At 43.1% G+C, this 288,358-nt stretch overlaps 3 protein-coding genes, 1 long non-coding RNA gene and 1 other non-coding gene across 11 annotated transcripts; 1 reads left to right on the forward strand and 4 right to left on the reverse strand.

The window, feature by feature from the left end:
• Nucleotides 1-74,435: 74,435 nt before the first annotated feature.
• IDS (iduronate 2-sulfatase) lies at nucleotides 74,436-133,131 on the reverse strand. 7 transcript variants are annotated; one of them, XM_070502828.1, is made up of 10 exons: nucleotides 132,977-133,131; nucleotides 130,662-130,746; nucleotides 99,148-99,284; nucleotides 98,284-98,461; nucleotides 95,400-95,488; nucleotides 92,690-92,890; nucleotides 90,965-91,135; nucleotides 85,089-85,215; nucleotides 82,880-82,993; nucleotides 74,436-79,326 (listed from the first exon to the last, which is right to left on the reverse strand). In XM_070502828.1, the coding sequence occupies exons 1-10, from the start codon at nucleotides 133,049-133,051 to the stop codon at nucleotides 78,842-78,844; spliced, it is 1,662 nt and encodes a 553-aa protein (XP_070358929.1). In that variant the 5' UTR covers nucleotides 133,052-133,131; the 3' UTR covers nucleotides 74,436-78,841. The 7 variants fall into 7 exon arrangements, with proteins under 7 accessions (XP_070358929.1, XP_070358928.1, XP_070358934.1 ...); XM_070502827.1 differs by having other exon boundaries at nucleotides 82,820-82,993; XM_070502833.1 differs by lacking the exon at nucleotides 82,880-82,993.
• A 7,018-nt stretch (nucleotides 133,132-140,149) lies between these two features.
• LOC123282625 (heat shock transcription factor, X-linked member 3-like) lies at nucleotides 140,150-140,653 on the reverse strand. Its single transcript, XM_070502836.1, has one exon. The coding sequence runs from the start codon at nucleotides 140,651-140,653 to the stop codon at nucleotides 140,150-140,152; it is 504 nt and encodes a 167-aa protein (XP_070358937.1).
• Nucleotides 140,654-153,954: 13,301 nt separating this feature from the next.
• LOC123282404 (melanoma-associated antigen 8-like) lies at nucleotides 153,955-169,992 on the reverse strand. Its single transcript, XM_070502835.1, has one exon. It carries the CDS (start codon nucleotides 156,163-156,165, stop codon nucleotides 155,134-155,136), a length of 1,032 nt encoding a protein of 343 aa, XP_070358936.1. The 5' UTR covers nucleotides 156,166-169,992; the 3' UTR covers nucleotides 153,955-155,133.
• Nucleotides 169,993-197,273: 27,281 nt separating this feature from the next.
• LOC139042810 (small nucleolar RNA SNORA1) lies at nucleotides 197,274-197,412 on the reverse strand. Its single transcript, XR_011499961.1, has one exon. It is a non-coding gene; the product is annotated as a small nucleolar RNA SNORA1 (small nucleolar RNA).
• Nucleotides 197,413-213,674: 16,262 nt separating this feature from the next.
• Nucleotides 213,675-224,153, forward strand: LOC139042754 (uncharacterized). The gene is made up of 3 exons (XR_011499870.1): nucleotides 213,675-213,815; nucleotides 215,176-215,272; nucleotides 224,002-224,153. It is a non-coding gene; the product is annotated as an uncharacterized lncRNA (long non-coding RNA).
• Nucleotides 224,154-288,358: the final 64,205 nt, after the last annotated feature.

The following is a 288,358-nucleotide window of genomic DNA, read 5'->3' on the forward strand; positions in this document are numbered from 1 at the left end:
TCATTCGCCAAAAGCCAGGATGGCCAAGAAAGGAGCATGATTCTCCCAAACTTCCTAGGATATAACAGAGAGAAGAAGATAATAGGGAAGGAATCACATCCAAATCCCCACATTTATGGCCATTCAAGGTTCCTCTCACCTCCTTCCAGCAGATCTCTTACCTTTGCTTTATGTCAATCCAGGCCTAAGAGTGAAGTCCCAAGTAATCTCTCCTTTGAGCTGCAAAGCAAGCACCTAGATAGCCTACTCCTTTCATCCACAAGCTGCTAAGATGGCCTCAGACAAGAGACCAGAGGAATTATGGAGTTTTATATCATAAAGATCTTGGCCCAACACTAAATTCCACTGAGACACTACACATCTTGCCACCAAGGCTCATTTGTACAAGTGTTCAAGTCAATGAATAATCAGGCAATTGCTGTAAGTGTGTCTTGCTTAAATGGGCACTGAAGAAAAGTCAAATCAACAAAACAAGTACATTGGTGGTAGCATCAGGTCAAGTGAGTGTTCAGCTTCACAAGCGTATCCCCCATAACCTTCAAAGTTTACTTAGTAGTGTATGTATAGGTGAGGACCAAACCCTTCTTGAAAAACCCTGCCCCTAATTCCTAGAGGTCACCCTTCCAAACTGGAAGTTGACAATAGGCCCACATCATTACTTTGTGGGTCTCTTTTCTTTAGAAAAAGAAATACATCTAATAACTTTCCAAATGTTTCAGAGACATATGGACGATGAAGTTCTCTCCTTTCTTGCCCCGCCATCATGCAAGGAGCAAACCAGAAGGTAAGGCCCCCAGCAGAGGCAAGCATGAAAGGCTTTCAGCAGACTCTGATAATTAAGGGTGTTCCATTTCCTCTCAACAATGTTGTTGTGGCATCTTTAAAGGAGGAATTCTCCAACCTGCCTGAATCTTCTTAGCTCCACAAAGTCTCTGAGCTGACAACTAATAATTAATTAACAATGAACAGTGTCTTGCTGCCCATCACAGTGACTGGCACCCTCATCTCTGAAAAGAATAAGATGTGCTAATGTGGCAGGCTTCATAATCCCCACAGCTTTCAGCTCAGTGCCTGATGTGACAGGGAAGATCCCCTCTCAAGACAACTCAGCAAGTGGCGGGTAGGGAGGACAAGCGACAGCTTTCTGGAGCCAGGCCACAGAAGCCACCTGCCATTGGGGCAGAAGCTCATGGTCCAGAAGCTCACAAGCAGCTCCTTTCATTTGGTGATTCAATTGTCTTCCTCCACAATGCTCCTCTCAGTAACTCAGCTCAATTCTGCCCAAGTTTACCAAGCATTTTCCATGTGCAAGACCCTGCGGGCTCTGGAGATTAATAGACCAGATGCCTCAAAGGGGCTTGGCCACTAAGCTGGGCTGTGGTCAGTGAGAGCACAGAAAGATAGTCTTGTTGACTGTCACCAAGCTATACAGCCCTAGCCCTGGCAGGGTCCATTCCTATTCTCTCCTTTTAAGACATTACTCCCCTCGTTTGAAGATCTATGGACTTAAATACACACACACATATGGGTAAACCCTCCAGGTGACTGATACCAAGAACCACATACCTGCCTGGCATGGAAACCGGATTTTTCAGGATGGGAGGATGAGGAGCTTAGGACATTTGCTCGAGTCACTTGGGGGAATCTGTCTAACCATGGCTATAGCACAATCACGGGTAGCAGCAGAGTTAAGACATAAAAGGCAGCTGCCTGATGCCAAGGGTCCTGTGTTCTAGCCTAGTCCTGCCATGGACTTGCTGTGTGACCTTAAGCAAGTCCCCTCCTCTCTTTGGGGAAACTGAGGTGCCAGCTGCCAAGAGAGACAATTAGGCTGGAGGATGTTTGTTCCTCACTGCTTTCCCAGCCCCCAGAACAAGACCTGGCCATGTATAAGATGGCTAGAAATGTTTATTATCTCAATGATATGCTATGGATCCTTCCACTACTGACATTCCAGAACTCTGTGGAACCATCCCCCTTGGTACTGTGAATCTGCCTTCGCAACTAGGCCATCTAATGACAGAACCTTCACTTAAATGGAGATCTTTTTTTAAAATCAGGTGACAACAGTTTGAGTTTCTCTTTTACTTTTTAAATCATTCTACAGCTCACAGTTTCTTCCACCAGTCACCCAGGGGACAGAAACTCGCACCAGTCATGTTCCCTTCACTGGCGGTACATGCCACTGTACCTGGAAACTGTTGAGGTCTGTAAATATAAGGAAAACATTAAAGATGAAAACCTGGGTCCCCTAATCCCCAGCCCAGACAACACATCACACAGCCTCGCAGCCAATTCACACAACAAAAAGAAGGGAGTAGACAGAAGAATATTAACACTGTCAATCTAAAAATGCAGATTTAAAATTAGTAAAGGGAAAAATATGTCAATCATGACTCAGGTGACATCACCGATTGCTTTGCACATTCACTCTTTATTTTTTCTTTTTATGGTGAGGAAGATTGGCCCTGGGCTAACATCTGTTGCCAACCTTCCTCTTTTTTGCTTGAGGAAGATGGTCACTGAGCTAACATCTGTGCCAATCTTCCTCTATTTTGCATGTGGGACACCGCCACAGCATGGCTTGATGAGCAGTGTATAGATCTTCGCCCAGGACCTTAACCTGTGAACCTTGGGCTGCCAAAGCAGAGCATGTAAACTTAACCACTAATACACCAGGCTGGCCCCATGCACATTCACTTCTCTACCAACCAACCAACCATTTGAATTTGTTCATATCCAAAATATCCACTGACAAAAATCAATGCTAAGAACATCTGGATCAAATGAACCAAACAAACAGAAAAACCCCACAGAGGGAGAGCGTGAAAGGAGAAATTTAAATCACAGATTAAATGTGTAGTTACTACAAGTACCTTCACCTATTACAGAGAATTCTGGACTTATTGGAAAGTGTGGCCAAAAAAAGTAAAAAAGAACATACTAAAATCTGCAGTGGAGGGAGAACACAGCGAGGGCAGTTGACATGAGATTAAAGCAATTCTTGAGGCTCCTTTCACCTCTGTTCTCAACAATATAACTGGAGGTTGGAATAAACCAGCAAGAGAGAAACACAACACTCACATGGGAGCCTCCTGCCATGTCATAGTCCTGCTAGGAGTGGACTTGATATGCCTGAGGATGCTGAGTGAGGCAAGACCAAGGCAGGCAAGAGGCTAGACATGATCCTGGGGACTTGGGAGGTGGGCGGGGGCAGTCAGGAAGGGAGCAATTCTGTGCACTACACGGGCCTCCAAAGTCCAACCACTGGGACGAAATAGTGAGAAGGAAAGGAGCGTGCACTTGAAGCCCATCCACTCATCCTCCTCACTAGTCAGAACATGAGAGGGCCCCACGAGGGAAATATGACACTGACCCCAAGCGCTGGTACTCCAAAGGCTCCAGAAACCATCTGCCTACCTCCCAGCTGCACACTTAGACATTTCTTATATTAGGTGTAGCACAAACATCTAGAATGGAATCAAGCTTGGGAGGCTCGGTCTCAGCTCCACCATGGACCCTGTGTGCCATTTCTTGGGCAAATCCGGCTCCTTTCTGGCTTCAGTGCCTCTAACGAGAGGGTACAGCAGGTGATCTCATTGGGACCATCCAGACTGGTCATGATATGGCTAAAACAACCTCAGGGGCTGTGGGAACACATGGAAAGCCCCCCTATCCTTGCCTGAACCAGGTGAAATTGGGGATGCGTTCTCCAAGCAGAGGGCCCAGCGAGTATTCAACACAGTTGCCCTGCAATTGCAGTGGGCATGACCAGAAGCTTCTAAATCCAGACCTGGCCTTAGAGATACTCAATTAGCCCCTTAGCAAAGTGCTCATTATCCAAGTGACCCAAAGACACTCTCTGCCTCCCCTGACACTAATGTCCTGGCTGATGCAGGCCCACTCTGTCATCCCACAGACAGCCTGTCAGCATCTCATAATTAGGAAAAAGCTGTTTCTGCCATCATCAAGAAGATCCATTTCACAGAGACAACTTCTGCATGTGAGACAGTATTTCAAACAGAAAGATTTCAAATACCAAATCCTGCACTCCAGCAAGTCACGTCTTGACAGCTTGGTCCTAGACAACTCAATATCCTTAAACTTGCCTTCCTTTTGCTGCAGACAAGAAATTGACCTTCTTTTTCTAGGACCAGGACCATTCAAACCTTTAAAGTAACTCTTGTCAGTCTAGCTGAAAAAAGCATTTTGCAAGAGGAAAAAATCTTAACTGAGATGACACAAGGATGTTACTTCCTAGACATGAAGAGTCCTCTTAACTAATATATATGTACACACACACATACACATATATATGTTCTGACATTGAAAAATTTTAAAATAAACTACAAAATTTATAAATAGGATTATTGCATGGTGGAGTTTCTGAATCACTATTTAATAAGAAATGAATAAGGAAGGCAAATATTTAATCAAAGTAAACGTGGTCACTCAAATCGTGACAAGTCACACACCTGCTCATTCAGGATTTGCAGCAAATGAGAAACCATCGTGATCTACAAAGTGAGTGTTAAAAGCTCTGAAATGGGTATTGGGTGTTTAAACAGGAATCATCAAAAGAACCAAAGAAACTGCCCACCTGACTTTCATTTTCACTCTGTAAATCATCGCACAGATGAAGGAGTGAGGGCTTTCTGCCGCTAATCAAAGGAAACCTTCTTTTCCAGTGAGGTCTAGAGTCACGTTATTTAATCTGCCAAATCTAAATGATGACACATCTTAACCTAAGCTCTCGACTTTTCAGATACTAACTGGAGAAGGGAGGTAGAGGCACAGCAAAGGGAACAATATTTTTTTCTGTCTGAATATGCAAAACCATAGTGTTCTTTGTCACTGAACTCTGTCCTTACAAGAATCATGTGTGAAGAAGTAATCGCTTCCTCCTGCAAGGACTTGAAAGCAAACAATTGAAGTGCTTCCTTTGTCTCCCTTCCTTGTCTGTGCTCACTATAAACAATGAGGCTTATGGCCTGTAGGCCAAAGCAAACGGAATGGAGGACACTTTGGTGGGAAAAGATGAAGGAGGTTTCCTTTGGTGTTCCCATTTCAATGACAAGCTCATTAGAATTTCTATTATATGAGAAATAAATGCTCATTGAGAAAATTTGGAAAATACAGAGAAGTGTAAAAAGACAACTGAGTTTCCATCCCCAAATGACCAACTTTAACACTGGTATATTTCCTTCTGCCTTTCTGGTTATACACAAGTGCTGATTGTTTTACATGGCTATAATCGAATCCTATCTACAATTTCACATCCTGCTTTTCTCACGTACAATTATAAGCTTCCTTACATGTTACAACCATCGTTTTGAGAAGCACAAGAAGTGGATGTGATAGAGACAAAAAATGCACCACAGGTGGTTAAAAGCCTCGGCTTTGGGATCAGATGGAGCTGGGTTCTACTACTTACCGACTTTGTGGTCTTGCACAAGTGATTTAACCTCTGCGCTTCAGTCTCCTTCTCTATAAACTAGGGATGACAATAGCACAGTACCCAGCACCACGGTTCTTTTGAGGCTTAGCGAGATAATGCCATAAAGCACCTTAGCATCGTGTCAATGGTAACTCCTTATTACATGTTAGCCGATATTATTATTACTGCCATTTTTTGATCACCCAATCTTTTATAGTTAGCCATTAGATAGCTTCCAAATTTCCCATTTGGATAACTCTGAAATGTGCACATAGTTTGAATTCTTTATCTTAGAATATATTTTCCAAAAGTGAAATTCTTGCATTCTGTGGTTGTTAATATGTATCACCAAATTTGTTGGCCAGATGACTTTTGCTCGATCGTTAATCAGTGTGGAGATATTATCAAGGGCTGCAGAACAGGGTTAGACTGAGGGAGCCTAGAAGTCCTTAAAGGTCTTAGAGCTAGGAGGGCTCTTGAGGAGCACCAAGTGCAATCTTGTTCAGGTTTTAACGAGAGATCGCTGCTCATATTGATAACCTTGGCCTCATTTGAGCTGGGACCTCATAGACCACAGGGCAAAGTGTATATGAAGCAGCATGTAGTGAGGGACTGCTGAAAGCCCACATCATCCATGCCCACACACCACTGAGCATTCAACCTTGAGTCCTGTGCCATGGACTCTAGCTTCTACCTGAAAGTCAAGGGTATGTCTTCACACCCCCTTGGCATATCTCTCTCCAGCATTTCATTCCCAGAACTCATCACAGTTTGTAATCATGTCTTTGTTCACTTGTTTTGTCCCCAACTAGGCTGTCCACTCCATGAGCGGTGAGACTGTGTCTCAGCCTTGCATAGTTATATCCTGAGTTCCCCACTAGTAAAGGGCCTGACACAGAGTAGGCACTCCTGCTCCTCACTGCCTCTTTGATCCTCAGGGCCCTCTTGGCCACACTGGCAGCTGACCCCTGAGGACACAGGAACAAAGGAGCACAGAATCTCTGCCTTTAAGGAGTATCCATGACTGTCTCTCTGCACAGCCATCTCAGCAAGAACAGGGAAGTCTTTATACAGGAGTAACATCCTATAATGCTGGAGAGGCAGCCAGGAGCTGGAGCTTACCAATGGACATCCATCTGTAAGAAAGGTCATTCTACCACCCCCAACATGCACAATCATACTTGGCACCTGTGTGGACCTTTTCTACTTTATGGAGCCCTCAAAAACATGTTCCTCAGGATGCCCTTACAACCTCCCATAAGCCAAGAGCTGCAGGGGCTAGTGCAGCAGAGCAAGAGTAAAAGAAAGATGAGGCAGAACAAAGGGCAAGCGTCTCAATTCTGGGCTCCAGTCCCAGTTGTATCCCTTATGATATAGGGCAGGTCACCTTGTCCCTGAGCTTCAGTTTTCTCCTGAATAGTATTAGATAGTTGACCCTTCCCAGCCTTTTTGGAGACTTCACTGATCATGTGCATGAAAGGTAAGAGTGCAACAGGGAGGCCAAGGGGTTACTATGGCAAGCTGGGGCCTTGGGCCTCTTCAAATAGCCCCCAGATTGAACTTTCTCCTGAATGTGCACCCAACAGCCCTAAGAAGAAGCTACTTGTTTTCTTCAAGGCAAGTTTTCTAATCAAATAGGCAGTACCTCCACACTAACCAAAAGAGATCTTTAACCGTTGAACGCAAAAGCTCAGACAAACCACAAACACACTATTCACGCTGTCAGTCCTACAGAGGAAGTTGTGGTCCTGTCAGTTTCCCTTGCCACATACAGCTGCAACGCTGGCTTACATTACTAATCACATGCAGTATGTGTGTCTCGGGTTATAACAGATGGTGTTTGCAATGCACGCAAAAGCTTCAGATAACCAAATGGTGCAGCCATGGAGATTTTCCAAAGAGAAGACAAAAAAGATAACAAAAAAATACTCTCACCAGCGAAAATGTGAAGAGTGTTTATATTACTTCCTACTGTGGTAAAATAGAGAACATCCAATTCCTGCAATAGCTCCACTGACTGGGAGAAGCCAGCCAAGCGTGAAGGGCTAATGCCACTGGAAGGTTCTGCCTGAGGGACACGCTCTCATCCTTTCTAGAGGAGCTGTTACTTAAAAGAGCTTAAAGTACAGAATCTAGGCCTCCTCATCCTGACTCTCACACTTAGAGGCAAGAAGCAAGTGCCTACTCATATTTTCATCAGTTCCTCAAGACCCACCTGCCCCTACTTATTCCTACCTGCTCCTGCTCTAATCTCCTTCTGACTCTTGCCTGTCTCTGGACCTTCAAACTGGGGCTTGGATTTTGTCTCTGGCTCTCTGTAAAGAACTTAGACTTGCCTCCCCAGCCTGACCCACACCTTTGGCTCCACTTACTCCAGCCCCAATCCCAGCAATCTCATCCTAGTCATGGCCCAGCCAATCCAAGCCACAGCTAAACCACCTCTAAAGAGAAGGACATTCAGACAGAGGCAAAACCAAGACCAAAATCTAGGTCTCCTGACTCTAAGACCAATGAACTTTCCACTACATCATACTTCCTACTCCCTGACCCTGAAGTGTTGTTATTTCCACCTTCCATAGCAGCCAGTAAGTCTAGTCTCTGTCCTTCAACATATGAAGACAGTTTTGATATCTTCCAACCAACCCTACCTGAGCCTTCTCTCCTCTACATGAATCATCCCCAGCTTCTTCAAACTGACCTCATAATTCGTAGTTTCCAGATCTTCAGGTGGCTCATAAACTCAATCACTGTCCTCTTATGAGGGAAAATAGAGAATATTTTCGATCCAAAGTGTCTATTTAGACAGTATGCTTTATCAATGCAGCACTGATCATTGTCACATTTTCATCAGCTGCATGTCACATTATACCAAGTTGTGGTCAACTAAAACCCCAAGATCGTGTTCCAAATCAGAATCTTTCCTTAGGGATGTTCAAATACCAACAAGAAAATAAAGATGCTTTCTCTTTCCTCTGGGTCTCCAAGCTGGGATTTTGTAAATCCAGGGATGCCAGAAGCCATGTTCTACACCAGGTGAATAAAGCTTATCTGCAAAAGGAGAGTTTGAAACCAGTAAGAAACGAGCAGATGTGAGTGTGTGTGGGGGGCGGGGTGAGGGAGAGAGAGATTGAGAGAGAGAGGGAGCACACTAGTCCACACTAGCATGTGGGCACACATTCACTGGTGTGATGAAGTCCTCGATTTCAATCCTTGAAGACTCCTGAGATGCCTTGGTTCCTGAAGCTCTTTCACTGGTTCTGGGAGTTGCCTCAGTATCCCACCAATAAATTATCTTGCATGCTTAAGCTAGGAAAGAAGATTTCTGTCACTTACAACCAAAAGAAACTTGACTCCAAGTTTCCTGAGATCTTCAAATGGCAGGTTTATTCTCTTCCTTCACATCACTGATTTATAGCCAATGTGGAGCCTCTCTTTGCTAAATGAGATGAAAGTCCAGGTATCCAGACAGTAGGAGGGGTAGAGAGAAGAGGAAGTGTGGTCATGTTAGAGACCAAGTCTCCTGCTTACCACTTTGCTGAGCACCAGCCCAAGCCTTCTCTGGGCTCCTCTAAAGATCCCTCCCATCCCATGAAGCTCAGATGAGAGTGTACAGTAATCTACTAATGTGCTGCTTCCAAAGATCTCCACTCCAGAAGGAAAGCTCTGGAGAAGATGGTTTCCTATGGTGAAAAAGAAGTGCTCGCGAAAATTATGGGTCTGTGTCACAGTCTCAATTTGTCCTGCTCCCAGGCCCTGCATAATGCCAGACCACCCATTGAAAGTGTGAAATAGAACACCATCTGTGTTCTGCCAGAGAGAATCTAAGAAACCTTGAGCTGGAGATGGCACAAACTGATTGTGCCAAAAGTGATTGGCAGAAAGATAATCAAATTGAATTTCCCAAGTGCCTTGAGGTCTTCCTCTTTTAAAGTGCTCTGTACACACATGATAAAGGGATTTGACTGAAAGACCAGCAGCTAACAAGTCACACAAGAACAACTTCCAAGCCAGCTGTTTGCTAAGATGGGCAGCTTTGTCCAGGAAGATGGTCAATGTGATGTTGAGTAGACAGCAATGTTCCCGGACTAACTGTCCCCAATGTGGCTAAAATGCAATCCAGCAAGTTCCATTACAATTAGTACTTAGAGGAACTATGGCTGGCTTATAGCCTTGCAGTTGCAAACTCAGAAGGGATTAGTACTCCTACTAATACAGTAGTGCTGGAGTGAGCTTTGCTCAATTACATAGTTGGCTTCAAGCCTTCTAGTCAAGCATCTCTCACAAATTCATCTACCAGGAAATCGTGTTTTTCCTCCTACACTAGGCCTAGAAAACCACCAAAGAAATCATTTATTTGCTCACTGAGTTTGCACTTTCTTGCTTTATTTCAGGAAATGATGATGTTTCTGGAAGCACAAAAGGATGAGGTACAGGAACATAATGTCACCCATTTAAGCCAGGGAAGCACAGTTCTTACATATTTATAAATCCTTTCTGCACACTAACTGACTACTAATCTTTTGGAGAAAATGCTAGCAGCCCAGATGGCAATAATCTGAAGGATGAGGAGCTAGTAAAGGGCTTCAGATTGAGCTGAATAATAATAATGAAGAGGGACTTCCAGGCTTGCTGGTGTACACACCCAGGTGGAAAGAAAGAGCCAATTTTTTTAGATTCGTAGCAACTACTTTCCCATTAAGGAGCCTTTCATGAAGCAGTCTGCTCATGTAATTACAGATCATCTTAGAGCCTGTACTTGGCCCTTTGGAGCTATTTAAGAGAGTACAGAAAATAAATGGGTAGTATTTATTAAATTAACATTGATCTAGGAATGAAGCACTTCATGACTCCTTAAGGAATGGTGTCATAAAAAAAAGTATGAGGCAGTCACCAGAAGACCCGGGACTTTGGCAAGTGTTCTAAGAACTGTTCTTCATATCATTTGTGCTGACCATCAAAGCTACTTGAAGGACGGACTTCTTCAAGTCTTGACACTGCTTCAGCCAATAAGCTGGAGGAATAGATTCACCCTGAGGTCTTCTGATGCTAAATTTTGTGTGGCCTACTACACAACCAAAATACGAGTCATGGATCTCTGCTCTCAAGACAAGATAACGACTACTCTTAATAAATGTGCAATCACCCTAGAGACACACAGCAGCCAGCTACATGAAAAAGTAGGTCAGGAGACTGTGAGTCCTTGTCAAATAAGTAACACAGATAAAATAAGCATCTGGCTACCTTTTTCCAGGACATCAAATACCCTACTGGATATCCCCACAAACCCAAGTGTTCCAGAAATGCCGGTGTTTCAGCAAGTTGAGTCTTTAATCACAGCAATACCAATTTCAACAACTCACAGAGATCATATCTCAGATCATGTGCCCTTGGTCCTCCACTGATATTGACTACATAGTGCTCTGGATTTGAGAGAGACAATCCTATAGGTTGGTGTTTCAGCTGGAGGTCTTTGATTGTAAATGACTGAAAATGATTCTGGGTAACAAGCAAAAAGGAGAACGTGTTGGAAGGTTATAGGGAAGCTCGTAAGATCATAAGAAAACTAAAGAGCTAGGCTTGGGAGAGCCAGGAACCAGGGAGCTCCTGAGGGTCTGGAACAACTCAGCAACTTTACTCAAGCATATACCACCACTGGAATTCATTCACTCATCCAATACATATTTATAAGTATCTACCATGTGCCAGGCACAGTTTTACATGCTAGGGATGTAGCAGTAAACAAAATAGACAACAACCCCATTCTCACGGGATTTTCATTCCAGTAGCGGGGTGATAGATAATAACAATAATAATGATCACAAAGGTGGTGGTAATAGTTCCAATTTTTTTTTTAAAGATTTTATTATTTCCTTTTTCTCCCCAAAGCCCCCCGGTACATAGTTGTATATTCTTCGTTGTGGGTTCTTCTAGTTGTGGCATGTGGGACGCTGCCTCAGCGTGGTCTGATGAGCAGTGCCATGTCCGCGCCCAGGATTCGAACCAACGAAACACTGGGCTGCCTGCAGCAGAGCGTGCGAACTTAACCACTCGGCCACGGGGCCAGCCCCAATAGTTCCAATTTTTAAGCATCTACTCTGTGACTAGCACTGTGCTAAGTGTTTTACATATTCATATACTTATTCAACAAATATTTATTGAGCCCTAGTATGCCAGGAACTGTCCTAAGTACTAGAAATAGAGCCATGAACAAAACAATAAGAATCCCCACCCTCATGCAGCTGACATGAGAGTGAAATGAATGAATCCAAAATCCCCTAAAATCAAAGTCCTAGAAAACATCATACAATTGGCCATCCTTAGGTCGTGTATATGTCCCCAGGTTTACCAGGGCAGTGAGAGGGAGGAGGGCAGGCATCCAGATTTACTGTCCAACCAAGAGTGAACACAGTGGGAGAAGAGTCCCTAAAAAGGGAACTGTGAGGAAAGGAAATGGATACTACATAGCAAAAAAAAAAAAAAAAAAAAAAAATCAATTCCATGTATAAGGCATGGAGCAACAGAGACAGCTTCACCTGGGCATTATTGATGTTTTAGGATTCTTAATAAAAATATACCAGAAACTAGATTGTACATAAACAGAAAATAAAATGATGTTTCAGACTACTTGAGCTTGAATCTGTCCCCATGATTTACAAGGTTAGCTGTAGGATCTTGGGCAAATTACCTAAGCTCCTATGCCTCACTGTCCTCTTCTGTGAAATGGGAGATGTTATTAATATCTCCCAGAAGTGATGTCATGAGGAGTAAATGAGTTAAAATTTGCAAAGTGCTTAGAACAGTGCCTGAAATACAGTAAGTGCTCTGTTAAGAAAATAAAATAGAAGGATACTTAATTGATGGAATGACATCCATAATATATTATGTGAAAAAATAGGTTGCACAATAGGTGCCCAGCACAATCCCAATTTTTATTTTAAAAAAGCAACAGGTATAATAGAAGGATGTATAATGTAAGAAATATGTATATCAAATGGTTTGCAATATTTATTTCTAGCTGGGAGTGGGAGCTACGGATAATTTCTATTTTTTCCTTTTCTGTATTTTCTAAATTTCGAGTGCAAATATTTATTACTATTGTAATTTTTAAGTTATTATAAAAACATCTATATTCAAACACATACAAACATCTAAGTATCAGTAAAAGGGATGTATTGGCAGATGGGGAAGTGACCAATTGCAAACATGTTTAAACTGCTTAACAATTGAAAAGAGAAAAAAGTCAGAGTAAAATTCCTGGGTCTAAAATATTATAATCAAGATCCTATACTGATTACTGAGAGTCTAGTGTTATGTTAGAAGAGAAGCAATCAACAAGAAGACCACCCCTGAGTACTGGGTCTCCACAATCCCTGGAGCTACTCAAGATTCTCCTGCCTAACGGGACAAAGCCCCAAATTCTTTAAAGACAGAGTTCCTGGCAACCTGTAAGACAATGCCGAGTGGTTCAAAACACGCATAATTAGAGTCACAGAAACGGAAGGGAGGAAAAAGATACGTATGTGTGAATATACATAAGAATTACAACAAACTTCTCTTCAGAAGCTACGCAAGCCAAAAAACAATGGAATAACAACCTTACGTGCTGAAGAAACTGTCTACCTAGAATTTTATACCCACAGAAAAGATGTTTCCAAAATAAAAGCAAAATAAAGAATTTTCCAGACAAACAAAATCTGACATTATTCATTGCCATCAGATCTGCACTACAAGAAATGTTAAAGGAATTTCATCAAGCAAGTGGAAAATGACACCAGATGAAAAGTGGATCTATACACAGAAATAAAGAGAATTGGAAAGGTTAAATATGTGGGTGAACATTTACACAATTTCTTCACATTCTTTTTAATTTCTTTAACAGTTAAGTGACTGTTTAAAGCAACAATAATAACTAGACATTGTGGTGTTAATAACATATTTAGAAGGAAAATCTATAAAAATGATACCACGAAGGATAGGAAGGAAAATGGAACAATATTGTTGTAATGTTCTTACAGTTTATCGAGGGACATAATACCATTTGAAGGTAGAGAAGATAAAAATGCATATTGCAAATCCTAGGGCAACTACTAGAAAGATAAAGAGGTAGAGCTAATAAGCCAAGAGAGGAGATTAAATGGAACGCTAACAAAATAGTCAAATAATACCAAAAAAGTCATAAAAGGAAGAAAAAAATGAACAAAGAACATAAGGGGAAAACAGAAAACAAATAACACTATGTTAGATTTAAATCCAAACAAATTGATAATTATGTTAAATGCAAATGGTGAAAACATTTTCAATTATTATCAGACATTATCACACTGCAAGAATAATTAAATGCTGTATATAAGAAATCCACTTTGAATATGAAGACACAAATAGGTTAAAAGTAGAAGGATGGAAAAATATGTACCATACAAGCACTAATCATAAGAAAGTTGATTAGCTGTTTTAACATCAGAGAAGACTTCAAAACAAGGAATATTACCCAGGCTAGTGAGGGACATTTACATTTTATAATTATAAAGGGGTCAATTCATCAAAAAGACACAATAATTCTAAGTATGTATGAAATCAATAACAGATCTTCAAAATACGTGACACAACAACTGACAGAAACAAAATGAAAAATAGGCAAATCCTCAAATACATTGAGAAACTTAAATATTCTGCCTTCAGTAATTGATACAAGTATACCAAAAAAATCAGTAAGCATATAGAAGAACGGAACAACACTATTAACCAATTGTATCGAAATGACGTTTTATAAAGTGTTCCATCTATTAACAGCACAACGCACATTCTTTCCAGGTTCACATTGTACATTTCACCAAGATATATCACATGTTTGGCCATAAAACATGTCTCAATATATTTAAAATAACTGAAATTATTCAGAGACCTTTTTATAGCCACAGTGGAATTGAAATAGAAATAAATAACAAGAATATCCAGAAAAGCCCCAAATATTGGGAAGTTAAAAAAAAACCTAGATATTACTTTTACTTCCTGTCAAGATGAAGTATCATGGAAAGTATTTACCCTCCCACTTGAAACAACTAAATAAACTAGACAAAATATGCAAACCATGTCACTCAAGATATTGGACATCAGGCAATGAGTAAGAGTTATCCCTGAAATATGGAAAACAAATGAGGTGAGCCCTAACACTACCCAAGATTACTACCTATAGGAAGTTTCCAGGGTACAGCACAGGGAGCATAAACCTAGGCAGTTGCCAAGAACTAAGTGCACAGAGGTGGGAATCTAAGGCAATGAAGGTGACTACAGTTCATATGAAAGAGTACCAGAGAGGAGAGAGCCACAAAGAGAGAGAGAAGTCCAGAGATCTTCAGAGGTCTCCCTCAAATATTCAAGAAAGTACTGATGAGTGCATGCAAGTGAGGAAAATACCCAAGACCAGGGAAATAACCAGCAAAATGGATTATATAGAACTATGCCTAGAGATCACACACAGTCAGGAATAGTCTTTGTTGTTCATAGTCAGTGTTGGAAATATCATAATTCAGGGAGCATTGGCTAGAGCTGTGGTTCCCAATGGAAGGCAATTTTGTCACCAAGGGAACAATTGGCAATATTTGGAGAGATTTTTGGTTGTCACAGCTGTGGGCATGTTACTGGTATCTAGCATGTAAAGGTCAGGGATACTGTTAAACATCCTGCAACACACAGGACAGCCCCCCACCACAAAGAGTTATTCGCCCCAAAATGTCAATAGAACTGAGGTTTAGAAATCATAGGTTAAAGTAATAAAAAGGATCTCGCCTCAGTAGTAGTGAAAAATTAACCCTAGAATAAACCCTGTTCTTGTCCCAACTAATGAAATGTTTGGTCATGCAAGACCTGACAGAATGAAACTATTTCCAAATAACTACATCCCAGAACAAAGCTCATGAATATCTATCAGAATGTAAAAATATTCCATATCTAATAATGTAAAACTGACAATGTCTGACATCCAATTAAAAAAATTACCAGACAGGCAAAGAAGAAGAAAAATTCAACCCATAATAAGGAGAAAAATCTATTGAAATTGATTAAAAATTTGAAATTGAAATTAAATTTCATATAAATGAAATAGATGGTGAAATTAACAGAAAAGACATTAAAACAATTGTTATAATTGTATTCCATATGTTCAAAAAACTAGAGGAAAGATTGAACATGTTAAGTACAGAAATGGAACACGTGAAATGATCCAAATCAATTTCTAGACATGAAAAGTAAAATGTCTGAGATGAAAAATATACTTAATAGGATTAATGACAGATTCTATACTGTAAATGAAAAGATTATGAAGACATAGCAATACATATGATCTAAAATGAAACAGTGAAAACAAACTATAAAAATAAACAGAGCATTAGTGAGATGTGGCTCAACTTCAAGCAACAAATATATATACAATTGAAGTTCCCAAAAGACAGAGGAGAGGAGAAGTCCAAAAAATATTTGAAGAAATAATGGCCAAAATTTTTCAAAAGTTGACGACAACTGTAAACTAGCAGATCCAAGAAGCTCAACAAACCCAAGCACAAGAAACATGAAGAAAGCTATACTAAGGTATATCATAATCAAATTGCTTGAAACCAGTGATAAAAAGAAAATCTTATAAGTAGCCAGAGGACAAAAGAATGATACACTATGTTTAGAGGAACAAAGATGAAGATAAAAGAAGACTTCCCATTGGAAATTACACTATATTATTCCATTCATATGAAAGTCCAGAATAGGGATCCATAGAGACAGAAAGTATATTAGTGTTTTCCTTGGGCTGGGGGGAGGATGAGGACAGGGTGTAGGGGAGTGACAGCTAAAAGACACAGGGTTTCTTCTTCAGGTGATGAAAATAATCTAAAATTGACTATGAAAATGGTTGCACATATCGCTGAATATATTAAAACCATTGAACTGTACACTTTAAATGGGTGAATTGTATGGTATATCAATCGTATCTCTTTAAAGCTGTTAAAAAAGATAATGGACCATTTTAAAGACAAAAACAACAGCAATGTACTGAGGGATTTATAATATATGTAGAAGTAAAATGTATGAAAATGACAGCACAAAGGTCAGGAGGGGAGAAATTGAAGTATACTGTTGTATGGTTCTCATAATTTATGTGAAGCAGTATGTCACTTGAACATAGATTGTGACAAGTAAAAGATGTATATTATAAACTTTATAGGAACCATTAAATAGTAAAACTAAGAGTTATAGCCAATAAATCAACAAAGGAGATAAAATCAAGTCATAAAAAACACTCAGTTAATCCAAAAGATGACAGAAAAAGAGAAACAAAGAACAGATGAGACAAATAGAAAACAAAAGGCAAGATGATACATTTAAATCCAATCGCATCAATAATTAGATTACATGTAAAAGTCTAAACACCACACCAAAAAAGGCAGAGATAATCAGATTGGATAAAAAAGTAAAACCTAACTATATGCCGCCTACATGAAAGCCAGTTTAAATATAAAGATACAAATAGGCTAAAAAAATAAAAGGATGGAAAATGATACTCTATGCTGACACTAGTCCAAAGAAATCTGGAAGGCCAATTTATATTAGACAAAGTAAATTTCAGAAGAGAGAATATTACTAGAGGTAAAGAAGATCACTTTATAATGCTAAAGATGTCAATTTATCAGTAGAACATAACAATCTAAACATTTATGAATTTAAGAACTGAGCTTCTAAATATATGAAGCAAAAACTAAAAGAATTTAAAAATTAACTAGAAAACTCCACCATTACAATTGGCAATTACAATACTCCTTTCCCAATAACTGCTAGAAAGAATAGACGTAAAATCAGCAATGCTATAGAAGACCTAGAAAACAAAATTAGTCCACTGGATCTAATTGGCATACAGAGCTGAACACATATTTTTCAAAGGTACATGTAACATTTACCAAGATAACCCATATTCTGGGCCTTAACACAAATCACATTAAACTGAAAAAGATTCAAGTTATATAACGTATGTTCACTGACGACTATGGAATTAAAGTAGAAATCAATAACAGTAAGATATCTGAAAAATCCCCAAATATTCGTAAACCAAATAAAATACATCTAAATAACTTATGAGACAAAAAGAAAATCAAAATGGAAATTGAAAAATATGTTAAACTAAATGAAAATGAAAACACAGCATATCAAAATTTATCAGATGTAGCTAAAGTGGTACTTAGAAAAAATTTATAGTATTGTACATCTCTATTAGAAAAGAAGAAAGGTCTCAGGTCGATGACCTCAGCTTGTACACTAAGGAACTAGGGAAAAAAAGCAAATGAAACCCAAACGAAGCATAAGAATGAAAATAATAAATACTAGAGCAAAATCATTGAAATAGAAAACAAAAACAACAGAGAAAATCAATGAAATCAAAATCTGGTACATTGGGCCAATCAACAAAATTGATAAATATCTAGCCATGCTGATCAGAGAAAAAAGAGAAAAGACTCAAATTATCGATATCAGGAATGAGAGAGGTGACATCACTAGAGATTCTGCAAATGTTAAAAGAACAATAAGAGGATATTATGGTTCAGCATATGAAAATCAGTCAATGTAATATACCACATTAACAGAATAAAGAAAAAATGCATAATCACCTGAATTGATACAGAAAAAGCATTTGACAAAATTTAACACCCTTTCATGATAAAAACACTTGATAAACTAGGAATAGAAGGAATCTACTTCAATATAATAAAGGTCATATGTGAAAATCTCATGAAAGCTTTTCCTTTAAGATTAGGAGCAAGACAAGGATGCCCACTCCAGTCACTTCTATTCAACATAGTATTGAAAGTCTTAGTCAGAAAATTAGGCAATAAGAAGAAATAAAAGCCATCCAAATTGGAAAGGAAGAAGTAAAATTATCTCTTTTCACAGACAACATTATCTTCTTTGTAGAAAAACTTAAAGATTTCACAGAAAAAATCTGTTAGCACTAATAAGCGAATTCAACAAAGTTGCAGGATACAAAATAACATGTGAATATCAGTGTGTTTCTATACACTTACAATGAATAATCTGAAAAGGAAATTAAGAAAATAATGCAATTTGCAATAGTATCAAAAAGAATAAAATAGGAATAAACTTATCCAATGAGGCAAAAAACTTGTACAATGAAAACTACAAAATATCACTAAAAGAAATTAAAGAAGAAACCAATAAATTAAAACACGTCATGGACTTGAAGATTAATATTGTTAAGATGTCAATACTACTTAAAGTGATATACAGATTCAATGCAATCCCTATCAAAATCTCAATGATTTTTGTTGCAGAAATAGAAAAATCCATCCTAAAATATATATGTAATATCAAGGGACTCTGAATAGAAAAACAGTCTTGAGAAAGAACAAAGTTGGATGTCTCATATTTCCTGATTTCAAAATTTACTACAAAGCTACATTAATCAAAACAGTGTGGTACTGGTATAAAGATAGACCTATAGACCAATGGAATAGAATACAGAGTCCAGAAACAAAGCCTCATCTACATAGTCAAATGATTTTCAGCAAGGATGCTAATATCATTCAATGGGAAAATGACAATCTCTTCAACAAATGGTGTTGGGAAAGTAGATGTTCACATATAAATGAGTGAAGTTGGACCATTACCTTAAACCATATACCAAAATTAACTCAAAATGGATCAAAGAGTTAAACATAAGAGCTAAAAACTCTTAGATGTAAACATAAGGGAAAAGCTTTGTGACATTGGATTTGGCAAGAATTTCTAGGATATGACACCAAAAGCAAGGCAAGAAAAGAAAAAATAGACAAATTGGACAGCATCAAAATTTAAAACTTTTGTGCATCAAAGGATATTATCAACAGAGTGAAAATGCAACCCATGGAATGGGAGAATATATTTTCAAACCATATACCTGATAAGTGCTTAATATCCAGTATGTATAGAGAATCCCTACAACTCAAAAACAAAAAATATGATTTAAAAATAGGCAAAGGGCTTAAATCAACATTTCTCCAAAGAAGATCTACAAATGACCAATAAGCACATGAAAAAAATGCTCAACATCACTAATCAATTGGGAAATGTAAATCAAATCCACAATGAGATATCACTTCACACCTATCAGAAAGGGTATAAAAAAAACCCAGAAAATAAGTGTTGGCCAGGATATGGAGAAAGTGGAACCTTTATGCTTTGTTGCTTTGAATGTAAAATTGTGAAATGGTGTGGAAAACGGCATGGGGGTTCCTCAAAAAATTAAAAATAGAATTACTATATGATCCAGTTCTCCTAATTCTGGATATAAACCCAAAGAACTGAAAGCAGTAACTCAAACAGATATTTGTACACCTATGCTAATAGCATCATTATTCTCATTAGCCAAAAGTTGTAACCAATCCAAGTGTTCATTGCCAGGTGAATGGATAAATGAAAAGTGGTGCATACATACAACGCAACATTATTCAGCCTTATCAAGCAAGGAAATTCTGATACATGGTACAATGTGGATGAGCTTTGAAGACATTATGTTAAGTGAAATAAGCCAGTCACAGAAGGACAAATACTGTATGATTTGACTTATATGAGTTACCTAGAATAGTGAAATTCATTGAGACAGAAAGTAAATGGTGGTTTCCAGGGGCTGGGGGATGGGAGAAGGGAAATTGTTAATGGGTACAGAGTTTCAGTTGTGCAAGACGGGAAGAGTTCTGGGGATGGATTGTGGTGATGGTCATACAACAGTGTGAATGCACATAATGCCACTGAACTAGACAATTATAAATGGTTAAAATGATAAATGTTATACGTATTTTACCTCAATTAAAAAATGAAATGATGATATTATGAAAAAATTTATGCCGATAAGTATGACAACTTTGGAGGAAATAGACAAATTTCTTGAAAGGCACAGACTACCAAGGCTCATTCAAGAAGAAATATGTAACCTGAAAAGTGCTGAACATATTAAAGAAATCGAATACTTGTTTAAAAACCTCCCACAAAGAAAACCCCAGGCCCAGATAGCTTCAGGAACGGGCCCTGGTAGTCTAGTGGTTAAGCTTTGGCGCTGTCACCACTGTGCTTTCATTTCCTGGTCAGGGAACCACACCACCTACCTGTCAGTTGTCATAGTGCAGTGGCTGTGTGTTGCTGTGGTGCTGAAAGGCATGCCACTGATATTTCAAATACCTCTGCGGAGCTTCCAGACTAAGACAAATTAAGAAGAAGGACCTGGCCACCCACTTCTGAAAAAATTGGCCATGAAAACCCTGTGACTAGCAGTGGAGCATTGTCTGATATAGCCCCAGAAGGGAACAGGATGACACCAAAAGAACAGGCAGGGTTCCACTCTGCTGTACACGAGGTTTCTAGGAGTCAGATCGACTTGAAGGCACTAACAACTACAAAAATAGCTTCAGAGATGAACTTTAGTTTTCCTGAACATAGCTGTAAAAACTCTAAGAAAATGTTATCAAGACCAAATGGAGTCTATCCCAGGAATGCAAAATAGATTTAACATTTGAAAAATAAATTAATGTAATTTGCCATTTTAACAGAGTAAAGAAGAAAAACCATCTGACCATCTCAATAGAAGGAGAAAAAGCCCTTAAAAAAATCTAATATCCATTCATTATTAAAACTGTCAACAAACTAGGAGTCAAAGGGAAATTCCTCAACCTAATGGAGCACATGCTTTAGAAAAAATGAAAATTAACATTATACCTAATAGTGAAAGACTGACTGCTTTCCCCTAAGAGCAGAAACAAGAAAGGATGTCTACTTCCACCACTTTTATTCAACATTGTACTAGAGATCCTAGCTATTGCAATAGGTAGTAAAAAAATAAAAAAAAAGAAGGAAAAAAAAGAGAGAAACTAAAATTCCTTTCCCCCACAAACAACATGATCATGTACATAGAATATCCTAAGAAACCTACAAAATGTCTACTAGAACTAGTAAGTGATTTTAGCAAGGTCAAAAGATACGAGGTTAATATGTAACAATCAAATGTATTGTAAATACTAGTAGCAAACAATTGGAAATTGATATTTAAAAAACAATACAATTCAGGATAGGATTTTAAAAACCAGGAAATATGAGGGATAGATTTAATCAAATAAGTATGCCAAAAACCTCAAAATATTGCTGGGAGAAATTAAAGACATAAATTAAAATATGTTATGTTCATGGGAGGAAGACTCAATATTGTTAACATGTTAGGCCTCCCAAAATTGATCATTAGATTCAACCTAATCACAATCAAACCCTAACAGGATTTTTTTTTATAGTAATTGGCATGCCAACTCTAAAGTTACATACAAATGAAAAGACTTAGAATATCCAAAGGAATCTTTTAAAGTAAAAAGTTTAGAGGACTTACAATACTTAATTTCAAAGTTTACTACAATGCCACAGTAAGCAAGACAATGTGGTATTGGCATAAGTATACATATATAGGTAAATGGAAGAGAATAGTGAGTCCAGAAATAGATGCACATATACATGTCCAATAGATTTTCAATAAGTGTCAAGGTAACTCAATAGGAAAAGAATAGTCTTTCAACAAATAGTGCTGGAACAACTGGGTATTCATATGGAAAAAAGTAAACCTCAACCCTTACTGCCGGGGTCCAGCCCCAGCAGAGTCCAGGGTCTCCCGAAGGGATGGACGGAGTCTGCGAGAGAGAGACGCAGTGAGACAAGGAGTGAGGTTTCCAAGTCTGATTTATTCAAAGCATTCAAGCACTTATATAGGGTCCAGGTCACACGTTTATGATTTCATGGAATTATCTCAGTACATAATTTTGGCAAACAAAATGGGTACATAAGCATATCTTGTTACAATATTAGCACAGTATGTCTGTGAGAAGCAAGCAACCTTTGTTAATTATAGACATTGACCTTTTCTATATGTCTACTAGGTGTCTAGATGTTTAAGACTGATTACAAAATGGGTGTAACGTCAAGATTTAGTTCCTCATGGGTCGAATGGCCCTAAGCCTCTATCTTTTATTCCTGTAATAATGAAAGCTGAAGTATTGCAAAGTGCAAGGGGACCAAATACACACAGGCCCTCAGCTCCGTCTGATCGAAAGCCACACAGGCACAGTGCTTAGGGTTTCTCTTTTACCATGAACTATTTTATAAGGTTCCCAATCCTCATCATAATCCCAATTCCTCTGTGTCAATATATTATGATATTTCTTTGCAACTTTGTCAGGATCATGAGTTGCCTTAGGAAGGGGTAGTTTTTGCATGCCTCTGCTTCTGGGTGGGTGCCACCATTTACCTCCTGTCCTAACAGGCCTAGGATAATATCTACCTCCTAGAAGGACCTGAGGAGGGAATATTCTCTTTTGAGACTGATTATTAGAAGGCTTCCTCCTTGAGGGCTGTCCAAATTCCCTTACCGCCTTTCCAGGAGGGGGTCAGAACGTTTTTTCCCTTCAGGCTGTTGTTCCCCTGAACCCTGCCTAGAAGGCCAGGTTACATCAGCTTTTTTTCCCCTGCTTGGAGAGATTTTACCCAAGATATCCCCATGTACAGAAAAGAACAGCAAGAGCAACATTGCTAAGATTAGTAACATGAGTAGGATCAGGAGCAGCCGACCGCCATCTTCTGAGGGTCCGCCGTGCGTTCCCTCATCTCTCTCCCGGACCGTTGCCCTTGGGTAGAGGCTTAGCAGACTGGTGGGCGGCTCCTGGCACCTTACCTCACACCATACACAAAAATTAGCTCAAGAAAGGATTGAATACAGGGGATTTTTTACAGCAGTGAAACTATAATGGTGGGTACATGATGCTATTCATTTTCAAAACCCACAAAACTTCATGGTACAAAGAGTGCACCTTAAAATATGCAAATTTTAAAGAGCATTTTTGAGGTTAAGGGATCTCAGGATGAAATGCAGAATGCGAAAAAAAGGAATCTAACTATATCATGAATGTACGAAATAACCTTAATGAAAGGGGTTGGGCAAAAAGTTGCTGACCTAAGCAACTTTGGAAATGGAGTCTATAAGACTAAAGACAGAATGAACTGTATATAAGCACTGCACTCTAGTTGATATATTTGTTTCCCATAAAGGAGTGGGTTAGCAATTCTGATACCACTGTACGTGTATATTGGAATTGAACGATCAAGTAAGTGGATGGCATATGGTGAGAGCCAGTTTTCTCACTATCAGAGTGGGAAGTACAGATAAGCAAGGGGAGAAGACTAGAATGATTCATGTCGTGATGGAGAGTTAGATACATCAGTATGAACTCATGTTCAGTTTAATATATATACAGATGGTTGAATATAGAAATATTTACACATATGTGCGTGTGTATATACTCAGGTTAGTATATGCACATATATTTCTTTGTTCTGTCAGCTGAGGACCTAGAAGCAAGGACACCCCAATAGCAATGAGCACACAGTGCTCAGACCTTGGTCTCTAATACTATTCTCCAGTAAAAGCAACCAAAGCTCCTTCGAGAAACGGCTGATTCTAGGAATGGGTCAGGATATATAGAGGATGATCCTGGACTATCTTGTAGGATCTTGTAAGGAAGTGCCCAAAAACAACAACTCCTATATTGACAGTGTTATGTCACAGGGATACACGCATCAACTGAAAGAGCTCCTAACAGCCAGAGGTGGAACGATTTGAGCAACAAAATAAATAACTTATTGAATTTATAACCTGAAGTATAAAATAAACGGACATGAGTGCATATTGTATAATCAAATGGTTGAATAAATAAATAAATGGGAGAAAAGAAACAAATCTCCCACATAGAAGAATTCCAAACAATTTATGTAGACATTCCCCTCTCAAGGAAGTGGAGTGTAACTCCCCACTACTTAAATGTGGGCTGGGCATAGTGACTTCCTTCCAAAGAGTAAAGAAAGGAAAGGGAAGAAATAGAGTAGCTTTATGATAGACAAACCTAATAAACATTTTTCCAACCAGGCCGACATCAAGAGTGACGAGTCATATTGCTAGCAGTTACCTACCCTTGATATAATATGATGAGAAGCAGGGCCAGCCCTGTGGCTGAGTGGCTAAGTTCATGCACTCTGCTTCAGAAGCTCAGAGTTTCACGGGGCCAGATCCTGAGTGGGGACCTGGCACTGCTCATCAAGCCATGCTGAGGCAGCGTACCACATGGCACAACCAGAGGGACATACAACTAGAATATACAACTACGTACTGGGGGGCTTTGGAGAGGAGAAGAAGAAAACAAGATTGGCAACAGACTTTAGCTCAGGTGCCAATCTTTAAAAATATATATATATGATGAGAAGGGGTTTACCTTTGTGGTTTTCCTCCTCAAACCCATAAACTCAGTCCTTTCATGAGAAAAACATCAGACAAATCACAATTGAAGGTCATTCTACAAAATACCTGACCCGTACTCTTCAAAACTGTCAAGATCATCAAGAACAAGGAAAGTCTGAGAACCTCACCCTCCAAAGGAGTCTCAGGAGACACGACAACTAAATGTAATGTGGTATCTCTACTGGATGGGATCCTGGAACAGAAAAAGGACATTAAGTAAACCTAAAGAACTCTGACTGAAGTACGGACCTTAGCAATAATAATCTATCAATACTGGTTTATTAATTGTGACAAATGTACCATACTAATGTAAGATGTTACTAATATGGGAAACTGAGTATGGGATATATGGCAACTCTGTAGTTTCTTTGCAATTTTTCTGTAAAACTGAAATTATTCCAAAGTAAAGTTTATTTTTTTAAAAAATCCTCATGCCTGATCCCACTCCCTAGAGATTCTGATTTAATTGGTCAGCTCTGTGGCCTGAGCATTGGGAGTTTTAAAAGCTCTCCAGGTGAGTCTAAGGTGAAGCCAGGTTTAAAAACTATAGGATGAGAGCCGGAGGCTGAGGACCCAGTCTGGGCAAGTGCCAGGGGCTTTGTGCATATCAAAGGTGGCATTAGCCCATATGTAATTTCATAAAATCATATCTCTTCAACAGATGATGTTTCCCTGCTTGTAGGATAAACAGGTGGGACCAGACGAAATATCTTTTTGTATTATCCTAGATTAGACAGCACTGTTCAAAAGAGCTTTCTGTGACGATGAAAATATTCTGTATCTATACTGTCCTCTATGGTAGCCACTAGCTACGTGTGGCTATTGAGCACTTGAAATGTGGCTAGTACGACTGAAGAAGTGAAATTTAATTCAATTAATTCAAGTTTAAATAGCAACGTGTGACTAGTGTCTACTGTATTGAACAGCATTGCTCTATAAAAACACTATCAAGTTCCTAAGAAAATATTTCTTTATGTTCTTTTTTGGATTTGGACTGATTTTTCTCTCTCCTGTTTTTTCTTCCTACAAGTTGGAGTCTCCTGTTTGCTAGGAGCATCTTTACTTTCAAATAGTGGTACAAGTGCTACCGCACCCGCCCACATTGGCAACAGAAGGGCTTGGCAGCCTCCCTGGGCCTCGACCACCTGCATTGCCTGCTGCTGGCTGCAGGGCGTGGCCATTGTGCCCTTGGAGGAGAGCATTTCTTCCAAGCCCGGACCCCCCTTTCTGGAGTATTTTGGTTCCTTCCAAGTCTAATTTTTCAACTGCTCTCTCTGGAGTGAATTCCAAACTCCTAAAGAAGAAAGGAAAACAGGGTCTCCTGGCGGAGAGCTGCAGATGTTCTGCTATTTGTCTCCGTTTAAAAAATAGCTTCTCCCCAACCCTCTACCACATCCACGAATTTCTACTATACTGCACAGCTAATGACTACATTAAGCATTTGGAAGGTCTGCATTATTGTATTGCTGATAGCTCGGTGGCAGAAGACAATTATACTATAGATTGCTTAGGCTGTCTGGGTGATGGGAAGAAATAAACATTCTGGAGGGGCAATATAGATCGAGCTTTATCACATACAACTCCTCTGACTGCCAGCTCCATATCCTGCATACTGATAGCACAAACCAAAGGCAAGGTTTTAGAAATACTGCTGCCATGCTGGGGCCGTACACCTTGTCGCTTACACATTATGGTGGAAGTTCAGCTGTCTTTGCTTTTTAATAGGTGTAGAGTTTGTGTGGTTTCAGTGATGCAAAGAGGTGGGAAGAGGATGGATTTTTTTTTTAAATAATAGGTTCAGCAGTCAGAGGCTGTCCCAAGCTTATTTCACAGATCAGGAAGAAATCTAGGTTATCATGAGCAATCAGCAGAGGACAAAAAATTGAGATTAGCATTTGAATTAGAGATTCTAAATTGTGGACTGCTTCACAGCAAGGCCTCTGCTCCCCAATTTTGCCACATCCCCAGGACTTAGTTCATGGCCTATGGTTTCAGGATTTGTGGGTTTTTTGACAGCTTCATTGAGCTATAATTTAAATACTATAAAATCATCCATTTCAAATGCACAATTCAACGATTTATAGTATATTTATATTTGTGCAACCATTGCCACTCTCCAGTTTTAGAACATTTCTTCCACCACAAAGAGATCTCTCGCGCCCATTCAGTTACTACCTGTTATCCCCAAACCTTCCCCCAAACTTGAGCAACCACTAATCTACTTTCTGTCGCTATGGATTTGCCTGTTCTGGATATTTCATACAAATGGAATCATGTAATATATAGTATTTTGGGTCTGGCTTCTTTCACTTAGTGTAATGTTTTTAAGGTTCATCCAGGTCGTAGCATGTATCGGTACTTCATTCCTTTTTATGGGGGAATAATATCCAATTGTATGGCTACAGCACATTTTGTTTATCCATTCATCAGTTGATGAACATTTAGGTTGTTTCCACTTTTTGTTTATTATGAATAATGCTGCTGTGAATGTTCGTGTACAGGTTTTTGTTTGGACAAATACTTTCAGTTCTTTTGGTGACATACTCGGGATTGGACTTGCTGGGTCAGATGGTAACTCTATGTTTAACTTTTTGAGGAACTGCCAAATTCTTTTTCAAAGTGGCTATACCACTTTACATTCTCTCCAGCAATGTATGGAAGTTCTGATTTCTCCAAATTCTCACCAGCATGTTATTTCCCATGTTTTAAAATTATAGCCATTCTAGTGGGTGTGAAGTGGTATATCGTTACGTTTTTTTTTTTAAAGATTGGCACTTGAGCTAACAACTGTTGCCAATCTTCTTTTTTTTTTTCTGCTTTTTCTCCCCAAATCCCCCCAGTACATCGTTGCATATTTTAGTTGTGGATCCTTCTAGTTGCGGCATGTGAGACACCGCCTGAACATGGCCTGATGAGCGGTGCCATTGCCACGCGCAGGATCCAAACCGGCAAAACCCTGCGCTGCCGAAGCGGAGTGTGCGAACTTAACCACTTGGCCATGGGGCCGACCCCCCCATTATGTTTTGATTTACATTTCCCTAATGACTAATGATGTTGAGTACCTTTTTAAGTACTTACTTGTCATTCATAAATGTTCCGTGTTGAAATTTTTTTTAAAGATTTTATTTTTTCCTTTTTCTCCCCAAAGCCCCCCAGTACATAGTTGTATATTCTTCCTTGTGGGTCCTTCTATTTGTGGCATGTGGGACGCTGCCTCAGCGTGGCTTGATGAGCAGTGCCATGTCCTCGCCCAGGATTCGAACCAGCAAAACACTGGGCCGCCTGCAGTGGAGCATGCGAACTTAACCACTCGGCCACGGGGCCAGCCCCCCGGTATTGAAATTTTTAATTGAATCAATTGAGTTGTTTTATTATTAAATTGTAAGAGTTCTATTTATATTCTGGGTACAAAGTCCTTCTCAGACATAATATTTGCAAATATTGTCTAGTTTTCCTTTCATTACTCACAATTCTCTAGTTATATTTTCACTTTCTTATAATGTTTTTTGAAGAGCATAAGTTTTTAATTTTGAGAAAGTCCAATTTATAATTATTTCTTTTATTGATTGTGCTTTTTTTTCATGAGGGAGATTGTCTCTGAGCTAACACCTGTGCCAATCTTCCTCTATTTTGTATGTGGGATGCTGCCACAGCGTGGCTTGATGAGCCGTGTGTAGGTCCATGCCCGGGATCTGAACCCACAAACCCTGGGCTGCTGAAGCAGAGCTTTTAAACTTAACCACTACACCACCAGGCTGGCCCCTGATTGAACTTTTTTAAAAAAAATCATATCTAAGCAATCTTTGCCCAATCCAAGTTCAGAGAGATTGTCTCTTATGTATTCTTCTAAAAGCTTTACATCTAACAAACTGTCCTATCCTTCTACCTCAACAAATACACCTTCATAACAACCTGGAAGGCCAGGTTCAAATGTAAAATTCTTGGACTTAAATTTCTACACCTAAATGTAGTGACATGGAGAATACCAGCCCCCAGCAACTGACCTGCCACCCATCCCCCTTTTCTTCTCACTCTGGGCTCACCACTCATTGTGAGGGGCCTCACACATGCTTGTGTGGACTTACTAGCCCGTGCTTCTAAGTTTCACCCCCACTCCCCTCAAATAGATGTTCCCAGGCATATAGGTGCCCACACCAACTGCATGTGTGTCCTCAGAAAGACCAGGAGAGGAGCTTGTGAAGGCTCTGGAAATGGGCATGTGGCCATTTAGAAAGGGAATTGCAGCTTCCCAGGTATCTACTGTGTAGTCTAGAAGGGGGCCAGGGCTCTGAGCGGGCACATCTCCTTGATTCCACTGTCTCCTGCTCAAAGCAAGGCCCTCTACAGTGCAGGGACCAGAGCAGGGCTCTACTTGAATGGGTCTAAGTGTGGTAGTAAGCCTGCCAAATCCTTAGGGGAAATAGGAGAGAACTAGTGGCCAGTGGTCCTACGGACTTGCCTACAGGAGGCCTTGCTCCTCCATGGGGTCCTATCCACCCCTGAAAATGGAAATGAGCAGCTGGGGCAGCTTGTGCCTACAGGATGACCAAATGAATCCATTTCCACCAATGCAAAGGGGGTAAGCAGCCTCAGGGAATGACTCAGTCTTGGGTCTTGCAAACCTGGGCTACTATTTGCCTCCACTTTCCTGTCTTTTCTTCCACAATCAGATTTCAACCTGCATTCCAACAATCTCATCCATAGACCTATGGTTTAACAGGGCTGTCTATGGGTCTCCAAGGCCCTGTGGCTGGGACAGTGGGAAACCTATTCTGGGGTAAAGACTTCCTGGCTCCAGGCTCTCCTCACTGGTTCCATCCAAAGGCAATGCCCCTTTATTTTATAACTGGAAGTTTGCACCTTTTGACCCCCTTCGCCCATTTCAAAAGGTACAAAGTTCTCGTTATAAAATAAATGTCATGAGTTATAATAAACAGCACGATGACTATAGTTAATAATACTATATTGCATATTTGAAAGTTGCTGAGAGAGTAAATATTGAAAGTCCTCATCACAAGAAAAAAAAGAAAGTTTTGTAGCTATTTATGGTGACAGATGGTAACTAGATTTGTGGTGATCATTTTGCAGTGTATACAAATATCGAATCATCATGTTATACATCTGAAACTAATGTGATGTTATATGTCAACTATACCTCAATAAAAATGTTTCCAGACATTGCCAAATGTCCCCCAGAGGACAATATTGGCCCTGGTTAAAAACCACTATACTAAATGGAATAATACACAGCCTTGACAAGGATGGATTTACAAATTATGTGTAATAAAAATGCGTATGTAACATAAAAAGGCAGAATATATACTCACAACAAGGCCACAATTATATAATAAAACAGAGTGTGGATAAAAGTTGTGAATGTAGTAAAACAATGAATTAGACAAACAAACAAAGGCAATGCCCCCTTTAAATGGTTGGTGAACACCAAGACGGCTGCTTACTAGCTGTTCCCCTAGTTGTGTGGATGGCCTGAAGTCCCTCCCAGAATAGAAAGCCCCAGCACATTCCCGCCTGCACGATGAGCTGCCTGGTTGTGCGGAGCCAGCAACTCTGTTTATTCATGCATGAACAAGCCGCTGATAGGGAGGTAGTGCAATGCAGGTAGACATTCAGCTCCGGACTGCCCGTGAGTGAGTGTGCTTCTATGTTGCAATTCCCTTGCTGCAGATGGGACATATGATACTCATTCACTCAGCACCAAGGGCTGGCCCAGGACTCAGGACCAACTCAGCAGCAGCAATCTGTCATCTGTCACACACCTTCTTGTGTTGCCTTTCTCAACTTGGCTGGAGCCTCTGAGCCATGCCCAAGTAACCACTTCAAAGATTGCCAGAGACACTAGAGCTCTGCTGTGGTTGAAGCTTACAGGAGACAGATGCCTTCAAGAAAGGGATGGCAAGCAAGTTTGGGGGTCATGCTGACACCTGGCAGCACAGTATAGACTGGCACAAACTGGAAAGATTTTGAAGAGGGAGAGGAATTGGAGTTGACCCATGCACAGTGATGTGGACAGATGCTCTCAGGCACAAAGAAATATATAGCTGCCAGGGCCTCAACTATCTCCTTATTAATACATGTTTATTACAGAGACAGAGGGAGAGGATTGAGCCTGAGAAGGTGAATCTGAAGAGAGAGGGAGTGTGTTGGACCACAGCATCCCAGAGAATGGCTGCCTAGGTCCCACTCACAGCACAGATTTCTATTCTTTACGGATTCCTGGGAGTTCTAGTACTATTACCCTGTAGAATGATTATGATCAAGCTCCAAACTGCTTATTTTTTTTCTCTTCAGGGTTCTGTTCACTGCTCATCTTCCTTTGCATTGCTCTGTGTCAAAAGATGTGATAGTGTACAGTGTGGAAAGGTCATTTCAGTAAATTTTGGGTTTTGAAATTACTTATTCATTTAACAAACGCTTCCTGAGGTTCTACTATGTGCTAAGCCCTATGCTGGATTTTGGGACGATCATGATGAATGGAACAAACACGGTCCTTGATCTCATGGGATTTACATTCTATGAGGGGAGAAGGGTATATAGAAGTAAACTAAGCATCATAGAAATGTCATCAAATAATGATAATGACTGTGAAGACAAAGCAGCAGAATGACAAGCAACTGGAGTGAGGGTGGGGAAAGAAAGCATCTCTCAAGAGAGAACTTTAGAGCTGGGAATTGAATGATGAGAAGGAGGAAGCCATGCAAAAACCTGGAGAAACAGCATTCCAGGCAGAGGGAACAGCTGGTGAAAAAGTCATGGGGCAGGAATGAGCTTAGGTTGTCTAAGGAGCAGCAAGGAGAAGGAGGAGAGGAAGGAGAAAAAGAAAGAGTAGTAGAAGACGAAATTGGTGAGGCAGGTGGAAAGGGGTCACCTAGGGCCTGGTAATCCATGGTAATATGTTAGGATTCTATTGCAGGTAAAATTATAATTAACGGGAGGGGTTTACGCACCCATCCCTCCATCTTTCGGTAACGGCACCTCAACTGCCTTGTTGGAAACGTCTTCTTTCCGCATTGGAAACAGTCCAGTGGGACTGTCAGTCTAGATGCGCCAGACCCTTGGCACAACACCCAAGCTGAATCAATAGGGTGCACACTCACTGGAGAGTTTTTCCTGTTGATTTTATAATAGCTTTATTGAGATATAATTTACAGACCATACAATTCACCCATTTAAAGTGGAAAATTCAGTGGTTTTTAGTGTATTCATATCTGGGCAACCATCACACCAGTTAATTTTATAACCTTTTCATCACCTCAAAAAAACTCCGTACTCTAGCTATCAACCCTCTACCCTCTTCTGCCCCCCACGCACTCCAGTTCTAAGCAACCACTAATCTACTTTCCACCTCTGAGTCTTCCCTTTTCTGGACATTTAATATGAGTGGAATCATATAATATGTGGTCTTTTATGCCTGGCTTCTTTCACTCATCAAAATATTTTCAAGTGTCATCCATGTTGTAGCGTGTATGAGTACATTATTCCTTTTAATGACCGAATAATATTTTATTGTATGTATATACCACATTTTGTTTACCTGTTCTTCAACTGGTGGACATTTATGTTGTTTCCACTTCTTGACTATTATGACTAATGCTGCTATGAACACCTGTGTACAAGTCTTTGTGTGGCCGTAAGTTTTCCATTCTTTTTGGTAGATACCTAGGATTGGATTTGCTGGGTCATATAGCCACTCTATGTGTAACATTTTGAGGACCTGCCAAAGTGGTTTTCACAGTGGCTGAATCAATTTACATTCCAAAGTGCAATGCATGAGCATTCCAATTTCTCTATATTCTCATCGACACTTGTTATTTTCCACTTTTTAAAAATTGTAGCCATCCTAGTAGGTGTCTAATTGTGCCTAGAAGTTTCTAGCAGTGGTACCTAACTGTGGTTTTGATTTTCATTTACCTGATGCTTAATGATATTGAGCATCTCTTCATGAGTTCACTGTCTTTTTTATATCTTTTTGGGGAAATGTCTATCCAAACACTTTGCCCAATTTTTAATTGACTTATTTGTCTTTGTTGTTGAGTTGAAAGAGCTCTTTATATATTCTGGACACCAAATCCTTATGAGATGTATGATTTGCAAATATTTTCTCCAAAGATTTTAATGATGATGCACCAAAGGTTTTAATCATGATGAAGTCTAATTTATCTATTTTTTCTTTGGTTGCTTGTATTTTTTGTGTCATATATAAGAAACCATCGCGTAGTCCAAGGTCATGAAGATTTACACCTATGTATTCTTCTAAGAGTTATATAGTTTTAGCTCTTATATTTAGGTCTTTGATCTGTTTTGAGTTATTTTTTTGTATATAGTGTGGGGGAGGGGTCAAAATTCCTTCTTTACATGTGGATATCCAATTGTCCCAGCATCATTCATTGAAAAAACTAATCAATTTACCATAGACATATGAGTTTATTTCTAGCCTCTCAATTCTATTGCATTGATTTATACATCTGTCTTTATGCCAGTACCACACTGTCTTGATTACTGTGGCTTTGTCTGAAAATCAGGACATGCGTGTCCTCCAACTTTGTTCTTCTCTTTCACAATTGTTTAAATTATTCTTGATCCCTTGCTTTTTATATGAATTGTAGGATCAACTTATCCATTTCTGGACATATCTTTTTCCATTCTTTTACTTTCAACTAATTAATATCTTTCAATCTACAGTGTGTCTCTTGTAGACAGCTTATAGTTGGAGAATATGTTTTTAACCAATTCTGCCAATCTCTGTCTTTGAATTACAGTAATATGTTTACATTTAATATAATTACTGATAAGGTAGGATTTACGTCTGTCATTTTGCTATTTGTTTTCTATATGTCTTATGTATTTTTGTTCCTCAATTCCTCCATTACTGCCTTGTTTTGTGTTAAACCTATTTTTTATAGTGTACAGTTTTTATTCACTGTAATTTCTTTTATTCTATATTTTTTAGTTATCTCCTTAGTGATTGCCCTGGGCATTACTATTAACATGTTAATCTATAAATGTCTAGTTCAGATTAATACCAACTTAATTTCAATTGTGTATCATCACAAGTTACATTTTTATATATTTTGTGCCCCTCAACATGAATTTATAATGATCACATTATGTAGTTGTCTTTTAAATCATATAGAATATAAGTGGAGTTACAAACAAAATTACATTTATACTGTTTTTTATATTTACCTATGTAGTTACCTTTACCAGTGTTCTTTATTTCTTCATGTGGAGCCAAGTTACAAGTCAGTTTCCTTTCATTTCAGCCTGAAGGACTGCCTTTATTATTTCTTGTAGGGAAGGTTTAGCTTGTGATGAATCCCCTCAGTTTTTGTTTATCTGGGAATGTGTTAATTTCTCCTTCATTTTCGAGTATTTTTTTCTAAATTCTTGGTTGACAGTAGTTTTTTTTTTTCCTTTTGGTACTTTGAAAATGACACCTCACTGCTTTCTGGCCTTCATGGGTTCTAATAAGAAATCAGCTGATCTTATTGAGGATCCCTTGTAAGTGAACAGTCACTTGTCTCCTGCTCCTTTCAAGATTCTCTCTTCATCTTTGTCTTTGAATAATTTTCTTATGTTGTGTCTAGATATAGATCTCCTTGAGTCTATCACTCTGGTAGCTCATTGACCTCCTTGGGTGTGCAGATTAATGGTTTTCATCAAATTAGGGAAATTTTCAGCCATTATTTCTTCAAATATTATATCTACCCCTTTCTCTATCTCCTCTCCTTCTGGAACTCCCATTATGCATATATTGGTACACTTGATGTTGTCAGTGAAGATCTGTTCATTTATCTTCATTATTTTTTCTTTCTGTCCCTCAGGCTGGATAATCTCAATTGAACTATTTTCAAGTTATCTGATTCTTTCTTCTGCCTACTCATATCTGCTGTTTAGCCCCTCTTGTGAATTTTTCATTTCAATTATTGTACTTTTCAGCTCCAGAATTTCTATTTGGTTCCTTTGTATAATTTTGATCTCTTTATTGATATTCTCTACTTGATGTGATACTGTTCTCATACTTCCCTTTAGTGATTTAGACATGATTTCCCTGAGTTCTTTGAACATATTTAAAATAGCTAAAGTCTTTGTCCAATAAGTCCAATTTCTGGGCTTCTTCAGAGACTGTTTCAATTGACTGCTTTTATGCCTGTGTATGGGTCATACTTTCTTGTTTCTTTTATGTCACATAGTGTCTTTGTTGAAAAATAGTTAGTTCAAATAATATAATGTGGTAAGTCTGGAAATCAGATTATCCTCACTTTCTTGGGTTTTTTTTTTTTTGTTATTGTTCTTGTTGCTTATTGTAATTGTCATTGTTTCCTTGTTTAGTGACTTTTCTGAGCTGATTTCATAAAGTCTGTATTCTTTGTTGTGTGTAGCCAATAAAGTCTCTCTTCTTTTAGCTTAATGGTCAGCTAATCACTGGACAGAGATTTCCTTAACCATGGTAGGACAGTGCTCCAGCCCAAATTTTCTTAGCAAAAAAGTGGCCTAATTTGCATTGGGTTTGTGATATCCAGACACCATTATTTTAGACCTTGGGAGTGCTATCAAAAACTTTTATTAGGATTAATTTTGGGTTCTTCTGAGGGCATTTAGTTGCTTCCTGCATAGTGTAGGGGAAAGCAACCACCACTGTGAAGTAGGTGGTCTGGAGGTTGTTTCTTTGTCCACCTTTTATTAGGAGGTGACCCTGTCAACCAACAAACATCACACCTTTTCCCATTCAGGTTCTGGCAATCTAAACATTGATGTCATCACACACACACACACACACACACAGAAACATCAACCCGTTTTTTCTCCTTGCCCATGGGTTAAAATGTTAAGAATGGAAATTTGTATTCAGTGCTCAGTGTTCACTCAGTCTTTATCCCCAGTGATGTCTGGATAACTGTAGACCTGTCACTGTGGCCCCAAACTCTCAAGAACCTCACCTTCTCCCTTCTTACATATCTGTCTCTTCCCTTCCTTCCCTTTTTCTCCCTGATCAGAGAATTTGCACACACACACATTCACACACATCTCCTGGAATAAGGGGATTTTCAAAACTTCAATTTTATTTGAATTACCACCATCTCTGTTCCATGATGGTATTGTATCATGCAGGAGTGTCATTTTGTAGCATCTCTTGGGCCTGGCCTCAGTGCTTTTGGCTTAGGCTATTATTCACTCTGTGTTAACAGTTGAAACTTCTTGGCCTTTCTTACTATCTTCACCTTTCTTGAAATTGTTGTAATAGTAGAAGAGGATTTTTTTCTTGAACTCCCATGAAGCAGTCTTTTTATACCCCTCTGTATCTTTTTCACCTGGAAGGGCAACAGGGTGATCTCAGAAGGGCACTGGATTGGAAGAAGAAGATAGCGACTGAATGGGAAAGAGGGTTTCACGAGAAGGGGCACAGGCTAATGAGGGGTTTTATGCCAGGTGAGGAAAGGGTAGGAGTCTTCTGGGAGGGGGAATCAATGGGAAAGAAGAGAAGGAGCTTGACTGAGATGGTCTCAACTTGCCACCACCTCTGGAACTGGGCTGACAGAGGTTCTTCTTCTTCTTCCCTTTTGTGCTTGGAGGTGGTTGTTCCATAACTGTGCTAGGTTCCTCTGGTTTCCTAGTAACTTTACCCATGTTGAAACTTCACAGTGGTCTTCTCCAGATCTCCTAACCACCCTATAAAATAGCCCTTGCCAGGACAATGAGGAGCCATACCCTTCAGCTTTGTTTGTTCAACTAGGCACTTCCCCCAGCCAGTAGGGGATGGGGGAGTGTCTTAGATATCACAGAGCACTAGCCCTGGCTCCTCAATGGGGGTGGGGATGCGGGGGAAACCAAGATGCTCTGCTTGGAGAGAGTGGGCGTTTCCTCAACATCCCCCTAAAGAGCTTCCCCAAACTGACCTGCCATCCCTTCTCATCATCTGCACACATGGCAGGAAGAGGGTGTTTCCTCCAAGCCCTTCCCTATAGCCACTCCCATTCTTTGTTTCACTCTGTTTTCTCCCATCCTTCACCATTACCTAGTATTTTGGATGTCTTACCCAAAATCTTTCCAAGATAATGTGACTATCTTTATGCTTCTATGGAGATGTGAATCATCCCAATTCCCTTAAACAATTTTCTCTTAAGCACCTTGAAGACCATTCACTTCCTGGCTACTACCAGGAAACTTACCCATTCCGTCCCCTCTTTCCAGTGTCTATGTAGATTTCCTCAGTTTTCTATTCTCCAGTCTTCAATCACTGCCTTTATCGGTAATAAAAACAGTGTGGTATTACTATAAGGACAGACATATAGATCAATGGAATAGAGCTGACAGTCCAGAAATAAACTCATACCTATAGACAATGGATTTTTGAGAACAGTGCCAAGAGCATTCAATGGGAAAGAATAGTTATTTCAACAATTGGTGTTGTAACAACAGAACATCCACACACAAAGGAGTGAATTTGGACCCCTACTTCACACTATATGCTTAAATCAAATCAAAACAGATCATAGACTTAAACATAAGAGCTAAAACTATAAAACTCTTAGAAGAAAACATAAGCAAAAATCTTCACGACCCTTGATTAGGCAATGGTTTCTTAGGTATGACACCAAAGGTACAAGGAACAGAAGAAAAATTTGAACAAATTGACATCAAAATTGAAACCTTGTGACTCAATAGACCCCATCAAGAAAGTGAACAGACAGAAGCAAATGCACAGAATGGGAGAAAAATTTTGCACATCATATATGTGTAAAGGAAATTTATTTAGAATACATGAAGAACACTTTGAACTCAATAATAAAGATAACCCAATTTAAAAGTGGGCAAAAGACTTGAAAGACACTTCTTCAAAGAAAATATACAAATGGTCAATAAGTACATAAAAATATATTCACTATCATTAGCCATCAGGGAAACGCAAATCAAAACCAAAATGAGATATCATTTCATACCCACTAGGGGAGCAATAATTAAAAAGTCAAATAATAACATGTATTAGCGAGGTTGTGAAAAAATTGGAACCCTCATCCTCTGCTTGTGGGAGTGTAAAATGGTGTAGCAGTTTGAAAAACAGTCTGGAAGTTCCCCAAAAAGCTAAACATCAAGTTACCATATGATGCTGGAATTCCACTCAAGAGAAATAAAAATTACATCCATGCAAAAATTGGTATATGAATGCTCATAGCAGCATTATTTGTAATAGCCAAAAGGTGGAAACAACTCAAATGTTCATTAACTGATAAACAGATAGATAATTTGTGGTATATCCATACAATGGAATATTATTTTCCCATAAAATAAATGAAATTCTAATACATGCTACAACATGCATGAACCTTGAAAACATTATGCTAAGTGAAATAAGCCTCAGAAATCAGCTGTCCGTTTTCTTATCTGTAAAATGAGGTTAATAATTGTACTTACCTTATATGGTGATAGTAAGGATTAAATTAAATAAATGGTGATTTTCAACCACGAAAATATGAAGACCCCAAGAATATATCTGTGGATTCCTGATAATATGTCCTGTGGTGTTAGGTTTGAAAAACACTACCATTTCCATTCACCACAATTGCCAATACCAGTGCTAAATCAGACACGGAAGCCATGTATCACAGTTCGCTTATACATGGTCCCCAAGATCATCCAGAATATACTTATTCATCACAATCTAAACAGAATATTGTATACTTATAGAGAACTCACTGACCCTAACCCTCTTGAGAATATATCTACTACAACTGTAACTCTCATACGCTGCTGGAGGGAACGTAAAGTGTTACAACTACTTTGGCCAACTGGTTGGAAGTCACTATACCAACAGTGGAATGTTATTCAACTTAAAAAGGAAGGACATTCTTATGTATGTATGTATGCATGCATTTATTTTATTGAGGTCACATTGGTTTATAACATTATATAAATTTCAGATATACATCATTATATTTCAACTTCCGTATAAACTGCATCATGTTCACCACCAAAAGTCTAGTCTCCATCTGTTACCGTAGAAATGTGCCCTTTCACTCATTTTGCCCTCCCCCTACTCCCTTCCCTTCTGGTAACCAGCAATCTGTTCCCTGTATCTATGTGTGAGTTTGTTTATCTTCCACACATGAGCAAAGTCATATGATAATTGTCTTTTCTTTGTCTGACTTATTTTGCTTAGCATAGTACCCTCAAGTTCCATCCATGTTGTTGCAAATGGCAAGATTTCATCTTTTTTATGGCTGAGTAGTATTCCATGTTATGGCTGGGTAGTATTCCATTCCACATCTTCCTTATCCATTTGTCTGTTGATGGGCACTTAGATTGTTTCCAAGTCTTGGTTCTTGTGAATAAATGCTGCAATGAACATAGAGTTGCATTTATCTTTTCGAATTAGTGTTTTCATGTTCTTTGGATAAATACCCAGAAGTGGAATAGCTGGAGCATATGGTAGTTCTATGTTTAATTTTTTTGAGGAATCTCAAAGAGAGGAAATTCTGACACATACTACAACATAGATAAATCTTGAGGACATTATGCTAAGAGAAATAAGCCAGTCACAAAAAGACAAACACTGTATGATTCCACTTAAATGAGGTACTTAGAGTAGTCAAAATTATAGAGACAGAAAGCAGAATGGCGGTTTCCAGGGAATGTTGGGAGGGGGAAATGGGGAGTTGCTGTTCAAAAAGTATAGAGTTTCAATTTTGCAAGATGAAAAAATTCTAGAGATGTGTTACACAACAATATGATATTGTTAACACCACTGAACCATATACTTAAAAATGGTTAGGATGGTAAATTTTATGTTATGTGTTTTTTAACCACAATTTAAAAAATAAAATAAAGCAGTGACAACATTTTCTAAAAAGAAAGAAAAGAAAAGGAGTGTTTACTGTTGGGCCACAAGCAGCCAGAAGAGCTGGCACCTGGGAAACCATGTGGTAGTAACACAGCTGTCAAGCCCACCTCCTCTCTTTGCCCTGGCATCAGAGTCTAGCTTCTCACCTAAAGTCAAACACAGTGATCCTCCACCTTGCTTGCATTTGGAGTAACTTAAGGAGATTTAAAAATTTCTGATGTCTGAGTCCCATCCCTAGAGATTCTGACTGACTTTGTCTGGAGTATGGCCTGGTAATTCAAAAGACAAAAGCAAAAACAAGTGATTCTAAACTACAGCCAAGCTGGAGGAGCACTGATCTAGAGAGATTCAGAGTGGGCATGCAGGTCTCCTTTGGGACATTTGATGGTTTCCAGGCCTGGTGCACCTTAAGGGGCTGAAATAAAGTAGCTGGAGAGGCTGGAGAGGAGACAAAATCAGCTTAGCTTGGTCATGATTGGAGTGGTTGGGGGGCGTCAAGGGTAACTTTCAGGTTCCTGGCTTGAACAACAGGCAAGATGGGAGTGTGATTCCGTCAGGTGGGGAAGACTGGAGAGAGGACCAGTATTTGCAGGGCAAGATCACAGGTTCAGTTTAGGAGACTTGTGGAGCTTGGGCCTACTAAATGCCCATGCAGAGAAGGTGAACAGGGAATTGGATATGTAGTCAGGAGCTTGCGGAGAGGTCCACGGCAGAGGTAAATTTGTATGTCATTGAAAGGGGTAGAGGTTGATGAAATCCCCTGGGGAGAAAGTGTAGCGTAAGAAAAGAGAGCTCAGAACCAGGATTTCGAGTATTCCAATACAGGCTTGGGAAACTGAAAAAGGAAGTGATTTTTAAAATGGTAAAAATTGGGGCCAGACCCTTGGCCTAGCGGTTAAGTCTGTGCCCTCCGCTGCAGCGCCCCAGGGTTACACCGGTTTGGATCCTGGGTGCGGACATGGCACTGCTCGTCACGCCATGCTGAGGCGGCGTCCCACATGACACAACTAGAAAGATGTGCAACTAAGATATACAACTATGTATCGGGGGGATTTGGGGAGATAAAGCAGAAAAAAAAAAAGATTGGTAACAGTTGTTAGCTCAGGTGCCGATCTTAAAAATAAAAGGTAAAAATAATAGCTAATATTTATTAGAAATTAATTTGTACTGAGCACTGTTCTCCAAATCCTGTTCTAAGGGCTTCATCCTTAATCCTCACAACAACTTTATGAATTAGGTCATTGTAATAAAGCATGTAATTGCATTTTGATTTTTGACCACTGAGAGCTTTCGAGTCCCATCCCTCCTCTTTTCCCTTATGCCCCATATCTGAGCAAGTTAGGTGCTCTGCCCCTTGGCACCAGTGGGAATTTCAAACCATGAAAGGCCCAGTCCCCACACACAAATTCTCACCCCAGCTCCACTCCTCACCACAATGAAAACCCCAAAGCCAGGGCTGGCCGCATGGCCGAGGGGTTAAAGTACTGCATGCTCTGCCTTGGCGGTCCAGGTTTGTGGGCCTGGATCCCAGGTGTGGATCTACTCACGAGCCATGCTGTGGAGGCATCCCACACACAAAATAGAAGAGGATTGGCACAGATGTTACCCCAAGGCTAATCCTCCTCAAGCAAAAAATAAAGAGGAACATTGGCCACAGATGTTAGCTCAGGGCAAATCTTCCTCACCAAAAATAGAAAAAGAAACAAAAACCCAAAGCCATCCACCACCACCTCACTGCTGTTTCACCCTAAACTGAACCTCAGCCTCAGCCCTTCTCCTTGGGGAATCCTTGTGCTATTTACTACGTGAGTAACCAACTGTGGCTGTTGTAATAAACTACCACAAATTTGTGGTGTAAAACAACAGAAACTTATTTTCTCACAGTTCTGGAGTCTGAAATCAGTTTCACCTGTCTGAAACCAAGGTGTCAGCAGGGCTGGGATTCCTTGGAAGGCTCCAGGGGAGAATCTGTTCTTAGCCTCTTTCAGCCTCTGGTGGCTGCTGGCATTCCTTGGTTTGTGGTCACATCACTTCAGTCCTCAAAACCAGCATCTTCAAATCTCTCTCCACTCCATCTTCATATTGCTTTCACTTCTGTGTGTGTGTCACCCTTGTCTCTCTTTTATAAGGATACATGTGACTGCATTTAGGGTCCACCCAGATAAACCAGGATAACGTCCTCATCTCAAGATCCTTAACTTAATCACATCTGTGAAGATTCTTCCTTCAAATGAAGTAACATTTATAGGCTCCAGGGATTAAGGCCTGATGTCTCAAAGAGCCATTTTTCGGCCATCGCACCCATTGGTGCCTATGCGTCATTTGTCCTAACATCCAAAAACTCTTGTATGGGGCAAGATTGCCCAGTATCCAGCAGGGAACGTGAGGCACCTAAATAAAACCTTAATATTATTCCCAGTTCTCAGATGATGGGGCTGAGGGAACACTAGAGTTTGGGACAGTAGGGGCAGAAGTGTTTGGTTGTGTTTTCTTTCAATGGGACCTCTTCCTCATTACCTGAAAAATCTCTTTGGCTCTTAACAGCAAACAGGGAAAAGTGAAAAGGCCATCTGCAGTTCAATGAGCTGGCCTGGAAGTGGTGGAGGAAAAGGAAAAAAATGTTGAGACCAGAAGGAACACACCCATTCCTAAGTCTAGAGTGAACTGATTATACTGCCGAGCAGAGCAAATACCTGAAGGCATGCCGGGAGCCAGCGAGTGGCTCCAAAGCTGTAATGGATTTGCAGCTCTGTTCTATGGAATTAAAGCTCCAGTTGTTATGCATCCTCCTACTTTTAGTAAGCAGCACATCTGCAATTTACATCAGTAGTTCCTTTGACAGTAGTTACTCTGATGCACTCTTTTTCATAAGTATCAGGCTTACTTTGACATTTTGTTCTTCACAATTCTTTATCAGTTCCTCCTACCATTTCCCATGGCAGTTTATCCAGTATATGACTGGTTGCATCCTTCAACATTCCTCAGTGAGGTTGGATTCAGTTCAGTTTCCCTACAGAATTGAGAAGATCTTGGTTCAAGTCCCGATTCTGCCACTAACTTGCTGGGTGACCTGGAGCAAATCCCTTCTCCTATCTCAGTTTCAGATTTTGCATCTGAAGAACACGGGGGGTGTCTGGGCCTGTTCAAAAGCACACAATTCCCTACGGTGGCTGGAGCACGCTGGGCCATCCCTGGAGAGAAAGGATCTGAAAGGAAACTCAAACCACAGCACCACAGAGCCACATAGGAGGCTACTGCCTTTGTGACATCTCAAGTTGGCCCTGAATTTTACTATGTGGCCTTAGGCAGAGAAAGGCAACCTTGCTTCTTTGGGATCGCTGTAACAGATTTCATTCTTGGCAATTACTGTAGGTGGGAATGAGAACATTCTCTCATGATGAACAAAAGCATTTGTGTCTTTTACAAGCAGTGGAAAATGGCCTAGATGGACACACCAACTACCCTGATGGAAGAATTTGGAATGTCTAATTTGAAAAACAGGCACATGGCAAGACAGTGAAGGCCTCTGCCTCCTTTCTTCTCCATCTCTTTTCCTCTCCCCTGCTTGCTCCACTGTGCCCAATTTAAACAGCCTTTTCTCTGGAAACTTCAAAACTTTACCATAATAATTTTTATTGCTTTTAAGCAAGTATCAAATTAATTAGCAAAACAGTGCCACCTAATATCCAGCTTAACGTGGTCCTGGGGTAGACAGCCTTTAAAATGTCTGTATTTTTGAGAAATCTCCATACTGTTTTCCATTGTGGCTTCACTCCTTTGCATTCCCACCAGCAGTGGATGAGGGTTCCCTTTTCTGCACATCCTACCATTGTGATCTCAATAAAAGTTTTTATAAGTCTTTTTATTCTGTACTGGCTGACCTGTCTCCCTTAGTATAGGGCAGGGGGGAAAGCGTGGGCTGTGAGTCTGATAAAAGTCAGGCTAGAATCCCAGCTCTATTATTTCCTAACTATGTCACCTTGGACATATTGTTAACCTTTCTGGACCTCCATTTCCTCATCTTTAAAATCAGTCTCATAATAGTTATTCACTATGGTAAGTGGTTTACGTGGATTATATCACTTAATCCTCGTCGTAGCTCCTGAGGTTGGTGTCACCTGCTTTTATTGTAAGGATTAAGTGAGACAACTCAGGTAAGCAACCAGTACATAGTAGGGTGCCGAAGAAAATGGTGGCCAGTTATGACTGTGTGCTCAGCTTTGTGCTAGCTACTGTGGAGGAAATCAAGAAGTATTTATTCATCAAACATAAACTGAGCACCTACCATGTGTTTATTTAAAAAGTGGAGGGGGAATGTTCAACGAAAGTACGTGACTCAGTTTCTTAATCTGGACTGGTTCTCTTCTGTTTGGAAGGGTTTGGATAAGGCTGGATTAAAGATCCCTCCCAGCCAGATGAGCCTCCGGGAGTCATAAGTTCTCTCATATATTTCCTTGTTCAGAGCTCAAGGCTACAAACCGGGACGTAATCCTCTCAGGGGGTAAAGAAAGCATCACCGGCATTGCTGATGGGGCTGGATAGAAGCCAAATCAGTGGCAGAAAAATGTGGGGACATTCCAGTGGTTTCTGCAAGAGAAGGCAGGGGCTTGCACCCCCTTTCTGCAAACCCTTCACAAAACTGCTTTCCCCCAGGTTGGCTTGGGTCTGCTGGCTGTCCTCCCCACTTCCCCGTCTGTCACACATGCTCCTTGCAGAGCTTGCCAAACCCCTGCTCTTTGATCTTCCTGGCCTTCTTCAGGTTACTCCCTAGGTCTAGCAGAAGACTTATTTGCCCACTGAAACTTAACTCATCTTACAAACTCAGGCGGCCCCTCTGGATACAGTATCAGGACTGAAAGTTGAGGCCAACTTTTTATGGCATATGGTGAAAATAGCAGCTCTTTAAATATGATGAGAGCTGATCAGTGTAGTTTAATCCCTATTAAATCCATCACATATGTATGGTTAATTTTCAAAATAAAAATAAGGGTGATATTTATATAGTATGCATAAACCAATTATGAAAATAAATCAATTAATAAAAAGTTAGCACCATACAACAGATGTCAGCTTATTGCCATATGCCAATATTTCTAGCCTTATCTATCTATATCATTCACATACCCTGCTGCATACATTAACATATAAACACTTTTGAGTTATATAATTACATGTGATTTATAGATTTATATATGAGAAAACACAATTAACCAAGAGAAAAACTACAAAAATTGTAGAGGCACTAAATAGCCTAAATAATAAAGGAATGCCAGACTAAAATATGGTACCAATACGCATCAGTAATTTAAAGTGAAAAATGCAGCGTATAAGACCTCACACTCAGGTTTTAGGTTACCATGACTAAAAGAAAACTCTGGTTCCAAATTTTTAAAAAACTAAAAAATGTATTGTCTACTTAATTTTACTGAGCCACTGTAGTGAGTTGAAGAATGTCCCTTCAGAATTCGTGTCCACCTGGGACCTCAGACCATGATCTTATTTGGAAATAGTCTTGGCACTTGTAATTAGTTAAGGATCTCAAGATGAAATAATTCTGGATTTAGAGTGAGTCCTAAATTCAATGATTGGTGTCCTTATAAGAAGAGGAGAGAATACAGAGAGACATACAAGGGAAAATCCATGTGAAGATGGAGGCAGAGATTGGAGTGAGGCATCTACAAGTCAAGAAATGGCCAGGGAGGGGCCGGCCCTGTGGCCGAGTGGTTAAGTTCGCATGCTCCGCTGCAGGCGGCCCAGTTTGAATCCTGGGCACGGACATGGCACTGCTCATCAAACCACGCTGAGGCGGCGTCCCACATGCCACAACTAGAAGGACCCCAAACGAAGAATATACAACTATGTACTTGGGGGCTTTGGGGAGAAAAAGGAAACAAAAAGATCTTTAAACCAAAAAAAATAAATAAATAAACGGCCAAGGATTGGTGATAACCTCTGGAAACCAGGAGAGCGGCATGGAACAGATTCTCCCTCAGAGCCTCCAAAAGGAACCAAACCTGCCTACTCCTTTACTTTGGACTTCTGGCCTCCTAAACTGTGAGAAAATAAATTTCTGTCATTTTTAGCCACTCAGTTTATGACAATTTGCTACAGCAACCACAGGAAACTAATACAGTCACTTAACTTTGATATCAAAACCTGACAAAGCACCAAAAATAACAACTGAAAACCAATCTAATTTGTGAATATAGAAGCATAAATTCTAAATAAAATATTAGCAATGCAACTCCTGAAGAATAATAATTATTAAAAGACTAGTTCACCATGACAAGGTAGGTTTTACTTTAGGCGGCACAGATAGGTGTTTGATTATTAGAAAATCTGTGAATAGTGTTCATCTTATCAGTATCAAAGCTGTCTAATAGTCTTGAAAGGTGTCAGGACGGCATTTGTTAAAATCTACATGAGTTCCTAATAACTATTCTTAATAAAGTGTGATTATAGAGACATTTCCTCAGCAGGATATACAATATGCATCTGAATGTGTATATGTGTGTGTGTGTATATATACTCATACACTTCCTAGCTCTATCACTGAGAGGACCTAGAAGCAATCACCCCAGCAGCAATGAGCACATCTAATGGCCAGGTGTGGATTTCTAAATACTATTCTCCTTGGAGAAATGGACAAGGGCAGGAAATGTACAAGATGTGCCTGGAGCAGCTTGTAGTACCAGAAAGTAGGAAATGCTCAAAGAATAAAAGAATAGAGACATGCCAAAGGGATTCAGGAGCCGACTTTAAAGAGCTCGAAATGGCTAAAGTTGGAACAATGTGAGCAACACAATAAAAGTAATATTGGATTATAACCCAAAGTATAAAATAAATATACGTGAGTCCACACTGATATATATTCATGATTGAATAAATAAAAAAGAGAGAAAGGAAAGCTCTTCCAATTCATAAATAGGGAAAGAATGATGGACGTAGATAATCACCAGTTGGCAAATACCCCAGTAGTAACTATTTCAATAAAAATCATCAGTAGATGCTAAATTTAGTGGAAAAGGTATGAGGAGAAACACGGTATTTATATAGACTCAAAATACCTTACCACAAGGTATTTATAATTACTCAGGGAAAAATAGTAACTTTACAGTGAAGAAACCTGGGAAACAGTGATCAAAGTTATCATCATTATTGGGACATAACTTCATGCACCTCCTAATATGATGCCCTAAGAAGGGCACAGCATCACCTCTGTGGTATTTTCGCCAAAAATGCAAAATCTAAATTTAATCAAGGAGACCTCAGACAAACTCAAATTGAACGACATTCTATAAAATAAGTGGCCAGTTTGCTTCAAAATTTTCAGAATCAGTAAAAGTAAAGACTAAGGAAATCTCCCAGATCATAGAAGATGAAGGAAACATGACAACTACATCCCATGTGTGGTCCTGGATTGGATTCTGGACCCAAAAAAAGATATTAGTGGAACAACTGATAAAATCTGTGTAGGGCCAGAGATTGGTTAATAGTATTGCATCAATGTTAATTTTCTGGTTTTGATACTCACACTATGATTATGTAAGATGTTGACATTTGAGGAAGCCGGATGAAGGGTATACGAGAATTCTTTGTACTATGTTGCAAACCTTTGTAAACCTGAAATTATTTCAAAATCAAAAGTTAAATAAACTTAAAGAAACAAAAAATGTATCTTAAAAAATTAGTGTGTCTCATACAGTGGAATTTTAGGCAAATGTTAAACTCAGTTTCTTAAAGTAATAGGGTGCCAATTAAATGGAAATACATATGCAAATTTTATGTTCTGTATGATCCCAAGTTTGTATAATAATTCATAGATAAATGCATAGCAAAGCAAGAAAAATAAAGGTAATATTGGGAAGCAGAAGACAAAATTATCATATTCACAGGTGTTGTCACACTCTCTACTTCTACTTAGGAATGCAAGAGACTCAACTACAAGAACCACTAAGAGAATTCAGTTAGGTGATCACAAAATAAATGTACATGATTGATAGTATTCTGTATGCCAGCAATAACAATTAGAAAACACAATTTCAAAAGAAAATCCCATTCACAAACAAAACCTATCAAGTACTAAGAATAAATTCCCACTTTAGTAAGAGGGATTTGAAATCCAAGCTAGTAAGGAGTTTGGACTCAGCTGGTAGAATTGGTTAAATATGGGAAAAAATAAAGTGAATCAGTATCTTGCACTCTGTGCCACTGAAGAGGAACAAAATTTGCCGCTCCAAAATATGTCTCTTTGGCATAAGGATTATTTTGAGCTGGCTATTTTGAGAAATTGCAGACACAGGAGAAGCTCTGTAAACACAGTAGAAGTTACCCTTTTGCAAGGGACATTTACATTAGAAAGGGGCCCTGTGACAGGAAAAGAGCTGTTAGCAGAGATCACATTTTCAGTTGAGAGATTTAGCTGCATCCCAGGGCCAACTGTTTACCAACATTTCCTCCTCTTACCTTCTCAATTGCCTTCCCTGCTCCCTTTGAAGTCTCAGGCCCCTATCCCTTTCCTTAGCTCAGGATGGTATATAAACCTCAGTAGTCTGACCACCTTTTGAGTGTCATATCTTTGTGGTGCTCCCATATGTGCATAAGCACATAAATAAAATTAGGGTTTTTTTCTCCTATTAATCTGTCTTTTATTACAGGGGAACTCAGCCAAGAACCTAGAAGGGTAGAGGGAAAATTATTTTTCCTTACATACACCATTATAAATACCTCATGAATTAAATAGTTAAATGTGAAATGTTCAACAATTGGGGAAAATAAGCTAGAATTCATAAAAATGACTATTTAATCTCAGGGGAAAGAGTAATTCTTTAAGCATAAGTAGGTAGAAGCTATAAAGGAAAAGACTGCTAGTTTTGATGACATAAAAGTTCTAAATTTATTTACTTCAACAAGACCATAAATAAGAATAAAAGAGAAATGACAAATTTGGGGAAAAATATATATGTGCAGACAAGAGTCAAGAACCTTAATATGTAAAGAGCTCTTACAAATAAGCAGGAAAAAAGACCCTAACAGAAAAAAAAATTGGCAAGAGACATGGACAGGGTAGTAACAAAATAAAAACTACAAAAGGCAAAAGAAAGAGAGGAAGAGAGTGGGGAGATTGGAGGGAAGGAAAAAAGAAAAAGAATGTATGACTTTATTAGTAAACAAAGAAATGCAAATAAAACAGTATTTTCATCTATAAAATTGGCACAAAGTAAAAAGAATGATAATACATGAGGTTGGTGAACATGCAGAGATAAAGACACTCCCATAAGTTATTGCGCATGATGGCATAAATTAGCGCAAGTTTTCTGAAATGCAATTTGGCAATACAACAAGAGTCTTAAAGAAATTCATTCACTTTGATCCAGAACTTCCAATTATCCCAAGGATATATCAGAACTGTTCCCAAGAAAGCACGCATAATACACAGCAGTACTTATAGGAGCAAAATATTGAAAACAGTATAAATGGGCAACACTAAGGAAATGGTTAAATAAATCCTGGTCTATTTATCTATATGATAAAACACCATGCATCCATCAAAACTTATCAGTCAAAAATTTCAGAATTATAAGAAGAATACTTATGAAATACAATATATTATTAAGTAAAATACAGTATAGGGTAAAATAATAAAAATGCTATAAAATAGTAGTAAAGTATAATCTCAAATTATACATATAAAATATATAAATACCTCCATCATTTGGCTTACTTCAAATGTGACAAGAAAGCCTATTTGAATATATTGCAAACCCGCTAAAAACAAAAAATTGTAAAATATAATTGAAACAGAAATACTATAATATTTTAATAAAATAAAATTCAATTATATGATTTTAAATCATATATATGCATATATATATAATTCACTTATTCAATAAATATTTATCAGGCACCAATTATAGGACAAGCACTCTAGTAGGCTCTGGGGATACAATCATGAACAAGAACATAAACCTGTCTTCATGGCATTTACACTCTGGTGCAGCAGATGTATTCAACATATAAATACACAAATAAATATATAACTATAGATTTCAGTAAGTACCTTGAAGGACTATTACAGGTGCTACTACAGCACATAAAGGGGGACTGATTTGTTAGGATGGTGAGTGTGGTGTGCAGAGTATATCAAAAGAACTAAAATTTAGGAGCCAGCCCCAAGACATAGTGGTTAAGTTCAGCGCACTCCACTTCAGTGGCCCAGTTTTGCAGGTTCAGATTCCAGGTGTGGACCTACAACATTCATCAGCCATGCTGTGGCGGTGACCCATATATAAAGTAGAGGAAGATTGGCACAGATGTTAGCTCAGGGTGAATCTTCCTCAGCAAAAAAATAATTAAAATTTCTTTTCCAATATGTAAACGCAAAAAAGCAATTATTATTTTAATAGGATCATTAGTAGTTGTTAGTGATTTTTCCTTGTTATCACTTCTACTATATTTTCCTAAATTTCAGCAATAAATAGGTGTTACTTTTATAATCAAAAAAGAATAAAATACTTAGGAATACACTTTACAAGGAGATGAAAGATTTGTTTACTGAAAACTATAAAACACTGATGACGGAAATTAAAGCAGACACAAATGGAAAGATATCCCATGTTCATGGATTAGAAGAATTAATATTGTTAAAACAGCCATACTACCCAAAGCAATCTACAGATTCAAAGTAATCCCTATCAAAGTCCCAATGGCATTTTTTACAGAAATAGAAAAAACAATCCTAAAATTTATATAGAACCACAAAAGACTCCATACAGCCAAAAGAATGTTGAGCAAGAAGAACAAAGCTGGAGTCATCACACTTCCTGATTTCATAATATATTACAAGCTATAGTAATCAAAACAGTATGATACTGGAATAAAAACAGACATATAAACCAATAGAACAGAATAGAGAGCCCAGAAATAAACCTATGCAAATGCCGTCAACTGATCTTCCACAGGGAGCCAAGAATACACAGTGGGGAAAAAACAGTATCTTCAATGAATGGTGTTAGGAAAACTGGATATCTACATGCAAAAGAATGAAACTGAACCCTTGTACCATACACAGAAGTAAACTCAAAAAGGATTAAAGATTTAAACATAAGACCTGAAACTATAAAACTCCTAGAAGACAACCTAGAGAAAGAGCTTCTTGACATTGGTCTTGGCAGTCATTTCTTGAATAATACACCAAAAGCACAGGCAACAAAAGCAAAACATCAACAAATGGGACTACATCAAACTGAAAAGCTTCTGCACAGCAAAGGAAACAATCAATAAAATGAAAAGACAACCTAGGGAATGGGAGAAAATAGTTGCAAACCATATATCTGATGAAGCGTTAATATCCAAAATATGTAAGGAACTCTTAAAACTATTGCAAAAAAAAAAACCCAAATAATTCGATTAAAAACTGGGCAAAAAATTTAAATAGACATTTCTCCAAAGAAGACATACAAATGGCCAACAGGTACATGAAAAGGTGTTCAACATCACTAATCATCAGAGAAATGCAAATCACAATGACAATAAGATATCACCTCACATCTGTTAGAATGGATATTATCAAAAAGACAAGAGATAAGTGTTGGTGAGGATGTGGAGAAAAGGAAACCCTTGTGTACTGTTGGTGGGAATGTAAGTTGGTGCAGCCACTATGGAAAATAGCGTGGAGGTTTCTCAATAAATTAAATAGAACTACCACATGATGCAGCTATCCTACTGTGTATGGTATATACAAAGGAATTGAAATCAGGATCTCAAAGAGATATCTGCACTCCCATGTTCACTGCAGCATTATTCACAATAGCCGAGACATGGAAGCAACACAAGTGCCCATCGATTGATGAATGGATAAAGAAGATGTGGTTGTCTAAGTCAGTTTGCGATACTATGACAAAACATAGACTGGGTGGCTTAAACAACAAACATTTATTTCTCACAGTTCCAGAGGCTGGAAGTCAGAGAGCAAGGTTCCAATGTGGTTGAATTATGGTGAGGGCCCTCTTCCAGATTGCAGACAGTCAACTTCTTATATCCTCACATAGCAGAAAGAGAGCAAGAGAGCTCTCTAGGGTCCCTTTTCTAAGGGCACTAATCCCACTCATGAGGGCTCTACCCTCATGACTTGATTATCTCCCAAAGGGCCCACCTCCTAATACCATCCCTCTGGGGGTTAGGACTTCAACATATAAGTTTGGGGGGACACAGATATTCAATTCATAACAGTGATGTATACATACAATGGAATATCATTCAGCCTTAAAAGGAAGAAAACCCTGCCATTTGCAACAACATGGATGAACCTGGAGGATATTATGCCATGTGAAACAAGCCAGGCACAGAAAGAGGAACACTACGTGATGACACTTATAATGAGGAATCTGAAATAGTCAAAGTCATAGAAGCAGTGGGTAGAATGGTGGTTGCTAGGGACTGGGGCGAGGAGGAAATGGGGAGGTATTAGTCAAAGAGCACAAAGTTTCAGTCATACAACACGAATAAGTCCTGGAGTTCTACTGCCCAGCATAGTGCCTATAGCTAACAATACTGTACTGTATAATTAAAAATTTGCTAAGAGGGTAGATCTTATGTTAAGTATTTTAATCATAAAAAATAATAATAAATAAAGAGGGTGTTAGAAAACTTTTGAAGGTAATGAATATTTTTGTGGCATTGATTGTGGTGATGGTTTCATGGATGTTAACTTGTCTCCAAATTCATCAGGATGTTTACATTATATAGATACAGCTTTTATATGTCAATCAGATATTCAGTTCATATATTCATATATTCAGTTCATATATTCATATATTCAGTTCATACATTCATATAATCCGACCTTGATAAAGTGGATTTTTAAAAAAGAAATAAACAGTAATACAAAAGAAAAACATAACAATAATAAAATAAAATAGATATTTTAAATATCACTGCTTAGTTTGCTAATCCTCCAAAAATCATACTGTCTAACAAGGGGAAGCTGACTTGTCTAAAAAGTGTCCCTGTGTATGCCTCACCCCTGTGGCCTGATGAACACAAAGGGAAACCTAAGCAATAGCCTTGTCCAAGCGACTCTTTAAGTCGCCTTTTAAACTTTGTCATGACATAAATATCTCCATCATTGGCTTATCCCAAGTATAAAAAGAAAGTCAACTTTGAATATACTGGGAATCTACTAAGAGCAAAAATTTTAAAACACAGTTGAAATTGAAATATTGTGATATTAAAAAAGAAAATTCAATTGTATGATTTGAAATCATCTTTGGAGTAAACTCCAATTGGATGAAAAATATACTGGGGACATTTGTATATATATAGGAGTATCCTCCGACGTTTATAGAATGCACTTTCAAGAGAGAAATCTGATAGACAGTGGATAGAAAAATAGGCCAATTCAGACAACATGTGATCCCTAAAGCACAATTAATGACATCAGAACAACACCAAAAAACCACAATGGAAATACCTTGTAGCCCAGTCAATGTAAAGGCATGTTTTAAGATCATTTATTATAATATCAAATTGAGAAACGCTCAGTGAACAAAGGGCCAGAAATCAAGAGGCTTTCAATCAACTGTTGAAAGTTGCTTCAGTGGTTCCAAAGAGAGTTAGTTCTAAATATTCAGGTTCTCCTCCTTCTGGGCAACACGTGGTAGAATCGAAATTCCTCAACACGTTTGGAGAATTTAACTTGTATCTTCCCATTTGGGTTGACCAAGCCCTTGCTTTAGCCAATGAAATGTGCAAGGAAGTAGGGAGGGGTCAGTGCCATTGTGTTCACAGAAGCTTGTGTAAGGATAGAGGCTCTAGGTGTGTGAGCGGTCATAATGAGCAGAGTTCCTGTTAGCTGTCGGGCATGTAACATGAGCAATAAATATGTTTTTCTGCTAAGCCACTGAGATTTGGGGGTTATTTGTAACTTTATCAAAACCTAACCCATGCTGACCCATACAGTTATTAATCCAAATCATGAGCTGACCTGGATCAAATGTATTTAAACCTTTATTATCAGTAATAGAAAGTTAGTTGCTGGTATCCAGCTGGTGACAAAAAGGACACTGTTCTAACTTTCACAAGACAGTGAGAAAGAATAGTTCATAATTAATAGCACAATCTTTGGAGATCTGAAAAAAAATAGAAAAGAAAAGAAAACTGTGTTCAAGTCTTGGCTACTACTAGCTCTGTGCCATGGGCCAGTCATTAACCTCTCTGAGCACCAATTCTTTTTCATCTGTAAATAGCATAGTAACAGCAACTATATCTCAGGGTCATTGTAAGGAGAAAATAAGACAATGGATATAAAGCACTCGGCACAGTGGGCAGAAGATGGTGAGTGTTCAGTAAATGACTATCAACATCATCAACATTATTTTTACTTCTCAGTGTGTATTTACAATCTTCCCTTTGAAATACCATAAAACCAATAACATGTTAACCTTATGGCTCCCCACATATCGAAGATAAGCATTTTTTGCATGCAAAATACCATATTTATTGATTACTCTGTCTCTCTTCAATGGAAGAAAGTACTGTTGGTAGAAATAAAATATCAGCTTCAACTGTACATATATCCAAGATCTTGTAAGTCATTACAATGTGTTTTTGAGAGTTGCCACTTCACTGCTCTATAAAAAGCTTCCTGGAAAAAGTATTAACAGATGGCCTCTTACTCTCTGAGACTGTTAGTAGCACACCAGATGGCAACCCAAATGAGAAGATTCGACTTAAATTCTCCAAACTGAGGGAAATGTGACACTGGCTTTTTAATAGGTGTGCAGCATTAGAGGTAGCAAAGAAATGATCAGTTAAGATAAAAACTCATTTCTCTCCTTATTTCAATGTGGAATACAGTCTTCATTGTCTCACCAGCTTGCCAGATAGTTCATATAAAACGCTGGAAATGCTTTGCCCAACACAAACAGAAATTTTATTTGAAATGACTGACAGATTTATGAGGTGTAAGGCTAGTCTAAAGAATGAAAATACAAGGCAGTGCCCCAGGGACAAGTGCTCTGTGCCACGGACACTCCTTTCTCTCCAGGACCAGTCATTAGTTTGCAACAGTTTGCTCTTATTGTTAGAAATATTAGACCTCAGCTCAACTGTCAAACTTTTGACAGGGAGGTAATAACTGTTCTGAGATACTTATCATCTTTCCAGATGTCCGACTCACCTATTGGTGAATAAAGGCCTGGGCTGGAGATTCCCTTCCCAGGCATCACTACTATACAAAATTCTCCCAGGTGCCTTTGCATTCCAAAACTACCCTGCCCCATTAGGGTTCAGAAAAGCCAACAGAGTCTTCATATCAGCTTAGGAAGGTGTCATTCTACCATCTTAGGTTACGTGAGTCAGTGAGGATGTTTTTGGATATCACAGAATCCCCGAATATCAATGTCTCAAGAGGCCGTGGACCCCCTCCAAGTTGGCACTCAACTATTCCATTCTGTAGGCCACTGTGGATCTTCAAATATGGAAGCCAATGGGACATATCATACAGATGGATTTTTGGCAAAGTGGAAAAATATGGTCTACAGCATGAACACACAACATTAACATATGCATATATTCTCTCTGAATCAGTCATTTGGGGGAAATGGTGAATCACAGCCTTCCGGACTACACGAGGAGAGCCTAATAGGGGATTAAACCTGGGAATTTTTCAGCCTTGATCACTGCTGTCCTCTCCCGTCTCAAGTGCAGCTCTAGTGCAGGGCTGGGGTAGAAACAAAGGAAACATGACTACCACAAACCACATCAGATTTCCAGGAGCTCCTTCCAGTTTCCTTGTGAACTCCTAGGACAACTAGACGCAGCGAAAACCAGGAACTAGATCCATGCCCTGCTCTCATGGACCCTCCATACCTGTGGGCTATAAGCTAAGACTGTGGGCCCCTCTAACTGGAGGAGACAGACACGGCTCCAGGGCTCCAGGGAACAGATACTGTCTAAAGAAAGAATGTGTCAATCTAGGGGACTGCCCAGCATGAGAAACCAAGTTCAGAGAAGTACAAGTTGTTAAGTATATCCAGCACTATCTAAGGGAGAAAAAATCCTGGATCTGGGGTCACTAAGGAGAGGATCTTTGCTGTGGGACAGGGACAGATCACTGAGCTAGTACTGGAGTAAAAAAGCCCACCCCCAGGCCACCCACCTCTCCAAGCAATGTGTGGCTGAATGATTTTTCTTCCAAGCTCTCTGGATACTGAGTAGACACAAAGTCATTCTGGCTACTGAAAAGAGGGAAACTCTGCTATAAATTCTTTGACTTTTTGCTTTATACATCACTGTCTGGTACTTCAGTTACCATGAGTCTATCCTGACTTCTGGCACCCTGACACAGTTCAAGACTGAGAACCAGACTGCAGGACTGGGGTTCTTAGCCCAGGGGCCAGAGTCTTTTGGATAGGTCTCTAGGAGCTCAATGAACTCCACGAAATTAGATGTATAAGTGTGCGTATATGTGCATATGAGCATGTGGGGGTGTGAAGTAAACCAGAGGCTCTTTCAGATTCCCAAAGTGGCCCATGATTAAAAAAAGGTTAAAAACCACTTTTCTAGCTTCCTGGTTGGTGAATACCTGGACGTGCTGGGAGGGTGGCATGCCCGGAGACAGCATGGAGGTGCGACCCCTCCCCACAATACCTTGACCCATGCATTTTTTCCACTTGGCTGTTCCTGGGTTGTATTCTTTAAAATAAACCAGTAATACTAAGTTTTTAAAAAACCACTTCTCTGGAATGTGGTGACCCAACCGAGAAGCTGCTCTTGAGAAACCCTGCCCGCCACTAACCACCACTCCTAGATGGCACCTAGGTACCTAGATGGCATCACTGCATCTCCCTAAATTGCAGCAATGCAATGCCTAAACTATACCAGGCATGACCATTTCTAAGATTGCAAAATATTGCCAGAAACGATTTTACCACTTCTCTCAGTTATAATGCAAAAAGACAGCTGTCCTCAAAGTAAAATAATTCTTCTATTATTTGCTACCAATTCCTCACCCCACAGATAAGCTTGTCTTTTCTGTACTGCTAAGTCTTAGTATAATTGACTCATCTTCCAAGAATTAGAAGAGAGCTGTGGTGGAAGGCTAGTTTTTATCAATTCAAAAATGTCTGGATTTTCTTTACCATGTGATGAATTAGGGCTCAAAAAGAGGTTACATTAATCTCATAATAATTAAATGAAAACATGATTGCCGATTACCAGCAGAGGACAATGTATGAACTTGCAAACTACGCAGATGTCCTCTCACACAAAGAAAGCATTTATATAAAGTCAAATATACTGATAATAACATCACATATTTATCATGGTGGTGGATGCAGGCAAAATCCCACAGAGAAAGCCTTCCTCTCAGCTTCAGCATTGGCTGCCATCCAAAATTCACAGACTATAAACAATGAAAACCTTTCCACGAAGAAAGTTAGGAGTGAAACTCACTTGGGGTCCCCAACTTTCTGAGGAAGTGCTCAAGCCATAAGTCAGAGTAACATTTTCATCAGCCCAAGGTGGCAGGTAGGATAAATGACCTGGCCATGAATGCACACGTTGAGAGGGAACTGTGAGAGGGGCCCTCAGGAAATACCTGTGGAATGCTGACTCCCATCTCAGCGGGCCTGGGCTGGAGAGGAAGGCCCCATTGAAGGTGTTACACCACAGTGGGAAGCTGAGCTCCTCCGCGCCTGTCTCGCTCCAGTGAAACACAACGGCTTCATTGTTGACTTTCTGTTAAAACAAGTTTCTGGTTTTACTAGCAGCCTAATTCGGGGAACGTGCTGGCTGAGCTTTTATGTTACATGAAGCTAAGAAGGTTGAAGATGGCCCTAAGTCGTGTTGTAGGCGCTAACGACTAATGATGACCCAGTCCAGGAGATTACAATTTTCTCTGTGATTACTGCTGCTCCAGGTGAGCAGATGTTCACATATTTTACACTATATTTTCCTGAGGTGTTGACGTTTTCCAGCTTTTGAAGATGTAAATTTGTGATGTGTGAAATGAAAAGTACAGTACGAGTTCCTTTGAAAACCTAAAAGAAAAAAGCCATTTAAAAAAATTCTTCCCTTTTGAAATTTTTAGGTGGGTTGATTCCACCTAAGGCTGGTTGTTACAAAACCTCATTACTAAGACTTAATTTCTAAAGATCAAAGTTTCAGGGCATTGAGAGAAGAGGGGAGAAAGTGGTGCTGGAGGAAAGACGGGCTGATCAGAACTCTCAGCAGCTGGGCCATTTGGCATCTAGACCCCAAAGAAGGAGTCCGTTATTGCTGGGAGGCCCAGACAACGGTCTCAAATCCACGAGGAGCTTGTGGGAATGAACGCTCCTTATTCTTTTTTTAAACAGTGAAATATTTGCAGGCTGCTCTTGGAATAAAGAAGGGGAAGAGGTCGTCTCCTCCTGCCCAGTGAATCACAGTTACGCCCTGCACAAGTGCCTTCTCAGGGCCCTGGTGGAAAGCCAGAGGTGATGATGGACAGCTAGGATTCTCAGAATACTTGCAACCATAGAATTAGGGTTTGAAGAAGACTCTACCACATAGATTCCCCCACAACAAAAATATCACAGGGAAATTTAATGGGCACTTTTAGATCCTTAATTAGAGCTTTTCTTTGGGCAGTGACGGGTAGAGAAGAGGGAAACCATGTGGAGCTGCAGATGCTGGCTGCTGGGCTAGACTCCTTCCCACACACCAACCTCCCAGTGCCTCCATCAGAGTTACAAATGACTACATGTTCTGGAGCAATCACTGAAACCACAGGTAATAAATACACACGCAAACACCAAAGGACTACTGAATATGTAAAGTGTCTGGCACAGCATAGAGGGGTCAACACATGGTAGATATTGTTATTTATCACATAGCTGTTTGAAACAGTGATCTAGTTATACCACTGGACTAAGTTTCCCTTGCTGTACAGAGCGCAGTTCCTGAAAGACAGCATCAGCGTAGTCACTGTTCAGTGAATGTTTTTCAATGGATGGATGAATAAAAGAAAGAATGAAGGAAGGAATAAGAGGAAAAGCACTACAGAGGCATTGCATGAAAAAAAGAACTTTCTCTCATCTTCCACCTCAAATCAATACTGCTGATTTTACCTCCTAACATCTTTAAAGCAGTTCTTCGACTTCTATCACCACTGCCACCACCCTGTCATCAACTCTAGCCTGACCTCTTCAAAACTCTCCTAACTGGTCTCTCTTCCACCTACCTCAACTCCCCTTCCAATTATGCTCCATTCCGCAGTCAAAGGGGTCTATTTAAAATTCATATCTGATCATCATGTCACCCTCCTCCTTAAAACATCTCAATGGATCCCTTGCACTTGGGATAGAGACCAAACTCCTTGGCATGGTGTGGCAGATTAAAGGTGTGTGCTGGATCTGAGATTTGTGCTGGTAGGAAAGTAGAAGACCAGCACGGTCACAGTCACGGGACTCTTAAGAGCAGGCCACAAGAGAGGCTAATTCAACCTCCAATTAACGATACCCATTCCAGGGGAAGGCAGCCCAGGCAGCCCAGGCAGCAGCTGCTGAAGAGAGCCCCACGGTACCCAGACATCGAGGACACCTATGGCTGAGACTGAGCACAGCAAGAAACTAGAGAGAATAAACTTTGGACTTGAATTCCTTTGGAGTTAAGTATCCTAAGCTTTGGACTTCACTTATAAGAAGAGATCTCAGTGTTTGACCTTAACTTCTTTGAACCTTAACTTATAAAAATAAGAGGATTTAGTTGATTTTTGTGTTTGTTTTCCAACATTTTAATGTTATCTGCAATGGTAATCTAATGTAGCATCTGATGTTCTAATCGGAACCAAATTTTCAAAGATGGATACATATATCTTTGTGCAACTCATCTTATTTTTCCCATCTTTGCTTCCATTTTCATAATAAAAGGAGGATAATTTTTTTTCAATTTAAAAAGGAACAGTTTTCCCTAGGAAATCTTTTTATTTATTTATTTATTTTTCCAACTTTTCTCTTGTGGTAAAATACACATAACATCAAACTTACTGTCTTAACCGTCTTTAAGTGGACAGTTCAGTGGCATTGAGTGCATTGACAGTGCTGTGCAGCCATCACCACCATCCATCTCCAGAACTCTTTTCATCCTGCAAGACTGAGATTCTGTCCCCATTAAGCAATAACTCCCCATGACGCCCTCCCCTCAGCCCCCGGAAAACACCATTCTACTTTCTTCTTATTTAAAATCTCTTTTCCCGGACACCCTAGCCTCTGATAACCACTATTCTACTCTCTGTTACTATGAATTCAGCTTTTTTGTTAAATTCCACATATAAGCAAGATCATGCAATATTTGTGTTTCTGTGTTTGGCTTATTTAACTTAGCATATGTCCTACAGTTTCATCCATGATGTAGCAAAGTGCAGGATTTCCTTCCTTTTTAAGGCCGCATAATATTGCACTGTATACATATACCACATCTTCGTTATCCATTCACCCACTGACAGACACTTAGGTTGTTTCCATGTCTTGGCTGTTGTGAATATGCTGCAGTGAACATGGGGTACAGATCTATCTGTGAGATCCTGATTCCACTTCCTTCAGATATACACCCAGAAGTGGAAGTGCTGGTTCATATGGCAGTTCTTTTTTAATTTCTTGAGGAGCCTCCACACTGTTTTCCATAGTGGCTGCACCAGTTTACACTCCTACCAATGTTGCACAGGCATTCCCTTTTCTCTACATCCTCGCCAACACTTGTCATTTTTTGACTTCTTGATAATAGCCATTCTAACAAGTGTGAGGTGATATCTCACTGTGGTTTTGCATTTCCCTGACAATTAGTGATGGTGAGCACCTTTTCATGTACCTGTTGGCCATTTGTATGTCTTCTTTGGAGAAATGTCTATTTAAGCCCTTTGCTCATTTTTAATTAGGATATGTGTTTCTTCGCTATGGAGTTGTGTGAGTTGTTTATATATTTTAGACATTAACCCCTTATCAGACATATAACTATGTCACTTTTGGTGGAAGCATGAAGAGCCAGTGCACAATGCTTGATGCTCCTTGCCTCCACCACGGTGGCTGTGAAAGCAAACGTTGACGAGGGAGCCTCTGCCAGCCTGCACTCCAGAGTGACTGTGAGGAGCACAGCCTCCCGCTGATCTGCACTGGAGAAGTCACGTGAATGAGAAATTGAACTTTTTTGTGTTACACCACTAAGATGTGTGGGGTTGTTTCTCATCACAGCATAACCCAGCCCACACTGACTGATACAGACTCTCTTTGATGAGAGAGTTCTCCAAGGAAAATAGTAGTGTAAACATAATTTCAGAGGTTAGACAATCTACTTAAGGGAGTAATTTTCCTCAAGTACTTTAAGAGCACTTGTTTACTAATCAACAATTGCCATGTTGATAAGAAGTCATTGTTGTCTCTTCATTAAAGTAGGTCCCCAAAGATACTTTCTGATCTTGGTTTGAGTCAATGTATGAATTCATTTTACAGCATTCATCAATTTGTAATGGATTTCAAGAAAGATTTTCTGCTATAGCCCCCTAATTTTTTTGGTCAAACATTTATTGAGTACCTACTATGTTTCAGGTACTCTGCTAGGTGTTGGGGCATAAAAAGTAAAAAAGAAAGATACGGTTCCTTCCTGCAGCGAGCTGGGAGGTGTTCTGGAGGAAAAGAACAGGGTGCTTTGAGAGTGTAGAACGTGGGACCTGCCCTAGCCAGAGGGGACAGAGAAGGCCTCCTGGAAAATACGACACTCTCTCTGAGACCAGAAAGATAGTAGGAATTAGCCTGGCATCTTTCAGTACAATCTTGATTAAACGCAATACTCAAGAAATAAGGTATTTTGGTTAATTAAAAGCTCTAGCTTTTTTTTCTCCTTTTTCTCCCAAAATCCCCCTTGGTACACAGTTGTATATCCTAGTTGCAGGTCCTTCTAGTTGTGGCATGTGGGACGCCGCCTCAACGTGGCCTGATGAGTGGTGCCATGTCCACGCCCAGGATCCAAACGGGCGAAACCCTGGGCTGCCGCAGCAGAGTGTGCAAACTTAACCACTCGGCCACGGGGCCGGCCCCAAAAGCTCCAGCTTTTTAACTAAATAATTATATCCCATTTATAAAGACTAAAAGTCCAATACTTTCATATCTATTTTCTCATTTTACTGTTGCAGACTATCAATGAGGAAGATTGAGAATGTATTAGTCTCTCTGGTTTTGTAGATGTTTTCAGCATCCTGCCCACGTCCCTTAGCCCTTACCATTTCCATGCACACTGGCCCAGCTTCCAACTGCCAGTACCTGAGTCTCTTTTGCCTGAGCACTGAGACACCATTAGTGTCTGCTCCACCTTCCCACATGGCAGCCCTGAAGGATGAGGAATTAGCCCCTACGCTGGCTCTGAACCAATGACTGATGGGAGTTAGTGTATGAATGACGCAGCTCCTTCAGCCCTTGGGTGGGACAACTCAGAAGCATGTGTTCTACTTTGGTAGCTAGTGATCTCCAGAAGAATTAAGCTCTCATTGTCTACAGTGGTAAGTGACTTGATAACACAGCCTTTATTGGCGGCTTTCCTTCCCTGTATCATTTCTTCAGTCCTCTACAGGCATTTCCTGAGGTCACCCCTATGATGTTTAATTTTATGTGTCAACTTGCCTAGGCCATGGTGCTCAATTGTTTGGTCAAACACCAGTCCACATGTTCTATGAAAGTACTTTTTAGATGTGATTAACATTTAAATCAGTAACTTTGAGTAAAGCAGCTTACCCTCCATGTGGGAGTGGGCCTCATCCAATCAGTTGAGGGTAGGCTTCATCTAATCAGCTGAAGGCCTTAAGAGAAAAAGACTGAGGTCTCCCAAAGAGAAAGGAATTCTGCTCCAGATGGCCTTCAGACCTGAGCTGCAACATCAACTTTTCCCTGGGTCTCCGGCCTGCTGGCCTGCCCTGCAGATTTCAGACTTACCGGCTTCCAATTCCTTAAAACAAATCACAAATCTCTCTCTCTATCTACACAAATATACACATACAAATATATACATCTACACATAGATGCATATATACAAATATATAGACAAACAGATACATATAGACATATGTAAATCTGTGTGTGTGTATATATACACTTGTATGTATAGATTTGGATAGATAGAGCTCAACGACTTGCTGCAGTCACAGACTACTGTGATGTAGGGCTCTGACTAGAAGCGCTATCCTCCCTGGCCCTGTTCCCACCTATGAAGGTTTAGCAAACCCTCACCTAGCACTCCCCTTCCTGTGTCCATGGCAGACATGGTGAGTGGCTCTTCCTCTGGGCCAGGGCGCATCCTCAGAAACTTTCTCAAGGTGCGCTCTCAGCAGCCTTTTGCAGTCAACAGGGCCTAGCATGCAAGAGACCTGTTTGCGGTTCCCGTTCTGGACTGTATCCAGAGCCTTTCTGAAATGCATCACCATGCTTTCTGACTTTGGTAGCAGCTGGCAGCGTCTAACTAGTTTTCCCCGCTCTGGCGCTTCACCAGCTCATCGAAGCTGAAGTCACTTGTGCCTTCCAGCCCCACCCCACCCAGCCCGCTCCCACCACACACTGACATGCTGGTTCAAACTGACTCCATTTCCTGACGGAGGCTGCAGAGATCACTCCTGCCTCCTAAATACCCGCGCCCAAGGGACTGGAGCTGGAAAGGAGGTGTCACGCCCAGAGCCCAGGTCTGATGGCCCATCCACAGCTGAGTCTAGCACGAGCCTGGCCAAGAGTAGGTGGTACTCTGTGTTGCTGGACTGAGAAAAGGAACACATGAGGGTATGAACACCTCCAGACCCAGAAAGTTATTTCAAAGTCTCTCATTCCAGTGGCCTTTAAGGGAACCGGTTAAGAAAAGAACAAAAAAGAGTCTCGAAGCTGGTCCTGTTATTCTCAAGTCCCCACACATGAACTTTGAGCTCATTCAAATAGTTGCAAAATGCTTACAGAGGCTGCAACTTCTCTTGTTACAGAATCTAAGGCCATCGATTTGGGAAAGTGGATTTGCAAGATAAACTCGGCAGAGACTGCAGACTGGAGCAGGTTAATAGCAGCAAAAGGAGCTGGTGCCGGGACCCATGGCCCAGCCGGGAATCTGCCAGCCAGCTCCTTAGACAACGTGTGGACACTGAGCTGGGCAGCTCCTGGAAGACGGAGCCCTGGACAAGGTCCGCTTTCAGCCAGGGGAAGAGCTGTCCCCTGCCCCGGCCTGGCTGCAGGTGTGCCACATACCCCACTGCAGCACAGCCAGAGCAAAGGACGGACGAGAAGGAAGGGGCTCTGGGCTGCAGGTGGAGTGGGAAACCGTGACAGAGACAGCGAAGCCTTCCACAGAGGAAATGCTTTAGCAAACGAGGACTGGCCTCTGCGCCCTCACCCCACCTTTGACCCACCGTCCTCTCTGAAGAGCCATACGGGCCAGCTGGGGAAGCGAGCCTGCTGGGAACTAGCAAATCCGAGGCTCCCGACTCCCACTGGGAAAACAGTCAAGCTTTTCTGCTATGTGAGTACATAGTTTGCCAAGGTCACTTTGGTGAGGCCATGAATCGTGAACCAAAAGCCATTTGGACCATAGATGAGGAGACCAGGGTCCTGGTGTCAGCATCACTGCTGATCGCCAAGTTGGCACACCTAAGGTCAAGGGCTGTCCAAATGCAGGGCTATATTGCAGTAGCATAACCACTCTGATGCTTTGGGTTGGACAGTCTGTACCGTTCACATGGTTCAATAAAATCCTAAAAACAACTCCATGAGATGGGCAGGAGAGATCATTCCCTTTTACACATGAGGAGACCGATTAAGGCTCAGAGAGGTTAATGTGCTTACCTAAGGCCACACAGCTAGTCAGGGGTGGAGTCGGAATTCAAATTCCAAAATCAGGGCCCTTGCTCACCTGCCATGGTTTCTCTTACAAGCTCTCAGTGATCAAAAAATGATACAACAAATATTTTTAGAGCATGTGTGAGGCCCTGTTCTGAGTGCTGGGAGCTGAGGAGGCAATGCAAATAAGACACCATGAGGTCCCTGTTCTCCAGATATGATATTCTAGTGGGGGAAATGTACAATGACCCATTAACAAAAACATAACTCAAGTTGAGAAAATGGTGGGTGCTATGAAGAAAGTGAAGCCAAGTCATATGAGAGAGATGTGGCAGATCTAAAGACAGTGGGTAGGAAAGTGCGGGCAATGAGGCAGAGGGCATTTCCTATGGCCCCGGGCCTTTGGAGGAAATCACGCTCCCCCAGGCTGTGCACATGTGGGTGCCAGGGCAGGGCCAGCTGTCCAGATCACAGTCTGACCTCTGAAGGTGATGACCCACAGGGTCACCCCATGTCCCTGCCCCTTCCACCAGAAGGCCTCCCCCAGGCCTGGTCCCCCCACCCTGGAAGTGGCCTTCAAGCTACAGGCTGGCCAGTTCCATGCCAGTCAGGGACCCCACCAGCCCAAGGAAGTCAGGAAATGTGTGTGTGTGAGTTTGGTTTGAGGTTAAACTCATTCAAGTCTATTTTATAAAAAAAGAAGGAAAATAAATCCATGAGATTTATATTGCCACTCACAATGAACACAGCAGAACTCTAGAGTATGACAGCTGGGAAGGATACCCCCTGGATGGGGAGACCCAGGCCCAGGAAGGAGTTTGTTCCAGGTCACCCCAGGTCACTCTCAGTACTGGGAGGGCGGAGATGGGAACACACTCCCTAACCTCCAGGTGCTCACAGCCTAGGCAAACAATCAAGAAATGTTCCAAATAATTGCCACAGACCTTGATACTCGCAAAGTAATAATTCCATTCACCAGCTGCTTTTTTCAGAAGTGTCCCCTAAGCAGAGACCCGCTTCCCTCTTAAATGTTCCTACCCAGCAGTAGTGGGCCGGGACGTGCAGAAGAATCACTTTCAACAAGGTCCCACTTTCGCCCTGACCTCATGGAGTTTGGAAAAAGAAGAGAAGGCACACTTAGGGAGCAGATGCCAGATGTTCCTGGGCAAGATATGTTCTCAGCACCAGCTCCCTGAGGGCGCCCAACCCCCCAGGGGAGGAACTCTGCATCTCCCTGTTCTCCCCAGCAAAGAGGCCCAGAGAGTGGAAGTGGCTTGTACAAGGTCATCCATCTCTCACGTGGCAGAATGGGATCAACCCAGGCCCGTGGGCTCTTCCAGATCCTCCCAGGATTTCTCCTGGGCCACTTGAAGGTCCAAGTAGACCCAAAAGAGTGGACCAGAGATTGGGGTTCATCAGGAAATCTGGTTTATTCACTAAGGCAGAAAATAGAAATTCTGGGGCTGCATGCTCCCCACTGAGTCCTGGAGACTTCTGGCCAGATAGAAGAGCCTTGTGAAGAGTCAGAGAAGGTGAACATTAATGTGTTGGGACCTCAAGAACTTCAGGAGCCCCATGTCCCAAATGGCTGGGGTGCCACCTATAATACAATCCAAATGCTCCTTTGCTGGCTTCTCCTCCTTCTCTGGCTGCCCAGAGTTAAATCTGCTACTGTCCCTACCTGAAGCTCCAGGCCAGCTGAGGGGCATAGGGTGACCACACCAAAGGCAGGGCCTGTATCAGTGTGGCTATGTGCACAGGGCTGCCCAAAGCCAGGACACCATGACCACTGGTTGAAGTCAGTGGAGCTGAGCTCTGCTGTTCAGTGGGGCTTGGAATAAAGACTCCCGAAGCTGGGTGCCTGTGTAGGTGTTAGGGCCAGGGCAGTAACAGAAAAGAGCAAAGCAAAACATTACATCCAGTTGCTGCTTCTAAGCGAGCAAATCCCTTCCTCTGAGACCTCTAACCACTAGGCAGGTCTAAGAGCCTATTTGCCGCCCGTCTGAACATGTGGCACTTATTAGTGCCCACCTTGGATGAGAACTCTTTGTGCCTGCCTTCAGCCCTCACCACCCCAGTCTCCGCGGTCCCTCAGGGTAGCTCGTGGCTACTCCACCCGAGTTGCCCTTCCTGGGGATGGTGGCCAGAGTTTGCAAATCAAAATCCAGGATGCCCAGTTAAATTGGAATTTCCGATTAATTAACAACGATTCATTATTTAGTTAAGTATGACCCATGCGATATTTGGGATCCACTTACAGTAAGCAATTATTCATTGTTTATCTGAAATCCATATTTAACTGGGCGTCCTGGATTTTATCAGGCAGCCCACTTGGTGGCTGGCACCTGCCGCCAATACTGGTTGATGGAGACAACAGTACAATATCCTGTTTTGCAAAAGTATTTGGGGACAAATACTACAGACTGCAGTCGCGATATTTCTTCCTCTTGTGTCATTTTTGGAGGACGTTTTCACCATACATAAAGCCTGCGTCTCGTGGGATGCAAATGAGACCGAGTCCCAGAGGGGGTAAAATGAGTTAGAAACCAGTCAGAAAACAACCCCAGGGGATCCGAGACCCGCACTTCATCTGCCGAGTCTTTTATTCTCGTTAATTCATAACAGTGTCTTTAAAATCCTGGACCAGAATTCGAGAACAGTCGGTGTGTGAGTGTGACAGTCATTACTCCTAGGAGACAGCCCCTCCACCAGCTGGGCACTCTCCGCGCGTTCTTGGTGCCACAGCGACCTCCCGTGGTGGCCCAAGGAACCGCACGCCGTCTCCACCACCGGGCTGGAGCCGGGCCGGAGGCTGCGGAAGGCGCGGCGCCCCTCGGCTGCCCAGGGGCCTGCGCGGTGCGGAAGGCTCGCAGCCGAAAGACAGGAAACCGAGCGCGCCACGTGGAAACAAAACGCTTCCCTGTTGCTGTGAAGTTCCGACCAGACCCGGGTTATATTTTAACTTGCATGCCAATGAGTAATATATCTGCTGACCCAGTTTTACAGATGTTCTCTTCAAAACGGACTCGGCTTTGTGAATATTTTTCTTTATTAAGCTTCAGTGATGGAAACGTCAAAAAAAAAAAAAAACTTCAAGTAGAATGAGAGACAGTTGGGCTCAGAATTGATTCTTATTCTACCAGTTGGTTATGCTGAAATAGATAGTGGGGGGATGTGGGAAAGGTAAAACCGTGGAATTAGGAGCCCCACCCCCACCATTGCCTCTTACCTCCAGCCTAGCAACAGTCTCGCTTCATTTCCGAGAAAGGGCGGCACCACCGATCCATTATTGAAAACACACGACTCCCATAAGCTTGTTCATTTTCATGTATGTAGCTCGGGGCAAGAGGGTCTCTGCCACGGCTTCCCTTTGATTTGAAAGCAATACAAAGAATAAAGGGAAATGAAAAATATGGCCAGAGAGAGGCCAGTGCTTGATCCTTAACACACACGCGCACCCCTGCGCGCGCATACGCACACACACACACACACACACACACACACACACACACACACGTGCGCCTTCCATTTACTACAAAGGCAATTTTCCAAACGGATGGTCACCAGCTTTTCTCCTTCACAAGCTGATTTTCTGGCAGTTCCACAGCTTCGCGCATCGATTCTGCTGAAATCTACCTCCTGGGTGGGGAGACCGAAGAAGAGGGTTGTCCAGGCCTTGGCCTTTGCAGCGGGGCCACAGAGAATGGACTCGGAGGTGGCCATAGAATAGACTTGCTGGGCTTGAGTCTGAGGCCTGCTTCACTTGGCTAGCTGCGAACCCTTGGCCAAGTGGCTTCCTTCCTCTGGGCTCCAGCACCCCTGATGGAGTAAGGGGCTGCATAGGCTCCTCCCAACTCTGAGTCCCTGATTCTAGCTACGGCCTTTGGTCTTCCTCAAACTCTTTTAAAAATTCTTTTCGTTCATTCATTTAGCAAACATGTAAGTGCCTAACATGTGCCAGGCAGTCCGGTTAGAGGCTTAGCATAGAGAAATGAAGAAGGAATGCCCCCTTCCTAGAACTAGGTTATTGCCAAGTGACGGAAGTACTAGAGAGGTGTGAATCTGGGTGCTGGGTGCCCTGCTGATGAGAGTGTAAATTTGTGCAACTTCTTTGGAGGCCAGTTTTGCACCAGCTGCCAGATCGTCAAATGTATACACTACATTACTTCGGAGCCCTAGTTGCTTGACTGAGTCTAGTTAACTCAAGCAGAAAAGTTTTGGGGGTTTATTTTTTAAGGCTATTAAGCAACTCACAGAGTCCCAGGGAAGGCTATAGTCTCAGACCCAGCTAGGGACGTAGGTGACCGGGCTGCTGCCATGACCACAGTCAAAATCACATCACAAAAACACTCTGGCAATGACACTGCTGTTGCCACTGCTAGACACTGGTGGCCACTGCTGGCCCACTGACTGCAGAGCCTGCGTGCTGTGCCATGCCACCACCGCATCCTACTGCAAAGATGGAGTCACCACGGTTCCTGCTTTACAAACTCTGGGAGGAGGGATTTGCTCTGCTGGGTCAAGGTCACTAGCCACAAGGGAGCCACAGGGAAAGTGAGCATCCAGGATTTTGTGCCTCTATAGAGGCAAGTGAGCTCTGCCTCCCACCCAAAATAATAGCATGGGGAGTTTCCCCAGCAGAGGAATCCGTTTACAGAGCTGGTGTTTAGAATCATGACAAACGGCCTCTATGTGTGGTTTTGACGCGGAAATTCCATTTCTACAATTTAACATTAACATTAATACTTATACAACTCATTCATTCCACAAACATTTGTTGTGGGTGTTATCACATGCTAAGCACTGGGAGACAATGGTGCAAAAATAGACACCGTGTGTCCCCATGGAGCCTACCGGGGAGACAGATTCAAATGAAGTAATTAGAGAAACGAGTATGGAAGTACAACTGAGCTGATGGCTGAAAAGTGGTATGGATATGATGCAACCTGACCTAGTCAAAGGCCTCAAGTAAGGAGGCCCTTGGGAAGAGAGGGTGAAGCTGGCCCTGAAGATGGAGTAGGAGTCAGGACAAGGAGTGGCAGGTCGGTAGGGTCCAAACCATGAAAGATGTACACAAAGGCCAGGTTCAAGTATTTTCTGCTTGTCCTCATTTCAGTGAGAAGCTCTTGAAATATTTGAGGGTCAGGGAAATGCAAACAATGACATGATCAGACTTGCATTTTGCAAACATCGTCTTCAGAGCTGTGTGAACTGGACTGTAGTGCAGCAGGAGTGGGAGGCCGCTTAGGAAGTGGTTGCGTGTCCAAACGACAGGAGATGGCGGCATGGAATGGTAGAAGTGGAGAAAGAGACCTAGATGGGTTCAACATATATGGAAAGAGGAAAACTCCAACTGGCCTGGTGGTGGATGTCATGGAGTTGCAGGGCTCCCCAGGCCCGGTGGCCAGCAGAGTTGTGAAGGTCAAGACTGGGAAAAGCAGCAGTCTAGGTGTTAACCTTTGTAGAAATAGTCACGTTTACTAGCTGTCACGGGAGAGGAAGGAAACTCCGAGGTTTCTGGTTCCAGATTCACATGGAAATGCTTCAGGTTTGCATGTCATAGAAAGTTGGAGTTGGGGAAGGCCTTAGAAATCATGCAGCAGGAAAAGCAGGTTGTAAAATAGGATGTTGAAAAGTAGATAGGATGTAGAATAGGGTCCAATTCTTTGATATAGGAAGGGCTACACCAAGTTAACAATGGTGTTATTGTCTTTGCTTTTGTATATTTTTCTAATTTTTCTGTGATTAATATGTAAATACTTGCACAATGAGGGAGGAATCCAATATTATTTTTTAAAAGAAATTACCTAGTATAGATAACTCCTCTTCTATGAGAGAGGAAACTGAGACAGGAGAATCTCTCTGGACAGGAAGAAAGGGGAAATCCAATCAACTATTACAGAAACTTTTTTCATTGTTTTAAAATCTTCATCTTTATTTGAAAGCTCCTTGCCATCTTTAAGGGTTTTGTTCAAGGCTATATGCATAGGGCCACCCACCTTATGCAATCAGCATGCTATTTTAATAATTGAGTGTGTATTGTCCAAATCATGACAGTCTCAGAGACAGAAGGGGTTTTAGTAGTTAGTCCTGCTCTGCAAATGATTGCCTGTGTCAGGGTTTCTCGACCTCGGCAATACTGCCATTAGTGCCAAATGGTTTTTGTTGTGCAGGCTGTCCTGTGCATGCTTCCTATCACCCCTGACCTCTCCCCACTCAATGCCAGTAGCACTCCCCCTCAGTTGTGACTCCAGACATTGCCAAATGTCCCCTGAGGGCAGAATCACCCTCATAGAGAACCAGCAGCCTAGGTGTTGCTTACATACGTCAGGTGACAGAGCGTTCATCACACCTAGGAGCAGGCTCTTCCCAGCATGAGCTGCTGTTAGAAAGTTCACCCTTCCACTGAGCAGCCACCTGTCTCCCTCCAGCTTCCAGTGCCGGTTCTTCCCTTGGGGCCATTAGAGAGCATGTCCAATTTCTCTTGCCTATGATGGTTCTGCCGAGATTTCAAGATAGCGCCATGCTCTACCCCCCACCTCCCCCACCTGCTCCCAAGTCTTTTCTCTCCCAAGTTGAACATTCTTTCTTCAACTGTTCCTCACAGGACATGTCGGGTCTTCTGTTTGTCCACATTTCCATGACAGCTCCAGGTCCCCAGCTAAACACAATTCTCCAGGTGCCGGCTGACCATGGAGCATAGGCGGAGCAGTGGGCCACATTCTTCCTCCTGGATACCCACTTACGTAGCCCGATATCCCTTTCACTTCCTGGCAGCTACATGACACTAAGTCCCATACTGAGCTGTTAGCCAAAACGTTGAAAGTCTGCATGTGTGACAATGCTCCCTTGGGTAACCCCTCCCTAGCAACTTGGTTCTGGGGCCCACCTATTAGGCCTACATTTATCTTTCTCAAACTTCACCAGTTCATAAGAAATAGATAACTGTGCCTGCCTCTGAGGACAGTGGGGTGGCTGGGGACAGGATGGAAGAGAAGAGGACTTCATTGTATACATGTTTGTGCCTTTTAAACTTTGTACTGTGTGAACATATTACCTAGTCACAATAAACAGGCCTGCAAATAAATACACTGGCCATACTTCACCTGCTTAGAGTCACCCAATCCTTCCAGCCTGTCCTGATCCACTTGAAAATTTATGATGTCTTCCAGTGTCCTCACTTTCATCCCAAATATGAGAAGCATGCTTTCCAAATCTTCCCTCAAAGCCATCCACAAGGAAAGATGGAGAAAGACAAGCCAAGGCTTGTCAAGGCATTTTTACATCAAGGTTCTAAGTGGGGACTCTTCCAGTTGGGACCCCAGGAACCCACCCATTTCCTTCAAGAATTGTGCCAAGTCAGCCCTCCTTTAAGTGGTTGCTTTGCATATCTGGTTTCCCTAAACAGAGGCCACCCTGATTGGTCACCCCACTTCCTCCTTCTTTCTGGGACGTCCCTACCTTCAGGGCAAACTGAGAGAACTGTCACTGCCCAGGATGGCGTTTCTACACTCAAGTGCCACTCACTCTACCACCACCAATTCAGCTCCTTCACAAAATCCACCCCACATGGCCCTGTGCTCCCACCAGGGGACACAGGTTGAGTCCTGTAAGGGGGCAAACCTGTACTGCAGTACGGAGATCTGTTAAATGGCTTCATTTATTTTCAGGCAGCATCAAGCAGTCCTGAAACAGCAGCAAGAATTGCACACACATTGATAATGGCAAATTTAATATGATTTATTCATACAATAACTCATGCTGCACTTAACACAAATACAAGAGTACCTTTTTCAATAGTGTGGAAGAGGTGAATTCATACAACCTGTTAAGTAAATAATGTGTTTTGAATATAAATCACCTGCAAAAGGTTCTTTCCAAAACACACCCCAAACAATGATAAATTAGGGCAAGGGTTTTGTAAATGTCAGCCTGGTCCTGCTCCAAACCATCTTACCCACATAAGTCACAGTCCTTGAATTTTACAGACAGGAAAAAGCAAAAGCGGTTAACTCCTGCCCTTTGCTCCTCTCTTTGTCCACTTCCTAACTCTTGCTGTCTATCAGGTGCCGAAAACACTAGACCCTGAGCCTTTGTTCCCTACTGGCAGTGGGGCTCTGCTCCTCCTGCCTGAGGTGTGTCACATCACCCGGTACGGACACCTGCAGGTGATCTCCCAGATACCTCATCCAGAGCCAACCTAGGCCACGTTTGTTTTCTCTAGCCTGGACTCACCCCAATCAGAGGCCCAAGACCATTGTCCAGAATCTAGAGTCAAACAAGGGCATCCTTTGGTGACTAGCACCATTGGCTGCCAGCAATCTTGGGTGGGACCCAGAATAATGGTCAGGAAACTCTGATCCCCACCACATCATACTGCCTGTATTTCAGCTGACACTAGAGAGGAAAGCGTTATCTACCCCACCAGATGGGAAATGGACAGGGACACCAGCAGAAGCTTCAGTAGCATGTGAAAGGCAAGTCCCGAGAGCAGTGAGGACTCTTATCCATCATGGCAACACTACACGTGATCTGAGGGCACTGACTAGTGACGGCCCTCTCAGCTTCAAGTTCTCATGTGCAGAAGAGAGAGACTGCCTGTGAGAGCCAAGGGGACAGCAAGCACATTGGGGCGGGAGGGGAGTAGGCTGACAGCAGTCTCAACCACAATGGGCGATACCTAAGGCCAAAAGAGACAATGGGCAGAGGCCAAAGGGGGCAGCTGGGCTCTAGTTCAACACTGGGTCCCAGGCCAGAATTCAAGAGATTCCTCAGAGAAGCTAAAACCTGCAGGCCAGACTTGGGCAAGGAAAAGGGGATGAGCCCCATTTGGGAATTTATACCGAAAGCCCCTCACACAGTGAGGTATGACAGCTGGAAACCTTGCAGGCATCGGTGAGGTTGGCCTGAGACGGAGAAGAGCCAGCCCCCTGCCATCATTCAGAGAAATCTTGCTTTCTGCAGCCAAGATAAGGCTCCTCCAGAGTCACCTTGCTCGTCTCTCAGCACACACTCCAACATTTTTAAGTGATTAAAGATGAATGTAGGCTGGGTATATATCCAAAAGAATTAAAAGCAGAGACTCAAACAGATATTTGCACACTCATGTTCACAGCAGCATTATTTGTAATAGCCAAAAGGTAGAAACAACTCATGTCCATCAAGGACGAATGGATAAATGAAATGTGGTCCATCCATACTATGGAATATTATTCAGCCTTAAAAAGGAAGGAAATTCTGACACGGGCTACAACATGGATGAACCTTGAGGATATTATTCTAAATGAAAGCAGCCAGACACAAAAGGACAAATACTGTACAATTCCACTTATATGAGGTCCCTAGAGTAATGAAACTCCTAGGTACAGAAAGTTGAATGGTGACTACCAGGGGCTAGGAGGGAGCGGAAGGATAGGGAGTTGTTGTTTCACGGGGACAGAGTTTCAGTTTTGCAAGAAGAAAAGAGTTCTGTGGATGGATGGAGGTGATGTAATGTGAATGTATTTAATGCCACATAACTGCATACTTAATAATGGTTAAAACAGTAAATTTTGTTATGTGTATTTTACCACAATTTTAAAAAATGCATTCTAAAATTTGAGAATTTCAGTAAAAAAAAGATTAATGTAGGAAAGGTGGTACAGTCATTACAAAGGTCACCAAGAACTGTCAATGACATGAAAAACGACGCTAACATTATTTTAGATCAAAAAGAGCAGGACACGGGACTCTATGTGGTAGACTTTAGCTTTGTAAAGATAAAAATGTCCATATCTGCGCACATGCATGTGGGAAGGAAAAAGAGAGGAAATGTGCAAATGTCAACAGTGGCTATATTCTGGAGGGTAGGCTTCTTTTCACCCGCACCATTTTCCAAATTTTACACAATGAACATATATTTCTCTGTTAATGGGGTGGAAAGACAGGGTAGATTATGTATAAAACCAAACCACAAAAAACCAAAGGAAAATGCATATTTATTCAATCTCCAGATTGGGAGGGGTCTCCATGTTTAACAGGAAAAAAAATCACAAAGGAAAAGAGCGATTTGTTTGATTACTTAAAAAAGTGAAACCCATAACCAAAATGTGAAGGCAAATTCACACAACTGGAAATACAAATGCCCAGCAATCATACAGAAAGAACAACGATCAAAGTCACTAACAAGCAAAGAATTTGACGCTAAAACAGGATACCACTTTCATCTATTATCACGGGGGTTGGGGTTTTTCGTTTTGTTTGGTTCTACGGTTTTTATTATTTGTGTCCTTGTTTGCTTTATTTTTAGTTTTACTATCCTAAGGTAGTAGGAGAGTCGTGAGAAGAGGAAAATGGAGATGCTTTTGACAATCTGGCACTGAGAGACTATCCTAAGTGGGTAATGTGAAACACATAAGAACATTTTATTCACAAGGTTATTCATCACAGGATTATTTGTAATACCAAAAATCTGGAAATAAACCAAATTTCCAATAATTGAGATAAGGTTAAGTAAATTATGATAAAACTACACAATAAAATATATTACCACCAATATAAACTATCTTTGCAAAAATTTGTAATAACCACATGTTACACTTAGTGAAAAAATGAGAATATAAAATTGCACGATAAAGCACATAGCATGGTCACAATGTGAGAACTTCATACTCCCCAAAAGACAAGATATTAAGTGACTTAGGGTAAAATCCTGATGCATTTTCTTACTTTTTATTACATGTGTTTTCCAACCTTTCTATAATTAACACATTAATTTCACAATCAGAAAAAATACCTCTTTTCAGTAAGGTCACCACAAGAGTCTTTAGCGAGGTTCATTTCATCCCGTGGTACAAGCTAGAGAGTCACAAACCCCAGCCTCTTGGAACTGGGGGCATGGGAGTGGGGTGTGAAGAATGGTCACGAATGGATGGTGAAGGGAGGAGGGAAGAACCTAGGGGTGGGCAGGGAGGTAGGGATTGGCAAGGGAGAGTCAGGGACCAGTACGTAAACTGGTCAGCCGAGGAAAGGGGCTTCGTGGAGTCAGGGAAGACTCTGACTGCTCAGCGGAGGTCTGTGTAGACCCAGAAGTAGGCACTAACGGTGTTCTCAAAGGGCAGGTTCAAAGAGGGATTTCAGGAAGACACATGGATTCTTTAGGGGCAAGGGAGGAAAGAGGAGGGAGAGGTCAACTACTTGGGAAGGAGGTGTGAAGGGCTGGGCTGATGGTGATGAGAGTGGAGAGGAAGAGGCCGGTTGCCAGGGTGAACTCCTTACACTACACTTAAACCAAACACACTTCAGTCACCTCCAGACAATTCCTTGCAGGCAAACACGGGGTAGCGGATCAACCCACAGGAGGACCTTGCCAACAGCCAGGTGGATCCAGCTCAAATTCAGAGTTAATCTAGGGCTCCTCCATTCAATCAACTTTCTGCCATGATGGAAAGGTTCTAGATCTGTGCTGTCCAATGCGGTAGCCGCTAACCACATGTGGCTATCAAGCACTTGAAATATGGCAAGCGCAACTGAGATTCTGCTTCTGAAATGTTTGTTTCATTTTAATTAACTTAAATTTAAAGTCACATGTGCCTAGTGGCTACTGGGCAGCGCACACCTGGGGCAGTGGTTCTCAAAGTGCTCCCTTTGGAGGAGCAGTGTGATTTTTAAGAAATGCAAATTCTCAGGCCCCACCCCAGATGCACTGAATCAGAACCTCTGCAGGCAGGGCCCAGCACACTGGGTTTTAACAAGCCTTTCAGGTGGTTCTGGTGCACCCTCATGTTTATGAGCCGCTGAATTAGGGCCAATCAAAATTTCTGGGATCACTAGTTCTGGTTTCAACTAAACTGTATAAAAGAACCCCTGCTCAAATGCAGTGGGGATTTCTACAAATAAAGTGACTGGAGAAGCATTAATAAAACATGTGCAGCTCAGAGGGATTGGAGAAAAGGTATATGAAGCAACAAAAATGTGGTTTCTCTAAGCCAAGTCAAAATAAGGAATGTGGCAAGCTGTGATATCCGAAAACCAGAAAGAGGCTGCTCACCCCACTGTGTGGTGGAGACGTGCAAAAAGAAATAAAAAGTGGCTCTCAATTGAGTTCAGTGTCAAAAGCACAGAAAGCAACCATAACCCATAAGAAGACCATGCCACTGTACACGCAATGCAGAATTCACTTGTAAAGGAGAGATTCTTAAAGGGAGGCCAAGGAAAACTAAACCCTAAGGAGAGCTGAAGCACTGGGGCTATGCCCTCACGTAGAAAAGATGAGACAGAAGCACTTCCAGTGGAGACAGACTGACATGCAAAAGCGCCCCAGGTAGACCCAGAACCGGAGGTGGCTTCGGCCCCACAGGTGAATTACTGCCAAAATGGCAGCTGCACATCCGATGAGCGTGTCGCCATGCATAGCCCCTGCAACAAATGCAGGGGCACTGCATCCACCTTCAAGGACACTGAATCCACATCAGTGATGCTGCAGCCACCTCCAGGTACACTGCAGGGGCGCTGCATCCACTGCAGGGGCACTTCACTATCCTGGCACAGTTCAGCTTACGACTTCAGCAAGAGCAGAATGTGGAGATTTTGGATACTAAAATTATGCTTCAAGAAATAAAGCGAGAAAAAATGATGAGGTGTACATATTGTGGCCAACCAGGGACAACAAATGGATGTGAAATAAAAGCCTGTGTTAAAACTCGCAGCTGTGGGGTAGGAGATAATGCTAAATCCACTGACAATACGTCATGAGGAATTGAGACAGGATTGTAAAATTCTTAGTAGAAGTGTGGAGAGCGATGAAGAAGGAGAAAGAAAAGGATGAGGGAAACTTTCCAAAAGCTGAGGATTCCAGAAAAGAGACGAGCTTCAGGATCGGAGAGATGAATGGGGCACTTCAGTCCTCAAGTAGAAATTGTCGCTGCCAGAACACTAAGTCACTTAATTGCTTAGGTCATTGTGTTACCATATATAACTCTACTATAGGCTAGTTAGTAAAAAAAAAAAAATCAGTATTTGAAATTTTACTGGTTTGAAGTAACCTTTTAATATTTTAACATAATATCTTGCCTTTTTGGTTACAATATGTTGCAGTAACAACCTAATTTGCTGTATTTTGTTTCACATTTACCTTTAAACACTGAAGCCGCACTTGTAAAGAAAGAATTACTAAAAGTTATTCACTTTGATAAAGGACTACATCAGACGTTTATTTAGAAAGTGCCTGACTCTTCTGATGACTACTGATAATAGATTGGCTTCAACATGTTGTAAATATGAGTTGTGAATATTCCATCTTTTTAAAAATGACATAGGCTAAGCTTACTACTATCACCCGCCTTTCTGGTTACTTTTATATTTAGGAAACACAGAACTACATTCTGGGGGATTTGAAATTACCTAATATTATGCTAATAAAAAGTGTTCACAACTCTCAAAATAATTTATAATTTAATAAATTAATGTCATCTTTAATCAGCAATTAAGAGTATTTCCTGCCTCCGGGATAAACGGGTGTTTGCAACCAACCATCCCTAAAGAGGTAGAAACACTAATACGGTTCTGAGGGACTCAGTTCATGGGTACAGTTAGGCCTTTAAATGTTTTCCATTATGAGTAACAGTGCCTTTTAAGAGATGGCCTTTGGGTTCAAGGGTCAAATTATTTGCTCACAAATTATTACTTGCGCCCAAAAGTCTCTGAAAATTTTTAACTGAACTTCCCATACATCTCATGCCTCTAGTTTACTGAGCATTATTTATTATTTGATGTAGAAATTCCACATTAATCACTTCATGTATATTTTATCTTTGGATTTGAAAATTTGCGATCTTAGAAAAATTGAAGATAGACTTTAAGGCCTTGGCATCTAACATTATTAACTTTAAAAAGAAACCTGGATTAGATGTTGACATAATATTTTGAACATATTGGGCTAAATAAGATATATTATTAAATTATAAACAAAAGAGCCAGGAACTTAGTGTTGAACCGAATTTGATACATGGTTGCTTTTTGAAATGCACTAAATTTCACTAAGTATTTCTTGAGTATAGTGTTAGGTTCAGTTATGACAATTTTAGTTTGCTAACTTGGTACTTATTCATTCAATGACTTATTCACTCTACGGCTGTTAAACGAAAAAAAAAATGGAAAGAAAGGTTCAGCCTAGCCCCAGTCCAATCACCAACTAGAAAGCAATAAAGATGAAATCAGAAGGTTTGGCCATTACATATTCTCAGGCCAAATTGCTGATACATGTTTTGATTGCCTACCCCTCAGGTTACCTCCAATATTATGAGTAATTACAAAATAACTAGCTCTAACTCCTTCTCTCACCAGCTGGAAGGGAATGCATCATATACGCCCTCTGTGGTTGGCAAAACTCAAGGCATCAATGAAAGGGGAAGGTCTCCACCTTGGGTGTCATTATACATGTTGTGATCCTGCAAAGGGTCCGAATCTACAAGATACAGTTCCCCTGCATGGACGTCAGAAAAGTTAGCCAGAAATTCATCGGGATTGAAGCTAACCCACACAGTATACCTATAGTCTATTGTGCGTATGGAATAGCCCATGACCTTTATATCTTTCAAACTCGGCTTGTCAGAATTCCACTGAGGGGAGTCTGCAGGCCGGGGGTACTGGCTATAGGCAATCAACTCACGGGGATTAGCATGAAAGTATGGGTCCTCTTCCGAGTCATGGGTCCCCTTTCCGAATCGAAAATACTTCAGAAGGTTTTGGCCTTCTCGGCACAGCTCAACGTGAAATGAAGGACTAGGGCAGCGAGGTGGAACGTGCAGTCCCGCAAGTCCTGCAAGCGTGGGGAAGAGAGAGAGAAGCTCCACGAGGTCCAAGGCTTGCCGGCCTGAAGGAGGAAGCAACCCGGCAGAATGGGTTACATTACGAAGATGGCTGCAGCCAGGCAGGATGAATAAAGGGGCCCAGGTGGGCTCCATGCATTGTCTTCTTTTCTTTTACAACATTTATGTTTTAGCACAATAATTTTAGGAACGACACTAACTCAGTACCTCACCCAATAGCAGGATGCAAAATGAAGATGCCCTCGGCCTCTTGGAACTTTTAAAACCTATCTGAATTTTGGAACCACCAGTGTCTAACTGATTCAGGCAAGGATCATCAATGGAGACCCAAACCACTGGGTAAAAGTCTGTTGAGGAACAGTATATTCTGAGTCTCATGGTATCACCCTGCAGATTACTCCTTTCTGGACGTCTGCATTTGATCCATCTCCTTTTTTATTGTGGTAAAATACAAACGACATCAAATTTCCCGTCCTAAGCACTTTTGAGCATACAGTTCAGGGGCATTACGTACACTGTGTACAACCACCACCACTATCCATCTCCAGAAATCTTTTCATCTTGCACAATTGAAACTCTGATCCCATTAACCAACAACTCCCCATTTCCTCCTTCTTCCAGCCCCTGGCACCCACCATTCTACTTTCTGTCTCTATGAATTTGACTACTCCAAGGACCTCATACAAGTGGAATCACACAGTATTTGTTCTTTTGTGACTGGCTTTTTTCACTTAGCACAATGTCTTCAAGGTTCATCCATGTTGTAGCATGTGCCAGAATTTCCTTCCTTTTTAAGGCTGAATAATATTTATTGTATGTCTCTACCACATTTTGCTTATCCATTCTTCTGTCAATGGACACTTCCACCTTTTGGCTATTGTGAATAACGCTATGAACATTCATCTACAAGTTTTTGTTTGAATACTTGTTTTTAATTCTGTGGGATATATACCTAGGAGTGGAATTGCTGAGTCACACGGTAATCCTATGGTGAACTTTTGGAGGAACCACCAAACCGGTTTCCACAGTGGCTGCACCATTTTACATTCCCACCAGCAATGTCTGACGGTTCCAATTTCTCCATACCCTCACCAGCACTGTTGTTTTCTGTTGGATAATAGCCATCCTAATGAGTATGAAATTATATCTCATTGTGGTTGATCCCTCTTTAAAGTCTAAATCTTGCACATATATTGATTCCTATTAAAATTTATCTTGGCTTTGGACCATTGTTCTGGCCTTTCTGGATCTTTAAGAGTTTGCTTTATACTGCCCAATTTTATTTCCTATACATTTGATTTATAAGTAAGAGAAAAGAAGATACCTTTTTGTAAAGGTGATACCTTCTTTACAAAGGCAGGCCTGGATGACATGACCACCTTAACCAGGTGACCAAACTTGGCATCAGTAATAATGGCACAGGCCACCATGAAGTGCCCCCAGTGTGATACAATGGGAGTATACAACCTCACATGTTGTGTATGTGTCAAAAATGTTTACCCTTGGGGCTGGCCTGGTAGTGTAGTAGTTAAGTTGGCATGCTCTGCTTCGGCAGCTTGGGGTTCATGGGGTCAGATCCTGGTGCTGACCTATACACACTCATCAAGCTATGCTGTGGTGGCATCCCACATACAGAATGGAGGAAGATGGGCATGGATGTTAGCACGGGGCAAATCTTCCTCACCGAAAAGAAAAGGTTCACCCTGAATCTAGTCATGAAGAAGCAATCAGACAAATCCCGACTGTGGGCTGTTGCACAAGACAGCTGGCTTGGATGCTTGTAAAAAGATGAGGTCAGGGACATGAGAGGGGACCAGATCATGTGAGGCCTTGTCGGCCACTGTAAGGACTTTTGCTCAGAGTGAGACAGGAGCATAGGAGGCTCGAGAGCAGGGTTGTGACATGACCTGACTCAGGTTTTAACAGGATCGGTTTAGCTACTGTGCTAAAAAACTGTAGGGGATCAAGGGCACAAGCAAGGAGATCTAGCAAGCTCTGGCAGTAATCCAGCAAGAGATGGCAGCAGTGGTTGGTGGTGGGCAGAGAGGTGGTGAGAAGTAGTATGGACAGATTCTGAATAGAGAGTGACAGACCTGCTGACAGAGTGCATATCACATATGGAGTACGAGAGAAAGACAGGGGCCGAGATGACTCCACAATTTTTTGGCCTGAGCGACTATTGTTATTTCCTGAGAAGGGGAAGAGTGTCAAAGGAAAAGCTTAAGATGAAAGGTCAGAAGTTCAGTGTTGGGCATGTTAGACTGGCCAAGTGGGACAGGCTGCTGGAAATCCAAGTCCAAAGTTCAAGGAAGAGATACAGGCTACAGAAAAACTTTGGAACTAAACTGGATGACAGTGCAGACACATAAATTTATAACTTGCTGAACACCCCCTAACAAAAGATTTAAAAAAAGATTCTCAACCTGTCAGAAAATTTCTCCAAGTAAACAAAGGGCTATAATCACGCCTTGAAACGTTTAACCTTTTTATCAATGACGTGAAGGAAGAGCATGCAACATGCAAAAATTAAATGTGAAGAAAATAAAATTGGGTAGTGTAAAGCAAACTTGGAAAGATCCAGAAAGGCCTGAATGATGGTCCAAAATCAAGAAAAATTTAAACAGGAATCAATAAAAAGTGCAAGATTTAGATGTTAAAGATGGATTAAATGCAGAAGCCCAGAAAGGGGACAATGTGCGTTAGCAGAATTCATAGTTAACAAGCACTCCCAAAAGAGCAAACATCACCTGAAGGACTTGACTCGTCTCTGCACCGAGCAGATCCAGCCAGGAAACAACTCACAAAGAACCCACAAAGGTTGCCCTATGTGGCAGAGAGGGGTGATTTTCCCCAAGGGACATTTCTGGCAGTACTTTCTCAAACTGGAGCGCTTTGGAAGACAGACAGCAGGATAACCAGGGGTCTCATACGACCTTGAGAGGGACAGCTAGAGGACTGCAGAGCTCAGCTTAGTGAAGACAAGCTTCGTGGTGGTGTTTTCAAAGCTTGGCAGGACTGGCAGGTGGAAGTCAAAGTTAACTCGCCCTTGACTGTTGGGGAGGGCAGAAGCAGAACCACCTGGTAGATTTTACAGACCTAGTGCTTCACTAGATTGATGAGCTGCCAAAATGGCAAATGTCTCCCTCACAAAGGGCTGAGTCCTTGCCAGGATGTGCAGGTAGTGGAGTTCTGCTCATCTGTAGCGGGGGCAGGCCCCTAGCATCCGCTTCCTCTGAGCTCCAGAGCACAGTGTTGTCATCTCTACGATAGCCCTCCCCATCCTGGGGATGCCACCTGCTTCTCTGTCCCTCTTGCCCTTCTAAGGCTCCTCATGGACAGGGGCCATACTTGTTGGCTCTGGCCCTGCCACTCCTCCCTGACCCAGAGCATGGGAGATGCTCAGGAAACATGAGCAGGAATGCCCACCCCGGGCAGGAGGGTGGGCTAGGTAAACCCCCGGCTATGATTCGATAAGGTGGTTTATATAAACTAAAGGGGCTATTACTGTCAAGCAATAACACTTCGGCATATGTATACCTGGCTCCATGACTTCCGAGAGGGGATCAAAAGGGTCAATGTAAGAGAAAAGCTTCTCGCCTGCATCTGGAAACGGAGCCGTTCTGCCCGGGACATAGAACATCAGGGGCACGCGGGTAGTGACATCAAAATTGCTGTATTTGGCCCATTCTCCATGTTCACCTAGGGCCCACCCTGGTTCATGAAAAGCACAGAATGGCAGAAAATGAATAATTACATTGCAGCTTGTTCATTTTAGACACCACTTCCTGTTGTAAAAATCAGAGGAAGCAAAAACTCATCATCTAGAAGAAAGAAATTCCTCTAGAATCACCACAGAAAGGATGACTTCACCTGAACATTGCTTTATTTGAAGTTAGACATTTGTCTTGAATGAGGAAACCTTAAAAGCAAAAGAATATTAAATTCCCAATGTAACATATATTCTTTTAGCAAGCAACTAGCAACATGCACCAGTGTCCCCCACACAGACCTGTCTCCCCTGCTAAGACAGGCTCATTCTTGACTGGGAGGGGGCCCCAACAGCCATACTGTCACCATTGCCCTGTCCTGTGCCTGCTTATCTCTTGACTCAAGTCTCACAGCTCAAGTTTTCGCTTTTGGATGTGTGCCACCAGGATGTCTCATCCAATTTGTAAGACGTACTAGAGACTAAAAGAACATAACTTTGATTCCAGATCCTTCATCTTGATTAAAAATAACCCTTACCCTTGACTTAAAATATCTCTTGCAAAAGATAGCTTGAATACTCCAAGTTGGAAATTTCCAATCTTTGTAAGTTTGAGCACTCTTTTTGATATAAAAAACATAAAAGACAGAGATTGTACACTGAGTATTTCGTGTTACAAAATAACCAAAGCCACCAAAAGCTTCCATGTATGGACTGGAGAAGGCTCTGGAGTTTGGCTGTAGGAAGTCCTGGGAGGGCCCTTTGAGAAGGGCCATTTCTAACCATCTGCGGCTGCCTCAGAGCAAAGAGAGCTCCTGAGGGGGCCTTGTCTTCACGGGGCACAGTGGACTGTGTTAGCACTGGAAGAGGAAACTAGGCACAGAAGAGGAGTCGGAAGCAGATGGCAGGTCACTGGGGAAACAGTGAAAAATTATGACACCTCCATATAAAATGGGCCTTTACAAAGCGTAAAGTAGGCCTGTGAGAAATGACACGAAGAATTGTCTATGACGTTGCTAAGTGGGAAAAACAAACCAGGGAACAAAATAGCACAATCAATCCTACCTGTGCCATGACTCTCTATTACACACGTACACACACATGACATGCAGCCACCTGGATGTGCATAGCCAAGGTTGGCAGAGGGCCCCTGACTGTCAGCATCTGTTAGCTCTGGGCAGGTGGGATAAAAGGGCTGAGTGCTCTGGCCCTACGGGATATAGTCAGTATACCTTCTTCTTTTTACATTGAGTGCATGTTATGATCTAATATCGCCCCATTTCATATTTGATGATATTAAAGAATTGTTTCCTATTTCTACATATGATAATGGTAGTATGGTTATACCTCAAAAGAGCCAATTTTTTTAGAGATACTGTTTAGAAAACTGAGCAACCTGAAATTTAATTCAAAACAATTCAGGGTTGGGGAAGTGGGTGGGGATGAGCCGAACAAGTGCCATGAGTCGATAACTGGGGAACAGTGAGATGGAGACTGGGGGAAGGTTGTTGTTTGTCCTCTACTCTTTGGCATGTTTAAAATTCTACAAATTAAAAAGAATTTTTTTTAAGAAAAGATGTCCCCACTTTTGGAAAAAGTAGAAAACTGCCTTAGAGGAGACAAAGAGCTGCAAACCCCAGGATCTTGGCAGAGAGGACAGCAGGACGAGTGATGGAGGGAAAGCCAGGTCTGACAGCCTTGCTGGGTACTGTCAGGATTGTTCTGGATCCACCTAAAGCAAACTAAAAGTCCTCCAATGCTTTATGTTAGAAATAGGGGTTAAAAGGGCTCCCCACACCAAAGGAGGGCTCCTGCTGAGTTCACCAAGAAATAAAAAAGGTTGCTACAAGGTCCCCTACCCACCCACCTCTACCACGTGAGCATCCAAGATGCTTCCTTGACCCAAAGAGGTCCTGCCTCCATGGAGAGAGGTCCCAGGACTAACAGGTGGTCATAAAAGTACCCTAAGACCCCAGACTTGGGGTACCACTGATTCCCAAAAGAGAACACACCTATGTTTAAAGGCAATCTAGAAAAGCACATTTCACAGAAAAGTTCAGATACTTTGAGTAACTCACCAGGACATTTCAAAATGCTTACCATGATCTGAGGTAAATGCAATGATGGTGCTGTTGGCCAGCTGAAGATCATCCAAAGCACTCAAAAGGCGGCCAACCTGTGTATCCAAATACGAAACAGAGGCAAAGTAGCTCTGTCGGATTTTCCGCTGCAAATTTTAACAAAATAAGTAAGGAGAGTGACTATGATTTAAAGTACTGCGGCATACACAGACACAGTGTTCGTCTGAACATCCCTCCCAAGCCCCCCGTCCACTGAGGCTCTTGATGATTTTCTCAGCCAAAACACCACACTCGTTTCCCTACCATCTGCCTGCCCTTGCCCATAAAGTCACAGCGAAATCTGCAGGTCAAAAAGGAAGATTCTTTTCTAAGCAAATCAGCTTTCACTTCAGGGCACAGATCACAGTGGATGGATGTGCTGCTTATTATTCCTTTCTGTCTCCTTCACACATTCTTACTGGTCCCAGGAGTTGACCATGTATATAGAAAGTGATCTCTCACTCCCTCCAAACCCTGCTGAGGATCACATCAAAGATACCACACAGCTGTCTTCATTTCCTGGGGCTGTTGTAACAATGTATGATAAACTGGGGGGCTTAAAACACCAGAAATGTATCATCTCCCAGCTCTGGAGGCCAGGAGTCTGAAATCTAGGTGTCGGCAGGGCCAGGCTCTCTCTGAAGGCTCTAGGGGAGGCTCTTGCCTCTCCCTAGCTTCTGGTGGTGGCTGCAATCCTTGGCGTCCCTTGGCTTGCAGTTCTCCACTCTCTGCCTCCGTCTTCACCTAGAGTTCTTCCTGTGTCTCTGTTGTCTTCTCATAAGGACACCTGGCATATTGGATTAGGGAACACCCTACTCCAGGACCACTTCACCTTAACAGTTACATCTGCGATGACCCTATTTCCCAATAAGGTCACATTCTGAGGTAGTGGGGGTCAGGCCTTCAATGTATCTTTCTGAGGGACACAATTCAACCCATAGCAACGGCCGTGGGTGGGCCTTTCCTCTGACCACTGTCTAACTCACCAGAAGACAGCAACTGCTTATCCTCACAAACTGTGGCTGTCACATGAGGCTCATTTCTAACAAACTCCCAGCAGGCAGGAGAAGAGCAATGGAGGGACCAGAGAGCAGCGCACCCTCCATGGTCCCTAAACACCAGAGGGACTTCAGGAGCAGCCAGGCTAAGCACTGAGTAAAAGAGCCACGGCCCCTTCTGAGCTGACTCTCTCCCAGCCTTGTTCACAAATATTAAAGAAAAGATGACTCAATCCTCCACCCCACCAAGGGCGAGAAGCAAGGGAGCTGCTGACCCATCAGACCAGCCCCAGCTTCCACTGTGGGCCCAGCCGGTCTTATCAGCTAGACCCACTGGCTTCTTTTTGTCACTGCCAGGGTGAGGACAGTCATGAGATTCAACCGCTCTCCCCTTGTGGTGAAGACAACAAATATCCATCTAACCTTCTAGAAGGATTATGCCAAACCTGGCCTATTTCTACTTTCTGGTAGATAAGGTCTTCTCATTTGGGGAAGTTTGGCCCTCCTGGGGACAAACACACCTGTCAGGATGGCTGTGTCCTATCCATGGGTACACCCTCATTCCTATGCTGGCCCCTGGAAATAGGGCAAGAGGTAGACGTGGTCGTCACCCTCAATGAGCCATCCGTCCAGTGAGGACATGGGCATGGTGACAAGAAAAGGCATGTGTTATTGGTGGAGCCCAGGGACAACACCAGAGAATGAGCCCTGAAGTCGGCCTGGGGAAATCAGGAAAGGGTTCACAGAGGAGTCAGCATTTGAAAAGAGTGCTGGCAGTCAGAAAAGTGGGGGTAGGATGCACTAGGCAGGGGCTGCAGTGCGTGGAACGGTGTGGAGTCACCACAGAGCAGGACATGCGTGGAGTCAGTGAGCTGGCCGGTGTGGCTGGAGAATCAAATGGGAGGGTCAGGGGTGGGAGAGGACTCTGAAAAGGCAGGTCAGGGCCAGATGATACAGACCTGCTGGGTCCATCCAAGGAGTGGATGTCCGGGGCTGGAGGCCAAGGGAGGCCCCGAGGTTATTCAAGGCCAGGAGTCAATGCAACCTGGGCTGCAGGTGAGTAAGAGTCTTTCGGCAACCACCCAGAGCAGATTCCAGGGGCTTGAGACAAACTGGCACTAGATCAGCGCTGGGCACAGGGCATGTAGGAGGTGCTCAACAGACACTTGTTGAAAGGACAAATCAAACCCAGACCCACTGCAGTGGTCTGGAAAGATGCACCGAAGGAGCAAGGGGCCAGCACGGATTCGAGAGGAATTAGGGAGATCGAGCTGGAGTCAGGGGAGGAGAGGGAATAGGTGGGGGAAGGAGATGAGGACTCCAAGGGTGACTCTAGGTTTCTCGTTCAGCTGACGGCACAATTCAATGGCATGGGGGGCACAAAAGGAGGAGGAGGGAGGAGAAAAGGAACAAGAGTGGCGGAATGGCCCAGGGGGGCCTACAGAGCTGAGGTCTCCATGGGCAGTGACCAGGAAATGGCTCTTGCAACCCAGCAGACAGACATGTCTGAAAATCAGGAGCAAGGCAGGGGCTGGAGGGGTAGTTCTGGGAGTCATCTGCGGGCAGGGTTCAGATGAACCTGGCTGGAGAGATGGGGCAGAAAGGATACAGTGGGGGCGCTGGGGCTGACCCTGGGGAGTAGCACTCCTAGGTGGCAGACACAGAAAGAGGGGCCTGCCATGGGGACTAGAGTGGAGCAGGAGGGCTGGCAAGGAAGCCCAGGAGGTAGACGTTTCCAGAAGGGGTGGCACTGCTTAACAGTGAGAAAGCAGCAGGGACTCAGGGAAGGGCAGGAGCCACAAGGAGGGATTTTATTGGCCAACAAGGTCAGTGCTGCCCTAGGTGAGAGAGCTCTTAGTGGGTCGCGAAGGCAGAAGGCCACGCAGAGTGGATGAAGAACAAATGGACAGCGAGGCAATGGACACAGCCAGAACAGACCATGTTTCACTCATTCTCTCTTGAAGGGTAGATGAGGGAGCGGGAAGGGATGAGAAACAGGCAGGGGCAAGGGAGGCGGTACTTCTGAAGATAGGATGGCCATGAGCAGATGTAAAGGCTGGAGGGAAGTCAGTGGGAAGAGAGGAAGGCTTTGCTCACAAAGATGGGAAGGAGGGGTAACAAGGTTGGTGAGGGGGTTAAGTCCCTGCTGTTCTTCTTCTGAGACTAAGGAGAAGGCTGCGAGCCCAGCACACGTGTACATACAATTTTGGCTACTGATAAGGGAGATTATTAACAGTGCCCGTTTACCAAGTACCTGCTGGGTGCCATTCAATCCTTTGAATCTTCATTTAAGGTGAGTGTTACCATTCCTATCTTACATGGGAGGACTCTGAGACTCAGACAGGTTGACTGACTTGCCTAGAGACACATAGCTGGCGAGGGGCACAGCCAGGATCTGTACCCACATACATTCTGTGCATTCTCCTCCCTCAGGCTGTCCACCAGCCTCCATTTTTGAAACAGGAAATGTGGTCATCCACTGAGAGACGGGTCAGAGGGGCATAAGGGGCTGGAGGAGAGTGGTGAGGGTAAGAGGGAGCTGAGCAGAGAGCTCCCAGCGTGTCTGGAGGCTGGGCAGGTAAGTGCTTCTCCACCTCCTGGCTGCGTGGCTTCCCTCCAGCCCACCTCAGGACTCGGGCTTGAGAGCAGAGCAGGTGGCTGGACTGTCCGTGATCAAGGTATTGCAGGTGGGGCAAGGATAAATGCCCAATTGTGCCGAGGGGCTGGTGAGGGCAGTAAGTGACCTGCCCCGGGGCCTTAGCTATTCTGGGGAGGAGCAAAGCCCAGAGGGGACCTAGACATGGAGGGAGAGTAGGAATCCACACCCTGGTGATCCCAGGAGGAGAGTGGGGAAGGAAGGCATAGAGTAAGGAAGCTGTAAGAAGAGACTGTGGTTGGGGTGGTGGCCGAGGAGGAGTCGGCCTGGGAGGTGACAAACTCCCAAGTGTGCCCCCTGAGGTAGCTGGCTCACAGGGAGCTGAGTTAGAGGGCTACGGGCTGAAGAAGGCACAGAAATGAGAAGCTCAAGAGTAGAGTGAGATGGGGCTTGGGCATGGACACCCAAAGCTGCAAGAGGATGGTGAGCAGGGCCCAAGTTCAAGGGGAATGTGGCGCAGGGACCAGCACACGAGCACACCAGCAGGTCCTATGGGTCATGCTGTCAACTCTGTGTATCCAACTGGGCAGCTACACCACCAATGGATGGGGGTGTGAGGAGGGAACAAGAGAATGTGAAGGAGCCCTCACCATGCAGCTGACACTGCCCTAGGTGCTTTCACACGTTCGCTGTAGTCCCCACTGAAAACCTCCGAAGTGGGTGTCATGACAGAAAACCTTTCTCCGCCTTGTTTCCATTTTACAGATAAGGAAACTGAGGCTCAGAGAAGTAAAATGACTTGACAGAGGTCGTGCAGCTGGTATGGGGTAGAACAGGAATTTGAACCCAGACTATTTAGAACCAACAAAACAAACCATAGAGCTTTGGCATTACATGTCTCTGGGGGTGAATCCTGGCTCCCTCTGGCACTAACTGCGTGATGTGGGGCGGGTCACCATACCTCTCTGCCTTTAGTTTCCTCACCTCAACAACAGAGAGAGCAGGGACCTCACTAGGCTTCCATGGGGACCAAAGGAGATGGCACACATACAATGCTGAGCACCCTTCCTGACACACAGTCCACTTCAAAGGGTTATTTTAAGTGACTGTCACTAAAAAGATGTCCAGGTGCAGCCTTGCAGCTGCGACTCAAGCAACCTTGCTCTCAGAACCCCCACAACAGGAAATTAGGAACAGAACCAACTGATGAATCCACTGCCTTCCAAACACTCATCACTGCCACCTGAAACTCAGGAATCAAAGAGATGTGAGGGATGCACATCCCCCACCACCCAGGCTCCTGCTGTCCAAACTCAGGGGCCAAAGAGGTTTGGACAGCAAGAGATACCTATATATTTTGTTTTGTTTTGAACTATCCCCTCTAGCAGAGGTTCTCAAGCTTCCATGTGCATCAGAATCACCAGCTCTGTTCTGTGGAGATGCAGCTTCCCGAGCCCCACCGCCGGCTTCCAGTTCCCTAAGTCAGTTCCTTCTTGGTGGTTCTGACGCAAGTGGTCCAGGAAGCACACTTTAAAAACACTGCCCTCTCCTTCCACTATAGACTGCCTGATGGAGTACTCACATGGTAACAGAAAGACAGGGCTACGTGTGGAACATTCAGGAAAGAACACTGGTCAGTATGTCTTCTGTACTCCAGGGAGAGGGTGGCTGATGAGTCAGTATGAGGATTCTAATTCCGTGACTGTTCCACCCCCCACATCATGGCAAAGGGACACCAGACATCGCAGCTGGATGGCACTAGCCATGTTGGTGCCCCAGCTCCCTCTGCGCCAAGGCCCTGGTCACCAAGCCACCCCCGGAGAGTGATGGGTGCCCATGCAGGCTTTCCCACAGAAGGGACCTGCAAGTACCAGCAAACCGAGCATTCTGAGCTACATGGGAGTTGCCCACCCTCCTGTAACTGATGAACTGTCACGTGGATTAAACAGCATCCCCCACGAGTTAGTGATGGTCACCTAGCCCTCTTCCCCACCTCCATGCCCACATCCAACGAGTCACCCAATGTCCAAACGCCCCCTTCTTTGGAAGTAGAGACACTCATCAGGAGATTCTTTATCCACCCAGCACTGCCCATGTCCTAAATTCCTCCAGACCACCCCCAATCCCAGCACTTCACAAGACAGACACAGAGAAGGTTCTTAGTGAGACATCATTGATGGAGTACTGTCTACTGAGATAAGTGGTGCCACCAATGATATCATGCCATGAGCGCCTAATACTTCCCCAATATATCCTTGGTACCTGGAAGTCCACAGGAATTGGGCCATAGGGCATGCTGAGGTTTAAGGCTTGGACATCCTCCCGCTGCCTGATGTCCATCCAGGGGTTGTAGGCCACAGGAGGGAGGCCAGCAGGGACCTGGGGATCAGGAGCCAGGGTGATGTTCTCCAAGGGATACAACTTCTGAAATTCCTTGGGGAAAGAGCAGACAAAGGCACCATGCTATCACTCTTTGGGCAAAAGCACAAGGCTGGGATTCTATCTGTACTTACACTGCCTTCTCTCTAAGTCTGTGATGCATTTGTTTGCTCACAAACACTCCCTAAGTCAGGCTTTAGGTCACTCTCACAAGATGCCACTGGTAAAGAAATCATGGAAATTCTGTTTCCGACAACCCAGACATGACGGTTATCTTCCCTCATACAAATCAACACCCTCCCGTTCTGGTCTCCACCTTCTCTCCAACAAGTAAAGGTGTGGTATGACCTGAGAGAATTACCCTCAGGTCTGGTAATTCACTGGGAGAGTTCACAGGACTCACCACACAGTCATACTCATGGCTCTGAGTGATGACAGTGAAAGGATAGCACACTCAGTTGGCAAAGGGAAAAGGCGCATGGGGTGAAGTCTGGGGGAAACCAGCACAAGCTTCCAGAGTCCTCTCCCAGTGAAATCACACAGGATATATTTAATTCCCCCAGCAACGAGCTGTGTGGCATGTGTGAAATGCTGCCACCAGGGAAGTTTGTTAAAGCCTCAGAAACCCAGGGTCTTTACTGGGGCCAGTCACCTAGGCACCCACTGCCTGCACATAACAAAATTCCAGACTCCAAGCCTGAAAGCAGGGTTTTGCATAGACAGTTTAGGCAGAATGAGCCACTCTTATCAGTTCTGGGAATGGTGGGAAAACTGCCGAGATCCAGGTTCCCAGAGGCCAGCCAAGGGCCAATCCTGTAAGCAGGCATTGTCTAAAGATCGCAGTCAGGCCTGCTAGGTGAACTCTTTTCTGCACAAGAGGCAGGAGAAGTGAGTCTCATTCCATCAAGGGGGCTGACAGCTCCTGCTAGGAAGGCAAGATCCCCTGGGTCAATCAAAGCAAGACAATTGCAGCATCAAAGAACATGCCTTCTGGTCTCTACTCTCATCACAAGTGAGGGGCATTCTTTGTGAAGTCAAAAGGATGGGATGCTCAGGCCTGGGGAAAACAAGATACGGAAAACTCAAAAAGATTTTTCAAAAAGAGACTACATGTTCTAAATGATATACGTGTAAGCACAGGATTCAAGGCTCCAATGAGCAACGAAGTGCCCTGTGTCTAAGGGGTCTGACCTGACAAGCTCCGAGGAAAAGGCAGTTGTTGACAAGGGCTTCACCTTCCCTGGAATTGTGTCCTAAGGGCCATCCCTTATTGCAGGCTTTGGTGGCCAGCCCTGCCTCACTTCTCTATGATGATCTCATCATCCAATCCACCATTTGCTCACTGAGTTCAAGGAAAGGAAATAAAACACTCCAGTGGAAGAAGTGGGAAGCCAAGTGTTTCCAACAAGATTCTTACATGTCCTAAGCTTACTTCCTAGCTTTGATCTCTAAATCCCATCGTCACACTACTGAGTACTCTAGTACCATCAGGCACCCCTCGTGACCAGGGATAGCAGGATGTGGCCAACTTCACTATACATATCCCTCCTTTAACAAAAGACACAACTGTCACGGCTGTGTTGGATTAGCCCTCAGCTAGCTCTTCACCTTGGGATATCTGAAGGGGATGTGCGGTTTATGATACCCAACAGCCAGGAAGAAAGGACTGGTAGATGTTTTCATCTTTTCCAACAAGCGTATGGCTTCCTCAGTGCTCTGTTTGTCAGGCAAGGTGCCCTCAGGCACATCTGCCACATCCACGGGGCAAAGCAGGTTGGCATGGAGTTCTCCGTCTGGCCCCCTACATGTCTTTCAAAACAAAACATATAAAGTCAGCTTTTTAAATGCAAGAAATAGAAGTCGTGAAGTTTACACACTCAATGGATTTAACATTCGCATCACCAGCTCATTAAGTATTAGTCATTCAGGTTGGACGAGCACACAGGAAGCAGAACTAAAACAAAGAAGCATTTCTTCTTTTCCAGGCCCGGGCCAGAAATCCACCAGCACTTAGATTCTTGCTGTTAATCCTCTGTCTCCAGGTCATAACTAATTAAAGGAAACCCAAGTAAACAAACGATCAAAAAAACTCTGTCTCTAACTCAACAATAAAAAAATAAATAAGCCAGAAAGAAGCCAATTGAAAAATGGGCAAAGGACTTGAATAGATATTTCTCCAGAGAAGAGATACAAATGGCCAATAAGCACATGTAAAGATGCTTAACATCATTAGTCACCAAGGAAACGCAAATCAAAACCACAATGAGATACCACTTCACACTCACTAGGACGGCTATAATTTAAATAAATGGAAAATAACAAGTGCTGACGGGGACGTGGAGAAACTGGAATCCTCATACAACGCTGGTTGGAATATAAAATGGTGAAGTTGCCTTGGAAAACACCCTGGCAGTTCCACAAACAGTTAAACATAGAGCTATTATAGGATCCAGCAATTCCACTCTCAGGTATACACCAACAAAAATAAAAACCTAACTCTGAACAAACACTTGACCTAGCAATTATACTCAAGAGAAGAGAAAACTTAAGTCCACACAAAAACTTGTACACAGATGTTTATAGCAGGGTTTTTTATGGTAGCCAAAAAGTGGAAACAATCCAAACAGCCATCAACTGGATAAATAAATTATGTCATGCCGATACAGTGGAATACTGTTTGGCTATAAAAAAGAATGAAGTTGTGATCCATGCTACAACATGGATGAACCTCAAAAACATTATGCTAAGTGAAAGAAGCCAGACACAAAAGGTCACATATTGTATGACTCCATTTATAAAAAATGTCCAGAACAGGCAAATCCATAAAGACAGAAAGTAGATCAGTTGTTGCCACAGACTAGGGGCTGAGAAGAAACGGGGAGTGAATGGTAATGGGTGCAAGGTTACTTTCTAAGGTAATGAAAAGAGTCTTAAATTGATTTTGGTAATGGTTGTACAACTGTGTGAATATACTAAAAATCATTGAATTGTACATTTTAAAAAGGTGATTTTCATGGTATGTGAATTATAGCTCAATTAAACATTTTTTTTTTAACCAAAGATAAAATGTGTCTTCAATTTCAAAGACTGACTAAGGTTTGTACGACAGGGTCCCAGTCAACTAGATAAGGTGAAAGTCCATGGAAATTTCCAGATCCATGCACAGAATGGAAGCTACTGCTTCATTACCCAAAGTGGCCATGTTGGCACAAGGCCAAAATTAGTTTTGACTATGATTTCTACCTCACAAAGACCCAGGGGCAGCAGCAACTGCTCCTCCATCTCAAAGAGGAGCGTCCTTTCACAGGCATGCCTTGTCCACCCTGCCCTTGGGCAGGCCAGCCCTGCACCTGCCTCACAGCACCTCCTAACCCTCTACGTTCAAACGATCTGCAGCATTCATGGGGGACTAGGCATGGTCAGACCCACGGCTTTGAGAATGAATGTGGGGGATGGGAACGGGGCCTGGCATTTGTAAGTAAGGCCACTAATAAGTAGCAAGAAGGCTTCAGGGAACAAAGAGATTGAGATGGGCTCTTCCAATCTCATTCTGCTCCTACTCAAGCCACAAGCCAAAGGTCAAAGCCCTCAACTTTCACCGTATTCTGAAATGGGAAGTTGCTGAGAATTTAGAATACGCCTTTCCACCCCACCAACCCCCCAAATCCGCACTCTTCTCCACATGATACTTCTAAAAACCTCCGAGAAGCATGTCATTTCTCAGTTCTCCTGCTGGTTTCCTGAATTTCTTAAAAATGGATCTTAGTTTCATTTATACATTGGGGGTTCCTCCAGACCAAAATTAAATTTTTTTTGTAGATTCTTTATTTTTCCATAATGCTCTAAAATTTTAAAGCCCCTATCAAAGGTCTCAGCACCTAAACAGACTCATTCGGCCTGAGACTGACAGACAAACAGACAGACAGATAGGTGGTATGCCTTTCTCTCAATCTGGGCCGAGGCTCCTAGAGCACAGGTCTCTCTTCTCTTTCATGACCAGCATCTCCTATAACCCTTGGCACAGAGCCTAATCAGAATGAGCACCAAGGAGCCATTAAATGAGTCCTACAGATTAGAACATAAGGTTCTAGAACAAGGCATACCCACTGGCTTCTAAAACGCAGCCACCTCTTCCTGTGGACGTAATGCTAATGATCCCAACACTAGTCTCTCCCAAGTCATGATCTCAAACACAACCCGCTTACCTCACTGTGTAACCAGCTTAAAAGAACATGCAGTACACCCAATAGTTAACCAAATTTGCTAGACCAGGAAAAAGCAGTTCCTCTTCAGAACAGTACCCCTTTCACATCCTTACCTTGGTGTTTTCATACTTTTCAGAGGAGGGATGATAAGGTGGAATAGACCAGCTATATGGAGAATCGTCACTATGATTTGAAGATATTCCTTGAAGTGCAAAAAAACGAAAGTTGTTAAATAAAACATGAAGGGTCCTTCACTGCTCTCTCCACCCAAAATCCAACCTTTGTAAGCAGTTGGGGAAGTATCACCTCCCCTCTTTGGGACTCAGTTTCTTCATCTATAAAATCCAGAGCTTAGACCAGATGATGAGAAGTCCCCAATAAAGCAACTCTCTAGGTGTCTATTTGAGTACTGAGCATCTGATCTCCTGGTCCCTAACGCCCTGGCAACTCACGCGAGGCTCTGAGGAAGAATCACCAAAGGGTGAGATCAGTCAGCCTGTTCCAGCAATGCAGCCCAGCAGAGCCCTTGCTGGAGCCTCTCAGCAGCCCTACACAGGAGGCAGCAGAGGCATCAGCCCCACCATGGGCCGGGTGGGGAAGGTGAGGCTCCGAGAAGGTCAGTGCCTTGCCTGATGCCAACCAGGCATTAGATAAGTGAGCCAGGACTCAAACCCACACCTTAGGACTCCAAGTTCAGTGCTCACTCATGAAGCAGAAACCCACCCCTAAGGTCAGTAGTTCACAGTCGGTTTGGGAAGACAAAACAACACGTGAAACCAAGGAAGGACTGCCAGCTGTCTAGAGAGTAGAAGAGGTGCTGTGTAAGTAGGGGAGCCCCCAGGCACAGAGGTGATATGGGTCCAGTGAGGGCTGGCAGCAAGCACTTCTAGTAGTCAGCGAAGCCTGCAAGGCCTCTGAAGGAAGTGCCGCCTATGGGGATTGGCCAGGTAAGGCAGAGAGGGTAGTGCAGGCAGAACCATGGGAGAAAGAGCATCACCAGCGCAGCAACACATTAAGGCTCCAACGGGAAACACCAGATGAGGCAGGATTGGAGGCAAAGGGGCAGTGGGTGGAGGGCTTATCACACAGCAAGCACTGTGGGAAGAGCAGAGGAAGCCAAGAGACCTGGGTTCAAATCCTGGTGCTGCCCCTTAGTACCCAAGCAAACTTGGGCGAGCTACTTGACCTGCGTGAGCCTCAATGTCCTCCTCAGGAAATGATGATGACGAGAAAAACCCACCATGCTTGCTGTTGAGGAGAGGATTAAAGGAGCGGCCAGCACAGTAACTGGCACTCAGTGGTGGCTGCTGTCACCTCGAACAGGTCCTTCCCTGACAGAACAAGGTCTTGAGAACAAAACTCAGTTGAAAAATGTGTTTCCACAAGGACTGCACACGAAGCTTTTGTTCTCTGGCTAAGGCACGGCACGCAGAGCCTGATCCCACAATCTAATTATCAGGAGAAAGGAGGCCACGCAACACCACTCAGGCCTTGTTTGGCCTCCATTTCTGAAGCACTATCTCCCCTCTGCTGTATTTCCTCCTCTCCACAAAATCGTCTCTGCCCTCCCTCCAGCTGTATTCAGACAAGGGGTGTCATGATGAGTCCCAACTGCAGAAAGTTCTACTGATGGTGGGCTTTCGGCTGCACAACATGATTCTTGACAGATTCAGCTTCACAACTTGGCCCAACTTAGCCCAGCCGAACGTTACCCTCAAGCTGGACTGGCCAGCTGGGTTCCAAAAGAAGGCTGCTGAGCCCGCTGGTGTAACCAGCGAGCAAAGGGAAAGCTAGTGAAAACACTCACGTCACGTTGTAGCCCCTAATGAGAAGCATTACTGGCCGGGCAGGCGGACAGAGCTTGGGTTTCAACACACTTTCACGCGCCCGAACTACATGGATTGGGGCGCTCCACTGGGAGGTCATCAAGGCAGCTACAACTCTAGCTTCCCAGAGAAGGAATCTGAGGCTCAAAGAGGATGACTGATTTGCCCAAGGTCAACTTCACAGCTAAGAAGGGGCAGAGCTGGGACTGGAACCCAGGTCGTGAATTCCTGGTGTCATCATCCATCAGCAATTCACCCTGCCTCCAGAGATGTTCATCCTGATGGCACGCGTGACAGCAAAGACCTAAAAACAGCTTAGACTAAAGTAAGGTACATCTGGATGTTAGACTACTGTGCAGTCATTAAAACTGACTTTGCATGAAGAGTAACTACATGGGAAAATGTTTATGTTTCAAACATTCACAATATAAAATTGTATATACAGGAAAATCTCAAATCAGAAAATAATATGCCCAGAACAAGGAAACATCAAAATACAGCTCTCCTCAGCATGCTGCAATTGTAAGTAATTTATATTCTTTAGTTTATATTTTCCTTTTTCCCAACTTTTTATCAAAAAAGCATTACTTCAATAAGTAAAAAAGTTTTAAAGTTTGTCTGTGCTTCAGCATTCTCATTTTGGCATTAAAGAGAGCCAATTTATCAGGCAGTGTTCAAAGTTAGGTCTGGCGGCCCCTGGGAGCCTATAGGCCCTGGGTATCAGCTTACTCTCCTCTTTCTGACCTAATTTACAGATGGTGGGCAGCAGCCCCAGCCAAGTCATAGCCTCTTCTGGGCAAGTCGGCATAGCTGCCCTGGTCTTGCTATACTGACAGGGACCCTGGGGTACAGAGGGTCAGGTGCAGAGCTGGACTCACACTCAACCCTGCCACCTCCCAAGCCAGTGCCCTTCCTTCCACCTGAGGCATCATAGGGACTAAAGAGCACCATGACTAGTTTCTGAAAGCAAGAAAAAGTCCTGCTACCCTTTATCACTCTTGGTGAGAACATGAAGCCAAGTTGAGAATATTTTGTATAAAGTCAGCAGTGACAAACGAGGTGTCCACCAGCCCGAAAAGGCCTTTGCAAAGACAGCCCCAACCCCAGGAGGGGATCCCTGTACTTGGGCACAAAACAAGAGATGATCCAGACGTTGGACAGCAAGCAGTACCAGGGTGAAAGACTTTTCCCACCGACATGGTCACGTAGCCATTCTCCTTGAAGTACTGGGGGATGGTGGAGAAGTTTCCAGCATGCACCCTCCAGTAGGAGTTGAAGTCATACAGGCGGGTGGTGTCTGGTCTCCTCCCGGTGAGGAAGGACACCCGGCTCGGGGCGCACACTGCTTGCTGTTAGGGAGCAGAAGCAGAGGAAAACATCCTCAGAGGAAAACAGAGTCTGTGAGCTAAAAGGTAACCAGGCAACCTCCCGAGTCCCCGGCAAACAGCTTGGCAGCTGAGTCATGCAGATCTCAAAGCCAACCAGTGGGATTTGGGCCTCACCCAGATGCCAGAAATAATCCTTCCCAGAGAGAGAGAGGGCAGGACTCAGCCCCTCAAACCAGCAGATGATTGTGTCCTTCTATGTGATGGTGTCTCAGACGTGCACAGAGCAGGCAAGGGTCTTCGGGGCAGCCCCATGCGGGGGCTCAGGGAGGAGTGCTGCCATGGCAAACTGGCAGGCTGGCACCTGCCCAAGGTCAGTCAGCAGATCTGAGGATGGCATTCTGCAGCACCCCTTCCTCCTCAGCACCAGGCAATCCCCTCTTTGGGGAAGAAAGCTGGGCAGGACCGTCCCGAGCATGTTAGAGCCAGGGCATATCCTCCACCCAAGGGCATATCCTCCACCAAGCTTGAAGGGACAAGCTTCCTTGCCAGTGGACGCCTGGGTCTTCTCAAACGCCATTTTCCAGACTATGTCTCCCTCCAATAAAGAGATGTCTGGCATAATCAGTGCCATCTAACAATAGCTGAAGGGATCCCCCAACCCTCAGTGCACAAAGCACACATCCACACCTAGGGGTCCCCAGACATACCTGAGCAAAGGCATTCTGGAAGAGGAGGCTGTGGGATGCCAGTTGGTCGATGTTTGGGGACCTGATGAGCTGGTCCCCATAACAGCCCAGGGAGGGACGCAGGTCATCCACGATGATCAGAAGGACATTCAGAGGATCTGGACGGGGGAAGGGGCTTCAGTGAGATCACCTGCACTGACACTGAACCCCTACTCATGGTAGGTGGTAGGGTACTGAGAGGCCCAAGGCTGGCCCCTGCACCTTGACAGCCCAGCCAGCCAAGCAAGGGAGAGGGTGACCAGGGCTGGGGCTCAGGGAGGGTGGGAGTGGGAGTACAGAGGAAGCCCCAGTCCTGGGTGGCAGGGTTAGGCTTTGGCCATGGCCAAAGCCTGGATGAGGGAGAGAGAGAGAGTGAAGGAGGGAAGGAAGGATAGAGGAAAGGAATGAAGAATTTAGGGATGGGGGGAAGGCTGGACAGAGGGAAGAAATGATGGCGGGTCGGAGGGAAGGAAAGGAGTGAAGAATGGAGGCAGGGAAGAGTGGATGGGAGAAGGAACAGTATCAGAGAAGGAGCAAGGCAGTTAAGGATGGATGTAGGCAGAGAAGGAGGGAGGGAGTCCTGCAATCTGGGCGAGGGCGAGGGAGGAACCTGTGGCCGACTCGCCTGGCGCCGCAGACTCGAGGGAGCTGCAGACGGAACCCAAGACCAGAGCAAGCCATAGCAGGCCCCGGCAGGGCGGCAGCATTTCGGCACCGGTGCAGCCGTTCTGGGGCGACGGCGACACGGTGCGGCGGGAGGGCAGGGCTGAGCCGCCGCCGCCGCCGCCGCCACCGCGAGCCCCGCCTGGCAAACCAGGGCCGTCCGCAGGAACCACCCAAAGGTGGCTCTTCAGGCTGGGGCTCCGGCGGAGCACGAGCGCGCTCGCGCTCTTCGTCCCCCGCCCGCCCCGCCCCTCGGGGGCGGGGCCTGGTGGGGAGCGAGGCCCTCGCGCGATCTGGGACACAGCAGAGCGGGCGCCGCCCCGCTGCTTCTTCCGCCTCGCGCACCCAGCGGCCCATGCGCGCCTTCACAGTTGGAGAGTTGCTGGGGGAATCTTTCCAGGTGTTTCGGACGAGCTGTGATGCGATGCAATCACTGTCCTTAACCAGCAGTTTCCAGCCTCTTTGCCTTTGCTCGTGCTATACCTTTCCCCTAGAAGCCCTTGCCTTCCCTCAACTATCTATAAAAGTCACACATTTCCTTGCAGACCAGCCCAAATGCCATTCTCTTTCAGTGAGGCCCTTTGAGAACCCTCCTTCCTCCATCTTTAGCACCCCCTTTCCTATGCATTTGTTCAGCAAATACTTATTAAGTACCGCAGATATGTGTACCAAGCACTGCTAGCGGCTTGGGAGTTCTAAGTCCCTGCCCTTGCAGACAGTAAATAACCAAATAAACATAGAATGGCAGCGGGCATACGCGGTCTGGAGAAAAGTAAGGTGAGGGGGTGTTTCTTGTAATTTTCTATGGGGCGGCCAGGCAAAGCCTCACTAGTAAAATGACATTTGAACAAAAACTTAAAGGAGGCAAGGGAGCAAGCCACGTGGATGTCTTCAAGAAAGGTGCTCCAGGCAGAGGGAGCAGCCATTGTGGAGAGTATGCTTGACAGTGTTAGAGGACAGCACAGAGGCAGGTGTGGCTGGCAAGGAACCAGGATACCAGACCGGAAGAGTGAGAGTCATCACACTGCTGGCAAGAAGCACCCACTGTCTGCCTGAGGCAGAAAGTTGGGAAGGACATCATTACAGTCAATGCCCGCCCCGCCCGCCGCCTCCTGCCCCCCGCCGATGAAATAACCTAACACAATGCCAGGCAGATTGAAGATCTTTTTTGCATGCAGGAATGCATAAATATTAGTGTTGTTATTGGGGGCAACATGCTCATTTTCTCCTCACCGCGACACTGAGCTAGATGCTACTATCATTCCCATTTTACAGAGCCAGAAATTAAAACTCAGAGAGACTAAATCACTTGACCAAGGACACACAGCCAGGAAGTGGAGGAACAGAGTGACTCTCCATGAGAAATGTGCCTTCTCAGGAGGGGGCGAGAGCATGGTCATCGCATGTGGCCTATTGCCATGGCTGCTGCACTTGCTTTGCTGTTTCCTCGGGCCTGAGCACAGGCAGCTGTTCACACTGGAGCCTGGCTGGCGACCCACTGGGAAGGGCTAGCCTCCATCTGCACTCCCCAGGCCAGAACACATTGAGTCCCTCAGGGTGGGCCAACCCCAGCCAAGGGCCCAAGCTGCCAAGTTTCAGGTGGCACCTCAGCTGTTCCTCCTCATCCTGACATTTGCCTTGTCTTGGTGGCTGCTCAGGGTCTTGCCCTTTCCCTCCTAAAATTATGGCCTTAACATTTCAGGAAACTCAGAGCCTCATGTCAACAAGGACTCTAGTGGATGTCTAGAAAATTGCTTTTACCCTTATTTCCTCTCTCCTTGGCATCTGTAATACATTCTTATAGCAATAGGTGCCTCTTATGAGTTTGTAAACTTAGGACCTAATTATATCAAGTCATGTGTCACTTAACAACAGATATGTTCTGAGAAATGCATCATTAGGCGATTTCATTGTTGTGTAAGCATCATAGAGTGCACTTACACAAACCTAGGTGGTACAGCCTACTACACACTGTCGACGAAAATAATCCATAACCAATCTATAAATGAAAATTTGGGTGAGTTTATTCTGAGCTTAAATCTGAGGATTATAACCCGGGGCCTTTCTTCCTGAAGGAAGAAAGGACACCAAAGAAGTGGGGTGTACAGACTGGTTATATACCCCCAGAGAGGATGTTTCACATAGGATTGAAATGTCCCTTTTACAATAGTCGCGAGACTGCTCTGTCGGCACAGCATTGATGGAAACAGCAGGTAGGTCTTCTGTCTCAGTGAACACAGCAGGGTGGCAGTCTGTTGTCTCCAGCTGAGTGGTCACAGGTGAGCTGGGTGGTCAAAGGTGAGTGCAGCAATCAGTTCCTAGCCTAAGGAAAAATGCTTATCCCTAAGGAAATGCTACTGTGGGGGGAAGTTGCACCTTTGTCTCAAGGGCCTTTGTTCTGGCCACAGAAAATGTCTAGGCAGATATGCAATGCGTGCTCAATAGCCACAGTCAGGCCCTTTTGGAAAAAACAAAGTCAGGCTGAATTAGGTTGATACCAAATGGGTTCCTCATATACTCCAATATATCCTATTGCTTGCCATTTTTATTTGTCAACATCGAGACTATATGGTACTAATCTTGTGGGATCAACCATCATATATGCAGTCCGCCATTGACCAAAACGGCAGAATGCAGTGTGTGACCGTACTTGTCCTTATCAAAAAGCCATTAAGAAAAAATAATTCAGTAAACCCCAGGGTTGGCCAAAGAAGGGAGTGAGGCAGAAGTTGCACACAGTTGCTGGCTCTAAAAATGTCTGTAGTTCATTTGTGGACACCTTTCAAATTGGTGGGATACATGAGGAATAAGAGGCAGCCTGGGCCTTGCCTGCCTCCTCCCTCCGAAGAGTGCACATTCGGTGGGGAGGAGGGACAGCAGTGTAATGCGATCTCCATCACACAGGTGGACTTTTGATTTGTCAAAAAGAAGAGTTCCCCGAGAAGAAGCAATCAGATGTGAAGACAAGTTCACCCAATCTGACACTGATTCAAGGCCCTCTGCCATGCTGCTGAGGTGTGGGAGGACACCAAGAAGGGGCAGCCGCAGAGCTGGTTCTAGAGAACAGCCAGGCCTCTAATGACAGATATGAGAGACCAGGTATGGGGCCTATGATGCATTTGATCATGCAGTCTCATCTATATCTTTCTGGGAGAGTTTAGATTTGAATAAAGGTGAACAGCTAGCATTCATTGACAGCTGTGGTGGACAGACCCTAAGGTGATCGCCAATGAGTCACACCCTGTATAATCCCCTCCATTTGAGTGTGGGTGCAACCTGTGCTTCTAATCAATAGAATATGGTGAAGATGAGACTGGATGTCACATCTGTGACTACATTACCATGTATATATGAATCCATCTTGCTAGCACACACTAGAGAGATTCTCCTGCTGGTCTTGAAAAAGCCATATTGTAACTGCCCCTAGAGAATGTCACATGACAGGGAACTGTGGGTGGCCTTTAGGACCTCAGAGCAGCCTCCAGCCAACAGCCAGTTAGAAGTCAAGAACTCAGTCCTAGGACCACAAGGAAATGAATTCAGCCAACAATCACATGAGGAGGACTCCAGATTCCAGAAGGGAATGCGGTCTGGCCAATACCTCAATTGCAGCCTTGTAAGACCCTGAGCAGAGGCTCCAGCTAAGCTGTGCCTGGACTCCTGAGCTGTGGAAGCTGAACTAATAAATATGTGTTGTTTTAAGCCACTAAAATTGTGGTAACTTGTTATGCAGCAATAGAAAATGAATACAACAGCATTATTCATTCTCAACATTAATAGACATTTGACCTCAAGGTCAGATCCATTTGTAGGGTGACTCTAACAAAACTCAAGCAGATGTGGAAGTAGCTTCTTATGGTTAACAAAGCACTGATGCCCTAAAAGAGTCCATGAAAGCAGTTTTGAATTGTTCCACATAAACCACGCCCATTAAGACCAATCCACCAGCTATGCTGAGGTATGTGATGACAACACAATTCTGGAGAGAAACGACAGCCTCTCTGTCTTCAATCTAGCTACGGCCACAATCAAAGAAAAGATTGAGGGAAAAGGGGATGTTTTCAGTGTTCCAACAAAGCCCAAGAGGCCACAGACACAGCTGAGATTAAACTTGCAGGGCAACTGGAGAGGCTTGAAAGATCAAATGGACAAGTGCAAGGAGATGATGATGCAGAAAAAGTGAAAGCAAAAGCTGAAGATTGACTTTGTTGGACACGTAGTCCAGTTTAAGGAACACAAAGCAGCCCTGCTTGCTGGAGATACCCCAGACTTGAACAATTCCCACTAATAAAATTTCAAAATTGACAGTTTTCCAAAATATTTAAAACACCCCAAGAGACCAGAAGGTGAACCTTTCTTTCCTAAATATCAGCTGCATTCACACAGTAGCTTCAATTCATGGAGCAGTTTTTAGAGGGGTAGCCTAGTTTCAGCAAAAACTAAAATATGTAGCTGAGAGCATCATAAAATCAGGCCTCCAGTTTCCACATCTAATGTCTCAAGATGGGACTGCTTTGTAGCTCAGTGCCTGCATGAGATTTAATAGGGCATCCAAAGCAAACAGTCCCAATCTTTCTATATAAAATACATACAAGCAAATATTAAATACACATCCGGAATAGTAAAGAAATAATGATTGGTTCCCTTCCAGTTTAAGTTAATGAACCAGACACAGGCATTTATTGTCTCTTATGGGTTGGATCCGCCAGAAAATTGACTCAGAGTTAAGTGTGCAGAATCTTTATTGGGATTGCCTTTCAGAGAAATACCTGTGGAAAGGCTTGGAAGGGAGCAAGAGTGGACAGAAGGAGTACTCAATCTGTGATAGAGGCCTTTGCTGACCCCATGGGGCAGTCTAGAGCTAGAATAGCACTTGAGAGTTGTCTCGAGTCAGGCCAAGATGGCCAGATATTTATACATCACCTTAATAAGTCATTGAATGTGAGTTACTCTGGGAGGGGTGTGATCTTGGGAAACGTGGCTCTCTGCTGCTGAGGCAAGCCCTGAGGGGTTGAACAGCAGAAGGCTGTCTGCCCACAGCCTCCCCAGCAACTGTGGCAAGAAGTCCTTCATTGAAAGGGGATTTAGGTGGCACATCTATATGTTCACCACATCTCTTCCTCCCTTTAGAATAATTATGAAGGAACAAAAACAATATAACTGGACAGCAAGCAAGAATGGGAGGAAGATGCTCAAGTTCATTAGTTATTAGGGAAATGAAAATCAAAGCCACAGTGAGGTACCACTTCACACCAACTAGGATGACTATTATCAAAAAAATGGAAAATATCAAGTGTTGGTGAGGATGCAGAGAAATTGGAATCCTCATACATTGCTGGTGGGAATGCAAAATGATGCAGCTGCTGTGGGAAACAGTTTTGTGGTTCCTCTAAAAATTAAACATAGAATTACCACATGACTCAGCAGTTCCGCTCTTAAGTATATACAAAAGAATTCAAAACTGGTACTCAAACAAATACATGTAAACACATGTTCCTAGCAGCACTATTCACAATAGCTGAAAGGTGGAACAGCCCACATGTTCACCAACAGATGCATGGATAAACAAATTGTAGTTATATCCATATAATGGGATATTATTCAGCCACAAAAGGAATGAAGTACTGATGCTTGCTACAACATGGATGAACCTTGAGAACATCATGCTAATTGAAAGAAGCCAGATACAAAGGGTCACATATTATGTGATTCCATTTATATGAAATATTCAGAATAGGGAAATCTATAGAGACAACACAAATTGGTAGTTGCCAGGAGTTGGGGGAGAGCAACTGCTTAATGGGTACGGGTTTTCCTTTGGGGTAATGAAAATGTTTTGAGATAGAGATGGTGGTTGTACAACATTGTGAATACACTGAATGCCACTAAATTGTTCATTTTAAAATGGTTAATCTTATGTTATGTGAATCTTACCTCAGTAAAAAAAAAAAAAAAAAAGGACGGGAAGGGACCTGCAATGAATTAAAAATGTCACCAAGTTTCTGAAAGCTGCCACAGTAGAGACCAAGGAACCTACAGCCGAGAACATCTACGAAGGGGGTTTCAGTTAAAGAAGGAACAAACTTAGCCTAGAAGTCTCCCACCTCAGAGATAGCAGGTATGACAGAGGGGAGGAGTGAGAAATGGGACTTAGAGAGATTAATTGAAAGTTTCTTTATGGAAGTTAATCTTCCCCAGAAGACCCAAAAGCCTGTATTTAACCCAAGAATTAATTAAAGAAGAGCTCTTCTCTAAAGAAATCAAATAAATAGTCTGGGAAGGACTAGAAAAACTGGAGCAAGTGTTGGAGCCACCAAAAAAAATCTTTCCAGATTATGACATTTTGGAGGGCTCCCAACAAAACTGTCAGTACGCTGCCTCTTTATTTTAAAATGAAGCCTACAAATCAATAAGTCCCACCCATGTACACAGAGCTGCCAAGTCAGCCTCATTCTTAAGTGTAATCAGACAACAACAAAAAAGGCCAAACATATGAGGAGAGTGTACAAGATGACAGAGAAATATCAAGAAAAACAAACAGCAAAGCTGGCCCAAGAGGAAAGAGATAATTAAGAGGACAGAAAAGAATAGTTTAAAAAATGGCCCTACAAAAATATCTTTTATGAGGCTGGCCCAGCGGCATAGTGCTTCAGCAGCCCGGGGTTTGCCAATTCAGGTCCTGGGGGTGGAGCTACACACCACTCATTGAACCACGCTGTGGCAGCATCCCATATGGAAGAACTAGAAGGACTTGCGGCTAGGATATACAACTATGTACTGGGGCTTTGGGGAGAAAAGAAAAAGAGGAAGATTGGCAACAGATGTTAGCTCAGGGCCAAGCTTCCTCACCAAAATACATATATACATATCTTATATTAATAGCCTCAGAAAGACTTGAGAAGATATTGAATATATAGCACAAGAACAGGCTGCTATGAAAAAATTATAACACAACACAAAAGATCACTTGGAAATTAAAACTATGATTGCAAAATTAAAAATTCAATAAGAGAACTGAAATATCAAGTTGAGAGAAATTTGTACAATGTACAACAGAAAGACAGGAAAGGATACCACCAAGTGCTGGCAAGAATGTGGAGTGATTCAAACTCTCATCCATTGCTTATAGGGGGTTAATTGGTACAACCACTGCAAAGAACTCTGTGGCAGTATTTACTAAGGCTAACACTAAACATGTGCCTACTCCATGACCCAGCAATTCAACTTCAATGCATGTACCCAACAGATATGAGTACTTACGGCCACCAAAAGACATGGACAAGAATACTCATAGTAGCATTATTTGTTTTTTTTCCTAAAGATTGGCACCTGAGCTAACAACTCTTGCCAATCTTCTTTTTTTCTTCTTCTTCTCCCCAAAGCCCCCCAGTACATAGTTGTATATTCTAGTTGTGAGTGCCTCTGGTTGTGCTATGTGGGACACCACCTCAGCATGGCCTAACAAGTGGTGTCATGTCCGTGCCTGGGATTTGAACCAGTGAAACCCCAGGCTGCCAAAGCGGAGCACACAAACGTCACTACTTGGCCATGAGGCAGCCCCAATAGTAGCATTATTTGTAATAGTCCCAAACTGGAATCAACCCAGATGTCCTTCAACAGTGTTCAATAATTGGGGATAGACAAACTGAGATGTAATTACAAAATGGAATACAATGCAGCAATAGATAAGAACTACTGATACATGCAACAACATAGTTGAATTCCGAAAATATAATATTGATTGAAAGAAACCAGACATAAAAGAGTACATAGTGTGCAATTACATTTATATAAAGTTCTGGAACAGCATACAGATCTATGATGATAAAGGTCAGAATAGTGGTTACCTTTGGGGAAGGTACTCACCAGGAAGGGGTCATGAGGAAGTCTTCAGGGGTCCTGGAAATGTTCTAATATTTTATTTGATTGGTGGTTTCATGAGCAAGTATATATGAGACAATTAAGCTCTACACCTAAGATTTGTGCACAGTACTAAAGTATGTAAGTTATGCCCCAATAAAATAGGTAAAACAAAATCTAGGAAATGTGAAACAAAATATAAGAGCCAATTAGGAAGACCAACATCTTAGTATGTTATAGAAATAAGAAAGAAAAAATGGAGGAGAGGAAATTATTAAAGATATATTAGAAAAATAGCTTTAGAGCTAAAGAAAAAACTGAGGTCAGACTGAAATGACTTACTAAGTGCCTAGCACCATGAGTGAAAACATACCCAAGCTGATCCATAGCTTTGTGAAAGCTCAGAACTCCAAGGATAAGAAAATATCCTAAAAGCTTTCAGATTTAAAAAATTATGTAAAATTTCAGGATGAAGTTTTATACATAGCCAAACTGTCAAACAAGAATGAGAATAGAATAGACATTCGAGAATTCAAAACATACGTCCTACTCAACTCTTCCTTAGGAGGTTATTTAAGGATGTACTCTAGGAACTCAAGGAAGTATGGGAGTATACCACCATCACTACCACTATCACCATTAAAAACATATATGTTATATATGTATGTGATATATGTTATCATGTATCATACATGATATATGTTATCACAAATACCACGCATGTGTTATCATACATGTATGTTATCATATATATGTTATGCATATTATACTATCTATATCTCTATATATCTCCAGAAAATTCTCCAGCATGGCAACTGTGCAGCAGGCTTAGAGAACCAGTCCAGATTAAAACAAAAGGTTAGAGACTCTGGGAGGAAAATCTCCAGGAAATAAGAAGATTTCATTCAATAGATAGTGTGGAAATTAATAAAAGAGACCTTCACTAAATTGGAGTCAGGATGGCCTGTAGGGGGAGCTCACACACCCTATCATACGTCTTCAATTGCACCAAACAGGAAGAGACAGACAGCTCTTATCTTGGACGGAAAGCAAAACTATTATTGAAGTAAGATTTTTCTCCCTACCTAGCAACAGCCCAGCCAATGAGAAATGCTGCAGCTCAGCCACTGAGAACTCGTTGCCGCCCTGAACTCTTTCTTCCACTCAATGGACTTTACTTTATGGCAGCCTCTCCCTAATCCCCCTTTTTCTCTATGGAAGCAGCTCCCCTTGTTTTCTGTATTTGCCTGTGATCTGCCACAGCATGCACATCCCGAATTGCAGTTCTTTTGGCTATTCTGGAACAAACTCATTTTGAGATAAAGTAACAGGCAGATTTGCTTTTTAAATTGACAACTGTATAACCGAGACGTTGGAAGAATTGAAGTACATGCTTAAAGTATAGAGTTCCTAAAACAAAAAAACAGAACAAACAAACAGTGATAATAATGGCACTGCTTTCCTGGCCGTCCAGACACAACTTTCTGTCATGTTGGTGCCTTTGTCTAAGAGGATTTTCATCTCACAGAGGAGAAGAGATCCAGTCTCACCTTGTAAGAGGACTAACAAGTGCCCTCACTGTTCTCCGACAAGCAGACATGGAGCAGACAGTCACGGCCAGACTCCCACAGGTGTCACCTTAGAGGGGTCTCCTCGGCGTCTGCACCACAGGATCGACGATCAGCTTTTACTGCTCATAGTGGATCTGGTGACTTTTCCCTTTTTCTTCCCTTTTGTTTTTTTCCTCCTTTCTTTTTTGAGCTAAACATTTCAAGAGTGTCATGTTTCAATTTAGGGATAAACCTCTGGTTGCTGGGGTGTCTGGCTCATAATACATGTCCTTGTCGATGAGCCTCTTTAAAGAGTGTTTGTCTTCGGGATCATAAGAAATAAACTTCCATGTTCTTCCTGTAGAAATAATCAGCTGTAGACACCAGAAGAGCTCTGAAATCAGGTGGAGGGGAAAGTGCAAATGGCGATCCAGCAGGACCAAAAGACACCGCTCCCCCCTCCTTGTTTTGATCTGACAGCAGGTAGACAGTCCCGTGAGGAGGGGGAAGCCTGGTAAGAGAATGCACACGTGGCAGTGGAGCTCAGGAGCACTGGCATCCTGGGTCTAGCTCTGGTCTGCGGTGATTCTCCCTGCCCCACCCTGCTCACTGAGAAATCCACACTCACACATGGGTGCTCATCCCCTTTCCAACATTCGTTCACTTGGGACTCCTTGGCTTTTAAGAAGTACCTTTTTCATCTTTACCTTGGACTTCCATGGGCCTCCTGATCTTCAATCACACGGAGATGCTGCTGTCTAAGAGCCACTTACCTATAAAGTTAGGCCCATGTGAGTCTTGCTTACATGTAAGTCTACATAGAAAGGGGCAGATGTGCAGGATTGTACTGTCGAATTATCTGCCTTTCGAAAAGGGCATGGTTTTATTTACAAAATCTGGACGGCACGATGTCAGTAACAGACCAGTTCCGTACTTCATTCCTACGGCTTACTCATGTCTAGATTGTGAACCTCACATCTGTTAACTGTTAACTGAAATTGGCTGACCTTGAGGCCTTCTGGGCTTGGGCAGAGGCAGCATTCTAAGCTCACCCACAAGTCAAGGGACCCTGAAAGGCTTTCATGGGCTGGGCCATGACAGCCAAATAAAGTCTTGAAATCAACTCGTGCTAAGGGGACCAGAGGAAGGACCAGGCTGGTCCAGAGCCCTGGATTTTACTTTTGTTCCCAGGGCATCACAGGTGACAGTGTCTAGGAAAGTGAAAATGCAGTTCAACCAGAAAGGGTTGCAGAGAGTGGGCTGCATAAAATGTGCTCCAAAGAACATAAAATATGACCTCTGATGCCTAAAGTTGAAGAGCCAGGTGATTTTGGTGATGGCAGACTCACTTCCCACAAGGCATTGCCCAAGCCTCCTCTAGCTCAGGGGTCAGCTCTGTTCCCCAGTGCACCCCCACCATCTCCTCTAGGTTCCTTTTTTCTCAGTCCCTTCTTGGGTGAAGTTGTCTACGGCCAAACCATGACCGGAGGGAGGGTGGAAGTGTCGGAGGCTTTAACCCACTGAATAACCAACCCCAGGAAAAAGAAGCGCTGTCATTATCTGTCCTGTAGTTATACTCTGGAAATGTGCACACCTCCTTCAGCCTGTGTGTCCATTAGGGATGAGCATGATTGTGTCCACAGTCATTGTGATGGTTGCCGTATGAAACAGGACATACCCATGCCATAGGGACCACCCGGGAGCTCTGGGTCACTGCCCCAAAGATGGATATTGGTGGTCACGTGGTTATAGAGCAGTGGAGGGAGCAGCGATTCGTGAGAGAGCTTTCTTAGGAGAGCTGAAAACTGGTTCGCCAGTAAAGCCATAGAAATTCCCACATAAGTCCCCAAAGAGAGTGCTTCTCACCTAGGGTGATCCCCCTCCTGGGGACATGTGTCAAGGTCTGGACATATTTTTGGTTGTCCCGACTAGGGAGGTGGGGACGGAATGCTACTGACATCTGGAGGGCAGAACCCAGGGATGCTGGTAAATGGCCTTCAGTGCCCAGGACAGGCCCCATGCAAAGCATGAGCCAGCCCCCGATGCCCACGGTGCCACTGTGCAGAGCCCCTGTCCTAGAACGCCACTCGCATGTCCTCATCTCTCAACCTAGCTCCTCATCCTTCCACCAGATACAGGTCACGAGGCCTCAGTTTCTAGGCAGGATCAAGGGAAAAGCATTCATGCTCCCCTTCCCATAGAAACACGAGTTGAAATGTCTGGGTAAACACGATGACAGTTCAGGCAAAACTGTGACAAGTTCAGGTTTCCGGGGTGGTAGAATCAATGGCACCAATAGGGACTTTATTTCAGGGAAGTATTGGGGCTCTTTAAGGCACAGGCTGACAGCACGTGAACATTTGAAAGACCCCTCAGCTCTTAGGAAACAGCTAAAGGGCAGGTGGCAAGAAAACATTAGTTTCTTTGTTCTTAGCTAAATTTCCCTGAATGCTTAGATTCTTCTCTTAAAATCTTCAACTCTTAAATTCTCAGTTCCTCAGCTAAATTTAAAAAACGAGTTGACAGTACAACAACGTCAAGCATTTGGAGCACACTGGGCCTAGCTTGTGGTGACTGACACTCGCCAGTGTTCGGGTGAGTGAGCTCTCTGTGGAGGACAACTGTTGCGGGGTTGGTGTGAACCTTTACGAGGGTCTCGTCCACGTCCACAACCAAGCAGAGTCTCTGGCCTGGAGACAAGGTGCAGAGACAGGCCCCAGTTTACCACCTTTAGACTGCAGGAGAACCTCAGCCATGGGCAAAGGAGGAGGCCCACATTCCCAGTGACAGATCTCCCAGATGGGGCCTTGGAGGTCTGGGCCAGTGTGCTCGCCCCTGGACCCTGTGCAAATCCCCCAGCAGGGGAGCCTCTTCCCACAGAGTGGTCCTGGCGAAGTCCGAGCTGCTCTTCGGGAGCACCCCAACTGCTCAAGCACCTCTAACATCCGTGCTGGTGCTGGGATCCTGTAAGGAGAGCTGGGGACCAGGCCATTGCAGGGACAGGAGTCACAGGGCTCAGCCGGGCCCCAGGTGAATCTCACTGCTAGCCTCCCAGGAGCCCCGGTGAAGGGGTGCAGCACAGCCACGTGCCCACCTCCTAGGCCTCTCTCCTCCCCTCTGACAGGGGCATTTAGAACCAGGCCACTCCCGTGTTCTTGCATCCCCCGAGAGCACCTCGTGCCATAATGTACAGACAGGGCCAGGGAAACAGTCTCGCCAGACCACTAGGGAGGAAAGGCCCCAGGGGATTTGTCCTCTCACCCTCCCAAGTGCAGTGGGAGACTCAAGGCTCGGCGTTGTGTGTTCTTGCTGACTGAGGCTTATGCAAGTTGAGACTCCCTATGTTCTCATCCTTACTCCTGACCACCTGTTCACATATTAGTACCCTCCCTTCCTGCCTCAGTGAGTGTGAGGAGCACAAGTGAGGCAGAAGGCACCGCAGCAATACAAACAGGAAGTATTTTCCCGCATGACAGACGTGGGAGCCTGGGCTGAAGCCCTGCTGGGCCCTGGGCCAGAGCAAGAAGTTTGTTTTGGAATCTTTAACTAGCACGTCTGTCGACAGCGGCCCCCTATTCCACCCTGAAGGGGAGGCTTCTGTCCAGCCAATTGAAGCTGGTATTGTCAGCCTCTCGGATCCTCAGTAGACAGGCAAATACCACGTCACCTCACTGGCCTCCTGGGTAGGGCAGAAGTGAATACTCACTAGGATAGCTGACGCTTAAGCCTGTGACAGCTGAAACTTGTCAGTTTTACCTTTTTCATAGGCACGCTTCTGAGACCTTGACACACCTTCTTGCTGTCAAAAAGAGGAGCATCTGTACACCACGTCCTCACTCCTTGATGACCTGGGACCTGCACAACAAATGCTCACTTTGCTGTGGGCAATGATGGTTCAGGGATCCCCCCAGCAGCCACCAAGACACATCAGCATGCCGCCCTGATCATCAGCCCAGGGTGCTAGACCCTTCCATCAGCTGCTGCCACACTTCCCTCAGTGGCTGGCTGTTCTCATACAGGATGCAGCGTGGCCTCTGAGCTCCCAGCACATCGTCTACACAGAATTGACTGACCAAGCTGTCACTGTTCGATGGGGATGTTCTGGAAATGCACTGGGCTTGGGGGACAGTCCTAAGCCTGTGCGGAAATTAATAAAAGGAACCTTAACTAAAGTGGAGTCAGGAACACCTGGATGGGGAGCTCTCACACCCTATCATACATCCTCAATTACACCAAACAAGAAGAGACATCTGGCTTGCATCTCGGACAGGAAGTAAAGCTACTTTACTACTGAAGGAAGATTTCTCTCCCCACCCAGCAACAGCCCAGCCAATGAGAAATGCCGCAGCTCAGCCAATGAGAAGCCATTGCTGCCCTGAACTATTAAGTTCCCCCAGTTGACTTTCCTTTGCGAAACCCTCCCCCGCTTTTTCTCTATCAAAGCAGCTCCCCTCCTTGGTTTTCCCGACGTGCCTATGGTTCCCCATGGCATGCCCTTCCTGAATTGCAATTCTTTTGGCTATTTCTGAATAAACTCTGTTTGAGATAAAATAACAGGTGAGTTTGCTTCTGAAGTCGACACCTGCCTGCTCCATGAGGACAGTGTGCAACAGAATCGCTGCACAGGAGGTTGAAAGGGCACTGAAGGAGAGGATGCACCAACAACTGACAACGCGCTGCCTCCCGAGTGCAGAGGGGGAGGGGGAGAGCTGGCCAGGACTCCTTGGCCTTCACCGGGATACGGTGACAGTTGGGCCAGTCACAAACACTGCTACGGAGGGCGTGGGAGGAGGCGGGAGAGTTGAGCCGAGGTGCAAGGATTGATACCACCACCTCCAGCCAGAGGAGCCCCACGTCTCCCCTGGTGAGGGCTGGTCACATCTGTACCCCTGTTGGTCAGAATCCAATAGCTGGTGGAGGTCAGGGGGATCTCTTGAGCACCTGAACAACAGAGCCCCAAAATGAATGATCCAAAAACAGACAGAACTGGAGGAAGAAACCGACAGTTCTACAATAAAAGTTGGAGACTTCCAAATCCCATGTGATGGACTGAATTGGGTGTCCTCTTCCCAATTCACATGTTGCGGCCCTAACCCCTGATGTGACAGTATCTGGAGATAGGGCCCTTAGGGAGGTAGCAAAGGTTAAATGAGGTCATAAGGGTGGGACCCTGATCTGACATTACCGGTGTCCTTATAAGAAGAGGAAGAGACACCAGAGATCTCTCTCTCTCCACCCACGCACAGAAAAGAGGCCATGTGAGAGATAGAACAAGAAGGTGGCCATCTGGAAGCCAGGAGGAGAGGCCTTCCCTCACCAGAGACCGAATTTTCTGACACGGTGATCTTGGACTTCCAGCCTCCAGAACTGTGAGACAATACATTTCTGTTGTGTGAGCCATGCAGTCTGCGGTATTTCATCACGGCAGCCCTAGCAGACTAACACGCCCTGCTTTAAACAATGGATAGAACAACTAGACGGAAGCACAGTAAGGGAATCAGAGACTTGAACACCAGTATACAACAATTAGATCTAATGACATCTATAGAGAACTCTCCCCAACAGCAGAACGAACATGCTTCTCAAGTGCACCTAGGATTTTCCCCAGGATAGTGCACATGCTAGACCACAAAACATCCCTCCATAAATTAAGAGGATTCGAAAGGAGTGAAATCATACAAAGCATGTTCTCTGGCCAAAATGGAATGAAATTAGACATCAATAATGGAAGGAAATGTGGGAAATCTGCAAATAGATGGAAACCGAACAGTGCATCCCTAAAGAAGTGTATTAGCCTGAGAGGGCTGCCACAACAAAACACCACACACTGAGTGGCTTCAACAACAGACATTCATTCTCTCACACTTCTGGGGGCTGGGAGTCCGAGACCGAGGGCCCGGCAGGCTTGGGTTCTTCGTGGCCTCTCTCCTTGGTCTGCAGGTGGCTGCCCCCTCGCTGTGTTCTCACATGGTCGCCCCTCTGTGCATGCACGCCCTGCCCCAGCTGCCCCCTTTTATATGTCGCAATCTGCTCTCCTTATAAGGACACCAGTCATACTGGATTAGAGCTCATCCTAAGGGCTTCATTGTACCTTAAATACCACTTTAAAGGCCCGAACTCCAGCAACAGTCACCTTCTGAAGTACTGGGCTTAGGAATTCAGCATATGGATTTGGGGGGACACAGTTCATTCCATAAGAATAACCAATGCATCACACAAGAAATCAAAGGGAAACTAGAAAATGCTATGGAATGAACAGAAACAAAAACACATACCGAACATGACAAAGCTTATGGGACGCAGCAAAAGCAGCACTCAGAAATTTAGGGCTGTAAAGGCCTACATTCAAAGAGAAGAAGGATCTCCAATCAATAACCTAACCTTCCACATTTGCAGACTAGCAAAAGAGCAAAGCAAACCCAAAGCAAGCACAAAGGAAAGGAAACAAGAGTTAGAGTGGAAATAAATGAAATAGAGAACAGAAAAACAACAGAGAAAAAGGATGCAACCAAGTTTCTTCTTTGCAAAGATCAAGAAAAGTGACAAACGTTTGGCTAGACTCGCCAAGAAAAAAGAGAGAAGACGAAACTTACTAAAAATCCTTCAGAAAGGCTACATAGTGCATGATTCCATTTATATGACATTCTGGAAAAGGCAAGATTACAGAAATAGTAAAAAAGATGAGTGATTGCCAGGGGGTTGGGGGAAGGGAAGAAGGACTGGACAGGTGGAGGCAGGGAGTGTTTTAGGGCAGTGAAGCCCCTCTGCATGTTACTGTAATTGTGGGTATTTTGTCAAACCCATTTTACTTTACAGCCTAAGAGTGACCCTTCAAGTATGCAAATTTATCAAAGTCATGTAGGAGTTCAGTGGAATCCCAGGAAGGAATGCAGCCTGTCTGAGGAATCCGTCTGACAATGTAGGGAAGACCTCAGTGAAGGGGTCGAGGAGGTGCTGGCCTAAGTCACTTTGGAAGGGAGCGAGTCTGTAAGACTACAGGCATGGGGAACTACATAACCACTGGGTTCTAGCTCATGGAGCTGTTTCCCAAGAGGGCACACATTTACAATTCTGATACTGCTATACAGGTCCACCTAAATAGAACAAATATGTAAATGGATGGTGGAGAGTGGGAGCCCCGTTCCTCAGTGTTTAAAGGGGCGTTTACTCTTAAATAAGGGCAGGAAGCTAGAATGACCCATGGTGTACTAGATTAGAGTTGGAGTCATCCGCATGAACTCAGGTTTAGCTTCGTGTAGACACAGATGCTTACACATAGAAACAGTTGTAAGTAACTATATACAGGGGTGAGTACAACTGTACATGCTTCCTTGCTCTGTCAGCAGGGAGGGCCTATGACAACACCCAGGAGCAGTGAACACACCTAGCACCCAGCACTTGGATTCTCAAACCATTCATGAAGAAAAGGAACCAGGGCTCCTTAGATGTGCGGATGATTCTCCGGCTGGGGCAGGAAAGATGCAATATGAGTGAGTAAAAAACTCACTCTTCCTCCTGTGTGTTCCTCCTTTACTCTCACACTTCTACCACACTCACAACATTTCTGACACCAGATGTGTGGGCTTTTTCCCATCTCAGCAATTCTGTGACCCCAGCTGAGTGTCCTACAATTTAACTGCATCCGGACACTGTCGACCTGGACACAGCATCGGATGCCATAGGTTAAGGGCTCAGTCCCACGAGACTGCCTCCCACTTCAGAGGCCAATCACAAGTAGGAGGTCTCCAGGTTACCCACAGCCTCTGTCCAAGTGGGCTACAAATTGGAGGTTCCCATGACGCTCCTGCCTTGGATTTGAGTATTTGCTAGGAAGGCTCACAGAACTCAGGGAAACACTTACTTACATTTACCACTTTATTAAAGGGCAGGATGATGGACACAGACGAACAGGCAGGTGAAGAGATACACAGGGCGAGGTTTTGGAGAATCCTGAGCACAGGAGATTCTGTCCCAGTGCCACTGGGGTACACCACCCTCCAGGTATGTGGATGTGCTCAACCTGGAAGCTCTCCAAACCCCCATACTACTGGAATTTTATGGAGGCTTCCACACGCTGGCATGATTGTTATTAACTCCACTTATAGCCCCTCTGCCCTCTCTGGAGAATAGGGGGTGGGGATGAAAATTCCAAGCTTCTAGTCCTGGCTTGGTCTTTCTGGTGACCAGCTGCCATCCAGGACCCCACCTGGACTTGCCTAAATGATATTAGGGCTATGGCTGTGAGAAGCCTTATGTTCCTTCTCCCTTCTACAAAAAAATGCAATCAGAAACTCCAGGAAAAACAAAGACTATAGAAGAAAGTCAAAGTTTAATAGAAAGCAAACTAGAACATGGTAACATTTGGGACAAAAAGTAAAGTGTATCAGAAAGGAGACTCCATTTGAACATTCTCATTTAAGCATCATGGGGGTCTTGGCGTGCAACTATAGAAATGGAAATGGTAGATAGATTGTACTGTAATGAATAATATGACCATAGTCATAACACTGCAAACTCAGTGGGTTGCCTTTCAACTTTGAGAACCAATCGGTAAGAAAGCCCAGGAGACTTAATTATGGTTAAAGAACAGTGGACAATGGGAAACTACAAATACGGCTATGATGGTGCTATGGCACGCTGTTCAGAACTCCCTTCAAGATGCAAATTCCTATTTCCCTAGCTGGCTTGAGTGCTGTCAGCTCTCCTCAGGAACTGCCTTGGATAAAGACAGTCAGCTTCACCAACGTCACACCCATACTCAGCAAGCCCACAGCCAATGATTCAACTTGGCGGTATAAAGGTCCAGCCTCTTGCCCCAACGTGGGGCATCTCGGAAAGGCGATCCCAGCTTCAGTGCTCCCTGTGGGGTTGGCTGGAGCTTTTTGAGACTGCATCACAGCACACCTTCTCCATCTGCCCAACCCTGATTCCTTCCCGCCCCGCCCCTTCCTCAGGTGCTGGTCCTAAGAGCACTCCCTAAGAAACTCCCGCACATGGATCGCCATCCTAGAGCCTGCTTCCCCGGGAAACCGACCTGCAACAACACTCGACAGACAGTCGGGACGAGGAAGGGAGGAAGAGAAGTGGAGGCAAATGCAGGTATATTAGTATCACCAGTACGAAGTAGAAAGTCAATACTTGTGTCCCTAGTTGATGGAAAGAGAAATAGAGGTATAGGGATATTATTTAAAGGCACGAAAGTGGCCAATAGAAAACCTGAAAAATAGTGATCTATCTACCTATTAATAGGAGAGGGGAAAATGGTAGGGAGAGATGAAAGAAAATTGGTCATGAGTTGATAACTGATGAAAGTTGGGCATGAGCATGTGAGGCTTATTATACAATTTTCTGTATTTTTGTATATGTTTGATCAATTACCATAATTAAAAGTTAAAAACATAGACATGAAAAGAGCAAAGGATCAGATGAAATCGAATCTCATCTATCATAGCAGGAAGTCAGCAGATAACGTCTACACAAAAGAGTTGATGTAGATATCAGCATAATATTTACAAAGATAGAGGCAGACTACCAGAAGAAGTGAAACTAGAAACATTTAAAATGAGAATGGGGTGCTGAGGGGTAAGGCAAAGGACTTTTGCTTTGTATTATATGCCTTTTGTGCTTTGCCTTCTGTTAGGGGTTGAACTGTGGCCCCTCTCAGAAAAAAAAAAAAAAAGATTTGTTGGAGACCTAGCCTCCAATACCTAAGCATGTGAACTTATTTGGAAATAGGCTCTTTACAGAGGTAAGCAAGTTAAAATGAGGTCATCAAAGTGGGAGCTAATGTAATATGACTGATGTGCTTATAAAAAGGGAAAATTTGGACGCAGGCACAGGCACACACAGAAGGAAGATGTCCACGTGAAGCTGGAGATTGCAGGGCGGCATGCGCAAGCCAAGGTATGGCAAAAATTGCCAGTAAAACATCAGAAGCTGGAAAAGGCAAGGAAGGACCCTTCCCCTACCAGTTTCAGAGGGAGCACAGCTCTGCCAACACCTTGATTTCAGACTTCCAGCTTCCAGAAGTGTAAGACAATACGTTTTTGTTGCTCTGAGCCACCTAGTTGGTGGTACTTAGTCACAGTAGCTCTCGCAAACTAATACAACTTAAAAACATTTCAAAACGTCATGAGATTGATGGGTTATGCAGGTCAGCTGAGAGAGAAAATTATGCACCAGTTACCACAGTTCCGTTCCGTTTTTTTCTGCTGGGCTGTAGCAGCAGTAGCAGCAGCAGGACAAGAGTGACAGCAAGTGGAGAGGGCCAGCGAGGAAGCAGGTTGGGTAAGAGTGGTGAAGAGTAAGGCTTTGAGAGAGCTCGTTAGTCAGAGAGTGGGACCCTGAGGTTTAAGACGTTTGAGGTGGAGCAGATCCTGATAATCAGAAGGGCTAGGATGCAGCCTTGAAGGTGGGGGGCTGAGGCTGAGAGAAAGAGAGATTGCTGGAGGTTAGGAAGAAGTCAAGGGGCTTGGAGTGGCATGGGCAGCCCAGGTAGAAATGAAATCACCCAGAATGATGGCAGGACTCAGGGTGCCAAGGAAGCCTGGGAGCCAGGTGCCTGAGTGTTTGATGAATGAGGGAGAGGGACCAATAAGCGCAGTGGAACAAATTACCACAATCTTAGCAGCTTGTATACAACACCCACCTATTACCTCCTGGTTTCTCACCTGAGGCTCTGGGTTCTCTTCCAAGCTTATTCAGGCTGTTGGCAGAATTCAGTTCCTTGTGGGTGTGGGACTGAGGTCCCCATCTTCTAGATGGCCATCAGTCAAGGGCCGATCTAGCTCCCAGAGACTGCTCACAGTTCCTTGCCAGATGGCCTTCTCACAACATGGTAGTTTACTTCTTCAAGGCCAGCAGGGGAAGCTCTGTAACTTCAGGGAAGACCTGGCCCTCCTTTGAAAGGTTTGCCTGATTAGCTCAGACCCACCCAGGATCATCTCCCTTTTGATTTACTCAAAGTCAACTGATTAGGGGCCTTAATTACACCTGCAAAATCCCTTCACCTTTGCCATATCCTATTGTTTACAAGCAGGTAGTCCATTCTGCCCACTCAAGTCCAAGGGCGGAGAGGGGATTCTACAAGGACATGTACATTGGGGGCGGGGAGGAAATGTGGAGGCTATATAGAATTCTACCTACCACAGATGCACCCTGTCTTGAGCCTCAATGCCACCGGATGACAGAAAAACTAATCTAGTCCATCACACACTTTCCCAGTTACTTCAGGGTTTTCTTTCTAAGTACAAATGATCATTATCAAGCAATTCAAGATTTTCTCCTCCTTGGCCCCTGGCTACCACCTACATTCTGTGAGGCTTACTCAGTTCCATGGCATCTGGAGAGAGAGAGAAAGCGCAAGCGAGCATCTGATCCTTGTCATTGGCAACTGTCCCTGCCAGCATCCACTGCAACATACAATCCCATCTGGCCCTAAGAGACAGCACCCCTTCGTGCTGACTTCCAATGAGGTGTCTTCCTCCTCAGGACATCAGGTGTGTCCTGGTACACAGTCCAAGCCACTTTCCACTGTGACATCCTTTGGAGGGTGGCTCTCTCTCCCACGCCACTTTAGTGCCATTCAAATTCAGGGGGCTGCCCCAGACACTTCTGCAGCTGAGTCATGCTGATCTCGTGTGAGGGGAGTTCTAGGACGCTGAGAAGTTTTCAGGGTACAGTCCAGCAAGGGAGCACAAGTCCCCTTGCCCTTGGACTTCTATTGTACTCCCACGTTTGACCCTAACTCCAGGGGTGGGGCAGAACACATCCGTCTATTGGGAAATATTCTGCAATTCCCTGCCACAGCAAAAGGATGAGGATTCGAGGAAGAATTGAAGGCTTGTCTCCCATTCCAGATCTGGCATCCTCAGACGGGCACTCCTTGAGAGCAGGCTCTGCCCCTTCCGTTCACTGCTGTATCCCCAGTGGGGGGCACCCTCTTCTGGGTTTTGTGGGATCACTGGGATGAGAAGCATGAGCAGAATTACCTGGATGAGAAGGCAGAGCGGCCCAGGCTGTACTCAGCCTGCTGCCAGTGAGGGCTCTCTTGCCCTGCACAGAGAGGCAGGCAGGGCTCTGGCCTCTGTGGGCATGTGAACTGGTTCTGAGAAGGAACCTGATGTGGGCTGTGACTGCCACCAAAAGTGCTAGGCACCGAGGGCCCTGTTCCCGGACGTGGCTGTCTGAAGATGTGCAAGGCAGGGCCGTGACACTGTTCTCCAACTGCCTGGGCAGGGCCAGATAGATAGCGCTGGATCCGGGCTGCCCGGAGGTTTGTGATGCAGCAGGAGCTGCCTCGTTCCTGGCTTGGGCCTGGAGGGGGAGTGAAAGGGAATTGGATCACAACCAGAATCTCATTCCACTGAAGTAGAAGTAAAGCCCCATGGAGCATGAGGGCACAGAGGAGGGGCTGGGCACCCCGGCAGCCTTGACATTTGCTGAGCTCCTTCTCTGGGTCACACACTGTGCCAAGGGCTTTACAAGCTGAGATGACTCATACAGAAGAGGTCAGTCGCAGTCCCCTTTGCCTCTGGACATCTTGCCTCGATCATCCTGCAAGTGATCTTTGCCTTCCCTTCCCTTTCCTCCTCTCCCTCCTCCTTTCTTTTCCTTTCAAGCCCAGGCTTTTTCATCCTGCCATTCATTGCTTCAGCCAGCTCAGCTCCAGTGGTCCCAAAGGCAGGGCTTGGAGCAGGCCAGCTCAAGGCTCTCAGAGCCGGGAAGTCGGGAATTTCTAAAAGCCTCCACCAGGGGTCGCCTAGGCACCAGTGTTTGCCAGCACTGTTTCACAGGCGATTCATTTCCTTAAAAAAAATGTATTATTTTGTAAAGCATAAGCTTAAAACAAAACAAACAAAACAGAAATGCCTCATTGGATCTCTGTAAGTACCGCTCTCTAGCTGAGTGAACGATGACGGCTTCCTTTTCCATTTGCGTGGCATCCATCTGAATGAGGACGTTCCATTTGGGCCCCCCTTCCCTCCTGGTTTTCCCTGCTCCTCTTGCATTTATGAAGGAGTCCTGCTTATTCCCCCAGATCTGTCTTTACAAAGAGCCTCAGGGAAGGGAAACAATGACAGGTGTTTGGGAATAAAGGAGGACTCTCAAGGTTGAGGGCTTCCTGTGCGAAGGGAGAGGCTTCTGGTCCCTTGGGCCTGCAGTCACAGCCCCAGGGCCTGTCCCTGTCCCGAGGTCCCATAGGCCAGACCTCACCTGCCTGCACTCTCAGTCTCTAACAAGCAGGTGTTGCTTGCAAAGGGGAGCCCACAGCTGGATTGCCAGAGCAACGCCCATTGCCTCCTGCACTTCTGAAGGCAAAGCCAGAGGACAAGTCGGAAACCCTGGGAAACACTGCAGGGCTTTGTGACATTCCTCTTGGGTCCCTCTGAAATGAGTGCTATGAAACACACCTCGGGCACTAATTGATGCACCCAGAGAAGGAAGGGCTAAAGACAGACAGCCTGAAACACGACAACTTCCAGGGAAACAACAGAAGGGTAGGAGGAATCTTCCCCGAATGACCACATGCCTCCTGCCTCATCAGAGAGAGGCCCTCATGAAGGGAGCAGTTTATGCCAAAAAAGGCAGCAACGAGAGCAACCTTGCCGGCTTGGTGAGGAAAATCAGCCCTCCGTTGCTATGACACAGGAAAGCAGCGGATGTCCCCCATTGCAGAATTGGTGTGATGTGATATTTCTATAACATCACTAAACAGTCTATCGATATGGGAAACTTCTCCAAGAGTCTCAAAGGAGCCAAGAAAAAGACTCCAGTGGAGCCTGGTGGCAGAGTGGTTCAGTTCGTGCACTCCACTTTGGTGACCCAGGGTTCGCAGGTTCAGATCCCAGGCATGAACCTACACACAGCTCATCGAGCCATGCTGTGGCAGCATCCCACATACAAAATAAAGGAAGATTAGCACAGATGTTAGCTCAGGGACAATCTTCCACAAGAAAAAAAGAGAATTGGCAACAGATGTTAGCTCAGGGGCAATCTTCCTTCCCAGAAAATAAATAAATAAATAAAACCCCACTGTGGTGGAAGGCTTACCAGTGGTGATTCTTGCTAAAGGGCATGTGTTGTTCACAGTGAAAGTGCAGTTTTCAAAAGCCATCGAAGTTGGGATTTTTCTCCATTGGCTCTTGGAGCCCAAGAGTTGTCTTTGAGTCCTGGGGAGGAGCAAAGCCTTGAGGCTCCCAGTCCTACCCTTGACCTTGTAATCCAGGCAGAAACCATTAGCTGCCACACCTCACACCCCTGACTGCTTGCTTGCCCCCAGCTGGATGCCAGCCCCCATCTCTCTGAGTGATCCTGCACTGAGCAGTCACACGATGGGCCAAAGAGCACGGGCTGTGCAGTCAGACAGACCTGACTTCAATCCTAGCTCCACAGTGTGGCCCTGGCCCACTGCAAAACTCTCCTGGGGCTCATGTGGAAAGGTGAATCCCACAGAGACGGCCTAGGGGCCCATTCCTAGCCTCCAGCAGGCACTCGAGAAACGGGGGCTCTAGGTAGCAGGTTCTGCCTGCCTGGACCGACTCTAGCCCTTGGAGTTCCCGGTCCCAGCCTGCCCAGTCTGCCCCAGCTTCGGCCCCTCTGGGGCACGGCAGCAGCCATCTCCAGCTCTCCTGAGCCCCACGCCATGGCTTGTGAGCTTCAGAGATGCCAGCTGGGCCAGTGAAGTGTTCCCAGTTAGGAAGCTGCAGCCTGTGGCATGGGGGGACTACAACCTTCCCTCAGGTGATGCCCACCCAGCTCCCTGACAGGCTCCAGGCAGCACGTGGGGTACTTCCCTGGTGTCCCTTTCAAGGCGCTATGATCAGGGCAATTCTGGCTTTCCATTTCCAGGGTCACGTGGCTTCTACATCATCAACAAGCTGCTAAAGGAATCAGTTCCCAGAGGGATACGATGGCAGGCTGGAGGTGGGCTGGCACTACCACTTCTTGTGACATTCACGGTGAGACCCGGGTGGGGCCCAAAGTTAGACAAAAGGCCCCAACGCCACTTTCTTGCTTCTCTTCCCCATAACATCTTTGTGCATCGAATTCATTCCAGCCTTTTCAGCTCATTGAATCCTCACTGCTGTCCTTATCTCCAGTGCACAGATGTGCAAAGGGAGGCTTGGAGGACGGTCGTCACTGGCTCAAGATCTCACAGCCGGCACAGCTGGAACTTAAATGCTGGCCTCTTGGCCAGGATGCCACACTGCCACAGACAGACCCAGGCCAGGGCACTGGTCTGGGCTGCTCAGTACTGTGGTGTCACGGTGATCACCATATGTCTTCACAGGCCACCAGGACACGTGGAAGGACACAGGGGCACAGAAGCAGAGGTGGGCAGGTGAGAGAGATTCCAGATCCCGGGCTGGCTGAGAACACTGTTTTCCCAGGGAGAACGTGCACTTTGCAATTCAGGCTCCAGAGTAATCCCGAGGATAAAACTATTGGCTGCCAAGTATGGAGCCAGGGATACCTGTGTGCCACAGCCTGAAGGACAAGGCGTATGTCCCAGCACTGCTGGGTGTGGGGTCTACCACCCTCATTTTACAGGAGGAGAAAATGGAGGGGCGCTCAGGTCACACGACTTGTCAGTGACAAAGACTGACAAAGACTGGACTTCAGCCCAGCTCCCTCACTTACCCCTGCGCTCAGTACTGATGCAGTGAAGGACACGGGGCATGGACGTGTCAACATGACAAGCACAATGAAGCTTCCCTGTGGCCAGCACTTGCTATGTGCTAGGCCCTGTGCTGACTGCTTCAGCTTTGAGGCCAACGGGCCTCGTTAACCACCTCGCCTCCTTTGTGGTCACTTAAGACGTTTGCTAGAAAAGGTGAGGTGTCCACTCAGACTCCTCCAGGTGAGGGGAAAGAAACCCTTCGAGAAAAAAGTGGTGACAATGACTGAACACGAGACGGTGAAGGCCCTTCCTTTGAAAGCTACTTTCAGGTACGTTACCATGCTGTCCACAGTGAACCGACAGGCTTCTCGGGAACAGAGGGGGTTGCACAGCAGAGTTCCTGACACAGGCTGCAGCACGTCCCCCCTTCAGCACACCTCCTGCAGCTGCCTTTTCCACTCGGGGATTGTGAAGAGCCTGCTACAAAAGCAGCAACTGGGCCGGCCTGACGACACCAAGCTCCCTGTGTCATCGCCTAGATCTCAAAATCACAGACTCCTCGATCACGCAAGCCCCCAGAATTGTGTGCGAGGGCCCAGGCGTTCTGTGACTGCCCTGGGAAACTGCACAGGCCTCGGGATTTCCTGAAACAAGACTGTGGGCAGATCTGCAGGGGTATGAACGACTGACGTACACACACGCTTGCCAAGGGCCTTCCTAATTTTAGCTCCACATTCACCCCATTTCCACCACGGAAAACTGGGTTGGTACCAAGTGAGATTTCACACCCTGGGGCAGTTGGTTCGGCAGAGCTGGGGCATCCAGCCATCCAGGTTGACCTGGGGCAGGGACTCAGTCCTGCCTGTCCCAGGAAGGGCATCCCTGCTGGCTGACGGCTGGAGGAGAGACATACCTCCAGCAACTCTGGCCCTCCGTTAGTCCTCAACGAATGCTGGCTCTTGCTGGTGATAGCATCACGTGCACAAGGCCGCCTCGGGGCCACGTGAGTTTCAGAATTCAGAAAGCTGACAGAGGGCACAGACTGCATAGCACAAACCCCCTTGCAGGCTCCAGTGAATGCGTTGATAGCTCTGCTGTGACACATGACTACGAACGCCAAGGGGGACAAAGACAACTCAGGATTCTACAAAGAGCTTCTTGTCATCCATTTTTGGTTTTGCCACCAACAGACTTTAGGCGAAGCTGATGAAAACACTTTTGGTTGCCAAAGCTCTGTGGATGAGGGAACTGAGGACAGCAGATCATGGACCTGTATCCCCAGACGCAGCAGACTGACATGGACGTCCACACACATCAGGGAAGAGGCTCCCAGCTTTATGGATCCCTGGGGGTACTGATACAGCCCCCACGTCTCAAACCCTGTCAGTTTGAGTGGGTCCACATTGCCTCCCCACTGGCCCCAGGGGCCACTATACTGTACATCTTTGGTCAAAATCAGTGCATGGCACCTGAGGCCCCAATCCACAAACCTGGGGCCACATCCAGTAGGACCTTTGGGACTGGGGGCCAACGGTGTCACTGCTCTTCCTCTTCCTTGCCAAACTGGAGGCTTTTCCCTGTCTGTGCATCTCCCATCTGCAGGCTTCGAGGCACAGGTCAGCACCCTCACGCTCTCTCTTACCTATCAAAGCCTAATCGGCAAAACAGAGATGCCTCTCCAGCCACCACTAGCAGTAGAGTGCTTCATGGTTTACGGGCCGCTCTCACAGAACCATTCCGTGTCATGCACGCCCCCAGGAGATAGGCAGAAAAACAGCATGACTCCTCAGGGGGAGATTTTCATATTGTGCCCATCTTTCAGATGAGGAAATTGAGGCTCGGGGAGGTACAGTGATTTGCTTAGACTCACACTCCAGCAGTGGTGGCACCAGGGATCAATCCCAGATCTGTAACCATAGAACAAAGCTTGCGTTTTCTGCCATGCTCCCCCTGTGGAGGACAGGAGCGTGAAGGGGCCAGGTTGGGGGCGCTCCCCAAAGACATCTGCCTCAGCCGGGAATCTTCTCCCAGCTCCCTGAATGTATCTGGCCCTTTCAGGGGGCCCTTCCCCCATTTCCCACCTAAGGAGACCCTTTTCACCCTCAAGACCTAGATGAAATGGTCCTTCTCTCTGAGGCCTTCCGCAGCCCCTTGCCCCGAGTCAGTGGTTCCTTCCCCTTCACGTTTTCCTGACCCCATAGGGCCTCGATTCAGATCAGGTGGTTTACAGGACTGCCTGGAAGATGCCCCCACCAGCCCTGAGTGACGCAGAGCTGAGTGCACCTGTGGACCTGCACTGTCAAGGAGCCTCTTACAGGACGGGTGGCTGCTGACAACTCTGCTTTGCCCTGTGCTGTTCCCTACCCAGGTCTGCCCTCTCCCATCAGCCTGGGCTTACAGCGATGCTAAGAGACGCCAAGCTGGCAAACGCCCTGGAAGCACACCCGCTTCTGAACCCAGCAGTCTCCTGACGCACAAGAGGCCGAAACACCCCCCACCAGGCCGGCCGCAGTGTGGAGCGCGGTTTTGCCCGAGGAAAGGCGCCTGGCGCGCTATGTGTGCTACTTGGTATGCACCCATTCCTGGGGCACCAATTCTGGGTGTTGATTCACCCGTTCAGTCCACCTGGATTGCAAGGCCTCAGGCACAGTGAGGGTCTGACCACCCGGCTGAGTGCAGGTCCTTGAGGGCCGATCCCTGCTCTGCAGCTCCCCGATGGGCTGGGAGAGACTGTCAGCTTGGCGTTGCAGGCTGAAGGGACACCCTGTCCAGCCCTGCTTCGCCCTGCTCCCTTCGTGGGTGTTAGTCCCCAGTCAGCCTTTGGCACACCTCACTCCCTCTCGGGGGAAGCTTCCTGAAAGATTCCACCTGAGACGGTTGCTTCTCGAGTGGTCCAAAAAGCAGGTGCTAAGAAGGGATCTTGGTGCAGGATTGCTCATCGCCCACCCCACTGGTAATGAGGACCCCACCCAGGGATAGGTGGTGTGCAGGCAGCCCAGCGGCTAGAATGTTCCTGTCAGAACTCTTCGCTGGGCCAGCGGATGGAGAGGAATTTCCCGGCAGGTGAGGGGACCCAGGCGTGTGGCACGTACGGGAAGGAAAACTCGAAGGACAAGGGGAAGGACAAGGGTGACCCTCTTGCTTTGATGACCTGCAGGGCGATGAGAAGCCTGGGGTGATTAACCGAGTGAAAACTAAGGAGGAGCCCCAGAGTCTCCTCAGTAGCTTGCAAAGTCGCCCCATCTCAGGCAGTGGAGGAAGGGCAAACCCAGGATTTGATAGGAGTGGCTGAACTTCAAAGACAGCTGAACGTTCACCAAGGCAGGTCTGTCAGGCCAACATCAGAAGCCCCGTCGGGAAAACCCGCACCCCTGACACAAGGGACAGGCACATCCAGGCGAGGGCCCTGGAAGAGCTAGACTCCCCAGATGCCTCTGAAACTTCTGAGCCTGCGGCAGCGGCCCACCCCATCCCTAAGGGAGCAAAAACTGCACGTTTTTCCTCGCGGTTGCCTTCCGTCCCAGGACGTAGGGTGACCAGCTGTCCCGTTTTGCTGTGGGACTTGCAATGCTAAAACCAGGAGAGTCCCAGGAAAACCAGGAAGAGGTGGTCAACTTCCTGCCAGGCCCCCAACCAGAGTGAAGTCACCACACAACACAGGCAGAATGTGCCAGGCCTGCTAAGGGAGGAAAGGAACTGCACAACCGCCTGACCCATGAACGGCAGTAGAGGTCCTGGGGTGGCACTGAACGGCCAGCATGCGGGGGCTGACACTGATGGACACCACTGGCAAGGAGGCCTGACCCCTCCAGCGGCGGAGGGGGTCAATACCACACGGCCTCCCTGGGGGCACAATGGATGGGCAACCCACCAAGGTGCAGCCTAAAATGGACCCTCTAAAGAGCAAGAACACACAGCAGGTGGCTGAGGGCAGCCACCCCAAAAAAGTCATGATCCCTTGCCCAGGTTCTGCCCCTGAGCCAGTTTTCTGACCTGGAACCGTGGACTAGGGAAGTGGCCAGGACCCCAGGGGGAAGGACACTGCAGTGCCATGGCAAGTAGGCACGGGAATGACCCCCCAACCCCTCCCAAAGGGACCTCCAGTTATGCACTGGGGGACTGAACGCTGGGAAATGGGATTACCAGACCGTGGGAGGCTGTTGGACACAGCGTCCAACCCGACATTGACACTGGAGTCTCAATAAACTCGGTCTCCGCGTCCACTTCAGGAAGACCCCTTGCTGAAGTTTCTGACCAGAGGACGTCACTGCCTCCAAGGTATGCTGGGCCATTCTCAAGCATCTGTCAGTCGGGCTTGAGTGGGGAGAGCCTGGAATCCAATACACTCCACAACAAGGTGGAGGGCTGAGTGAGATGCTTCTGAGGACTCTTTCAGAACATGGGATAACACTTAACGTTAAACGAAAAACATAAGACAGAATGGTCACACAGCAGGAGCTCGACTGAGTAAAGAGGAACCACACAGAAAAAGAACGGGGGGAGGGTCAGCCCCATGGTATAGTGCTTAAGTTCAGCGCCCTATGCTTTGGCAGCCCGGGTTCACAGGTTTGGATTCTGGGGCACTCATCAGCCATGCTGTGGTAGCGACCTACATATAAAGTGGAGGAAGACTGGCACAGATGTTAGCTCAGGGCTAATCTTCCTCATGTAAACAAAGAGGAAGACCGGCATAGATGTTAGGTCAGGGCTAGTCTGCCTCAGCAAAAAACAAGAAGTCGGGGAATAGGTCCAGATTGTGAGCATTCACACCTCCAAGTAGTTGTCTCCTGAGTGCCCTCTGTCTTGATTCTTCATATACTTTCTGTACTTTCCAAAGTCGCCACAGCGAGCATGCACATACTCAGGAGTTAGCCGAATGGGTCTTCTGCAACAGAGTGCATTAGTCCACCCATTCAAGGCCCCATCACCATAGTTATGGGATGGCAACACGTGCTCCAGATCTCCCACACCTGAATCTCATAAACAAATAAGCTGGACCACACAGTGTCACTCAGCCACAGTGTGACGTTTGGATGCCGTCCCTCAAGCTGTGGAGGGCCTGGCGCGGGGGTCATTGCTTGTTTGCTCAGAGACTGAGGACAGTAAAGAAGATGTTACTGAGACTCAGGAGATGGAAACATGGAAATGAGCACTGATCCGCCCCCAATTGACGGTGCTATTCTGGCTTGTGATATGAATGCAAGTGAGGAGGTTGCCAGATGTTCACAGAAACTCCCAAAGTACCAACTCAACCAGACCACCCTATGTGTGCAGGCACCACACCTAAGCAGTGGCGGCAAAGTAGCTCGTGGGTGACTGCAGGTGCCTTGTGATGCAGCTTCATCCTGTGGACTTGGAGCGTCACTACACAAAGGCAGAAATAAGTACAGTTCTCAGTTTGGACCACGTGATCCGGGCCGTACTGAGAGGGACCCACCCAACTGGAGCTACCTGGGGGACAGGGAGCAAGGAGGGCAGTGGAGTCTGCCTGTTGGAATCAGGCCACCTGAGGATTGGGAGGAAAAGGGAGACTGGGGCCAAAGAAACAAGGCTCGCTGTCCTCTTGCTACTGCACGGCTGCCGGGCCTCCTCTTCAGTAAGGTCAGGACACGGAACTACAGCCAAGCGGTGACAGAGGGAATCACAGGGATGAGAAGGAGCCCATTCTCAGGGGCAGAGTGCTGGACGCAAGGGCACCTCCTCCTCGGGGACCACTCCTCCCAGGTGGTGGGGCCTGCGGGTAGAGGGCAGCCTCCAGCTGGAGGGGCAGTGGACACTCCCTGACCTTTGGGATCACTTACACTTCCAGAGTCTAGGTGAACGCTGAGTGCAGAGCAGGCCTGCAAAGGGAGGAGGAGAGCAGCCCCCGAGGGCCAGAGGAGGAATCTGAAATGCAAACAACGAAGGGGAGATGAGCACCCAGGCTTCAGAACCAGCTCCCACAACTCTGCACCAAAGAGACCAGCAGCTCAACAGAAAGCCGGGCAAAAGACGTTTCAGAGAGGAGGAAACCGGACCTGCGGAGAAGTGTATGGGGGAAACCGGGAGTTTGGGTCACGCCGGTCCCAGATCTGTGGTGCCGCAAAACACGTGGCAGGAGCCAAGTGGAACCTTCCCTGTACCTCAGAGTCAAAGAAGCACGTGGGGTGAACTCTGCACTTCTCGGCAAGTGAGGAGATGGGTGACAGGCTCAGCGGAGGGGAGGGGATGTGGAGAAATCACACGGAGCAGAGAGCATGGGCTGGGCAGGAGAACATCTAGGCCAGAGAGGGGGCCGGGAGAGCCAGAGTGTGGAGCACCGAGAGGCCTGGTGGTGGAAAGTTCCCAGAGGACAGCTGGGGGGAGGTGGGGCTGGATGGACACAGGTCACTGGAGGGGTGAAGGATAAGAAACTGCAAAAGCAAGGGCTCAGACAGGCCATCGGGGACAGTGAGTTCTGCAGGGTGCTGCCCGGAGGGAAGAGGAAGCGAGCCTGACTGAGGAGGTGCTGTGAGCTCTAAAGAGGAGGCCAAGTCCTGGGGGCATTCGCCACAAAGAGCAGTGGTGGACATGCTAAAAGCACTTCCTAAAAGGAAGATGGGCTGCATTATGGGGATGGAACCACGGTCTGGGGAAGAAAGCAGGCCCCTTGCAGCCCTGAGGCCTGAATCCCATGAAGGTGCCCTCTGCTCCTCACCTCACCTCAGGGCCAGCATTCGCGCTTCCTGGAGCTTCGGCAAGGAGCAAGCAGCTGCAGCCCACTGGAAGGTAAGGCAGTGCCCTGTTGATCTACACTGACTGAGCAACTCCTGTGCACTGGGCCCGCAGCTTGCAGAAACGAGTCAAGAGCCAGTCCTGGCATTTAAGGACCTCAGCGCTCCTGAGGGGGCCCTGGACTCTTGGAGAGCAGGTACAACCCTGGGAGACAGGAGCCCAGGGAAGGGAGGGAGGAAGGGAGGGCCAGAGTGCCACCAGAACCCAGGGACAGGAGTGCCTGCCACCAGGCGTGGGGCAGAGAAAGGCTAGGACTCTCTTGTCTTGGCAGGCATTAGAGCCCACAGGTACCACGTACCAAAGCGGGGAGTCCTGACAGACTGCGTGCACTCAGGGGTCAGGGGCTCCCCAGCACAATGACCCACATGTTGGGCCACAACGAGGGAGAGAGCTGGCCCCCCCCCCCCGGAAGGCCCTCCCAGGGCCCCGAGGTTTTTGGGCTTCAACAGGAGAGGGCCCAGCAGGGTTTTCAGGAGGGCATTGATGAGGTCAGATGTGCTGCTGAGAAACGGGACTGGTGGCCTGTGCAGCTCCCACTGGACTAGAAAGAGCCGGCGCCCAGGCCGATGGGGAGGCTCAGGGAACAACCAGCACGGGCCCCAGACTATGGGGCCGGAACTCAGGAAGTGGCAGTGGGGCAGGAAGAGGGGCCTTCATTCTGATCAGGCCTTTGGGAGGCAAAGCCCCAGGACTGGGTCATCCAGGCAAAGCCCAGGAAGGGCGCAGGGATGTCGAGGAGCACAGCGCGTGGCAGTGAGTGCCTTGAGCTACTAACTGAGAGTCAAGACAGGATGCAGCTTTGACAGAGAAGCGGGCTTTTGGGAGACATGTCAGGTGTGAGGGGCAGCAGAAAAGAGGGGGGACTTTCCTTCTCACCTGCAAACAAAGCCCATATCACAGGACGCCCAGGCACGCCCGCGGTGGCCTGGAAGAAGGAGACCCTGACTCTCCGGGCACAGGACTCAGCCTAGAGGTGCCGCCCTCTCCCGGCCTCCGCGTCCCCCAGGGTACCTTCGGAGGGTCAGTTAGGTCGCCAAGGACGCTGCCACTGCACCTTGACTGCTGCCTCTGAGGTCACCGCGCACCAGGCGCCTAGCCCCTCCTCCTCCTCCCTCCCTTTCCCCCAGCTCCTCCCCCACCTTTCTCCCAGCTCCGCCTCGTCTCCTGAAGCCCCGCCCTCAGCCCCGCCTTCTCTTTCAATAGCGGCTCCTCCCTCGGCTCTTTCCCTCAGGTCTGGCTTCCATAAGGCTCCGCCGGCCCCTCCCAGCCCCGGCCCTGCCCCTCCGCCTCCCCGCAGCCCCGCCCCCTGGCTCACGTTGTCCCCCGCCTCACTCTCCCCCAGCCCCTCTTGCCCGTTCCTGACCTGCTCCCAGCCGCTGGTCTCCAGGCCCCGACCGGGCCTGCTGAGCCCTCGACCCTTGGGGCCTGGGGAGTCCATCGACGTCTCCTAGAGGCGGGGCACCGCGTGCACTCGTGCTCGTGACGTCAGCACGTGTCTTCGTAATAAGCTGGCTGCGTGCCTGCGTGCCTTCGTACAGGCGTGCTGAGTTCCGGCGTGCTGCGTGCTTACGTATGTGGTCCGTGCCCCTGTATTCCCGCAAGAAAGGGGCGTCGGCGCCTAGGCGAGCCTGGCCTGCGTACAGAGAGCCGGCGCCTGTCGCCTGTCGGTCGCCCTAGTCTCCGTTTCCCCCGGCGGTGGCGGCGGCGCAGCCAGGACTTGGGCAGGCGCTTTGTCTTTGCTCCGCGACCCGCGTCGTCTCCTCTCCTGGGTGTGGGAGGCGGCCCCGACGGGACACGGGGAGGCCGAGGACCATGCCGCCCGATGGTCGGAGCCGGGTCGGCGCAGCGCGCCCGCCACTCGCTCGGCCAGTGGATCCGGGAGACCCGCGCCGCCGGAAAGGCTCCAGGACTCAGCCCTCCGCGGGATGGTACCACTACCCTAGGAGCGCGTGAAGGTGGCCAAGGCCGCACTTTCCTGTCCCTTCCCCACCACCGTCACACGCCCGCCCTCCTCCTAAGTGTGTGGACCAGCGAAGTGCGTCTGTGCCTAGAAAGGCGAGTGTGCCGGTTCCCAGGCACCGGTAGGTCCGCCCTCGTACCTGCCCTCCTGCCTCCCGTGACCCTTCAGCTGTGCCCCCACCCAGGCCACGGGCTCCGCTGTGCCCTCAGAACACGATCCGCTTCCATGACGTGATGTGCTGTGCTGCTGGCTGCTGGGGCGTTATGTGGTCCCACAGCCCGCCGGGGCCAGAGAGACCCACTGCCGTGATGAGCAGAGCCAAAGCGTGCGTGAGGGGTTTCCCTCCAGTTGGACCCTCCCGGGTCATGCTGTCCTCCAGTCCCTGCTGAGTTGAAGACCGTTCTGGTACTTTGGCCCACATTGCTGTCTCGTACCTGATGACCTTGTCTCGTTATCCCTCTTGTCCTTGTGCAGGCGAAGGAGCTGAGACCAGAGGAACAGGCTTTCCTCTTCAGGCCACCAAGCAGGTACTGTCCGCATCAGGAGGCAGGAGGGCACTCGGCCCCCTTCATACCTTTACGGTTACCTCAGTTCTCTCTAGGGATCCCAGCCACACAGTTCAGGTCTCCTGGTTGTGATTTTGTGGTTCTGATGAGAAAAGGACCAAGACAGCGAGTGGCAGAAACTAGGCAAACCTGCAGTCCAGTCGTCTACCCCAGGAGGAGAGTAGAAGTGGCCAGGCCACAGGGGGACATCCAGCCTCTCTCACAAATAATCCAAAGCCAGTCAACAGGGCAACCGTTTGTCACCCATCACGTTGGCAAAGGTTAAGTGGAAGGAGGATGCTCAGGGCCGACCAGCGTGTGAGGAAATGGCCCTTGCTTGTGGTTGATACGCAAGTGAGCCTCTCTGGAAAGCCTTCTGCTGGTGCAGATTGGCATCACAGATGTGCATGCCGTTTGACCCAGGCCTCCTCCTAATGATATTTTCAGTCAACACCTGTTTGTGGGGACGTCCTTTATGGTGACAGAAAGTGCAGAGCAGTCTGTGACTCACCATTAGGAGGATGGTCAGTGAATTGTGGGAGAGCCAACTATGGGATAGGATACAGGTGGTGACGAATAGGACAGAAGAAGATGTGCAGACGTGTAAGAACGTGCTTGATGTACTGTTAATGGAGAAATCAGCCTCCACCCTTGGAGACGTCCAGGCAAGAGCACACAGCTCTGTTAGTTTGCCAGGGCGGTCATGTCAAGGTACCGCAGACTGAGTGGCTTCAACAGCAGAAAGTTGTCGTCTCATAGTTCTGGAGGCTGGAAGTCCAAGATCAAGGTGTCGGCCGACTTTGCCTCTGCTGAGGACTGTGAGACAGAATCTGCTGTTCCGTCCTTGTCCCCGACTTCTGGTGGTTTGCTGGCAATCTTTGGCATCCCTAGGCTTGTAACTTTCTACCTTCCTCTTCACATGGTGTTCTTCTGTGTGTGTCTCTCTAAATTTCCCCTTTTTATGAGGACACCAGTCGGATTGGATGAGGGTGCACCCTAAGGAGCTCATTTTAACTTGATTACCTCTGTAAAGACCTTTTCTGTGTATATAAGGTCAGATTCTGAGGAACTAGGGACTGAGACTTCAAGACGTGAAACCGGAGGGGCCACAATGCAACCAATAACAATCTAGAATGGCCCTGTGGTAGGAAGGAACTTGGAGCCTTCCTGGGGTAGAAGGAAAGCCTTCATGGCTGCAGGATGTTGAATAAAGCAGGGAGGAGAGTGGACAGCTGGAGCAGGGTGCAGATCACATGGGACCTTGTAGGCCGTGGTGAGAAGTGTGGGTCTGTTCTGCTTGGGGAAAGAAGCCTCTGGCAGGTACTGGGCTACGTGCCCTTGGAGCCTCGACCCCCGTCCTCACACTCACGTGGAGACTGAGGTTCCCCGAGGTGCCATGACCCAGCTGAGGTTGGGGCCTGGGGCCCAGGTCCTCCCAGTGCACATCTCTGTCCTCCAGGGACAGAGAAAGGAGGCAAGGACAGGGAGTGCATGCAGTTAGGTCCCCTGTAATGTTGAGTTCTCTCTTCATCCTTCAGTGCCTCCGTCTCAGCTGTAGAGTGGGGTGACAGTAGCACTGCCCCTACCTGGTTATTTGAAGGTTGAATTCTGTGATCTGTGGATCGTGCCCATCCCAGGGCCTGGCATGGAGACAGTGCCTGCACATTGCTGCCGATCGTTCTTGCTCTCATGATTCATTTCTCTCAGCTTGGGACTCCTGCTGACAGTGGAGAGCAGTGGTTCCAGAAGGGGTTGGAGGAGGATAACAGCCAAAGGGTTCAGGAGGAGACACCTGATGGGGCCGTCTGAGATCGAGGGCATCCCCAGGGCCCAGCTGAGGTTGGATACCAAGGATTTCTGGTAGCAGCCCTGCAGTAGGGGCCGGGAGATTTGGGACCTGTGGTGCCTTGGCAGTGGCAGTGCCAGGAAGCAGAGAGGGTTGGGGTGGGCGGGGGTGGCAGGAGAAGAAGCATAGCCCAGGACTGTCCCTGTCTGTGCTGGGAGAGGGCTAGAGCCAGCCCACTGTGCTGTGAAGCCAAGGGGCCCTCCCTCCCTCCTCTGTGCTGCCCTGGGGCTCAGTGACCTCTGTTGTACAACTGACCACGTGCTGTCCTGGCTGTGCCTTTCTCTAGCTGTCCCCAACCTGCTCCGAGAGCTCCCCAAAGACTCCATGTGACGGGCGAGTCATCCCAGTGGCCAGCCTCTTCCGTCAGGCCTGTCAACTGACTGTCTGGTGATTGAAAGGAGGAACCAGCACTCTCCGCTACTCCACCGTCCAGGTCAGTGGGGTTTCAGGGCACCTTGGGGACGCTGGGGAGAGGTCAGGCCCACGGGCCGTGAGCTTGGAGTGCTGGTGCGTGAGGTTTATTGACATTGCGGTTCTGCGTTTCCACAGTCCACGTGAGGCCCAAGGAGCTCTGGGGAGATGAAGTTCAGCTGCCTCTCTTTCCGGCAGCCCTAGGCTGGTTTTGTCTTAAATGGGGTCAAGACTGTGGAGACGCGTTGGCGTCCCCTGCTGAGCAGCCACCGGGACTGTACCATCGCCATCCACATTGCTCACAGGGATTGTGAAGACACGGCCTGGAGGGAGCTGCTGGTGGAGAGGCTGGGGAGGACCCCCGCTCAGATTCGGGCCTTGCTCCAGGAAGGGGAAAAGTACGGCCGTGGAGTGATAGCTGGCAAGTGCTGCTGTGCCGACCAGCGCTCAGACACCTCCCGGGGCTGCCCCCGGGACCTTGCTCAGGAGTTTGGTGTCTTGTTTTCTTTTGAACTGCTGTGTGTGTGTGGGCAGTGTAGTTTCTTTCAGCAACAGACCTTCAGAGGGGCAACAAAGGGCCCTGACCCTGGGGTTGGTTGGCTGAGGTTCCCCGACCCAGGGTGAACCCTTTCTCCATCCTGGGCCTCCGTTCCCGTTTGTGATGCAATAGGCAGGGTGAGGTCTGAGTCTGCATGTGGGGTTTGCCTGTGTGTGTATGTGCTTGCGTGTGCATGTGTGTGGCAGAGATCCTGAGAGGCAGCACAGCACACAGAGTGGGTTGGACCGGCCTCTAGACTCAAGCTGCTCCCTGGCTTCACGTGCCTGTCCCACCCCCAGTGCCCGCTGCATACTGGGAAAGTCCCCTAACACCTCAATGGTTGAGGTCCCACCTGAGTTCCGGTTACCTCGTGAAGTGCTTGAGGACCCACTGGCTTGTAATTTCCCTGCAGCGGCCGGGGCCATTGTGATCTGTACCTGCTGCCCTCAGCAGTCTGATTGGGATCTGCCTGTTATTTTGGTGGGGTTGTTGAGGACAAGCCCCTCTCCTCATTGTCTCTCCCTCGGCCTCTCCCAGAATCCCGTGGACAGAGTTTGGCACATGAGAAGTGCTCACTCAGAGTGACCCACTTCACTCCGTGTCCATTGGGGCGATATCATCTTAGTCTCTGGTGGTTGTAACTTTGAATACCCATGTTGTCTGACAGGCAGGCCCTGGTTTGTGGAAGGAAAAACATCTCTGTGCTCCTCCCTTTGTGCACAGGGCTCGTTGACATTGGGGAAACTTTGCAGTGTCCAGAAAACTTAGCTCCCGATGAGGTGGTGGAACTGGAAAATCAAGCCGTGCTGACCAACCTGAAGCAGAAGTTCCTGACGGTGCTTCCAAACCCCAGGTGGCTGCTGGAGCCCATCCCCAGGAAAGGCGGAAAGGATGTCTTCCAGGTAGACATCCCAGAGGACCTGATCCCCTTGGGGGAGGAGGCCTGACGAGCGTGGGCTCCTCAGAGGAAGGTCACCGAGAGACCAGCGAAATCATGACCCAGCAGCTCATCGTCACACAGTGGACCTGGAAATCGGGTTCAGTGTGGATTGGCACCGCAGTGGAGCGTTCCCCACTATGTGCTGTTCACGTAAACAGATTCTCCACTCACTTAGATGCAGGGACGGGGAGCGGGACTTTCCTTGCAAGATACCTCTCTGGGCTCAGTGACAGTCTCAAGGACTTTGACCTTCAGGAAAAAGGGAAAGCTGCCAGGGAGTTCTTGGCGCTGCCACTCATTTTGGTCCAGCTGATTTCTGGATTGACCAAAGAAATATGTTTTAAGAGGAATCGTTAGTGTTCTCCCCTCTCTTTGTTCTAGTCAAACTCATAGAGTGTTTGCACAGCATCCAGGGGACGTTGTGTGGAGGCTGGGAGCGGGCGCTGAGTGATTGCTGGAGAGTGACCAGCCCTGGATGGCCTCATTCCTGACGAAGAGGACATCAGACTTGGAAACAGAGCGCCTGTCCTTGCAAAAGACTTTCTCTGCTGTAAAAGTGTCCCTTGGCTCATGGGGCATGCGTGTTAGACATGTCACACAGCTACTTCATGTGTGAAGAAAGGAGCTTAAATACAGCTCTCTCGGGAATGTGACAAGTAGTGTTGTTTATTTTGTAGGAAGTCTTTTTTCTTTCTTTGTTTTTGGTAATTTGTTAGAAAAGTTTCTAATGGTTGTTACCTGTGAGCATGATGGGCTTTCCCCCAGGCATTGACTAGAATGACCTGTCTCTTCTGAGCCAGACTGCAATGGTCGGACATCCCTGGGCAAATGGGCTGGCCCTACTTTGGAAGGCCCCTGCCTCTTAGGCCAGGGACATTGAGCTGCTGATCAGAAACTTCCTGGCATCATAGATGGGACCCATGAGGAAAGACCCTCCTGTTTCAAGATACGTGAATAGTGTAAGGTGATAGCCCCAAGGTCAAGAGTCAGGCTGTTCTGTGTCCTGACCACCAGGCCAGGCTCAGGGAATGAGATCTTCCTGGGCTTGCCTCGATACTCCCTAGCCAAGTCCTTGGCTGAATGTGTGAAAATGCTTGTTCTTCAAATGAAAGAGGACAACGGGGACCAAAGCCTGTTTGGGGCCGGGATTTCCAGCCTCCTCAGGCTTACCTGATGAGCTGTGTGTAGTATCGCAAGTTAGAAAGAACACCGAGTCACAATTCTCATTAGATTGTTTATTTACTCCCTCAGAGTTTCGCATCATGGCTGTAAAATGGTGGTTTTTATCTGTCACTAGTGACCTGTGAGCTTAGGAACGTGGGTTGTCCTTAAAGTGCTCACATAGCGCACACTTATAATCTGAGGAGCTTTCCTGCTCCTCGTCCTCGTCAGGGGCCTCATGTGGAGCCATCACTGAAAGGGAAGCCAGCAGGATGGAATAACAGGTATTGTACAAGGACATCACCGAATCATAATCTGGGTAATCTGGGGGGCTGGTGGGTGGCTCCTCTGCACCGTCTCCTCCGCCAGTAGCCATGGACTCAAACAGAACATTCCTGGACGTGCCCTCCCCACTTGGGCTGCCTGGCTCACTTGGTTCACGATTTTCTGTGGCATGTCCTTCTACACTGCTCACAGAGTGGACATCAGAGCACATGAACGACCAGGTGTCAGTGGGTCCCTGAGCTTTTGGGGCTTCCTTTTGGGCCTTTCTGTCAGTTTCTATGGTGGGTTCATTTTGACAGATTCGTGGGGAGCGCCTCGTAGCTGCTACCTGCTTCTTTCTCTTTGGAGTTGTTGTGCTGGTCCCTGGCTGAGCGGTAGTTCTCACGTTGCCTCTTTGGATGTTGTCGATGAGCAGAGGCTTGTCTCTCCTAAAGTTGGAGTTACGGTAGATCTGAAACAAAATCAATCCTGTTAGTCATCCTGGGAGCAAATATTCACCCCCCCCCCATCATAATGGTCTTGTTTTCCTAGGGAGAAAAGATCTTTTTAACTTGCTGGCAAGTTTCATTTTGCCCTAGAGCCTGAGCTCGCTCAACATACGTAATGCATAGGTTAAGGTGCATCTATCTCCTTGACATTAACTGAGCTCTCAGAGTCTTTCGTCACACCTGCAGATTACCTCTCGGGGTGGTTGTTTCATAGGAACAACTATACCTTCTCATCTTTCCATAAATAAAGTCTCACGTGAAAAAAGTTATCCTCAGAAATTAAACCCTTTCAGTGCATCATTCATCTTGGTCTACTAGGAAGATGTTCGAGGGATGGAGAACATGGGAAACAGAAGGACATTCTACTTTACCATCATTCTCTTGTTCCCTGGAGAGTGAAGCGAAGGGTCGTTTGGACGTATTTTGCTGAAGCCGTAGAGGTTCAGTTGGCGGATAAAATTCTTCAAGCTGTCTGTTTCAAAAATTCTCCCTGGGCCTCTCCGATGAAGAATCTCCCTCTGGAAAAGATCCTCTTCAATGATCACGGTGTCTCCCTCATCATTCCAGCGCACAGACGTGAAGGCGTCGTCCTCAGCTACCATCCAAAGCTTTCTTGGGAAGGAGAGCCCGAGAAGGTGGTGGTTTTCTTCCACGTGGACGGCGCCTTGGTTTGGGTCCTGTGGTCGCAGGTTGTCTTGGGGGCCTGGATCTTGGCTCATGGCTTGGTCACTGTGGGTCTCCAAAATCTCCCTGGAATCCAGATTTGGATCCAGGGATGAATTAGTTGGGACCCCTGTTGCTGGCTCTCCGTCACCCGATGGGGCCTGCTTGACTTCATCTATCTGGTCGGTACTCTGACTAGCCATGGAGCTAGTCTAGGTCAGGAGCACTTTCTATCTGAGATCATATCCCTGAACTCTCAGGTCAGAAATGCCTTTGGTCAGGGTGGGGATGCCCAGTAAATACTGTCCACAAAATTCTAGAGTCTCGGTAGTGCGGCAACCGGCTGCTTAAGTCATCGTTCCCTTTAGTTGTCACATGATGTCACAAAGGTGGCTCACAGCTGGTCTGGAGAGGGAGCCCTGGCCAAGTGTGGGGGAGGGGAGGGGTGCAGGGTCCCAGCTTCTCTCTTTTCTAAAAGGAGAGAAACGTTTGGTTCAAGTTCCCAGGAAAGGCTCCTATCAGCTGCCAGGCACATTGTTTCATGTGGCCCAGCCCTGGATGGGTTGAGAAAGCACAATCCTGTCTCCACTCCCACCTCTAAAGACGGGTTGGGGGACCTGTTGCTGACCTCTCTGATGTGCTTAAGGGCCAGGCCCTGGTTAGTCCTAGCTTGGCTCCCACCAAGACTAGGCAGGTCATATGGGCCACTGGGGGACTGTGCCTCCCAGGAGACGGTGGTCCCTAGCAGGCTGATTTGCCTAGTCTAGGTTGATAGCCCCCTCCTTCTTCGTGCTGCTCCTGCTTCCTGCTTTGGTCTCCTCTAGCTGCTCCTGCTGTTTGGTTGGTCCTGCTCAGATGGGCCCAAACAAGGAGTCCTGTTTTCTTGCCTCTGGGTCAAGTTGTCCCCAGAGTAGTGCTGTGCTGGAGCACAGTGGGAGTGCTTCTGATGATCCTCAACCTCAGTGTCACCCAAAACACCTCAAACACACTATTACCCACAGCGTAGGCATGGAGGTGGATGGCCGCATCCTCCACTGTGCTTGGGAGGGAGTCTCCTCTTGTACTCTGCTTGCCCTCAACTCATCCCTCTCCAGGTTGTCTTTAGTTTCCATTTCTTCACCATAGAAACTCTTCTGGTTGTCTTGGACGAGCTCACTTTGGGAACACCTGCATGTGCCCTTTTCAAATCACCTTCCACAGCTGCTTGCATACAACCTCCCTTGAGGCTTCCTCTAAAGCCCTATTTCTTTTCTGCTTTAGAGTGGTTTGGCTTCTGCTCTCCCAGATTTCTGGCCTCTCACTTCCAAATTGGATCTCCTCTGGTACTTCCCCTTTTAATTCCTTGATTTGGGGGGTTTAGCACCTATTCTGTTCTGTTGAGACAAAGCATTTCACTGACCCACTCCCCTGAGCCAGCCCTGCTCTCCTTGCCCCAAGCCGACCCCCACCCTCGACCCCAGTATCCCTCCCCTGCCATTACCTGGATGGTAGGTCCACTGAATAATTTTGTTTTCCGTTGGGTTAGATACTTTTCAAAGGGCCTACCTTACACAGACTCACTCCCAAAGAAAATTCCTACTTGTTTAGTTAGATGTAAGAAGACAACATGAAGATATCCATCATTGCGTATGTGAAAATAGATGAGAGTGTGGCTGTGGAATCGCACAAAACCCAAATGAAAGTTGTCCTCACCACAGAGGAGAGGATACGATAGTGAATCTGGTGATAAGTGTTCTCTAGCTGTTGCGGACAACTTTGTTCTCGGGAGATAGAGTGGTACCATGGGAAGGCCCTGTCTGCAAGGATCTCAGGTCCTTTGTCCTGGCTGCCACTGAGAAAGGTCATTTGCCCTCTCTGAGGATCAATCCTTTGTTTCTAAAAGGGGAGTGCAAATAGGGCTTGAAAGAGAATCTGCCAAGATACCTTTCACTCTGGGGACTGTAATCCTTAACAGAGCCCCGAGGTCTACATTTGGGCTTGGTCTGTGGTCTTTGTGCTTCAAAACAGGTTTCCAAAGAATTCATTGAAGAAGTCAGTTTATCCTGTAGGGACATGCCCTCAGAGGCTAAGAATTTAAATGGAAACCATTGGTGGCTTCTCAGAAGGGGCCTTCTTCTGATTTGGATGAACTTTGGATGAACAGCCATCTCCCTTCAGTTGCACAGCAGAGTATTTTTGCCTCAGTGAGTTCTGTAAAGACTGAGAATGAAATTTCCTTGTGGCCTGTGCTAGCTCATGAACTCGGCTGATGACTTATACAAAGGGATTGAGCCGTTTGGTGGGAGAAGAGAAAATGACTCAGGAAACTGCAGTCTGGCATTCTGCAGAGAACCAGTATTTACTTGATGTCGTTTAGGCACTCTTGAAGTCCTAAGCCTTCTGTAGGACCATTAGCTCATGGCCTTTGTTTCAGGATTTGCCGAATTTCTGCTGTGGATAAGAACTAGGACACGAGGCTCATCTTGTCTTCTGAAGATGAAATCCTCACGGTGCTTACTTCAGTCTAGTTGATGAAAGGCATTATGAAAATGGCTTCCCTCGACTAAGGCTTCTCCGTCCCAGAATTTCAACCCTGTGCCCTGTGGCCGCCAGTCCCACGGTCTTTATTAGGTACCTAGGTTTGAGAGAAATGATTGGTTGGCTCTTCAGTGCTCCAGAGGCCCGAGAGATGACGTGTACGTGTCCCTGCCTTATGGACCAAAGCCCCAGGGTCAGGTGACTCTAGCAGATCACAGCTGATTGGACTCTGAGGACAGCCACCCCAGAGGGAAAGTGATTTCAGTCTGGACTTGCTGTGGGAAATGCACAGCCTGCAGCCATGGAGAAAGTGCCTAGCTGTGGGCTATGGGTCCCAAGGCCTTGGGCTGCCAAGGGGCAGGCCTGGCTGTGTGGTCTTTTTGCCTCCCCCTCCTTCCAGCCCCCCTTACCCTGTAAGTCCTGGTGGGAGCTGCCTCCTTACTCTTCTCCCTCCCTCCCAGGCACCAGCTGTGCCCCTGCAGTTGGTCTACCTCACATCTGAGTGGTCTCTCAGCTATGGCTCAGACAGAGGCCCTGGTGACATCGAGGCCTGCCCTTTCCAGTCTCCTGGCCGCAGGGCTCCTCTTACCCACTCACGCAGCCCTCCAGCCACTTTCACTCACTGTCTTCTGGGCTCCAGCCCTGGGCCAACCCCACTGGGCCCCTGGCACTATTGTCTGACACGCTGGGAGCTCCTGTCAGGAAATGTCCTCCTGCTACCCCCTCTATGGCAGTGCCCTTCTCTGTCCAGAGGCCACTCAGCCTGTCTGGGTCCTACTCCAAGGCCTCTTCCTCAGTAAGGCCTTCCTCCCATCCCAGGTCCCCCTCATGGATCCTTCCCCACAGTTCCCACAGCCTAGCTGCCATGTCCAGTCCCAGTCGGAGTGCTCCTGCCCTGCTGTGATATTGGGTGCATCTGTCTCCCCCTCCAGACTAGGAAGAAGGACCTTGAGCATGGCAGGGACCATTATGTGAAACCAGTGCCCAGTATACATGTTGGAAAGAAGGAAGTTCTGTGTCACCAGGAGCTGGGTTGGGTTTTGTGTCCTTGAACACAGCTCTGCATTATAACAGCAATGATAGGAGCAGTTGTGGAGGCCTGCTGCATCACACTGGCTGCGCGAGCGCTCTGAGGGTCTGGGCCATTTGCTCTTCAGCTAGTCCATGGACAGGGACCAGGAAAGGCCCAGCCTAGGCATGGCAGGTGGAGTTTCAGGCCCAGCTTCCACCCGGAGGAAGAAGTAGAGCCGGAATGGGGCCAACAGCCTCACCCCCATAGGGGGCCCTTCTGTCTGCCATGAAGCCACTGGCAGACTGCAGGACAAGCAGCAAAGGAGAGTCTTTGTTGTCTGGTGATGTCTCATTCTGTGGTGGTCCAAGGCTAAGGGCACGCCAGGGAACGTGTCCTTAGAGGCGAAAAATGGCATGGGGACCACTGGATTAAATGTGCCTTTCTAAAGGAGCCACGTGCAAGCCTTGTTAGCAGTCTGCCTCCCCTCCTTGCCTTAGACAGGGAGGCCTGGATTCTAGGGATTTCCACGAGCCTTACTCTCCTTTAGGGACGTTATCCCGGTTGGAATCGTGGTGTTAAAGTCAGTCTCAATCAGTCTCTCTCTGGTGTAAACTCTTTGAGGATTGGAAACAGAACAAGTCTTCTGATGATTTTTGCTTATTGGAGCCCCTGGAAATAGGAAGACAACTTGGGAAAGAGAGGCCGTCTCAAGATAGAGATAGACTTGTAGAGCTTTAAAAAGCAGTGTTCAGATCATGTTATACAAATGAGCCAAGGATGGATGACCTGTGTGTATGGGCCCCTAGGTTGTATATTTCTTGACAGCAATCTGCGTCCTGTTGGCTTAAAAACCTGCCAGCCCCCAACCCAAATTTTCACATGCCCAGTTATTTCACACGGTGCTCATACTAGTGGATTTTTGGCCCTTTAGAACCTGCCAAACCTCAACCCACATCTGCTAAGAATAGATAAGATACAGCCTTGTGGTCCTAAGACCCCAGGCCACACCCCGAGCTGCTGAACGACATTGCTTTGACATGTGGGCTGCCTCTCCGATGCCTCTTTCCCAACAGCTCCCTTGCCTTCCCCCCTTAGCCCGGTCCTGCTGCTGTAACAAAATACCACAGACTGGGTGGCTTAGAAACAACAGAAATTTATTTCTCACCATTCTGGAGGCTGGAAGTCCAAGATCAAGGCGCCAGCATGGTAAGGTGAGGGCCCTCCTCCTGGTCCCTAGCCGCCACCTTCTCGCTGTGTCCTCACATGGTGGAAGGGGCTGGGAATCTCTCTGGGACCTCTTATATAAGGTGACTCCCATCCATGGGGGCTCTACCCTCATGATTTAAGCACCTCCCAAAGGCCCCGCCTTGTAATGCCATCAGCTTTGGGGGTTAGGGTTTCAACAGATGCATTTGAGGTGACACAAACATTCAGACCATAGCGCTCCCCTTCTGATAGTGCCCTCCTGACCCATAAACCCCAGGATGATCTCATGCTGTGAGGGACTCCCCTCTAATGCAACCCTGTTGAGGCACCATCCTGTAAATCTGGTGTTGTGTTGCTGCCTCTCCTGGTCATCTCTTCTTCCTGGGTCAGCCTCCAATCCCTCGAACCCCCTACGGTTGGCTAATGAGCTCTTATGAAATCAAGTGTCTGACCCTTAGAGGCTGATGATTATCCGACCTGAGGTGTGTGTTTTTCAGGCGTCAATTGGGAGGGACTCTAAGGCTGACAAGGCAGAAAGGGCTTAGGACAGCTTGTCACTTGGACTTGGACCCCCGCTGTCTGGCCTTGCAGTGTCTCGGCTTTCCTGCTGCTGCAGAAAAGCCACTGACTCCTTTTGGACCCCAAACCCACCAACCCTAATTGACCAACTTTAAGATAAAAGCTAAAACTGTCCACGATGGGCTGTTATAGCCTCAACACGAGTTGTGCTGAATGGAAAGCAGGCCAAGCTCGATGAACAGGTCTTGGACTCTGGAACTGTTGCAGATTTGGGACGCCCCTCTGTGGGCTCCAAATCTGTTAAAGTATCTTGAGTGCTGCCCTGCACCGTCTGGGTCTTTTGCAGATGCCCGCGATGAAGGGCTTGATATCGGATGGGAACAAGTGAGATGGAGCCGCTCATGGGCACTGCATTTCTGAGGTGGGTGATTGCACTCCTAACTTGGGATGCCTGTGCAAGTTGTACATGAGAGGAGGGCCAATCATGGGGAATGGGATCCACCATGTACTTCAGCCAGATCCCACTTAGACCCCCTCAGGACGTTCCTCTGCCTTTGAGTAGGCGGGTTAGTCACAGTTTGCAACAAGGACTGACTGCCTGACTTTTCCCCTCACCTTTCTCCTGGTGCACGCGCCAGGCAGTGTGAGTATTAACGGAGCTGTCCCCAGAAAGGCCTTGCCCTCTTCTCTACCCCTCACTGGATAAGCGATCAGGATGAAAAGGGTTATGTAAATCTATTTTGAAAGTTGCTGACATGTCGGGATTTCATCCTGACCACATCCTGAACATGACATGTCTTTCAGGCTCACTTGTATGAGGATGTTTGTCTGTGAAAATGCCTTTGCCCCTCTTGCATACAATCCTTTCAGGTAAAAGGGTCTGGGGGAGAAGAGGGGATTATGGAAGCAATGTAAAGTTTGATCACTGAATGGGACACACTGATTTTGGAATGATGAAGGAAAAACATAACCAGACACCGGGGGATATGTGGTACAGGGGAGAGCTTTTGGATCTTGGTTTTCCAGAACTGCTCCTGGAAGCTTTACCCTCTTCCTGAAGGAAAACTCACCATGCTGCCTTTGCAAGCTGCTGCAAGTGATGGAATCCAAACGACTGCTGAGCCTGGGAGCACACCTGACAGCACTGACTATGACACACCCTGGGGTGGGCCCAGCTCTGGCACTTTCCGCTCAGAAGAGCTGCACCACACGTCATCGACACTGGTCATGGACGCTTTTGTTTGGAACAAAATGCCTTCAACACACTCTCTGGCCCCCAGGGGACTCCCTTGTAGTCCTCTAGCTAGGAGATGGGTCTCTAGTCTCCTGACACTGCTGTGCACTTCCCTCGAATGGGTCTGACTCACTGGCCAAGTGGCAGGAGCATAGAGAGAGAATATGGAAATTAATTTAAAAAAACCTGAACTATATTGAATTGGAGTCAGGAAGGCTTGTAGGGGGAGATCTTATGCCCTATGATATGTCCTCCATGACACCAAAAAGGAAGAGGGGGATGCCTGCATCTTGGACAGGCAGTAAAACTACTTTACCACTGAAGGAAGATTTCTCTACTCATGCAGCAACAGCCCAGCCAATGAGAAGATATGCCACTCTGAACTGTAACTTCCCCCCAAAGGACCTTCCTCCAGAACAGCCCTTCCATACTCCCCCTTTTTCTCTACAAAAGCACCTCCCCTCCTTTCTTTTCTGAATTTGCCTGTGGTTTTCCATAGCATGCACATCCCAAATTGCAATTATTTTGGCCATTCCTGAATAAACTCATTTTGAGATAAAATAACAGGCAAATTGGCTTTTTAAGTTGACAAGAGAAATAACAGAAGGGATTCCTCTCACACTTTTGGTTCCCTCTGGCTTCTTTCAAGTTTTCTTCCTCTTTGATTTTCTGCAGTTTGAATATATGTCTGGCTGCAGATTTTTTGTTTGTTTTGTATCCTACTTGGTGTTCTCTGAACTTCCTGAATCTGTGGTTTGATGTCGTGAATTTGGGGATGTTCTCAGCCATTATCACCTCAAATATTTCTTCTGTTCCTGTCTCTCTTTCTTCCCCTTCTGGAATTCCACTACTGAATGTTTCACCTTTTGCACTTGTCCCACATTTCTTTTTCTGTCTTTGTTCTCTTTACATTTCAGTTTTGGAAGTTTCTGTCGATGAATCTTCAAGCTCGCTCATTCTGTCCTCTGCTGGGTCCAGTCTATCGATGAGCCCATCAAAGGCATTCTTCAGTGTCTTTTTTAATATTTTTTATTGAGGTAAAATAAATATAAAATTTACCATCGTAACCAGTTTTAAATGCACAGTTCAGTGGTATTAAGCACATTCTTATTGTTGTGCAATCATCGCCATCATCCATCTCCAGGATTCTTTTCATCTTGCAATACCCAAGAAACTCTATACCCCTTAAACAATAACTCCACATTCCACCTTTTCCCAAACCCTGGCACCTATCATTCTACTTTCTGTCTCTATGACTTTGACTACTCCAAGTACCTCATGTAAGTGGAATCATACAGCATTTGCCTTTTCATGTCTCGCTTATTTTACTTAGCACAGTGTCCTCACGGCTCATCTGTGTTGTAGCATGTTGACCTAAAACAAACAGCCAGTTATTTTACCAGCAAAATGGGTTCATTCGGGAACAACAAAGAACTGCAATCAGTGACATGTGGTCCGTGGCAAACCACAGGCATCTCCAGAGAAACAAAGGAGGAAAACATTCTCTTATGAAGCTGGGTGGGGCTGTTATGTACAAAGAGTCCATTGGAGGAACTTGGAAGCTCGAAGTCTAGTGAGTTTTCATTGATGAGTTATGGCCGTCTCTCATTGGCTGAACTGTTGCTGGACAAGGAGGAATTTCTTCCTCCCTTCCTTCTGCTGGGGTGGTAAAGTATATCACTTCCTGTGGGAGATGCAAGGTATGTCTCTTCCTGTTGGGCTCTGTAGGGTGCATTGAGAAGCTTGTGCATGAGAGATCTCTCTTCTGGCCTCCTGACTCCATTTAAAATAAGGTTTCTGTATATTAATTGTCAGCAGAATATGTCAGAATTTCCTTCCTTTTTAAGGCTGAATAATATTCCATTGTACGTTTGTACCACATTTTGCTTATTCAGTCACCTGTTGATAGATGCTTGGATTGCTCCCATTCTTTTAGTGTCCTGACTCTCAATTTCAACATTGGGGGGGGGTGATTCCCACACATACAACAAGATATTCTCAGACACGAGAAGAGTGTCCAATGTGGACGAAAATAATCCATAACCAATCTATAAATGAAAATTTGGGAGAGTTTATTCTGAGCTAGAATGTGAGGACCATGGCCCAGGAGAGTCCTTCCACAAAGGAGCGGAGCACTCCAAAGAAGTGGGGGTATACAGAGTGGTTATATACCCTCAAAGAGGATGTTTCACATATGATTGAAATGTCCCTCTTACGATAGTCACAAGATTGCCCTGTCGGCACAGCCCTTGATAGACCCAGCAGGTAGAGGGTCTGCTATCTTGGCAGGCGCAGCAGGAAGCAAGTCTGTTGTCTCGAGCTGAGTGGTCACAGGTGAGCGCAGCAATCAGTTCCTAGCCTAAGGAAAGATGCTTAATCTTTAAGGAAATGCCAACGTTGGGAGGGGGAGGGAAGTTGCACCTTTATCTCAAGGGCCTTTGTTCTTGCCATAGGGAATGTCTAAAGCAGATATACACTGCATGCTCAACAGCCACAGTCAGGCCCTTTTGGAAAAACAAGGTCAGGCTGAATTAGGTTTACACCAAATGGCTTCCTCATATACTTCAATATATCCTATTGCTTGCCAATTCTATTTGTCACCAAGAATTCAACTCAATTCTGACACTATCTACCTGGAGACAGCACCAGATTCCGGAGGTAAAGGGTTCAGTCCTACAAGACTGCCCCACCCCCGACTTCAGATGCCGGTTGTAAACCCAGGTTGTTACCCGTGCTTCTCGTTGAACGGCTATAGGTTGGAGGTTCCAATGACCCCCTCCAACTCAGGGTGCCAATTGCGAATGCAGGTTATTATATACTTCTGACCAACTGGCTAAAAATCAGAGGTTCCCACGACACCCTCCTCAGGTTAAATTAATTTGCTAGAGCAGCTCACAGAACTCAGAGAAACATTACTTACTAGATCACTGGATTATTGTGAAAGGATATAACTCAGGCACAGACAGATGTAGAGCTGCATAGGGCAAGGTACATAGTGATAAGAGATTTTCACATATTGAAGTATATGGGGTAACTGTTCGACTTCAAAACTGATTTGGCTTGAACTAGAAAGCCTGACTTATGGCCTATCAAACATACATTGTACATCTGCTTATCCACTAAAGGAATCTCTCTTGAGACAAAGAATGCATACTTCCCCTCCTAGGCCCTCTTGGTGACAACACCCTATTGGTAATGCCCTATTGGTAACGCCCAAATTAGTTCTTTTCCTGGCATCATGTTGACCTGCTAATTTGCAACTGAATACCTCTTTGAAAATGTATCCTGGGGGTGTTTAATGTATCTTCTTTGTTCTAAAAAGATAGAAGACTGTACTGAAACTCATGCTTCTCTGGAATGCCTTCTAAGGCCTTCCGGGTTATAATCCTCACTCTGGTTCATAATAAACTCACCCCAATTTTGATTTATAGGTTGGTTATGGATTATTTGCGTCGACAATAGGAAGGGGCACAGAGCTTCCATGCCCTCTCCAGGCAGACCACTGTCTCCGAATCTCCACGTCTTCACCAACCTGGAAGCTCTCCAAACCCTGTCCTCTTGGGTTTTTATGGAGACTTCATTACATTGTCGTGAGTGATTAAATCAGTGGCCATTGGTGACTGATTCAACCTCTAGGCCCTCTCCCCTTCATAGGGGTTGGGAAAGTGGAACTGAGAATTCCAACCCTCTAATCATATGCTTGGTTCTCCTGGCAATCAGCCCCCATCCTTGGATGGGGTCCAAAAGTCAGCTCATTAACATAACAAGAGACACCTCTGTCACTCTCAATGCTTAGAAAATCCCAAGGGCTTTGGGAGCTGTGAGTCAGGAACCCTGGACAAGGAACAAATATATATGAGAAATATATGTTGATCATCTGAATGACCAAATACATATTTTTCTCAAAATCACAATGTCATACCCACATTTTAGCTACTATGAATCATGCTGCTATGAACATGGGTGTACAAATATCTTTTTGAGACCCAGCTTTCAATTCTTTGTGGTACATACTCAGAAATGGGATTGCTGGGTCATATGCAAATTGTATGTTTAATTTTTTGAGGAACTGCCATACTGTTTTCCCCAGCAGTGGTGTCATCATACATTCCCACCAACCATGCACAATGGTTCCAATTTCTCAACATCCTCTTCAACAGGTCTTAATTTCTGGGCTCTTTTTTGGGAGGGGTGGGGGGATAATAGCCATCTGAATGGGTGTGAGATTGTATCTCATTGTGGTTTTGATTTGCATTTCCCTAATGATTAGTGATGTTGGGCATCTTTTCATTTGCTTATTGGCCACGTGTATATGTTCTTTGGAGAAATTTCTATTCAATTCCTTTGCCAATTTTTGAATAAGGTTATTTGGTGTTTTTGCAGAAGTGACCTATATCTATATGTGCTGTCATGGGAATATCCCACATCCATCTTATTAGGTGGCAAAGGAAAGTGAGAGATCAATATGTACGTCATTACCTATGCACATTAAAAAAAATGCCACATATTTCATAGCACATTTATTTATGAAAAAGCCTAGAATAAGCTTTGAAATAGCATATAGCAATATGTTATTGGTGGCAAACTCAGAGGAGAGGGATGAACTTGGGAAGATTTTTGTAAATGGAGAAATTGTGATTTAGCTCTATTTTAGAATTTTTTATAGGAATATATGCAATATATGTAATATATAATACATGCAATATATATTAATCTGTATATTACAAAGTATTTTTATAAACCTAACAACAGCAATAGCAGCTATGTCAATTAAAGTTACTGCTAGCGTGGGCAACAGACCAACCCTGACATTTGAAAGGCTAACACAACAAAAGTGTATTTGTTGTGCACATAAATTCTGATGCAGTTTACCAGACACCTTCCATTCTAGGTGACTCAGGGATCCAGGCTGCTTCCATCTTTTGGTTCCACCATCTCAACACGGGGTTACCATGTTTACTGGTGAATTGAGAGAGAGAGAGAATGGAACTGGTATACCGTCTCTCAAATGCCTGGATGTGACAAACAATGCTTCTGCTCAGGTCTGCCCTGGCAAAGGATTGTCACATGACCCTCCGTGACTACAAGTGGCCTGGCAATGTAGTGTCTCCTGTGTCCAGGAAAGGCAGCTAGACAAGATATGGATAAGCACTGAAGTCTCTCCCATGCCCTGTTACATAGTAGGTGCCCAACACAAAGCAACCATTATAACTTGTTAGGACGACATCCGTGTTCATTGTGTGGAGGAGTTTCTGAGGTCACATTTGCCTTGAAAGCCCCTGAAGTGTTAAGTGCCTACTGTGCAATGGATGCTCTCAAATACAGAACCACATCTCATTTTAAGAGTATCTTGTCAATCTCAGCAGGGAGGGTCGCCTTCTTTGCTCTATGGCACTTTTCTGCACTCCCTTTGCGATACCGTCTATAATCTCAGTAGGCTTCCTTCTGATGCAGGGGTGAAATCTTAACCTGTGAGTCTCGTCTACCCTCCACATGACTGAACTTCCCTGAACAGCGGCATAGGTGCCCCCAGGCTCACTGAAAGACAGGACTTTCCTGGGGGGCAGGTACCAGACAAGACACAGTGGGAGAATGGTTATATTTGCTTTCTAAATTTGACCAACATGTCTACCAGAGAACCATTTCTCACCTCCTAGGAGGATTCCAGGGCTAGCAGGAATTTGGCTTCAGTGGATGATTCCTCCTCATCTACTGCTTGTGATGAGGCGTTAGTTTCTGACCACTTTAATCAGCTCTTTCACCTGTGTATGTGTTCAGTTCCCAGCATCAAATAAGGAGCCCGTTAAAGTCCTACTGCAAGCACCAGGATGGCTTCACAAACCCTCTGTGTAGATTCAGGGTTGTATCTCAGGTCCCAGTAGATTATAGGCGCCATGAGACTCTACTCACAGCCCATTTGACAAACAGCAAGTGTGTCGAAGGCTCCCAGGGAGGGATGACCAGTTGTCTAAACGTCACAGTCCAGAGTAACCTTTCCCATGAAAGTGGCTGTGGCTCTCCGACAGGATCGAGGGTGAGCTATGGGAGGGCACGGGGACCCCTGCAGGGAGTAGGAATGCTCTGTGTCACGGGGAGGGCAGGAGGTCCTGTGCAACCTTCAGAGAGGGCGGCAGCAAAGACCCTGTAAGCCAGCCAGGTTCCAGAGTTGGACAGGAGGACACACGGGGAAAGACCAGGGGAAGGGTGCTGTCATGTGGAAAAGTGCTGAGACTGGACAGAAATGGAGACACCCGGAGGAATCAGCCCTCAACAAGCCTCAGGCCATCCCCAAATTGTATTTGATTCTCATTGTTGCCTTCGTTCTTTAGGCCTGCTTTCACTAGCTGGGCCTCAGGGTCCTAATTTTGTCACCTGAGAGACATCATGGAGAACTGGGAAGAGAAATGAATGAGGAGTCAGAAGGTGGGCCGCAGGCTGGGATGAGTGGCAACAGCATGGGCTCTAGATGAATCCAGACCGTTGTCTAGTCTGTCTGTCGCTTACTAGCCATGTTATCCGGGGAAAGTTACCAAGCGCTATGACCCTCAGGCTCTTCCTCTGCGAAGGCAGTGGGTTGGTGAGCCCTGTCTTGTAGGACTGCGGGAACGGATGGGATGATTGAAAACACCTGGCACAGTGCCTGGTATACATGGGAACTTTGAGGACTGGCAGTTATTTCTTGGATTGTTTTGATTCCAGACCTTCCACTCTCTCCTCTGGGATTTTGTTTGTTTGTTGTCCAGGTCGTATTAGAGAACATGCAGCTCAACAGGACACGAAATAACTAATGAGCCAAAAAGGATGTTTCACAAATGAAACTCAGTAGATCCTCCCAGCTAGAGGATATATGTGAAAATTCGGGGGTGGGGGAGTCTTCCCAGCTGGATGGAACACAGAGCTCCTAGAAACAGAGTCAAGGACCGACTCCTTGCCTCCCTCCAAGCTGCTCTTCATCCAGACCACTACTTCCTTTCATTTCACCCCACCAAAATCTAGCCCTTGATTACAATTGGCCAACTAAACTCAATTAAGATTAACACCTAATTTATGCTGTGGGCTCTGGTTCTCCCAGGCCTGGGAGAGGAGTGCCAGGCCACTGACTTCTGGGCATCACTTCAAAGGAATGTGATCGTATTTCTTGGGAAATCCATGCAGATGGATGGCTGTCAAACACCATGTTCTTCACTGTGTTCAACTGCAATGAGACAAGAGCCCAGGACACCTTCCCTTCCTGCCCAGGAGGAGATTTCTCTCTGGTTACCCGTGATCCCTAAGAAAGTCTTCAGAGAAATTTTCCAGTTCAGACTTGCCCCTCAGCCCTAAGACACACTGTGAGTCTGGCCATTGCCACCACCGAGCTTCATGATAATCAACTCCCACACAAGGAATCGCAGTTTCCCGAAGACCCACACTGCCCTGGCTTGGCGCGTTTACAAGTGAGCGTGCTCCCCTGGGGCTGCACCACCTCCCACCTTCTTTGACTTGTCCTGGAGGGGAGACCTCACCATCTTCCTTCTAGGACTGTGGCTACTAAACTCTCATTCTACGGGTGGGGGGTGCCCTGCTTATCCTCATGTACCCACTACTGACACAGGGCCTTCCAGAGAGCAGAGGCTCAGCAAAAGTCTGAGGAAGAAATGAGCCAGTGAGCAGGGGTCTTATTTATGCAGATTAAATTTCTCTGACTTTCTTGATTCACTCAAGCAAATCCGGGTAGACTTATGTCTTTTAGTTTCATAGTCTGACAGACAAGAAGGGATAGGAAGGCAAGAATTAAGTACCTTCTATATTTATTTCTGGATTTCTAGACTCCATCATTTTGACAGATAAGTTCATTCACATTTCCAGGAAATTGCTGTTCCAGGGCCATGTCACCCAGTTCGGATCACAGACTATGATAGAAGGTGTCCCAATTACTTTTACAAAATAGCAAAACTCCTACTCTTGGACTGGATAAGTACAAATTCATATGTGATCAAGGTCATTCAAAACTTAGGCGCTGAAGCAAATTAAACCTTCTATTAAAAAGAAACATTTGAAAAATTCCTAACAGAAACCAAGATCCATCTCCAGGATCCATCACAGAGAACAAGAACCCACAGACGCTATCCACAGTGGCCTCCCACCTCGCCCCTCCGCTACTTAGGACACTCACTGCTCTCTCATGAAACACGCAGTGAAGAAGCGGCCTCACTTCATGCCCAGCAGGAGAAGGTGCTGGGCATGGGCCTGCCCCGTGCCTGGCCGCCCTCGGGCTCAGGTGCCCCTTCCTCATCACTCACAGCCTCTTCACACAGCTGGAGGAAGGGATTGGGATCCCTGCTACTGACCCTGAGGAAATACTCCAGGACTTTCATCTTGCTGGTTTCAGCGTGGGCCCTGGGACCCCACAGGAACTCGTAGCGAGCAGGATCGCTGCTGGGCACCTGCCGGTACTCCACGTACTGCTCCCGCACCCAAACTTTAGTGATAAGCTCCCTGGGCTCCCCGTAGATGAAGTGCTCCCTCCCGGCACGCACCCCCATGACACTCAGTGCTTCCCAGACGTCCTCCTCAGGGACACAGTCACCCTGCAGGTGGATCACACCCAGGAGCATCACCAGGAGGCCAGTCTTGGGCATGCTCTGCTCACCACTCAGCATCCCATCGTAGGTGAGGCCCAGGGTGGTGACCAGAACATAGGAGTGGTCACTGGGGTCCACTTCCTTCACGTCAATGCCAAAGACAAGCTGCATGTGCTCAGAGGCTTGTCTGAAGATCACAGGGAAATGGTCCTGGTAATCTCTGAGGACCGTATTCAGCATCTCCGCCTTTGTGGTGGGCTCCTTTGTGCGATACTTGAGAAGCAGGAACCCCACCAGGTCAGAGACCTTCAAACGTAGTGCATCTTGGAGCGAGGAGTTGGCATCTCCAGGGTCCTCCCAGACCCTTGGTCCCTCCTCATCTTGGATGCTGGAGCCGTTGTCTCTGGACTGGCTCCATGGAGTGGCTGCCATGGCAGTGGGGGAGGGTTGAGCACTCGGATGGCCCTGTTCAGGACTCGTGGTCGCAGCCACAGCCACCTCCTCCAGGGTGCCCAGGAAGGGGACAGAGGGGGAGGATGAGGGGGATATGGCCTCCTCCTCCTCAGCCCCAGACAGCTGCGCATCCACCAGGCCCTGGGCCTCTCTTGGGTCCTGATGGTCTTCCTCACGCTTGCAGAGCTCACCCATCCTACCTAGATTCATGTCAGGCAGCGGGCAGGAGTGTGGGCAGGGGGTGACTGACAGAGACCCACGGGCCTAGGAGGGAGAGAGTTGTGAGTGGCCTCAGCTCAGAAACCCACCCTTGGTGGCTCTGACAACGGTGACTTACAGGTCTCTTCTTAGGCGTGCTCTCGGCTTCACAGGGATCTGTTGTCCAGGGCGGCCTGTGCCCTAGGGATCTGAGGGAAGAAGTGATAGGGCTCCTCAGGGAGGACCCAGCACAGCCTGAGGTTCTGGTGCTGGTGGTGGGCTGGGGTGTGGTGGGCTCGAGGTCTGCAGGGTCTCTTCAGTTCTGGCGTGGGGGCGCCCCTGGATGCATATTCGGGGTTTGTCCCTCGACTTGAGTCCTGGCACTGCCTGGGCCTCCTCTATCTGTGACCTGGGGACACAAGCCTCAGACCAAGGCCTTCACCTCCAGGTTCCTGGAGGAGGAAACACGGGGCACCTCAGGGTGCAGACAGCAAGCAAGCACAGCCCGGGGACACCAGGGCTGACAGGAGGGGTGGGCCAGACTCTGTGAGGTCCCCACTGTTCTGGGGTGGGCGGTCCCCTCCGAGCTCACTCAGGGTCCTCACCTCTCCCCTGTCCTGGCCTGGGCCCCACCCCACTGCTGCCCTGAAGCAAACCTCTCAGAACAAGACCACAGACCCCTGAGATTGAGCAGAAGGAAGTGAGGGGGCCTCACATCTGGCCACACCTGCCCAGGGGCTAACAGGAGGCACCAAGGGACAAGAAGGGGTGGCCAAACTCTGTGGGTTCCATCTGTCCTGGGATGGGTGCTGTGCTCTGTCTTCACCTCGACACCATGCAGGGCCTGGGTCAACTCCATCTGTTGACCTGAGGCCACCCTCTTTAGGCCAAGGCCCCATGTCCCGAAGACAGAGGAAGAGGATGTGAGGGAAACTCAATCCACCCACCGATCCTGGTGCCTCCTGGGGTGTGGGGTCCCCTCAGTCCTCACCATGACCCCGGCCAGGGCCTGGGATCCTGCCTCTGCTGACCTGAGTCCAGACCCTCTGACCAAGGCCCTTGCCCCCTTCCCGACACCACCGGTCAGGAAACGAGAATGGGCTCAGCCAGAAAGGCCCTGCCAGGGTGCCAGGGCTGACAGCAGGGCCAGGCCAGATTTCTGTGGGCCCCCTCTTTGTCCTGGCCATGGGGGTACACTCACTCCTCCCTCGGGGTCCTTGACTCTTGGAATGTATGTCAGCTGACCAGATGTGCTTCCTCAGATGACCTGACGTTGTCCTCGCAGACCAAGGTCCTCTCCTCCCTGAGCCTCTGAGAGAAACGGGAGGAGGCTGCACATCCACACCCACCCACCCGCACCCACTGCTGACATCCCAAAAGGCTGGCAGCGGGGACCAGCCCCCGTGTCCTGGGGTGGGGGTTCCCCCAGACCTCCTGTAGGTTATTCGTCTTTCCTTCTGCTGGGGCCTGCCCTTCCTCCCAGTCCCCCACCTGGGACAGCTGACATCTCCCCCTTAGACCAGGCCCTCTCCTCCTGAGGACCCTCCACCTTCCCGCCCAGGCTATAAGTGAGCGTGCCATGTGGGACCACTGCTGACTGTTCCTTCCAGGGCTGAGAACAGGGGACAGCCGGACTCTGTGCCATCCTTTCTTTGCTGAGGTGGGGGGTACACTCAGTCCTCAGGGGCGTTCCTCACCCTGACACCCAGAAGATCCTGGGACTCTGCCCTCAGCTGACCTGTTGTGCCCCTCAGACCAAGGCCTCACCTCCCTGAGATCCCCCATCCCCAAGCATGTGTCAGGAATCCCAGCAGGCCACAGCCAGCCCTCCCTGCCCCGGGGCCTCCCTGGGCCGAGAACAGGGGAAGCTGGCCTCTGTGAGGTCCCTTCTCTTCTGGGGTGGGGGGAACCTCCATGCCCTCCGTTCCTCCCAAAGGCTCCTTGTCTGGAGTCCAGGCAGATCCGGGACCCCTTCCTCTGCTGACCAGATGTGGCTCCCTCTGCTGACCCGCCGACGCCCCACAGAACAAGGCCTCACCTGGCAGAGCTCGAGGCAGAGGTGAGTGGGCTGCACCACCTGCTGCCACCCCTGCCTGGGGTCTTCAGGGTGACAGGGGCAGGGCCGATTTCAGTGGGCCCCCCTCTGCCTGGGGTGGGAGTCCCCTCAGTGTCCTCAAGGTATTCCTAGTTACTCCTGGCCAGGCCTGGAACCTTCCCTTCTGCTAACCCGAAGTAGCATCCTGCAGGCCAAGGCCACGATGCCACTGAGACGCTGAGCAGGAAGTGGACAGGCCGCCCCTCCTGACATCCTGCCTGGCCTCGCAGGACTGACCACAGGGGCAGATTTCTGCTGGGGTCGCCTATGCCTGGGCTGAGGGTCTGCTCAGTCGTCTCTCGGGGTCCGGGGACCCCACCCTCGGCTGACCTGAAGTCACAGTCCTCACCCCCCGAAGACTCTGGAGGCAGAAGGCTGGACACGCCTCCTCAGGTGGCCCTCTCTGGGGCCTCCCAAGCCCGAGCGCAGGGCCACAGGCTCCCTCTCTGTCCTGGGGTCCAGGGTCCTCAGCCCTCCCTCGGCGTCTCCCGGGGACTCCAGCAGACCCTGGGCGGCCCCCTCCACCCCCTCATGTGCTGTTCCTATGACTGAGTCCCCAGTTTCTCTCAGATCAGGATGCGAAAGGCGGGAAAGGCCGCCACTGGTGAGGGCGCCCCAGGGCCTCCCGGTGCTTACGGCAGGGGCGTGTTTCTGTGGGGTCCCCTTTGTCTTCCCTCAGGGTCCTTAGCTTGAGCCTGTCAGGTCCCCGGACCCTCCCTCTGTGGACCTGAGGCCCTCACTCCCCTGAGACCCCACGGGAAGTCTGTGGAGGTCACCTCAGGCCACTAAACCCGGGGACGCCCAGGGCTGATGGCAGGGGCCAGTGGGGGGTTACTCCCTGGTGTCCTTGGCCACCCTCTGCTCCTTCCCTGACCCCCAGCATGGCCTGGCCCCGCCTCTTCCCCTGAGTCCGCTCCCTCCCCCGGGCCCTCCCCAGCAGGCTCCTCTGAGGAGGGGGCGGGGGCTCAGCCTGTCCATCCCCCGTCCCCCAGGGTCCCTCAAGGCTGACAGCAGAGGCAGACCTGGACGCCCTGGGTCTAGTGTTCTCCTTCCTGGGGCTCCCTGGGCCCCTGGCCGGGACTGGCCTCCTTCCCTCTGCTGCCCTGAATCCGGCCTCCCTCAGCTAGGCCCTCGCGTCCCCAGGCCCCCGAGGCGGAAGCCAGGGGACGTCACATCCGGTCACCGTGGCCACGGGTCTCCCAGGGCTGACAGCACTGGCAGAGAGGCATCCGGGGGTCCCTCTGCCAGCCCTCTGCTCCTCTCCTTGTCTCTGGCCGGGCCTGGGCCCCTGCCCCTGCACCCTGAATCTGTGCCCATCACCCCCAGGCTCTGACCCCCTGTTGGCTGCAGAGGGAGCGGGTAGCTCTCGGCTGACAGCCCTGCCCGGGGTCCCCCAGAGCACACAGGAGGGGCGCAGGGCTTCTGTGGGCCTGTGCTCTGGGGCGGGGCACCCCTCCGGCCTCCCTCGGGAGGGTCCTTGTCCACCCTGGCCGAGAAGGGCTGCCATCCCGGGGAAGGGCTGGATGGGGGCTGCGGCGCCCAGGGCCGAGGGGTTCACAGGAGAAGCCCCCTTCCCGTGGGGTCTCGGCACCAGCGAGCCGGACTCGGCGAGCCATTTCTTTTCGCTGTCGCGTTTGTGCTGACGAGGCTGAGCAGCGGCGGGGGCTTCAAGATGCTCCTCCGGGTTTATGGTGACCTCCTATTACATGCTCAGTGCAGGGATTTTCACTCATTTATCCTCCTTCCTAGTAAGAAATACATTGTACATCTCTGCCCGCTGCGGGAGCCCTGTATCTACATCTAGAACAGGTTTGTAGCTTATATGTGCTTCTAGACGCGTGTGTGGACATGCCACGCGAGTATGCACCTAGGCACGTGTATATGCACGTATGTTCCTATTAGGTCTTTATAGCTATATGTAGACTATATGTGTGTATGCTTATTTGATGAAATACCTTCTCTTCATGTGATTTGCTCTGATCCTCGCTATTCTAATTCTAGTCTCTTCTTTAAATACTATTAAAATAAGTATCTTTTGAAAGGCCAGTCCTCACCCACTAAGCTGGTTTCATGTGGTTATTATCACAGACTCTGGAGGCAAATGCCTCAATCGACCCATCTTTCCCGCTGTCCTGGTTTTGCCCCTGGGCCAGTGGCCTGTGTGGCCTGAAGCCCTGCTTCAGATGTGTGCAGTGAAGCAGGAGCAGAAGTTTGAAACCTTCCCTCCTACCCATCCTATCATCGGCATCTTTGTAGCCTCCAGCCCCGCCCAACTTCCTGGTGCTCCCCATGCCCCCATCCCATGCACAACTACAGGCTCACTGGAGTCTTCAGTCTCCCCCAGGGCTTTCTCTTGTTTTGTTGTTTAGATTTTATTGTTGATACTTTTAAAATTTTCGTTATCCTGTCTATAGTTTTCCAGGGTTGATTTTGGGAACAGAAGGCAGAAGCCCAAGATGGACTGCCATCTTAGCAGCTAAACTTAAGGTACTAAATCTGTAAGTCTGTGGAAAAGGAGAATTGGCCTTTTCACAGTATTCTCTTCCCGTCTATGTATATGGTATACTGCTCTATTTATTTGGGAACTCTTTAACCTGAATCTATCAGTAAACTTGTATAATTGCCTCCCTAAAGACCTTTTCTATTTTTGCAATGTTTCTCCTTAGGTAAATTTAATTTTTTTTTTGCAGTTGTGAATAGGGAGATTTCCTGTATGTTCTAAATAGTTATTGCTTTGGCATGGGAAGTGTCTTGATTTTGCTGTGGTGATCTTCCATCCACTATTTTCCTGAAGTGTTTTATTCATTGACAGTTCCATGTACCCATTCCTTTGAATTTGCTAGATAGATGATCATGTTGTAACACAAAATATCAATTATTTCTTATTTGTTTGTGTATCCATAGCACTGGCTGTTATTTCAGTGCATCTTCAAAAAGTAGAGGTAATAGCACGTATCTATGACGTGTCCCTGACAAGAATGCTTCTAACATTTCAACTTTCAGTAAGTTTGCTACCAATTTGAGGAAAGGGAAATTCCCTTCTCATCTTATTTTGCTAATAGTTTTTTCCATGAATTTGTGATGAATATCTTTCAAAGGGTTTTTCTATACACATTGATGTGATCAAAGGTTTTTTCTCTGTGAATTTATTAATGCAAGGAATGACACATAGAAGTATTTTCTAATGTTAAATCTTATTTTCATTCATTGAACACAGCCTGTGCTCTGGTATAAAGGTTTGTGTTCCTCCTAAATTCATGTGTTGAAATCCGAATGTGTGCTGTGATAGGATTAAAAAATGGGACCTTTGGGATGTGCTTAAGTCATGAGGGTGGAGCACTCATGAATGGGATTAGCATTTTATAAAAGGGGCTCCAGAGAGAGCCCTAGCCCCTTCCACCATGTGAGATACAATGAGAAGTCTATGACCCAGAAGCGGGCCTTCACCCCACCATGCTGGCACCCTGATCTCAGGCTTCCAGCCTCCAGAGCTGTGAGAAATAAATTTTTATTGTTTATAAGCCGCCCAGTCTGTGGCATTTTCTTATAGTCATCCAAACAGACTAAGATAGCTTGTTTGTCTATTTAACTCACTGCTATGTTGAATATGCTATTAATTTACTTAGGTTATTTGTTTCTATGTGAGTGACTTCGGCGTGGAACTCCATACGGCTTTTGCTCCTCGATTCAAATACCAAAAAAATAACCCTACAGCTAACATCATGTTTCATGGTAAAAGACTAAATGATTTCCCTCTAAGACTGGGAAAAGGCCAGGATGTCCATTTTATGTAAACTCTTTCAAACCATATAAAAATAAGGAAATCTAGGCTAATGTAACACAGCAAGAACAAGAAATAAAAGATATATAGATAGGAAAAAGGAAAAAAAATAAAACCGTTTCCATTAGCAGATAACATTGATGTGTACTTTGAAAATTCCTAAGTGAGTTTAGCAATGTCACTGGACACAAAGACAATATAGAAACTATCATTGCTGTAAAAATTGAAAATTGGGGAAAAAAATCAATGTCATTTACAATAGAACCAAAAAACATGAAATGAAACCCTAGAAAGATATACTGTTTTCATGGATCAGAAGACTCAGTATTGTTAAGATGTTAATTACCCTCACAATATTCTATAGGTTCATCACAATCCCAATCAGAATTCCGGCAGGAAGGAAACAATTTGGCAGTTCCTCAAAAAGCTAAACATAGAATTACTGTATGCTCTCTCAGTTCCATTCCTAGGTACATACCCCAAAGAGATGAAAACAGATATTCAAACAAGTACATGACACGCACGTTTATAGCAGCACTATTCACAATAGCCAGAAGGTGGAAACAGCCCTAATGTCCATCAATGAATGAATGAATAAACAAATTGTGGCATATATGTATGATGGAATATTATTCAGCCATAAAAAGGAATGAAGTCTCGTACATGCTACAACACGGATGGATCTCAAATACATTACAGCAAGTGAAAGAAGCCAGATAGCAAAGTTCAAAAGGTCACATATTGTATGATTCATTTGTATGAAATATGAAGACTAGATAACCCCATAGAGACAGAATGCAGATTAGTAGTTGCCAGGGGCTTGGAGTGGGGAGGAATGGAGAGAAACTGCTTATTGGGTAAGAGTTTCCCTTTTGGGGTGATGAAAATACTTTGGAACTAGGTAGAGGTCCTGCTTGCACAACTAAATGCCACTGAATTATTCACTTTCAAAGGGTTAATTTTATTATATAAATTTTACCTCAATTTTTTTTTAATTCTGGCAAGAAGCTTTTGTAGACATTAAAAGGCTGATTCTAAAATGTAGAATGAAGGATCCTTTATGGAAAGACAAAGAACTAGAATAATCAAAAAAAATTTGAAAAAAGAATAGTAGTATTGGAGGTCTCATACAACCTAATTTCCAGACTTACTATATAGCAGGAGTTGGCAATCGTTTTGTGTTTTGTTAGGTTTGTGGGTCATACAGTTTCTGTCACAACTATGCAACTCTGCTGTTGTAGTGCAAAACCAGCCATCGATAACAAGTAAATGAAGAGGCATTGCTGTGTTTTAATAAAATTTTATTTACAAAAAAGGCATTCTTAATTCTACATTTTAGAATCAGCTTTTCAATGTCTACAAAAACTTCTTGCTGACATTTAAAAACATTAGTGAGGTAAAATTTACATAATAAAATTAACTCTTTCAAAGTGAGTAATTCAGTGGCATTTAGTTGTGCGACCAGGACCTCTACCTAGTTCCAAAAGCCATCCAAACGGTGCTAGAATAATTGTACATCTATTTCCAAAAAAATAAATGAACCTGAACCCATACCTCAAAACTGAAGGTAGACTTAGCTACAAGACCTAAAACTATAATATTTGTAGAAAAAAAATAGGAGAAAATCTTTGAGATCTTGGGTTATAGAAACATTTTGGTGAAATTCATAGAGTGAATGCCGGATGATGAAAGTGTTCTGGAATTAGATAGTGGTGATGGTTCCAAAATCTTGGGAAGATACTAAAAGCCACTTTGAATTGTATACTTTAAAAGGATGAATTTATGGTATGTGATAATCTTGATAAAAACGTGCCTGAGACTCTAACCATGTGTGACAACCCATGTCCTGCCCAGTCGGCACCAGAAATGTGTATGGAACAGTAGGGAAAAGTCATTAAAAGGGTTCTAAAACTTTCACTCATCACACTGCAGATTCCAGAGGACAACTTGATTAACCAATCTATCTTAAAAGCACTTTGCCGTGAATATGTTGGCACAAGCTGTGTCTGTTCTTACGGTAGGGATACTTCTCAACCACTACCCAGAAGCCTCCCCGTGCAACAGGGACAGGGGAATCTGCTTCTGTGGCAGACAGGAAACTTGAGAAAACCATCTCCTCATATAAAGCCTTACAGAATTGTACAGGCTCTGCTTGAGAGCAGGTGACATCAGAAAGCCTGTGTGCATCTTCCTTACAATGCAAAAAAATTCTTTTGAAAGACCAAACTTATCCTTCTACCGTGAGCCCTCTAGCCGCTACACACAGCACATACACAGACACACATATGCACACACACACATGCACACATTCAAACCAGTTGATCACATGGATCAGTTGCACTGGCCTTGTTGTTGATTGCCGAGTTTTGAATGCAGTGATAGCCCATCTTTCACTACTTCCCATAGGCAGTCATGCAACAAACCGAAACCCACCGCTTTCTGGGGCGTGCAAATAGGTATCTCTTCTGAGCTTTGACTAAAGAGATATAAATTTAAATAGATACAGAGATCTAGAGACTAAAGCTGTGTCCGAACAGGCCGTCAAGCACAGGAAAAATTTACCCGATGAAGATGAACAATACTTGAATGAATAGCTTTCAAATACATCCAGACAAGACTAATGATTAAAATCTGTGGGAACCGTGTTCCTCTGGCCCGACCCAAGCAAAAACATCCCCCCAAACTCTTGGTTGAAGACAGACAAGTAATCCAGTTAGCTAAACGGGGAATCGGGGCGCAGGAGGGAGAAGATAAGAATGGAAGCGAAATCTTTCTGTATGTACCTTGCTTTATAGTTTTGATTTGGAACCATGTAAATGTCTTACACGATTAAAAAACAAATCTAAATTTAATAAAAGGCAATTGCTAATAATAAAAAAGCTGAGAAAAATGAACCATACTGTTTATCAATTGGAAGCATAACTGCACAGAGAATAATTATTTTAGGTGAATTTGAAACATAGTATTTAATTGTACACCCCTCTTGGAATATATCCTAATGGTGCAAAGAACCACAAACAGATCGTAAACTGCATTTAGTACAGTGAAACTGTGAACGGCTCTCACATCACTTATAGTTCCTTTGGTTTCTCATGCCTCTCCTACTTGGAGAGCTGTAATAACTCTACGGTTCACACAAGCCTACAGGCACAGGTGTATCCACACAGAGGAAGATGCATGCATTTCTGAGCTTCACCCTTATGTCAGAGAAATGACAATATACATCCACACAAAAACTCGTATACCAATTTTCAGAGAAGTATTATTCATAATATCCCCAAAGTAGAAACAACCCAAATGTCCATCAGTGGATGAACGGATAAACAAAATGTAGTGTATCCATACAATGGAATATAATTCAGCCATAAAAAGGAATGAAGTCCTGATCCATGCCATAACATGGATGAACCTTAAACACATATGCTAAGTGAAAGAAGCCAGACACATAAGACCACATGTTGTATGATTCCATTTATAGGAAATGTCCCGAAATAGACAAGTCCATAGAGACAGAATGCAGATTAGTGGTTGTGAGGAGCTAGGAGAAAGAGGGAATGGGGAATGATTAGATACTGGGCATGGAGTTTCTTTTACGGCAATGTAAGTGTTCTAAAATTGATTGTGGTGAGGATTGCACAATTCCTAGCCCTCCGTGCCCTGGCTCTCAGCTCTTCCAATCTCCCTGAGGCCCTTCCAGCAAAAATCATTCTATCTTATATCGTCCTCTTGCTGTTTCTGCTCAATTTTTTCACTGTCATATATCTTCCTGTGTGGGCTGTATGTATTTTCTCTCTCTCCTGTCTTCTGCTTGCTCAGAGTTTCTTCTCCCTGTTTGCTCCTCAGTCCATTGCATTCTGGCTCATGTTCTCACTGCTCCACAGAAACAGCCCTTGCCAAGATCACCAGTGCCCTCACGAGGAGAGCTCCAGTAAACATGTGTCAGTCCCTGTCCTATTCTGTCCCTTGGCAGCAATGTCCTCTGTGCCCACCTGGAGCTCTCTTCCTGACCTGCCTGTCCACTGTCTGTGTGGATCTCCTCCTACCTCTTTGGTGTCCCTTAATCGGTGGGGCTCCCCAGCCTCTTGTCCTCTATCCCAGGCCACACACGGGCAACTATAAGCCACTCTTCTGGGCTCCCAAAGCATTCTGTCCACTGGGAAGTTCCCTTTGACTGTGCCCTTTCACACCTCAGGCTCGGCCTTTGGATCAAGAACACAACCAACATCTTCGCCTTTTTCCCTCTCTCCCACACTGCTCCTCCTGTGTTCCACCATTCGTGTGCTCACCAAAGCCAGACAGGAGTTCTTCTATACCCTTCCCTTTCTTTCCACCACTATTAACTCTAGACCAAAAATAGTGCTTTTATATGGCCCCTCCTCTCACTTCTTCTCAGTGGTGTACTGATAAATATTTAACAACTACCCCCCAAAAAAGTCCTGATTTTCAGCATTTGCCAATTTCCATTGTGGCCAACTTAAAGCTGTAGATATGAGGTCACTGTTGGGAAAAGATGTTCAGTAGCACACAATTGCATAGTATTTCTACCATGCAGATACGATAGATGTAATAACCTATAATAGCAAACTGTAAGAAAATAATTAGGAAATATGTTTTAAATATTCATCACCATTGTTTTCAATACAACTCATTTAAGTGTAGTTGTCTCTGCTAGTTACTTGTTGTGTGATCATGGTCAAGGTACCTAAGCTCTTGGTGACTCAGTCTCCCTATTTGTCAAATGGGTCTAGTGACAGTCCTGCCCTCCTGAGATTGCTTCCCCCACATGGCTGCTTTCTGGGGCTTAGATCCTTGATCTACTCTGACTCCTGCCTTCTAGGCCCTTCCCAAAGGCCAACCTATTCTTTTCCTGTCCTCTGATTTGTCACCCCAGCCATACATCCCTTAAAGTAACTAAAAGTTCTAATTGAGGATTTACTATATACAAGACTGTTTAGCAGTTTAAATAGGGTGTTTCATGTAATCCTCTCAATGAGGTTGATACTGTTATTCCACTTTACAGAAGAAATCACAGATGCTCAGGGATGTAACTAGCCCAGTCACATGCTGACCTGGCAATAGAACTCAAGTCTGCGTGAGTCCAAAACTCCAGCTCTCAACATCCTACATCTGTACCGCCCTACAAATGCTCATTAATATGGCCCATTTGAGATGGTGCACTCATCCCAAGGGGCAAGAAAGCATCTACAGAAATTACATTTGAAAAATGTAATATTCCCTTACAGAAGCAAACAGGGAATGCTATTATTTGAGATGCTTTCCACAGTTAAATTTCTCTAGGATGATAAAGAATGTTTTCATGGAAATTTCACTCCCAGCAAGCAGGAACCTGGCTGCCAGTTTCCATAATTTTCTTTTTAATCTTCCCAAAGAGAGTAGAACACCTATCAGCTGTGTAGACCACCCCAAATCCAGTCAGGGTTTGAAAGGGAATCACCATTCCCTAGTGCTGCGTGAAGTAAGAGAAAGAAACATTAGGGGCAAGGTAAGAGGGACGAAAATAGCCAAATAGAATCACAGAAAAGCTGGGGCAGCTTCCAAATTGGGTTTTGAGTCAGCCTTCAATACCCTATGGCAGGGGCTGTTTCCACTGCTGCCTGAATGCCCTTGACCTCTCCAGGAGAATCTGGGCTGAACTCTATGCTCAACCATGTATTCAGGGTCCACCTTCATCACAGCCTCTATTACTCCATGTCCACAGGCTCATCCATGGTGTACCCTTTACTCTCCAAGGAAGTGCCTGACCCCAATGCCAGGGGCCTCTCTGTGGGATTCAACATAATTCAAGGAAACTCAGGGAACAGAAGTGACATGTCAGATTGTTATTATTTGCTTTATGGTTTGCAGAATCGAGCCACCTAGGAATATTAAGGGCCTGGCTTGCTCAGTCCTGTGTACCCCTATCCTTAGGAGACAAAAAGGCATCTGATGTCAGGAAGATCCTAGAGTGACATGGACTTTCTACAGGGGAACAGGATGCTGGACACCCATCGGCCACTGAAAGTACCCCCACTGTCTTTCAGTTGCCTGCTTCTCAGACCCAAACTGGCCCCAGGGCAGGGGCACCCACACAGGAACTGTCACTGGCCTGGTGTGAGCAGGGGTCATGGGGCCTTGGGCAGGAAGAGACATGCAGGAGAATCAAGATCACCACAGCTTCCTTTTGGCAAGAAGGCGAGTGGATAAGGGCAGAGGGCACCAAACGAAGAGTGCATGATAGAGGGAGAGTTGCAGGGTTTGGGGAGGGTTTTCAGAATAGGGAGAGGGCTTCAGGTCAAGGGGAGTGGGACATGGGGTCTGGAGAGAGCTGTGGGATCAGAAAAGGGTCTCGGAGTCCCTGCACAGGACATGAGGTGATGTCCTAGGCGTGGGGACCCATGAAACAGAGGCCTTGTTCTACCTTCAGTCTTCGTCGGCACTGTGCGAGATGCACCGGAGGAATGCATAGAGGATGAGCAAGGTGGTGAGTATGAATAGAGCCGTGAAGATGGCTGTGGTCCTAGAAAACTCCCCTGTCCTCCATGGTCCAGTTAGCACCGCAGTAAGAGTAGTGCCAAGTGCCACCTGCTTGCACAGATCACGGCCTGTACTTGAAGGAAATGCAAGGGCCAAAAGCCACGGCTGTGCCCCAGGACAGGTGGTGTGGGGCAAGAGGTCCCAGCCACTCAGGCCCTGCAACTCCTCCTGCGGGGCTTAACTGGGTGGCCTACGCCTGGCTAGATGGGAAATGAGGGCCTTAGGGCTGAGAGAACCAAGAGCCAGCAGGGCACCCCCAGATTGGGCCTTGGATCTGGCAGAAGACCTAGACTGGGAGCAGTGCCCCTCCTCCCCGAGACATACCCACAACATCTTGAAGGAGCGATCTCACTCTTCTTACTGGCACCTGGGGAAAGCACATCGCAGTGGAGGGCATAAGCCAGCCACCCTCCCACCTCAAATTCCACCCTCTGCCCAATGTCGCGCACAGACATCTTCCCGCACACAATGACTAGTGCTATGCTATTCATTATCATACCTTAGGTGAATCTAAAAGAAGGAAGGAGCCAAATACGCAAGGGACTCTGGCCAGGGCCGCTTGATTAAATCCCTGCCTTCTGAAGAACCACAGGATGCATGGGACATCTGCCTGGAGGAAGCCCAGGGCCTGCTCTGGCTGCTTTTTCTTGACTGCACCTGCCTCTCCCCCTGGAAGGACATAAAATGGCTTATTCTGGAGTCGATTGTCACCAGTCTGACTTCTTTCCTCCACTCTGTTGTCCACCAGTGGTTGTAGACCAGAAGCATCTGCATCACCTGGGGGGCAGATTAAGGAGGCAGGATTTCAGGCTCCACTCAGTCATATGGAGCAAAAATCTGCATATCAAGATCCCCAGGTGACATTACCATGTGCTCATTGCAGCTTGGTGGTGCTTTGTGCCTCTGCCTTCTGTAGTCTGTGACTCACTGAATTCAGGGTTGTTGTATCTTCAATAGTCAGGAGTAATGAGGCAGGTTTTCCTGAGTTGATACTTTTTAGAAGCTCCCATTACTGAGCGCATACCACGTAGCAAGATGTTCTTTCCGCTTTCCAAACTGGCTGCACTTTTTCTACAATTTTACATTCCCAACAGCAATGTATGAGGGCTCTAATTTCTCTCCGTCATTGTCAACACGTATTATTATCTGTCTTTTTGCTTGTAGTATCCTAGTGGGTGTGATATGGTATCTCATTGTGATTTTGATTTGTATTTCTCTAATGAGTAATGATGTTTAGCACCTTTTAATGTGCTTATTGGCTATTTGTAGACTTTCTTTAGGGGAAATGTCTATTCAAATCCTTTGTCCATTTTGAATGGTTTCTCTGTCTTTTTATTGTTGAGTTGTAAGTGTTCCTCATGTATTCTGGAGACACGTCCCTTATGTGATACATGACTTCCAAATATTTTCTCTCGTTTTGTGGGTTGTCTCACTTTCTTGAGCAAAAACATTTTTTTTTTTAAACGTTGGCACCTGACCTAACATCTGTTGCCAATCTTCTTGTCTTCTTCTTCTCCTCCTCGTCCTCCTCCTCTTCTTCTTCTTCTGCTCATTCTCCTCCTCCCCAAAGCCCCTCAGTACACATAGTTGTATATTCTAGTTGTAGGTCCTTCTGGCTCTGCTATGCAGGATGCCACCTCAGCATGACTTGATGAGCAATGCCATGTCAGTGCCCAGGATCCAACCGGTGAAACCCTGGGCTGCTGAATTAGAGCATACAAACTTAACCACTCTGCCGCGGGGCCAGCACCAAAGTTTTTCATTGTGATGACGTCCAATTTGTCATATTTTTCTGTGGCTTGTGCTTTTGGTATGATATCTAAGTCTTTATGTAATGCCAAATCATAAAGATTTACTGCTGTCTTTTTTTTTCTAATAGTTTATATTTTTAGCACTTACATTTAGGTCTATGATTCATTTTGAGTTGATTTTTATGTATGGTGTGAGGAAGGGGTCAAAATTCATTCTTTTGAATATGGATATCCAGTTGTCCCAGTCCTCTTTGAATTATCTTGACATGCTTGTGCAAAATCAATTGACCATAGATGTAGGGGTTTATTTCTAGACTCTCAAGTCTATTCCATTTATCTACACTAGTACCCCACAGTCTTGATTACTGTAGCTGTATAGTAAATTTTTAAACAGTAAGTGTGAGTTCTCCAAATTTGTTATTTTGGCTATTCTGGATCTCTTTGAATTTATATGTGGATTTTAGAATCAGCCTGTAAATTTCTTAAATAAAGGCAGCTGGGAGTTTGATAGGGATTGAAGTGAATATGTAGATCAATTTGGGAAATATTGCCATCTTAACAATATTAAGCCTTCTGATCCATGAACATGAGATCTCTTTCCATTTATTTAAGTCTCGGTTAATTTCTTTCAACAATATTTTGTAGTTTTTCTTTAGTATACAATCTTGCACTTCTCTTGTCAAATTTGTTCTTAAGTATCTTATTTTATTTGATGCCATTGGAAAAGGAACTGTTTTCTTAATTTTACTTTTAGTTTGTTCCTTAATAGTGTATGGTCTGCACTCCTGACTTGGATATAAACATTCCCAGAAAAGACTGGCCAGAGTGACTGCTGTCAGCCTTCCCTTCCCTGGCTTCCCAGGATCTGACCAGGGTTGTCAGTACACAAGAGCACTACTCATGAGTATGTATGAGGCTGCCCCGGGAACTAAAAGAAATAACTGAGTCATGTTTTCAAGGTGATGGAGGGCACACATCATTCATGGATGAGTGCAATCCTAAAGTTTGGATTATTACTGTTAACACAACTCCAAAGGAGAAGTGAAGCGGACTGTATTCATAGACAATAGTGTTGTGTATAGAGAAAATCCTAAGGAACCCACAGAAAACTATTAGAACTAATAAAAGAGTTAAGCAAGGTGGTAAGATACACGATCAGTAAACACAAATCAATTGTTTTCCCATGTACTAGCAATGAACAATCCCAAAATGAAATTAAGAGAATCATTCCATTTACAATACTATTAAAAAACTAAAATATGTAGGAATAATTTAATAAATGAAGTGCAATACTTTTACACTGAAAACTACAAAATGTTGTTAAGGGAAGTTAAAGAACACCTAAAGAAAGGGAGAAATGTACTGTGTTCATGGATCAGTAAATGTAATATCAAGATGTCAATAATCCCCAAATTGATCTATAGATTAAACACAATCCCTATAAAAATTACAGTAGGCTTTTTTTCTTTGTAAAAATTGACAAGTTGATTCTAAAATTTATATTGAAATGCAAAAGATCCAGGATAGCTGAAATAATTTGGAAAAGAGTCGAGTTGGAAGACTTTTACTTCTTGATTTCAAAACTTACTATAAAGATATTTTAATCATGGCAGTATAACTTTTGAATAGGGTAGACATATAGATGACCATAACAAAATTGGGAATCCACAAGTAAGCCCATAAATTTGTGGTAATTGATTTTCAACAAAGGTGCTAGAGAGCTAGTTAAATGGTGCTTGGACAATTGGATGTCCACTTGCAAAATGATGGATTTACACCCTTACCTCAGACCACACCCAAAAATTAATTCATAGGGAAAAATCATCACAAGCTTGGATTAGGTAAAGATTTCTTAAATAAGACACCCAAATGACAATCCATGAAAGAAAAATAATCAATATATATTTTTTCACTTTAAAAGGCACAATTAAGAAAATGAAAAGCCATAGTTTAGGAGAAAATATTTGCAAATCATGTCCCTGATGAGGGACTTGTTTCCAAAACATACCAAAAACAATCCTCTTAAACTCAATAATAAAGATAAACAATCCAGTGTCTTAAAATTTTACACATAAAATTACCATATGATGAGCAATTCCACTACCTGAGAGAAAAGAAAATACATATATTTTCAATCCAAGATTTCCACATGAATGTATATAGGATCATATTAACAATAACTAAAAAGGAAAGCAACCCAAATGTCCATCAACTGGTAAATGAATCAACAAAATGTGCTATAGCCATATAATGGAATACTATTAAACAGTAAAATCAATAAAATAAAAAACAAAAGAACTACTTATACGTGCTATATCAAAGATCAACCAAATAAGCCATTGATATGATTCCATTAATATGAATTTTTGAGGAAAAGAAAATTAGAGACAAATTAGTTTTTGCCTAGGGCAGAGAGTGAGGACAGGGTTTAACTACAAGTGGCACCAGGGATCTCATGCAGGTGACGGATATTTTCTAACTCTTGACTGATGATGGCTGTGCAACTCAGTCAATTTAATATAAATATTTAATAGAACACTTTAAATGAGTAAATTTTAAGGTATGTAAATTATATTCCAATAAAGTTTAAAAAATGATTCTGTTGTACCCATAGGTTTGGTTATATATATAGTCACTCACTCATGATTCATTATTACTTTATTCATTTATTCATATACTGAGCACCTACTGTGTGCCAGACACTGTGCTAGGTTCTAGGAATACAGTTTAGAATGGGAAAGAATACTCGTTCTGAAGGAACTCATCCTAGCAAAGGAGATAAACGTGTTTCAGTGAGTGTTTCCCAAACTCTATCCTTCACAACACGAGTATCCTCAGAGATGTAAATAATTAGCCAGTCAGCACATGTTAACGGGTAGTCTTCTATGCTCCAGGCACTGTGGTTGGCACCAAGAAATCAGTTGTGAACAACAGACTCGCTGCCTAGGGAAGGCATCCTCCAAGATGGCCCCTGATGATCCCTACATCCTTTGTGGTCCTGACGTAAATTGGAGTTAGAGCCATCAAGACTTCATCTACTGATTGGATGGAGAATGTAAGGGAAAGAGAGTGGTCAAAGAAGACTCCAGGAATTTTGGCTTGAAAAACTGAAGACCAGAGTTTCCACGTACTGAAGTTCAGAAGTGTGCAAGTGGAGCCAGATTGGGGAGGGGAGGGAGGAAAAGAAGCAGTTCTGATTTACCCATGTCATGTTTGAGATTCTGCTAGATAACCAAGAGGACATAGGAGTCTGGAACTCAGGAAAGAATTCACTACTGGAAATAAAAATTGAGAGTAGCCAGGGTACAGATGGTGTGTGAAGCCATGGAACTGGATATGATCACCAGGTGAGGGAGAAGATGACCCAGAGCTAAGTTTAGGGCTCTCAGCCGTTTGGAAGTTTGGCTAGGTCTTCAGGAAGGGAAACTGGGAAGGAATAGTCAGTGGAACTGAAGCAATTCAACGGTGGTTACTGTAAGGTCCAGAGCAGAACAATCTCTAGGAGCGTGTGGTCAGGTCTCTTGAGTGCTGCTGAGAAGCTGAGTAGGATTAGTAGTGAGAATTGACTTAGATTGTGAAAATGTAGGTAATCGGTGGCCGTGCGAAGAGCTGTTCCAATGCAGTGGTGGGGATAGTCATCTGATTGGAGCTGACTAACAGAGCATTTGGAGGGGAATATGTAGACAATTTTACAAAGAATTTTACTAAATATTGGAGTGAGATGTGGAATAGAAGGGCAATGTCAGGTTAAGGAAGACCTTTTTTTGAAAGTTGAAATTAAGTTACATTGTATCTAGTTGTGAATGATCCAGTAAAGATCAAGCATTAGCTGATGAAGTGGAAATGGAGATAATTTTAAGAGAACATTCCCTGAGAAAGAGTGGGCTCTAGAGACTTAGGTGCCGGGAAGCTTGGTCCCTTGTAAGAAAAAAGAGGGCAGAGAATGCTGGTACTTTGGTGGGATCAGTGGTAGGATAAAGAGGGAACTGCAATGAGACAGCTTTTATTTGCCTTATAAAAGAGGTGGCATGGGGCCGGCCCGGTGGCCCAGGGGTTAAGTTCGCATGTTACACTTCTCGGCAGCCCGGGGTTTGCCGCTCTGTATCCCGGGTGCGGATATGGCACCGCTTGGCAAAAGCGATAATAAATAAAGTTAATAAATAAAAAAATAAAAAAATAAAAAATAATAAAGTTAAGGTAAATAAGACAAATATCAAAGGGGGGAAAAAAAAACAAAGAGAAATCAGAAAGGGCAGAGTCACAGAACTCATCCCAACAAGATGGAAATCCTTAACTAGTTATTAAAAAAAGGGAAATGCGATCAGTAGAACAGACATAAATAAAGTTAAAATGAAAGCTTTTACTAAAACACTGCCTAAGGTTGGATGGACTAAAAAGATCCCTGATTGGCCCCCCCAGCATTAAAGGACATAAAACAGGCCTGTTCTATTCACTGCAGTTTAAAAAATTTAAAAGGTCAGGACCCAAAAATCACACTGAAAAACCTGACCAACAATTGTTTGGGGCAACAGTTAGGCTGCTAAAGTTGGTAAGACTTTATAGATTAAAGTGTTTAAGCTGATATTATATGAAGAGGTTATGTCAACTTTGCCTGAATATTTTTGGGGGGATAAATGTTATGTCTAGCTGGGAATGCTTTCCCCACATAATATTATAATACCAAAACTTGTTAATGGAATTCTAATATACGTTATAATTAAAAGCATAAAAGTTGGAAAAATTAAGATAAAGGTTTGTAAAAATTGGCATATTTAAATGGGCTTTATGTAAAATAATTGTATCTCTTTTGCCTGATTGTATTATAGATTATGTTGTGAGGATAAACATTCTGTTTCACTGGGGAACGTCTCCCCTGCCTGATATTGTAAGAGCATATAAATCCACCCTTCAGGCTATGTTAATTAAACATGTTAAGGGAGATCTCACTTTAAAATGGCCCAAATGAGGCAACTTCAGTTTACCCAAACTGATGTATGCAATTTGGGAAAAGTCAACTATGACAACGGGAAGCCTGTTTTAATCTTTTGAGGCTTCTATATGAAATCAGAAATACTTTATGGCCTCCAAAAAAAAATTAAACATGCCAGCAGCCAAAGCCAAAGCTGCTGCTTCTCTCTCCTCTCGTTGAGATTCGACACTTCAACTCCCTACAAATTCCTGATCTAAAATTAAACAAGAGAAAATAAGTAAACTTTTGAGACAATTTGGAATCGTAATGGCCATTCTGGGGAACCTCTGTTGCAGATGAATCCACCTTAAGTGTCACCATTAAAAAGAGAGGATTCAAAGTCTTTCATAATGGAATGCAGTCTTTGACTAATGTGCAAAAGTTTCTAAAAGACAAAGTTATTTAACATGATATAAAATGATCTTTGGTAAGTAAAAGCCTCTTTAATTTTTCTGGTTTGATTTAAAGTAGGCATGTCCTCAGAGTTCTCAGCATCGGATATGATGCAAACATACAGCTTGGGTTTAGTGGTCAAAGGAGCTCATGTTATCTCTGTTACAAAATTTGTCAACAAGAGTAATAACTTGGAATAATAGCTGATTTTGTTTAATGTCTCAAGAGGTTTTCATAGATGATCTAAATATAATTGATGAGAACAGGTAAACCGAATAAATGTAAAAAAAGAAATGTTTTTGGAGAAACTTTTTAACAATAATTATGTGTCACAATGTATGTACTTAAAACAACTTAAGATGATGCTTAACTGCTTTAATGTCACATGAAGTTTTTAAGAGCAACTGAAACATAATTGCTAAAACTAGTAAGAATTTTTAAGTACAATAATTATGTTTTATGGTCTATATACTTAAAAAACACCTTCCAAATCTTTTTGGAAACAAACTTTATAGCTTTACTAAGTTAAGTTAAATAATAACATTTTATTGGGTATCTAGGTCATTTACACATAGGATAAAATATTAAAAGTTGATTACTAAACGTAGATTTGTCTGCCTTTAGTTTCTTGTCTCAAAGAAACTGAAAGGTATTTAGATTTATTTATTTTTTTATTGAGTTATTGATAGGTTACAATCTTGTGAAATTTCAATTGTACATTAATGTTTGTCAGTCATGTTGTAGGAGCACCACTTCACCCTTTGTGCCCACCCCCCACCCCACCTTTCCCCTGGTATCCACTAAACTGTTCTTGGTCCACAGTTTTAAATTCCTCGTATGAGTGGAGTCATACACAGATTATCTTTCTCTTGCTGGCTTATTTCACTTAACATAATTCTCTCAAGGTCCATTGTTATTGCAAATGGAATGATTTTGTTCTGTTTTGCAGCTGAGTAGTATTCCATTGCATATATGTACCACATCTTCTTTATCCATTCGTCTGTTGATGGGCACTTAGGTTGCTTCCACGTCTTGGCTATTGTAAACAGTGCTGCAATAAACATTGGGGTGCACAGGACTTTTGGGATTGCTGACTTCAGGCTCTTTGGATAAATACCCAGTAGTGGGATGGCTGGATCGTATGGTAGTTCTATTTTTAGTTTTTTTGAGGAATCTCCATACTGTTTTCCATAGTGGCTGCACCAGTTTGCATTCCCGCCAGCAGTGTATGAGGGTTCCTTTTTCTCTGCAACCTCTCCAACATTCGTTGCTATTAGTTTTAGATATTTTTGTCATTCTAACGGGTGTAAGGTGATATCTTAGTGTAGTTTTGATTTGCATTTCCCTGATGATCAGCGATGATGAGCATCTTTCCATGTGCCTATTGGCCATCAGTATATCTTCTTTGGAGAAATGTCTGTTCATGTCTCCAGCCCATTTTTTGATTGGGTTGTTTGATGTTTTGTGATTGAGTTGCGAGAGTTCTTTATATAGTAAGGATATTAAGCCTTTGTCAGATATATGACTTGCAAATATTTTTTCCCAGTTAGTGGGTTGTTTTTTTGTTTCAATCCTGTTTTCATTTGCCTTGAAGAAGCTCTTTAATCTGATGAGGTCCCATTTGTTTATTCTTTCTATTGTTTCCCTTCTCTGAGAAGGCATGGTGTCCGAAAAGATCCTTTTAATACTGATGTCAAAGAGTGTACTGCCTACGTTTTCTTCCAGAAGCCTTATGGTTTCAGGTCTCACCTTTAGGTCTTTAATCCATTTTGAGTTTATTTTGGTGAATGGTGAAAAAGAATGGTCAATTTTCATTCTTTTACATGTGGCTTTCCAGTTTTCCCAGCACCATTTGTTGAAAAGACTTTCTTTTCTCCATTGTATGCCCTCAGCTCCTTTGTCAAAGATAAGCTGTCCATAGATGTGTGGTTTTATTTCTGGGCTTTCAATTTTGTTCCATTGATCTGTGCACCTGTTTTTGTACCAGTACCATGCTGTTTTGATTACTGTAGCTTTGTAGTATGTTTTGAAGTCAGGGATTGTGATGCCTCCCGTTTTGTTCTTTTTTCTCAGGATTGCTTTAGCAATTCGGGGTCTTTTGTTGCCCCATATGAATTTTAGGATTCTTTGTTCTAATTCTGTAAAGAATGTCATTGGGATTCTGATTGGGATGGCGTTGAATCTGTAGATTGCTTTAGGTAGAATGGACATTTTAACTATGTTTATTCTTCCAATCCATGTACATGGAATGTCTTTCCATCTCCTTATGTCGTCATCCAATTCTCTCAGAAAGGCCTTGTAATTTTCATTATATAGGTCCTTCACTTCCTTAGTTAAATTTACCCCAACGTATTTTATTCTTTTTGTTGCGATTGTGAATGGTATTGTATTCTTGAGTTCTTTTTCTGTTGGTTCATTACTGGAGTATAGAAATGCTACTGATTTATGCAAATTGATTTTATACCCTGCAACTTTGCTGTAGTTGTTGATTACTTCTAACAGTTTTCCAATGGATTCTTTGGGGTTTTCTATATATAAGATCATGTCGTCTGCAAACAGCGAGAGTTTCACTTCTTCTCTCCCTATTTGGATTCCTTTTATTCCTTTTTCTTGCCTGATTGCTCTGGCCAGGACCTCCAGTACTATGTTAAATAAGAGTGGTGATAGAGGGCATCCTTGTCTTGTTCCTGTTTTCAGGGGGATGGGGGTTCAGTTTTTGCCCATTGAGTATGATGTTGGCTATGGGTTTGTCGTATATGGCCTTTATTATGTTGAGGTAGTTTCCTTCTATGCCCATTTTGTTCAGAGTTTTTATCATAAATGGCTGTTGGATCTTGTCAAATGCCTTCTCTGCATCTATTGAGATGATCATGTGGTTTTTATTCCTCAGTTTGTTGATGTGGTGTATCACGTTGATTGATTTGCGGATGTTGAACCATCCCTGTGTCCCTGGTATGAATCCGACTTGATCCTGATGTATGATTCTTTTGATGAATTTCTGAATTCTGGTTGCCAAAATTTTGTTTAGAATTTTTGCATCTATGTTCATCAGTGATATTGGCCTGTAGTTCTCTTTTTTCGTGGTGTCCTTGTCAGGTTTTGGTATCAGCGTGATGTTGGCCTCATAGAATGTGTTAGGAAGTGTTCCATCTTCCCTAATTTTTTGGAATAGCTTGAAAAGGATAGGTATTAAATCCTCTCTGAAAGTTTGGTAGAATTCCCCAGGAAAGCCAAAAGCCATCTGGTCCTGGGGTTTTATTCTTTGGGATGTTTTTGATTGCTGTTTCAATCTCTTTCCTTGTGATTCGTCTGTCTGCCTCTTCTTGAGTGAGCTTTGGGAGATTGTAGGAGTCCAGGAATTTATCCATTTCCTCTAGGTTATCCATTCTGTTGGCATATAGTTTTTTGTAGTATTCTCTTATAATCTGTTGTATTTCTGCAGAGTCTGTTGTTATTTCTCCTCGCTCATTTCTGATTTTGTTTATTTGAGCTTTCTCCCTTTTTTCTTTGTAAGTCTGGCTAGTGGTTTGTCAATTTTATTTATCTTCTCAAAAAAACAGCTCTTTGTCTCATTGATCCTTTCTACTGCCTTTTTCGTTTCAATAGTATTTATTTCTGCTCTGATTTTTATTATTTCTCTACTTCTGCTGACTTTGGGCTTCATTTGTTCTTTTTTCTCTAGTTCAGTTAGGTGTGCTTTAAGGTTGCTTATTTGGGATTTTTCTTGTTTGTTAAGATGTGCCTGTATTGCGATGAATTTTCCTCTTAATACAGCCTTTGCTGTATCCCATATGAGTTGGTATGGCATGCTATCATTTTCATTTGTTTCCAGGTATTTTTTGATTTCTTCTTTAATTTCTTCAATGATCCATTGCTTGTTCAGTAGTGTGTTGTTTAGTCTCCACATCTTTGTGCCTTTCTCAGCTTTTTTCTTGTAATTAATTTCTAGCCTTATAGCACTATGATCTGAGAAGATGCTTGTTATTATTTCAATTTTTTTAAATTTGTAGAGGCTTGCCTTGTTTCCCAACATATGGTCTATCCTAGAGAATGTTCCATGTGCACTTGAGAAGAATGTGTATTCAGCTCCTTCAGGGTGGAGTGATCTATATATGTCTATTAAGTCCAATTGTTTTAGTTTTGCATTCAGCTCCACTATTTCCTTGTTGATTTTCTGTCTGGATGATCTGTCCATTGATGTGAGAGGGGTGTTGAGGTCCCCTACTATGATTGTGTTGTTTTTAACATCTTCCTTTAGGTCTGTTAATAGTTGCTTTATGAATCTTGGTGCTCCTGTGTTGGGTGCATAGATATTTATAAGCGTTATTTCTTCTTGATGAAGTGTCCCTTTGATCATTATATATTGTACCTCTGTGTCTCTCTTTACCTGTCTTATTTTGAAATCCACTTGGTCTGATATGAGAATTGCAACACCTGCCTTTCTTTCCTTGCTATTTGCTTGAAGTATTGTCCTCCACCCCTTCACCCTGAGTCTGTGTTTGTCCTTGGGGCTGAGGTGTGTTTCCTGGAGGCAACAAATTGTTGGATCTTGTTCTTTAATCCATTTTGCCACTCTGTGTCTTTTTATTGGAGAGTTCAATCCGTTCACATTGAGAGTGATTATTGATGCATGTGGACTTAATACTGTCAATCTGTTGCTCATTATCTTGTTTTCCTGTGTTTCTTTTCCTGTGTGCTTTAGACTACCCATTTAATACTGCAATTTCTTATGCTGGGTTTCTTAGATTTTTCCTTATCTATGATTTGTGACTCTGTTCTGTACTTTATTTTAGTGTCTACCTTGAAGTTTGTATTTAGAATCTCGTGTATAATATAGTCTATTCTCTGGTGGTCTCTTACTTACTCGACCAATACTGATTTAGACCCTTTGCTCTTCCCCTCCTAAATAATTATTTTCGTTTTTTATTCCAACTCCTCTTATTAATTTGTAGTTAGAGTGCTAAGATCGTCCTTGTTTTGGTAGTTTCCTTATTTTTACCCTAATGCTATAGTTGAATATTTGCTATCCTGTTCTGGTTCTATCCATCGGTCTCCCTAGTCTGTGGCTTGTGTCCCCTTTCTCCCTTTTTTCTTTTTTCAAGTATGAGAGCCTTCTTGAGGATTTCTTGTAATGGAGGGCTTTTAGTTACAAATTCCCTTAACTTTTGTTTGTCTGGAAAAGATTTAATTTCTCCCTCATATCTGAAGGAAATTCTTGCTGGATAGAGTATTCTTGGCTGAAGGTTTTTATCCTTTAAAGCTTTGAATATATCACTCCATTCTCTCCTAGCTTGTAGGGTTTCTGTAGAGAAATCCGCTGACAGTCTGATAGGGGCTCCTTTATAGGTTATTCTCTTTTTTTTTCTTACTTCCCTGAGTATTCTTTCCTTATCATTCCTATTTGCCAACTTTACTATTATGTGCCTTGCGGTGGGTCTTTTTACATTGACAAATCTAGGAGATCTAAAACCCTCCTCTACACACATTTCTCCGTTGATCCCTAGATTTGGGAAGTTCTCTTCAATAATTTCGTTAAGCACACTTTCTGCTCCATTTTCCTTTTCTATATTCTCGGGAATTCCTATGATCCTTATATTCTTACTCCTCATTGAATCCATTATCTCTCGGAGATTTTCCTCATTTTTTTAAATTCTTAGTTCTCTTTCTTCCTCTGTCTGGCGCCATTCAGCCTGTCTGTCCTCGATTATGCTGATTTGCTCCTCTAGGTTGTCTACACGGGCATTCAGGGAATCCGTATTCTGTTTTATCTGCTCCACTGTGTTTTTCATCTGAAGTAATTCTGTTTGATTCTTCTTTACGATTTCAATCTCTTTTGTGAAGTAACTCCAGAACTCGGCTTGTTTCTCTATCTTTCTCTCTACCTCATTGAGTTTTTTGATTATAGCTGCTCTGAATTCATTATCACTTAGTTTACCTAATTCCAAGTCCTCAGGACTTAATTCTGTGTTTTTATTGTTTTCCTTCTGGTCTGGGGCTTTTATAAATTGCTGGATGGTAGAGGAGCAGTTTTTTCCCATGGTGGTAGAATTCAGTTGCAGTTACAGCCTGTCGCCACTAGATGGGGGTCGAGAGCGGCGTGTTAGCTCTCCACCTTCGGGGCAAGATGGCTGCGCCCACTGGCTTTGCTGGGGGGAGGGGCTGTTACTCACACGTGCTGGTCTGGGTTCAGATCAGTTCTGTTCTCTGGTCTCCCAAGGCCCTTGATTTATGGGGTCCCCACGGAGGGAAGCTTCCCCCCCCCCCCCCCCCCCCCCCCCCGTCAGCGGGTCTCCACTGAATCAGCGGCAGGAGTCCTGGATGATCCCCCGGTCGCGTGGCCCCTCCCCCGCTCCTTCCCAACCCACGCCGCAGAGATCGCAGACTCTAGGGGAGGGAGCGATGTTCTCTCCTACCGTTCCAGCGCCTCAGAGGGTGTAAGCAAGGTTATGATCTCCGTCTTCTTGGTATTGTAGGTCTCTAACGAGCTGGCATTATGTTTATTCTCTGAAATTCAGTTCTTCCAATCTTTCGTTGTATTTTGGAGGGGAGAGAATCCCGGGTCAGCTCACCCCGCCATTTTGCTCCGCCCACTCTCCTCATTGAGTTTTTTTTCTGATAGGTAGTTTGAATTCTGTGTCATTTAGCTTGTAAATTTCTGTGCCTTCAGGATTGATTTCTGGGTGCTTGTCATTTTCCTTCTGTTCTGGAGTAGTAACATATTTCTTCATGCTATTTGATGAGGTTGATTTGTGCCTTCCCATAAGTGATAGTATCTGGGTGCAGATTCCACTTGCCATCATTGGGGGGTGGGGTCAGGAGCTGTGTATTCTGAGCCTGCCATCATCCCTGGCATCTGTGCCTGTCTTTTGGAATCTATGATGACAGGGCCTGTCTGTGACTGCCAGCTCAAAGCTCCTGTTTTACTAACATATGCACAGTCACTCTGGCAGGGGTCACTTGCTCTGGCCAACCGGCCAAGCTGGTGCACTGGGCCAGGGAAGGGGAGGGGTGCTTACTTTCGTGTGAGTAATCCTGGTGGCATTCTCACTCTGCCTTCACTATCTGACCTCCTGAGGTGCTGGCTTGATGAAGACACCTCTTCAATATCTTAGCCTCCTCTGTGTGGAGCTTTCCCACAGCTGTGAGGGAACTTGGAGAACGAAGGCATTCCCATGGAAAGCCACCCCTCCCCCCTCTCTTCTCAGAGCTGCACACAGTCCTATATCCTAGATCTCTGCCAGGGATGAACAGGAGATCCCCTAACCTCCTTCCCCTTCCTCCTGGGAGGTCCAGCACCTCCCCCTTCAGAAGTATGGCTGCATGGGTCTCTCAGATGTCTTTTGTGTTGTGTGAATGTCCACTGCTGGTTTATGAATGTCCTTTTCATTGTATCTTTGGGAGAAGAGACTAAGGGAAAAGCTCACTCCACCATGATTCTGATATCACTCCCTACCTCTGTTTTTAAGAGTATTCATCACATTCTGTTATAATTGTATTTTACATGGCTGCTTCCCACACTAGACTGAAACTCTCAGAGCCCAGGATCTCTGACTTATTCCATCTGGTTCTCCTAGAAGCAAGAACATTGAACTTGCTTGGTTGATCTCCAGCTTGTAGCTCAGGACAGGGGTGAGGCTAGATATATAGAGATGAAAGCATTATTGACATAGAGGTGATTTCTGAAGAACTGGAAGTAAATATATCACTCAGGAAAAAAGTTAGAGAGCACAAAGAATAGGTGGTAGTGGGCTAAATCTTGGGGAATGCCTACATTTAGCCAATGGGATGAGGATTAGATTTTACCTGAGAACTGTGCTTTGTCATAACAATTATTCATTAAAATATATTTATTTGGTGGATTTTATGTGCAACTCACTGTTTAGGCACTAAAAATACATCAATAAACAACACAAACAACAACAAGATCCTTGTTCTCGTAAAACTTATATTCCAGTAGGGACACATAGCTTCCTCAGGGAAAGAGGAAAGTTAACGGTTTCAAAGAGTTTGAGGAGGATATATAGTTCAGTGGCCTCTGGATTTGAGAATTGGAAGGTGAAGGAACCATGTAGCCAGTTTCATTCCAAGGATAATGGCCAAAAGTTGTGATGGAAAGGAAGTCAGTGATTCAGGTACTAAAATACAAAAGTAGAAAATAGGATTTAGTAGGCCTTTGAGATGCAGAAAATGGAGCAGGTGGTATAATTAGATAATGTGAGCTCCAAAAGAGAGGAGATTGACCAGAAGTATTCAAGTCATATTCTGGGGTAGCAAAGGAGTCTGAGGAGTTTACTGACTCCTTCTCTTTACCTAGAATTAGAAGGAGGAGCAGCATTCGTTGAAGGCAGTTTCCAGGGTAGTAATGAATGCAGGAAGTGTTAATCAGTAGGAAGCTAAAATTCAGCTAATTCAGGCAAAGGAAATCAGGGAAAAGGAAAAGGGAGGATATAGAGTAGTTTCTTCACATCAGGATGGAGATTTTAAAAGGCACGGTGGAAGGAGCTGGTAGAGTGACAGTGAGAAGTAGAGTGTGCCTGTGTGATAGTAGCCCTGATCTGGATGGGTGTGAGGCTATTGAAGATTGTAGTGGCTTGCTCAGCATCCAACTTTTTTGAGTATGCCTTCCTATACTGCAGAAGCTAGAAAGCTAAAAACTACATTTCCCAGATTCCCTTGCACACAGGCTTTTGGATGTGATAAATCACCTAAAGGTATAGCCAATCAGATGCAATTTCATTATGATTGAATTCCAAACTGAACCAAATGGAGTAAAGAGGGATGCAAGGCATCCATTTTGCTGGTGAGGATCCGGTGCCAACAGTTCCAGCAGCAAATTCCTGATCCCCAGATCCCAGCTTAAGTAGTGGTTTCCTAGAACTAACAGTTCTGGAAGTGACTTCCTGATACCCAGCATCTCAGCTATAGAAAGGTAGCCGTTTTTTTCACTGGATGCCAAACATATCTCACATCGGATACACTGGAGTGTATCAGGTTTTTTTTTTTTTCTGGTGGGGAAGATTCGCCCTGGGCTACCATCCATTGCCAATTCTCCTCTTTCTTTACTTGAAGAAGATTAACCCTGAGCTAGTATCTGTGCCAATCTTCCTCTACTTTGTAAGCGGGGTGCTTCCACAGCATGGCTGATGAGTGGAGAAGGTCCACACCCCAGATCCGAACCCACGAACCTGGGCTGCCATAGAGGAGTGTGAGGAAGTTTAATGGAGTCGATCATTTTTTAACACCTCTTTCTTCTATGTGACATAATTATTTTCAGTAATAATCATTAAATGAAAAGAATAAAAATACATGGCCAGAAAAGAGCTGCAGGCATTGTGAAAATTTCTTTTATTAAACTTCGTATATAATCATATAATAAAAATCAATAAATAATAAAATAAATATTACTGTGCAAAAAAGAGAAAAATGTAATGGGTTAATACTCCTTAATTAAATTAATAAATATTTTGGAAACAAGGGGTAACAAACATTTCTATATATTGATCAGTTGCAATAATGAATAATAACATCCCAGTTTAATAAAAATTAAATAAAAAATAAGAAGAATAGTAAGGTACAGAGAAGGATCAATCTCAATTTTGAAAATTTTTAAGTTCGGTAAAATGGTTCATGAATGAAATATTATTTAATGTATAAGCTAACATTTACACTTACTAAATAACCACATCATACTTTACAGTTGACATTCTGTCTCAGTTTTGTAAATTGTAAACACAATTAAAAACTTCAAGTGGTATCATAAATGACAGAACTGAAGAAACTCAGGTTCTGTGTCTTCGTCTTTACAATCACTGTGCTGTCATTTTTTAAAATTAATTAATTAATTTATTTTTTGAGGAAGATTAGCCCTGAGCTATCATCTGCTGCCAATCCTCCTCTTTTTGCTGAGGAAGCCTGGCCCTGAGCTAACATCCGTGCCCATCTTCCTCTACTTTATATGTGGGATGCCTACCACAGCATGGCTTGCCAAGCAGTGCCATGTCTGCACCCGGGATCCGAACTGGCGAACTCCAGGCCACTGAAGCAGAACATACGCACTTAACCGCTGCGGGACTGGGCTGACCCCCCGTGCTGTCATTTTTTAAATACAGGAATGTGTAGCACTGCAAGTGTTGGAGACATGAACTGTACTTGAATTGAACTTGAATGATTTTAAACTCTGGTGAATTTATTTTCAAAATTAACATATGTTGTTGGTTCCATAGGTGTTGGGGATTGCCTGTATAACTGGAAGTTCTCCAAATTAACTTCCATGTAAATACAATGTTGATTAAAGGATATGTAATTGAAATATGCTGGATTGAAGCTTGCATATATTATTACAACTCAACAGTAGTCACAGTAATTTGTTTCGAACATAGCCAAAGAAATGATTTTTTTTCAGAGAAGAGTGTTTTATCACTGACATTATTTAGAATTGTTGACATATGATGACAATAAAAAAGCAGACAAACTTTTAATTGGTTTTATTATTATTTTTACTTTCCTAGAGATGCCGCACTCCCTCAGTGCCTACACCCAGAGTAGTCTGGTCTTACTGCTCTGGCATTGGTATGCCACTGGTTCCCTCAGGGAGTCAGTTTACAGTGTTGTTCTAGAATTTTCCCTGGAGGCCCAGCTAAGAGCCTCCTCCTCCAGCCCTTCCTACAAATTTGTAATCACCTCTTTCTCTGTATTAAATTCCTTTTTACTTAAACTAACTAGGATGGTTTCTAATTGTCTGCAACTAAACCCTGACTGATACAGATAATAAGGAATAGAGATTTGTGCTTAGAGCAATAGCTATTGAAAACATTTATTTATCCATTTGTTCATTCATTCATTGAACAAATACTTAACATAAATCTCTGTATATATAGTTATATCTATGTGGTGTTCAAATGTGGGATATTTTCCATTAATAGCATTGACTTTGGGCTATGTGATCAAATAGTGCATGTCGTGTTACCCTTCCTAGTGAGACAGGTTGAACAACTGTATTAGTTAGGAAGCATTTGGCTACCAGAAGCAGAAACACTAACTCAAAGTCGTTAAAACTATTAGAAAAATAATTTTCTCACATAATTGGAAGTTTCAAGATGGGTTAAGTTGTGAGTCGGCTCACTGATGTCACTGGGGATCCAGGTTCTTCCTGTGCTTCTCTTCTGCCATCCTCCATGTTGACTTCATCTTTATATTGATAGCAAGATGGCTGCAGCTGATCCAGAGACAACAACGATCAGAAGAAAAGGAGAGAATATTTATCTCTTTGGAGTAAGTGGACTGCTATGGCATTACAGCTCCACTCAACAGGTGATCAGTAGGAAGGGGATAGGAAATCTTCCCGGTGGGCAGAACTTTGAGCAGTGTATCAGATTGTCCCCTTTGCCTGGAAGTTGTCCCATTTGCCTGGAAGGAAAGAAGGGCTGTAGCAAAGATCTATGTTGATTCACGGCAGAGCCTAATGTTGCTGCTAGATGATCAAGATCTTGGAAGAAGCAAGTTTGAAGGATTTACGGCAAGGAAATTTGGGAAAGAGGTATGTAAATTGACCTAAAATAGACTTAGAGTGTGATACTATTTGTCTTGCATATTAATATTCATGAAAAGTTTCTCTTTGTAGAAGAGGTGCTAAATCATCAGGTGGACTTAATGCCCATGCAGTGGAGGTCAGTCAGACTCTTTCCCCATCATCCTGTGCTTGATTGATGGGCTCATACACAAAGTGGCTGTGGGGGCAGGGATGAAAGTTACATATGGCTCAATAACATGGATTTCTTCTCACCAAGACTGACTATTACTGCTGCTTGAATGCCCAACTTGCAAGCAGGAGCCATCAACCCTGGACCCCTGATATGGTGTCATATCCTGTGGGTACCATCCAGAAACCTTAAGACAAGTTGATCTCTTTGGACTCTTCTGTTATGGAGTGGGCAATGATTTTTTCCTTCACTTCAATAGATTCTCCCTCCAGATTGGATTTGCTTCCCTGCCCACCACACTTCTGCTAGTCCTACTATCCATAGGTTTATTGAATACCGTATATACCACCACTGTATCTCACACAACATTGCCTCCATCAAAGGAACTCACATTACCCTAATAGAAGTGTAGCAATGGACTGAGGCCAGTTGGCTTCACTGTATTTACCATGTGCCACATCACCTAGAAGAAACTGGCCTACATAAAACTACCATCTGATCCAGCCATCCCACTTCTGGGTATATAGCCAAAGGAAATGAAAATAGGATCTCGAAGGGACATCTGCAACTCCCATGTTTATTAAAGCATTATTCACAACAGCCAAGATACGGAAACAACCTAAGCATCCATGTCCATCAACAGACAAATAGATAAAGAAGATGTAGCATATATATATATATATATATATATATATATATATATATATATATACATACAATGGAATATTATTCAGCAATGAGAAAAAAGGAAATCTTGCCATTTGCAACAACATAGATGGAACTTGAGGGCATTATGCTAAGTGAAATAAGCCAACAGAGAAAAGACAAATACTACGTGGTATCAATTATACTCGGAATCTGAAAAACAAAGTAGAACTCACAGAAACAGAGGGTAGAAAAGTGGTTGCTAGGGGCTGGGGGGTGGGAGAAATAAGGAGAGTTGGTAAAAGGGTACAAACTTTCAGTTATAAGATGAGTAAGGTCTGAGGATCTAATGTAAAACATGTGATTATAGTTGACAACACTGCATTATATAGTTGAAGTTTGCTAAGAGAGTAGAAAAATGTTCTCAACAAAAAAAAAGAGAGAGAGAAATACGTGAGGTGATGGATAGCTTAATTAACCAGATAATGGGAATACTTTCACAGTGTATATCAAATCGCCCCATTGTACACCTTAAATATCTTACAAACTTATTTGTCAATTACACGTCAATCAAGATTAAAAAAGAAGTTAGCCTAATAGAATAATGAAATCACCTGCTGAAGTCCACCTCAGAGAAAACATTCTGTGAGTCTGGGGTATTGTTTTGGAGGATGCGTTGTGCACTCTGAACCAGAACTGGAATCACCATAAGGAGCTGTTTTTCCAATAACCAGTACACACAGGGCTAAGATCTAAGGGGTGATGGTGAAAATGATACCTAGTGAACTACTTGCAAAAATGTTTACACTTTGCTTCTCATTCCAACAACTCTGGTTTCTGCTGTTTTAGAAGCTTATTATCCAAGAGAGAAATTGTTTCTTTCAGGGAATACAACAATGGTTCCACTGAATTAGAAGCTGAGACTGCAGTGCCACCTCATGCCACTAGGCAAATCAGCAAAAAATGAATTACTATGTGGTGAGGTTGATAGATCCTGATCATCATTAGGTACTATGTATTAGTACATTATAGGAATGAACTACAGTCTGTTTCATTTCCCTACTGAGACATCCTTTACATTGCTTTCACTATAACAATGAACATCTTTTTTTTTTTTTTGAGGAAGATTAGCCCTGAGCTAACATCTGCTGCCAATCCTCCTCTTTTTTTTTTTTTTTTTTTTGCTGAGGAAGACTGGCCCTGAACTCACATCTGTGCCCATCTTCCTCTACTTTATATGTGGGACACCTACTATAGCGTGGCTTGCCTAGTGGTGCCATGTCCGCACCCGGGATCCGAACTGGCGAACCCCGGGCTGCGGAAGCAGAATGTGAGAACTTAACCGCTGCACCACCAGGCTGGCCCAACAATGAACGTCTTTGTACATGTCTCCTTGTACACATGAGTGACAGGATAGATACCCAACAGTGGGATTTGTGGGTCACAGACTATGTGGATATTTAACCTTACAAAGTGTTATCAAATTGCTCTCCAGAGTGGTTGTACCCATTTGCACCTCCACCGGCAATGACTGAATTCCTAGTTAAGCATTCACAATATTCTTGTGAATATTTGTTAATGTTTGCCAATCTGATGAGCATAAAATTATACCTCATTGTTAATTAATTTTCATTCCCCTGATTACCTGAGATTGAGCATCTTTTCATGTCTGTCTGTAGTGATATTTAAAAAATAGTGTCAATTCTCAATTTTCCACAAGTGCAGTAGTTACATTCTGAGCAATGGTATGTACCATCTCACGAAGCAGTTCTTGTATTCATGCCCATGCAACAGTTTTTATTCCCTAATTAGGTCTGAGTTGGCCAGTATCAAATTTAGCTCCCACGAGGATATAGGAGGAAAGAGGAAAGTCAGTGCAAGATTTTAAATCTACATCTGACAATCTACAAAATGGATACTTCCACATGGCTTTTTGCCGCCCCGATCTTGAATTAGTATTGTGTAAACCAGGGGATGCTCAGGCATAATCCTAGGGATTTTGTCCCCGAGTTCTTGTTAGTAATTTGGGTTTCTAGTGGTATAATGTGGATTGCTCAGGAGTATTGCACTGTTGTAGAACTGCCACGTCTTGCTTGTTTACAGCAAACCCAAACACTACAGTCAAGTATGAGCCATAGCAAGCCAGAGCTGGAAGGAATCTTCACAATCAGCCTGACCACAGCCCAAAATTTGCAGAAGGGGAAACTAAGGCTCAGAGAGCACAAGCCATGAAGTGGTCGAGAGCTGAGTTCCCAACCCATGTGCTCTAGCTTAATCCCCTGAGCCCTCAGGGCGGCTGTGTGGTGTCTGGTCATATGATCATTTTCCATGTGTGCTATAACACGAACAGGGTTGCTGTAGGAAGGCAATTGTTCATGAGTCTCTCGAGTCTCTGCATGTCTCAGTAGAGCATCTGTCCTTTGTCTCCGACCCAGAAGTGTTGCATCTTCTGCCAGTATCTACGAAACTGTGGCAGGCTACCTTGTTACTCACAAGTGGAGTAAACGCTGACACTTCACAGTTCCTCACAAGTGCAAGTAGTAGTTTCAGAAGATGTTAATAAGTGTTTTGTGGGACAGGTGTCTTCTGGTCAATTAGTCTTGGAAAAGCTGAGGCAAAAACAAATTTTTTTAAAGATGAAAGGAAAGGAAAGCAGTTTCTTCTCTCTTCAGATCCTTTAATAAAGAACGTTATGCATTGCTCCTGGATGTGAGGGTGGGTGGGGTGGAATGTGCTAAATTTCAAGAATTATTTGCATAGGAGGCTTTCCCCACTCCTTACTCCTGTGGAATGCCTATTAACATTGGAAATAACAATAGAATAAAACTAGCAGAAAACCATTGGAAAGCCAGAGTAAAACATAGTGAGAATAAGGATGGAAATGCAGTTGAGAAGGGTAGTTTTGACATCCCTCGAAAACTAGAATGAGATAGGCTAAGAAGCCAGCCAGCATCACCTACACGGTCCATTCGCAGGTGTGCCCAAACCAAGCGAGGATAACGGGACTTTGCTCGAGGGTCAGACTTTAGAGCAAGAAGGGGGCTTAGAGACAATGCTAACTCTCTCATTTTACACACGTAACACTGAGGCCCAGCAGGAGGAAGGCACCTAAGGCCACCCAATTCATTGGTGGCAAATGATGGGAATGATATCGAAGTGTTCCTGAGTCACTAGTGTTCCTCACAGACTCTTTGTTCTCATGTTTCTTATTGTTTCATCTATTTGTAACGCAACCTTAAGGTTTCCAAAGGCAAATACCATTTTGCTCCACTTGAAAGCTCCTACTCAGTTTAACGACCTCTTGAACATCGACCATATTCACTATAGTCACCGCGCACACCTAGCGCTGCCCATCACAGCATTCTGCCCTGATGGAAACGTTCCGTATTCGCACTGTCCAGTACGGTCACCATTAGCTAAGTGTGGCTCCTGAGCACTTGATATGTGACTACTGTGACTGAAGAAATAATTTCTTAACTCCGTTTAATTTTAATTAATTAAAATTGACATTTAAACAGCCACACTTGCCTAGCAGCCACCGTAGCAAATACGACAGTGCCTAACTGCAGTGGCCGTAAAGGGTGCAGTGTGCGTCATCGGACTGGCTCTGAGGAGAATTAGCGCAAGGCTGCCGTCGGCATCCTTCCTGTGGGCCAGGGATGAGCAGGGGCGCTCCTTCAAAGCCATTGAGCCCGCACGAGCAGCAGGGGGCCTGGAGTCGGGGAGGGGGCATGCACACAGCCTGGCGGCCGTTAAAAAGGGGCGGGGCCTGCAGCGAGGCCTGGCACGTGCCGCCGCGGGGGGCCACGTAAGCGTCACTGCCGCAGGGGCTTGTGGGTCACCGGTCGCCGGCACCGAGGCGGCACCTCAGCTAGGCGGGAACCGAGAGCCATGCCTTCTGAGAGGAGCTTGATGCGCGGGCGGAGGAACCGGTCGAAATCCAGGGCGCTGTGGCAAGTGCGCGCGAGGCTGAGAGCCATTGAGGCGGAGGAGCCGGCGCTGGGGCCTCCTCCGGAGAACGACAGTCCGGGACTCCAGGCTGCCGTGGCTGCCATGCGTCAGCCCACCAGGCGCACGCCTCTGCTTGGCCTCCCTCAGGCTGGGCCGCGCTACTTTGCGGTGAAGGCTTGGGCCCGCAAGCACTTTGGGCTCCTCGTGCTCGCCAGCTGGGCCCTGATGCTGCTGTTCTACTTCCTGACTACCGGTGAGTGGCCGCTCCTGGCCGGGGGCCCCGGGACGCCAGGGCGGGGGCGACAGGGCGCGGCCGCCTGCTGTGGCCACACGCCCGCCCTCCCTTCCCCTCCGCCTCACAGGCCTACCCTCCCTGGCCCGCTCCCCACGCCTGACCGCAGCTTCTCCCCGCCCCGGCGCCCTCCGAGCGCCCCTCCTGAAGAGCCGCTCTCCCCTCCTTCCGAAAAAGATTGGCGTGAGATTCGCTTCACGCCGAGTGACGGGCTTTCTAGTGAACAATTTCGTGACATCTAGTATGTTCAATCGCTGCGCAGCCACCCCCTCTGTCTAGTTCCCCGAAATACTTCCCTCAGCCCCAGTTAGAGCCCGCACCCATGCCTCGCGCCGTCACTCCCCAGGCCCCAGCCCCCAGCCCCGGCCGCCGCCAGCCGCCTCTCGGCCTCCGTGGGTTTCCTTTCTCATGGTTCGTGTCACGGTGACGTACGGTATTTGCCCTGTTGTGTCCAGCTCATTTTACTTAGCATCATGTTTTCGAGATTTATGCATGTGGTAGTATTATCAGTACTTCATTCCTTTTTATGGCCAAATAATATTCTGTTGGATGAATATACTGCATTTGGTTTATTCATTTATCAGTTGATGAGCATTTGGGTTGTTTCCTGTTGTCGGCTATTATGAATAATGCTGCTATGAATATTCAAGTACAAGTTTTTTTGTCAACACGTGTTCAGTTCTCGGGCATATGCCTAGGAGTGGAATTGCTGAGTTTTATAGGAATTGCGTGTTGAAGTTTTTGAGGAAGTTCTGAACTGTTACACAAAGTGGCTGAACCATTTTACTTTCCCACTGACAATGCACGAGCGTCCCTAATTTCGCCAGTTGTTACCTCCCCCCCTTTTTGGTTATTGCCATCCTAGTGTGTGAGAAATGATATCTTATTATGGTTTTCATTAGTGTTTCTGTAATGACAAATGATGTTGAACATCTTTTCATATGCTTTTTGACATTTGTGTATCTTCTTTGGAGAAATGTCTATTCAAGTCCTTTGACCGTTTTTAACTGGATTGTTTATGGTTTTGTTATTGAGTTGTAAGAGTTCTTTATATATACTGGATATATGATATGTAAATGTTTTCTCTCATTCTGTAGGTTGTCTTTTCACTTTTTTGATAATTTATTTTTTGATGCACCAACGTTTTTAAATGTGAGGAAGTTCAATTTATTTTTAATTTTGTCACTTGTGCTTTTGGTGTCATATCTAAAAATCCATGGCCAAATGTAAAGTGGTGAAGATTTATTCATATGTTTTCTTTTAAGAGTATTGTGATTTTAGCCTTTATACTTAGGTTGTTGATCCATTTTGAAATAATTTTTGTATATGGTATCTATTAGGAGTCTGACTTTATTCTTTTGCCTGTGGCGATCCAGTTGTCTCAGCATCATTTGTTGAAGAGGCTATTTATTCCCCATTGAATGGTCTTGGCACTATTTTTGAAAATCAGTTCATAGATTTATGTGTTTATTTCTGGACTCAAGTTATATTCTGTTGGTCTATATGTCTGTCCCTATGCCAGTACCATACTCTTTTGATTATTGTAGCTTTGTAGCAAGTTGAGAACCTGGGACATGAGTCCTCCAACTTTGTTCTTTATTCATATTGTTTTAAGTATTCAAAACCCCTTACAATTCCATATAAACCTGAGGTTCTGCTTTTCCATTTATGCAAAAAGGCCATTGGAGTTTTGATAGCGATTGCATTGAATCTGTAGATCACTTTGGGCAGTATTGCCATCTTAACAATATTAAGGCTTTAAATCCATGAACATGGGTTGTCTTTCCATTCATTTGTCTTCTTTAATTTATTTTAGCAATGTTTCATAGTTTTCAATGTACAGGTCTTTGACCTCCTTGGTTAAGTTTATCCCAAGATATTTTATTCTTTTGGATGCTATTGTAAATGGAGTTGTTTTCTTAATTTCCTTTTGGATTGTTCTTGCTGATGTCTAGAAGCACAACTGATTTTTGCATGTTGATCTTGTATCCTGCAACTTTGCTAAATTTGTTTATGAGCTCTAATAGGTTTTTGTAGACTTTTTTTTGAATATTCTATATATAGAATCATGTTATCTGCGAGTAGTTTTACTCCTTCCTTTGCAATTTGGATGCCTTTTATTTTTTGTCCTAATTGCTCTGGCTAGCACTTCCAGTACAATGTTGAATAGCAGTGGTAAAAATGGGCATCCTTGCCGTGTTCCTGATCTTAGTGGGGAAGCTTTCAGTCTTTCACTATCAATTATTATGTTAATTCTTGGTTTTTCATAAATATTCTTTATCATAATGAGAAAAATCCTTTTTTTTTTTTACAGGTTGGCACCTGAACTATCAACTGTTACCAATCTTCTTTTTTTTTCTGCATTTTCTCCCCAAATCCCCCCAGTACATAGTTGTATATTTTAGTTGTGGGTCCTTCTAGTTGTGACATGTGGGACGTTGCCTCAGCATGGCCTGATGAGCGGTACCATGTCCGCGCCCAGGATCTGAACCGGCAAAACCCTGGGCCACCAAAGTGGAGCGCATGAACTTAACCACTCAGCCATGGGGCCAGCCCCCCAAAATCCCTTCTATTCATAGTTTGCTGAATGATTTTATCATGAAAGGTGTGGCATTTTGTCAAATGCTTTTCCTGCATCAATTGAGGCATTTTCCCTTCATTCTGTTAATGTGGCATATTTCATTGGTTTTCTTGTGTTGAACCACCCTTGTATTCCTGGATTGAGCCCCACTTGGTCATTGTATATACTTTTTTTGATGTGCTATTGCAGTTGGTTTGTTAGTATTTTGTTGGGGCATCTATTTATTTGCATCTATATTCATATGTGATATTGGTTTGTAGTTTTCTTGTGGTCTCTTTGTCTGGCTTTGGTATCAGGTTAGTAATGGCATCATAAAATGAATTAAGAAGTGTTCTTCTATTTTTTGAAAGACTTTGAGAAAGTTTGGTGTTAATTCTTCTTTAAATATTTGGTAGAAATCACCAGTGAAACCATCTGCTCCTAGACTTTTCTTTCTTGGGTGTTTTCTTTTTAATTGAGTTCATAATAGTTTACAACATTTTGAAATTTCAGTTGTACATTATTACTTGTCTGTCACGATATAAGTGCTCTTCTTAACCCCCTGTGCATACCCCCCAACCCCCTGCCCCAGTAGCCACTGAACTGTTCTCTTTGTCCGTGTGTTAGTTTTTCTTCTATATAGGAGTGAAATCATATGGTGTTTATTTTTCTCTGTGTGGGTTATTTCATTTAACATGATACCCTCCAGGTCCATCCACATTGTTGTGAATGGGATGATTTGGTCTTTTTTATGACTGAGTAGTATTGTAGTCTATCTATATACCACATTTTCTTTATCCAGTCATCAGTCCATGGGCATTAGGGTTGCTTCCACATCCTAGCTATTGTGAATAATGCTGCAATGAACATAGGGGTGCATGAGTCTCCTTGAACTGTTGATTTCTAGTTCTTTGGATAAATGCCCAGTAGTGTGATAGCTGGTATTTCTATTTTTAGTTTTTTGAGAAATCTGCATACTGTTTACCACAGTGGCTGCATCAGTTTGCACTTCCACCAGCAGTGTAAGAGGGTTCCCTTTTCTCCACACCCTCTCCAACATTTGTTATTTTTTGTCTTGGTGATTATAGCCATTTTAATGGGTGTAAGGTGATATCTTAGTGTAGTTTTGATTTGCATTTCCCTGATGATTAGTGATGTTCGTCTTTTCATGTGCCTGTTGGCCATCCATCTCTATATCTTCTTTTGGAAAATGTCTGTTCATATTCTCTGCCCATTTTTTGATCGGGTTGATTTTTTATCGTTCAGTTGTGTGAGTTCTTTATATATTATGGAGATTAACCCCTTGTCAGCTATATTATTTGCAAATGTTTTCTCCCAATTGGTGGATTGTCTTTTGTTTTGATCCTGGTTTCCTTTGCCTTGCAGAAGCTCTTTAGTCTGATGAAGTCCCACTTATTTATTTTTTCTCGTTTCCCTTGTCCAAGAAGACATGGTATTTGAAAAGATCCTTTTAAGATCGATGTCCAAGAGTGTACTACCTGTATTTTCTTACAGATGTTTTATGGTTTCAGGTCTTACCTTCAAGTCTTTGATCCATTTTGAGTTTATTTTTGTATGTGGCTTAAGATAATGATCTACTTTCATTCTTTTGCATGTGGCTGTCACGTTTTCCCAACACCATTTATTGAAGAGACCATCCTTTCTCCATTGTATGTTCTTAGCACCTTTGTCGAAGATTAGCTGTCTGTAGATGTGTGATTTTATTTCTTGGCTTTCAATTCTGTTCCATTGATCTGTGTGCCTGTTTTTGTACCAGTACCATACTATAGCTTTGTAGTACATTTTTTTAAGTCAATAAATTATTATTGAAGTAATTTCGCATGTTGTGATTCCTTCCAGTCACCTTAATTCCTCCAAAGTTTGTCATAATCTTCAAGATAGCTCTTTTAAAAAGGAATTTTGTCCAGTCCATGGTTGTCATGTCAGTCAGTTCACAATTCTTTCAGTTGGGGTTCTTTGATCTCCACTTGAATAAGGACATACTTTAAAAATTCTCCACCTGTTGGAGCTGGCCTGGTGGCTCAGTAGTTAAGTTCGCATATTCCGCTTCAATGGCCCAGGGTTCGCCGGTTCCGCTCCTGGGTGAGGACATGGCACCGCTTGTCAAGCCATGCTGTGGTAGGCATCCCACATATAAAGTAGAGGAAAATGGGCATGGATGTTAGCTCAGGGCCAGTGTTCCTTAGCAAAAAGAGGAGGATCGGCAGCAGATGTTAGCTTAGGGCTAATCTTCCTCAAAAAAAAAAAAAAATTCTCCACCTGTAATCTTTAGGATCCAATTTTTTCAACCAATTTACTTTAGGGCCTAGGAGTTAAATTGTAGGAAGTTGACTGCTATTTTATCAAATGATCTAAGATATATTATTCCTAATCATTTCTAATATTGAAAATTCTTGTTACATCCAATTTTTACTTATTAGCCTAGCAAAAAATGTTACAGGTCTCATTGTCACCGCTGCAATACGTGTACTGTGATGGAAGCATAATCTGTGTCTCAATATATATTGACACATTAACAATTTCTGGACATCATTAACAACAGTGCCCATTTTCATCTGGAGTGAGGTTTCTGTAGTACATTTTGAAGTCAGGGATTGTGATGCCTCCAGCTTTGTTCTTTTTTCTTGGGATTGCTTTAGCTATTCAGGGTCTTTTGTTGCCCCATATGAATTTTAGGATTCTTTGTTCTTTTTCTGTGGAGAATGTCATTGGGATTCTGATTGGGATTGTGTTGAGTCTCTAGATTGCTTTGGGTATTATGAACACTTTAACTGTGTTTATTCTTATCCATGTGCGTGGAGTATCTTTCCATTTCTTTATGTCATCATTTATTTCTTTCAACAATGTCTTGTAGTTTTCATTGCATAGGTCTTTCACCTCTTTGGTTAAATTTCTTCCTGGATATTTTATTCTTTTTGTCATGATTGTAAATGGGATTGTATTCTTGAGTTCTCTTTCTGTTCATTATTAGAGTATAGAAATGCAACTTATTTTTGTAAGTTGATTTTGTACCCTGAAACTTTACATTAGTTGTTGATTATTTCTAGTAGTTTTCTGATTGATTCTTCACGGTTTTCTATATATAAAATCATGTCAACTGAAAATAGAGAGTTTCACTTTTTCACTTCCTATTTGGATTACTTTTATTCCTTTTTCTTGCCTAATTTCTCTGGCCATTACATCCAGGACAATGTCAAATAAGAATAGAGAGAGTGGGCACCCTTGTCTTGTTCCTGTTGTCTGAGGGATGGCGTTCAACTTTTCCCCATTGAGTATGATGTTGGCTGTGGGTTTGTCACATATGGCCTTTATTATGTTGAGGTACTTTCCTTTGGTCCCCATTTTGTTAAGAGTTTTCATCATAAATGGATGTTGGATCTTGTCACATGCTTTCTCTGTGTCTATTGAGAGGATCATGTGGTTTTTATTACTCATTTTGTTAATATGGTGTATCATGTTGATTGATTTATGGACATTGAACCATCCCTGTGTCCCTCATAGAAATCCCACTTGACCATGATGTATGATCTTTTTGATGTATTGCTCTAATCAGGGTGGCAATATTTTGTTGAGGATTTTTGCATCTATGTTCATCACTGAAATTGGCCTATAGTTTTCCTTTTTTGTGTTGTCCTTGTCAGGCTTTGGTATCAGGGTGATGTTGGCCTTGTAGAATGTGTCAGGAAGTGTTCCGTCTTCCCTAATTTTTTGGAATAGTTTACTAAGTATAGGTATTAAATCCTCTTTGAATGTTTGGTAGAATTCACCAGGGAAGCCTTCTGGTCCTTGACTTTTATTTTTTGGGAGATTTTTAATTACTGTTTCAATGTCTTTACTTTTGATTGGTCTATTCAGATTATCTATTTCTTATTGATTCAGCTTTTGGATGTAAGAGTCTAAGAATTTATCCATTTCTTCTAGATTGTCTAATTTGTTGACATACAGCTTTTCATAGTGTTCTCTTATAATCATTTGTATTTCTCTGGTATCCATTGTAATTTTTCCTTTCTCTTTTCTAATTTTATTTATCTGAGCTTTCTCTCTTTTTTTCTTTTTAAGTCTGGCTTGAGGTTTGTCAATTTTGTTTATCTTCTCAAAGAGCCAGCTGTTTGTTTCATTGATCCTTTCTGTTGTCTTTTTTGTTTCACTTGCATTTATTTCTGCTCTGATTTTTATTATTTCCTTCCTTCTGCTGCCTTTGGGCTTTGTTTGTTCTTTTTCTAATTCGGTTAGGTGTAGTTTGAGATTTCTTATTTTGGATTTTTCTTATTTATTAAGGTGAGCCTGTATTGCAATGAATTTCCCTTTTAGGACTGCTTTTGCTGCATCCCATATGAGTTGGTATGGTATGTTTTCGTTTTCATTTGTCTCCAGATATTTTCTGACTTCTCCTTTAATTTCTTCTATGATCCATTGGTTGTTCAGTAGCATGTTGTTTAGTCTCCACATATTTCCCCCTTTCTCAGCTTTTTTCTTGTAGTTAATTTCTAGTTTCTTATCATTGTCCTTGGAAAAGATGCTTGATAGAATGTCAATCTTCTTAAATTTATTGAGGCTTGCCTTGTTTCCCAACATATATTCTATCCTTGAGAATGTTCCATGTGCACTTGAGAAGAATGTGTATTCTGCTGTTTTTGGATGATGTGTTCTATATATATCTGTTAAGTCTATCTGGTCTAGTTTTTCATTTAATTCCACTGTTTCCTTGTTGACTTTCTGTCTGGATGGTCTATCCATTGATGTGAGTGGAGTGTGAGGTCCCTTACTATTATTGTCTTGTTGTTAATATCTCCTTTTAGGTTTGTTAATAGTTGCTCTATGTTCTTTGGTGCTCCTGTGTTGAGTGCATATGTATTTCTAAGTGTTATGTCTTCTTGGTGGAGTGTCCCTTTGATCATTGTATACTGCTCCCCTTTGTCTCTCTTTACCTGTCTTATCTTAAAGTCTACTTTGTCTGATGTAAGTATGGCAACACCTGCTTTCTTTTATTTGCCATTAGCTTGGAATATCATCTTCCATCCCTTCACTCTGAGCCTGTGTTTGTTGTTGGAGCTGAGATGTGTTTCCTGGAGCCAGCATATTGTTGGGTCTTGTTCTGTAATCCATCTTGCCATTCTGTGTCTTTTTATTGGAGAATTCAATCCATTTACATTTCGAGTGATTATTGATATATGAGGGCTTAATGCTGCCATTTTATTGCTTGTTTTCTGGTTCTCCTGCATTTCCGTTGTTTATCATCCCATGTATTTTAGACTACCAATTTGGTTAGGTAGTTTTTTATGCTGGATTTCTTAGTTTTCTCCTTATTTATTATTTGTGTCTCTGTTCTGCTTTTTTGTTTAGTAGTTACCTTGAGTTTTGTATGAAATATCTTGTTGATAGGATAGTCCGTTTTCTGATGACCTCTTATTTCCTTAGGCTAAGCTCATTCAGTTCCTTTCCTCTTCCCCTCCTACATTGTTTTTGTCACATTTTATTCTATCTGTCTAGTTTAAATGACAAGATTATCTTTGTTTTTGGTGTTTTCCTTCCCTTTATCTTTAATGTTTTACTTGAGTATTTGCTAATGTGTTCTAATGGATAGCTACAATTTTCTGATATTGTCTACCTGTTTATATTCTTACTCAGGGCTTTGTAGCCCCTTCTCTTTTTTCAAGTATGAGGGCCTTCTTGAGTATTTCTTGTCAGGGGGGTCTTGTGGCAATGAACTCCCTCAGCTTTGTTTATCTGTGAAAGTTTTTATTTCTCCATCATATCTGAAGGATATTTTCACTGGATAGAGTATTCTTGGCTGAAAATTTCTGGTTTTCAAAGATTTGAATATATCATTCCACCCTCCCCTACCTTGTAAGGTTTCTGCTGAGAAATCCACTGAAAGCCTAATAGGGGGTCCTTTGTAAGTTATTTTCTTCTGCCTTGCTGCCCTTAGTATTTTTTCTTTGTCATATATTGTTACCAGCTTTACTACTATATGCCTTGCAGTAGGCCTTTTTACATTTATACAGTTAGGAGATCTAGTGGCTTCTTTCATGTGAATTTCCATCTCCTTCTCCAGGTTTGGGAAGTTCTCTGTTGTTATTCTTTGAACAAGCTTTCTGTTCCATTCTCCTTCTTTTCTTCCTCTGAAATACCTATAATCCTTATGTTGCATTTCCTGATTAAGTTGGATATTTCTCAGAGACTTTCTTCATTTCTTCTTAGTCTTAGTTGTCTCTCCTCCTCCTTCTGAAGCATTTCTATATTTCTGTTTTCACTGTTACTGATTCTCTCCTCAATGATATCAGCTCTGCCGTTGAGGGAATCCACATTCTACTTTATCTCATCCATTGTGTTTTTCTCTGTTTCATTCTTCTTTATAGTTTCAACCTCATTTGTGAAGTAGTTCTTGAACCCATTGAATTGTCTATCTGCATTCTCTTTTAACTCGTTAGTTTTTTAATGATAGCTATTTGGAATTATCTGTCATTTAGGTTATAGATTTCTGTGTCTTCACGATTGATTTCTGGGTACTTGTCCTTTTCCTTTTGGTCTGGAGATTTAACATATTTCTTCATACTGCTAGGTGCCATGAATTTGTGCTTCTGCATTTTGGTAGTATTTGATTGCTACTTCCACCTGTCACCACTGGGTGGGGTTCAAGAGCTGCATATTCTGAACACACTGTGATCCATGGGACAGCTCCCAGGTGCTGGGCTGGGGTGCTGGGCCAGGGTGAGGGAAGCTTTCTTTCTCCTGGGAGATCTCGGGGACTTCTCACTCTCCCCTCGCTGTCAGCTCTCCTGCAGTATTGGCTTGATGAAGATACCCTGGTGATAGCAGTCACCTCTGTGGGGGGCTTTCCCCCAGGCTGTGAGGCACCTCAGAGATCTATGGTGTTCCCATGGAGGGCCGCCACTCCCTCCCTGCTTTCCTCCCAGAGGCTGCACACAATTCCTGTGTCTCTGTCCTTCAGGGAGGAAGAGACACGTTATCTTACCTCCTTCCACTACCTCGGTGGAGGCTCCAGCACCTCCACTTTCTGACATACAGCTGCATGGGTCTCTCAGACATCATTTCTGTTGTGTGGATGTCCTCTGTTGGAATATAAATGTTCTTTTCATTGTATCTTTGAGGGGAGAGCTTGTGGGGAGAACTCACTCTGCCATGATGCTTACGTGACCCTGGTTGGTTTTGATTAGTGTTTCAGTCTCTTTACATGTTACAGTTCTTCTGTGAAAGGTCTTCTTTACCTAACCTCCTTTCACAAATGACTGAATCCCCTCACCAACGCTCACAAATACCTTTCTTTCCCTTATGAATGGCTTCCCTCCCTCATTTCTCCTTAGACCTTCTTTTCGTTACCTCCTATCATATAGTACTAACCTCTGTCATCTCAGCATTCCAAGTATTAACCTTCACCACCTCTTCTCTTAAAGCTGTTCCACCTCTAACCTCACCTTACTAACCCCCCTTACCTCACCACTCAAATGCCTTCCTCCATTATCGCCCTTCACAAAGACCTTTCCTTGTTCATTTCCCTTCACCAAGGCCTTCCCTTCTTTCATGATTGCCATCTCTGCCTCCTCTATCCTTATAATTGACTTCTCTCCTTCACCTCTCACCTCAAAGGCCTCCTTCTCTCAAGTCCTGTCAAAGTAGGAACTTTCCTCTCCTCATATAGTATAGTCATCTGTCATTTAATGATGGGGATGCATTCTGAGAAATGTGTCATTAGGCGGTTTTGTCTTGTGAACATCATAGAATATAGTTACATAAACCTAGATGGTATAGCCTACTACACAACTAGGCTATCTGGTACTTATCTTATGGGACCACCGTCATATATGTGGTCCATCATTGACCAAAATGTCATTATGCGGTGCATGACTATATTAAACTCCTTCACCTGCTTTCTCAAAGAGTTTCCCTCCTCTGCTTATGCTCACAAAGGCCATCCCTCTGTCACCTCACTTCACAAATGCCTGCTTTCTTTTACCCTCACAAATGCCTTCCCTCCCTCATCACCACTCCAAAAGTTCTTCTTAACCTTCAATCAAGGTCTTTTCATTCTCCAATATCCCCACAATATCTTTCTTTTGCTCACCTTCTCTCCCTCACTCAGTAGCCTTTCTTCTTAATCTCGCAAAGCCCTTTCCTCCCCTCACTCAAGGTCTTCAATTTCTCACCTCCCTTTTAAAATGCCTTCATTCTCTTACCTCATGTTGTCTTTCTCTCTCTAACCTATCTTGACAAAGACCTTCCCTCCCTCAGTCAAATTCCTTCCGTTTCCTCCTCATTTACCTACCCTCCTCCAGACCTTTACTCACCCTCCTCTCTGATGCCTATTTCAGCCCTCCAAAGCCATCCCTTCTCCCCACTCATGAATTTCCTCTCCCTCATCCCCCAAAGGTACTCTCTCCTTCTTCCCCCAAAGTCTTTTTCCTCCTCCTTCTTTAATGGTCGTGCTGCCTCACTTTCCTGACTCAAAGTCTTTCCCATCTCCTCCTTCAAATCCTTCTTACCCCTTGCTCAAATCCTTTTCCTTTCCCCATAGCTTTCTCTCCTTAGCTCCAAGATGGCCTTCTCAAAACGGCATTCTCTACCTTACCTCCCATGGCCTGCCCTCCCTCCCTAGCCCCTCACAGTGATGTTCCATCTCCACATCTGCATAAAGGCCTTGGCTTTCCCACAGTCTTCCTCTTTCCCTCAAGCTCCAACCTCAAGCCTAAAGACAGTCTTCCATCCTCACCTCTAATCTCAGTGACTTCTCTCTCCCTGCCCTCCGCAGAGGCCTTCTATGACCACCCCCAACCAAGGTCCTCCCACAGGCAAAGGAGGAGGCAAAAATTTAGCAGAGGCATTGTAAGTAAAAGGAACAGAGACTTCTGTGTACTATGTCAGAACTGCATGGCTTTATAACTTTTTATGAGGGGTGAAATTCAAAGTTAAATAAAGTATATGTTAGGCATCCTTATACCAACTACTTTAATTAAGTTAGAATATATGATTTCTGCTTTATGGAAATATTTTAGGATACTTTTTAAATGATCGTTTATAAATCATATTACTTCAAATTATTCATACTTATTTTTCCTACTGTTCATCTAAAATACCAAAGTATTTCTGAATTAGTTTGCTGTCCTTATAAACACTGGTTACAAATATGACTGAGAGCTTTACAAACAGTGCTTTTTCATTTTCTGAAAATGTAAGTTAAAAAACAAAACTATAAATTGTACATTATTTTTTCTTAGTCCATGAGTTCTTCGTTTTCTATTTCTATTTTGAGTAGAACTCTTACAAAAAAAGAATACTGTTATTCAGTGTGATTTCTTTATTTCCATGAAGACTTTTTCCAGTATAGATTTAACATATTTTCTCCTGAAATAATTCATGATTCATTCTTTGTACTGTCAGATTTCCCAGGTTCCTGGGAGGTAATATGTGACTGGATGGATTAAATATTATTTTACATTTAAAATAACTTAATATAATGAATTGTACTGTGTTATTGGTTAATTGTGTTCCCCCACCCTCGACAAAAAAAAAATGTCGGAATTTTAATTCCCAGTACCTCAGAATGTGACCTTATTTGGAGATAAGGTCTTTATAGAGGTAATCAAATTAAAATGTGAGCCCAATCCAGTATGACTTGTTGGACACAGAGGTAGACGTTCATAGAGAAAAGACTAAATGCCACATTAATGACATTTTGGTCAACAACATATTGCACGTACAGTGGTAGTCCCATAAGATTAGTGCCTTATAGCCTAGGTGTGTAGTAGGCTATAACACCTAGGTTTGTGTAAGTACACTCTATGGTGTTCACATGACAAAATCGCCTAACAATGCATTTCTCAGAACGTATCTCTGTTATTAAACAACGCGTGACTGTATATGAATAGAAATAGGGAGAAAACAGTGGTCTTCAAGCCAAGGAGAGAGGCCTTCCCTCACAGCCCTCAGAAGGAACAGACATCTTGATTTTGGACTTCTAACCTCCAGTACTGTGAGACAATAAATTTCTGTTGTTTTTAAGCCACCTAGTTTATGACACTTTGTTACAATGACTCTAGCAAAGTAATACACACTGAGAGGTAAAGTAATTTGGCCATGGCCCTGGAGTATTATGGTGAAAGGAGGGCACGTAATTCTAGAACTAAAATTCCCCTTCTCCTTCCTAGACAGACCCTTCCGAGTTCTCTTAGACTTAATGCCACCAAAGGGAATTGAGGTTGCTGGATGTGAGGTACCTCTGGGATATCTCCAGTTTGTATTGTCGTTTGGACTCCCAAACTGCATTGCTTCTCAGGTTGTATTTTTATGGAAGGTATGTAGACTAGTGGCATACAGGATGAGGAGACTAGGAGATTGGGGACTGGGAGTTTGATCCCAGCTTCTCCACCAATTCTCTGTAACCTATTGGATTAATTCTTATTGCACAGCGTTTAATGGGAGATTAAAAAAAAAAAGGAGAAATAAAGATTGACTAATAGGTAATATTTTCAGAATGCTTTAGCTTCACGGACACAACCATGTGACTAGTTTCTGTATCATTATATTAGAATACTTCATTTATCCATTCTTCACGGGGAGTAAATGAGGCAGTGCACATAGATAGAGGATCTGGCTGCCTGCCATGCACCTCATTAAGCACCAGGCTTGCTCTTGCTTTAACCATGTGTGCATGTGGTATAGTTGGAGGAGTCCTGAATTACGAATTAGGAGACCCAAGTTGTCTTGATTCTGCCACTGACTTGCTTTGTGACCTTTGATGGGTCGCTTTACCTCTTTTACCCTTCAATTACCTTGTCTAAAAATTGAGGAGATTTTGCTATGGGTGTTGCTTTTGCCTCAGTAGTTTGTGTAACACCTTCACAGCTCTTGGTTATCTTAATACTATCAGATCTTCCTATTTTCCTTTAAAAAGTCTCACTTTTTTACATAAATATGTTTATTTTAAAAGGAAAGTGTAGCACAGTTATAAATGGAAAACTGGTCATATTTGTTATTAAGAGAATTATTTATAAAAATAAATATCCCACAACCAAAATACTGTTTTTAAAATTATAAACAATAAAAATAAATAATGAAAGACATGACAAAATATTTATTCATTTTACATTGTACTAAGCATGACTTCATTTAATCCTTATAATCCTTCAGAATATCCTTCAAAATCCATTTTGCAGATGAGTAAACTGAGGCAAAGAGAAGTTACTGACTTGGCCAAGTGTACCAACTAGTATGTGACAGAGCCAGGGTGCAAATTCAGGTCTGTTTGAGGCCAAGGCCCAGAAAGACTGCTGCATAGGGAGACCCTCAATTTACTACAGCCCCAGGAGAATCCTTCCAAGCTGATAACATTAGCCACTGTTCCCTTTCTGTCTTCTCACCCTTTAATCCAGTTCCTCATCTGAGAGACTTCACTGCATAGCAGGGCTGGCAACGTAGTTTGCAAAATGAAAATGCAGCATCCCTACTTCAAAATTTCTTATGAACTTCAAGATGATAGAGCATTAAACCAAGCGTGGGGTCCTTCTCAGAGCTAGACTGTAGATTGCACAGATTGCATGCCCATGATGCTCACAGCTTTGAGTTTAGTTTTTTTTCCTTTGAAATGTGGTTAGATTTTCAGTCTTTTTTTGCAGCAGAGAAATTAAAAAATAAAAATTCTTTGTGACGGGGCAACCTAATTGGTTCTTTACTGTTTCTTGCTGCCATTTAAGGAAGCTGGCTCCTAATCTTTTGTTTGAGCATATTAATGAGTGTACAGATGCAAATTAGAGGCATAAAGGATGAAATTATTCTGCATATGAAAAGTGATGGGGAGGGGAAAGAGGCTAGAGCCTAACAGGGTGGAGAGGAAGATCTGAGAAGACCTGGGCACTGGCTGATGGGAGATTTTGGAGAGAGGAAAGGGCAGTTGCTCCCAGGGAGGAAAGAACAGGGTGGTTAAAAGGAATTCTATAAAGGTTTGCCATATGGTGAGTGATATCAACCTTGTTTGGTGTCATAATAGTTTTGATATGCCGGTCATAGATTTTTTTTCTACACTTTTAAAGTAAATAAATAGCAAAGATGAGATATATCCGTAAATATTCAAGTGTGTTTCACCTAAAATCAACTCATGTGATGCTGATGGTACTCATACCACACTTTGGGAAATACTACTCGTTAATTTGTAAGTAATTGTCTGTCAGAGTCGGCAAGAAACCAGTGGTATAGGGAGAACAGGTTAAACACTCTGGAGGCTTTTGGTTCAGGCTGCCACTGATGATACCTATCTGAGTAAATATTTAATTGCCTCCTCCATTTCAAATGCTCATTGAAAGGACAAAAAGATCTATGATGGTTGAAAACCCAGAGAACCCAGAAGAGTGCCATCTGCCATCAATATGCCAGAAATTTGGAGAGATATCAGAAAGATAGAATGAAGCCGGGCCAGACACTACTGAGAGAAGTTGCCGCAACCTGTGTTTCACCTCAGCCTAAGGCCAAGCCTGTCTGGGAGGGGCTGGAGGCTAGGGTACTCTGAGCTGGGGATCAGTCTCCATCCTGGAGAGACTCCAGAGAGCATACCATCTGGGGAAGATATCCTAGAGTGGAGACTCAGGCCACTGTGTGCTACTGCCAGCCAACACTTCCTTCAGATGGTGTGTTGAGTCCAGTGGCAACAGAGGCAGTCAGCTGGGGAAGGTGGGCACTGAGTGAACAAGTGGCAGTACAGAATATAGGTCCTGTTGAAGCTGCTTCCAACTGTAGCTTCTTTGCTGTATCATTTCCCTGGCAATATTAATCTCATTTTTTGTCCCCTGTGCTGGAAGCACTCTTCCAGGCCCTTTGTGTAGCCAGTTTCTTATTTTTTTTTAGCTTAAATATCGTCTCAAGAGAGGCCAGCCCCTATTTAAAGTAGGTCTCCTACCTTATGCTGCATTGGTATCCACTTACTTCATTGCATTCATTACAATTTGTAGTTATTAAATTTGTTCGTTTACTTCTTTTTTGTCTGTTTGCTCCACCATACTGTAAGCTCCATGAGGGGCAGGGATCTCATCTGATTTTTTCATTGATGTATCGCCAAAACCTAAAATATAGTAGACATTAAATAGATATTTGTTGAATGAGTAGGAGTTAGGAGAAAGCAAAAAGGACAAAATGGGTTATTTTTAATGTTGTCAAGACATGTAATATACAGTGAAGATAAAACTATAATGAGTGAACGTTTTTGCATAGTGTTGAAATATAAAACCAATGAACCAAAATCAATAGCTCTCTTACATATTAGCAGTAATCAGCTAGAAAATGTGGTGAAATAGATCATATTCCCCTAAGAACAAGATTAATATGGTATATGAGAATAAACATAATAAGAAAGATTCAAGAGCTGTATGAATGCAGCTATAAACCTTACACAGGGATGTACAAAGACACTTGAATGAGTGGAGAAACAAACCTATTCTTGGGTAATAAAATTTTATACTTATCAGTTCTTTCCAAATAAGTCTACATTTAACTGAATTCATGCCTAGCACACAATAAATGGTTTTTGAGTGAATGTTAAATAATTGAACATAATTACAAAAAAAATATTATTAGGAGTTTTTGACTTGACAAGATAATTCTAAGGTTCATTTAAAAAATTATTCAGAGTTGAGAATAAAATTTTGATAATGAAAATTAATGAAAGGATTGCCAGATCAATTATTAAAACATATGACAATATGAGACAAATTTTAACAATGGTATTGGTGCACAAACAGGTAGATTAGTGAAACAGAATAGAAAGTCAAGAAACAGATCTATGACTATTAAGTACTTAGAATATGATGGTGATATTATAAGTAGGAAAGGATGGATTTAATAAATGGTATTAGGACAACTGAAAAAAAAGTATCCCTACTTCATAACATACTCCAAAATATATCCCAAGTGGATTAAAGATTTAAATTTAAAAATGAAATTATAAAAGTGCTAGAAGGGAACATTAGAGTGTAGAGTGTCTTTCTAGACATGACCTGAAAGGCAGAAACAGTAAAGGAAGAGATTGATACAATTGATAACAAAAAACACTTTAAACTTTTGAACTTCCCAAAGTACCTTTAAAAATACAAAGGTAGCCAACTACCTTGAAAAATATTTTCAACATATGTGGCAGATCAACGGTTAAGTTCTCTACTATGCAACAAATGTATGAAAGACGTAAGCTCACTGATGACTAAAGGTGCAAATTAAAGCAAAAGAAACATCATTATTTTGGCCATTAAATTGGCAAACAACAACAAAAAGGCGAGGATGCACGAAAACTGGCAGTTGCCTGCACTGCTGGTAGGACTGTACCTTGGGAGAGCCTTGCTGGAGGGTTGTATGGCAAAGGTCACCCACCATTCCTTAAGAGTTTATCCTAAGGAATTTTTCATGAATATCTGCAGATATATAGTTCCAGTGATAATCAGTGCAGTGTTCTTCATTTTTTGTTTTTTTCTTTTATTTATTGAGGTATAATTGGCATGTAACGTTATATTAGTTTCAGGTGTATAGCGTAATGATTTGATATCAGTATATCTTGTGAAATGATCACCACAATAAGTCTAGTTAACATCCATCACCAAACATAGAAATTTTTTTTTCTTGTGATGAAAAATTTTAAGATCTACTCTCTCAGGAACTTTCAAATATAGAATACTGTATTAACTGTAGTCACCATGCTGTACGTTATATCCCCATGACTGACTTATTTTGTAACTGGAAGTTTGTACCTTTTGACTACCTTCACCCATTTCACCCACCTTTCACCCCCTGCCTCTGGCAACCACCAGTCTGTTCTCTGTATCTGTGAGTTCTATGCAGTATCCTTTATAATATCAATAAATTGTGAACAACCTAAATGTCTTTCTATGGGGAAATGGTTAACTCAGTTATTATAGAGCCTTATAATGGAATACTGTGAAGTTATTAAAGATAATATTGGGAAATATTTAATGATATGGACAAATCCATGCTATGGGAGTGAAGATGGATATCCTTTCCTCTTAATATAGGAGAGGATCATGCAAATAAAACTAAAAGATGTTTGAAGAAGCAAGGAAGAAGGATAAGGAACCTTTTACAGTGTCTAAGGCCTTGATTTTTATCAGTTAGTAAAGAAGCCAGCATATTTGCCAAGAGTTTCTGTGATGGGATCTGATTTATGATTTAGTTGGAATACATAGTTTCCAAGTTGTTAATTGATTGGGCCTCTGAATGTCAATGCTGTTTGTCAGAGGCAGGTTCACTATTGTATAGCACAGCAATGGGATGTGTTGGCCTATAGTTTAAGCATTTTTAGATTTAATAGTTTTTCAGTTTCACAGCAGAATCATGTTCTGATAATTAATAATATCTGAGCTGTTATGAGATGAAAGTACAATATTTGTTAGCTCTTATACTTTCCATAATTAATTTAAGCAAAGGTGATTACTATTAACGGGTCATAGAAAGTGATAAATGCTTTATATGTTAGGATTAATAATTTCACTTTTTCTTAAGGATTCTCGAATTCTGTGTCTCCAAGCCAGTATGTTCTGTGGAGCAATGGAAATGCTAGTGGACCATCTCTGGAAAACACCTCTGCATGGGAAGCTCTGTTAAGTTTTTTCTTTCCAACAAGTAAGTTCTTGTTTGTTGTTTTTTCCCTCCCGTCTCCTTGTTTTGAAAATAGTAGTTAAATGTTTAGGAGGCAGTGTAGTCAATTGGCATTGGGGTGGGACAGACCTGAGTGTTAATCCTGACTTTGCCCTTTGCCTTAGGCAAGATAACCTTTGAACCTCAGTGTACTCATGTTTAAAATGAAGATATTTACCACAGAGAATTGTGAGGATGAACTGAGACAGTGTTTTTAAGCCATTCCATAAATATTTGTTACTCTTTATAAAATGCTTTTCCTTCACAAATATCTAAACCTTTCACAAATTACCTTAATGGCATTGCCTGAAATTTAATAACTGACCCAGTATTGTGAAATCGATGTCTTCTGTGGCATTAATCAAGGTACTTTGTGGCTCTAATGTTATGGAATACACCAGATGTTTTCCTATCTGTTTTAGTGATAAAAAGTTCAGGTTTCAAGTCACATCGTCTTTTTGTGATTCTGTATATAATGTGTTTATCAGGTACATGGTGACCCGTGAGAATTATTAACCACAAATAACACATTTCATTTTGTTCAGCATGTGGTACCCTTTCAAGGAGAAGATTAAAATAAATTGACATAATGTGAATTACAAAGATGAAGCTTTTATTAAAAATCCTGCAGAATTTATTCTAACAAAATTTGATGTACATATATACACACAAAATTATATCCATTGTTTCATTCCAGACTCTACCACTAATTCTCCTGTGTCCTTGCATAAATCTCTTCATGTTTCTCTATACTGGTTTCATCAAGTGCAAAACAGGCATTATGACACCTAATACCACTGAGCATAGCAAAATAGATGAGATCCTTAAATGAATTAAAAATGCTGCCATGGTCAAATTGAGTGGAGAAAGAGAAATCTGAGAAAGAAAAGGTAGTATGTTGTGAAGCCAGAAGAATGGTTTAGTAAGTGCCAAAGTTGGTCATAAACAACAGCAAATGATTTAAGCTTTAGATCTTATGAAAATAGCAGATGTAAACGGTCCCATGATTACTTATAATAACTACATTATACGAACACTGAAGCCACCTTTAAAAATAGTCTAAATAAGATACCTACATCCCCAATACTCCTCCAACCTGGTGCAGTCAGTTGAGTCAAAATCAATTGTAGGAGAGAACGTTTTTGCCCCACAAAGTCAAACTGTTCCATTTTAAGAGAAATTTCTGGCTTAGGTTTATTCAAATATTTCAGAACAGTGAGTAAATATTTATAAAATGTGTATATTGTCTTCTTTGAGAAGAATAACTACAAGTTCATAAGATGTAAAATATTTTTAACCAATTTATTTCTTCCTCTGTATAATTGAAAATGAACAACACTCTTCCCACTTAAGCACTAAAAAGAAAAAAGTATATCATTTTGTCATTAGGCTGTTGTTTGTAAAAGATTGATCTCTTTCAGATTAAAATGATAACCTAGAGACAGACTGGCAGGGAAGCTTGAGAGGTCGCATGATCCTTCTCCCTTTGGACAAAATGATATGCTTAAATGCGTAAACCTGATAAAAATTGTTCTACCCTTTTCTTTAAAATTACAAATATCTCTTAGTAATTTGAGTCTGAAAGTTAATTTTAGCATCTAGCATAAATCCCATCAGATGCAATTTAAGCATAAAATAAGAGAAGCTCAGTCTTAGAAGGGACTTTAGAGATCTACTCCAGTCTCTTCTGTGATTTAAAATCTCTATGATTTCCATTCCTGGAAAGTCGTCTTTGAACAATGCCAGTAGTGAGGAACTCAGCACACAGCAAGTCTATCCCAGCTCTGAGCAGGCCCTGACTACTGTCACCCTTTTCTGGGTGTATGATGCCTAGGACTGAACGTGGTATTTCAGATGCAGTCCAACCTGGGGAGGAGAGTCACTCTGGGCCTGGCAGGATTGAAGAACAGATTGCTTAGAGTATATAGCAACAGAGTAAGCTAAACTGTCATATGTCTAAAATGTTTGGGAAATGAATATCCAGGGCAACTGGTAATGCATTAATTTTGTAACCTTGCACAAGTTACTTTGATCTTTTATTTCTTTATTTTTAAAATAGAGGTTGTAAAACTCGTTTTGAAAGTTTGTTGTGAAGATTAGAAATAATGTGTGTAAAGCAAGGTACCTGGCACAAATAGGTGTGTAGTGAATGATAGCCATTGTTATTTTTACCTTAGCTTTAGGAATTGCCAGTCTTTAAGGAAGAGGACTATAATAAAATATACCAAAAGGTAAAAATATACTTATAATTATTATATTGCTCTTTGCTGATGTTGAAGTATTTTGGAATGATCATAAAACATCAGTTATTACTTTTCTAAGTCTGTAGTTGTTGACGGTGTTGGAGATTGAACTGAATCTATGCTGGCTTTTTAAGCCATACTGTAGAGATTTTCTTTTTGAATAAAAATCTGATATCTGCCTTTCTAAAGTTGTTTCTCTTACTTAAGGCAGGATGTTAGAAAAAGTCAGCTATTTGAGCTTGTGAGTCTTATAGATTCAAATATGTGTGAATTTATTGCAGTTGCATGAATCTTGGTGTTCACGCCATAAATCATTGCCTATTCAAAATTATGGAGTCATAACTTAAGGTCAAAAGGAAGACTCGTAAAACATACTGTAGTGCCAATATGAGGTGTTCACACAAAGTAGGTCAATACTAATAGTATCACTTGCTTTACTCTTAGCAGTAAACTGTGTGAATTTTACTTACATTCATTCTTATTGATGCATTCAGTGAGTTTCTGTAGCTTAGTAAAATTGAGTGAGAGGATATCTGTGGTATTATTTTAACAAGGTGTTAGTTTTAAGGGCATTTGGTCTGTTCTTGTTATTTAGCTCCTTCTGTGTTATATTTATATCACTACTACTCGGCTTATGATTTGTAGTCCTTTTAAAACTACCTTACCAATTACCTGTTAACAATTTCTATTTTTCTGCAGTTCATCTAGAATTGAAAATGTCATGTTAAATAACTTTATGGTAACTTTTAAATTAACTCTTATTTTTTCAGCATTCATCACTATTTGTATATGTCATTCAATCTTTTCTTTAAATATACCTGGTTAAATGTTTCTTTTTCTTTTTTAAATGTTTCTTTTTCTTTTTTGTCTTGCAGTAATTATTTAATTAGGGAAAGTGCTTGATAACTATGCTGAATTCTCTTTCTTGAATGCTTTTTCCAAAAGCATGCATTCCAAAGGAGAATCAGGTGGTGAAGGCCTGCAAGGATGACCTGCAAGATCTTAACCAGAGTGCATGTTTGGCACACAAATGCTGTTATTCTCTCGGGACCAGTAACTTCAGTTGTTTTGCCCCATTGAAAGATAGTAAGTTCATCCTCTTACATTTATTATATTTCTATTTTTAAAAATCAAGAAATAAGTCACAATTGCATAAGTTTATATTTGGATCTCCCAGCTTAACACTTAAAGGGGACTCCCAGCCCTAGAGCAATATTGTCCCAAAAGGTCCTGAGGTGGTCCGGTCTTTATTTGTGAGCAGTTTCTGCTTAGCCCTTAGATGTGATACATTTTGCTTTAGTCACTCTCTGTCTTGTCCTAAAGATTCCAGGCTATATGAGATGTAACCCTCAATACCTGGCAGAAGATACCTCTTGGTCATGCCTTAGCTTACTTTCCTCTTCCCACCTTCTTTTCTTGAATAGAATTCTTCCCATTTATCTTGTCTTCAACATCTCAGTATGCAACAGTAGACTTGAATGTTTCTTGTTAAGGTCTGTTTATTAGTTTCTCCTTGTTCTATTGTTTTTGAATTAGGTTCTTCTCTTAAGATTTTTTTTTCTTTATGAAGTTTTGAGAACTAGACCATCTGTTTTTGTTCCTTCATTTGGATAGTGGGCATATATTACCAGTTTGGTCCCATGATGGATGTATTTGATATGATTAAACACTAACAAATACTACAAAAAGGATGCATGCAAAACAATGTCTTAGGTTAATATAGTCCCTATTCAATTTACAGCTCTTTGTTGAATATCTAGTATTAATAATGGAAACTGAAACCTGATCATGAATATAGTATTGCACTTTTAACACTGTCACATGATGTTTATAATTCATTCATCAGTTTAGTCTTTATATTATGTGTGAAGAGACATTTGGTTCTTGTAGAGGGAAAAATTGAACCATGACTTACAATTCCCCAATCATATTAGAATGTGTTTCCGAATGAGTAGAAGAATAAAATATGCTTATTTACCTGCAAATTCTTGATTTCTTGTTTAATTTAATGTTTTATAATTTGGAAGTAAACATTTAAGAAGCCGTTCCTTCATCAAGTTAACTAGTCATAGATTAATTCACTCCTCGAGTGCTCTAAGGTGTGTAGCACATGGCAAAAGAAAAAACAGGCTTAGGCCTGTATATTTCTTAAGAAATATACAATACGAGTTGTAATAATCTGTTAGCAAAAACAGTAGGATCATTTTCTTAAGGCTTTCATTCCTGGGGGCCATGTATTTAAAGTGTAGTCTTTAGTTATATTTCAAGAACACTTCATAAACTCCTACTACTTATAGAGCAGCAAGGATATTTACCTGTCATATAAGAATACCTCCATATTTTACTTTATTAACTGATAGTTTTTTTATAATGACTTTATGAAAGAACTCAGATTTGCTTCTCTTGCTTAAGTCATAAAAGTAACAGGATATAATTAAACCAACAGAGCCAACACAGATGTTGCGGATGTTTGGGCTTGGTGTGATCAGCATGATCATCCTGGGATGTCTGCCCATTTATTGCTGCTCTCTTTGCCGGAGGAGGTAGGCAAACATAAACTTTTATTTGCTGGTTGCTGAGTATACTTGGATTTTTCTGTGTAGACACGTTTATTCATATGCTCCAGAAACACAGGGATTATGTTTGGGTCCTTTTTGTTTAAAAGAGGGTATCTCAGGAAAAATGTAAAAGTACAGTTACCATAATATTTTTAAAAGACATGTTTTATTTTTCTATAAATTTAAGGCATCCTCTTGCATAGTCTGTACATTCCCTCATCAAGCAAAATCTCAATTGGAAGGAAAAATAAATCAGTGAGCTGGGGGTGCATGAAGTGTAGCTGATTATTGACTACAACTCAAGGGATTCCCAGAAGTTTTAGTCTCCATCTAGTATATGGTCATCTACCATCAGGTCTTCTTTTTTTTGAGGAAGATTAGCCCTGAGAAAAACCACTGGAGTAGTTTTCAGCATCACAGCAACGCACCGCCACCACAGTATGACAACCAGCAGATGGGTGCTGTGGTTCCCTGATCGGGAAATGAACCCAGGCTGTGGCAGAGCACTGAATCTTAACCACTAGACCACCAGGGCTGGCTTGTCCTAACTCTAGAGCAGGTGTCAGTTTCAGCTTGCTGCTTAGCTGAATTTCCAGGAACAACGGATGGTTAAGGGTGGATGGGGCACTGTCAGCTTTTCCTGGTAAGCTGATTTTAGAAGGAAGGGGAATAATTGTGTTAGAATGAAGATTCTATCCTTGATACCAAACAAGGCGCTTATATGGAGACCAAAGTGTGCTAAACTCCCCTTTTTGGGAGCAAGATCTCTCTTTAGCACTATCCTTTTAACTCATTTCCTGTTCTTCATTTCAAAGAATAAAGAGAGAGATAAAATATTATAGTAGGTAAAATAAATGGCCTCATAAGAGGAAAATAGATTCAGCAGTAAAATCAGTATATAGTCATTTGAAAAAGAAAAGAAGCCAAACACAGTTGCTTGTCTAAATCAGAGGGGCTAAAAGCCAAATGCAGATCGGCAGTAACAGTGTCTGGGCCTCTTTGTTGGAAGAAGTCTTGAGGCTTTGGAAGATGCTCTTCAGCTCCTCCTCCTGCTGGGTCCTGTCCTATATATTAAGTATACATTCCTTCAGGAAAATGCTGTTATAGCTCTCCTCTCTGCCTTCAGTCATAAGAAAAAAGAAATGATGTTTTGACATTTCCAGCTCCTGCAGTTTGGACAGTTCCTTTTATTACAGATCACCTAAGGAGCTAACAACTAGCAAGGGCTGGAGGGATGAAAAATGAGAAGTAATATGAGCAGGTGGGAGAAATGAAACCAGTTTAGATGAAGAGGATAATCACTTTCCAGAGCCAAATATATTTCATTCTTTTGGTGCCTAGTTCATGCTTTCCATAATTGACCATATTCAGTCACTATTTGCTTGTGCTAGGTATTGTGGAGGGTATAGAGACATCTAAGACCATAGGCCCGACTTTTAAGGAGCTTAAATCTACCTTAAAATATATCCCAAGCATGACATATTAAATAACAATATAAGGTGAAATATAATTAGGGCTACAATGAGCAGTGGCAATAACTTACAAAAGTTCTGAGGCAATGGACGTCAAGATGGTTGAGAGAGAGCAGGGTCAGCTCCACTGTGGAGGTGCTATTTGAGCTTAGTTTTGAAGGGAGGACAACATTTGGGTTAGGTGCAGAGGGGGCCCTTCCACAGAATTCATTATATCTCGATGGGGTTTCCTTGCTATAGACCCCTTAACTGCTTGTCATTTCTAAGCAGAACTGGCTGAAATGCCACCTGGAATAATCTATAACTGAACCTCTAGTTTACTTCTACTCGACTTGAACTCAGGTGTGTTATGAATCAGGTACACTGAGAACCAGCTTGAACTGGTTGCACGTATACAAAAGGGAGCAGAGAGCATTAGTAAAAAGCTTTCTAAGAATTTGCTACTACTAATAGCCTTAGTAACTCACGTATAAGATGTGTTTTGAAATTCATTACGTCCTCAAGGTTATGTAAGATTTATTTGTATTCTCATTAATAGGGATCAGAAGGCTCATTAGGTTTAAGTGTCACTGGTAGGCTTAAGACTTACATAGAGCTGAAGGAAGAAAAAGATCAGGTGGATAGGGACAAAAGGAAGCAGGGTAGGGGCTCTCGGGGAAGAGAAGGAAAGGCGGGTGGCTGAATTATGCCCATTACAGTAATAGAGTGCTAATAACAGTAGTCTGAAGTGCCAAATTCAGTGTCTAATCTTTATTGGTTTTTAGATAAAGTTTAATCTGTATGCGTATGCCAGTTAAACATCTGTGTGTTATATAGTGATAGGATACTTGAGTGTGTACATAGCTTTGGTAAGGTGGAAAATTCAAACATTATAATACCATGCCTATTAAACTCAGATGAAGTGCATTTTCATATTCTTTTTCTTCCTGTCAGATTGAATTTGTAACTCTGAATTAAGAAAAAATTCAGAACTCAGTCTGAAAATGACAAAACTATGTTTTCTTTCACTTAATAAAAAGCCATGCTTTTTTTAAGGTTGTAGATCATCTGATACACAGATGATGTAAATAGCACATCCCCCATACACTTTCAACGTTGCTACTTGCCAGATGGCTGTTACTGAAAATTTCTACATTTAGACAAATCTTGCTGCGTGATTCTCTGTATTATAATGTGGTTTTCATTATGCAGATAGTCTTAATACCACTTACTTTCTTAGAATGGGAAGTAAAGAATTGGGAATAAATGTGTCAAAAATTGCCTAAAAATCATCACCCATTGAATTTCAAAAATAGGCATTTACATTTTCAAATCCCCATGTTTGTGTTTCATTATACTGTACAGTATAATTAGTAATGTTATTTTGAAAAGCGTTATGCAGTAATTAGCCAACTGCTGAAAGGTTTGAAGTTCCTAGGATTATATACATAGGAATTCAGAGAAAGGAAATAAAATCTATAAATTTTAAAAGTATGGCTAGGCTCTAAGAACTTTGAGAAAATATGATCAGATGAGAATGTGAGCAAACTGGAACCCTGCTCTAACATGAGTCACTGTAGATTTGAAATTCACGTAGAACTGGTTCTTCTTGGACCCTGTTCAAGGTAATTTAGTTGCTGAACTAATAAGAGAACCTCATTATATGTGGATTATATGTCTGAGGTGTTCCCATTGCAAGGACTCCAAGGGCAGCATTTTAGAGAATTCTGGAATAGTCGATACGATTAAAAAGAACAGTTTGTTGCCAAGTAACTAATAACTTCATTGCAAAATGCAGTGACCTTTTTTCAGTTCCCATCCAACTTGACCTTTTTGTCACGTAGTACACTGTTGACTGCTCCTGTCTCGAATCTTTCCTTCCTTGGATTTTATTGTTCTTCTTACCATTCTGATCCATCTCAGTTTGCTTTTCTTTCTTCTCCCAGCTGTGGTTGTTTCCCAAAGCCTTATTCTCATCTACCGGAGAATATTAGAAGTTTGTAGCAGAAAGAACATTTAAAAAGACCTGAGTTCTAGTTCTGCCTTTGCCACCAGTTTTATGGTGAGCCTAACTTCTTTTGGTATTGCTTTTCTCATAATATTAGAGTAAATAATGAATTAAATAATTTCTAGGGTTCTTTCTGACCATAATATTCTGGGCGATTCTGCATGAATGATTCTTAAATCTGAATCCTGAAATCCTCACCTCTGCCTCTTCCATATTTCCAACCGCTCTCATGAATTAGATGTTCTGTCAGCACCTTAAATGCAACATGTGCAAAACTGAACTTATCTTCTTTGTCTCCCAAGTCGTTTCCCCTTGACACTTGTCCATTTCTGTCAGTGGTTTCATTGGTCTCCCAGGCTAGGAACCTTGGAATTATTTCTGACTGTTTACTTTCCTTTATCCTCAATATATAATCTGTTCTCTTAGTCACCCTGTCATTTTTTAGTTTCCTTTGGAATGAGTCTGGGATTTGTCTCTTCTCTCATTTTATAGTCACAGCTTAGTCCAGGCCTTGTATGCTGTCAGCTACTCTGCTGGGTAAGTGGTTTCAGGAGAGAAGCAAAAGGGAACCAAGATCTAGTAATCTTCAAGGGCTGCCATAACAATATCCCACAGACTGGATGGATTAACCAGTAGACATTTGTTTTCTCACAGTTCTGCAGGCCAGAAGTCCATGATCAAGATGCCAGCTAATTTGATTTCTGGTGAGGTCTCTCTTCCTAGCTTGCAGATAGGGATCTTTCTGCTGTGTACTCACATGGCCTTTCTTTGATGCAATGAAAGTGGGAAGAGAGAGAAAGAACAAGCTCCCTGGTGTCTCTTTTTATAGTGACTCTAGTTTTACCAACCGAGACCCCACCCTTATGACCTCATTTACCCTTAAATACTTCCTTAGAACCCCCATCTCCAAATATAGCCACACTGGGTGTTATGGCTTTAGTATATGGATTTTAGGGACACAAACATTCAGTCCATAACACAAGGCTAGCTAGCATCCAAAGGCAAAGGCAGGATTGGGAACTGAGGAAGGCATAATAATATGTCCAATCCAAAGAGTTCATACAAGAGAGATAATAACTGGAATGGGACTGCAAGTGGGATTTGGAAGATGGCTGGGAGTTGAGTCCTGGACAAGTTTCTTGGCACTTCAGTAGGAATGTATGGCTGTGCTCTTAGGAAGGAGGGAATTGAGTAAGGATGCTTGCTAGGCCGATTTGTACATATACCTGGGCTCCTAATCTGTTCCTTCTAATCCATCTTGTAATGTCCTGACAGACTTATCTTCTGAAAATACTATTAGTTCGTTTCATTATATCAATCAAGAACTTCTAATGTATTCAAGAATATCTGGATTCTAGGCCTTGTGCTAGGTGCTGTGAAGGACAAAAAAAGTGAAGCAGATCATGCTGTCTGCTCTCAAGGGACATATAGTCTAATAAGGGATCTGTACAAGTATCCAAGGTAAAAAGTCACACTCTATAGAAAAGGTACAGATAAAACAATAAGAATGTTTGTTTTTTTCCGGTTTATATAGTTTTCTCACATACATTGTCTTATTTGATCTCTAAAACAGAGAGGTATAGGGAGGCTTGACTTCTTGCTTAAGATTTACATAGTGGTAAGGCAAGGACTCCAATCTCTCTTCCGAGTTACTTGCTGTTTCTACTATAGGAAATAGGAAGAAAAAAATGTAGATAAAAACACAATGGCATCTTGTTACTGCAAGTCCACTCAAAGTGCTGTGGCTTTCAAAGTCATCTATACCGGACTCATTCTATAACTCCAATATTATTTCTTGTAACACTCTGTATCTTTTGCTCCAGCCAGGGTGCTATCTTTAGTTTTCTTGGCATACGCCAGGCTTTCTTCTTACCTCTGTTCTTTTGCCCATGTTGCTCCCAGGCCTTGAGATTGTTCTTCTTCATCCTCTTCACTTATTTGAATTCTTTCTAAATTGCAACTGCCTCAACTCTTCCATGAAGTGTTTTGCAACTGCTCCAGGTCCCAATATTTTCTCTTTTCTCAGGACCTCTTTCTGCACTTGTATTCTTTCTAACACATAATTATCCTTTGTTTCCTGTTGTTAGTTTTCTTTCTCTGGTTAAATTGTAACTTTCATAAGGACAAGGGACCAAGCTTCATATTTCTTTGAGTCCAGGACTGTGTTTCCCAAAATGGAGTCCCTGACCATTATCATCATCATCCCTGGGAGCATGTAAGAAATGCATGTTCTCAGCCCCCACCCCACCTACTGAATCAGAAACTCTGGGCTTAGAGCCCAGCAATTGGTGTTTTAACAAGCACAACAAGTGATTCTCATGTACACTCAGGTTTGGGAACCACTAGTGTCTAGGCCGTGTAGTAGGCAATTCGATATATAATGATTGAAATAATCTAGTTAGTCATTTCTCTGGATTTTCTGACTATCTTTGTGACTGCCAATGATAAGTTAAACTTATACAATTTTCTATGTATAAAATTGATGTTATGTTCTTTAAATTATCTTAAAGAATTTATGTTTATATTAATGAATTAGAGATTGTTAAGAAACATGAAAAAATCAGCCCACTAGACCAGTATTTCTCAAACTCTGGTCTGTAGATGGCTTCTATGGAAGTAATCTTGGGAATATTTGACAATACAGATTCTTGGGCTGTACCCAAGCGATTCTAATTTAGTAAGTCTGGGTCTTTGTCTCCTGCCAATCTCTGCTTACTTCTACTTGGACTTATTTCAGTGTGATATAATTATCAGCCTTATATCTGTCTTCTCTTCTAAATTTTAAGCTCCTTGAGGGCAGGTCCCATGTCTTATTCATCTTTATGTCTCTAGTATTTAGAATAGTATTTATTTCATAAACGAGCTATTGTGTCAGTCCGTGAATGAATATGGGGTAACTTGGTCTGTACATTTCAAGTGTGAGTATGCTGGCCACAATATATGACATTTTATATGAAAAGAAGAAAATCACTTCTAGGACACTAGACAAATCATTTCAACCCTTTTTCCCCTTAGGCATTCTCATTATATATTGGGTGGCATATCTAACTTTGCATCTCAGAATGTTAGAAGGCTGAGCCTAAAACCAAGTCCTCTGCAGCCTAGAGCAGTGCACTGGCTTTTGAAAGTAATAAGGCTGTGTTACATTTTTCTTTGTTAATTGAGGTGCAGTGTACACTATTACATTTAAAATAAAATCTATGGGTAAAGAAAACAGTCATTTTAATTGTTTAAAGTAAGATATATTGAAGTCACAGCATTAGAAAATATGTCCTTCATTTCTTATCTAAAATTCTGAAATTCAGAAAGTTCTGCAAACCTAAAGCTTTTTTCCTAACTCATTTGGCAACAGAACTGAACCTGACCTGACACTCTTTCTAGTCATTATTTAATGCTTATAGTAAGTATTCATTTATTTTGTTGCAGAAATATTGCTGTTTGCTTATGAGATGCTACCCCAGACCCCATGACAGTATCATGTAATATTCAGTATGTCATGCCATATTACCTTTCTAAAATCCGAAATATTCTGCATTCTGAAACACATCTGGCCCCAAGGGACTGAGAACTATGTAGTTGTTTCAGTTATTATTTTTTTTGAGACTGCAGTTAAAAAACACCGTGACATAAAGAGGCCATAGGTAAATCATATAAATATATTTTTGGCCTTCACCCACTATTTCATTTATGCCTGGAGATCTTTTTATGATTAATTGAGAAAAAGGTGTTTATTTGCTCCACATCTGTCTTACCTAGTAGAGCTCAGTGACAACTCAGTAATGCAGTTTTAGGGGAGAAAAGTGAGTATTACCTTCAAAGTCATCATTTGAAAGGCAGGCTTGTCTATCTCTGGGCCCCACATGCTCAGAATCTGGTTGCTCAGTATAGCTAAGTAGCACTGTCAGGGGTCAGGTGTCCTCTTCTGTGGTAGGTGTGCTACCTAGCATTGAGCTGAGGATAGGAATATGTATCTGTCACCTATTCATCATATTGAATGCAAATCTTTCTTTCTTTCTCTTTGGTTTCCATCTTTACCTCTGCCTTGAGCATTTCTATGTTTTTCTCCTTGGCTTGTGTTTAGGTCTTTAGAAAGTGAAAGCTCTATAAACATAAAAATCAACTAACATTTCCTGAACACCCATTGGGTACCAGGCCCTGTGGAGTATAAAAAGTTAAGAGGTAAATTTTTAGCCTGAAGTTATTTCCAAGCTCAGAGGGAAAAAAGAGACAGGTGAGCATAGTGGATAGAGATTGAACTTTAGACTTAGGCAGATTTGGATTTGAATCCTGGCTTCACTACTGAGTAGTCTGGAGGCTTTGGGAAAGTTGCTTTCCTCCTCAGTGCCTCAGTTTCCCCATCTGAAAAATGGAAATGATAGAAATAGTACCTGCCTCATCAAGTCATCATGAAGACTAAATGAGATCATGTACGTGAAGTGCTTATATCCAGGCCTTGACACATAGGAAGTCTATCATGATTGTCGTTATTAGTCATTATTAGCTAATGCTGCAATGTGGTCTAATGGAAAGAGTCTATACTTTAGAGTCAGACAGACCTAGGTACAAATGCCAGCATCTCCGTTTACTGGCTATGTATGACCTTGAGTGAGTTATCTTACCTTTCTAAGCCCCAATTTAATCATTTGCAAAATAGGAAACACAATATCCACCTTTTAGGATGGTTGTGAGAATTAAATGAGATAAAGTATGTAAAGCACCTGGCCAAGTTCTTGTCCTATGATAGGTTCTCAAGTGCCGCCCTTCACCCACTGTCCACGCAAATACAAGGAAGTACAGGATTGAATACCAAATGATGGTAATAGGGGAAGTCCAAAATTGTTAAATTGTAGATGCTAATATAATGTAAACTATTACTATTTAGTTTTGAAGTTCATAGGAGAGAGGTATCCCTATAGGCTAGGAGTGAAAGGGAAGGCTTCTTAGACAAGATAATAGAAGCTGGGTCTTAGGGTGGGTAACATTGATGTCAGCAGAGGGAAGTAAGACAGCACTCCTGTTGTGATGGATCAAATGATCAAAATGACTGTATATAGAGTGACAATAGTGATTACAGTAATAAATATGAGTGAGCCAGATGTAATACTTCCTATCAGATTTATTAAATCTTGTGAGTTAAACAATCAGGTGGAAATGTGTAAAGAGTTATGTAGGCAAATAACCTTTTCCTTCTAATTTACCATTGTTATTGTTCTATCACTGAAATAAGGTTTCACTTTGAACTTTTAATATTACAGCAAATGGACCAATCATTTACGAAGGAAAGTTAACAGAGTTTTAAAGGATTGGAAGAAAGAAAGAAACAGACTAAAGAAGGATACTGAAGTAGTAGGGGCAGTAATGGAAGATGAGAAAGGACTAGATGATGGCAAGGAGCAGGAGTCTAAAGGTAATTAACAATAAGGTATAAAGTTGGAGTATTTAATATTTGATTCTTGTTACCATCATCTTGGTTTGAGTGATGCTTATGTTTTACCCCACAAATGTTTGGACCACAGGAGTATCGGCTTCTGAAATGATATTATCACTAGGGATATTTGGATGGTAGGAAGGCGGACAAAAATGTGCCAAGTTGTTTGGGTACCACATTATTTGGTGTATGTAGTTCAGCCCTGCAGGGGAAACAAAGAAATGGAATCTGCCTACTCTGACTCTGAGGCTCTATGATAGACACCCTTGATAAATAATAATGGCCATAGTCCCCCATATGTGTTGACCACACTACATATCCAGGAGAGGGAGCATAGCCTCAGGAGTCTGACAGCTCTGTGATTGAATCCTGGATCCTAGCGGTTAATCTCAGCTACCTGCTCTCCAAACTTACACAATGCAGTATTAGAAGAGGTTGAGAGAGGGGATCCCAGAATCAAACACTAAGAACTCCCGGGCCTCACTTGCACAGGCTTACAGATACCCTAGCCTTGGCTTGAGCCTCTGCTTTTCAAAATAATTGTGAAGGGCTGAGCAAGAATAAAATGGTTGGTGAGAAAAGAGGTATACTTCAGAGTACTGGACTGGGAATCAGGAGATTCGGGCTATTAACTAGTGGTGTTTCCACGGGCAAGTAACTTAACCTTTCAGCTCCTCGATGCCATCAGCTGAGATTTTCTTGTGTAGCTTAAACAATAGAACGTCTGTGAAAATGCTTGAGAATTGCAATGCGTTACTCAAATTTAATGTGTTAATTTCTAGCCTCAGTTACAGAGAAGCAGAGATTAGAAGAGCAGACCATTGAACTTAGGCTCAGGAGACTCTGGCTTTAGTCCCAGTTCTGCCATTGTTTACAGTGGGGGCTTGGGAAAATCCCTTAATTGTCCTGGGCCTCAGTTCACCAAGCTGCAAAAGGAGAAGTTTGGACCAGATGAATAAGAAAAGTGACTTATCTCAGAAGAAACAAAAGAAAATCCTTATATAGTATTATATGTGTGTGTATATAGCATATTTCTTATATAAGGTGATACGTAAGTGTATATAATAATAATCATACATGTATATTATTATACGTACCTATGTATTACTTTGTGTAAGTTTAATGCAGTACATACATGTGCATATGTATGCATGCACACACACGCACACATATGTGACATTATAACTAGACAAACAAAACTTGATTTCTGTGGGCCATTCATTGGGGCATAGAAGTTAATTTTGTTATTCAGAAACTGTCATTGCAATGGTATTTGCTATAGTGTATTTTGTCTGTATGCCTCACAGTAAAATAAGATGATGATACACTGGCAAACTGAAAATACATGTTAGTCATAGCATTCAATATATAGGGTTTGAGAACTTTGTTGCAGTCATTTCCTTTTATTACAAAGTGTGAGGTATGTATACTAGTCTTTCTAAGTTGTTTAACTCCATTTTACTTTTCTCCTGTAGCATTACTTTCCCAGTGAGAAGAACGCAAACCATTCAGAGCACAGGAGACTGTCCCAGTCGTCTAAACCTGACGGAGCGTTTTTGAAGGACAAAAATTAGTTCTTATTTTTGTCATGTTTACTTCCAAATATAAAATAAAGTTGATAGTTTTGTTTTTGTGCATCAAACCAGAATCCTGATTCTTTTTATTAAAAATAATTTCTATAGAATTTTAAATGCCATATGACAGGCACTGGTGGTGTTTCAGGCCCTAGATAGTGACGAGATTTTTGCATCTTGGGTTATGTTATCAACGTATACTTCTGTTGGTGTTAAATAAGGCGGAGATTTTGTGTTGTTATTCACCTTCTAAAAAAGTGGGGGCAAAAACCCAGTGATCATATTTTACTGTATATGATACTCTATTCATTTTGAGAAAAAGAGCTAATAATATTTTGTAGTAGGGTTCTACTTTTTATTTTATAATTTATAACATTATTTTTTCTACCATAAAAGACAGACTCATAATAGAAAATTTGCTAAATAAGGTTATTAGAAGAAAAAAATAAACCATAATCCCACTACCTCAACAACAGAACTGAACACTGTTATCTCATGTTTTCTTTACTTTTTAAAGAAAACAATTATGTTGTGTGAATACATAACTGATTTTCTGTAAAGTTATATCTTTCTTTATGATTCACTTTACTCTTTTGAAATGTGTGGGGCTCAAGTTTACCTGGGCTTGTTGCTCATTCATTCATTATTGATTGAGTCTCTGCTATGGGCCATGCACTTTCTATGGACTAGGGATATAGTCACAAGCAAGATAGACTTGGCCTTTCCCTCATGGAGTTCACAGTCCAGCTGTGGAGGAAGCCAGATAAAGAGGTAATGACAGGACTGTGTTAGGAGGAGTACCACGTTCTATGGGAGCACATAGCAGGGGCATCTAGCCCAGACTTCAGGAAGAGACATAAAATGAAAGGTAAGAAGGATCAACAGACACTTGCCATGTCATCACTGCGTGGTGGGAGAAGTGTTTCAGAATGTGAAGGCCCAAAGGCATGGAGTATTTGGAGCACTGCAAGTAGTTCAAGATGGCAGCAACTTCAACTTAGATGTTAGATCAGAAGAACTTTATAACCCACATGAAAGAGTCAGATATTATCCTGTGGACAGAAAGGAACCAATGAAGGGTTTGAATCAAAGGAAGGATATTGTTAGATTTACATCCTGGGAGGTCACTCTGGCAATTGTGTGAGAATTGAACGTGAGCGACACTAGAGTCAAGGGAGCCAGTTCTGAGGTGGTTATATTAATATGGATGAGAAAATATGGTATCCTGGACTAGCGTAGTGGCACCGTGGATACAGGTAAATAGATTTGAGAGCTTTTTAGCGTGTAGCATCAATAGGACTTGGTGATTAATGTGTATGTGGGAAGAAATGAGAAGTTGAAAGGGGAGTATGAGTTTCAGGTTTCTAAATGACGGGCGAACTGGAAAGATAGTGGTACTATTCACTGAGGTGGGACAGTGAGAAGAAGGGCAGGTTTGGCAGGTGAAGGTGAGTCATTTTTGGATAGGCTGTGTGGAGTGCCTGTGGGCCATCCAGGTAGAGATGACTAGTAGGCAGTTAGATATATGGGTTTGGAGCTCAGGAGAAAGATCTGGCTAGATAGAGAAGTTTAGGAGTCATCAATATGTAGATGATAATTGAAGTCACAGTGAATGATTTCAACCAAGAAGAATAAGAAAAAAAGAAGGGACTGGAATAGAATTCAGAGAAACACAGCATTTAAAGGATGGTCATAAGTAGTGTAGCTGTCATGGAGACTGAGAAGTATGAAGAAAAGCAGGAGAGAGCAGGATAATGAAACCCAAGAGGATGGCATGTTTCAAGGAGGAGGGAGTGATCAACATTATCAAAATTCTGGTTCATTTCCACTCGATTTGGTAACACAGAAGTCGCTGATGTCTTTAACAGTAGCGATTTCAGTAAAGAGGTAGGAGCAGGAACTAGATAACTTTGAGTTGCAGAGTGATTGGGAGGTGAGAAAGTGAAAGCGGAGAGAGTAGACAACTTGTTGAAGAAGTTTGGCTCTGAAGGGAATCAGAGAACTAACGGTAGTATAGAATGGGGAGAAATTTCTCAAGATAGGAGAGTAGAAGGAGCATTGATGGAGGAAGTTTCAACCTGCCCTCCAGAGATCCACCTTACCCTGCTCTGCATTTGCCAGAGCATTTATTTATCGTCTGTGAACATACTATGTAATTTAGTTATTTAGTATGCTTATTGTTTATTATTTACCTTCGCCTGCCAGAATATAAGCTCTCCTAGGGCAGGGACTTTTATATGTGGTGTTCAATGATGTATCCCAAGTGCCTAGGACAGTGTCTGGCACATAGTAGGTGTGCAACAAATAAAATACCAATTGGATGATTGGATTAGAAACAAGTTTTTATGGTGGTCTTCACTTTTGTTATGACGAACGGGCAATTCCAAGGTGGGCTGTCCCGGTGGCGCAGTGGTTAAGTTTGCACATTCCACTTTGGTGGCCCTGGGTTTGCCGGTTCGGATCCCGGGTGCGGACATGGCACCACTCAGCAAGCCATGCTGTGGCAGGCGTCCCACATATAAAGTGGAGGAAAATGGGCATGGATGTTGGCTCATGGCCAGTCTTCCTCAGCAAAAAGAGGAGGATTGGCAGCGGATGTTAGCTCAGGGCTAATCTTCCTCAAAAAAAATAAAAAGGCAAACCCTACAACAAATGACCACTAGAGTTCAGTAAACAAGTGGTTGTTTTTAAAACTATTCCCTAAGAATCTGATAGTGCTGCTCTCAACTTTTAGAGCTGCATTCAAGGAAACTAAGTGAAAATAACCGAAAAAGTTATCTGGGTAGAAATAAATAATAAAACACCTACATAAGGAAACAATTGCTTTAGAATATAAAATTGATATTTTAGCAAAAGCAGCTGCAATCTCTGAAGAAGCTAAGCGTAAGTCTGAAGCAATACTTTGAGAGCAATGTTCTCTAAGAGATTAGAAGCTAGTTGCAGGGTGCACTGACAAAGATTGCCACTTAGTGAGGGGAAAGAATGTGAGCTTAGAGTGGCAGTCAAACAATTAGAGATCCAGAATAAATGCTGGACCAGAGATGAAAAGTTGAAGCGATTGAGGGTGGTTGTTATTAAAGATTAAAAGCCAAAGCAACCTCAAGAGTGGGAAGGAAATAAGGTTGTTCAGAGTGCTGTCTTCAACACCAGTGTCTAATGCACTGCTAAATTGTGTCTGACACGGATAATCAAGCCCTGCAAGAGATAGATGGGTAGATCATAAGTATGTCACTAACGTGCAAACCTTAGTCACAGAGTCGTTTCCCTCAAGCCTCTACTGTGTCTGTTCCAAATGAAGAGACATTAGCTAAGTGAGAAGGACCTGTGATGCGGGACCTGAACTTAGACTGATTAGAGTGCTTTAGAACCAGAGGTGATGGACATTCTCCCCACCTCAGACACATTGAGACTTTGATCCGAGAATCACCAAACGGTCAAAAACAAAGCTCTTCCACCTTAGCCCCTGGCCAACCAGACATTGGTAGAGAATCTGGATAGATGTAAAGTTCAGTCACTTGGAAAATGAGAAAAAGATCTCTCTTGGATGTCACAGACAATAGAAGCTCTCCAGTAAAGAAGGTCTTCTCTTCAGTGTAATAAAGGCACGTTTTATTCATTATGGGATTTTGTGAATATTTCTTGTCTATTTATGGTCTAAATGATGTACAACTTTCCCTTGAGGGGAGTAGGAAAACTGATAATACCTACTGTGGGGTTGACAGGTTGAATTCAGAGCCTCAGACCAAGCTATAATATGTGGGCCGCCCAGGTTAGCTGCTGCCTGCTCCAGATCTCAGGCAGAGGGCTTGCCAAGAAAACGTACCTCCACATGGGTTATAACTTCAGGATAGAAGAGCATCAGGAGGCAAAACTCAAATGGAAAGGTATTCAAGAATAGCAGGACTGGCTATATAGAATGTGGGGCCTAGTGCAAAATGGAAATAGGGGGCTCCGTGTTCAAAATTATTAAGAATTTCAAGTTGACAACAGCAGAACCTTAAACCAAGCACAAGGCCCTTCTAAGAACTGGGCCCTGTGTGACTACACAGGTTGCACACCCATGAAACCAGCCTTGGGGAATATTTGTCATGTATCGTAAACCAAGTTATTATATATGGATCCCTCCTGCACCGTCACCCCTTGCCGATGCCAGAAAAATGATAGGAAAGTTAATGGAACTTGTTGTTAAACTTAACTTGTCGACGAAAATAACCCATAACCAATCTATAAATGAAAATTTGGGTGAGTTTATTCTGAGCTAAAATGTAAGGACCATGGCCTGGGGCCTTTCTTCCCAAAGGAAGAAAGGGCACCAAAGAAGTGGGGTCTACAGAGTGGTTATATACCCCCAAAGAGGATGTTTCACATATGATTGAAATGTCCTTTTTACAGTAGTCGCGAGACTGCTCTGTCGGCACAGCGATTGATGGACACAGCAGGTAGGTCTGCTGTCTCGGTGAACACAGCAGGGTGGCAGGTCTGTTGTCTCGAGCTGAGTGGTCACAGGTGAGCTGGGTGGTCAGAGGTGAGCCCAGTAATCAGTTCCTAGCCTAAGGAAAGATGCTTATGCTTAAGAAAATGCCAATGTGGGGGGAAGTTGCACCTTTATCTTTTTTTTTAATTGCTTTTTCTCCCCAAATCCTCCCAGCACATAGTTGTATATATTTTAGTTGTGGGTCCTTCTAGTTGTGACATGTGGGATGCTGCCCTGCCAAAGCGGAGTGCCCGAACTTAACCACTCAGCCAAAGGCCGGCCCTGCACCTTTATCTTAAGGGCATTTGTTCTTGCCAGAGTAAATGTTTAAAGCATATATACAATGCATGCTCAATGGCCACGTCAGGCCCTTTGGAAAAACAAAGTGAGGCCGAATTAGGTTTACACCAAATGGCTTCCTCATCTACTCCAATATATCCTATTGCTTGCCATTTCTATTTGTCAGACTAAAAATCTATCAAAGGCCTTTGGGCAGAGTCAATATATGAAGGGGAATGTAGGAGATGACCATGACATACAGATGGTAGAGTGGTTATCGTAACGGCTTCTAGTTGCCCTCTTTACTTTTCATTGTCCCCAGCATCAGACTGCAATTTTTTTAGGTGAATATTACCGAAATTTCAAGAACAGATAACCCCAATCTTACACAAATTGTTCTAGAAAGTAGAATAACAGAAAAAGCTGCCCATCACTTTTATGAAGCTACTATGCTGTGGATACCACAACCAGAAGAAGATAGTACAAGAAAAGGATGTTAGAGGCCATTTTAACTTAAGGACATAGATTTAAAAAATCCTACAAGTGTGTGTGTGTGTGCACGCGTGTGTACTGCATTCAACAATGTGTTAAGTGAGCCTTGTTCCAGGAGTACAGAGATGTTTCAGTGCAGGAACACTTGGGAATATAATTTCATTAGTGGGAATATAATTGCATTAGTGGGCTGAAGGAGAAAAATTATATGATTTTCTGAAAAGGTACGGAAGAAAGCAATTAATATCAATATCCATTTATGATTTAAATCTTAGCAAGCTAGAAATAGAAGGGAACTCCCCTAACCTTATAAAAGTAAACTAAAATAAACATAATGGAGAAAATTTAGAAGCATTCTCTTTAAGGTCAAGAACAAAGTGAAGGGGAGGAAAGCTTTTCCCTTCTTCCCTCTCGGTCCTTTGTCTGGTCTAATAAGTAGTTGACAGACAGATTAACAGGAGTAAGACAAAGTAAATTTTGTATGTATGGGAGACCCAACGGTACAAGGCTCCTCAAAGTTACCAAAGCAGGCAGATTTTATTCTTTTTGGATAAAGAAACAATAAATTTGTGAAGAATTGACAAAACAGAGAGATTTGGGCTTGGAGTAGCAAATTAGTGAAGTAAAGGCTTTGTTTATACAGCTTTCTCAGCCTTGAATTCCCTATCTCTAATGATAAGGATGTCTCTCTTTCTCCTGGTGCCAGGAGGATATCTTTACTTGGGAGATTTGTTTCCTGCTTTCAGGGGGACAAAAGAGGGTCATAGTGTCCTTCTTGCACCTGCTGTTTCTTAAGTAACTTTAATTCAAAATAATCAGTATACCAAAGTGGCATATTTTGGCGTGGCACATTTTGCTAACCTTCAAAGGCAATGGTGCCTGATAGCACAGCTGCTATTTAAAGTAATACTAGAGGATCTAACCAAAGAAATCGTAAGAAAAACAAATGACTTGTAAAGACTAAAAGAGGCAACCTCTATCATTTGCATACGGTATCGTCATTTACATAGAAAATCAACAAACAATTGAGACTAATAGAGTTAACAGTGTTAGATCCAGCCAATAGAGTCTGTGTCTGGCCTGAAATGCCTACAGATCCATTGTATGTCAGTTTCCCCTTACTTCCCACTATGGACAATGAAGGCCACTGTCCTGGTTGCTCAGGCCTGAGCAGTTTCCTTGGATGCGGGATTTCCATGCTACACCCGAGACAGTCACCGTAGCTCTGCTACTGAATTTTTTCTTCCCTTATGACCCCTCTAAATTTATTTTCCTTTCAAGCTAGGCCATGTATTAAAATTTGTTTGGGTGTTACATTTTATCCAGCATTCCTAGATATTTTTAGCTTAAGGTATGGATCCACATCAGCTCAATTTGCTCTTTTGCCGGAATTCTCCTTATTAAGCCTTTAAGAATAACAAAATGTTTAATAATGTGGGAAAATGTTCGTGTGTAGAGTGAAAAAAGCAGATTACACCACTCTGTATAATCAGGTACCATTTTTATTGTAGAAATATATCATGTTTTCATATCTTTGAAAATATTGAGATAGCAAGCAGAACTTCTGCAGATAGAATTGACTTCAATGTCTTTTGAGGGGGATTATTGTGGATAGAGAGAAAGACATCTTAAAGGATGTGCAGCTGGAAAAAAGGCAGTATGGTAGGGTAGGAGAAGAAAACTAGTGAAGATTGGGAGAGGTAATAGAGGGAATGTTTCCATTGTAGTGAGAGGGTTTGTATTTTAAACACTTATGACTCATAGCTCTTTTTCTTCTTTGCACCTGGGAGAGAGAAAGTGATCTAATGTTATTCCTCAGAGTCCTGGCCCCAGATTGCATTATCTTATTGAGCATGTAACTAGGTCATTGGAGCAGGCATTTGAAACAGTTGCTTACTAAGGATTTTTAAAAATCCATGCTTCAACCAAGACCAGAATAGAATAAGCTAACTAAAACATACTTGAATGTTAAACATCCCTAGAAAGGCTCTGATATAGCTCAGGTTTTTTATGGTAATAAAACAAACCGATAGCTATGAACCCAGTTTCAAAACAGAGCTTTGATGAGTCGTCAGGGATTTCTTGGCCGTGAAGATGATGGAAGTCTGTTCTTGGAATTTTTAGGTATATGTGCATCACAATAGGGAAATCTCGTCTGAGGCAGTCTATTCCCTAAATAGTTAAAAATAGGTTATGTAAAGAGGAGAGAGGTGGGTGTAACTATAAAGGCACAGTACTGGAGAGTTCTTTGTGTTGATGGAATAGTTCTGTATCTAGATTGCAATGATGGTAACAGAGAACCTAGATATGTGATAAAATGGCACAGAATGACACACACGTTGTGCCAAGGTCAGTTTCCTGGTTTTGATATTGTACTGTAGTTATATGAGATGTAACCTTAGGGGGAAACTGGGTGAAGGACACATGGGACCCCTCTGTTCTATCTTTGCAACTTCCCGTGAATGCATAATTATTTCAAAATAAAAAGTTTTAAAAATTAGACGAACACCACCAAAAAATAGGTCACACAGACTAGCATCTCCCTGGAAGAGCCAACATGACCCCCAAATATTCTGTCTACTTTGTCTTAGCTGAGCACCAAGACTGGAAGAAGAGATTTGGGCTGACTGACGCCTGTGTGCTTTGCCAAATAATGCGTTAGACAACGGAAAGCTAAATATAGCCTTAAGAGCCTCGTTCATTTTCACTTTTATATAGGCCACAGTCTCTTGATGGAGTTAGAGAAATGACCTTCCAAAACAGTCTTTTACAACTGGTTTATTTAGGCAGTTCAGTCAAACGACCACTTGATTCGCTGGGGGGGGGGTGAAAAAAATCACCTAATGAATTGAATGATTGATCAGTCAGGGTGTCAGGTTTTTCACCAGTCTAGACAGACATGGAATGCATATTCATGATAAAATAGCTCACAGAACAGCTTACGTGGAATAATTATTAAAAATAGTGTATTGGAAAATGGACCTTAACTGTTTAAGCTAAGTTGAAATATTCATAAGAACATTTAGAACTAGAAAAGACCAGAAATTGTCTAAATCAGTCATCTCATTTTATATGTAACAAAAGTTTATATCTGGGGCTGGCCCCGTGGCCGTGTGGTTAAGTTCGCGTGCTCCGCTGCGGCGGCCCAGGGATTCGCTGGTTTGGATCCTGGGCGCGGACATGGCACCGCTCATCAGGCCACGTTGAGGCGGCGTCCCATATGCCACAACTGGAAGGACCTGCAACTAAGATATACAGCTGTGTACCAGGGGAGGTTTGGGGAGATAAAGCAGGAAAAAAAAAAGTTTATATCTGAGCAAAAACTAAGATCAGACATATCTGGGCATCTGTTTTCGTAGGTTCATTACATCATGCATGTGGCCTGGTTTGGTTTGTTTCTGACCCCTGGAGGGCTTTAGTTTATCTCTAGCCCCTGGGAGCAGAATCTTGGTGATGGATGGGTGAGGAGAGTGCCTGTTCCTCAGACTGGCCCCATAGACCAGGCCATAGCCCCATGCAGAGAAGAGCATTCTTTCCATTTCCCCTTGGAACATAGTGCGTGTTAAGTGCAGTGAGGACTAGATAGAAGCTGCAGCTTGGGAGCACTGGAAGTCAGCATGCTGAGCAGGGAAGTTCCTCAAGGAGAGCAGTAGAAGTGGCAGGGACTTTTCTGGAAGAACAAGAGCAGATTTGTTCAGTCATTCAATGAATATTTATTGGGCACCTACTATATTCCAGGCACTGTTCTGGGTGCTTGGGATTCATAACGGACAAAACTAAGAGCCCTGCTCTCGAAGAGCTTACATTCTAGTGAGGAAGCGGGTAAGACAGAGAAGAAATAAGAGGCATCATAAATAAGTAAATCACACGGTGTGGTAGAATGTCATATATCCTATGGGAAAAAGTAAAAGCAGATGAGAAGAAGAGGGCTTCAGAGCGGCATTGAAGGGAGGCACAGGCTGCGCTACTGAATAGTCAGGATAGACTTCACTAAGCAGGGGAGATTTGCGGAAAGATTTGCAGGATATAAAGGAGTTAGCTGAACTGCTTTCTAAGGAAAGTACATTCCAGCAGAGGGGACAGCTAGGGCAAAGGCCCCAAGGCAGGAATGTACCTTAAATTACAGAAGAAATTGATATAGGGAAAAAGAGGAGAGGGGCCAGCCCGGTGGTGTAGTGGTTAGGTTCACGTGCTCTGCTTTGGTGGCCTGGGGTTTGCGGTTTTGGATCCTGGGTGCAGACCTACGTACTGCTCATCAAGCCATGCTGTGGTAGCATCCCGCATACAAAATAGAGGAAGATGGGCATAGATTTTAGCTCAGGGCCACTCTTCCCCAAGCAAAAACAGGAAGATTGGCAACACATGTTAGCTCAGGGCCCATCCTCTTCATCAAAGAAAAAAAAAAAAAAAAGAGGGGCTGGCCCCGTGGCCGAGTGGTTAAGTTCAGGCGCTCCGCTGCAGGTGGCCCAGTGTTTTGTTGGTTCGAATCCTGGGCGCAGACATGACACTGCTCATCAAACCATGCTGAGGCAGGGTCCCACATGCCACAACTAGAAGGACCCACAACGAAGAATATACAACTATGTACAGGGGGGCTTTGGGGAGAAAAAGGAAAAAAATAAAATCTTTAAAAAAAAAAAGATATTCCTTAACAGTTAGAAGCAACTCGGTTTAAAAACAGTGTTCTTTTATGGAATGAATGTTATACATATTCCCTCTCATTTGTAGTGAAAATTTGATGTCTTATTTGAATATGTTCCTAAAGAACTAGAAACAAGACAGTGTAACCCCAGTTTTCTTTTCAGTGAATGAATGTAGACATATTCCACTCTTGTGAAAAGTTTGATTTGTCTTAAAAGATAATATTCCTAAACAGCTCGAAGGAAGATGGTTTAACCACAGTGTTCTTTCAGTGAAGGAATTTACACATATTCCCTCTCAGTTGTAGTGGTTTGATAAGTCTTCAAGAAAGATGTCCTTAAATATCTAAAAGCAAGATGGTTTAACGGCACTGTTCTTTCAGTGAACGAACATTATGCATATTCCCGCTCGCTTGTAGTGACGTGTTTGATAAGTCCTCTGTGAAGATAATCCCAATGAGCTAGAATCAACAGGCTTTAACTATGTTTCCTTTTAGTAAATGGATGTTAAGCATATTCCCTCTCACTTGGAGTGAAAAGTTTGACGACTCTGTAAGAAGATACCCCTAAACGGGGAGAAGCAAGTTGTTGTAACCACAGTGCTCATCCACCACATGAATGTTATGTATGTTCGCACTCACGTGCAGTGAAAAGTTTGAGAAGTCTTATAAGAAGATGTTCATAAAAAGCTAGAAGCCAGTTTATTAACCACTGTGTTCGTTCAGTGAGTGAATGTTATACATATTCCCTCTTTTTTTTTTTAAAGATTGGCGTCTGAGCTAACAGCTGTTGCCAATCTTCTTTTTTTTTCTGCTTTTTCTCCCCAAATCCCCCCAGTACATAGTTGTATATTTTAGTTGTGGGTCCTTCTAGTTGTGGCACGTGGGACGCTGCCTCAACACGGCCTGATGAGCAGTGGTGCCATGTCCGCACCCAGGATCCACAGCAGCGAAACCCTGGGCCGCTGAAGTGGAGCGCATGAACTTAACCGCTTGGCCACAGGGCCGGCCCCAGAGCAGCGTTTTTCAAAATGGGGTCCCTGAAAGAGCAAAAGCAGTCTCACTTGAGGATATATTAGAGATGCAGATCCTCAGGCCCCACCCCAGACCTGCTGAATCAGAAACTCCGTGCTTTCACAAGCCCTCCGGGCGATGCTGCACTCTACACTTTGAGAGCCCGTAGTGTACAGCACCATTATCAGATGAGTTTACTTCAAATCATTAATGGAGAAGGTCTCCATTTTAGGGTTTCAATTTCTGCAAATCCTCACCGATATTTGCTATTTTCTGTCTTTTAGACTGTAGCCATTCTAGTGGGTATGAAGCGGTATTGCATCGTGGTTTTGATTTGCATTTCCCATAATGGTTGTTGAGGTTGAGCATCTTCTAATGTGTTTATTGGTCAAGTCAATATCTTTGGAGAAAAGTCTGTTCAGATCCTTTGCCTAGTTTTGGCCCTGAGCCAACATCTGTTGCCAATGCTCCTCTCTCGGCTTGAGGAAGATTGTCCCTGAGCTAGCATTTGTGTCCATCTTCCTCTACTTTTATGTGGAATGCTGCCACAGCATGGCTTGATGAGTGGTGTGTGTGTCCATGCCCAGGATCCGAACCCACAGACCCTGGGCCACCGAAATGGGGTGCGTGAACTTAATCACTACACCACTGGGCTGGCCCCCTTTGTCCAGTTTTTAGCTGGGTTGTCATTTCATTGTTGACTTGTAAGAGTTCTTTATGTAGTCATTATCAACTTATGCAAAAATGGCAGCTAGGATCTTGGTAGGGATTTCACTGGATCTGTAGATCATTTGGGGGGGTACTGCCATATTAAAATATTGTCCTCCAATCCACAGTCATACTGTGTCCTCTCATTTATTTAGGTCTTAATATCTTTCGACAATGTTTTCTTTCTAGCTTTCCATGTGCCAGTCTTCCACTTCCTTGGCTAGATTTATTCCTAAGCATTTTATCTTTTGATGCTATTGTAAATGGAATTATTTTCTTAACTTCATTTTCTGATGTTTTGTTGCTAGTGTATAGAAATACAATTGATATTTCTATTTTGATCTTGTATCCTGAAACCTTACTGAACTCATTTGTTAGTTCTAATAGTTTTTTAAGCCGATTACTTAGGATTTTATATATAAAAGACAATGTCATCTTTTATATCTAGATACAGATAGAAAATAGTCTTACTTCTTCCTTTCTAATCTGGATGCCTTTTGTTTCTTTTCTTGTGTAATTGCCCTTTCTAGAACCTTCAGTACAATGTTGAATAGAAGTGGTAAGAGAGGATAACCTTGTCTTGTTCCTGATCTTTACGAAAAGCATCCAGTCTTTCATTGTTAAGTGTTACGTTAGCCGTGCAGTTTTCATAGATGTAATTTAAAGCTGAGGAAGATTCCTTTTATTCCCAGTTTGTTGTTGTTGATGGGGTGTTAGATTTTGTTAAATGCTTTTTCTGTATTTGTCAAGAGGATCGTGTGGTTTTTTCCTCTACTGATGCGGTGTATTACACTGATTTTCATATGCTAAACCAACTTTTCGTTCTTGCGGTAAGTCCCATTTGGTGGTGGTGCTTGATTATTTTATATGTTGCTAAATGTGGGATTTTCTTGAGGATTTTTGTGTCTATATTCATAATAGATATTGATCTGTAGTTTTCCATATTGTGATAGCTATATCTGGTTTTAGTGTTAAAGTAATAATGGCCTCATAGAATGAATTGGGAAGTGTTCCCTCTTATTTCATTGTTTGAAAAAGATTGTGAAACCCAGTGAAGCCATCTGGATGTGGGCATTTCTTTACGGATAGTTTTAAAATTACTAATTGAATCTCTACTATTTAAAGGTCTATTTTTATTTTTATTATTATGTTTTTTGCTGAGGAAGACTCACCCTGAGCTAAAATCTGTCGCCAATCTTCCTCTATTTTGCGTGTGAACCATGGCCACATCATGGCGGCTGATAGACAAGTGGTGTAGGTCCGTGCCCGGGAACCAAACCCAGGCCGCTGACACGGAGCACGCCAAACTTAACCACTAGGCCACCAGCACTGGCCCTTAAGGGTTTATTTATATTTTTCTATTTCTTCTGGAGTTTTGGTAATTTGTACCTCTCTTGGAATTTATCCTTTCATCCACGTTGTCTAAGTTATTGGCATGTAATTGTTCTTAGTATTCCTTTTATTTCTGTATCCTTTTTTTTAAGACTAGTAGTAAGGTTCCCTCTTTTATGTCTGATTCCATTAATTTGAATCTTCTCTCTTTTTTTATTTGGTTCATGTAGTTAAAAATTTGTCAATTTTGTTGATCTTTTCTAAGAACCAATTTTTGATGTCATTGATCTCTATTTTTCAACTTTCTATTTTATTTATTTCTGATCTGTATTATTTCCTTCCTTCTGCCTGCTTTGTTTTAGTTTGCTCTTCCTTTTCTTGTTTCTTAAGGTGGAAGATTACATTATCAATTGGGGATGTCTTTCTTCTTCTTTTATTTTTTTTAAGGAAGATTAGCCCTGAGCTAACTACTGCCAATCCTCCTCTTTTTGCTGAGGAAGATTGGCCCTGAGCTAACATCCGTGCCCATCTTCCTCTACTTTATATGTGGGATGCCTACCACAGCATGGCTTTTGTCAAGTGGTGCCATGTCTGCACCCAGGATCCAAACCGGTGAAACCCGGGCTGCCGAGGAGCGGAACGTGCAAACTTAACCACTGTGCCACCATGTTCCTTCTTTTCATATACATCTTCACAGCTATAAATTTCCATCTAAACACTGTTTCAGCTGTATCCCATAAGTTTTGTTATGTTGTGTTTACATTTTCATTCATCTCAAAGTATTTTATAATTTCCTTTGTGATTTCTTCTTTGACCCTATGGTTATTAAGGAGTGTGCTGTTTAATTTCTACTCTTTTAATATAGTTTTGATTTTTGAAGCATGTAAATATTTTATGTATCAAAAAGGTAAAGTCAAAAAGGATTTAAGGAAAGCAAACCTTAAGTTGAATAGATACAAAAACAAATGACCCTGGCTATGTATGACATTAATAACATAATCACAAAGGAAATAATTAAGTCAAGTAACTTCTGACTCTGAGCAAGCTCAGTCAGATATAGCCGAAGGATATAAAAATCAGGTGATCATAAAATTGTGGTTTGTTCCTATACTTTTTATCCTGCTCCATTGATCTATCCTTTCCCCAGCACCCCAACATCTTATTGTAGCTGTATAGTGGGTCTTGATATCTGGTTGTGTAAGTCCTCCAATTTTGTTCTTTAAAGTTGCTTTGGCTATTCTTAGCCTTTTGCATTTCCATATGAATTTCTATATCAGCTTGTCAGTTTTCATAACAAACCTGCTACAATTTTTATTGAAATTTAACTCCATAAATCAAGGAGAAATTGGGAGGAATTGACATATTAACAATATTAGCAATGTTGAGGCTCTAACCTATGAACATAGTATATTCCTATATTTGCTTAACTTTAATTTTTCTCAATGATGTTTTCTACTTTTCAGTGTAAAGAACTTACACATCTTTTGTTAGATTTATTCCTAGGTATTTCATGGCTTTTAGATGGTATTGTAAATTAAAAAGAAACCCCACTATTTTCTACTTACTTGTCCTGATCTTTAAAAATGAGTTTGATGCTGGGGCTGGCCCCGTGGCCGAGTGGTTAAGTTCGCGCGCTCCGCTGCAGGCATCCCAGTGTTTCGTTGGTTCGAATCCTGGGCGCGGACATGGCACTGCTCATCAGACCACGCTGAGGCAGCGTCCCACATGCCACAACTAGAAGAACCCACAACGAAGAATATACAACTATGTACCGGGGGGCTTTGGGGAGAAAAAGGAAATAATAAAATCTTTAAAAAAAAAAAAAATGAGTTTGATGCTTATATTTTGACCTTATGTCAACATTGTGGAATATGCTTTTTACTTTACGTTATTTGTAGATTCTTTTGGATTTCTTCGGTACACAATTGTGTCATCTGCATCTTCATTTCTAATCCTTATGCCTTTTGTGTCTTTTTTTTGCTTAATTATGCTGACTTGGACCTCCAGTACAATGTTAAACAGAGGTGTTGCTAGCCGACATCCTACTGATCTCAGGGGAAATTTTTAAAATAATTTAACAATAACTATGATGGTTTTTGTAGCACTATTCATTCAAATTAGGGAAGTTCCCTTTTCTTCTAAGTTTTCTAAGAGTTTTTTTTTTTTAAATCACAAATGAGAGTTCCATTTTATGCCTCGTCTGTGTCTATTGAAGTGATTCTATAATTTTTTACCATCTTTCCTGTTAATTTGGTAAATTACACTAATTGATTTTCCCGTAAACCCTACTTGGGTGATATGTAGTATCATTGTTAAATATGACTGGATTAGATTTACACACACACACAGTATTAGTTTGTAATTTTCGTTTCTTTTTTTAAACCACTTTATTGCATCATGACTGACATGTAAAAGTCATACATATTTAGTGTATACAACTAAGAGCTTGGGGGTAAGTATACAGCTGTGAAACCATCACTATCATCAAGGCCATACACATATGCATCGCCTCCCAAAGTTTCCGACTGCCCCTTTATTATTATTATTACTACATAATTTTATTTCTTAAAAATTCTATTCAAGTTTTCTTTATGTTGGTTTCATAAAGTAAGATGGTGAGTATTCCCTCTTTCTGATCTCTAGAAGTATTTGTGTAGGCTCAATGTTATTTCTTCTTTAAGTGTTGGAAGAATTTAGCAGTGAAGCCATTTAGGCCTGGAGTTTTACTTTGGTGGGAGGTTTTTAATAACAGGTGTCATTACTCTCATAGATAGAGAATTCCTTCTTCTTGTGTCAGTTTTATTGAGTTGTGTTGCTCAAGGAATTTGTCAGGTCCCTCTAGGGCTGCTTCTGACTCATTCTCTTGGGTTTTTTTTTCTGGCTCTCCCAGCTACACCTATGGTAGACTTTCCTCATATGTTTCCTACATTGTTTTCGTGAATTTCCATCCTTTTTGCTCTCCATTCTTTTTTCTAGATTTTGTCTGCTGACCTATCTTTCAGTGCACTAATCATGTTTTCCACTTCTCCCAGTGTGCTGTTAAATCCATCTGTTGAGTTCTTAATTTTAATTATTTTATTTTTTATTCCAGACTTTCCATTTCATTTTTTCATATAGATTCCAGTTCTCTGGTAAAAATCTCTCTCTTGCCATCTATTTCTGGAACATTTCATCACAATTATTTCAAAGTCTGTGTCTGATAACTCCAATATCACCTATGTTTTTGCTTCTATCCTTCTCTCTTTTTCTCTCAGTCTCGTTTATTTGTATGCCAGTAAATTTTGATTAAATGCCCAACATTGTGTATGAAAAGTTGAGGAGGCTCCAGATCACGTTATTTTCCTCCCGAGAGGACTGCCCCTTTCCTCTGGCAGGGGGCAGAGGATCAGATCACCTTAATTCAGCGAGGGCCTTTGGTAACTCAAGGCTGGTTTGCCGTCTTTGTGTGTCCTAGTTTACCTCTGGTTCAGGCCCCCTTCTGTGCTATTGCCCTCTGGGAGTTCCAACTAGGAATCAGGGTCGTTTGCTTGTGCTGCTCCTACTTGGCAGGTCATAAACTCCAATTTTTCTTTCCCCAGCACTATGAGCCTACCACAAACTTTCTCTGCTTTCTGATGCTTTCTGCCTGACTTTTTAGCCTCATTCTCTGCACAATTTAAAGTATAAATGGCTCTAGAAGAAAACTGGTTCCAAGTGTTGAGTTCTAGTCTGTGTCCTTCCTATCTCTCTAGGATCTTGGTTCCTCAACATTCAGCTGCCTTGGCAGCTTCAAACTTGGTTTTCAGTCTTCCCAGCTCTATGAGGTGACCTAAAGCTGCTCTGCTGGCTTCTCTGTCTCATGCTTCATGCCAGAAATATCCCTAGGGAAAAGTAGTGTGCAGAAAGTAAAGCTCAATTTAATGAACCTCCCTTCTGTCTGGGTCGGGTCTCTCAAGTCCTGGCTACCTCAGTAGCCCTCTGATTCCTTCACAAAAGATATTTTTTAACACCTGGCTTTTCTAGTTTTTCTCATTAGCATATTGGTCTGCTACAAAGCTACTCCATCATAGTTAGAAGTCTTCTGAACTCATGATTAAAATGTGTGTGTGATTGAAAGGATATAGGAGCAGTGACTCTCTAGGAGCAGTGAACACACCTAGCACCTAGAGCTTGTTTCTATACATCATTTCCCACTAAGATGAATCAGGTTTCCTTGGAGAAATTGCTGATTTCAGGGAAAGTACAAGATGAGCCTGGGTATCTTGCTGTACCAGAAAGTAAGCAAAAGCTCAGAATATAATGGGAGTGTTTCATAAGGACACAGGAGCCAACTTGAAGGGACACCCAAGGCCTAAGTCTGGAATAATCTGAACATCAAAAATAATGATAGTTTATAATACATTGAGTTACCACAGGGATGTAATATACAGCATAGTGAACGTAGTCAATGGTATTGTAATAACTTTGTATGGTGACAGATGGTGACTCGACTTATCGTGGTGATCACTTTGTAATGTATGCAAATGTTGAATCGCTATGTTATACACCTGAAACTAACATAATTTCTAATGTCAACTATATTTCAACAACAAAATATATATAATTAATTAATTAAAAAATAATACATGGAGTTAAGAAAAATCCATGAATCCTTTGTGATATTTAAAATTTTAAAAAGGAGGAGAAAAAAAGAGGAAAGCTCTGTTTTTATTTTTGTTTTTATGGAAGAATGCCAGCTGCTAACTGTAGAAGGAATGATATAATTAGAAAATTGCTGTTTATAACCCCCCCAAGTACTAATCGATTCAGGTAAGGATCATCAGTTGATGCAAATATAACTAGGTAAAATGTTGCTGGGAACAAGTCTCAAAGTATAACTCCACAGATTACTTTTAATAAAGGGAAAAATGTACTCTTACAATAGAAAAGTTTGATAGTCACCACCTTAACCAAGAGGGCAAGCTTGGCAATGCCAGCAATGGTGTGACCTGACATCGTGTGCCTCCCGTATGATCCAGTGGGAAGTACACGATGTCATTTATGTGATATTCTTGCTGGAAATGTTTGACCTGAATCTCATCATGAGGAAACAGACAGTTCTACAATGTGGGGCATGATGAAGGACAAGTGACCTGGACTCTTCAAAGGATTTAATGTCATAAAGCACAGAGGGAGTCACGGAGATTGTTCTGGATTTCAGGAGATTGCAGAAATAAAACAGTCAAATGCTCTGAGAAAATCTCGAGTGGATCCTGGATTGGAAAAACAGAGGCCATAAAGGACATTTTGGGGACAATAGAAGAAATTTTAGTATGGACTGGATGCTGGATATTGAATTTATGGTGATTATTTTAGGTGTGCTGATGTCATGGTTAAATAGGGGGATCTTATTCTTGGGGAATGCATATTGAAATATTTTATGGTGAGGTGTCATGATGAAAGTAACCTACTTTCTTATGATTTGGAAAAAGGGAAGTGTGGGTGTGTAGCGAGAGGGAGAGGGTGTAGCAAGATGTTAACAGTTGGCAAACATAGGTGAGGAGTATATGGGTGTTAAAAATTAGAAGAAAAACACCCTTGTGGCCTTTATTTTTTTCAACAAAAATTTCCACAAGATGGCAGTAGAAGAACGCTCTTAAAGTGTGTTTCTTTGCACCTTTTTTAAGGTGACCTTATTTTCAGACTTGAAAAGCAGAATGTGAAATCCAACAAAGGATTGTTTTTGCTTTTTGAATATATTTATATGAAAAGTTATACAAAAGTATGAACACAAAATGCTAGTTGGCTGTATCATTCTACAGTCTGCTTTTATTGAAATAAATACTGTTTTGTTAAAATTGTTCCACAGAACTCCTGAAACATATCTAAAATGTTGTGTGTATGAGCATTTTTCTGGTGAGAATATCCACAACTTTCACCATATCTCAAAGTAGTCAGTTATCACCCCTAAAACTGCTGAGCTTGAGGGGTTCGAGAAAGTGGTACTAGGTCAACGCTTTAACCACATCAGAGTCCGCAGTAGTTGAAGCCATTTCCCTTTACTAAGTTCTCTGAAAGTGTTTGAGTTTGGTGAAGGGCCCTGACAATGAGTATTTGTCGAATGGATTGATGGATGGGAGTCAGAAAACCTAGGTGTGAATGTGACACTTACGCGTCCCTCCTCCCTGCCCCACGCCCCAAACCCACACACTAAGATAAAATGTATTTATCAAAATATTTGTGATCACATAAAGCAATTCCCTACCCAACAGAATCAGTTGTTTGCCTCTGTTTATTTTTTTACTCCCCAAAGAAAAATAGTTTATAGCCATATAAAACTTTCTCTTTACAAACGTTTATCAAAAAGAGTTTGTTTTTTAGGGTATCATGAGCCAAGCTTCTTGTGATTACAGAAAGCTTTTAGTCTCTGTGTCACCTGTGCGTCTTGTTTTCCTCCAAGAGTTCCTGGTTTGGGTCAGACTCGGTTTCTACAGATTGCAATTTGAGCAGCTTGCAGTGTGAGAGCCAAGCCACACAACACTCTTTTCCTTTTGATTCACAGACCAGAGACTGGGCTTTATTTTCTGTGTAGTTGAAAGCAACTTGGCAGATAGCTGTCTTAAAAACTTGTATATTGACTTGATTGTAAAAGAAAATCCCTGCTAAGCGCCTTGATCTGGCTATCTGGGTGGTACAGCTTTAAAAAAACGATCATGGATCAGAATCTACCAAGTGAAAATAAAATGTCTGTTTAAGATGTGTTGGCAGTGTGTAGTTTGTTTCAAGTATCATTTACTGAGTTCTTACCATTTTTTGCTCTCTCAACTCCATTAATATTAGAGAATTCCTTATTGAGGGACCATGAGCTACCGGTAGTTAGCAGTGTGATTGGAAGTGAGAGACTACATAGTAAAGTGGTCATGTCTTTAGAAAGGAACTTTTAACTTCTCTCCCCCTGCATTCCCAATGGAAACACCATGTCGTGCCATGTTGTTGGCTAAAAGAGCTTATGTTCAGTAAAGAACTGGTGAAATAAATTACGACATCCATTAAATGGATTGTGTATGTAGCTGTTGAAACTTATGACATAGATTCATAAATATTGACACGGAGAGGTATCCAAACTGAACTATAAGAGAAACAGAGCAAGTTGGGGAACAATATGTAAAGTATGATCCTACTTTGAAATATATATCTGCTATTGTATGTTCAGAAAATAAGATCTGGGAGACCATACACTCATTTGCTTAAAGTGGGTTGTTTAACATGTTTTGAGGGAGGGAGTAGGATTGCAGTGCTAAGGGACTTAAATTTTCTATTGTATGTATTTTTCCGTTGTCTGGGTTTTCTTTATGAGAATGTAGTTTTAATAAATAATGATGTAAAGGGAGCGTATGTTGGCACAATCCTCGGAGACCTTCACATGCTGAATATAATTGTTGCTCCGTATAATCAATTCTGTCATTCATCTTGAATAGACCAAAGCCAAAGAAAGCCAATTAATTAACTTATAAATTATATCCTTTCTGCATTTGAAGCTGTTTACAGTATTAAAAGACCTGAAGTGGAACAATAAAAATAAATGTATAAACTGAAAAAGACAAATTGTTTTGAAGAAATGAGATAACCATTTAGAAGGAACGAGATAACTGTACCAGGAATATGGAATGACTTCTCTACTGAATAGAGCGCAGGGTTTAGCTCTGAGCTTTCTGGTTCCCAAGCAAAAAAGGCAAACAGGTTGGATCTATTTTTTATATTTATGTTTGCAATTATACAAAAGGAAGAATATTACAGGAAATTTATTGTATGGCATCTTATATAAGCAACATGGAATGATGTATTGGATGATGGTTTCTATATATGTTCACCAAAGACACAGAAAGCTTTAATTGAATATTTTCTCCATTCACTGTCTATAAAAACACAGCCGAAATATCAAATCACAACTCAATCACTCAAAAAATGTCTTTGGGGAAACTAAAGGAATACAGTCCAGGTACATATTTTCTTGATGATCCCAACAAATTGTTTTCAAATCTGGCTGCACATCAGAATCAACTGGGAGGCTTTTAGAAATTCAGATCCCATGGTCCGCCACGCGTCTTCAGAGGTTCTCACTCCGAACGTCTGGCACTGGGCTCGAGAACCTGTACTTATTGATGCTATGTGCATATTCTGATGAAAATCCTGGTTTGGGAACCACTGATCTACAATACACGATAAGCATAGCACCTTTTCTTCTAGCATATATTTTATTCGAAGGTAAATGAATTAAAAACGTTTTTCCTAATAAAGCAAACAGATGAATTATGAAGCAGAATTCAAATTTTGCATTAATTTCTGCAATAAAATATGAGCCTTAGACATTTAATGCATGCAAAAGCTCATTTGGGGCTTCATTCCCAGACCCCAAGGAGGTAGGGTTCATGCCTCACTATTGTTTAAATATTTTGATGGAAAGGTTTTTAAAGCACCAAGGGAAATGTATCAGTCAGGGTTCAGTGCTGTGAAAGGACTAGAAGGACTAGAAGATTAGGGATAAGGAGGCGCCACTGTAACTGGGACCCAGAGACTAGGCAGGTGCTGCTCCAGCCCCTGCCACCACTGCTGCTGCCTCCACTCCTCTCAGCCCCACAGAGCTCAGGGCTGACCAGTGACCCTCAACAGGGACAACGGCAGCAGGAAGCTTGCCTTTGCCTCACTCCCACCTTCCCAAGCTTGTGCAAGTGCGTCTCATTGGCCAAATGGAATTCACATCCAGAATCCCAGCTGTAAGAGAGCCTGAGAAATAGCATTTTAAGTTTTTGCATCCCTGTGGTATGTAGGCAGGTGCATGGAAGAAGGTAGAAATGGATACTGAGTATCAAAGGATGCTGTCAAGCATAATCATGAATCAAAAGAGCAGAGCAGCTGGATTTAACTGGCTGCGGAGGGTCTGGAGATTCCAAAGCCATGGAGATATTGCTGTCCACTTATAAAGCTGAGTGAGACGCTCTTTCCAGACACAGGCTAAAATGGAAATTCAGTTTTTCTCTTTTATAGAAGACATTCTGTAAATGACAGATCTGTCCCTGAAATGGCATTTGTTATTGGCACTGGCTTCTAAGCCAAATAACTTCAACTGAGAAATTGTGAATCACATTTTTCCCCAAATCAGGAGTTGGTTATGACAAACCTTTTCTTTAAGTATGTATGTGACTGAATCTGAGTTACTTGTGAACCGTTCTCCCATCATTTTGCTTGGTGGGGGGGGGGTGTGCATGCACGCTTCCTTGCAGGCTCTCCTGAGCTGGGAAACAGGTTGCCCATTCCCCTGATTGTCCAGACACGAGTTCTTCAAGGCTAACATCAGCCTGCCTGTGGTTGTGTTGGCTTGGAGTCAGAGAAGACGCTTCTCTGAGAGGACCACAGTAGTAATAGATGTTTACTGAGCACTTGCTCTCTGCCTGACATTGTGCTCATTCCTTTACGTATATTATTTGTCCAACCCTTATGATGCCTCTTTGAGGGGTGTGTTACTATGTCCATTTTACTGATGTGGAAGAGGCATGAAGAGGTTAAATAACTTTTCGAGGTGGCAGAGCTGGGAAGCGGCAGAGCCCGAATTGAAACCCAGTATCTGATCCCAAAGCTGCCACTACCTTACGGGACACTGAGGAGAACCTCAGAAAATTACTTGCGGAATTGCTGAGACCTCTTTTTTGTTTTACTGTTATTGTCCCCTAGTTCCTTTATTTTTGCCAAATGTATGACCATACTCAGAAGCTGCAATATTGAGAGTAATGGTGCGTTTAAGAGAGACAGGGAGTGTTTTTAGTACAAGCAAAGATACCTACCCAAAGATGCAGGCAGACCAAAAGTCTGTCTGGTTATTGAATAATCAACCGTTCCAGAGCAGAGGCAAGACAAGAACTCTCTCATCTTCCCTCCTTGCATGATATTTTCAATATTAGATTGTGGAGCGAGGCTATAGTACCTTCTGTGTATGCCTATAATGCTCGGAGTTTAGAAAGTGAAACATATAGGAAAACATAACAACAAGTGAGAAAAATAACATGCATTTGTCCACTGTCTTGTCTGAACAAATTCTGAGTTAAAGAGGAAGTTTCTCAGAAAACCATGAGGATTGGATGATGAAAATTTGTTGCCTGTCATTGGAGTGATGGAAACGGATTTGGAGTAATTTCTGCTCATTCTTTAACTTGTTATGCCATAATTTCACCATTCTAGTTTCATATGTGGCACAGGGCCATACAAGGTCAAAGTGAAGGGGAAAAGAACAGTTTCCATCTGATATGAAATACCCAACTCAGTAATAAAATGAGCAGTTTCCCTTATCCTGCAAGCATCTGGTACAGTGTTTTCCAAATAAGGCATCACTAGTAATTTGGGAGGGACTGTGCTTCCTTGGGAAGGGCTGTCCTAAGTAAGTTGTTTAGGGTCTCTGACTTTAGGGCGCTAAGTGTCAAGTAGCCCTGACCCTATCACCTGCAGAGCCAGGGTTCCGCCTCAGCCGTGATGTGGCTCTGAGTTAGGGAATGCTGCTTCCCTGTGGGCCATTTCTCCAGGGAATGCTGCCTAAGACACAGATAAGTAGTTTGCCCAAAGTAGGCTGACGAGGTAAAAATATGGGATGCCCAGTTAAATGTTAATTTCAGATAAACAGTGAAGAATTTTTTATAGAAGTTTGTCCCCCAAAGTTACTTGAGGGTCCTGAATTTTTATTTGCTGAGTCTGGCAAATAATCAGCCAATCTGAAACCAAGGTCAGTTGACAGATCCATGCCTCCATAGCAGCAGATCTGCAACTTGAAGGTGGGCCTGTTGTGTGTGACTTCAGACTGCATGCTTTCCACTGCCCTGTACTGCCTTCCCCATTTGCTGAGCAGCTTTCATGTGCAAAAACCATGCCCTGCAGGATGCAAAGAAGGAGTTATAATTCCTGCCTTCAAATTATTTGGCTTCTGCGTGATGAGAGAAGAGAGTAGAGAAGAACTGTGTTTGGGCTATCTTCTTGAGAGCCTACTATGTGATGAAAGCTGAATCAGTTTATATTCTAGAAAAATTTTGAAAGCTTAAACAAGGAACTTACGTTGTACTTTCCTCTGAGGAGTCTTGTAGCAGCACCCAGGTTATTTTATAGAGTGAGATATCTGCAGAGGCCTCACCGTGAGAGACCCTTCCTGGGAGTGACTTCCTACTCTTCTTCTTTGGTTCAAGGGGTAGTTGATTATGAGGCTTAACTAAGGTCAGAGGCTTGTGTTAATTAATGGGTTTCACTTATTGGGGGGGATGATCTTACAGCTAAGAACACAAACGATCCAAGTAGCTTTGTCAAGCTAACCAAGTTTTTACTAAAAATTCTCAGGACTCCAAAAACTGAAGAAGCACATTTTAACCTTGACAACTTTATCTTCCAATTTCCCTTTATTAATGAGACTATGTATATGAAAGTGCTTCGCAAACTGGTAAAGATATTTAACTGAAATAACTGCGAAATACTATTTTGTTATCTGTGTTTTAAATGTGAAGAAACAGACATCAGAAAAACTAGAGTAACAGATGAGTTAAATAGGTAAGTAGATGGTATCGTTCCGCATGTATGTTTTCGCAATTTGCTTTATTCACTCAACACCGTTTTTGAGATTTATTTGTGTTGATACATGTAGATCTACTCCATTTATTTTAACTGCAGCATAGTATTCCACTGTATGAATAAAGCACAGTTTTATTTATCCATTCCCCTACTGATGGACGATTAGGTTGTATTCACTTTCCTTTTTTGTTTTTGCAAACAGTACTACAGTGAATATACTATAAGGTACATGTCTCCTTGTGTATATGCAAGAGAGTTTCCCTAGGATAGAAACCCAGAAATGGTCAGTTTGATGCTAGCTATGCAAATTAAAAATCACCCAGAACAATATCATATATTGCTTATGAATACATACATATAGAGACCAGAGAAAGAACATTCGTGGGAAATATGCACAGCAACTTCAGGAGGGTGGGTCCTCCGGGGAGGGAAAAGAAGGGGGAATATCGGAGGGATTTGGCGCTTGAGCTATAACATTTTATTTCTTAAAAGATGAAGAAAGTTTAGAAGCATATACAGCAAAATGTTAACTTCTGTTAAATCTGAGTGGTGAGTACATGGGTGATCTTACTTTCTGTATGACATATTTCATAAATGATCATGACAAATATTAAGTTATTTATCTAAAAAGATAAATCAAAAGAATTCAGGACACTAGCCCCTGTGTCTGACCACTAGTTCACACTCAGATAAAAATCAATGAGTCTGGAATGCTGCTTCCCTTTAGCCCAGCTCAGAGGCGCTTCTTGAAGCACCAGACTCCCGGAAACTGGACGTCTTGTTCAAACCAAAGTAAAACATACCGGAAGAACACAGAGGTGCAGAGACTTCCTGAACAACTCCCTGCTGAGTCGTGTTTCATGCTCTCTGATGGAGACGACGACACGTCAAGGATCTTATGAGATGAGCGGTATAAAACGGAGGCACGAGATTTCCAAACTAACATGAGCTGGAGTTTTCCACCGGCGGTTTCTTGACAGTTGTAGTGACACATCACACGAGGGAGCTATGGACAAAGGGAGCTGCCAGAGGGTGCTCGGGGAGGCTATTTTGCCCTGGAAACAGACACAAGCGCTGTCCCAGAGCCCTGCCTGACTCCCTTTCTTAGGCTGCTGGCTGTTTGAGCAAGGGTGAGCGCTCTCTCACAATGGCACAGCTCATCTGAAAATAGAAGAGCAACAGGACTCTCCTGCCGACGCCTCAATCTCAGACCCAAACCAATTCAAAACAGTAGGTAACTAGGGCCTACATGCTGAATTTTGAGAAAAGACGATTTCCTCCCTAATTAAATACAAGAGCATGTCACTATTTGATGTTACTGGCCAGGAGTTGTAGGATTAATTACTGAATTCGGACACAGTGCTATCTGATTAACAAACAGAATCATGTTAAAAGACAAGAATAGAAACCTAAAGACTCTATAAACAGGCAACGAAAATCACATTTGTGCCTAATCAGAAGATTATTTAATATTAATCAGCACTTTATAGTTTGCAAGTATTACCCAATCATTAATTAATTAATGTAATCTAGCAAACCAGCAAGTAGTTTATTATGGTTTGCTGACCAGAGCCTAATCAATGCGGAAGACATTTTACTTTAGATAAAAACCACACTCATGTGGAAATTTGCTGCTGTATGTTTTACTGCCACATAAATTCACCCACCATTGCATTTCACAGATCAGATTAATCTACCAATATTAATAAGAGAAGTGAAATTAAAAAAGAGATACCAGCCAGCCATCCAAACTAATTAACCAGCAAAGAATTAAAAGGCGCTCTGCGTTTTCCCATCCCCAGAACCCACACGCAGCAGAGGGTTTTGTCCTGGTTGCAAATGTGACCACGTAGGAGAAATTTGCTAAAGCGGCTTTTGCGCATGCAGTGGCATCATCAGGTCTGGCCACTGCTGTGCTTCTTTGCCAACAACTGCTATTGAACATTTGCCACCTTCCCTGCTGCTACTGAGGCTCAGGATTAGATGTGGAGAGGCCGGCAGCCCTCACAACTTCATCTGTTGGCACGGCAGGCAGGCGGGAGCCAAGCAGCATGGCAGAGCGAGAAATCTTTGAAATCGTCAATTTGAAGACCCTGAACGGGAGGGGAGTAACGGACTTGAAGTCAAAGGGGCAGTGAGGGCTCCTCGGAGAAAGAAAGAGAGCCCTTTGGGAGCAGGTGGAGTAGAGGCACGAGTGTGGGAGGCAGACGAGGTTGTGTTACTGTAGCACAAGGGGTCTGGACTTGAGCAGTAGGAGCTGGGTACTTTGTTTTGCGGGAGGCTGTAGGATGATTAGCAGCATCCCTGGCCCTAACCCACTAGAGGCCAGCAGCATCTTCCCCCTCATTCCGCCAAACGGGACAACAAAAATGTCTCCAGACATGGCCAAGTGTTCCCTGGGGGGCAAAATCACCCCTGATTGAGAACAACTGGTGTAGCACATGATGGCCCTCTCAGCAGGCTGCATTTTGGGTTCCGGTGCATCAAATGTGGTCTAATTCACCTCTGTTATGAGCTGAATCCTGTCTCCCCAAAAATCATATGCTGAAGTCCTCACCCTCAGTCCCTCAGTATGTGAACTTGTTTGGAAATAGGGTCGTTACAGATGTAATTGGTTAAGATGAGGTCATACTGGGGCAGGGTGGGCCCTAATCCCTGGCTGATGTCCTTATAAGAAGATGGCTAGGGACTGGCCCAGTGGCCGAGTGGTTAAGTTCGTGCACTCTGTTTTGGCGGCCCGGGTTTCACCAGTTTGAATCCTGGGCGCGGACATGGCACCACTCATTGGGCCATGCAGGGGCAGCGTCCCACATGCCACAACTGGAAGGACCCACAACTAAAAATACACAACTATGTACCGGGGGGCTGTGGGAGAAAAAGGAAAAATAAAATCTTTTTTTTTAAAAAAAAGAAGACGGCTATGTGAAGATAGAGACGCACGCAGGGAGAAGGCCTTGTGAAGATGGGGGCAGAGATTGGAGTGAACGTGAGGGCTGCCGGCAACCGCAGAAGCTGAAAGAAAGGCATGCTAGAGGAAGTGCCTGCTGACACCTTAATCTCGGAGTTTCAGCCTCCAGAACTGTGAGACCATACATTTCTGTTGTTGAAGCTTCCTGGTTTGTGGTACCTTTTTTATGGCAGCTCTAGCAAATAAATACAACCTCCCCACTAAAGGCGGTCTATTGACAAAGTTGGGGAGGACGTTTTCCGGCAGGGATTTGGAGCAGTCTGTCAGAGGCCTGAGTCCGTCTGCTCATCAGGCCCCATATTAGTCGCTTGTACCTGAAATGGGGTTGAGGGCTGCTTTGAAGAACCTCAGATTAAGGACAAAGGGCAAACACAACCGGACTCCATGTTGTGTCCATTCCTATGTTTCATCCCTCTCCTGCATCTTCTCTGATGATTTCACTCAAAAACAAAACTCCCAGGCAGTAGAGTAAGCATCTGTTTTACTCCCCTGACAGCCTGCATTAGTCGAAGAGAAACTCAGATTGATCTGGTCTTCTGTACTAACGGTCAAACAGTGGCAAAGTTAGTTAGGATCTCAAGCTCTTGGCACTTTTTCTTTCTTTCAGCTCTCCTTCCTGAAAAATGCAAGTCAGAGCAAAAACTGGCTTCAGGTGAGCCTGTGCATGCTTAAGAGGCCCAAGGAAATGACTTGAAGGTTTTTGAAGGGGTCCATTGACAGTTTAGATTTTCTTTCTTTTAAAATTTTAAGTCTGGGTACATTGGCATGTTCAGAACTACCCTAGCCCTTGACTTCAGGGTCTCCCCAAGTGTTTGAGGCCTCTGCAGCTCTGGGCCCCAAGTCCAGGGGACGTGGACAGAGAATAGGGGAAGCCGGGGTGGGAGGCAGTGGACACTCGGAGTGGTCCCTGCCCCTACCTGACCTGTGGTCTCTTAATTTAACTCTTACTCCGCCTTGGCAGGGCCAGCTGGGTGCACAGACAAATTCTCTGTTCCAAAGGGAAGTAGAAGTGGTGGTGGGAATAACTATGTGGAATAAAAGCTTTACTTTAGTTTCTCAATAATTGGGGCATGGGGAAACATGATGACACATGATGACAGCTAGCATTTTGTATGTGCTTTCGATGTGCCAGGTGCGTCACTGGCCTACCTCTTGGAATTCTAACTACCCTCGGAAGGTGGAGGTTATTAGATTATCATGTTTTCAGATGATGCAACGGAGCCTCAGAGTTAAAACAGTTTGCCTGAAATTTGCACAACTGCAAGGAATAGAGACCATTTGAATCCAGATCTTGCTAGAGACAAGGGTCAGACTCTTTCCATGTTACCACACTGGTCCTCGCCAACTAGCCTTTGCCTCTTCTGCAAGGCCTGGAGGTCTCCATGCTGTGAGTGAATGAAGCTGTCTGGAGAACTTGAACGCAGTAGGCAGAACAAGGCCCCTCCCTCCAAAAGATGTCTTTGTCCTAACCCCAAGAACCTGTGGATATGTTACCTTATATCTCCATGGACCATCCTCTGAGTGAGTGGCATGCTCCTTGGCCTCCCATTATATGGTCCATGCCACTTTATCCAGCATTGTCCCCTCCTTACAACTACACGACTCTTTGTGGCCCACCAGCTCATACTTTCTCCCAAGAGTAAGGGGAAATCTTCCTGCTCACTCTCTCTCTCCCTCTCCTACACCATTTGGGTCAGTCTCAGGGTCTAATTTTGCCCCTGGCACCTCCAGCAGTTATCTGTACTGCTCCCATACTAAGGTGGTGCAAGGAACTGCCAGGCTGTCACCTTGCAGTCATCATTTCTGCCATGGGCTTCAAAAGCTGAATTTCAAGAGGAGAACATTCACGTGTTTCTCTTCTCTACATCTCTGCAGTGACAGTCCTAACCTGAGGGCAGCGTGTGTGGAACACTCTAGCTGTTTGGGCTGGAGTGCTGCAAAGACGTGTTGGTGTGGGAAAACATCAATGAGTATTTCAGAATTTTCTACCACAGAGTCATCTTAACTCAGTTATCAACTACTTGAAAGTGCATGAGAGTATGAGAAGTTTTGCCACTACTGCATGTGAAAAAATATCGACGTCAGAATAATTAAGTAGGTCGTGTTGTATACACATAATCTAATGGCCATTAAATCTTGGAGAAGTTACTTAATTTCACTTAGCTTCAGTTGCTGTCTGTAAAATGGGGGTTATCAGCATCAGATTCAGGTTTTTTGGAGCCCAATGTTTATACTATTTGGGAACCCTTCTTCAATAAAAGTACTTAAAAATTACAAAAACAAAGTGACATGTTACAGTGGATATTGATTCATTAGTTTCTGGCTAATCCACCTCTGGGGTAATAACAACCTCTGGGTATCTACTCAGGATTGGCGAGGAGCTCAGAGGTAGTGGATGTGAGAATGCTTTGTAAACTGTGAATTGTGGTATGGCTCCAAGGTTGAAATGAACTTTAGAATGGTTAATTTGATGTGTCACATAGAAATTTTTAGTCTAAGTAATTGTGTGTAGGAAATTTTAACTGATCTCTTTTCTGAGATACAATCCACGTCATCTTGGAAATGATAATTTGAATGTAAAAAGGAAATTGGTTAAAAGGGGGCCTTTGAACTCAGAGCTTAAAAGAGATTGAGCTGACACTAAGAGAAACCAGACTATTCTAAAGTATTTATAGAGAAAAGAAAAAGAAAAACGTGCAGGTTTGGGGAGGTGGCAGTACGTTTCTATGTATATGGAACCTGAGCATTCTTTCAGAATTGGAGTGGGGTGGAGTGAACCTGGAATTGGGGGTCGGCAGAGTTACATTCAAGTCTGGCTTTGCCCTAACTTGCTATGTGACCTTGAAATGGTGTCTTATCTGATCTGGGTCTCATTTTCTTACATGTAAAATGAAATGATTATGCTAGATAGTTCTCAAAGTTACTTCCTCATTCATTTCAAAAATTCTTTAAAAAATTTGGATTGTTTTGCTACAAATGACAAATTCTAATTATAAATAATTTAAGGAATACAAAAAAGGACAAAAAGAAAGTTAAAAAATCACCTTAAAATAATTGAAATTCAAATTCAGTGACTGTATTAGTCAGAAGATTAGATACAGCTAGAAAACAAATTCATGAATTGGAAGATGGACCTGAAGAAATTCTCCAGAATATAGTTCAGAAAGAAAAAAGAGATAGGAAATATGAAAGAAAGACCAAGAGATATGGAGGACTGAGTGAGGGGTCTAATGTAACTGCTGCTTCTGTTGGAGATAATAGAGGAAAACACAATATTAAAGAACTAATTGCTGAGAGTTTTCCAGAATTGCTGAGAGAAGCCCATCCTCAGAACCAGGAACCCAAAATGAATTTAAAACAGAAAACATAAATCCTCATCTAGACATATTGCAGTGAACCCACAGAACATCTAAGAAAGAGAGGATATCTCAGAAACAGGCAGAGAGAAACGACAGATCACCAGAACAGGAATAGCAATGATGACTGACGTTTCAACAGCAACAATTGAAGTGAGAGTCATGTAATTATATCTTCAGTAGGCTGGGAAAGAATAGTCATAAACCTAGGTTGTACACACAACCAAAATATTTTTTAAAAATGAGGAAATTAAAGATATTTTCAGAAAAACAAAAATTGGATATTTATTACCAAAAAACCCTCACTAATGGAAAAACTTAAGGCTATACTTCAGACAGGAGGAAAAAAACCCCAGAGAGAAAGCCTGAAAGATAATAAGGAATATAAGTAAAGATACTGGTGAATATGTATGTAAATCTAAAGAAACACTGATGATATAAAGTAATAAAAGCAATATCTAATTTGTGAAGTGAAAAATAGTCCAGAAGTGAAATATCAGACAACAATAGCACACAGCATTACGAAATAGCCTGAGCCCCTGACCCCTATGCTTTCTGGACTTCATAGTTCAGATAGAGCTAGATGTGAACTTCAGATCTAGGTCAATATCTGCAGCTGTTTGTTGAAACCGTGAGAAACGGGGGGACTCATACAACTGGCTGCCCTTTGAAGGTTGTGCATGGCTCCAGCTGGTCAGCTGTTTATATTGCAGCTGGTTTAGCACTTCATCCTTGGGGTTCTATAGCTAAGGCTAAACGGAAGAATGGATATCGGGTTAGACACCTAGAAGTCCCTGCCACAGCTGTATAGCTACACCTGATTTCCTCAAATTGTGACTGGGGAGGATGAGGCTCAGAGAAGTGACAAGGCTGATGGCTGGCAGAGAAGGGGCAATAGTCTGGTTTTTCTGACTGAGCTCAGTGTTCTTTTCTCAGTACCATGTAGTCTCCTTGCTCTTACAGCAAATTTATTTTCCATCCATAACTCTTTGACACAAGGGTGTTTGGTTAGACCCTAGCAGTTAGATCTCATGTCAGGCACCTGTCTGTGGATTACTATGACAGCTGGACCTACTCGACAGCCACCACAAGTGATCAACTCAGGATCTCTGAGCAGATTAGGGAGTTTGAGGTCCCACCTTCATGACTTTCAGCCCACACTGAGGGGAGCCTCCAGTGAACTGTGAGATATCTTTCTTTCCCCCGGGAGTCACTTCAAACACCAGCTCTCGGAAGCCTCAGACCTTTGACTGCCTGGGGGTCATGAGACCTTGGAGTAACCCAAGACTGCAGTTTGCCTAATTGACAAGAGAAGATCCTTTTAAGGTCGTGGAACTCTGTGGATGAAAGTTGATTGTCTGATGTAACGCTAAAACAGGAGTAAATTTTTAGGTAGCCTCAACATTTTTTTTTTCTACTTTATCTCCCCAACCCCCCTCCACCCAACCCTGTACATAATTGTATATCCTAGTTGCAGGTCCTTCTAGTTGTGGGAGCCTCAACATTTTTAATGGGAGTTTACATTTGATAGAGAAGTTGGTGAGGAGCTATTTGGGGGTCTTAGGTGGTCAAAACAGAAATGAGAATATGGTGGTTTTAGCAATAGTTTATGCTGGCTTGAGGCAGGAAAGCTGGCTGCAGAATTCAGGAACAGACCACATGTGAGTTAATCTTCAGGGATTTCAGGAAGGGGACCTCCAAGATGCTGGGACTATGACTGGCACACTTTGGAGATAATTGAATTGGCTGGTATCTTCGCATTAACAATAGCTGTTTTGGGGAGGAAAAGGCTCCCTGAATAGACCTTGACATTCTGCTAGAGGTATTTGCTCATAGCACTCAACTTACCTCTATATTTTTATATCATGTGTGAATTTTTACTTAATATCATGTGTGAATTTTTACTTAAAACATGCCTTGATTACACGTTGCTTATTCTTTTAAAAAATTCTCCTTGCTGATTATTATTACTCATTTTTCTCATACTCGGCTCAGATGACACTTTCCATAAGAAGTGTTATCAAACCTCCATGTCTGGGAGAGATGTCCCTTTCCTGTGCTCTTACAGTTACCTGCATGGAACACAGTGGTGTAATTTCCTGTTTACTATCTATATCCCTGGTGCTCTGTGCCTGGCACATAACCAACTTCAGTGAATATTAGTCAAATGGAAAAATGAATGAATGAGTGAATGAATGAATGAACGGATTGCAAGTAAATTTTTGGGAGGTTTTGTAGAAGAAATAATTTGCTTCTGATTGGGTAGAATATAGGACACTCTCTAAAGAATATATTATCAGAGAGATTTTTCAAGAATATGTAGGATTTTATTAGAGGGGAAAAAGACAAGGGGAATTCCAGACAAAGGAAACATCGTGAGCAAACCATAGAGGCAGGAGAGGTGGAGTATAATTATGTAATGGCCAGTTGGGGTTGGTTAGATCAGTGTTTTTTAATCTTGAGGTGCATCAGGATCACCTGGAAGGCTTATTAAACCCTAGACTGCTGGGCCTCACCTCTAGAGTTTTTGATTCAGTAGTTCTGTGATGAGGCCCAATAATGTGGGTTTCTAACAAGTTCCCAGGTGATGCTGGTACTGCTGTTCCAAAGACCACACGTTGAGAACTATTGGGCAGGGGAAGAGTATATTTGGAAGGAACGGTGGTAGATAAAGCTGGAAAGATAGATTGAGGCTGTACTGTGGAAGGTTTTTAAATGACAAGTTGAGTATTTTTTTTGTGTGTGAGGAAGATTGGCCCTGAGTTAACATCTGTTGCCAATCTTCTTTTTGCTTGAGGAAGATTGTTGCTGAGCTAACGTCTGTGCCAATCTTCCTCTATTTTCTATGGGGGGGGGGTGCTGCCACAGTGTGGCTTAATGAGCAGTGTGTAAGTCCATGCCTAAGATCTGAACCTGCAAACCCCAGGCCACTGAAGTGGAGCATGTGAACCTAACCACTACACCACTGGGCTGGCCACAAGTTGAGTATTTTTTTATTGGTTTTATTGTGTAGGAGAACCATTGAAGATTCTTGAATGTGGAAGTAATTTGTTCAGAGCTATCTCTTTAGGAAAATTAATCTTGTAGTAACCTAAAGGATGACTTGATGGAGGTAAGTAGTTGGGGGTTGGGTGGAGAGATTGGAGGCAGAAGACTGAGTAGGATGTGACTTTAATAATCTAGGTTTCAGTGAACCATTCTATATTACTGAACCTTCCCTTTCAAAATGCTAATCATTTTGGATGGAAATCTTCCTAAAATATATTACACACTCTCTGCTCTCCTACAGAGAGAATCCTGAACATAATGTATCCTCTTGATGACTCCAAGTTATCGTTCTGCATATCGATGATTGCACTGGGCTGTAACACAGTGTGCTCTCATGGGTATGGAAGTGTAAAGAGCTTTTTGCCCAATTCTAAATGCCCTAGAACTGCTGTGAATTTTTAGTTTTGTGTCTTCTATTGATAACATTTTTAACTCTCCCTTAGCAGTTCCTCTCTCCATTCTAATTGGCTGATTCTAATCTGCAATGGGCTGGAAAAGCAGATATAATTGTGTGTAATGTAAGAGTAAATAGAGTGTGGGTGAATAAAGTCTATAAGCTATGAAGTGTGAACTCTGCAACATTTATTTGAGCTGCTTACAGATCTTTCGATGTTCTTCCTACTTTATGGCTCCATTCCAGGTAAGTGAGATGGCCAGGAAGATGAAAAGTGATGTGTTGTCAATGGGAGTGTCATGTCTTTTCTTTTCAAATAAGAATACTTGAAAGATGTTATAAAAGTCATAATTCTGAGTAAACTTACTTTAAAGAAGGATGAAAATAGAATTTTAAAAGACCAATTGATTGTTTTCAGATCACTCCCCTCCACCTCCAATATCCCCTACCCTGGGAGTCACTGAAATTACACTCTAGACCACAAGTCATTTGTGATATTCCTCTTGAGAAGCCACCATAAAAGACGCAGAAAAATTTCTAATGTTTGATATGATAAAGAATGTCTATTAAATGATAAGATAAACCATTTCCTTGGTAGACTGTTGGAGGTAGGAAGGTCGGGGAGAATCCCATTGCGTAGCCTATTGAGTCTTCAAACAGCCTGCCTCTTTTCAAAGGAAGCAGAGTCCCACAAACAGTCTTCAGGCAACTGCATATGGGCCCTGTGGAGTTTATTAACTTGTTTTTCCCCAAAGTGTAAATGTTGTAGATCCAAATAACAGCAGTTAGGGGAGGGTAAAAGAAGAGAGGATGCCGGACCAAAATATTTATCCCCACAGTGACATTGCAAAGAACTTAGAGAACATTTACTCATAAGTTTGATTATATAGTATACATCTCTCTCTCTCTCTCTCTCTCTCTATATATATATATATATGTATATACTATTGACAGGAGAAATTGCTTATGAAGTCATCAAATTTTTATCCTTAAAAGAAAAAGCCAGAAAACAAGACCACAAATGACAAAACATCCTAGTTAGAGCCCAGATGGCTGCATAAAATAAATAGCCATTTCCTTGATGGAAGCATAGGCAATTTGGCTGTGTGAAGCTGCAATTCCAGCAGAGATCCTTGAAACAGATGTTGATATTGCTTGTGCGTCAAAACTTTCTGAAAGAGCAAGATGTTCAGGTAGTATGAGAAACAAATAACTGGTACCTTCAAATCCTTATGTTAGTGTCACTGGGAGACAGTGTTCTCCCAAAGAGAGATTGCCTTGAGATACCCACAGCAGAACACATAGGAACAAAAACTCAGGCAGATGGAAATTTCTGTACTTCTATTACAGACCAGAGCATCTCCCAAATCTCCACACTACCTGTGTTCATTTTGATCCTCCTATTCTGCCTCCCTAAAGTCATTTCAGAGAGAATACAACATCAGCTGTTTCTTTGGGAGAGGATAAAGGGAGTGTAGTAAAGAAAATGAAATTCTCTCATCTCAAGAGGAGTAGTTGCCTCTGTGAGGATGGTTAGGACTCTGACAGATGGAGATATGTGAGGTAAAGCCTTACAGGTAGAAGTAACGGCAAAAGCAAAGACCAGAGGTCAAAAAGAGTGTGATGTGTTTATGGGCTGGTGACCAGAGAAATATGGCTAGAATGTAGGGTTTGTAGAGAGGAATGGAAGGTTGGAAAGAAGACTTGGAAAACTGCAAGAAAATGATTGGGAAAATATGAATTCAAAAACATTATTCAAGAAGTATCATAAAGCTAATGATAATTTACTCAGATTTTTCCATCTGATACCTTACATGAGAAGACTCACTGGATTCTAGTAATTCCGAAAACATTTACCTTTAGAATAAGAACAAGTATCAGGAATTTTAAAAATAAGGTGTATCTAGAAAAAACTCAGTTATCATAGTAAAAGTTTTTTAAAATAGAGAGAAATCGTATACCTTTTTATACCTGTCCCATAAAATATCCATCATCAGAAATGAAAAAGATATCACTAAAGATGGCTTAGATATTAAGGAAATAATAAGAAATTACTACAAAGAATTATATGCCAATAAATTGAAAATTTAGATAAGACGGTTGAATTCCTAGAAAATATAACACACCAAAACTCACTTGACAAGAGTTAGAAACCAAGGAATTGAATCACTAATCAGGAGCCTTCCCACAGAGGAAACTCCAGGCCCAGATGGCTTCACTGGCAAGTTCTACTAAATGTTCAAGCAAGAAAGAACTGTAGGTTTGCACGAAATTTTCCAAAGAACAGAAAGTCAGTGAACATTTTCCTAAAACATTTCATCTTTCATGAGGCCAGCATAATCCTGGTACCAATGGACAAAAACATTAAGAGAAAGGAAAAACGAAGGACAATTTCATTCATTGTAATAGATGCAAAAACCCTAACCAAATGTTAGCGAATAGAATTCAACAATATATAAATAAGATAAATGATCATAACAAAGTAGGATGTGTCCCAGGAATACAAGATACTTTATATTAGAAAGCCAAACAATGTAATTTATTACATCAACAAATTAAAGGAGAAAAATGGATGATCATCTCAACAGAAGCAGATAAACCACCATGTGGTAAAATTCAGCATCCTTTCATGAAAAAAGTTCTTAGAAAACTAGGAATACAAGAAAATACTTTAATTTGAAAAAAGATATTTATTAAAGTCATACAGCAGAAGTGGAGATGTCCTGAATGACAGAATAAGGACCTCCATAAATCTGCCTGTCCATAAAAGCAATGAAAATGCTGGCAAAAAAAGGGGTCAAAATCAACTTTTCCAGAACTCTGGAAATTAACCAAAGAACTGCAACAATTTTAGGAATGTTTAATCCAAGAGAAACTCCTGAATCTCAGTAAGAACAGCAGGGTTTGTGGCTTTTAAATTTCTCCTATTCCTACCCACCTCTCCATAGTTCCATGACAGCTTTGAAAACCAGTAACCTCACAAATAATGGAAGGTGTGAACACCAACAGCCTTGAGGCCAGTGGAGGGGCACACTAGTTTTGTAGCTCCTCAAAAAGTCCCATCCCCTAAGAGCTCTCACTATTTGACCTGTCTGGAAGGTCCCTAGGAAAAAACCTTTTCACAGGGCTTGTCAACGTTTGACTTGACTCAGAGCTCACTCTTTGGGAAAAGCCCTAACCCCAGGATATTTGTCGAAAACAATCTGTGGCAATTGTTTAACCTCACAGCTACATGAGGCTGTGATACCAGTTGGGGCAAACATGAACGTGGCCAAAAACATAAGTGGAACATCTGGGAATTACATGTCAATATGGGGCTTTGAGAGCTCTTATATATTCCTGAGGATTTTAGAAAGCCAGGCACATGTGCTTGGCTGTGAGAAATCTTGAATTTGAACAGAAAAAAATGAGATATCACTTTTAGTGGGAGTAAAAATTGATATGACTACTTTGGAAAATAATTTGATATTTTCTAATGAAGCAGAAAAGGAGGTGTAACAATGACTCAGAAATATACTCACTAGATCAATACATGCTTATAGTCATAGTAACATTATTCCAAATTGCCAAAAACTAGAAATAAACCAAATCACCATCAGTAGAATGTATAAGTAAATTGTGCAATATTATATAACAACAAAAATGAATTAACTGCAGAAAAGTACAACATAGATGAATCTTACAGCTATTATGCTAAGTGAAAAAAAGCAAGACCACAAAGAAACACATTGTAATTCTATTCATAGAAAATTAAAAATCATTTAAAACTATACGGAAAGGTTTGAAACTGTATATATATATATATATGTGGTTAAACCACAAAGAAAGGCAAGGAAATAGTTTTACCATACAATTTAAGATAGTGATGTCCTTCAAGGGGTTGTGGTGAGCTGGAGAGGATACATAAGGCTTCTGGGTAGCAAAAATGATCTCTTTTTTACTTGGTTGATGTGATATTGTGCTTTATAAGAAATATATATTTGGTCATTCAGATATATATTCTCATATATATTTGGTCTTTGTCCTCAGTTCCTGGCTCACAGCTCCTAAGACATTTGGAATTTCCTGTGATAAGAGCCATAAAGGTGTGTTTTGTTATGTTAATGAGGTGGCTTTTGGAAAGCCCTTAGGTAATCTGAAGTTGAGGGGCTGGTTGCCAGGCGAACCAACCTTGTGATTAGAAGATGGGACCTTTCAGTAGCCCCTGCCACACCTCCAGGGAGGGAAGAAGAGCTGGAGATTGAGTTCAATTGCCAATGGCCAATGATTTAATCAAATATTCCTATGTAATTAAGCCTCCAGAAAAACTCAAAAAGACAGGGTTTGGAGAGCTTCTGGGTTGGTGAACACATGGAGGTGCTGGAATAGTGGCACCTAGGGAGTGCAAGGAAGCTCCATGCCCTTTCCCCATACCTTGCCCTATGCATCTCTTCCATCTGGCTCTTCCTGAGTTATATCTTTTTATAAGCAACCAGTGATCTAGGAAGTAAAATGTTTCTCTGAGTTCTGTGAGCTGTTCTGGCAAATTAATCAAATCTGAAGAGGGGATCATTGGAACCTCCAATCTGTAGGCAGTTGGTCAGAAGCACAGGTGAAAACGTCAGCTTGAAACTGGTGTCTGAAGTGGTGGGGAGGCAGTCTTGTAAGACTGAACCCTTAACCTGTGGAATCTGATGCTGTCTCTAGACAGATAGTGTCAGAGTTGACTTAAATTATAGGACACCCAGTTGGTATCTGAAGAATTGCTTGGTGGTGGTATGGAAAACCCTCCTACCCATGAACTGGAATTGGGATCTGGACACTTTTAGTTGGTGTCAGAAATGGGATTTGCTATAATGGCCCTGTCCCATGGAAACATGTGATTAGGGAAGAAAAAGGATGAAAGAGTGGGAAATAAAGATTCCTGGGTGGTCACATGGTCACCCATGGTATGGAGCATCAGCTGTGCTACAAGCAGTCACTAAGGGTAAAAGTTACCAATGGAATTTAGAGATGGATCCAGCTCCTGGGGTGTTGGTTCAATGGATGCATAAGGTAATGCAAACTAACGAGATAAAAGCAAAATATTCAATCCCTTGTTTATTGTTACCTGTAATAACTAAACTAAAAGTATAAGAAAGTGCTGGGTCTGGCCTTGATGCTAAACCAAGTTCAGATTTGGATCAGTCTGAGCTTCAGCCACTAGCTTCAAAACTTCCTAGAAAGGGAAAAATAATTCAGGGGCGACAGAAAGTACCTCTAAGGCTTCTGGTCACCAAGAAAGCAGTCAATGTAGGGGAAGGGCAAAACAAAGAAACTATTGAAACCAAGGTGTATAGTGTGAAGGAGTTGTTACATTTTGTGGATTGGTATCATCAGCTTCCTGAGGAACCTTTACTAAAGCGGATTGTGAGAGTAACTAATTTTGGAGCTATGTCTTTGGTGTTGAATGCTGCAGAGTGGAAGAGCATGTTTGTGTTGGTACAGGACACACAGCTCACTATGGAACAGTCACAGATGGCTATTGTAGAATCAAACTAAGATGGAGTCACTTATGTCAAGGACAAAATGGAGATGGTCAACACGGGCCCGTACAGGAAACAATTTAAATTTGCGGGAATTTACAGCTCTTCTCAGAAGTCAGTAGAGGACACCAGCCAATGCACAAATGCCAAATCTGTTCATGCCATCTCCGGACTTCCTTGTTCCCCTGACTCAGCTACCCTGATCCAAATAGGGAAGAAGACCATTAGGCAACCAATCAGCTGAAAAAGCCAAACAACTTCCACATTTACCTCATAAAAACCCTTTAGTCTGTGAGCAACTCGAAACTCATTGCTCCAGTAGCCTTGCATTTCCCGGCTTGCAGGTTGAAAGCCTTGCAATAAACTTATTTCTTTCTGGTTTGTCTTATTCAGTATGCAGAGCTTGGTTTTTGACATTATATATGATCCAGACACACCACAGGTTATTCCTGAGGGAATAGCCAGCCTGGTGGACTAGACAAAGCCACTGTAAGGTCTGTTTACCCTGAGAAGGGGGACCGTCTGTCACCCGCCTATGAATGCCGAGTGGAATTCCCCGGATGAAGCAGCTGATATGCTCCAAATGCAAGCCATGTGGGTCTGGCTTTATGATGACCAGGATCTTTACTCGCTGAACATGCCCATTACACAGGTTATGGTAAATGCTGTGGTTAATGGGGCTCCTTTCACATGGGCACGCCATATAACTTTATTGCTGCAAAACTGAAAAACAGTTCTGGAAGCCTTATCAAATTTGGTGTCTCAGCTTCTGCTCATGGGTTTTACAGATGCTAATAAAAACAGGTTAATTAAGAAGAGAATGGGAAGAGGCTGAGGGGATAATCAAGGCACTCTTCCTAACCAGGTGGAAATTTTAAAAAATTATTAATAAATAAAGTGAATAAAGCAAATATTCCAAAATAAAGGGTTGAAACAAATAGGAAATAGAAAGCGGAAAGTCACAGGACTCCCCCCAGCATGGCGGAAATCTTTAGATGGTTATTAAGAAATAGGAAAGCAAAATGGACATTCATGGGCTTAAAACAAAGGTCTTATAGAGCACTACCTAAGGTTGGGTGGGCCAAAGAGACCCCCTGCTGATCCTCCACCAGTAAAGTGCCCCAAACTAGTCTGCTCTGTTTACCCTTGTTTGGAGAAGTTAAAAAATTTTTCTTGATAAAATGTTGTAGAAAAAAGTGATTACACACCACCTCCCTGTGGATGAGAATAATCCATAACCAGCCTATAAATCAAACTTGGAGTGAATTTATTATGAGCCAGATCTGAGGACCATATAGCCCAGGAACGTCCTTTCACAAAGGGATGGAGCACTCCGAAGAAGTGGGGGTGTACAGAGTGGTTATATACCATCAAAGAGCATGTATCACAAATGATTGGAACGTCCCTTTTACAATAGTCATGAGATTGCCTAGCTGGCACAGCGATTCACATAGCAGTTGATGAACACAGCAGGTAGCAGGTCTGTGGCCTCCAGCTGGGTGGTCGCAGCAGGTCAGCAATCAATCCCTAGCCTAGGGAGAGATGCTTATCCTTATGGAAATGCCCATGTGGGGGAAGTTACAGCTTTCTTTATCTTAAAGGGCATTGTTCTTGTCTTTGGGGCATAGTAAATACTTAAAGCAGATGTACAATGCATGATCAATGGCCTCGCCAGGCCCTTTTGGAAAAACAAGGTCAGGTCAAATTAGTTTTACACCGAATGGCTTCCTCATATACTCCGTTATGTCCTATTGTTTGTCATTTATTCATCAACCCCCCTGCCCACCCCCCGCAAAAAAAAGCTGAAAGGCAAAAATTATGATGAGAAACCTGACCAGCAACTGCTTCTGGCATCAGTTAGGCCAATTAATCAAGATTAATCAAGATTGACAGAAGGGCCAGGATCCCTTGGCTCGACCCCTCACTGGGGTCCCAAAGCCTTTTGCACAAGAGTGGGTCAGATAACAGTCCAAGGGTGGAGAAGAGGAGTTTCTAGGACTCTTTATAACATGAGCTCCACGAAGTGTGGAACCAGGACTCACTGGTGAAGCTCTGCCTCAGGCTACAGTCAGATTGAGAGAACGTAAAAGTGTAAGTGTTGGTAGGATTATGAAAGTTGGAATGTTTAAGCAGGTAGTATGTACAGAAGTTGTGTCAGCGTTACTGAATGTTTGATGGAAATGGATGTTAATGTCTGGCTGGGGAACAGTTTCCCTACCCAGCACTGTAAAACCCAAACCTGTTGATGAAGCCCTAAGGGAGCCTACAGTTAGACACGTAAGGGGTGATGGAATTAAGGTGAACGTTGGTGGAAGAATTGGTGTGTTAAAACAGGCTTTATGTGAAGTGGTTGCATCTTTTACCTGATTGTTATGAGGATGGATACTGTATCTGATTGGGGAACACCTTCCCTACCTGGTCTTGTGAGACAGAAGGCATGGAGATCCACCCTTCCAGTGGTATTAATTGGACATACTAGATGGGAATCAGTAAGATTGTCTGAGCCCACACAGTATAGAGTAGAAGCTGGAGTGCTGGTAGGGACAACTTCTCTGTGACAGTCCTATGCATCTCTTCCAACTGGCTGTTCCTGAGTTATATCCTTTTATAGTCGACTGGTAATCCAATAAGTATAATGTTTCTGTGGGTTCTGTGAGCCGCTCTAGCAAATTAATCGAACCTGCAGAAGGAGTCATGGGAACCTCTGATTTATAAGCGATTGTTCAGAAGTCCAGGTTAACAACCTGGACTTGTGATTGGCACCCTGCTGGAGGGGGTAGACGGAACCTCCAATCTGTAGCCTGTTGCTTAGAAGCACTGGTGTCTAAAGTGAAGCAGGGCAGTCTTGTCGGACTGAGCTCTTAACCTGTGGAATCTGATGCTGTGTCCAGGTAGACAGTGTCAGAATTGAGTTGCACTATAGGACACCCAGTTGGTGTCATGGAGAATTGCTTGCCGTTGTAGGGAAAGCCCTTACCCCATGAATTGGAATTGGGAGCTGGACGTTTTCAGTTGAGGTTACTTAGGAGTTTATTATTATTTCACTTTATTTATGAATGCTATATTTCACAAAAATGAAAGAAAGAGCTGCTCTTAAAACTTAGCTGGAAAACAAGAAGTTAGTGTTTGTTGTAATATTGATCTCAGCAGCGTAGAACTATTGAGGTACGTTTGCTGCTTAAACAGTCACATATAAAGCATGTTTCTCCATTTCTCTTCTCACGTGGCTTATATATTTCTATTTATTCCATAAGGCGTAGCTATACGTCTACTAATAAGCATATGCTATATACACATTCCAAGATATATTGTGTCATAACAGAAATACTCAAGGCATTCAATACACATTTTGGAATATAAATATTTAAAATACGTATAATTTAAATATATATAAATATATATATCCATTCTGTTTCTGGTGGATTACTCATATATAGATGTGCTATATAAGGTTAAACAAGGTGCTCTAGGTATGATCTGTATTTGTTGAACTTGCACAGAATATGTAAGGAGAGGGAGGTAGCTAGTGAGTACCAGTAGAAAATCTAGAAGCTATAGACGAAAACTCTGTAAAAATTTATAGAGATTAGCTTTGAAAAATTATTTTTTCATAGCTCTCTAAACAATACTACAATGTGCTGATACTTTCGCTGAACTCAAAAATCCATTCATGTTAACTCACCATTTACCTCCATCAATTGCTCACTTTCTGCTTCTGGTTCACTGACTTATATATCCGGTGGCCCAGAGGACAAGACATTCAGAATTTCTACTAGGTGCCAGAGATGCTGCTAAGAGAGATAAGGCTTTATTGCAGAACTTTTCTACTTAGGAATGAAGGGACACAGGCTGTCCCTCATTCCTTAGATGGCAGTGTAGACAGGTCATAGTCATGAAGGAGGGATCATTGCTTTTAATATATCTACCCATTGCACTCAGAATCCTACTTGTAACTCTTCTGATTTCTAGTAGTTTATAAAAACAGTTTATAAAATGCTCTTTAGAACAGCCAGGAAGATTGCTGTAAAATGCACGAGCATTTTTCGGCACTGGCCCCAAGGGACTGTCAGGCGAAAGATGTCTTGATGCAAAGGCATTATCTTTAAGACCCTGACTTGCACTAACTAACTATCCGATTTGCCCTTTCCAGCATTCACAGTGGTAAAAAGCTCAACTGCAGGTAATGCCTCCCTGTTCACTTTTCGTTTCTGATCTTCAGCTACTAAATCAGTCCTGGAGACTGAAACACAAATGAAAACACAGGTTTTTTTTCACCATGTAAACCTCTCACCAGACCATATCCACTCCGTAACCAATCTGGTTGACTCTAAGTGTCTTTAGAGCACAGTTTCCTCACCGCTGCTTCTTTGTATGTCCAGAGACAGAATTGTCTCTTGGCTGGGGTGAATTGGTACGGGGCTCATGCTCTCAAGTCTGATCCCTTAAAAATCTTCTGCACATCTGTAGGTTTTTCCCTTGATCTTCAAATAGGCACTGATTGGACATGTGATGGCAAGTAACAAGGGCATGGCCATGGACAGATATAAGTCAGGGGACCAAACAGGAACAGCTCATTGGCATCTCCTATAACTTCGCACAATGCAAATTACTTAATGGAATGCAAATGATCAGGCTGAGAGAGGACAGGTCTTGGGGTCAACATGCATCCCCCCCACTCTTCTCGTGGCCAGTCACATTCTCTCTCCTCTTTCCTCTCCTGGGGAAATGTAAATGGATGAAAATAACTCTGAGACACCCCACGAAATGCACTGACTTCTTTGCTGATATCCAGTGTCAGTACTTTGCTTTTCCCCCTCCCTTTTAAAAATCTATCTCAGGATCGCAGTCTGGTAGATATGGGAAGAATCAAAGGGAACTTCTTACCTGGTGCTTAGCCAATTGTGCTGTGTGGAGACTTCTCAGAGCCACTACAGAGGGGACTCTGGACCCTCCCATCCCAACATAATCAGAAGAGCTCCACTTCATTCATATATTCCTTGAGGAAATATTTTCTTAATGCGTACTGTGTGCCAGCTGCCTCTCTCTCTGTGTATGTGTTTGTGTGTGTATATGTGAGATGACCCTATGGCAGGAGAGCACACAAACCTTTGGAGGCACTGAAAGGTGGCGACATGACTGAGTGTAGTCTAAGGAAGGGATGACGGTACTGAAGCAGTGAAAGTCTGTTTTGCGTGATGCATCCCCTGTCTCTGGACTGACTAGATGCTATTTTCGTAACAGAATTTGTTTGGGGACTGCTGCGGCTTACCCATGTCTATTTCAATATTCCACTCTCTCAGACGGCAGATACATTGTCAACTATTCATTTGGGAGAATACCTAGGAGAGTGTGATGTGCCTTCGATAAAAGTGATTTATTTTGTTTTGTTTATTTATTTGACTTATTCATTTTCCTTGACTGAAACTTTATGCCCACTGATTAGCAATTTCCCACCTCCCTGGCAACCACCATTCCACTCTTCGATTCTATGAATTCGATACCTCATATAAGTGAAATCATGCAGTATTTGTCTTTCTGTGATTTGCTTATTTCACGTAGTATAATGTCCTCAAGGTCCATCCATGTTGTTGCATATCGTAGAATTTCCTTCTTCTTAAAGGCTGAATAGTATTCTATTGTCAAACCAAGATAATAAGTGTTGACAAGGATGTGGAGAAATTGGAACCCTTGTATACTGTTGGTGGGAATGCAAAATGGTGCAGCCACTATGGAAAACAGTGTGGAGGTTTCTAAAAAAATTAAAAAATTGAACTACCATGTGAACCAACAATCCCACTTCTGGGTATACATCCAGAGCAACTGAAAACCTCAAAGAGATATTAGCACTCCCGTGTTCATTGCAGCACTGTTCACAGTAGCAAGATGTGGAAACAACCTAAAAGTCCTTCAACAGAGGAAAGGATAAAAGTGCTCTTAATAATAAGGAGGTAGTGGGCACACAGGGAAAGTACTATAGATCTTAACCTCCAAGTCCTACTGTGTAATGATCTGAATTTTTAAACCATTGGTTCAAATCCAGGTGTTATTTCTAGAAATTCTCCATGGGAATCAATGTGCCAATGTGGAAATATGTTGCATTGGAACAATAACAGCTGTTGTATATGAGCGGTAGGTACTTTGCATGCATTATCTCACTTAATCCTCACAATAACCCTGTGAGATAGATGGTATGATTATTCTTATTTTAAGATTTTGCAGAGATTATTTAACTTGCCCAAAGTCCCATAGCTAGTGGGAGGCAGGGCAGGGGTTTGAACTTAATTGTCTTGGCCCTAACAGGGAAAATAGAGTTTTTAAAAAGATGCTATCATTTCAAAAATATATTTAATTGAAACACATGAGCAGTAACAATGTCAGGAACTCTCCCAGTGCAGTTCAGTGTACCTAGTTTTCTTGACTTACGGGCTCAGGCAAATCTATCCTCCAGAGTCTGGAGTTGCAGCTCCAGAAAGACACACACACGATGTCCTTGCCTGAAAAGGCCTTTGATCGAGGAGTTAGTGACATTTTGGCTCCTCTACTTTGCCTGCCTTTTGACTGTTTATGTCCACCTTCTGGGCTGACTTCCTGAACCTTTCTTGAGAGTGCCATGGAGCAGTGGAGAAAAGCATGGACTGTGGCATTGGACAGACCTGGCTGAATGCTCGTTTCTGCCATTCTCAGACTGTGCCTTCTGGCAAGCATCTTCACTTTCTGAATTTCAGTGTCTTCATCTGTAAAACAGGCCTCATGGCAGCGCCTACTTCATGTGGCTGCCTTGAAAATTGAGTGAGATAATATAGATAGTGTCTAGCGTGGTCCAGAGCAGCACTGTCCAATGGAACTTTCTGCATTGACGGAAATGTTCTGTATCTGCACTGTCCAATATAGTCATAATTAGCTACATTTGGCTATTAAACATTTGAAATGTGGCTAGTGTGATTAAGGAACTGAATTTTTAATTTGAATGCATTTTGATTTACATTTAAATAGCCACATGTAGTTACTAGCCACCATATTGGACAGTAGAGGTGGGGATACCAAGCTTAATCTTCAATGACTAGAACTGTTTTTTTATTATTGTGGACATATTTTGCTTAGTTCACCAATCTTCTAGCTTACTGCCTGGACTCTAGATGTATTTCCTGCATAAATGGAGCAAGCACAGGATTTCAGGGACAACTTCATCAAGTATTGGATGGCTGAGCTGAGTTTTAAAAGGTAAGAAGGAATCAGTCAGGTAGAAAGGATGGTCCAGGGAGTGGCAGGGAAGGGCATACCAGTATGTGCCAAGGTGTGGACATATGAGACGTTACGGCGTGGTCAAGGAATTATAAGGAGCTTGGGATAGCTGGTATGGGTGGTGCCCATGAGGAAAGGGGACAGAGATGAGCCTGGAAAGGTGGTAAGGGTCAGATCACGGATGGCCTCCATGCCATATCTGGATTTTATCCCTTAAGCAGCATGGAGCCACTGAAAAGTGTTTTAACTATGGGAGTGACACAATCACATTTGTGTTTAACAAAAATACTTATGAATTTAAAGTGGAAAATAGATTGGTGGCATAAGAGAAGGGCAAGACAAGAGGCAGAGAAAATAATTACAAGACTGGGGCGGCGCTGTAGGCAAGAGTTCTGTTTTGGACATATTCATTTGTATGTGTTTATATAACACCAGAATGGAGATATCTAGTATGCTGTTGGATATTTTTATAGAAACTTATAGCACTTACCCATATCTGGTTCTGCTTTCCTTATGAGCACATTGGAGCATTCCACTTGAAGTTAGATAGGGTCTTGTGACTAGTTCTAACCAATGGGCTGTGAGTGGAAGTAATGTGGTTGCTTCTGGGCTAAAGCATTTATTTAGTGGTATAATTCTCAAGTTTCTCTCCCCCTGTTGCTTTGACCAAGGATGCTGAGTATCTCATGCAGTGTAGGTACAGGTAATGGCAATTCTGTTAGCCTGATTGCTGGGGAACATTGCCTTGGAGTGTTACCGAGATCTATACTTTATATACAGCATACATAAGATATCAACTTTTGTTAAACCACTGAGTTTTTTGAACTTTTAAAACCAAATTATAACTTATTCTATCCTGACTAATACAGAAATGCATGTGGAAAGCTCAGGAATGCTATCTGGGCTACATATGGAGATTGGTAATCGCTAATGTATAGATGTAACTGAAGCCATGGAAATGCATGGGACTACCCGGGGGCTGGGTAGAATGGAAGAGGAAATGGGATAAGGACAGGAACCAGAAGAACTCCAGAATTTGAGAGAAAGGTAGATGAAGATAAGCCTACAAAGAAGAACTAGAAAGAGGAGTCAGAGAGATAGGAAGAAAGCAAAGAGAAATGTGATGTCATGGGAACAAGGCGGGGAGAGTTTCTAGATGACTGATCAGCAGAATCAAACGTAGCAGGGAGGTCAAGTCTAAGTCCTGAGATGTGTGCAAATGATTTGGCAGCAAGGAGGTGGTTAGAGGCCTTGGTGAGACCAGCTTCAGAGGAGGACTGGCCTGCAGAATCCAAGTTACTTTGAACTGGTGATTGGGAAGTATGATGGTTAATTTTATGTATCAACTTGACTGGGCTAAGGAATTACCAGAGAAGTGCTAAAACCTTTTTCTGGGTGTGTTTGTGAGGGTGTTTGTGGAAGAGATTAGCATTTGAATCAGTAGACTAAGTAAAGGGATCCACTCTCACCAACATGGGTAGGCATCATGCAATCCATTAAGGGCCTCAGTGGAACAAATAGGCAGAGGAAGGGAGAATTTACTCTCTCTTTCCAAGCTGGGACATCATCTTCTCCTGCCCTCAGACATCGGAGCTCCTGGTTCTCTGGCTTTCAGACTCTAGGACTTACACCAATGCCACCTGCCCCTTCCCCAGGTTCTCACACCTTTGGACTCAGATTGAATTATACCCCCCACTATCCTGGTTCTCCAGCTTGCAGATGGCAGACTGTGGAACTTCTCGGCTTCCATAATCATGTAGGCCAATTCCCATAATAAGTCTCCTCATATCTACCTACCTACCTATCTATCTATCTATCTATCTATCTATCTATCTATCTATCTATCCTATTGGTCCTGTTTCTCTGGAAAACCCTGATTAATACAGAAAGAGTATGATGAGAAAGTAAATGTGGGTGATTCATATAGGAAGCTTAGTTTCAAGTGGAAAGAAAGGGAGGAGGTTGAGAAAAAGAAAAAGAGGGAGAAAGAGAGAATGTGATTTCAATAGCGAGAGAAGGATATAGGGAAGGAGAAGTTGATGGTGCCATAGTATATTACTCACACAGGCTTGCTGGGATTGAGTTTGGGGCAGCAGTCCGAAGTGACCAGGAGGGGAGGGTTCCATGGTGAATGTTCCTGAACTGAGAGATGTGTAGTAGCTGGGAGGAATCTACATAGAAGACTGCTCTTTACCAAAAAGATGATCTTTAAAAGGGAGCCAAGGATCTGTCTGCTACAAGAGTAGTACACAGGATTTAAGGCCACGGGTTAAGAGCCAGGAAGTGGTGCCAAAAATGAGCTCTCTACACACAAAACTGAAGGACCACAGGGTCACAGGACAAGCCAGCCTATGGAGGGAGGACTAGAACGGCTAAGATCACAAAGCCTAACAAATAAGAGCAAGGGACGAACCAGGAGCCTAACTGCTGATGTAGGAATCAGAGAACAGAGCATCTCCAGGTAGGGATGGGAGAGGCAAGTGAGGAGTGACTCATTGAAAAGAGATTTTGAAGTAGGAGCGAGTGCTCTTGGCTCTTCCCTCCCTTTTCGGCAGTCAAGGTGCTGGCTCCAGGGGTTATGGCACAAGCGATGTGAAGATTAAATGAGATAATTCATATGAAAAGTTAGCATAGTACATAATACACAGTTATTTTTCCTCTACATCATTTATCCATAGGGATTCTTTTTCATTGAGGAACCAGGATACCCATCTATACTTTATATATATATATATTTTTTTTTTTTTTTTCTTTTGAGGAAGATTAGTCCTGAGCTAACATCTGCTGCCAATCCTCCTCTTTTTGCTGAGGAAGACTGGCCTCGAGCTAACATCCATGCCCATCTTCCTCTATTTTATATGTGGGACACCTACCCCAGCATGGCGTGCCAAGCAGTGCCATATCTGCACCCAGAATCCAAACCGGTGAACCCCGGGCCGCCAAAGTGGAACATGCACACTTAACCTCTGTGCCATTGAGCCAGCCCCTATATATTTTTTAAATTATTATTTTTACCTTTGTCTCTTTAATCCATTTGGAATTTGTTTTGGAATGATGCTGTAGCTCACCCACCTGAGTCACTAGACACTTTCCTGACACAATTTATTGAACGGGTGTCTGATTTGGTTGAAACAACTCCTAGCTTCTTTGTCAGTTGTGAGAATCTGAGAATTTTTCTAAACTTTACTCTTGTTGCTTGTGAGGGCTGATGTGTCAGAATCTGGTGTGGGTACAGGTTTGTGACAAGGCCTTCATGATGTAAATTTTCTGCAATGCATCTCAATAAAAATGATTGTAAATGGAACAACATTTATTTTCTCTTCAGAAGAGCTGTTTGGTAATCATTTTGGGCTTGGCTATGCTAGACCCCTGCCTCTCAAAAATGGACCTGCAAGGGCCAGCCCCAGTGGCCTAGTGGTTAAGTGTGTCATGTCATGCTCCCCCTTCAGCGGCTCGGGTTCAGTTCCCGGGCACGGACCTACACCACTCATCAGTGGCCATGCTGTGGTGGCACCTTGCATACAAAAAGAAGAAGATTGCCACAGATGTTAGCTCAGGGCTAATCTTCCTCGGCAAAAAAGAGGAATATTGGCAACAGATGTTAGCTTAGGGAGAACCTTCCTAAGAAAAAACAAATGGGCCTGCAATATTGGCATAGTGTGGTGGTGCATTAGAAATGCAGAATCTCAGGCCCTGCTCTAGACCTGCTCAATCAGAAGCTGCAGTTTAGCAAGAGCATGTGAAAGTCTGAGAAATACTAACTAGACTTGACTTTAATATACACATACACATGCACACACACTTCTTTTCTTGCAAAATAATACATTTCCATTGTATAATATTTGGAAATGTTAGTAAAGTATAAAAAAAACCTACATAAAATCCAACCACCTAGAGTTAGTCCCTGTGAATATTATATTTTTTGTAGAATTTTATTCATCAATTTATTTTTTAAATTGGCATTACAGTGTACATGTGCTTGTGCACCCAGAATATTACCTGGCATTTCCACATGTTCTAAATATTCTTCAAAACTGTGGTTTTAGTGGCTGCGTCATAATCTACCCTGTGGATAAGGCTTCAGTTATTTAGCCGTAACTCCATTGTTCAATAGTCAGATTGTTCCTATCTCATTGGTATCGTGCTGCAAACATTCTTATACTTGCATTTGGAATAAATACTTTGTTAACTCCTAAACATAGAGTCCTACAGGATTAGGAAGTAGGAATAATTGTAGGAATCTTGATATACATGGCTTAATTATTGCAACAATATACCCTTCAGAGCAGTGTACAGATCTGCCTGCTGTGGTAGGTATCTCCTCTAGCCAGCATTTCTTTTTTTCAATTCTTTAGCTTGAAATCATTATAGGCTCACAGGAAGCTGGAAAAATAGTACTAGAAACGCTAGAGCCCTTTACCCAGCATCCCGATGGTGACATTTCATATGACTGTAGTACAATATCAAAGCCAAGAGATGGACATACATTGGTACAACACTGTTAACTCCACTCAGATCTTAGTCAGATTCCACCAGGTTTATATGCACTCATTTGTGCATGTGTATGTGCAGCTCTAGGCCATTTGATCCATGTATAGATTTGTGTAATCACCACCACAGTCAGGATACAAAACTATTCTATCACTACAAAGGAACTCCTTTGTGCCACCCCTTTATAGTTATACTCATCTCCCGCCGCAAGTCCCTGTCCCCTGGCAACGATTAATCTCTTGTCCATTTTTATGGTTTTGTAATTTCAAGGATATTATATAAATATAATCATACAGTATGTAACCTTTTGAAACTGGCTTTTTTCACTCAGAATGATGCACTTGAGATCCATTCCAGTTAATGCATGTATCAATATTTCATCCCTTTTTATTGCTGAGTAGTATTCCATAATAGGTATGTACCAGAGTTTGTACCAGAGACATTTTGGTTGCTTCCAGTTTTCAACTACCATGAATAAAGCTTCATGAGCATTCACATATAGGTTTTTGAGGGGACATAAGTTTTCATTTCTCTGAGATAAATGCCCAAGAGTGCAACTGCTGGGTTATATGATAAATGGATACATAGTTTTGTAAGAAACTGCCATACGTTTTTCTAGAGTGGGTGTACCATTTTACATTTCCACCAGCAATGTATGAGTGATCCAATCTCCACATCCTCTCCAGCATTTGGTATTGTCACTAATTTTATTTTAGCCATTCTGATAGGTAGGCGGTGATAGCTGATATAGTTTGAATGTCTGTTTCCCTTCTGGCTAATCCTGAACATCTTTTCACGTGCTTATTTGCCATCCATAGCTTCTCTTTGGTGAAATGTCTGTTCATGTCTTTTGCACAATTTCTAATTGGATTGTCTTCTTTTTACTGTGGAAGTTTTAGAGTTCTTTATATGCTCTTTAAGGTTTGAATTCTAGTTAACAGTGTTTTACTTATGTCAGTTTCCTGATTTTGATATTGTAGTACAGTTATATAAAATGCCACCATTGATAGAGACTGGGTTAAGGGTTCAGGGGACTCCAGTACCAAAGTGGTTAACTTTTTCAGATATGGGGTTTGAAAATATTTTCTCCAAGTTCGTAGCTTTGTTTTTCATCCTCCTAACAGGGCCTTTGCTCTTTAATAACAGAGCAAAAGTTTTTACACATTTTAGTGAGAGGAATAGACAAGAGGTTGCAAGCGGAGTGTGGAGAGATGCAAAAGAGCACTACTGTTCCCCTTTATCAGCTCAACTGATATCTCTTTTGTAGTCTCTGTAAGCAGATATGAAAGCATTCCTTGTCACTTTAGTGGTGGCATACTGATCTGGCCTCATCTCCTGCCTCAGGTCGCAGGGCCCACTCTGTTTGAAGATTCCTACCTTGGGTAGGAAGTATATAAAGTGCCCCTGCCTCAGAAGGCCTTCGACTTCTTGTCCAGCTCTATTCTTTCTACTGGATGTTTCTTATCTGTTGGTATATAAGCCTTCTGCTTGGCTTTATGCCTCCAGAAGCCTGGGGTCCCAGCTTCTGCTTAATGGCTGCCACTGGCACAGTACCATTCTCCTTCCTCTGCTTACTCTTCTAGTCTTAGCTTCCAACACACTTGATCTGTGGTGTCTGCTAGCCCGAACTAGAATCACAAAAGCTGTTGTAACACGTAGCTGCATAACCTAGTAAAATAGCCATTTTAACACTGGAGAACTCAGGCTGGGAAAAACTGCAAGATTAAGTTCCAATCAGTTTGAAGGTAAAAGCTGAGATGGCATCTATGACACATCCATCAGCGGCCAGGGTTGAAAGCACAAAGGATACATGGACAAGGCACTGTATCTTATAGGGTCCTGCCCTTCACTACCAGAAAGAAGAGAAAATGTACAAGAAAGGCAACAGAAGAAAGGGGGGACAAGGATCATATGTAATATTTCTGAGTTCAGTTATCACAACTTTATCCAGAGCCAGGATCTGCTTTTGTTTGATGAACATGATCAATCCTACAAGTGAACAATGACTAATTAGGGGAAAAGATGTTCCTCTTGCCTGTCTTTCAATTCCAGACTGAGAGTCATTCTGTGAATTTAAGAAACGTTTAATGAATGCAAGTGGTGTGCTGGAGCCAGCTCACACCTTCCAGCAAGAAATGATTGTGCACGTCTCTTCCCAACTCTGCCTCAGGGACAGAATGTCGGTAACTTGAAATCAGCCGTGGTGGGAATATTTACACCATGAAATCAGCAAACACTATGCATCAGGACTTTTTTTTTCTTGGGGAGTCAGTTGTTAAACATTTACGTCTTTGTTAATGTTAAACATTTACTTCTTTGCATTTGGGAACTCCCATTTCATTGTTAAGCAGCTTCCTTATAATCTCAGCACTTTCTCTAACCACCTCTGACATTTCCTTGCCTTGATCGAAGTTTAGATTTCTGATGGTAGCCTGTTTATTTTTTGTAATCCTCTCAAGTGGAACCCAGGCTCCCATGCCTCCAGCCTCTAATGGGTCTCAATGAGCAGCTGCCATTCTGCTGACTGCTTATTACACCGCTTTTCTTCAACTCTTCCTATACTATCCAGTTAGACTATCTGCCTTTCATTAACCCAAAGAGGGAACACAATAGGAGGAGCAGGTTTGAGAGGGACATTTTTGACATGGGTAGTACTGGTGAGATCGAGTACCGGTGGGAGGCACCGCCGGGACGTCCAAGTGGAAGATGTCCAACCAGATATTGGAAATGCAGTTACCAGGGATCTTTGTACGCAAGAAACTTTGTGGGATTTCCCTGGGATCAGCATGGAAGATTCATTTTCTCTTCCTGCTTCTTTTCTACCCACAGCACTAGATAAGGAAAAGACGATGGCTTACCAGAGATAAAGCAAGATTTTGTTTTATCTTACAAAGCATCAAATTAAAATGAATTTGTATTTAGTGTAGTTCCAGTAATATATTTTTCATCTCCACTCTTCCAAAACTGAGGATCCATTGATATATGATATACAGTGGTGGTTCACAAATCAGATTGCCTTTCATAATCATCTGGATCATGTATAAAAATAATACACATGCTTGGCAACAGAATATACTCAGCATTCTCAAGTGTTCAGCTAACCGGAAAAACCTCTTTCTGGCTGTTCCGATGAATTAAAGTACACTTCTATGCAAAGGTCCAGGACAGCAAAATAAAAGCTTGTACTTTGACAGTCCTGATCTTTCTGTTTTGCCAGAAATAACACAAGAAAGAAGAAAAGGAATCACAACCTCCACTGGGCTCTATCTCCCTTTCTACGTGCACAAGCCCACTCCGAGAATGCATGCCCCAGTCTGATACAGATACTCTAGCAACTCTCCTCTTGTTTTCCCTGGAGCACACTGGTTAACATGGGAGCACCAAGAACTTTTTGACAGATTTCTTAGGGAGAAAATCCTCACCTAACAGCTTTATTTTCCCCGTCCTACGAATTACTGTCTGAATGCTTTCAAATTCTGAAAGAGCAAGGCAAGAACAGGATCCAGTTATCATTTCAAGTACTTTCAATGCATTCTTTTGTCACCAAAGTGGTTTTTATTGTTCTGTTATCAGTAATCCAGGTTTTACAAAGTGTGTGCTATATGTATTAATAAAAGACCAGATTGATGAGTTACCTTGCTATCAATCAATTTACTGAGCAATCATCATTACAGACCACTTAATCTTCACTGTGACAGCGTATAATAATGCCAGAAGAACTTCTATGATAAATTTATAATCAGTTTGCAATCCATGTACATCAAACAGTTAGTACAAGTAATAACATTTGCCACAGTTAATGCAAAAAGTGAAGGCAGCAAAACAGCTTCATTAGGATGTGGAAACGCACCTTTCTAGAGAGAGATAAGGATTTGAAGTGCATTCATGTATCTAGCTCATAGGCAATTCTTCGTAATTCTTTTGGGCTGTACATACATGCCATTCAGCCTTACACATCATTATCTCATGCATATTTAGCATCGTAAAAGATGTTGACCCCATTTTACAGGTATAGAAATCAAGGCACAGAGCAAAGTTTGTCAACGTCCTATAAATAAGTAACATATAATTCTACATTCCTGACTCTGAGCTAGGTTCTGAATGGTATTGGTGATATGATAGATATATAAACCCAGACAACAGTAGTAACGGCTTAGAGGAAAACTGGAAACATTTTACTTTTCATTTCTTTTGCAAAAATCTGTTAAGATGAGATGCAGTATAAAATAGTGGTTGAGAGTATAGCCTCCAGCATGACACTGTCTGGGTTCAGATTTTGTCTCCAACATAACTTCTACGTGCCTTAGTTTCCTCAACTGTGACAAAAGGGATGATGATGTTAATGGTAGTACCTACATCATTAGATTGCTAAAAACATTATTTATAATGTTCATATATGAGTCAATATTTATTGTGTACTTAGAACCGTGTCTGGCACATGGTAAGTGCTATATAAGTATTAGCTCATGTATATAAAGATTTTGGAGATTCCCTAACTCATTAGACAAGTGTCGGCTGACTGACTTTTGTAGCATCTCTACACTGACAGTGCTGGTTTATTTGTCTTGTTCCATCCAGAATAGGTAGCAATTCTCACGTCTGTGATTTCTATGTAGTCCTTCTTCATTTACTTTCTCAATGTTATTAAGTTTCTTCATAGACTTTCTCACTTTGAATCAGGTAATTACAGATCTTTTCACCTTCTATTGTAGCTCATATTTTCCTACACCTTAATCACCTCTTTCCTGTGCCCCTAACTCATTCTATTTTACCCATTGAGTGAGTATGACTCTGGATGCTTTTTATAATGGAATAACGGTCTCATAAGTTTTGAAAGACCCATGAGAAATCATGTAAGGCAGTCCTCCTCAAAATGTGTTCATCAGAATCCCTGGGGCTTTTGGTACAAATAAGGATGCTTTGGACCCACTGTGAAGATTCTGATTCAGTAGGTCTGTTGGGGAGCTCTGGCAGCTGTATTTTTCAAATCCTTACAGATGATTCTGAAGTAGAATGGTTGGGAGCCACCACACTAGGGCATATGCTTCCCTAGAAACAGAACCAGCTAGATCTACTGGGTTTGAATACTCAAGAGACTCCTCCATGGGAAGCTGGAGCTTAATGCAGTCAAGTATTACAGTCCTGTGTTCTCAAGGGGCTCTGTGATTATGATCATCATTATTAACAATATTTAAAATGGACTAATAAATGGTTAACACTTACATAGTACCTACTATGTATCAGGCAATGTTCTAAGTGCATTATACTGACATATATAGATCAAAGCATTTAATCTTTATAACTCTATGAGGTAGGGGCTACCCATCTCTTATTTGGCAGAACTACCTACCATCCTTGTTTGCAGACACAGAAACAGAGATACAGAGAGGATACTAGCTAACCTTACTGACCACTTACCTCTGCCAGATGCTGAGCTGAGTAATTCCTTCACATGCATCTAGTCCTCATGATATTTAATGAGGACACTGAAGCCTCAGTGAGGTAAGTTCTTTTCCAAAGTTCATGCTGCTGGTAGGTGACAGCACCACGACAGGAGCCCAGGTTTTCACTGATCTAAAGGTGTGTAGACTCTGGTTGTCAAGATAGGTTATTAGCTTTTTCTTTCAATAATATGGAGAGTAATAATTGGAGTGTAACTGTCACTGACTTGTAGACTCTTTCATGATGAGATAAAGGAGTTGGGAAAGATGGCATTCTTTGAAAAGCCTTTTGAAGCCCTGTCTTGATGAAAGTGGGAGGAGTTTCATTAAATAAAATCTGGAGACTTGTCCCCCTAAGTGTGAGCCCAATAACTTAGGGCGGGACCCTCTATCACGCCTCCCTCAAAGTGGTCTTCAGAGATCTTCGTGAAGCCCTGGCTTTTTCAGAGAATGCGACAGTGGAGGAAGGGTTAGTCAGAGCAGCTCCCTAGCTGAGAATTTTCACTTCCTTCTAAGGCCCGAAAATGTTCTGAAACAAATCTCAGAGCACGTGACAGAAGGTGTTTGTGATGCATCTAGATATGAGAAGCAATATTTTTGGGTAATAAACGACTGGAATTTAGGGGGACATTTTGATGGATTAAGGAGACAGAAAACTCTTGAACTTGGAACTGGACTAGAAAATCTGTTCACTATGCACTAGTTGGGAGGCTTAGTCAAGATTAAAAAGATTTTGATGTTCTCATCTAGGAATCCTGTGATCCTAAGGACAAGACAGGAAGGTTCGTGCTGTAGTTCTTTGAGTGCCTAGGAGACTGAGAATATTGCTCACTTGGGCGGAGTTGTGGATGGCCCCTGCTGTGTGTGGGTAGCTGCATTTTGGGACTGGACGGGATGCTAAAGACTCAAGGGGGAAAAACAATTTCTTTGGTTTACAGGCATTTCTTGTCCTCCAATGAAAATGGTATAATAAAAGAGGCACAGACAACATTAATAAGAAGTAACAATAGATAAATAGATGTGTGGAATATTACACAATAAATAATTTGCCAACATGTAGCAAAAGAAAGAAACCAAAGGGGGAAAAAGGAACAAGTAAGGTGGCAAAGGCCATGTCCATCTGTGGTGGCAAAGATGGGCTCCTTTGTAGGAAAGAGTATGGTCCTTTGGGGATAGAGTAGACTCCTTACCACATTGACCTCACCTGGGAGCTTGTTAAAATGCAGACTCTCAGGCCCCATCCTAGATCTACTGAATCAGCGTCCACATTTTAACGAGCTCAGCAGATGATTTGTTCTCACGCTAAACTTTGAGAAGTACTGGGCTAGAAGACTTATTTAAGGTCTCTCTTAAGTTTGCTGCTCCATCTTTGTGTTTCCTCTGGGAGGAAATTCCTTTTGAGTGAGGGATGAACCTCTTGAGTAATGAATGTGGAGAGCAACCTTGGAAAAAGCATGGAAGCTTATTACTATCTCCTTCTTTGGTCCTGAGAGTAAAAGAAAAATCAAGCAATGAGTAGGCCTTTCTGTTTACATTACTCTCCATGTTGTAAATAGGGACACAAAGATCAGTAGTACCCTCATTCACCACAAACATCTATGGGCAAGGCTTTGTTGATGTGACAGTTACTTGGTTGTGACAATTTTTTTCAAAGTTGAAAAACGAGAAGCATCCCTAAATTGGCTACAAACTCGGGGTAGGTGAGGAACTGCTGGGTGGAGTTAGGTGAAGTTGGTGGGGAATCATTCTGACAGGATAGGTATTAAGGCTAAACACTTGTGTGATAATGTGGGAGCCTGGAGCACTGGCTATAATTGAAAACCTGAATCTCCCTTTTGTAATACAAGTTCACAGTGAAGGCCCCATAGTTGAAAGTATTCTGATGTTGTTTTCAGCATACATAGGGACTATGTCTTATTGTAAAAGGCACCAGTATGACACCTTTTGTTTCTATTCATAGACTATTGATGTGACTTTCTCATCATGGAACTGAATGAAAATACCAGCTACATGGTTTGGGTTCTGACTTTGTCTCAGTATGTATTTTAGTGATAAAGAGGTATGTGTTGGAAGTCAAAAAATCCAAGAGGTAACCACTCCTTAGAGGTGAGAATGGAGCTGTGCTTCTAAACGTAACACTATTTTGAAGGGCTTCCAGGGACTAAAGAATACCATGAAACATGATTTATGCATATAAGTCCATTGTCCTATTGAGACAGTTCCTAAACAGCATCTATAAATAATAGCTGAACTTCAAATTCTCAATAAAATGATAAAGTTCATTGATAGTCTTGCTAAGTCTGTGACCTCCAGCCACTCAGCTGAGGTTGCAGTTTCTTAAGAGTACATTGGGGGATGAGCTCAGGATTTGAATCCAGATCCTGCCTACTTGAGACCTTAAGATCATGTTTTCTATCAGAGTGATGAGCAATGAATGAATGACCTTATTCAGTTACACCTCCTCAAAAGAACTGAAGAATATCTACTTACATCTAGGAAAACCAGCCAATCAACCAATGAACCAACCTACCGACCATCCAGCCAATTTACCTGAATACCATTCAAACAATCAGCCAACTAAATACTTGAATTCTACAAACAAATTCTTAAGCTCTTTGTACCAGATGCTGTGCTGGATGAGGATAGTATAAAATTCAATAAGGTAATAAAATTTCTTGGTCTTGAGAAAGAGACAGACATTTAAGGAAATAACCATAATATAATATGATAAAGGATAAAATAGAAGAAACTATGTTTTCTCCTTGGAGATAGTGGTGAGATGGGGGTACAGGTCCAGGTAAGACACAGAAAGCAGATGACATTTCAACTTTGTTTTAAAGGATGAGTCCGAATGGTGAGATAAGCTTCTCCAGACCTAGGTGACTGCATGAGCAAGATCATAGAGGCATCAAAGCTCATGGTTTGTTTAGAGAACAGCAAGGATTAAGGATAGCATGGTGGCGGCAGGGTAGGGGGGGAGTCGTGCCACATGAGTGCCATCTTCCACATGCCTAAATTGATTAATCTGAGCTCACATTATAGCTGCTCAGTAGCTGTATTTCCCTAGAATAAACCAAACAGGATTGAAAAATTGTCATTTCCCACGTAGAAGGATTTAGACCTCTACTAAGCCAAGTATCTTCATCTGAACATTGAGGAGTTTGGGTAGCTAGATCATCTCTAAGGCCTTGTCCAGCCCTGACATTTTTAGTTTCCATGTTTATGTCTGAAAGGTAGGCAACTAGATATTAATGCTTAAAACCTTAAAGGAAGGAGGTATATCTCAAGCTGAAATGTATCACTAGAATTTTAATCTGTCCTTGATTTCTCTCTCTGTGTCACAGCTCTAAGATACTAGTATGAACTCTTGATAATTCTTAACTTTGACAAAGTTGCTAAGGCATGTGTATTGTCAACTTGTTTCTCTGAGTTGTGTTTACTTTTTCTGATTTAAAGAATGGATTATAATGAAAATACACTCAAGTGTCCATGCTGTGTATGGCATTGTGCTGATTTGCATGAGACCCCTTAGCTGCATGGTGATTAGAAATAAGAAGGAACTCAAGGCCTGAGAACAGAGAGCTGTCATGAAATCTCAATGAAAATAGCAGATGACCAGCCTTGTGTCCAGGTATACGGGCCAAGAGAAACTTTATCTCCTTCCCCTTTCTGTATCACTGCCCCCTTCATTCTCCCTTCCCTTGGATAGTACCACAGTCATCTGGAGAGAGATGTTTCTGGCAAGGAATTCATTGGAATCCCTTGAATATCATTACATAGATAACCACTTATTATACCTACTTACTTGTTGAGATTTGGATAGGCCTACCTGCTTATAAGACAGTCAGATGTCTTGACAAAGATTCCCTCCTTAACCATACTTTATCAGATTCCTTTGAGCCCTCTTCTTGACTAGGCCTTGACCTTAGCCTGCTGAGGCCAGTTTTAGCAAAGAATCTTGCTAAGCCGATTTATCAAGAATCTCATCCCCTTTGATATCTAGTCAAGCTCCTCTTCTCTTATACTTTATGCATGATCAAGCTCCTCATCCCCTACCCTCTATATTCAAGTCCTTGGCCTGTCTTTAGCAAGAATGTCATTAAGTCTGTTTAGCAAGGATCTCCTTAGCCCTGATAGCTAATCAAGTTCCACTTAGTAATTTTCCATCTACTGATCTCCTCACTCTTCTCATTAGCTATAAATCCCCGGCTTTCTCTGCTGTAGTGGGAATCGAGCCCAGTCTCTCACCCTTATTGTAATGGACCCTCCTCTATTGCAGTAATCTTGAAGAAAGTCTTCCTTACCATGTTAGCAAGTGCCAGAATAATCTCTCTTTGATAGTCTGCATGAGTCTTTGTGGTAAGCAGAATTCTAAGACAGCCTGCATGACCCTCATCCCTCTGGAATTACTTCCATGGTTATATTGTTACATGGCAGAAGGAATTTTACAGATGTAATAAAGGTTACTAACCAGTTGACCTTAAGGTAAGGAAATTGTGAAGGCTGGCCTAACCCAAACATGTGAGCCCTATAAAAGCAAAGAGTTTTTCCATCTTGCAGCAGAAGAAAAATTCAGGGAGATTCAAAGAAAGGGAAAGGATTCAATGTGCTGTTGCTAATTTGACTATAGAGGGACTGTGTGGAAAGATCTGAGAGTGGTCTCTAGCTGCTGAGAGTGGCCCATGGCCAACAGCCAGCAAGAAAACGAGACTTCAGTTGCACAGCTACAAGGAACCAAATTATGTCAACTTGAAGGAGTTTGGAGATAGACTCTTCCTCCAGAGCCTCCAAATAAAGCCCAGCCCAGCTCAATTTGATGTTTCAATTATTAATACCTTGATTTTGGCCTTGTGAGACCCTAAGCAGAGAACTCAGATGAGCCCACCCAGACCTCTGAACTACAGAAGAGTGAGCTAATAGAGGTGTTGTTCTAAGCCACTGAGTTTGTGGTAATTTGTTACACAGCAAGAGAAACTAATATATCTTGTTCACGTATCAGGGAGGGGATTGGTTGACTGCCAACTTCCAGTCAACTCTGCAAGCCTCTCTATATGGCGCGAAACTGTAAGGCCAGGTTTTCCTTAAATTCAATCCTCTCAATTCCCTTATTTAAAAGATAGGTACACTCAGTTCTCTAGGATTTCCTGTGGCCTGAAGTATTGAAAATAGAAGCCAGCCATGTTTATAACACAAGCTCATTCGCTCAACAAATATTTATTGAAGGTCTACTATGTACGAAATACTCAGGGCTACAGAAAGTCATTCAGGATAGGATAGGCATCTCATTTCTTATACCTGCTTGTGTTTTCCAGATTTGGAACCAACATGAGCAGAATTATCTTTTTGCTAGATGCAGCCTACCCTACCTGTGTTAGTCAGAGTTAGAGAAACAGAACCAACAGGATGGTGATATAGATAGGTATAAAGATAGAGATATTAGATGCAAATATAAATATATCTAGATAAATATATATCTATATAGTTTATCTCTATATCTATCTATCTATCTATCTATCTATCTATCTGTCATCTATCAAGAGATTTATTTTGAGAAATCGGCTCACGTAATTGTGGAGGCTTGGCAAGTCCAAAATCTGCAGGATAGGCCATCAGGCTGTAGATGGGGCAGAGGTGCAGTTCAAGTGCAAAGGAGAGTCTGGGGCAGAATTCCT

The sequence above is a fragment of the Equus asinus genome, chromosome X, assembly GCF_041296235.1.
Source record: "Equus asinus isolate D_3611 breed Donkey chromosome X, EquAss-T2T_v2, whole genome shotgun sequence".
Classification (NCBI taxonomy): Eukaryota; Metazoa; Chordata; class Mammalia; order Perissodactyla; family Equidae; genus Equus; species Equus asinus.

Excerpts from the sequence above, each read along its gene's own strand:
- LOC123282404 (XM_070502835.1), bottom strand. The coding sequence starts at position 156,165 with ATGAATCTAGGTAGGATGGGTGAGCTCTGCAAGCGTGAGGAAGACCAT.
- IDS (XM_070502827.1), bottom strand. The coding sequence starts at position 133,051 with ATGGACTCCCCAGGCCCCAAGGGTCGAGGGCTCAGCAGGCCCGGTCGG. Across the intron at positions 99,285-130,661 it reads TTCACCTAGACTCTGGAAGT|ATCCTCTGAATGTCCTTCTG; the intron begins GTAAGTGATCCC and ends TCCCCCGTCCAG. Across the intron at positions 85,216-90,964 it reads CAATTCCTGTGGACTTCCAG|CGGAAAATCCGACAGAGCTA; the intron begins GTACCAAGGATA and ends TAAAATTTGCAG.
- LOC123282625 (XM_070502836.1), bottom strand. The coding sequence starts at position 140,653 with ATGGCTAGTCAGAGTACCGACCAGATAGATGAAGTCAAGCAGGCCCCA.